Genomic DNA, 288,358 nt, shown 5'->3' with positions numbered 1-288,358 from the left:
TTATTCCGAGTTGCTGATTTTTTCATTTTTTTTTTTTTATTCCTCCTACCCCTCTGCCAAGTCCCCAGCTCTAATAAGGAGGTTACCCAGGTATCTTAACAGTGACTAAAAATGCAGTGAAAGGGAAGTATCTACATCTACTTTGATACACCTTGTCTGGTAGCTGGTTTTCAACTTTATCTTTGCATCAGTGGCACCACTTTATCTTATAACTCAGTCCCGATGCTGTTAGCTATGTTCACCTGATATGTCATGCTTTCTTTAAATCACATATAATATTTTCTATCCACAGTGCTTCTAATAAGCTGTGTCACTAGTGCCTATGGTACAAATGGTACTGTGATTTTTAGAAGAAAAAAAAAATGGATGATTTCTCTCTGATGAAATATAATAAATACAATTTATTTTTTACTGAAATGTAATAAATATAATGACGTAACTTCAGGGAGACCTTATTGAAACTGCACTACTTACCAAACAGTAAAACTGAGAACTTTGTTTTACTACACGAGAGAAAGCGCCATCTGCTGTCCTGCCCACCGGACGACTGAATTTTGGATAGGTGCCTAGCTAGTTACTCTACAACTGTAAATCAGCGTTTTATAGTTTGAAAAATGAAACTAAACGCTTTAATTTGATAAATACATACCCCTCCTTTTTAGATAATGTCTAAAATCTAAACCATTTATTGTTTAAAGCACTGATATTCTTTCTTTTCCCCAGTTGCTGCAATGGTATATTTTTACCTCGTGTTATTCTTATTTTTCCAGTATTACTTGGATCCTCCAGTTAAACTGAATGAAGCTCTTGAAAGATATGGCTTGAAAAAAGAAGACTTCTTTGTCTTAAACCATGGAGAATCACGGGACTTGAGTACAAATGATGGGTTTGAATAATGAAACAGTAACAGTTCCTTGTAAGCCTCCTTTGATTTGAACTAGCAATTAATGTTACAAATATTAATATGATATAGTTACAAAGTAGATTTTTTTTGGAGTGAATTGGATTTTTAGATGCCAATTTTTTCAGTTTCACAACTGAAACTTGCATACCAATTTCATGACAAATTTTACTAGTTACATTGTTTGTAAATTTTGAGAGGTGATCTAAAAACTGGCTAATATATAAGGTATTGTCTGGGAATAACTTGCAGTTTCAACTCTTATGTACACCACTGATAAATTACTGTTTTTTTAAAAACTCATCATCTTACCTATACCAGCAATAATAATCTCAGCACAGGACATATTCTTAGAGTTAATGGCTGACTTGAATTAGTCATTGTTGGAATGTCATCTCCCACTTGTTAGTCATAATTCTTCAGGTTATGCCCTGTACTTCATAGCTTCACTGTATGTTTTGTGGGGTGAGGTCTTCCAATACAGCTGTCTTGTTAAAGCACAAGCGCAGTAAAATAATTATGCTTCTACATTTTCAGATATTGATGAACCACAAAAGCTGAATTTTACGATGATCTAAAGAAACGTGCCTTTTACAGAGAGAGATAATTTAATATTGCATCATTGATGTGTAAAACTTACTGCTGGCCAGAGTATCTGCACACTTTCATTGTTCTGTCAGTATTTTTAAGTTAGGCCTGAATGTGTCTACAATAACTTTCTTGTCAAATGCAGTACATGAAATGGAAGAATCCATTAATGGCACTTGCCTTTGCATTGACTCAGCCTATTATTAAGTGGTTTTGTTTTTTGGTTGTTTTGTTTGGTTTATTTTTAAGTGAAAAGTCTTAAGCAAGGGCTGTGGTATTTTTTTCTTATAGCTTCCCTATAATTATAAAGTTGAATGAGAGATTACAACATTGTTCAGTATTGTAAAATTTGGCTAAATGTATCTGTATCAAATTGCCATGCTAATTTACAGAATTAAAGCCTATTGTTGCCAATAAAAAGGATTGTTATTCTCTTTCACAATTCATTGGCAAATCATTTTTTTGTTCATGATTTGTTTTGGTCTATGTGATATGTGTATTTTTTTTCTCTTGCTGTGCATTACGTTTTATGTTCATACTCCACAAAAATAAAAAAAAAAAAGGACACATTATTTCCCTGCAATATAAAGACAAGAACTTCTGGCAACCAATTAAAACCAGTTAATGAGTTTTTGTGCTAGGAGCAAACTGAAGTAATCTTTTAACTGTTGGTAGTTATGTTTTAAAAATTTATATCGGAAAGTCCTAGAAGTCTTACAGATCTTAATACCACTAAGGAACAGCACAGGGAGGCAAAGAATCAGTTAGTCTGAGTTCATGCTGAGGAAGGGTTCTGGAACAGATGACTAGATTGTACGAAAAAGAAGCTTATACTCCTTTAGGTGGGATTCATATAAAATACCAAGATTTCTTTATTTGAAAAGGTAATTCTAGTACGGTGTAGAGGTATTCACCAGCATTTGTTCAAAAGTGGTTTAAAACTACTGTCAGTCTTTCAGTGTTGATTTTGGGGAAGTATTTCATGTGAAGTCTCTATTTGGGCCTTGTATTTACACAATAGCTTCAATAATGATTTGGATAATATAAAGCATATTGCATGTTCGTAATGTTGTGGAGGAAAGCAGGCTGCAGGATATTTTGAGTACTTTGAAGGACATGGTTAAAATTGAAGTTGGTTGGTTAGTTTTTTTTTTTTTTGATTTTTCAAAATCATAGAATCATAGAGTGGTTTAGAGTTGGAAAGGACCTTGAAGATCATTGAGTTCCAACCCCCTTGCCATGGGCAGGGACACCTCCCACTAGACCAGGTTGCTCAAGGCTACATCCAGCCTGGCCTTGAACACCTCCAGGGATGGGGCCTCAACAACCTCTCAGGGAAACCTGTGCCAGTGCCTTACCACCCTCAAAGTGAAAAATTTCTTGCTAATGTTCAATCTGAAACTGCCCTCTTCCCGTTTAAAGCCATTCCTCCTCATCCTATCACTGCACGCTCTAGTAAAAAGTCCTTCCCCAGCTCTCCTGTAGCCCCCTTTAGGTACTGGAAGGCCGCAATAAGATCTCCCCGGAGCCTTCTCTTTTCCAGGCTGAACAGCCCCAGCTCTTTCAGCCTCTTCTCACAGGAGAGGTGCTCCAGCCCTTGGATCATCCTCATAGCCCTCCTCTGGACACACTCCAGCAGGTCCATGTCCTTCTTATGTTGGGGACTCCAGAGCTAGATGCAGTACTCCAGGTGGGGTCTCAGGAGAGTGGAGTAGAGGGGCAGAATCACCTCCTTTAACCTGCTGGCCACACTTCTTCTGATGCAGCCCAGGATATGGTTGGCCTTCTGGGCTGCGATCGCACACTGCTGGCTCATGTTGAGCTTCTCATCAATCAGCACCCCCAGGTCCTTCTTCTCAGGGCTGGTCTCCAGTCATTCCCTGCCGAGCCTGTATTTGTGCTTGGGATTGCCCCAACCTAGATGTAGGACCTTGCACTTGGCATATGTTTTGTTTGGGATCTATTAATTCACAGCATTTATATGTAGAATGGTGACTGTTACACTTTGCTTGGTGCAGATAAGATCCCATCTAGGATGTAGGATAAAAAAAATCAGACACACTTGCATGAAGACACTTTGGAGAGCCTTGCATGATTTCAGAACACCTCAATAGCATTGTTTATGAAGAAAGCATTTAAAAATAGGTCTTTCTAGGCCAGAAAAAGACTGATACAACATAGTAACAAGTGTTTATGTGTTTTTAAAAAAGGGGACAATGGTCACTGGTTTCTGTCAGCTATCAAAGAAAAGGATAAGGGATCAACTTTAATTATCAAAAAGATGCTATTTGAAAAACTTATTTTGAGGTTGAAGAACATAGAGAGGAACATTGAGGCATCTCTGTTGTTGAGCTTAAGAAAACATATATATCAGATATACCTAGAACAGATCAGTCTAAGTTCTTGTTAGAAGAGGAAGGTGCAATTGGTAAACTCTTAGTGTCTGATCTAGCCTTTCTTTTTCTTTGTTATGTACAGAAGCAGAAAAAAAATAAAGCTACAAAAAGTAGGAAAATATTAAGTGATTGTAATGTAACTTGCTTATTACAAAATGAACTGTGTTTCTGGAGCAGTGGGAAGGAGAAAGGGAAGTTCATTGTCAATGAAGCCATTGTCAGGGTTCTGACTGGGAATTGTGCCAACTTCTATTTCTGCCTTAATTGTATTCCTGATAAGTTAAAACTACCTATGTAGATAAATTAGATATAGCTTTACGCCTGTATTGATCAGGGCATAGATATGTTGTATTTTCAAGGTCACATTTTTCTTGCAGTTTTAGCTATTTGCAAAGTCATATGCCAAAAATAAATAAAATACCTATTGAATTACAGAAAGAGAAGAGAGCAATATTTTATTAAGAGCAGAGTGGGTACATTAACTTAGCAAGATGAAGCATCTGGTAACAGTTTAGGTAATAAAGGTCTCTTAAAAATGGTAGAAGGTGGAAGACTTGTTTCTAGCCTTTAAACCTGACACTGTTTTTACTTTCTCTGTAATGCAGTGTTCAGGAAGATTTAGCTGTCACATTCTAGTATGAAGTGTTTCCTAGTATGTTGTATGTTCGTCAGTGAAACTGCCTTCAAGTTCTTTTACAATGATGTTTATGTGTATTCCACTTAATTTTAAATTAATGCTGGATTGATGACTAAAACTTCATGGGGGCTAACTCAACAGAAGCATTTATTTTGATGATGTTCCAGTTGGAGAGAAAAAGAAGTAAAGCCCTCCAAGGAAAGCAGGCTTGAGGGCTGCTACAGAACAGGAAGCTTTTGTAAAAATGTGTATGATGTTGCATTTGTATACTTTTTTTATAAAGATGAGAAGTTAAATTGCAGTTGCAGATAATCATAGAATGGTTTAGGTTGGAGAGGACCTCAAAGATCATCTTGTTCCAACCACCCTGCCATGGGCAGGGACACCTCCCACTAGACCAGGTTGCTCAAAGCCCCATCCAGCCTGGCCTTGAACACTTTCACAGATGGGGGATCCACAACTTTCCCAGGCAATTTGTTCCAGTGCCTCACCACCCTTAGAGTGAAAAATTTCTTCCTAATACCTAATCTATATCTACACGTTTCCAGCTTGAAGCCGTTACCCCTCGTCCTATCAATACATGCCCTTATAAAAAGTCCCTCCCCAGCTTTCCTGTAGGCACCCTTTAGGTACTGGAAGGCCACTGTAAGGTCTTCCCAGAGCCTTCTCTTCTTCAGGCTGAACAACCCCAACTCTCAGCCTGTCCTCATAGGAGAGGTGCTCCATCCCTCTGATCATCTTTGTGGCCCTCTGGAATCGCTCCAACAGGTCCATGTCCTTCTTATATTGGAGGCCCCAGAGCTGGACGCAGTACTCCGGGTGGCATCTCACCAGAGCAGAGGGGCAGAATCACCTCCCTCAACCTGCTGGCCATGCTTCTTTTGACGTGGCCCAGGATACGGTTGGCCTTCTGGGCTATGAGTGTACACTGCTGGCTCATGTTGAGCTTCTCATCCACCAACACCCCCAAGTCCTTCTCCTCAGGGCTGTCCTCAATTCATTCTCCACCCAGCCTGTATTTATGCATGGGATTGTCCTGACCCACGTACAGAACCTTGCACCTTGTTGAACTTCATGAGGTTTGCACAGGCCCACCTCTCCAGCCTGTCCAGGTCCCTCTGGATAGCATCCCTTCCCTCCAGCGTGTCAACTGCTCCACACAGCTTGGTTTCTTTGGCAAACTTGCTGAGGGTGCACTCAACCCCAATATCCACGTGACCAACAGAGATGTTAAACAGCACCGGTGCCAGTACCAACCCCTGGTACATTACTGGTCGCCACTTGGACATCGAACTGTTGACCACAGCTCTTTGAGTGTGACCATTCAGCCAATTTCTTATCCACTGTGCGGTAATGTTTGATTCATAATACACATTTTGAAAAATATGTATGCTTTCCTTGAAGTCACAATTTTAAGGCAAGATAAAATCCTTTTTATTTTTTTCCAAGTGTAGAAACCTTGCATGGTTGTGTTAACTGCACTGCAGTCTGATTAAATGGAATGGATATACTAAGCACACGAGAATGCAGTTTTAGAATATATTCCATGCAGGTATGGTGAAAAAACATAGGCTGGATAATTTTAATATGCAGTTTTCATTGAAAATACTAATTCTGTAGGAAGCCAATGGTAGTTTGGTATTGTTTTTATCTAATATTTTCTAAGATGTGCCTGTATCCATGTAGTAGATATTAGATTAATGAAATGTAAATGCCTAATCTCTAATTGCTAAATCTTTAATGCACCATTCTACAGAGGTATTTATTCAACAGCTGTAAATACTTAAGGCAACAAAAGTTCTTCATGACATTGAGAAGAATATTTTGATTCACTTTAGTCATCCATTTAAAATGTTTACTGCACATATGAAAGTTTTAATGTTTTAAACTATTCCTCCCTCTTTGAGTACATGTACCAGCTGTACAGTGGTTTCTCGGTACTAATTAAGCTATTGCTTTTATCTTGCTTGTAAAAAAGAAAATAATAATGTTATGGTCTCTACATTAAACACACTGCATTCTCTTTTGTAGTAACTGATTTGTACCGAATAATATGGTATTGTTCAGTATTTTTTAGTTGTTTTATTGTTTGCTTGTTGCATTTTTTTTTTAGCATAGTATTCCTAAGATTATTTTCACCAAGTCAGTCTATTTTTTAAAAAAATATCACTATTGTGTTAATATTCTCACAACTTGCTCTTTCACTTCTGTATCAGGGTGATGCAACAAAGATGCCAGTTTCTGAGCGAATGGGGTAGAGTCCCTGCAGAGTGTAAAGAAAATTGAATCTTCGCTGTATTGGTCCTGAATCGTGGTGCCATCTTCATTGTTCACATTCTTTTTCAAGTTTGCTGCAAATGCCAGGGCTCTAACCAGAATATCTCTGGTTATACAGTTGTCAAAAATTAACAGCAATGACGGCATCTAAGATATTCAAGAAAAAAAAAAACATACTTAGTCAACAGCAGTAACTACATGTAACTAAATCTAACTTAAAAGAAATGGAAAAAAAATATCTGCAGCTGAGCCATCTGAAACAGAAACCCTATGAAATACCAGAACTCTATATGCTGTGAAAGCATGCCAGAAACTTGCACAGCACACACATTTCCTCTTCAGAAAAGACTGGCTTGTACATCACAGACTAATAAATGCTTTGTACATTCAGTCTCCAAAATGTGGCTGGCTGGAAAATTCCCATTTGGAAGAGAGGGTCTGCTTTCCTTCTCAATAATGTTGCTTTTGCCCTCTGCAGTGATCTCAATGTCTTTATGTTAGCACACCTGATAAATGAGAAAAGGTTACACTTTTAACAGAGAACTGACTGTTTAGCTACCCTACCCTTGTTTTAATAATGAAAAGCCGGTGGTATCTAGACTAGCTTTGCATGTGGCAGGTGGCTCAAAAATAAAAGCGACTGCATGTTTTAGGAAACTTACTTTGGGGAGGGGGAGGAGGATGCAGCACCCTGACTCTTTGTTTTGGTGTGAGGAAAGGGTATAACTGAAACAAACCTGTATGCCAAGGCCGGCAATAGCAAATGTCAGATAAAGTTTTCTACGAAGACATGAGTAAATGCACAGAGAAAGTTCACTTATAGGGCTCAGAGACAACAGTTTTATGGCTGCATTTCAGTAAAGAGGTGGGGATTTCAGTGGAATTTTGTCTTTTTAGGTACAGTGTGTTAGCTATAGAAACGGCTGTTGAGAAGGATCATTTACAGTACTGGTTGTATTTGATGTTTGCACCTGGTCTTCAATCTATATACTGACTGCATGTCTGGCAATGAGGTTTTGGGTTTGTTTTTGAAACTTATCAGGGTACCTTATATATATTACACACAAAAGTTTGTAGTACTACTTTGGTGGAAAGGGAAGGTGAGAACAGGCTTCTGTGAGTTGTCACTGATTATTTAGAATGGTACACAGGAAGTATGACCAACTGTCTTCAAGTGCAGGGGCCCTGTGACTCCCCCTCTGCAAGTACAGTATCTGTATTACACTGCACTCTGGAAGAAAGCTAGCCTGTGAAAGAACGTACACGTCTAGATACTGACTTTAACCAGGTACTGCCTAGAATTTTACTCTGGAGTTGCATATATACTTCTAATACATTAAAATTATTCTAATGCATGCACATATCTACACACATAGATATGTATAAATGCTAAAACTGTAATGAAACAGCAAGAACCTTACTTGAGCTCTGAGAAGATGTCTCGTCATGGCTGGGTTTGCAGATAAGTTCACAAGTACTTTCAAAACCTGAATCTGAAATGAGGAACATAGAAGTTCATTACAAGCTCCAAAACCAGTAAGTACAGCGGTAACAGGCATCAATAATTGACTCGGAGGAAAAGGTAGAATGGGTCAACTAACATCTTGAGTTGCACACTTCAGGAAAATACAGAGCTTATGGAGTCACTAGCACGTATGTACATTTGAGAAACAATACAGACATTTTAGAATCAAATTTAGTTTAACTTAAACATCAAAATAAGGCAAGATCTATAAACAACTCGTAGGCAAAATACAGAATATTTTTAAAATATACAGAGGATAGTTAAGTACTGTATTTAAAATGTGATCAGAAGCATATCGAAATACACCTCTGTACTCGCCTGGACCTTGTGCCACTAATCCTTTAACTAAACACTAGGAAAAGGCCAAATGCTGCTTATTGTACTTAAGTAAAATAGGTCTGCTAAGTTTGGTGGAAATTTGTGTTTTGGAAACTGTTTTTGGTCTGATAGAGCAACTGAATATGTTGATATTGATGGTACTGTGACATCTTGAATAAATGCTGAATTTGGTCCCCATTTGAAGCTTTTCTCTTTCAGTGTCACTAATTCACAAATAAGCACAATTTCCCATTGCAGTCATTAGGGTTGCAAGAGATGTAATAAGCATAAGTGAACAGAAATCCATAACTTAGGTTATCACTGCTTGGCATGTTTCCCTAGAGAGATTCATGCATCAGTGAAGCCCTTCACACGCAGATTCTCCTTTCTCTGTGATGCAGTAGCAATGTTTAGCAAGCAGAAGAGAATTCTGGAATTGCGATAGCAAAGGCATACGACAATAGCAGTGCATACGGCACTGCTTCGGTAGAGCTCTAGCCCAATGGTTCCACTACCAAGATTCCCTTCCTCCCCTCTTTCTGAATTTACAGATTTTACGCACTATCTGCTATCATTAATGAATATTTGATTTTCGAAGCACAGTCTAAACAATTTACAAAAACAGTAAAAATGAGGCAAGTAAAGCAGCTTCATAATTGGTTTGTAACAATACACTACCCCGTACCTGTGTCCTTTCAGTTCCTTCTGAAAGCAAACGAAGAAAGCACGGAATTGAGTTTATCATCTTATGGTGGTAGTCACTGGTAACAGACATATTTGTCAACAATCGGAGTCCAGCTAGCTGCAGATCAGAATTCAGGGGAGCTGACTCAATGTTCTTACAAACTTGCGTAATATACACCTGGGGAAAAAAGGAAGGAGATAAAAAGCGAGGATAGTTTTTGATATAACCAGATTTTCTATTTACAAATAGTATCAGTGGCCTACCCACAGTAGCGTAAGTACCTCTTGAACACTGCTGGCTGAATACTTAACCTGATCAAGGATGTTTGAAACAATCATAGAATTGTCTAGATTGGAAGGGACCTTGAAGATCATCAAGTCCAACCATCAACCTAACACTGCCAAAACCACCAGTAAACCATGTCCCACACCACATCTACCCATCTTTTAAATACCTCCAGGGATGGTGACCCACCACTTCCCTTGACAGTCTGTTCCAATGCTTAACAACCCTTTCAGTGAAGAACTTCTCCCTAATATCCAAGCTAAACCTCCCCTGGCATAACATGAGGCCATTTCCTCTTGTCCTATTTGGGAGAAGAGACCAACTCCCACCTCTCTACAACCTCCTTTCATGTAGTTATAGAGAGCGATAAGGTCTCCCCTCAGCCTCCTTTTCTCCAGGTGAAACAACCCCAGTTCCCTCAGCGGCTCCTCATAAGACTTATTCTCCAGACCCCTCACCAGCTTCATTGCCCTTCTGACTTTTTTTTTATTTTGAATATATTCAAACATTCTATTGGCATGATAGAAGCAGACATTACAGAGTTATGCTCACTAACCTTTCTGAAGCATAAATTGCTCTGAAAACCCAAATTGCTTTGACTCCATCTCAGAAACAAAACACTTGCTTTAAGAAGTTATTTAAAAAAATCAATTACAGCAACCAATGTCATCTTAAATGTTGAGAACAAGCTAAGGACAAGCCTTGGAATGAAATCCTTTCTTCCAACCATGTGGCCCATTCACATCAGGAACAGTGATGACAACTGACATTAACAACTACCTTTTACCAAATTTTCTTCTGGATGAAAGTATACAATGGATCTTGGAGTCCTAACTAAGAAAATAATTACTTTGCCTTTACTAAAAGAGTAGTTTTCTACCTAGATGCTTATATAAATATTTGCTGTTGGCAAGCACTACTTTAAAAGAAGTTGCTCAGTGCTAAAGATGCTGGAAACTACCACGTACAGTCAAACTGCTTTTTTATTAAGCTAATGAAAAAAATAGTAAAAAATCTTCAAATCTGCATCAGCTCACTGCTTGGACATGTCTTGATCTATTGATTAATCTCATGTCAAAAGTGGATGCTTTTTTGATGGCTGGTCCTTTCACATCCATAGCATCTACTATATTTAGAAGCAGGACTTTTCACTTTTACACACTATTCTTTTAAGATGAAAATATCACCCTGAAAAACTGGTGTCATACAAACCCAGGGGATCAATTACTGTTTTCTCCTCCCTTGTCTAAGGAGTCATGGTAAGTTCAGTCTGAATTCTATCCTATTAAACAACCACTACTGATGTTCTAGACATGTTTGGAAATCATCTTGCCTCACATAATTTTACTATAAACTTAGCAGCACAATCTCTGTTTAATAGCATTTGGTGAAAGCTGAACACAAACTGCCTAGTTTCCTGTCTTTTACAAAAAGGAAGTGCCAGTGATGCAGTACATTTTTAAGTTATACTTTTGACCTTGGGATGCACAGATCACCCAGATCTGCTGACTCGTATGTCACCAAAACATTTTGGCATCCTGGCTTGTATATGATAAACATGCTGAAAGCCCTGTACTACCTCCTGTGTCTCAATTAAAACTTTGATTTTTCCCTTTAAGAAACTTACCTGTATCTCTTCCTGATTTTTAGTATTCATACTCAAATTATTAAGTGCATTTAGTGCTTTTTCTTTAACTTTGGGAACACAATCTGAGAGCATTCCTCCAATAATAGAAAGGCCATCCAAATTTCGGATTATATCCTGAAATACAAAACAGATATTTAATAAGACTATTAAAAAATTAAATTAAATGCTGAAGGCTTTCCTGGAAGTTTCCATTTTAACACAAATGGAATGCAAAATGAAGACTTCCAGAACAGACTGCACTGTTTAAAGAGAGAGTGTTAGCAGATATTGTTTTATTGCTTCCACTGAAATTAAGCATAGTCCTTCTTAGGGCCAAAGTATTATTTGACATTATTTGACAATGCCACAGTACCTTTACTTCTAAGATCTGGCCTGCAAGGCATGCTTAAAGCATTTTAGATTTTCAAGAATAAAAGGTAATTATTGTATAATGAGTTTATAAAATATCTGAGCCAGGTCACAGTCCCTAAAAGTCCTGACTGAACAGAACAGAATTTCAAGATTCAGCTTGATATTATTACAAGTAGAAGTTCTAAAACTTTATCTTTCTTTCCAATTTCTAATCTTTCTCACTTAGACTCTAACCATTGTGGGGAAAAAAAAAATTACTGTTTTCAAGAAAATAAAAAATGGGCCAATGCGCCTTTAGATTCAGTTACATTCTGTTCTGAGAGATTTATATTAAGAAAACAGTTTTGAGAAGCCAGAATAGACAGCTGTCATATATACCATACAAAAAGGGAAAAAAAAAAACAAAACAAAACAAAACCCAAAAAAAGGGTGGGGTCATAGGTTAAACCTTTAGAAAGGCATGAAAGTCTCATCCAGCTCAAAGTTTTTCTGCATCATATTTCCAATTGATTTGAAAAGATGCAGATAGTTGGAAAGTTGCTGAGATGTAAATGGCATCCAACTTTGTAAAGATAAAAAATCAGTTTAAATTATCTCAGTAAATTTCAGATCTGATCCTGAAAGCATTTAACCCTTCTCCAGTTCAACCCTTTCGTTAACATTACAAAACTGTAAACAACAGAAGATATATTTACAGCCCTATTAAAGTCTGTACAGAGTTCTATATTTTAAGTTGTACAAACATTAAGCTTACATAAATTCTGTGAAGCTAGTGAATTATATTTCTTGGGCTAGCAGAAATTAAGGCATAGACACAAAATGCATTTTAGAACACAAGTTACCCTAGCTCTCAGTCCTGTGTCACTCTTCAGCAAAATGGCACCTCTCATCTTCCATACTGACTTGTATTGAAACACTGTTGTTTTCTGCAGAACAATACTTACTTGATTTACAGAGAAGGCAGCACTGTTGCTGAGAGTGATTAAAGCTTGCTCTTGAATTAATGGATCATCTGTGGCCTGCAGCAAATGAATAAGCTTCTGTAGGGCATCCGCATCCATGGTATGGGTTGATGCTGGAGGACTGTTGTCTGTCAGGGTTTAAAAATGAAATACTTGATACCAAGTTTGAGATATTTCACTTAGTTGCCACTTAACATTTTTTACAAAGCTGAGGTTTAGTTCTCAGTTGTAGGATGCTTTGTTCTAAGTTTGATTGTCCCCAACCATCATATTATAGCAAAAAGACTGTGTTTTACAACAGCCAGACTTCTGTCCTTTTTCCTGAGTCCCCTGACTACCTCTTTCCAAAGCAGAAAATAAAAGGAATACATAACGAGAGCTTGAGGTACGTTACTCTTCAGTTAACCAACAGCAAACCTCCCCTTCAAATGATTAGGAATATTCACTAACATGTTAATTTTTTTCTTTGTGTTCCCTGAAATATGGAAGCCTGTCTACACACTGTAAGAAAACAGAACTTCCGACTTGTGGACTACTACTTCCAGAAATTATGATAATGACATTTTACTAGTACCCTGAGGTCCTTTGACAATGAAACAGCCACAATGTTAAGAGCACTGCCGATCATGGCATCACTCAACCAACTGAGGAAGGCTGTTTCTGAGTCAGGACGATGTTATGGAGTACCTGGCTTTCATAAAAGGGTGACACAAATGCCATCAAAGACCATTTTCAGCCAGGTTGGAGGCAGAGCTATTAAGCTAGATGAATAGACTGGAGACCCAATTTATGACTACTGGACCAGTCAGAGATGACTCAAGATGACTTTTGAGAAGGTAACCAGTCTTTTATAATTCCACATATTTGCTGTCACCATCTCACCAGGCAAACACCACAGGATTCTTTGGGGGGAAAGGGGGGGAGGATGAGGTCAAAGTTAATTATGATAATCCAAGAGCTAGCTTGAAAAACAAAAATTGCTTTTTATCCTCATCTCATCCTCGTCTAAACACTTCGTTTAGCTTTGAATTATAGGGGAAACACGAATAACTTCAATAACAGAACAACAAATCAGCCCATTAAGTAAACGCACCGACTAGACGTTCACTTCAGGCGACTTTAAAAAAATAAATTAGGCTTTTCTAAAAGCCAAACACGCTCTGGAGTCCTCCAAAGCCGTCGCATGGCTACCAGAGGGCCGGTAAGCCGTACTGTGCACCCCTCACACAGGGCGCAGACCATCCCCCGGGGCCGCAGGCGGGCACAGCGCGGAGCTGCGCTCCAGGGGCGCGGGCAGCGGGACCCCCCCGGGGCCCGGGACCTCCCTCCCGGTCCCCGGGAACCCCCTCCTCCGCCTTCACCGGCCCCTCGGCCTGCAGCCCCGCGCCTCACCTGCCGGCGGGCCCTGGGAGGCCCTGGCCGCAGCCCGCCGCCTCCTCGCCGCCAGCCGCCACAGGCAGTAGCAGACGCCCGCCCCCAGCACGATAGCCGCCGCCGCCCTCCGCGGCTCCCCCATTTCCCTCGGCCGCTGCCGCGCCGACGGCCCGCGGAAGCCACCGCCCCATCCGGCGCGGCTCCGCTCCGGGCCCCCCCAGCCCTCCTGTCCCGCGGCTCTGCCCGTCCGAGGGACCCCCAGCGTGCCGCGCCGGCGGCTCCGGGTGGTGCAAGGGGGAACGAGAGATGTGTGTTTCCCTCAGCCTGCTGGGGTTCCCCCCCCCGTCTGAACCCCCGCACCACGCACCCAAACCGGCTCTCCTCCCGGAGGGCTGCTGCAGGGCAGCACCGGCTGCACCCGTCCCGGTACTGCTTAGGTCGGCGGTGCATGGGGCTGGGGCGGAGAGCCGCAACTTGTGCACCGGGAGGGCCGGCAGGGCTCTCTGGGACCACTCGGAGCAGGAGAGATAGACGCTCCTCTCTGCCCCTCAGAACAGGGAAACCTCGCCAGCTCTCCTTGCCCCGCCCGGTGGGGAGCAAGCCGGGGCGCGCAGCTGCCCGCGGGACAGGGACAGGGACCGGTTGCCCGTCGCAGCCGCCGGACGGTGCCGCGCAAGGCGGCCGCGGTGACCTCAGGGCGCCTCGGCCCGGGCAGCTCCAGGCCGCGGAGCCCGTTGCTACGCGACCACGGCCGCTGCTGGGCCCAGCGCCGCCATGGCGTCCCTCAGCACCCCCACCCCGAGCTTACTTAAGCCACCATAACCTCCTCAACGCCTACGAAGTCACGGCAGCAGACCCCGCCGCGACCACCTCCCTTCCCCGCCCGGGAGCCTCACACACACCCCCCCGGCGCCTGCAGCCCCGCTTTCTGCGCAGGCGCCGCCGCGGGCGGGCGGGAAAGGCCGTCCCGAGTGTGGCGGGCTGGGCCTGCGCAATGGCAGCCCCTGCGTCGCCCGGCGGGGGGAGGGAAGAAGCCCTCTCAGCAGCACCGGACCCTCCGCCGCCCGGACGGTGGGGCCGCAGACTCCCCTGGTAGTATCCGTGGGAGGGAGGCGATCCCCCTTCTCCCGGGGATCCCCCGTTACCCGTCCGCAGTGCCCCGGTACCGGCTGGTTGGGTCCCTCAGCGTTGGACAGGGTGTTTGAGACCCATAACGCTGCTCTGCTCTCGTGGGGTGCGTTCGAGCTCCGCTCCTGTTTAATAGCTTGCTTCAAGCCATGGGGAAAGCTTTAAAAATAGGAACAAGAGGGAACAAGGTAATCCTGCTTCTTAATCCACATTTAAACTCAAACGATGACTGAAGTGAAGGCAAATGCAGTGAACTGCATTGACATCTTCCCTACATTTGCTTGAGTTTTTTAATTACAGAAGTGCCAGATTTCATCTAGAAACTTCGACACGTGCAGCGGCTGGATACTTCCCTCCCTTTTGAGGGCTGAGGGTTTTTTTATGGCCTGTCAGAGGTAAAGATGGTGGTGGACCACATTTTAGATGTTGGTAGATTATTTATTGGCACAGGAGTAAACAAACAGATGAAATGTTAGAGACTAGAACTGCTGGTCACATTGTGAAGGACTGGGGGGAAGGCAGAGTTGGTGGGATTCTTACCCGATTCTCTGTATTTCTTTGTTTTCCTCCCTGTTTATTTCTGTCACATTCACCCCTGCCTGTTTCAAAATCTGCAGCAGCTGTTTTTCAGTTTCCTTAAAACAAAGGCACAATGCACAAATACAAGTTTAAAAGACATCCTGATACTTTTAAGCTACCCAAAATAGACCCCGTTTGCAAGCAGCTATTACAGCCAGGATTTCCATGGAAACATTAATAAAGAAATCTTGAGCCAATTAGACTAATTATAGAGCAGCACTGCCACGCAGACTGAGTACCTCTCCTGAGAGTATGTTTCGTGATCAGTCTCAGGTTTTTTTAAGCACAGAAAAACAAAAGATAAGATGTATCTGTGTGAGGTGTATTTCTTGATTTAGCACTTCAAAAATAGCTCATATTTACATTTCCAAGCAAAAGTTATAAATACTTTTATAGCAACAGTGGCATTAATTTAATAACTAAAAATGAAAAAATTAAGGTTAAGATTAAAGGGAGTTTCTTAAAAGAAAGAACCAATTAAAAATTAGCCTGTGTAAGATCTTTTTCTCATTTTTTTTTCTTGTTTCTTAGAGGTTGGTGCTTGCCAATATCTAGCCATATTTCTTATTTCATTTTATTATATTTTAATTTCTTTATGAAGTTACAGTATGCTTGGTGTGGAGATAAATGAGATGATACTGGTCCCTGTATTAAGGAACATCAAAGCTGAGCTGAGACCTATGAACATTTATATACACATTCTCAAAATTAAGGATATAGAGTTCTAAAATGACCATTTGCTTAAGTCCTTTTGTGATTAGGTTGTAGTTTGGACATGGTCCAAACACAGTTGGAGTCCAAATAATTTGGGATTCCCTGCTGTGTCTGAGTCTTTCATTCCTATCTGATTTCTCTTTCAGTTCTCATCCAGATTTACTTTTAAACTGTATCCATAAAAAGGCAAACTGTAATACCGCAAATGGGATGCATATGATGGCTTCCACTGTTGTTAGTAGCTGTAATCTTACAATGTTAATATTAAATATGGATGCAGAGCTGGCCTAAGATTTTTCTGCTGTATGACCAAATGAATTTTGCCATGAGGCTAAAGTGGTAGGAAGAGGAATGTAGTTATGGCTGGAAGAGAGAAGCCTTTGAGGGAAGCCAGGCTTTCTACTCTGGGTTAGTGGAAGGCTGAAGCTCATGGCCATCCTGGCCTCATTATATGTTTCACACACCCTCCTCTTTTCATCCTCTTTCCCTCACAGAAACAGCAGCAGCAGACCAGACTTTCTGGGTCACCAGAAGAGGCAAAGTTGACAACTGTTTTGTCACAGTTTTGCATCAGTTGTCACTGTTAATTTGCTGCTTTGAGCTGCTGCCACTTTGCTAGAACTCCTTCTGGGTATGGCAGGCTTTTGCTGTCTTTGCAAATGGGTCTGGATTTAGGGTGTAGTCTCTTATTGCAGGTAGATATGAAATAATAATATTTATCACTTATAACGCATTAACATTTAAGCAAGGTGTTATGGAATAGTTAAAATGTATAAATGACAATGTAATTTGAATATATGGTGAACAGCACATCTTCAGTACTAGAAGTATGAGGCTGGGAAATACACATTTGTAGCAATAAATCAAAATAACAAAATTCATATCTTTCTTGGTAATTTTTTTTTGTATATTGATCTCACATACTACTTATAATGGTCATCATCATCATAATGCTTAGAAACCTAGGTAATGACTCAGGATATTATGTTGTGCTAGGTGCTGTACTTTTATCAAAAGATGTTCCCTGCCCAAGTGCGCATAAGAAGCACAAATGGGCATGAAAAACATTAAGACACAGTAAGATCAGTATTGGTGAGCAGGGAAAGGCAGTAGTTACAACACATCAAAACCAATCATGGTCAAGGGCTTTTATCCAAGCTTCAAAGAAAAGAGCTTTTATGGAACCTATTCAGTTCGGGGGGTTTTGATATTCAACAGGAAAATGTACAGTCTCTTGATTGTAATAGGTGCTTCTGAAAAAGCATTGCACGTTATGAGGGTTTGCACGAAAACAACAGGAGTTGTTAACAAAACTGCATTCAAAGGCATCTACTAGTTCTGGATAGCCCATGGGGTTTTTGAGAATCATTATGTTTAAAGCTTGTTATGTCTCTAATAAATTACTATTGGGTAGATGCTGTGTTGATTTTTCCAGGACCAGGAGTAAGAGAAAATGATGAAAATATCCCACTGTTAAGAATTTTTTTTGGTAAAAATGAATATGTTATATTTAGATTACCTGATTTTTGAGGCAGAGAACTTAGATCTTGAAACTTTTTGCTCTGAAGAACTTTATAGACGTGGATGTCTCTTTGTCCTCTTAAGGAATATTTTCTAACGCACAGCTGATAGTCATCATCCATGCCACCCAGTCATGCTGTCTACTTGGTGTGGGAAATAAATGGAAGTTACTGTTTAGAAAATGTTTGTTAACATCAACAAAACTATTGCTCTGTGTACTGAGATCATTTCAATGACAAAAAATGTTACAGCTGAAGAGTTTGTAAAACTTGTTGGATATCAGTAGTAAATATTTTTTTCAGATGATGAATATGCTGATTCTCAATAGCTCTCACATGGATAAGGAATAAGAATATACATATGTGGATATGAATGTATTTTTAACAGTTGCTAAATGTATACAGGAAGGGAAGCTAAAAATGATTCTTCTGTTACTGAGCTTTAAACTGAATGCTGCACAATTTTAGGACTTTACCTTTGTGAACTTTTAAACAACAGATGAGCTGTTCAGATTGATGAACAGAAACAGTTCATGTAAGAACCTGACCTAAATATTTAATTCTAGCCTGGTAATTTAGTTGCATTGTAGCAGTTTTGTTGATTTTTTTTTTTTTTAATACTTGTTTGGTAGTTGGTTAGCTAGAGGTTGTGATGATATGTGACTCATGATCATCTGATGTGTGAGTATACTTCTGGTTGTTTAATGGTATGAATGCGCAAAATTTATAGGTTGAGAAAAATTGTCGATGGACCCTTTCAGATTGTTGAGAGTCTTGTAGAAGTCTAACAGAAATAGCCAGGCTTGTACAGATTCGGTTTGATTGTTTTTGGCCCAAGCATCACTGAAGAGTACTTGAAGAGTACACCTCTAGTGGGAGGTGTCTCTGGCTATGGCAGGGGGGTTGGAACTCGATGATCTTCAAGGTCCTTTCCAACCTAAACCATTCTATGATTCTATGAATGAGGATTGCAAGACCAGGTGTTACAATTCCTTCCTTATTTAAGCTTTATAAAGGAATTTTCAAATGTTAAACAGAGTCCTTGCACTCCAGTATGTGGTTGGATAATTTGGATTTTCTGTTTTGGAGGCCTTTCAGAACATCCAAAGGAAAAAAAGTTATCTGTGTCTGTTTGAAAAAGGAAAAAAAAAAGTAAATAAAACTTGAAATAATAAAAAATGGCATTTGTATGGCAGACACGTACTGGCGTAATCCAGCAGAGGGAGTAGCTGACCAATGTTGGGATTGGCTTTGGGAAATCTGTCCATAGGAAAATTTGTGGTGAAAGCCATTTAACTGCCTGTATATTATTTAAAATTATATTTTTTTCATGAATTAAAATGATAAATGATGGATTTATAATATTTTCTTTATATAGTCAACCGTCAAGATATACCTTGCAAATTGCATTTTTGTGAAGAAGGTAGAGATGCTAAGGTTGGAATCGGTGTGTTTTGATTAGTGGTTATAAATATTCAAGGTATCTAAACTGAAGACAGTTGCCTTTCATTGTGTCTGTGCATAAAAATATTTTTTTTTGCCTTTTCATATTGGTCTTAACTTAGAATCATAGACTGATGGAATCACAGAATGGTTTGGGTTGGACGGAACCTTCAGAGATCATGTAGTCCAACCACCCTGGCGTAGGCAGGGATATCTTTCACTAGATCAGGTTGCCCAAAGTCCTGTCCAGCTCGATTTTGAACACTTCCAGTGATGGAGCATCCACAACTTGTATTCAACAACCTTCAGAGATCCCTTCCAATTTACATTATTGTCTGATTCTGTTTCTACATGGTATTCTGATTAGCATGCAGAAGTTCCCAGGCTGCTGCCTCTGCCTGCCTGCCCAGCTCTCTGCCTCTACAGAGTGAGGGCCCACTTGACAGGGTGCCTTTTTTTACCTCTATATTGTGCATGGTTTTTACTCTACATCTATAGCATGGTTTTGATTTAGGGCCACCTTTTCCCATGTCCCTCCACCATGTTTCTTGAAAAGGATTCAAGTCCATGATCCACATTAATAGTAGCAAGAGTCCATGTCTTAAAAGGAAAGTAGTATTGCATCATTTGAGTTTGTAAACCATTATATTTTTGTATTGTCTCAGTTCATCAAACATGTAGCAGGTGCTTCAGATATTTCCTGGTTTTAAAATTTAGTTTTATGTTTATATAAAACAGTGGTATTACAGTAATGTCAAGTCAGAATCAATATGGATGTTAGAAAATGAAAAAAGTATTTTTACCCACAGAGTGCCTAGGTGAAAGGCTGTGGTTTGGGAAAATTAAAGATAAGTGGATGGTGAGATTGCATTGTTAGAATTTTGGTGATGAGCTTATAGAGGCCAAAGCAGACTCTGAATGGCAAAATTTAATTGTGTGCCATCCAACTCTCATAGATTTTATTAGGAGTAAGAAGAATAAATGAGTAAGAAGAATAAATGAGATAAAACCCAGTATTTTCTGAGGTCCAATTGCTATTTGCATATTTGCATATTCAAAGAACCACATTTTCTTTGTCAGGGATATTCTTAGCCCGTAGTCTTACACAATTTTGGTTTTGTAGAAGCTTATTAAAATACATATGGGTTAGAATCATGTGGTAAATGCTTTACACACCGATGGGACATGAAAAGATTTTTGCAAACAGTAACTAAAGTATTTGTTTAATATGCTAAATTGCTGGATACAGCTGATCAATAAAAGAGTGGATATGAGGGTTGAAAGGCTGAATTTCAGTTATTGAGCTTTCCCTCAAGCACACATATTAGTTCTGTTTTGTATGCTACTTTAGCTTTGCCTTTAACTTCTCTGTGTAAAAACAGAAGTGTAATTTGGTAGCAAAGTACTTCTAACTATACATAGAAAATTATACTTGAACATTCATAGAATGGTTTAGAGTTGGAAAGGACCTTGAAGATCATCGAGTTCCAACCCCCCTGCCATAGACAGGGACACCTCCCACTAGACCAGGTTGCCCAAAGCCATGTCCAGCCTGGCCTTGAACACTTCCAGGGACGGGGCCTCAACAGCCTCTCAGGGCAACCTGTGCCAGTGCCTTACCACCCTCAAAGTAAAACATTTCTTCCTGATGTTTAATCTGAACCTGCCCTCTTCCAGTTTAACGCCATTCTCCCTCATCCTATTATAACATGCCCTTGTAAAAAGCCCCTCCTGTAGGCCCCCTTTAGGTACTGGAAGGCCCCAATAAGGTCTCCCTGGAGCCTTCTCTCCTCCAGGCTGAACAGCCCCAACTCAGCCTCTCCTCATAGGAGAGGTGCTCCAGCCCTCTGGAGCATATATTCTTATATTTAAAATAGGTACTTTAATTTGCACCAGTTACCACGGAAAATACAAGATTTCATATTTTTGCCTGATTTTTAAATATTCATAATACAGCACTATTTTGTGTCCTAATGTCATAAATGATTTGTTTAGATGACTGAGGAATTATATGCCAAAGCAAGGGACTTTTACAGCAGAAACTTAATGAAGCTGTATTTTGGGTAAATATATGCATTTTGCAAATACCTCAGGAACATCATAGGAAAAATATTTTACCAAAGCAATATTTATGTAGTTCTTTTGGGGGAGGAAAAAGTTTTCATTTTCATAGAAGAATGTGAAGAGAGATTAGAAACTTAGATTTGGCTTTATTTTTCTTCAGCAATGTTATTCTTTGTTAAAACTAGTGGATTCTGAGTTTCTGCCTATTCCAGATCTGAACAAAGTCCTTTGACGTTTCTGTACTTTAATCAGCTCTATTTACCAGGAATATGGTAGTATACCCAGAAATAAGAAGGGTAATTTGCATTTGGATCAGAAAGTAAAAGATCTGCACTCTCTTCTGCTCTTTCTTCGGTTTCCTTTATGCTTGGGATTAGGTAACTCATACTTTATGTAATCCAACTTTTCCTTTTAAAAATGGAGATAATACATAGATATGTTTTAAAATATGATAATCACAATAAATAAATATATTCACTGATTTCTGTTATAAACTTGTGTATGAAAATGTAATGATCCTCCATTTAGAATAGATAAGTTTGGGCTATTTTGTTTCAAAAAGTATATAATGCTAATTATATAGGAGGTACAACACTTAGGAACACTGGTGTAAATCCATACTAAGAATCACAGAATCACAGAATTGGTAGGGAGGTGAAGATTTTCAACCTATACAGTGGTTAGTCTTGGTGAACATTTGTCTAGGCTGTTTTTAGCAATCTTAAAAATCACAGGTGTTAGGAGATATGACAATCTCTGCAGGCAGTTTATCCTAGTACTTCATAATCCTTTGTACTAGAAATATTTTCCTAATACCTGAGCTTTCCTTGCTACAAGAGAAACCTTTTTTTTCCTTTTTGTCTTATACACCAGCGACATGGAAGATTATTCCTATTTCCTTTACAGCAGCATTTTGAAGATTGTCTGGGTTAACAGTTTTGTTTAATTATCACTGAAGTTGGAGTGGAACAGTAGAATGCTCCGTTTATAATTGCTCCCAACTAAATGAAATTATTTTTTTATTTTATTTTATTTTATTTTAAATGAGAGAGATTTTGGCAAATGCAAGTAGTCATGTAAAGTCTAATTTATTCAGTAGTCTTTCCAGCAAATCAGATAGGGAGAGATAGTGTAATTTAATATATCAGCGACATATGATTCATTCGAAATACATTTTTTGTTCTGAATCTAATTATTTCTTATTACTTAGCTCAGAAGAGAAATGGGATTTTTACCAAAGGTTAAAATTGTCAAGATATAAACTGAATTTTTATTCTATCATATTAATTTTTATTTGTATTGCCAAGAAAATGTAAGTAGCACTTAAGTAAATGCACACATATAGCACTTTTAAATTCTTTTCTATAAACACTTAAGTGTCCTCCCATAAATGCAGATCTGTACATTAAAGTATAGCTGACAGCAGCAGGAATATATGATGGTGGAAGCAAGCAAGTTTTTATTGCTCAATACTGTAGAATATTACAAACAAGTAGAAATTTTATTAAAATGTGTGAATGAATTGCTACTGAAAAATATTGTCAATGCATATTTTACTTAAATTATAAATAAGAAGCATCAGGTCTATCCAGAAGTTTATACTGTTGAGCTTGACTGCTTTGTATTTTACAGCAAATTGCAGAGTTTTTATAGATTTTACTTCATTCAGGTCGGGAGCCATATTAAATTACTCATTCTGTTTTTCAATTCCAAGGATGGATAAAATATAACCTGCTGAAAAAGAACAAAAGAAAAAAGGCAAAGCAGAAGATGGCTCTAGCGGTAGTCCATTATAACATCCAAATATTAAGAGTTACTATACAGAAGTAAAGCATGTGGGTGCAGATTCACAAGGAAAAAAATGACATGTAAATCTATATAGCTGCTTTGCATAAGACAAGAAATACACGTTATATAAAAGAAAAGTATGGTGTATAAATTAAATATGCTTGGTCCAACAATTTATCTAGCTATCATTTTGCAGGATGCCATTCATTGATTGACCTGTCGCAACTTGTCACCACGAATGCCATGAGAGGCAGTTCCCTGTATTTTTTGCTAGGGCAGATGGTGCTGGTACCCTTCTCTAAAGACTGAGCAGAGATGCTGATGCACTGCAGGCTTGGGAGGTGTTAGGGAAATGGCGTGTGTGTCAGAGGTACAGGGTGGAGTGAGTCAGGATGCTTTTCTGGGAGGTGAAAGTACAGTGCTAGGGATAAACCAGGAGGGATCCCAGAGTTGGAGTTTTGGCTCCAGTTAGAGAGAATGCATGATGAGAGCTGGGAAGGAGTGAAGATCAAAATAAAATAAAAAAATCAGAAGACTGAAAAAATAAATACTTTGTTCATTCTTCCTGAGACTTTGTGTTCCAAGGGTGCTGCAGGTATGGTTTTTTTTTTAAACGTCTCCACACAGCAGCAGCTGTGAACATAGACTGTTAACCTGAGTCCACTCAGACAGAAGTTTCATAAAAGAATGGGCCAAAAGTACTACCTATAGCTTTGAGTTTGAGCTCAGGCAGTTGTATATGACTCAAACATTGCTTTTACAGAGCCAGAGGCCCAAGCTGTTGTCTCACTCCCCTTGGCAGTTTTCAGAGACTTCCTGTTCTTTTTTATTACTTCCTTCCTGTCCTTCCGTGACAAAGCTGACACATGGAGAAATGGACAGAGCTTGGAACTGCTTTTGCAGTATTTTGTATTGTGTACAATTTTGTAGGCATTCTCAGTGAAACTAAGTCACCTAACCATAGGTTTCTGGTGTAACTCAGCAATGCCCTGGCATATCTCAGGCAAAGCTAGACCAGACAGGCTTCCAGCTTGAAGCTCAAGAAGTGCAGTGTCCTCTGCCGGCCCTGTGACATACCTGCCAGTCTTTTGTGGATATCTTGGATAATCCAGGGCATCAGAGATTACACTGATTGATTTTAAAATGCAGAATTAAACGATCAATGATTATAATATGTAACAAACTTAATGGGCCAGAAGAACTCACATGGCTACTAAAGGGCAAATAAATTTTCAGGATGGGAAGTTACAATTTAAAGCTCATTATTTCCATTTACTGTGTTCTTTCTGGCTTTCCCAGCCCGCTGTTTTGTTCCTCACCATTTTCTTTATTCCTAATTTCTCCTTTCCTGTGTATTTCCTCTTTCTTTTCTCCTCTCTTCCCTGTAGCAATATTCAAATGAAAACCAATTTTATGACCCCTGAAACTCTTCTGTTTCTAGAGCTAGAATAAAAGAATACAGGATTCAATGTTACTCCGGTGTTGAGATTATATATGAAAAATACTTTAGTTAATCTTTCATGCAGTATGGATTGTTGGATACAATATAACATCAGAGACATTTTAGTAGTCATAACTTTTGAAGACTTGTTTGAAAAATTCTCATGTGCTAATAGCATGTTTATGTCATATTGTGTGCACCCAGTGTTTTAGTTTGGAAATGCAGATGGTATCCTATGCTTCTGTATTGTATTGCTACGATGCAAAATCATGAGATGCACCCTAAAACTACGATTATTCTCAGTAATAGCAATTACAAATGTTCATAGATGTGAAATATACGGGGATTTGAAAATACCTAGTTAAATTTAGCAAATTTAATTTCATTTTTTGAATATTTAAATGTATTTGAAACTTTGAACCCACAACTAATATAAAACTATACTTCTCTTGTACCATCTTTTTTCAGAGTTTGGCAAAGGCAAGTCAGAAAGCCTGGTTTGAATCGAATGATCTTACTTTCAGACATAAAACATCCCACTTACCAGAAAAAGCCTTATTACAGGTTTGTGATATTTGGTGTGCTTTTTAATTTTTAATATGTATATTTCATAAATGGTATATATCATGTTTTGTTGAAAAGGATGTGTTTGTATGATGGAAAGGAAGGTTTCTGTTTACATTGTTCACTTTGAATCAGGTGGAATCCTTTAAGGATGGTAATGCTGTTCTTTCCTTCAGTGACACCTGGTCTCATTCTGCATGCCCTAAGCTGACATCGAGCAGCTTCTCCGAGCTGTGACTGAAACAGAAAGAGGGAGGGTCAGAAAGGGAGAACAAGAAATCAGGAAATCTGTAGGATAGGTAGAGAGTGGAACTCCTGAGAGAAGTAAAAGGGTTTGTTTGCAGTGAATAGAAGGTCATAAGCCAAGCCCTAAATGTGATAGAAAGCAGTTTAATTTTCCTAAAAACATAGAGAAGACTGCATGGACATTATTCAGCTCTGTAAGAAAGACAAAACTGTTAGGCCAGAAAGGAAGTGCACAGGAAAGGAGTCTACTGCAAGGGCACAGTGGGTAGGGAGACATTTCTTTGCAAACATTCTTATTCTATTTGTTTAAATTAATTTGTTTGTTTAAAAGGCTTCTTTGTTTGGTATTTTTGTATCCTTACAAAACGTAGACAGTGAAAGCTTGTTAGTACACTAACTTCTAGAAGAGAAGGTAGTTCTACCCAGAAACAAGAAGATTGATTTGTGGCAGTATTTTAGAAAAAGAACAGAATTGTTAACTGCTGGTTGTGGGGCCTTCAGTTATGAGGCCAGTTTAACTAAATTATAGGTTGGTTACTGAAAATAATTGCCATTGAGGGATACATTGAAACTACTGCTAAAATGTTTTAATTTTATCTTATTTATAAGTTTTAATTTGTCCTATCATGTTTTTCCATTAATTTAACAATGCAAAACGATTTAGGTGGTATTTCAGGAAAACATGATATGTTTTCCTTTTAAATAGTACGGACTAGTGTGAACTCAAAATTCAGTTTTTATCCAATGAGGTCTAAAACCCCAGTGCAGATACTTAATTTTAAGCATGTGTATAATGCCACTGACGTCACAGGGAATTTGAATCTGTAAGCTAAATCATGTGCATAGTTTACAGACCTTACTCACCAAAAACACGGCATGCTTTAATTCTTCTTGATGTTATCTATATGGATTCCACTGGTGTTGCATATGGTCTTCCTGGATGTGAGACTGATTTATTTTGACATAGGTCCATCAGTGGGGTTTAGACTGTGCTGTTTTCTTAGTGTTGGCTCATTCTGTAACCAGAGGACTTCTGCTATCAAATGATTCAGATATGGGCTCCTTGCAGCAGCAGTAGCATCTCTCCTAAAGAATTTGGGAGTTGTAGTACTCATCTCCTCATCTCTCTGATTACTAAGACATGGATACAAGTTAAGGAAGAATTGGTAGTATGAACCTCTTCTTCAAAAGCAGTGCACTCAAAAGGGAATGTTCTTCCCATATGAGTGTCAACACCACTAAAACAGAGAGAGATCCATTTACTGTATGAGTAGCAGAATAAACAAAATTTGATCTACAGTGCCACCTCCTAATGTTCTCTTTCCTAATAAGTTAATATTATGCACTACAATAGAATTATATATAAAAGGTAGTATTATATAAGAGTGTGTGTGTATATTTCTATGTGTATATATTAAAGATACTATTACATCTTACATGTGTCCATACCTATCAAAGTTGTCATACCTATAAATAAATAATTATTTAAATTTTCAGGAATTCTGAGGTCTGTACTAGCATCCTTTCTTCATTAAAACCCCTGAAATAGTGTAATCTTTCTGGTAGTTTATAAAAAGTAATATTGATGGTATCATTCCTTATGTTTATAGCTTGGGAAAAATCTGTTTATTTTGTCTTAATCCATGAGCGTTGGTTTTTTGACATCCAAACCCTAAGCTCAAAATACAGTGACATTTTAAGCTATCCTTGTAGGTTGCCCTTTTTTGAGGTCACATCATGCTCACAGTTACATGTGCTGCTGTCACAGAGAATCAGATCTCACATACGTAAAGACTATGCACATGAAAACTAGAATCTGGATATTAACATACTGAAAGGAATGATGACTATTCTGAGGTGCGTAGCTATACCTTTTTATTAAGGCTACAGAGCAGCTGTAAAAATGCATTACCTAATTTTATCTTCTGTTATATAAACTTAATTTTAGAGCATCTATAAATCAAATATATTGTCAAGTACTATTTTAGTGGCTTAGCAGAAAACACTGATGTCTTCAATTTCTAGAGCAATTCCAACTCTGAGGTCTGGAGCTGAAAAGCAAGGTAGTTTGCCAGCTTAGACTTTGGTTCCATCATAGTGTGTATTTTAATGTGCGTTTATGAGGAGAATGAAGTAGGAAGTGAGAATTCTACTGATTTGAATAGGAAGTAATAACCTAAAGAATAAGAAAAAAAGAAAATTGCATAATCCACACAGATTTCAAGCCATATTTCTGTGACCCATATATAAATATGTCATTGTAGGAAGAAGAATTATTTTTACCCTTTATTGCCCCAGCACTGTTCTCCCATTTGAGTTCATTACAGTGATTTATATGAACCACATCAGAGAACAGATCACTCTGAAAAATTGTCTTCCGTTTTCTTCTTTTCCTGAAAAGTTGGATCACTTCCCTAAACCAGCTCATTGTGTGGCTGCATGAACAGTTATTTGGGTACAGATGAGGAGATGGGGAACAAGTGGTGGGCAAATGGGTGAAGCATGAGTGGATCTGCCTCAATTTGCAGGTGTAGGGTCTTCATTGAACTGCAGTGCCTCAAGAGGAAGCTTATTGGGACCTGTCAATGAAACAGGTCTCTGCCTTTGTAGCCTGAGAGTCCATAGACAATTTTAGGGCATACAGGGTGTAGCAGCTGCTGTTGTTTTTCTTCAAAGTGTAATCGGAGAAGGAAATTTTGGTGCCTTCCTATTAGGCATATTTAAAGAGTTGGTCCCTTCACCATCTGTGGGGACACATGAGTTAAATTCTCACCTTTACCAAAGAGGTTCAAATTCCTATCACTGCTCTGAAGGCTGCACTGAACACAGCTGTAAACTAGCAGTTTCCACACAGGGAGTAGGGGGGAGATAGGAGCAGGTCTTTCTGGGGAGTCTCCTCATACACCCTAGGAGGAGAATGAAGCCTCCCAAAATTTCATCTAATCCATCTTCTCCCCCTTTTTCTTGCTTGTTCCCCCCTGTCCCCCTGTCCCCTTGTCCCCCCCCCCCCCCCCCCCAAAAAAAAATAAAACACAACAAAACAAACCAAAAACAAACCCCACCAACTCCTGTCTTTAACAGAATGAACAGAATAATGTTACTTTGAGATAGGGAGCTCAGAGGTTTGGGATATAGATGAAGACAGTAGCTGAGGCAAGAACAGAGTTTTTTTTGTGTTGACGAGCTGGTGTGCCAGACAGGGTTTGCTGCCTCCCTCCTCCTTTTTTTTTTGTGTGCAGTGGTGAGACAAACTGAGCTGTGGTGGGGAACGCTGTGGTTGCTGTGATGCATGGGGATGCAGCAGTTTCCTATTTCTCCTAGGGAGCTATCCCAAGAGGAGTTGGGCCACAGGGAGTGGGAGCTGATTCTCTTGGGTTTTGTTGGGGTAGGGACGGTTAAGAACTGGGATCAACAAAAAGACAACAGCAGCAGTGCAGGGATTTGGAGAGGGGTGCATGGAAGTATCCGGGGCTGGGGAGCTCCTTCTGGAGGGTCTCTTTCAGGGCATGCAAGAGAGAACAGGCTGAGCCAGCTGTGCTGAAAGTATTTTTGCAAGTATTTTTTGTGTATGTGGGATAAGTCATGCAACTTATTACATGTGTGGCCTGGAAGCTAGAGCTGTGGATCTTTGGGACAAGCCAGAAAATAATGGCTTTATTTATGTGTAAAGTGCAGAGGGAACAAAAATTATTACAGAAAAGCGGGAAGACTACTGAAACGCTTCCATTTTGTATTTAAAAGGAATGCAGCTCCCTTGATGCAGAGAGAAATGCAAATCTGTGTGGCTGTCACCTGGTTTCTTTTTCTCGAGCTGTCACTATTTTATTCAGTATGGGAAGTATAGAAAGAGCTCTTCTCTTTACTGGCACAGACCAGAGCTTCCCACTAGCTGAGTGCCTAACCACTTGCTGCATAGGCAGAGCCCCCTCCTTTGCTTCCCTCCCTCTCTCCCTCTCTCTCTTCTTTTCTCCCTCTCTCCCTCTCCTTCTCTCCTCCCTTTCTCCCTTTCTCGCTGTGAATCCTCATGCTCTCTTTTTGGTGGATCCCGTATGTAGATACAACCTCCTTCAACAGGAGATTGTTACTGGGTGCTGTCTCCTCTAGGCCAAATCTGTGTTTGCTCTGAACGTTCACAGGCTGTGGAAAATAAAGCGTGCCTGGACTTCTCAAAGTTTTGGAACTTATGATAACGAGACTTTATTGTCTCTGGCACTATAGATGATATCTGGTGGTGGATCATTTCAAAATCACAGGTTATTTAGCAAATATCATTATTAGTATGCTATCATTTATTGCAGCTTTCTGTTGTGCTCCTGTGCAAAAAAATACCCGTCAGTTTGTATTTACTGCTGGGATAAGATGTGTCCTCAGGGCCAGCTGGAAACCATCTGCTTTGTAAATTACAGTTTCCTAAAAAAGTCAGTGGTACCACAGTACCCTAATGTTGAGTTATCGACAGAAAATGATTGCTGTGCTTTAAAGCTGGCTACTGTGGTCTTGACCTAACATGAAATAAATGTTTCAACAGACCTTTTCAGAACTGAAAATGCAAAAGGTTACTGGTAAAAGCGTGTCAAATTAAAAGCCTTGCTTTTGTTCTGATATGAAACTAAACCCTATTAATGAATAATAATGAAGTCACTATTTTGTTTCTTATTCTAACAAGTCACACGGTTCCATTTATTTTTGTGAGCTGTGTCAAAATTCCTTAGAATTTTAAATTAGATTGAGTTTTGAAGTTAAGGAATTAATCCATGTGTCCAAATTAAACAGACTTTTGGTTAGAGAAGCCTGTGAGGAGTCCAACTGTAATTATCATGGGATGCAAGTCTTTGAAGGGATGGGATGTACAGAATAAATTTGCTATTGAAAAGGACCTACGCATTTCTGTGCTTTAAAAGGTCTTTGTAAGTCTCCAGTTGCATTCTGAACCACCTAAATATCTTTAAAATGAGTATGACTAGAGAAAGGTCCCAAGATTCCAGAATAAAAACATAAAGCCAGAAAACCTGATTTATTACATTAAGTAGTTTATATGAAGTCAATACAGGCAGGTTCTGGGACAGCAGTGTATTTTGAGAAGCAGGCAGATTGCTTGGATGTATCATAGAATCACAGAATGCCAGGTTGAAAGGGACCTCAAGGGTCATCTGGTCCAACCTTTCTTGGCAGAAGCACAGTCCTGATGAGATGGCCCAGAATCCTGTCCAGCTGAATCTTAAAAGTGTCCAATGTTGGGTAATCCACCACTTCCCTGACAGGTTATTCCAATGGCTGATTGTTCTTAATGTGAAAAATTTTCCTCTTCTGTCCAGTCAGAATCTCCCCAGGAGTAACTTGTACCCATTATCCCATGTCTTTTCCATGTGACTCCTTGTAAAAAGGGAATCTCCATCTTCTTTGTAGCCATCTTTAAACACTGAAACATGGTATGATTGAAGAGGTAGACACACTGGAATGGAGGGATGCCATCCAGAGGGACCTGGAAAGGCTGGAGAGGTGGGCCCATGCCAACCTCATGCAGTTCAACAAGGCCAAGTGCAAGGTCTTACATCTGGGTCAGGACAATCCCAAGCACAAATACAGGCTCAGCAGGGAATGGCCGGAGAGTAGCCCTGAGGAGAAGGACCTGGGGGTGCTGATTGACGAGAAGCTCAACATGAGCCACCATTGTGCGATCGCAGCCCAGAAGGCCAACCTTATCCTGGGCTGCATCAGAAGAAGTGTGGCCAGCAGGTCAAAGGAGGTGATTCTGCCCCTCTACTCCACTCTCCTGAGACCCCACCTGGAGTACTGCATCCAGCTCTGGAGTCCCCAACATAAGAAGGACATGGACCTGCTGGAGTGTGTCCAGAGGAGGGCCATGAGGATAATCCAAGGGCTGGAGAACCTCTCCTGTGAGGAGAGGCTGAAAGAGTTGGGGCTGTTCAGCCTGGGGAAGAGAAGGCTCCAGGGAGATTTTATTGCGGCCTTCCAGTACCTAAAAGGGGCCTACAGGAGAGCTGGGGAAGGACTTTTTACTAGGGCGTGTAGCGATAGAACGAGGGGGAGTGTCTTTAAAGTGGAAGAGGGCAGGTTCAGATCGAACATTAGGAAGAAATTTTTCACTTTGAGGGTGGTAAGGCACTGGCACAGGTTTCCCTGAGAGGTTGTTGAGGCCCCATCCCTGGAGGTGTTCAAGGCCAGGCTGGATGTGGCCTTGGGCAACCTGGTCTAGTGGGAGGTGTCTCTGGCTATGGCAGGGGGGTTGGAACTCGTTGATCTTCAAGGTCCTTTCCAACCTAAACCATTCTATGATTCTATGATTCTATGATCATTGAACCACAGAATAGTTTGGGTTGGAAGGGGCCATTAAAGGCCATCTAGCCCAACCCTCCTGCCATGAGCAGGGACATCTTCAACTAGATCAGGTTGCTTAGAGCCCCATCCAGCCTGACCTTGAATATTTCCAGGGATGGGGCATCTACCACCTCTCTGGGCAACCTGTTCCAGTGTCTGACCACCCTCAGAGTGAAAAATTTCTTCCTCATATCCAATCTAAATCTACCCTCTTTCAGTTTAAAACCATTACCCCTCATTCTATCACTACACTCCCTGATAAAGAGTTCCTCCCCAGTTTTTCTGTAGGCCCCCTTTAGGTACTGGAAGGGGCTATAAGATCTCCCTCAGGAGGCTCAGCACTAACACAGCGTCCCCTCACACCATCCCATCCTGCCTGGCATCTCTGCCTGCAGAGGGTCCATGGCCAACACAGGGGCCTTTGGGCTGTGGAATCTCTGAGGTTTGACTGGCGGGGCCCGGGCAGGGGAAGGGGAGGGAGATGGTGAGAGCTCCCTTCCTTTGCCATGGGCAGAGGGCTGGAGAAACGACCATGCAAGGTATCGTTTCATGGTGATAAAGTCTCCCCTAAGTCTTCTTTTCTCAAGGCTTAACAAAACCAATTCTCTCAGCCTTTCCTCATCTGGCAGGCTTCCCAGCCCTTTGATCTTTGTGGCCCTTCTCTGGACTCTTTTCAGCCTCTCCACATCTTTTTTTGTATGGTGGGGACCAAAACAGAACACAGTATTCCAGGTGTAGCCTGACAAGCACTGAGTTGAGTCGGATGATGACTTCTTTATCTCTGCTGATGATGCCCTTGTTGATGCAGCCCATCATCCTGTTGGCCTTCTTTGCGTAGCAGCACACTGTTCACTCATATTGAGCTTGTTGTCCACCAGGACCCCCAGATCCTTTCCACAGAGCTGCTCCCTAGGCAGGTAGATCCCAGGCTGTCCTGCACTCCTGGATTATGTTTTCCCAGGTGTGAAACCTTACACTTGTCCTTGTTAAATTTCATAAGGTTCTTGTCAGCCCAGCCTTCCAGCCTATGTCTTCCTGCATGGTGGCTCTTCCTTCCGAAGTGTCCACTTCCCCACTCAGGTTGCTGTCATCATTTAAGCGTACCATGGTACAGTATGCAACAGAATGTGACAATGAGGACATGTCTAATTCTCCCATAACTGACAATTGTCATGTGAAAGTTGACTCAAACTAAGTTCAATCGTTTTAATTTAAAATTTAATTTAAAAGTTTTGTTATTTTCCATTTGGATGAAGACCACAAAAAATCATAAAAGGAACTCCTATTCCTCCTGATTTGTTATTAAAAAAAAGTGTATTTTGTCAGAGCTGTCTACTTCTTCAGGTATCAGTTTAAGGGGGGAATTATCTACACATAAGATCTTGAAACTGTATCTTTCAGTTCTAAAATACTGTAAAAGAGAGCAGCCAAATGGCAACAAAAGCTAAAATTAAGGCATCAGTTTCCTCCGTAAGTAAGTAAAAAGACACTGCTCCCTACTGAGAGTGCAGCAAGCCTTAGGATCCCTCAAAGAAAAAAAATCTAAGCAGAATTTTGAGGAGAAGCTTTTAAGCATCTGGTACAGTTGTTAGCGTGGCTGCCTATTGTGCTCACAGCTCCAGTTGAGCTGCCCCAATACATCAGCTGTGCAAACACAGGTAGAAAAAGGAGCTGGAAAATATTTAGGATATTTTCCTCTGTTCTTCAGAGAGGCTTTTGGTCTTTTTTCTCCCCTCCCAACCCCGAGATGATGTGCAGGGTAAAATCCATCCTTTTATTATGGCAGTGAAGTAAGCAGAACTGAACCAGAGTTTTTTTTTTTTTTTGCCAAAACATGTAAATGTTTAATATTTATACCAAAAACTTCTTTGTAGACTATACCATGGTCAATCAAAGTAATCAGGATATTTCATGTATATAAGAACTGCTGAAATCTTGATTCTCATTTTTTCATCTAGAAGTCTTCACATTCAGGCTGTGCAAAGGGCTGCACATTGATTTTGAGATTCCAAACTCCATTTGAAACCCTGTAATATTCAAAGTGCTTGTGTGGCATCACTAGCACAATTGCAAAAGGAGTAATAGCTGGCAAAGTAGAGAGGTGCATAGAATGGTTACACGTTCTCATATACCCACAGTATTAATTTTCTTAATTTTTTTTTTATTTGGGCAACATCAAAAAAACAAAATTAAATACATTATTAGAACATTGTAATGGAAATTATAAGCAACAATCACTGTCATTATCAAAATACTGTTTTTTCTAAAAAATGAAACAAGCAAGAATCTAGTATGATTTTATATTATTCATAGCAATAAAAAAGAAAAGACTGGCTAGTCACTCCAGCTTACTGTCTAGTGACCTTTTCCATATAAATCAGGACTGAAATCCATGTTTCTAAACATCCCTCATCTCTCAAATAGTCATAGGACTTGAAGTTATAGTGTCCTGATCAACAGTTGCTTCCTATTTTATCATAGCATAAATTTTGTAGGGGAGGGATAAGCAACTGAATGGGGGTAATTGCTTCCATATCTGAGCAATGTCTGCTTTAATAACTAAGGTAATGAATATCAGTTTTACCAATCAGGCTTTTAATGAAAAATACAGAAGGCTTCTACAAGAGCATATTTTAATACTATTTTTTTTTTGTTTTGCCATTCAGTTAGGTGATTATTCCACATATATCCACAAAAGTACTGACTGTTTCAATTTAGTGGAAAGAGAAGCTGAAGAGTTCCATATCTAGAGATAGCACAAATTAATCACTGGACTGTGTTCAGTAGAAATCATGAATAAAGACAACAGAAGACTGAGCATGTTTGCTGTAAATCCTGACAGTTTTTTCTGTGGATGTCTACTGGAAATACAGTTATTTAACCTACTACCATTGTAAGAAAAATGTAAAGGAGGAAGGGAAGTTTTTGAATCCTAAATGGGTAATTATAACAATATCAGCATGAAAAAAAGTAAGCCTAGGCTAGTAAGATCTGTCTTGGGACACTCATGGTCAAGAGTCAGTATTTGAAAGAAAAATTCTGGGGTCATAAGGGCAATTAATTTTATTGATTGATAAATATGGTTCCTGCAAAGAAAATGTGACTCTTCTGCAGCGGTGTTCAAGCAAATAACTGGAGTGTGTTAGTGCACAAAGAATCCTGTGTGCAGTAGATGTTTCAATGAAGCCCTTGCAACAGTGACAGCATTCGTGTTGCCAAGTAACAATAATAAAAAAGGTAACTTAGAACAGTGGTTGCTTTCTACAACAGATCTTTGACATAATATAGAAGAAAATCTTCTGACATGTAGTAAAGCGTGGGTATTGAGTGAAGCAGGTAGGAGGGAAGTTTGTAAAATATAGCTCAAATATTCTTTCAGGTAATTCTTCATCAAGACCTATCCTGAGTTTGTTTTCCCCAAGTGTAAAATTTACATAGGGACAGTACTTTTTATGCCATTTCTATTGAGAGGTGTGAAATGTAAGAACAAATATGTTTTCAAGACTGAAGACCAAAAAATAGGACAATTTGACTTTTGAAGGAAAGCCTTTATACAAAGTGAAAAAGGAAAGCAACATTATTTGGGTTGGTATCCGAGACATAATTTTATCTACTCAGTTGTTAAAGACTTGAGTAAGGGTTATGTTTACACTCGTGTTTTCAAACAATTCTTTCCTAGCTTTATTGTTCTGTTCCTTTTCTTAATCATAAAAATAATGGGTCCAAGAAAACAGCTCCTATGCCTTGCAATCTAATCCAGGGTAAAATACACTTTCATCCTAGAGACATACACATGTGAGTCCAACACAAGCTCGACACGTCTTAAAAGGTGCTGAGGGTTCTCAGTTCTCATTGGCAGTAGGACTGTGTATGTATCTAGTGTTTAATTCAAGGCAAAGTACTCAAACTAGCTAAATCTGACACACACACAGACTTGTATTCTTGAAGTTACACACCCACTTTATTTCTATGAAGTCACTGGAGTCACATCTTTTCATCCAGTATTTTTCATTTAATCTATATGGTATATACCAGCAAACATGTTATTTCAGCTGATATGATTTTTTACCAGTTTTGTTACTTAGGAGGTATTTTCCATATAAGAGGTTAGCAAAATAGATGCAAATCAGTCTCTAAGAGTTTTCTGTAATACTCTAGTACAAAATTAGTCAATATGCATGAAGTCTACAGTTTGCAATAATTATGGAAACAAAATGTGCATGTCTTTGGATGAGATGCCAAAAAGAATGGTAATCAGTCCTTATTTCTGTGCTCAGAAATCTTAACTTTGCATCCTGTTATGAATTAGCAATGCAAACAAACTTCAAAAGGAAATACATGTTCCCCAGGCTCAGTCACACATGTGCCTTGGGGTGCTAACGTTTGAAGACAAAACCATGTAGAAGCAAGAGTTGTGTCAGGAACACCTACGCTTTCAAATAGTGTATCACATTCTTGCCTTGAATGAGTATGAACAAAGATGTTGCTTTAGTCACAAAGGAAAAGGGTACTAACATGCAAACTGGTAGACGGAAAGCAACATAAAGTGTCTTGGTATAATGTATATACATGAAAAAGAAGCCAAAGGTCATAAAGCACAGAACACTAACGAGGCGTGAAAAGCCATGGTTATAATTAAGCTAGAGACAGAGTTTTGAAAAGTCTAGAAATCAGAGTGGTGTTGACATACCATGGGATTTGTGGACTATTTGTAATAAAAATAGCCAAGAACGGCAAGGATGCTTCTAGCCAGCTTAACTTTGGGATATTTTTCTTCTGTATAGGAGATCCACACATTGAAATGGATTAATAACTACTGAACTTTTTCACACATATGACCTGAATAGAGTATTCAAGGGAAAAATCAACAGTATTATCTCTATGATAATTTATTGATGTACTTAATTGTGTTGTTTGTTGCCAACATGTACATACATAAAAAATGTATGTATAAGCAGATAATGTCAGAGTTAGCATTACACTGCTAAAAGGGACAAGTTGCTGTGGTAGCATGAATGTTATTTCTGTAGCCTATTTACAAATTGCATGAAGAAAGGTGTTTTTAAACTATTCAATTTGAAAATCAGAATGTGTCCCTTTGCCCCAGCTCAAAGTCCCAGCAGAAGCACCTAGATGAGCTATTTATTATTTTGCTGGTGTTGAGAAAAGCTGGTAATAGGCTTAGCAGCAGTTGGACCATTTCCTGAGGCACAGAGTGAGCTGGCCCCGTGGTTTGTTCAGGAAGAAGCCGTGGCTCCATAGAAGAGAGAGCACAGGGCAGAGGGCACAGCCCCATGCAAGGCATAAGGGGCCAGAGAGAGAATCAGGCAAGGAAACAGAGATGGAAAAATCCACACTCTACACATTTATTAGTTTGGTATCGATGAGGTTTTGGATAAAAAAAATAGGAATTTGGGGAGTATGCTCCATATTTGAGATATCTTTCTTTTGGGGCAATTGGTATAACTGCTATGACGCTGTACAGAAATAACTTCTTCCTTTCCCTCCCTGGTATCCAACTGGACCCTTCAGGGAGCACGAACACACAGGATGGGATCTGCTTGGCCTAATTTTAGATGCTTAACATGTTGATATTTAGATCTGAGTTAGCTGTCTGAACTATCTTCATAGTGAAGAAACAGGCAGTTATATGGCGCCATTCATCTGAGTTAAAATGAGTACTCATAATAAATAGGTCAAATTAATCACTCCTAGAAATGTTGTTAATCATAAAGGAAGCACAAGGGGACTAACAGAGACACAGACATTAATGCACAGGAAAATTCAGGCTGGAAGGAACCTCTGTAAGTCTCCAGTCCAACCTCACAGAATCACAGAATGGTCAGGGTTGGAAGGGACCTCTGGAGATCATCTAGTCCAGGGCACTACTCACTGAGGTCAGACCAGGTTGCTCAATGTTGTGTCCAGTCAAGTCTTCAACAACCCCAAGGATGGAGGTGGCACAAACTCCCTGGGCAGAATGCTTCCCTACCGAACTGTCCTCATGCAGAAAAAATTCTTTCTTATGTCCAGTCTGTTTCAGTTTGTGCCTGTTGTCTCTTCTCATCCCACCATGCACCACTGTGAAGAATGAGGCTCCATCTCCTTGCTCACCTCCCCACAGGCACTGGGGGCTTCTGTTAGGTGTCCCTGAAGCCATCACTTCTCCAGGCCGAACAAGCTGTAGTCCTCAGCATCTTCTCACAGGCCAAGTGCTTCAGCACAGTTTATTTCTGTAAAGAAATAGTAATAAACTTCAGAAAGAAGGACATACGAAGAAATGCTAAGAATGCTAAGAATGTATTCCAGCAAAGGCAAGGGGAATAGGCACATCAGTCATGCAGTCCTGTTACAAACAAATCACTGTCAGTACTCAGATTTGAGACGGCTTTGTTTGCAGACGGCTGGGATGCATGCTGTCATTTCCTAATGGAATTTAAATAATTCTTTATTTATTAAGTGTTTTGGTTACAATATACATTGGGACATCAGTCATATAGAAAAGAGAAAGGGGCACAGCTTTGTATTCCATTGTGTTAGCAGAGACTCTGAGTCTGTATAAAGCACTAGCAAATAGACAGCTGTGTGTACCATAGCACCATCGACTCCGGTTAGTAACTCCAGACCAAATGCTGATCTGCTGTTCTCAATTAACCACAGAAGGAAGAAAATGAATGACAGGGAAATGGTAAGAAAGACCACACTAAAGTCTAGAGATCTGACATTTCTGCCTTTTGAGTGCATAAGGATTTTTTTCCCCAAAAAATTATTTAGTTTTTTTTTTTATTATTAAAACTCCTCGGTTTTGCCGTAGTGCAGTACTCCTAGAAGGTGGGAATGCAGTTACTTAGGGCAGCAATTGCTGAGGGTGTCAAGTGAAGCTTTGCATGTGAAGGAAAGATGGCGTTGCCTCTGAAACATTTCAGGTGTCAGCTAGGAGAGTTGCGCCTGAATTTCCATGCTGTGCTGACTCCTGCACAATCATTGCAAGACTTGCAGATCAGCCATGCAATTTCTTCCCCCTGTTGTTGTTGGAACTTGTATTTTTCCTTCTGAAAGGAGCTCGACCCCATTGGACATCATACAGGGCTCGAGTATCAGAACAATAGGGTCTATTTAAGTATTTGGAGCTTTGGGATAAGCTGGTTTCAAATCTCTGGTCATGACTGACAGAAAGGAGTGTGTTTGCATCAGTCCAGAGAGAGCTGATCTGCCAGAGAAGAAGCAGGAAAGGAATTTTTGCTGTAGATGATCTGGAGTTATTAACCTAATGGAAACTGCAAGCTAGCCATGTTTGAGCAAGAATTATAAGAGACGGTATTCTGCTGTGTGCCACATACAATAATTTGCACTGACCAAAGAGCAGCAATGGGTGCTCCCTTTGTGTGTGGAGCAAGTTGGTTCAGCCTCTCTCTGCCAAGAATGAGTTAGTTGTAAATAAAACTCAGAGGGTTTTGTGTTATGGAACATGCTGTTCAGCATAAATGTCCCTCTTGTACCTCCGAGATGATGGCATCGTTTGGGAATTAGGGGCCCCAGGGGCTCAGGTCTCTCCTGCTGCAGAGCGATGGGGATGGACGTGCCCTGCAAGAAGGGCAGCAGCAGCCCCAGCACAGCGCAAGTGCCCGCCTGCAAGAGGAGGAGAGAAGGGCCGTCCTGCCCCCATCTTCTTCAAACTCATCAGCCGAGTGGCCAAGTCCACCTTGACTCTCCGAGGGGACGGGAGTTGGCTGCTGGTTGGGACCTGCCTGCAAGAAATGTGCTGCACTCTCTGAGCAGCCCTGCAGCAGAAAGTGCCCCTGGCCAGCTGCATTGGCCCCTGGCCATGTGTGAGAGGTGGGGATGGCTGAGGTTGCACCCCGAGTGATCCTCACCTCTGCCTGGCCCTCAACCAGCCTCTCCAGCCTGCTGGAATGTAGTGTTGCTGCCTGGGCAAGGATAAAAGAGCAGAAGGTCAGAAGCGATGCACCTAATGCTGGGCTGGAGCAGCCTTTGGGGGCAGAGCGGAGACAGGAGGGACACTCGCCGTTGTGGCCACTCAGCTTCTTTAGCAGCAGCTTGATGGAGGGCAGCTGGGTCACCGGGGCTCCCTCCACTCCTGGTGACCTGTGCACAGACAAGGGGCACAGAAAGAGCTGTGTGAGACCCAAGTCATGTTTTCCCTGTCCTGCCAGCCTGGGGAGCACTTCCAAGGTGCCCCAAAATAGCTGGGTACTGCCCAGCAATGGAGCACAGAGCAGCGGCAGTGGTGAGGACGGGGCTGGGCAGGTGTTGGCTGGACATAGCTGGGTGAAGCAGCTCTGCCAGCTCTGCCTGCAGCCATCGGGACACCTCTCCAGCTCAGGAGAGGTGTTTTCGCATTGCGCAGCTATGCCTGGAGCATCCACCCGTGGTGTGAGCACAGGTTGCCCAGGCTGCACTGCCAGGCAGGGCTTAGCCATGGAGCGCGCTGACCCAGAGCTCCTTCACTGCCGGGGAGCTGCAGAAAGGGAGGAGAAACAGCCTGAGTGCCCACTACTCTAACTCACCGGGAAGTGACAACACAGGAGCCATAGGGCTGGATGAGGACAAGGGTGTTTTTGTGCTTGCCTTCCTCCTCAGCGTCATCCCCGGCCACCCGCTTCGTGCTGCTGAGCACCTGTAGCTGGCACAGGGACAGGCAGAGCTGCAGGTGCAGGGTGCTGCCACTTCTGCAGGGAGTGACCTGGAGGTGGCCGAGCCTGGTGGCTTTCCCCGAGCGTCCGCTTGCCATGGGCATGGCCATGGGTTCATCCAGCACCAGGGTGCCGGGGGCGTGAGGCTGCTCCCTGGGTGTCCCTGCCCTTTTGCCAGGGCATGGGAGGAAAGGCAGCTGGGGTCTGTGGGTCTTACTTGGCCTTGGCGATGACCAAGGCATCACTGGAGAGGAGGAGGTCCTTCTTCAGGTGAGCTCACCTGGAGCCACGGCAGTAGGTCACCTGGCCCATCCCGCTGAGGCCAGGAGAAGCCTCTCATGGGACACGCTGGTGGGGTCCCCTCGACAGCCTGGATCGGCCCAGCAGGGCACTGTCCTCAGCCTGGCAGTGCCGCTGGGCAAGAGCTTGACTCTCCCCAGTGCCACTCTGTGCTGGCACAGCACTGTCCCTGTGGGCACTGGGGCCATTGGCAGGCTGAGAGAGTTGGGGTTGTTGAACCTGAAGAAGAGAAGGCTTCAGGAAGACCTTACAGTGGCCTTCCAGTATCTGAAGAGGGACTACAAGAAAGTTGGAGAGGTAGTTTTTACAAGGATATGTAGTGATAGGATGAGGGGTAATGGCTTCAAACTGGAAGAGGGTAGATTTAGATTAGGTATTAGGAAGAAATTTTTCACTCTGAGGGTGGTGAGGCACTGGAACAAATTGCCTGGGAAAGTTGTGGATGCCCCATCCGTGAAAGTGTTCAAGACCAGGCTGGATGGGGCTTTGAGCAGCCTGGTGGGAGGTTGGGCGGTGTCCCTGCCCATGGCTGGGAGGTCGGAACTAGACGATCTTCAGGGTCCCTTCCAACCCAAACCATTCTATGATTCTATGATTCCTGGGACAGCATTGCCGGGTCAACACAGCATGCCATTCTGACCCTAACAGTCGCGCTGGTGGGCTCTCCCCAGTATGCCCATGTCTCTCTCTTCCTGGGGAGCCCAGCCCTGGGCACAGCACTGCGGACATGTCCTCACCAGCGCTGAGCAGAGGTGAAGGGTCACCTCCCTCCAGCTGCTGGCAAGGCTTTGCCCAGTGCAGCCCAGGGCACCATTCACCCCCTTTTGCTTAACTTCTTGTATTATATCAGTAATCAGATGGATTTGGATTTTTTCGGTGTTACTAAATTAAATATTTTCTTTCTGTATGGTCACCTAATAAGCCTAAAAATATGACTTTTATTGCTTTTATGCATATGCAGCTAAATGGCAAGTATATAAGTGACAGTGTAACTGTCTCTAAGTTGCGCACAGCTATCACATTTGAGTTTTTTGAGTCATTCTTCTAACTTTGAAGATACCTAGTAGTTCTTTTTAAGAATGACACACATTTTCAGTGGACTATTCCTATTTAGATTACTAACGTATTTCTTCTGTCAAAATTCACTAAAAAAAAATCACAGCATACTGGTTGCGTTCTTTTGAAGCTCTTGTGAATGGTTTAAAATTGCTTCAAAACTATTTCTCTATCTTTTTTAGTGATTGAAAATCATACTGAAATTCTCTTCCTTTGACATTTCTTCAGCTAACAAACTGTGTTGAACTGTCTGTTCAGTTATAGGCTACAGATGTGATGAACCTTTCCATTCGAACTTCTTCGAGCTACATTTCTGACCTCATCTTTCCAAATAAATCCCAAGATTACACAGATTTTGGCAACATGTTTTTATTGTTAATGGTAAAACAGCAATGATATTAACTGAGGTTTAGGTCTGTTTGGCTGGATAATGGGGTTATTTTTTTTTGTAAATATATTAGCTGCAATTTTTAAAAATTGTTTTTGTGTACTGCAACTTTGGTATGTGATATATGCATGAAATAGTAGTCATTGTTTAATATCTACATATGAATGTTATATGATTCCAGCCAGGGTGTCTTTGGCAAAAGAATGTGTTACTGTGCCAAAGTAAAATGAGTACATGAGATGCATGGGTTACAGCTCAGCTGTTTGTGGTATTACTCCACCCACTCAGCGATTTTAGAGAATCATTTAACTTCCATGTGTGACTGGGAACTGCATTTAACAGCTGCCATTCATATTCATAATGCAGGAGCTAAAATTTCCTCTGAAGCTTTTGAAGTGTTTTATTCTCGGTAGAGGTCACAGTATTGACAGCTCTATCCATTTCTCCTGCACCCTGTCATGGCAAAACATGGCACAAAATAACCTTTTCTGTGTTTCATGTGTGCTGTGTAGATAGGGGGGCACTGCTTCTGTGGAGTACGGGGTTTATCCCTTAAGACAGCACTCCTGGTACATATACTGCATATCAGGAAGACAATGCACTATCATGCAATTATTTCCTGGGTATGGACAGAGGAAGGAGGGGAATCAAGAAAGAAATTACTGAAAGGATGGACTCAAAAAGCATATAAAAGAAGAGGAAGGTCCATGATTTTCTTTTGGACATGGAATTGCTTCTGAGACTTTTGTGATTAAACAGTACAGAAAGAAAGAAATGTCAGCATTAAATTGTGGTTTGTGGCTGTGGCTTTTCATGAAGGGTGTACTTTAATTTACAGTACATTTCAGAGAAGCTCAGAGAAATAGCGATTAACCCTGTAATGCTGAAGTTTTTATCAACTGTTAGTCACTTCCCCCATATGTATGTTTTTCAAATATATTTTAGTCTTTTTCCTTGGGCTGCCTCCTTCTGTATTATCTTCATAGTTCCTATATGCTTTTCCTGTTCAAACAGTCTTACATTATTTGCAATTGCAGTTACTGCCTGTTCTGCCGCATCCTCACTATGGGTGTCTGAAAATGCCAACAGGCAGAAAACCCTAATGTGTTCCAGCTAGTTTTTCAAGGAGGGCTCTCCCCCCTCCCCACTCCTTTGTTTTTAATTATAGGAAACTAAACCACCACTTGAATACTCCTATGTCTATTTTACAACAATTCTCTACTATCCTTGCAAAAACTGGAATATGCAATAACTTTAGACAGTAAGGAATAAAATTATAGTGCATTGTAGTTAAAAGAATAGAACTTCTAGTTACTCCTTGAAAGCTCCAGAAGCCATCTAAGGAAAATAGTAGCAAGGACAATTCCCGCATTCAAAACTTCAGACCGTTGTTCTCTTGACTGCCAGAAGCCTTTTCACTTATTGATTCTCAGAGCTCTAGACAGATCCACTCTTAAGTATTGGATTTCATTTTGGTGTTATTGCACAAGTGTTTCTTTCATGGAGCTTCTGTGGTGACACTGATTTCGCAAGTTCACACTGAAACCTTAACTTGCAGGATAGTTGCTGAGCCACGTTGCTCTAGAGTGTCCTTGTTCATATGTCCCTCGGTTACAGATTTCACGCTTAATAGCTGTCACCAAACATCTTGTGCTGTTGTATATAGGCAGCATGTTCAGCTCATCATCCCCCTTGAACCTTCAGCAGATGCAACACTTTCGGGTGCTACTGAACCCTGAATGATCCCACACACAACCCTTAACTCTGGCTTGTACTGAACAATTGTCCTATTTATCACTGCGACCCCAGGTTTTAGCCTTGGTTCTAAGCAGGTCATTTTGTGATCTGTTTAGGAATCCCCAGGCCCTTTGAACTTGTTATTTACGATAATTAGGCCACTGCTTATGGTCCTTAGTCTTATTCCACTGGTAACCTTTTGCTGACCACAGAGATCAGAGGCCTCTCACCCAGCTTTTATCCTATATTCCTTTCCTGGATTGCCTTTTCTACCCAGACTTTAGCCTTCCTCAAGCTAGTTGTTTTGGTTTTTTTTTTTTTTCCTTAACACTGACTCTTTGCAGAAATTAACCTAACATTGTTTATAAATTCATTTTTTCCTACTCAGCTTTTCTTCATTGGCTGTGCTGCCAATACAGATGTTCTGCTATGGTTCCATTGTCTGTCCTGTTCAATCATTCCCAGTAGTTCCATTCTGTACTGAAATAATCCTCCAGAATTTGAGAGGAGGAGTAGTAGTTCACTTAATGCTGGCTAGTATTTATGACAGATTTTTTTTCTTTCAGCACTTTTAAGTTTCTAGAAAATGCCCCATTTAGTGAATATTACTGGCCAAATGGGATTTTCATCTGTGTTCCATCTTGACAGGATTAATCGTTAATAATTAAGATAATGGTTAAGATATTCCCAGGAGTGGAGATGAATCAGATACTCTTGTATTTGCTATGAAGTTTTTAAAAGATGTTGCAGAAGAAATGGCTAAATTATGGAGTTTATCAGTAAAGAACCATTAAATATATTCATAATCTGAATAATGGAGGACATGAAGGAATGCAGTTAATAATAGGATGTGTTTGCTTAAGCATTCTTTGGCATTCCTATCACCCTTAATAAATTCTGAATTTTTCCATTATGTTGTTCTTTTATTTCATGTTAGTATAAAAGCACTGAGTGCTTTGTATTGCACTTCTAAGACAAAACGTGTGACATTTTGGGCTTGTGGCTAAAGCACCAGAGGAATCCACAAACACTGTAACCGTGCAGATCTTTAAAGGAAAAAATGTTTTCCAGAACTTCTTCCATGATAGCCAACAGATACTTGAAGTTTTGGCCCTGATTCTCTATCCTGCACTTACATATTTTTTACTGATCTAACAGCAGAAGATTGGTCTAGGGCTTGAGTTGGGAATACTGAAGTTTTAACCCAGCATCTCCTACTTGTCCACCATGTGAGCTTTGGGAGTTACTTATCCTTTCCATGTGTAAAAAATGGTTTATAGTATCTTTCTTTAAGAGGCACTAGTTCTGATAGTTCAATATTAACTGATGCAGAAATTAAAAAAAATACAACTATTATGTAAAAGCTAAGAATAGTCATTCAGTAAAACCAGCTTTTTTGTAAAGGAACTTTTAACCGGTATATTATGTAGCAAGGAGTTTTATCGTTAGAGATAATTTCTAATTAGCTGGGGTATTTGTATGACTCTGTTACTATAGTGTTAGAATAATCAGTTTTTAATGAACTTATATTCACATAGACAGTTGTGTGATAAGGAGGTGCTATAACGTGCATTTTACAAATGAGCTGGGGGAAGGGCGGACTCGGAGAACGTCCCACAGTTTTAGTGAGCACTCAAAAGCATACTTACCTTCAGTTTGGATGGGCGGTGGCATGTTGGATGCAGACCACAGCAGCCTTCCTGTGGTCCTCTTCACCTAGAAGTGATGTCATGTAATCTCTGTCAGACTGACATGACAGCTTAAAATGCTTCCTAGAAAGACTTCAGCTCTGCCTACTGCGAAAACCAATCAAGGCAAATATGAGCATGTGGAGCTGGATCTTGGGAACCAACCATGTCTTGGCTACTCATGGTTTCTGGCAGCTCGGGTATGGAAGAAGCAGAGGCTGAGTTATTCACTCAAGACTGAGCAGGAACACTGGTAAATCAGCAAGTAGAACCCAACTTCTGGATTTGAATCCTAATCAGTGTAACAACTGCCATTCCTGTTTTTGTAGAACTGTATTTAAGGTTAGTCTTCAGTTTGATTTTTCATATACAATAAAACAACAGGAAGCTGATACAAAAATCTTAGAAATGTTTTCTGGGAATATTTCAGGAAACTGATAGATACAAAGAACTGTCAATACATTCAAGAAAAACGTGTCTTGGTCACAATCCTGCAGCAAGTTCTGTGTCAACACATAAGCTGTGTTTATACATAAAGCAGCTCCTCCCCACCACATTATGTACATTTGTGTCTATTGATTTATACTGTATAGTTTCAAATATTTGCCAAAATATTTCACAAGAATGTCCAGAACAAATTGTCAGAAAAAATTACTTGATGAAGGATGCTGCATAACTAATGCCATTCAGTAATTACTAACTGCAATAAACAGAAATCTTTGTAGGCAGATAGTCCTACAAACAATCAGTATAATTAACAAAAATGTAAACAGCATGTTTTTCTTTGTCAAAGTATCAAATATTTGAATGTACTAAAAAAAAAAAAGGGATTCCCTTATTAGCCTATCACAGTGACAATTACACCGTGCTTCTTTACTGTTTGAACTGATTGTTCTTTGTGTCGTTCCCATTCCTCATCTTCTTTGTCCAGATCAAAAGTTTCTGGATAAATGGGAAGCTTGTCTTTTGGGCACTCCTCGTAATAACTTCGAACGTATTTTCCAACAGACCATCCTTTGTATTCCTCGGGCATTTTGCATTCTAGGCCATTGTAGTGAACATTGTAGTGATGCTTCAGCCAGTAGAAAAGATAATGAATGTTGTAATCACATCTCCAAGGATTCTCTCTCAGCCATAGTATTTTCAGAAAGTAAAGATCTTCCAGTACGCCATATTCAAAATTCTGCAAGCTGTTGTTTGATAGATCCAGCTCCTCTAAGTTATTGAGGCCTGAGAAAGCAGCTAGTCAATAGAAAAATAGTTATTGGTACCTTATAAAGATAACTTAGGAAAAAACATGCATAGCTGCAACAGGAAAAACATTTTCATAACTATACATTTATTTTTTTTTTGTCTAAAGGCTACAAAAAAGACTTTTCAAACACTGAACTTTAAAATATGGCTTGTGCCTTGAGAAGTGACATATTGGTATAAATATATTGACATTAGGGGAGTTGTCCTGCTGGTGAAGTTATAAAACACTTAAAGCATGCAAGAGTAGAATAGGGAAAGTGAGGGTGAATGAATGGTTTGCTCGTAGAAGTCTACTGTTATTGTTGTGATACAGAAGTAGAAATATGGAAATTGATTATGTATTAGCGTGCGGGGCTACTAGTTTTTATATGTATGTACGTATTTGTGTGTGTACAACCTTTAAATTAATATTTTAAGATATGGAAGATAATAAACATGGAGCTTCATAATAATGCTTCTGAATCACATTTCAGAGAGCAGTTCATACTTTTTTGCAAGTACACTGTTTCATTTAATGACAGAAGTCTTAATTTAAATAAATTGACTATGTGTAATGTTAAACCTCATAAGTACCATTTTACTGATATTAACACTTTATGCTGCTGTTTAACTTCCAAAATGCTACTAGAGAAGGCTCTTTTTGCTTCAAGCTTTCTATCTTCCTTCTGTCTGCTTTCATAATTTAAAAATGAATACACACAGGCAATAAGCAAATTGCCAAGAAGGCCACTTGACTTCTAGTAACATATAACTTAAGCATGATCATATATAGTGATTTTTAACCCAAAAGAGTTTGTCTATTACTTTATTGTCCAATATAACTTAAAAGTAGCCTCATTATGCGACAAGTTTTCTTAGATTTGGCAAAGATATTTAAAAAAATCATTCAACTATTTAGTGTTTTGGGAAATCATTAACCTTCAGTCTGCAGAATTAAATTTTTGCACTTGGTTGGTTTAGTGTTAAGAAAGGGCAGCTGAAATCAGACTCTCTTCATTGACTTCCATGATGAATGCATTTCAGTGCAAACCTTCACTCTATGAATTGGTGGTACAAAAGGTAAAATATGCATCAACTTCTAGATGTTTAAATCCTTTTCTCCCCACATTTATATCTGATAAAGACATTATCAAAGTTTATAATTAATAAAACACAAATAACTTTTTAATTAATATTAAAAATAATTCTTACCAGGATCAATGTAAGCTATTCCATTACTGTTTAGGTTTAATATCTTCAGTTCACTGACATCTTCAAACTCTTTGTTTTGTAGTTGTCTAATTTTGTTGTTGGACAAATCAAGTTTAACTATATCGGGAGGTATGTTGCCTGGAACTTTCTTTAAATCTTAAAAAATGAAAAAGACATAACTTATGTCAGCTTTAGATTATTCTTACTGCTTAATTATCACAGTTGCACACAGAGTTTTGTCAGTCTAGCATTTTTTCTTGTTTTCTTTCCCTTTTACCCCCACTACTAGTGTCAACATATTTTTTCAACTTCTGAATTTCATTGCTTTGTTCACTTGTATCTTTAAATGTCATGTGAAAATTGTTCTCTTCATTAGTGCCTATAGTAAAGCCTCTTCATGTGTTTTATATTTTTATTTTAATGGAATGGTACTATTAATTTGCATAGGGATAGGGTAGGTAGTGAAGATACTATACTAATAAAAAGTACATGTGAAGGGCTTGATCATTTAAAGAAAAGAAACCGGAGTAATGATATAAAAAAATGTTCATTGGTATGTGAACTTCTTCCATAATCAAATTATAATGTGCTGTCTTAAATCCTTTGTTTTATGTTGCCAAAAAGTAAAATGTTCTAAATTTTATCAGCAACAAAAATGCTAGTTGTTATGATATTTATAGTAACATATATAGTTATAACTATAGTTCTGTAGCTAAAGTTATGTTGTGTTTTAGGAATATTGAAGACTTTATATTTGTTACGATACTTACAGTTATTCTAAGTCCAGGCAGCATAGCGACATTCTGTCTGTCTACTTCTCTATCCTACCTGTATCATTGGCGCTACCAAAGTAGCCGAGCACCTCCCAGTCATCTGTGTACGTATCCGTACAGTGTTCCTTGCAAAAGAGTTACAGAAAGAATGGCTTCTAGTCCAGTAGTGAGGGCACATCCTTGAGCAGTGCAAACTGCGGTTTGAATCCTCTCAGGATAATGTTAATAAAGCTAATCCCCAGGATTATATTTACTCAATGGGTATTCTAATCCTGGGCTGCTATTACAAGAAAGTGAGCAGTATCTCTTATTTGACCGTTTTTGAATGAAAGCAAGTAGTTTCTGGATCTGTGCCGAAATTTATGTTGTCAGTGTACTTCTGAAGTTCTGAAGATGTCTAATTCATCCGGTATTCTTGAGACTAAAACAGTGTATCAGAGTCTTCCTGCTTTATATCTGATTCTGAGCAGAGCTTTGATATTATAAATACAAAAGTACTCCAGTCTGCTCTGGTTGGAGTGCTTCCTGCTTGTGCAGATGTCAAAGTTTCAGAGCCTATTTGTCACCTTATGAATGCAAATAATACTTGAATTTACAGACTTGGAGAGTTTGGCAGTACTAGAAAGCAGATTTTTTCAACTGCTCTTGCGAATACAAATTCTTTTGCAGAAAAGCGAACAGAAGTTACTTCTGGATCCAACTTTTGTTTCTCTTTTTGGTAAAACAGAATCAAGGACATAGGATACTTTCATTCTGAAGTACTGAAAGATCTGGTGTGTCACTGGTCTGATGAGATATAAATAAGCAGTTTTTCAAAAGGGAAAACATACACATGGTTATATGTATTTTTAAGATGTTTCTTTTATGAGCTTTCTGACATTAACTGAAAGCTGCTGACCTGTTGTCACATCTGTCTCCTTAGAGGTACACCGTCCTGCTATGCTGTTTGTCACTGTCCCCTCCATTGTAAATGAATAACGGATTGCAGCTTTTCATGTCATCTTGCAGGTTTGGCAACTGATGCACCTTTTTTCCTATTCTGAAAACTTGTCCATGTGGATTTAGAGAAATTTTTGTGTTTGCCCAGGATTTTGGGTGCGTAATACTCCCATTTCTGATGAAAATGCCAATGAAATTGTGCATCTGCTGCACAGTAATCATATGCAAAGGCACTAAGCACAACGCTTTCATCAAAGATTACCATATGTTCAGAAATCCCAAATGTCTGTGGGATATCTGCATCCAGCTGTTATGCATATGCACAATAGATCTGATACTTCCTAAAAAATACCGAACACACTCAATGTGTCCATGCTAGACATTCAGGAAGTCCTGGAGTGATATACTTTGTTCTTGACCTGAAGGAGGCAGTCTCTGTACCCTCTAGTACACTCATGTAGAGGTTGAAGTAACTTTATTCCTTCATTATTAGTACTAAAGAGAGGAAACCTTTTTTTTTTTTAAAATACCATAAGAGCCTGTAAAATCCCATGAAGAACAGACCACATTGAGTGTTTCTGGGAACTTAGAGAAAAAAGTAACATTTTTCTTGCCAAAAGTTTTGGAGTATATACATGGATTCAGCTTATCTCTTTGATAACCATGAAATGGGGAGAGCTGGAAAGTCAGTCTTTTCTTATATTAAGATTATAATATATGCCTGGGTTTTGTTCAGTAGCACAGTTTACTGGAGACACAAGGTAATAATGATATAATTAAGATCCTGTGAAGGTTAATTAAGACTGTAATCCAATAATTAAGATACTCTCTAAAAGGAAAAGTAAGGTAGATGATATTAAGAAATTAATAAATTTTAGCTAGTAAAAAAGCATAAATCATTAATAAAGAAGATGTAGCAGCTGCATGGTAGAACGAAGAGAAAAGTGAGCCGTAAGAAGAAGAAAAAAATTTAGGAAGGGCAGAAAAAAGTAAAAACGTGGACCATTTTTTGACATATATAGTAGATAAACCATGTAATCAAATACTGCAATCATTAATTCTTTATATTTAGGTATTGTCTCCTTATAGTGACTTCTGAGCTTGTCTCTGGCATTAAGGTCCAAGAAAAAGGGCACAGAGAGTTGTTACATAAATTTAAATCACTGTTAAAGTAAATAGATGTTTAGCAGACACATTGCAAGATACAAGTAGGCAAAATATAGTGCAGTGATCTGGTGTTGCATGCTATGCTTCACAGAAGTTGGGAAAAAATCCTCTCAATTTTGGCTACTTCTAGAAACGCTTTTTATTTCAGATTTGTAACGTTAAAGGATGACTCTCTTCTGAATTGTTTTGTTGTTTGCTTTGTTTCATCATGGGATGAAATGTGGGAAATATTAAGCACAAATAAATGTGCACTTTTGTGTTGATATATGCCCCAGCTGGTTTACCCTTAAGGCTCAGCTGTGGCTTTTAGGAGCCTGAGAAGGATTTAGGAATGGAATGGATCCAAGTGTCTGAAAAACGTTTCTTGAAGGCCTTTCAACTTTGAAATGTCTGCTGGGTGCTGGCAGGAGGAACATGGAGGAGGTATTTCTTTATGAACAAAAGCATACAATTTCTTCCCTTAATAGAAGAAATCTTGCACAGAAAATGTGAGGATGCAATGGCTCTCCCTTGCCATCAGGTCCCTTTGGGCATTGGAAGCACAGCTGGCTGCTCCAGTCCTGCTTCACAGCTCGCTGCTGGCAAAGTTCTTGCTATCTTTGTCTGTGTACACTGAAAAGAAGAAAAGACACTCTGTGCTTTTCTCTATCAGTATGACAATTTCAGCACAGCTGTAATTTGACTGATAAGTATGTTTATAGTTGTAAAATCGGACCCATGAGGTGCTGGTACTTCAGTAACTTAAGTATTTGCTTAATTTCGTTCCTGTTGATTTTTGTTGGATATCTTACATTATATATATTTTATCTGCAAATAATATGTGAATAGACGTAGTGAGGGAGCAAGAATATGAAAATCATTAATTTAGTTATAAGGACAGATACAAACCTTTTCTTTTGCAGTTCAGAGTTGGTACAGGAAACACATACATGTGGCACAAAGAAGAATCAAATTCTGGTTTGGCAGCTTCAGGCTTATCCCGTTTTATGTTTTGGGGGTCCTGCCTGTCCTCTTCACTACATAGCTGTTCAGCTTTTATCTGCTTTAGCTTTTGATTTTTCAGTTCTATTGGGTGCACACACTTGGCATAATTTCCCAAATTCCTGTTTGTTGGAACCTGAAGCATCGTAACAAGAGTTTCTAGTTCACAGTTGCAATGCCAGGGGTTATCATAAAGACGCAGGTAGTTTAGACTGGGTGTATAAATAAAAATCTCCTCGGATAAACTCTTAATTTGGTTATGCTGAAGTAAGAGCGTGGTAAGTTTATTCAAACCAAAAAAAGCCTCGCTCTCAATTTTTGATATATCATTCTGTTGTAAATCCAGACTTTTCAGTACTTCATACTTGGAAAACATATTATTCTTCAATTTACGAATCCTGTTTCTTGCTAGCAGCATGTGTTTTAAATCCTCTGGCCAATCAGGTGCCACAAAAATCAATTTTCTTTCCTGACAATCTAGGTATTTCTCATGAAGATAAGTGTATATGTCACACGGTAGGCCTTGAGCATTGCGCTTAACAGTGCTAGATGCTTTCCTTAAGATGTTCTCCCTTTCATTGTTTCTCAAACTCCTATTCCTTGTCTTCCTACAGTCAGATGCTTTACAAAGAAGAAGCAGTAGTATAATAGTAACTACTTGCATCCTGACATTCAGCTGGCCCCAGTTATTTTCTGTGACAGCTGGAACAGTTGAAATTTTTGGACAGTCTTAATCAGTGTTGTACAGATCTGAGGAGGAACAGCTGGGGTATGTGGGATCCCTGTGTTGGAAGAAAAGCAAAACATTAGAACAGATGAAATAGGTATTTTCATGGAGGCTTGTACATAATATGCAGCATTCAGTCAGATACTCAATCATCACACTACTTGGAGCTTCACAAATACTTTGGAGATTTCATGGTTTGTATCTTTTTTTTTGTTGTTTTTACAGCCTCTGGTCTACTGTTGTGCATTTTGATTAAACATGGGAAACTATATGGATCAATTTCGAACTGATCTTTGTTAGAAGGTTCTTATGTATTCAGAAAAATGGCATCAGGCTGAATCTTCTTTGTATTTAAGTTCATCTTGGAAGATGAGCTTGAAAAAGGAGCTTGAAGCTGTTATTTTCCAGCTTCTCTGGGTGATGACCCACTGGAACACATACAGAGCCAGACCAGGGAAAGTCATCCAGTGCCTATCAAACCCCCAGTTTTAGACTGTGCTCAAGTGTGGACTTGTTTTCAGGTCGAACCCCAATTTATAGTAACTAGCCCTGCTACTACCAAGTGTCTCTCGTGGCCCGTGTCAGGTTGACAAAGTTGGCTGGACTGCTCTGAGAAGGACCCCAAAAAAATCTTTTGCAGGAGTCTGTGTGGCTATATGTCATCTGAGCGTGGGCAGAGTGCAAAGGGAACCTGCAGGTCCTGGCCATGGCCTGCTTCAAACCCCTTCCAGGTCTGGCCATCTGAGGACAGAGAGTACAGACGGGTAAGCCAGGAGCTTTTGCCTTTCCAAGAAAGCCAAATACAATCATTATAAAATCATAGAATGGTTTGAGGTGGAAAAGACCTTGAAGATCATCCAGTTCCAACCCCCTGCCATGGGCAGGAACACTTTCCACTAGGCCAGGTTGCCCGACGCCCCCTCCAACCTGACCTTGAACGCTATTAGGAATTATTAGGAGAAGACAAGGACTGCTCCCTGCAACCATGTCCAAAATCGCCTCAGTATTTTTAGTAATATTTTGTCTTATGTTCCCTCCTGAGTTTCCTGTAGTACTCCTATACATTGCCCGTTTCCTTCCTTTTTAGTGAAGTTTCACCACAAGATTGTGTTTCCCTAGAAACAATCGACTAATATAAGGTAAAAAGCAAAGAAATTTTTTATTTTTAAAAAAATGGTATAGATGAGTTTAAACCACATCGCAACTGTAGGACATTCTCAGTATTTGTGCGGTTCTTACTCATTAGACAGATGGAGCAATAGTGTCTGTGCATGCTATTGCGTCTCTCTGATCCATGTGGGCAGTTGTTAATATTACCTTTGAAAACCCATTGATTAGTTTCTCCATTTTGTCCCTGTAGTTGCCTATCTGCATTCAGATTGTGTTAGTTCACAGTGTGAGTGAGTGTTTGCATGGATGACTTTATCCTGTACATGAAGAAATGAAATTTTATTTGTTACTTTTTGGCAGCTATATGCTAGTCAGTGTAAATTGATCATGTGTTTTAATAACTTGAATTATAACTGGGACCTTCTATGTTGTTTTGAACTGTTCACTGTTCTGGTAATGTGATAGCTCATTATATCCAGGAGAGCTCAGAAACAGAAAAAGTAAGAACTTGGGGGAGGAATGGCAATAAATAATTATGGAAATATTCTTTCCACCTCTTGGGTCTGAACTGGTGTTTATTACATTACATGTATTATAATGCATTACACTGTATTACATTGTGTCTGCTAACTAAATTATACTCAGCTATAATACCAAAGTGAGAAGCTGCTTTCAGTAGCATGTACAGGTTCACACGTAAAATTATAACTGTGTCTCATTTAGGGCTAGGGCAAAAAACATGTAAAAGGTATGTTATTTCTGTGGCTTAGCAGCCTTAAGGATGATTTTAATTGGTTAGGTTCTTTTGAGTTGTGCAATCTCTGTCAGTATTGTCCTACTCTTCAGAAAGGCACTGATTTAGACAGTTTAACAGTGAAGTTACAGTCCCTGTAGAAAAGAATATATAGATCTATTGTACTTCATTGCAATTGAAAACAAGTATTTGGCTTACCATGTGAAAATGTGTTTTTAAAGATTTTTAAAATATATTTATTTTAACTCTATAAACCTTTCATACTGCATTTTCTATATTAGGTATCTGTATCAGGCCTATTTTTTTTCATTTTGGTTTAGACAGATCATTTATTTTTGAAGATTAAATTAAGGCAAAAAGTATTACTATGTTTAGTAGGAGTTTTTGCATCTTTACCTTGGATGCTAGACTAAAAATTTGGCACAAGACTGGGTGAAAGGATGTGTAAGTGTCAGACTTGTGTATTCCATTATTTTGTTAGAATTGTAACTATCTCTGCAAAATGGGAGTTTCTAAAAATAATACACACACAGAAGAGACTGTCTCAGGCAGCTAAATTCTCTGAAATTCCATACCTGCAGACGATAAGCAGGGCTTTTCTTACAACTGGTCTGATTGCTGCGCCTCTACTGAAAAAAATATATATAAATAAAAATATATATATAATCAAACAGTAGTGTCATAATACGTGGGTGGGAGGAACAGGCAAACTTATGTGGAAAACTTACTTCTGGCATTTCCTTATACCAAATTGCTTAATTGGGTACCTCTCTGGTACTTCGGTAACACAAGACAGAAAGCTTGGTTCCTAAGCCAGCCATTAGGTGATGGAATGTAAGAAGAGACATTTCCTCAGGACAGCTGACTTCAACTGTGTATTCTACTTTTGGGGTTTTGTGTTTTCTTCTAAGTAATCTGCTGTAGCCATCGTTTCAGAGAGGATATTGGCCTAGATGGACTGAATATGTAATAGGTATTCTGAAGTTTGTGTCGTACACTGATAATTTGAACTGTTCACCTTTAATATGACATTTTTTTACTTTTTATTTTTCACGTGAAGGTAAGGATTTGCAAAACTTAAATCTCTCTGAATGCCAGGGTTTAAGTCTAAGTACTACAGACTTTTTTCCACAAACGCGAGTTTATACCGAGAAGGAAGATTTTTTTAAAGTGCTGTGGTTATCGGGGTACACAAAAAGTAGAGACTTGTGTTCTTCGGTACTTCGAAAATGGACTCTAGTAGGATTCAGAGACACTCAGTGAAGTTCTCATTGGTTTTGTACAGTGCCAGGGCAAAATGATACATTCTATCTGAATTAATTTTAATAAACAGGCTTCAAAACTTCACTAGTCTGGGGGGAGGGGGTTTTGTTATTTTAAGTTTGGAGTTGTCATCAACAATAAATTTTAATCCTCTATTGTTTCCAAGTTCCTTTATTCCTTCATTTAGTAGTACACTTGGGCTCTAAAAATGTCTCACTAGATTTCTAGATATTGTGAAAGCCTTTATTTGAAAGGTGTCTAAATATACAATCACCATTATATATTTGTCCATTCTTTTTCCTTGAACATTTTGAGTTTTATTTTGCCTACATAATTCTCTTTAATGTTTTTTCATTGATGTTCTCTGATGGAGAAATAATGTTTGACTATGCTTTAATTAATAATTTCTTAGAAACGACATTGATATGTGCAATTTTTTCTAATATATAATCGATTTTAAAAGAAAAACTATTTTTTTTTAGAAATTATGATTCTTAATAGATTTGTATTATGTGTACATCCCTTTATAGGCTATTTATAGTGTTAAGTATATAAACAAATAATTAGGTATAGTTTAGTTGTCTTTGGAGTGAAACGTACGTCCATGGGTCTAGCCCAGAAGCACACCAGGATTTACACTCAAGGTTTAAAAATTACCATGGATAGACTACAGCTTATGAACTTCATACAAAAATGGCATGATTGTCAACTTAGAGAGGCAAGAGTTGCAGAAGAATCATGAGGTTCTAATTTATAATCCTCTGTTTTGTTTCTGCTTTACATATATCTTCATCTCTGTCCCATGTTGATGTTAGCTTTATTGCCAAATACCCTGTTCTCACCATTTTCACAGATTATATAATTGTCTTTGCTATAACAACTACAAGGAAAGGATAAAGATATATTATATTATGCAGTTCTTTCAGTAACATTGTAGAATCTTCTTGCTATATGATATTATAATTACAGTGTAATATTTAGAGGTTTTGTATGCTTCTCAAGGATCGTGTTGATTGTAGGTTCCTGCACGAAGGCAATGAGTTAAAGAGGCCCAGGGCTTGCCAAATTGCGAAGTCCCAAACGCTGTTTCATAACTGTCCGTTCTGTTTGGTTGTTAGCATGCGTGCTAATATACATTTGGTACATACCAGCAAGTGCCTTCCTAGGTGATGCCAGAGATAGCAGGGACTTGCTCATTGCACTCTTGCCAATACAGCCTAGTATGCGGTTGGCCACCTTTTCAGAAGCACACACTGCTGATGTACGTTGAAGTTGTTATTGATCAGAACTCTCAGGTCAGCGTGTGAAGTAGCTGCTTTCTGTCCAGTATCTGGTGCATGGGGTTATTCCATCCCAGGTGCAGGACTTGGCATGCCTTTGTTGAACTTCATAAAGTTTCTGTCAGCCCATTTTTCCAGACTAAATCTCTCTGAATAGCAGTTCTAGGCTCCACTGTATTGACACTCACTCCCCCCCCCCCCCCCCGTTTGGAATCATTTGTGAATTTGCTGAAAATGTACTCTGTTCCTAACATTTTAACAGTACTGGCCCCCATATTGACCCTTTAGGGATGCCAGTAGCCACAGGCCACCAATGGGACTTAGCTCCTTTGGTGACAACCCTTTGGCCTGGTAGTCCAGACAAATTTTCCCTCACCTTGAAGTCCACTTGTCCAGCCTTTATTTTACCAATTTGGCTGTCAAGGATACTGTGGCCTGTTACTGAAATCAAGGTACAGAACAGCTGCTTTTCTCCCCTTATCCATAGAACCAGTAATTTCATCATAGAAAACTATCACCTTAGTGAGGAATACTTTGCCGTTGGTAAATCCACACTGGCTGTTTGCTGCCGCTTTTTCATCCTTCATGTGCTTGGACAGGGCTTCAAGGAGGATTTGCTACATAACCTTCCCAGGGACTCAGGTGAGGCTGACTGGCCTGTAATTTCCTGGATCCTCCTTCTTCCATTTCCTGAAGATGGATGTGACATTTCTTGCCTTCCAATCATCAGGAATTTCTTCTGATTGCCATGACCTTTCAAAAATGAGTGAGGCCTCTCAGTGACGGGAGCCAGCTTTCTTAGTACTCTTGGATGCATCCTGTCTCGTTGCATTTCCTCAGATGATCCCTGACATTATCCTCTTCTACCATGGTATTGCTTCACTCCCACAGACTCTTCTAGTAGTCTCCTGGGAGGCCTTAAGACAAGCTTTAGCAGTAAAAATGGAGGCAAAAAAGTCATTGACTACCTCGGCCTTGAAGATCAACCAGCTCTCCTGGGCCCCTTTGACCCCCAGGGCTGTCTACCATGAGATCCTGTTAAGCAGATCCCTAAACAATCCAAAATCGGCTCTGAAGTTCAGCCTTTTTTTCTACAGTTTGTCCAATTTTCTTCTCTCAGGATTTTAAACTCATTGTTTTCGTGGTTTCGTTAACCAAAGCCACTCGTTCTTCACATCCTCTACCAGTTTTTCCTTGTTTGTGAAACAAGTCCAGAACAATTGACTTCCCTAGACCACTTGTCAGTCACCTGGATCAAGAAATTGTCTCCAAAACACTCTAGAAGTTTCCTGAATTGGTTGCACCCAGCCATGTTGTTCTTCCAGCAGGTATCAGAGTGGTTAAATTCTCTTGTGGGTAACCAGGATGGGCAGTTGTAGGGCTTCCTTCGGATGCCCAAAGAAGGTTTCATCTACCTTCTGTTTTTTTGATCAAGCAGTCTGTAGCAGATACCTAGCACAATGTAATCCTTATAGGCCTAGCCTCTAATCCTTACAAATAAGCTCTCGACTGACTTGCCACCCATTCCAGTGCAAAGCTCCAGGCATTTGGGCATAACTTTGCGTAGAGTGCAACCTGTCCTCACCTTCCTAGGCTGTCATTCCTAAATATTATGTAACCAGTCAGTGCAGCCTTCCAGTTGTGTGTACCTTTGCACCTCTGTAGTCCCAGTGAAATGATAGCTGTGCACCTGTGCGTGGACTTTGATCCCTACTGGTTGATTCCCATCCTCCCACCACTTCCTATGCCTTCAGTTTTCTTCAGGTTATGGTTATCTTCCATCAACATACCTATTTTTACTGATATTACCTTTCTCAAATCCTTTGTTGCATGAATATATTTCAAAAGCACGAACTGTCCTCTTTAAAGTTGATTGGTATTGAATTTCCAACTATCTTGCTGATAACTGAAATAGTAAAAGGGTGACCACAACATGGCAAAAGACACTCAACTATTACATTTCCATATATATGTGCTGCCTTTTTGCCTTTCTATTATATTGACAGTTATTGTGATACAGTCTTCATACTAGGAGATTTGTTTCTACTGGAATATATATTCTAATGGAATGAGATATAGAACAATATAGGTAATACCACTTTTGCAGGTCAATAGAACATGGAAGCCTTTTAATTACTGAAGTCTAATGTTCCACCTAGAGGGCAGAACTAAACAGGAAGCGTTTTGTAAATGATAGTACTGGTTAGAGAGGCATACCAGAGTTTATGGAGAAAACGCACCAGTGGTTTTAGATACAAGGATTGGCTCACAAGAGTCTTGGTTTAGCAAAATAGGTAAATATGTGCTAACCTTCAATCATGTGGAAAGCCCCCTGTGCTCTGTAGGACAGTGTAGTGTATAATGTTTCCTTGAATTGGAATGTTAAATTACCATACTTCACGCGAGTAACAGTAGCATCATGTGTCTCTCAGTATTCTACTTTGAGGCTCACAAAGAAAATGGCTGTGATGTATAAAAATTATTATGATTTAAAGATTCTTATTCATATTTTTCCCCTGTCACTCTGCATAAAAATACAAGGTAAATTAATATAAATATAATTTTAACATACTTCTGGAATTCTTTTTTTTTATTATTCAAGATGAATCGATGAGACTCATATCAGAAGTTTGCAGAGCTCTTCTCTATTTAAATTTGTCATATACAGATATTACTAATGGAACACTAAAGCTATTGTCAAGGTAAAATGAAAACAAAATACGAAAGAATATGCTAGTCAAAAATTTCTTGGGCATGTCCAGTTACTCATGGCGATGTAAGAAGTTTGCAAGTTAGGTATGTTCTTAAAAATTTATTTTTGCAAGAGAGGATTATGGATAGGTGTATGGTGTGAGCCAAGGCCTTGTGGGACAACTGCAAAACAATAACTGCCATTCCTGCTTTAGATGTGTCCCTCCACGAGACTCGAAGACTGCCTGGTAGGTAGAATTGCAGCATTAAAAGCTGCCATAAAGGAAAAGAGGCATGCTGGTCCACAAAGCTGTATGAAGATTTGAAGATAGCTGTACATTGTTTTGCTGTCCTATGAGGAAAACTAATGACGCCTTTTCAGCAGCGGTTACACAAAGTCCAGAAACATGTTTTTTGTTGGCATTCGCATAATACATTTTGACTTTGGTTTTCCTTAGTCTATAATGCCATATCCTCATAAAACTACTGTTTGTTTTGGCATTTTTTTCCATTTAGTGTCTCCAATCTTAACACGCATCTCTTCAATATTATTTTTATCGTGACCTGTGTTTTCTCCATGTTGGCTGATATTTTGTCTTTTCAAATTTCTGTATACTTATGTTGAAGTTTGGAACAGCTGTTCTATAGCTAATCTCAGCTCATGTTGTTCTGGTTACCTGAGCATGTTGTTGCCTTCAAAAGTCAGAATTGTTCATTTCTTTTGATGGGTAAATAGCACGTACCCAAGAAAGAATTCTCCAGAGTAGGTGAACCTTTTGATGCAATGAAATGTTTAAAACAAAAAGAAAATCTCTGCACTGACAAAATATATTTTGCAGTAAACTTGTACTTCGTTAATAAATTTTCCCAGTCACACATGATGCTTCTGGTTTGAAACCATGAGATACCACTGTTTTTATTGACAATTTTTGGACAAAAAGCAAAGCTCATTGTTTCTGAGATTATGAAGATGTACAAAAAGTTGCTGTCCTATGAAGATTTTGATAGCAGACAAATTTCACAAACATTTTACAAGCCATCTCAAAAGCATTAGCTCACCACAGGTCCTGTGTAATAAAGTGACTAATACAAAGTTCTCAGAGGTGGCAGTATTGCATTTCATAATGCTGCATGTGAATTTTGCTATTGTATATCAGAGATCCGTTATTGGAACAAGGAGCAAGTGAAGTGTAGGCTGAGTGTGCTCAAAACTGTTTGGTCATTTTTGATTCTCTTCTACTGTTCCATATGAGCATTTTGACCTCTGTATTACACAACACACATAATCAGCACCAATTTCCCTCTGAAAAGGTCTGTCGCGTGTGGTAGACGTGAATATTGTCTATCAGGAATAAATGTCAGAAGGTTAATTAATTGGAATTAATTGAAAAAACATAACAGAATTCCTGCAGAATTTAGCTGTAACACAAAACAAGGATTTTTAGTAGTCCATGTGCTCGAGCTTAAGTTTTAAGAAAGCTGTCCCTTTAAAAATGTCAGAAGAAGGCATGTGCTAAAATTCCCGGGTCATAAATATGGGTCATATGACCTGTAAAGACAATCAGTGTCTCTTCAAAAGTATTGGAAGGTTTTGATCACAGTCTTCAAAAAGGCTTCCCTGTGCCTTAAGTTGTGCAGCCTTGTAGCAACGTATACTTTAAAAAGACTGAGAACTATCAGAGTATAAACAACGCTTTCTTAATTTATTATCTATTTTGTCAGATAAGTTTGGAAGTGTACTCTCTCTGAGTTTGGTTTTCCCCACTCATTTCTGTGGAATATGTCACTAAAATGCAAAAAGGCTTATGCTTCTACAAAAAAGGATACTTTTATTTCTGTATTTAATATGAATTAAATGTTTCCATCTAAAAAAAATGCACCATAAATACATGCCTTTATATTCTAATATCTGGTTCTGGTGCATGTTGTGTGTCTTTTTTTTTCTTTTTTTTTCATTAAATGTAATCTTACATTTAATTTAATATTTTTCTAGGATCCTTTTTTATACAATAACATTCTTTTCCAGCTTCCTATCTCTTTTTTTTTTTTTTTTTTGGTGTTCAGTTCAAGTTAGCATATTTCCCCACTCTATATTCAAAGTATAAACTCAGTTCCAAAAATGTATTCAACTCCTCAAGCAGTCAGCTCCTCAGTGGGTGTTCCCATCTTTCTTCAAAATGCCTACTTTTGCTGACTTGCAGAACTGCGTGACTATAGCCCTACAACTAAATGTCTACCAGAGCAATAGGTCCTAATTCTAGGTTTTAATTTTCTGTGTGCTTTCATTTGTGGTGCTTGTGGCAATTGTTATTTATTCCAGTTAGAAATGTAGATTGGTAAAATGAATAGTTTTCAGTATGTTATAACCCAAAGATGCAGATGGAAACTTAAGTGTATTCAGAATATAGATTTTTGCTTTTAGAGACTGCTGTTGATTAACATTTTCCACTTACACAGTTGGCTTTCTTTCAACTAATGTTTAGTATAAAGAAATGTTTTCCAAAAGAACTGATCAAAATCTAACACTGGATGATTCCCTTTTGGATAATTCCCTTTTGCATCTCTTTCAATTTTTCAGATTCTTTTAATAGTACTCTTGTAAATAATTATATGACTTGAGAAACTCTAACTGTACATTTATGCTTTTAATGTCCTGTGATAGAGTTCTGGTTTTCATTTCCAGCAGGCGCTGCTTGTAAAATCAAGGGCAAAGACAGTCCAGCAAACTTATTCTGAAAAGTCTATTAGCTTTCAAAGTATGCACACAAAAATCCCAGTTAATTAAAAAAGCGTGCTCTTGCAGTTATTTGAGATAACTTTAAAATGATACTGTTTTCGTATGGTGAAATATATTGTGTGATAGTGCTATTCCCCAGTAATTTGCAATACAAGGAGCAGAGGAAAAAGTACAGCAGAAGAAAGGGACTTCCAAATTTCAGAAAGGAGATAATTCTACTTCATATCAAACATCTTTTCTTTGCAGCAATTTTCAGAATACTTTAACTATGGTATTTTATGTTCTTTTGATTCTGTAACATACCCTTGTAACAATCTGCTCTTTGTTTTGGTTTTTTTTTGTTGTTGGTTTGTTGTTTTGGTTTTTTTTTTTTTTTTTGCAAAGCAGCTTCCCCAATTTACAGTATCTGAGTTTAGCTCACTGCAGAAAATTCAGAGACAAAGGTTTACTGTACCTGGGCTCTGGAAAAGGCTGTCACAAGCTCATCTATTTGGACCTTTCAGGTTGCATTCAGGTTTGTAGTTCACGTCTTTCTTTCATTCTGTGAAGAAGAGAATCCTTCATATGACTGGCTGCATCCTGCATTCATGGTATACTGAAGTAGAACAAGCACTGCAGCAGACTTCCAGGGTTTTGAATTACACGACTACAGCTGTTTAAATTTTACTAAGGAATAATAGCACTATAGGTTTGGATTACTTCCAACAAACTGTCAGATCTATAAACAGCTAGTACTTACTGCATAATGAGAACAAGGCTTGCTTTTTGTAGCCATAAATAGACTAATTCTATGTCATGATTAGTTAGGATTTTAAATCAGAAGCTTTGAAAATGCAGTTTTTACTAAGATATCCAAAAAAAACCCCAAAACAACACACCACCCTGCACTGGAAAAATAAGAATTTACATTTGATTTCCTGAGAAGGAAATTAATTAAAAAGTGAATTTTTGTTACTACTTTATAGTGGTTTAACATATGAAATAGTATTTATAACTGCATTCTAAAAATAGTTAATGTTTTGGATTATTTTAGTCTCCTACTAAACTTCTAAGGAAAACCAAGGTTTTAGGTTCTGGTACTATTTTAGAAACTTTTAAATGCATACTGTATCTTGAAACATACTTGAAAAGCAATACAAAATGCCAAACTGTAAAGCAATAGAAGTCTGACAATGTTTTCATAAAGACTCCCACATATTTTTCTTTATACACTGAGCAGATTCTCCAAATTACAAAATACATGTGGAAAGATAAAGAGATGGAGTCTGAGGAATACAACGGTTTAACTTCCCATCTAACAAAAGCTTTTCAGAACCAGGGATGAAGGCAGATAGGGCAACAGTCTTGTTCTGACTGCTCTTTGAGTGAGTGTCTGTTTCTTATTCTTGAGAATCACGCTGAGCCTATTGTGCGGTGAGAGTGTGAAATTTGCAATGAGGGCTGAGGTTAGAGGAAAATTAAGAACTACCTACCTCTGAGTTACTTTTTCAAAATGCCAGTAATTGGTTATTTTTTCCCAAACCAACATTCCTGCTTGTTCAGAAGTATAATCATGAGCTGCAATGATCTGCCTCTAGAAAGCATGACTGAAGAGGAGTCAGAGAAAAGTCATCATCATCGAACTGGGAAAGCCACGATCCTCCCCTTTCCAGAGGAAAATGGGTTTGCTCACCAGTGTATTTGAGAACTCTGAAAGGGATTCCACAGCTTCCTCCATTTTGGGTTTCCCCACGATTCTGGAACAGCGCTTAATGATTATGGCTGAGTACTTAAGTAAACAGTTAAAACCAAAAGAGCATCAAATTGCATCACTGTTGCAGAAAGCATTTTAATAAGATAGAATTCTTTTTTTTTTTTTTTTTCCCCTCATTGGATGAACTAAACCAAAGGGAACTTCTGTAAGGCTAATGTTCCAGAATTAGTTAGAAAAATGTAGTGAAGCTATAGTATAAACATTTAAATTATGCTAATAAGTGTTATATAGAACAGAATATTTATTCTATTGAATAAATATTTTTCCTGTTTTTTCATGTTTCCTGGTTTTCCTTCATTTTAACGTTACAGTTCTTCTTACATGAGTTCTTATATTACCATTACTACTGTAGGATTTGAACGTCTATTTAGAAAGCCCATCTGTGAAATGGGTGATTATGCTAATGATTTTGCGAGTGGCAACTTGAGGGCTAGGGCGTTTGAATAGCTTGTTAAAACATAGTTAGGCAGAAAACTCTGAATTAAGCACTCTAGTCCGCTTTCATAAAACAAGGCAACCTTTCCTTTGGCTTTTATATTAATACATGGTAATAATACTGACTGAATTGTAGGTATGGGGTTTTGCATAAAATCTCAGTAATTAAGGTTGTGGTAAATATTTTCATTAGTGAGTGTCAAGATATTTTCATAAAAATATATGCTCAAAAGGTGTCCTATTACGTCATTGATATTCTCAGAGAATTACCTAGAAAGCATAAGATTTCTTTGTCCTGCTTCTGAAGCTGAACAGTATAGGTGGAAAATTTTCTGCTATTAGACACAAAACTGAAAAGATGGAAGGTTATAAAGCAATTGCATGTTATTTACCGACGTATTAGATTGAGATTATACAACTAGAACAGTTTGGTGAGAGATATTTTCAGTTAAATTAGAAACATGGAGATTTGCAAAGAAATTGACTTTTTATTTTTGGTGCCGACATCTATGACTGATTTTCAGACTGGAGCTATTCTGGCCCAAAATGTGGTAGAGCGGTCTATCAATTGCTGTAGTTTACAACAGCTGGATAAGAGATCACAAGCCACTGGGAAGAATAAATTTGACCCTTTCATTTCTTGACATCCTGCAGCGTTTGTGGGGATGTCAGAGGAGCTATTGGCAAATGTATAGGCTTCACCGGTTTTCACCATCTGATTTCCTCCTGCTGTGGCTTCATTGGGAGAGTTCTTATTTTGGCAGCTACTATCAAATTCTGGCTTTTTCAGACATATGAAGCAGCAAAAAGGGGCCGTCACTTGGGGAGAAAAATCTGAGCTGTGTTCTTTATTTATTGAAGAGGAGTCATTGTTTACATTTCCTGAGTACAAACTCGTGTAACAGAAGAACACTTTATTATAAATTACACACGCACTATTCTATAATTTTAGAAATACACTAATTCAGGATTATGTTAATATAAGATATTTTTGGGCAGTGGAAAATTAAAAGAAAAATAACATGTGGAGGCAAGCCACCAATGCAATGTGCCAAACATCTGAAAGGATGTCACAATTTGTTTTATCATTCTTGACGAACACAGAATAAAAAAAAATATAGCCCCTTGTGCACCACAAGAGTACTTCCTCCACCCTGAACACTGATTTTCAAGTTTCTGTACTCACAGTGCATTGATAATACTAGAATCATAGAACAGTGTTTCTTCAAAATCCCTCCTGAGCTGCAGACAGCGTTCTGCCTTGCAGGGTGGATACCATAGATGCAATTAGTTCAGGGGGAGAAAAAAGGAATTTTAAAGCAGTACCGTATGTGTAGCAAATAAGTCCAAACCTGAATAAAAATTCTGTGTATTCCTATTCCTAACATTGATTCATGGGTCAAGCCGTTCACTCTTGAGGTAATCTATTAAACCTTGAAATTCCAAGTGAGTTGAGAAAACAACTGTTTTACTAAAATGTGCACAAAATTTCATATTTCTACACCTTGTCTTCAAGAGTGCCTGAAGTTGCATAGATAATTCATAGGGGCTTTAGGAAAGAAATTTAAGACTAAGATTTCTTTGTTCTAGGAATAAAGAAAAATAAGACAAATACATATGATAAGGCAGTAGCATCTAAATGTTGACTAATTTAGTTGAATCTTATCTGAAGGCATGTTTCACACTGGAACTTTCTCAACCTGATGCCTGAGATCCATTATCCAGCTTTAAGTTAAAAAAGAGTTCAAGTAAAAAAAAATCTGAAACAATCTGTGCAGGGGTATTATTAGCTGCTTCAGTATAATTGCTTTTGGCTTGCATGGAGGAAAACACTAAATTGCTGCTATTTGTGGTATCAAATGGCTATGTTAAGCAAACAGTGTTTTTCCAGACAAAGAGATTAAAAGTCCTTTAGACTGCAGTTAACGTTATGCAATCATTAGTGAATTCCAGAAACAGATATGCAACTTCTGTTCCTTGACATGTTGGGTTTGATTTGATTACCTGTTACTTATTATCTATCCTTTTGAGAATGGGATTTTCACTTAATTTTAGCTATCCAACCTAAGGTAGTGCTTAGACAATTACCTTAATTTGGCTATATAACAATTAGAGAGGGAGACAGGTCTCCAGAGGTGATTCAGACTTTTTCAGGTCTGACCTGTCTTGGGATCTTTCTTGTTCTTTGTTTGCTATACAGAGTTCCCAGGTTTCATAATTGTCTAACACAGACAGCTCAGTTATATTCCTAATTTCAGTGGCTTAAACAAAGGCTTTAGCATTTGCAGTCTGTTTCTAAAATCATCATCAAAATTATTGGCACTTCCTTGATTTAGCATTTTTCCTACCTATTTTCCTGATTTTGAAGTCATCTCAACTGTGATTCCTCATCTATAATTATCAGACCAACCTGTAAGCCTCACAAATATTTATCTTACTGCTCGGTTGAATGGCTAACATGTGCAAAGACAAGAGCTTAAAAATAGGCTCCTAAGTCCACATTTAGTTTTTTTCACTGATATTTTTAAAATCTTGGCCAAAGCCACAAGTAATGTAACGTAACTAGGATCCATCAGTAATTTTATTTGCATCTGAATTTTAGGTACCTAGACACGGGGGATCTTGTATTCCTACTCTGTATCTAGCTATGACCACCAACCTCAGTAGGTCCTCTTAACAGCTGTCAGTGTGTTCACGGTAAAAAAGGAATCCCCAAAACAATTGGCAGCAGGCCCCAATTAAGCTCCATACCTTCCTTTGATTAGCAGTCATAGGAGTGAGTTGTTGGTTACAATGGATGCATGCATTTGAACTGAGTCTTACAAATCTCTTCAGTTTGAACTGTAAGCATAGCTGAGTATGCCATGTTCTGCACTGGCTCAGCCTCTGAGTGACTGTTCCTTGGGAGCAGAGTTATTCCTTCTCATTATAGCAAATCTGCTCAGCAGTTACCTGGGAAATCCTACTGTCATAATGGCTAAAGTGTACTCAAACTGCTAAACAAACTGTGGCTGATTTTTTAGAAGAGTGAAAACCTCAGCCTGCTTTTGAAAAGGCATCATGCTCGGTTACAATGGACAGTGTTATTGCCATGTATTACAAAAAACTGCATGATGTAACATACCCTCTCTTCTATTGGGAATGGTTTGCTCTTTGTAGTATACTGGCCAGGAACAAGACTCAATTACAAGAACTTCAGCTCTCAAAGTGAAATTTCCAGGGGGTGATTTCTTTAACATACTAAACTAGTTGGTGCGTGTTGTAGAAATGTGCTGTTTTCTGCTGTTGTGCTGCTCAAGAGCCCACAATGAGGAGGTCTGTTGCAGGGTTAGGTAAACTTTTACTTGAATGAATTGGTCATGCCACGTTAAAGCAATTAGTGCGTCTGGACCAGCAGAGGATGGAGATTTCCCAATAGCTCTCTCAGACAGCTGCTTGTGTGACTGGAGGTTTTGTGTTGAGGAAACTGGAGATAGGATAACATTGTCCTATGTTACATATACCAATAGTGAGTAAAACCATAAAATTTGGACAACCGCATTTCATATTCTGTCCTGAAAACTAGCACCCATCTTTCCATGCTGACTTTTTACCTTCTGGCGATCACTACTGGTTGAAAAGAGGGTTGCCTTTGCCCTAATAGCTCAGCACTAGTACTGGTTGTTTTGCAATCATTTGGGGTAGGCAAATCCAACCTACCCATGCTGATGGGCGAGATCTGCAGTACTATCTGCAGATTCTCATTGATGTGTTACCTGCATCAACCACATTCCCAAAGTCATGGTGTTCTTTTGTCCAGCAGACATGTCTCAGTTGGAGGGGGTGTGAGAGCCTGGAGCGCACCCACAGGCTCTACATGCTGACCAGCATGTCGTTACAAGCTGGTTGTCTTCCTGTATAATCCTTTTGTACAGCCTTCCTTCCTGCCCCCCAAGATTTGGCTCTTTTTCTTTCTTCAGCTCTTTCTTTATATTGTAAAGAGGAGCTGTTTTCACCAGAGCCTGATTCAGGGTTACACAGCTACACCATATCATACCTGACCTTGACCACAGGCAGCTGACAGAGAGGAGTTTGTAGAATCCTAGAATGGTTTGGGTTGGAAGGGACCTTAAAGATCATCTAGTTTCACCCCCCCTGCCATGGGCCGGGACACTTCCCCTTAGACCAGGTTGCTCAAAGTCCCATCCAACCTGTCCTTGAACACCTCCAGGGATGGGGCCTCCACAACTTCTCTGGGTGACATATGTCAGTGCCTCACCACCCTCAGAGTAAAGAATTTCTTCCTAATATCTAATCTAAATCTACCCTCTTTCAGTTTAAACTCCTATTTGATGGGATTTATATCACCATTCATTACCTGTAAAATATTTTCTATAGTTATTTTGATGTTAGGGTTTTCACTCTGTTATTTTGCAGGCTGTTACGGACCCACTGTAGGAAAAGCATTCATGCTACACTTGCCCTGAGCTTAAAACCCATTGGACTATTTGCATCCACTGTGCTAACAGTGCCAGTGTGTGTCATCAGCCACACCGTATTCTGCCTGGCTGGACATGAGACCTGCACAGACACTTTAAGCCTAAGAACACATCTGACAGACGTGTAGCCCATTCCCCTCTAGTGCTGACACCCCCTACACACACACAAGGGAAAAAGTGTAAAGACTGCCACAATCCCTTAAAAAGGAGAGACAAGACATTTAACATTCAAATATTTAAAACAATTTAGAAAGAATCTGTTTAAAAGGCCACTCCAGCCTGAAAATAGGGAGCAAGCCAACCTGGCCCTAAGTTAAAAGATGAGGCATTACACCAGAAAAGAAAAGACGGTCTGCCTTGATTGTAACTTAAAGTCAGATACTCAGTTCATGAAAAAAAATCTCACATGCAAAAAGAATCCAAACGTTAAGTTTGCAAAAAGAAGAAAATTCAGAAACCCAATGTGTCAACCCCCTCACTCAATGCTGAGTTGGTGATGTCCTACATGAAGGATTCTGTAAACAGGCTCCATGTTGTTGTGGTTGCATAGGATCTTTCTTAATACCCTGTCTGAATTTAACACACATTTTACTATGGATCTGGAAAAAACAGTGAAGATTTTTTTACCACATTCGAACCTTGCTTCAAGCTAGATGTGAGCATTTGCCTTGTGTGAATACCTAATAAGGTTGGGAAAACAAAGGTAGAAGGGCGTTACTATGACATTCACTGCTACTCCTATAAGTGGTGTTGACTGTAGAAATTGTTGTACCTTACTCTTGCTTGCTTAGTAGAGATGTTTTTGGAGCAGATCCTGGATTTGGATTATGTTGTTAAAATTTGAGAATAATATGTATACCTCATGCATCTGCTTTTCTTTTAATGGGATTAATGCATTTCTTGTTTTAGTGAGTGTCTAGGTACCTATGAATTTAAAGTATTGAAAAGATCTCAAGCCTTTCCTGTATTGTTTTTGTTAGGCTTGCTAAGACATAAATATTTTATTTCTTACTTAGATTTCAGTTGATGGCTTCAGAAATGCTGCCAATGGCTGCGGTAGGATTCAAGATTTGTTGATCAACAAAATGCTAGCTCTTACAAACAGATGTATTCAAGTGAGAAATTGAAGATAAATCTGTATTTTGAGAAATTTTCTGATGTAACGGGGTTATCCTCTCAACCGCCTTGAAAGAAAGTTATGCTGATACAATTTAAGTGGAACATTTCTCTTCTAAAACATTTTAAAAACTATTATCTAATTATATTTAGAAATATTGCTCATTTGCAGTCATTTTCAGAAAATTTCAGTTGTCTTGTCTTCTTTTGCTACTTGGGTATGGCTGAATTATGGTCTTCCAGTTTATAAATGAGATCTTTTAATTTTTCTCAGTGTTAAAGCAAACATAATATATAGGAACAGCATTCTGCTGCCGATTTTGCCCATCAAAAAAGAATTTTCAGGCTTCTGCAAAAGTGATTGTTAACTACGTCACCGTCTCGGGTGTCTGCATACTTTGTGTCTCCAGTTACTTACCTCTTTTCCTTGTGTTCCCAAACATAATAAATATATGGAGAATTTCAGTTGTTTATATACCACTCAGTCTAGAAGTTACTGTTAAAATGGATTATAACTATTTGTTTGAAATTGTCATATTTGGTATTATATGCAGAATATTTGCTGATCTTTTGTTACATGACAGCATAGGTATATGAATATTTTATTTCACCTTTTTTCTTTCGATGGCTCTGTTTGAAAAATGCCAACAAATAGTGTCCATTGTGTTTCTTGACTCTCCACATCTTTCTGATACAACTTCTTAAGCCCTTGCTGAATGTAAACTTATCAAGGTCAGCATTGAAAGTTAGTATAATAGTTTGCAAAATTATTAGGTTGATATATTTTTTAAATTCATCTCGATAATTTGAAATAAATAAGAATCTCTCAACTGATTTCAGTGGGTATTTGGATCAGGCCCTTTATGTATGTTGGATGTGTAACTTACATCTTTATATATTTCAACAGGAAACGACCAAATTGCTCATTTAAGTTTCAAGTTGATGAGTAAATGGTGCCCATACATCAGGCACATTCTTATGGCTGGTTGCCAGAGCATTACAGATGCTGCTCTTACGATGATTTCCCCATTGAACCATATGCTTGTACTGAACGTAGCAGACTGCATAAGGTACTGTATCACATCCAGATTTCTGTAAACCATTGTGAAGGAGTTTTAGTAAAGTTAATTATACTTGTAATTGGTCATGTTAGCACATCTTTCAGTTTTAAAAATAAAATCTTAGCGTGTTAATACATGTATTTTAATATTTTAAAAAAAATTTATACAAGTAGTTTTTTGTTCCTGTATCGTGTTCAAAAATCCATTAATTATTACTCCAGTTCAAGCAAAAGAAATTACCTGTAGATGTAATACTACTTAATAGCCATGGCATATCTTAGTGCTGGAATGTGGCTATGAAGAAGATGAAAGTAGAAATCAAAGACAATGCCAGTGCCACAACTCTATTAAAATGTGGATATTGTTTAATGTTGTGAATATTAAAATAATACTATATCTAGTACTAAGATTTAAACAAAACTGCCGTTTTCTGCAATTACCAAGACAACATTGTAATTTATGTTGTAGATGAAGGATATGTTTAATGTGAAGACTGTTTTCCACTTCAGGTGTGTCATGTATCAGTAGAAACTAAGACAGATGAAAGGGCTTCCAAGGCTGCGTGCTTGTTCCCTCTTCTGTGACACGGTGATGGAGTCAAGGGCGGGAGGGAACAGGGAAGGCAAAACCGCCAAACATTTCAAAATCAACACACCTATAAAACAATACAAAGAAGCTAGAATTGCTGCTTATCTCAAAATTTCTGATGTCATGTGAAGTTTTAGGGATTTTGCTTTGATGTGTAACCGAAGTGCTTTTTGTGCCTGTTGATGCTGTATAAAAATCTGATAACATTGCGTGTAGATGCACTGAGAAGTGCTGGAGTAATAGCATGACATCATGTTGATAGTTGAGCTGGGCAGGTGGGACAGCTGCCTGCATTTTCTGGTTTAACGTTTAGAAGGCTGGATTTTCCAGTCTCTTAGCCAAATCTTGGGCTGTGTGTTTGCACATGTGTCTACTGTCTCTACTGCTAAAGAATTGCTAAATTACCTTAACAAAGCTTTTAAAGCGGTTGTAAAGCTATTGTTAAACTCTGTACTTTCTTTTAATTGCTTTTGCAGACACTTGTTAAAGTTTGAGCATTAACAAAGTTATAGATTGTAACATATCTAAACTTGGTAAAGAGTATCTCGAGACTACAAAAGGGGACTTGGTAGTATTTATGTTTCTCTTATTTGGACAATACGTTGCTATAGAAGTTCACATTCTGAGTTAGAAACATTTAGGAATTTCTCATAGAAATCAAGGGAAGCCCCATACTGGTGGTAGAATTTTCAGAACAGATTTTGAGATGCTTAGTTGTCTTAGTGCTCTTAATAAGTTTCCTCTTTTTTCATTGACACTTTCCCTTAGTCTAAGAGTCGAAGTTTTTCTAACTTAGTCATATGGAAATTTTTTTTTGAGAAATGAAAGTAACAGAAAGAGCAAATCTAACAATTGAAAATTCCTAAATTACAGGAAGTATTTGACTACATGTGAAAAGTGAAGAAAGAAAATTAACTGATAATGATTAATAGAATTAAGAAATACTAGACAAGTGAGTAAAAAGGTGTCTAAAAATGGATGCAGGCAATGTGATGGCTCATCCACTTGGCATATTTTCCCAGTTTAAGTATGTTATCTTCATGTATGGTAAAGCAGTGTGTGTGGCCTGTGTTCTTATACAGTTAATCAGCTGATAGAGAAACTTAGCATGTGTATTCACAGCACAATTATTTCAAAAGTTATAATGGCACTATTTCAGCCCTCAAACCCAGTGTGGTTACAGATTTTTATTTTTTTTTAATTCAGTTGACTATCTTGCCAGGCTCTGCATACCCTATAGACTTTATGCAAGTTAATTATTCTGAAGGTATATTTGTTAAATTTATCTATCTTGAATGCAAAACAACTGCACTGTGAAATAACACCAAAACTACCACAGTGGCTGAAATATTGCAGAGTGATTACTTTAACACTTGATGAATTGTAGCTTGTGGTCACACAAAGAGGATCTGTTCAGGTTATCATTCTATTAGTAGTGCTATTCTTACCCATGTGTTTCTAGGACTTTACAGAGAGAGGAGATTTACAGAGATTCTTTGTGCTACAACAAACTGTACAAGCCAAAATACAATTTTGTCCTACAGAATTCTGGGATTAATTTTTTATTCGTCAAGGAACAGAGAAGAAATACTGGGATGCATTGCAAAGCTAAGTGTACAAGTGATGTTAAACATACCAGAGATATGAACTGAATTGAAAGATTTACCCAAATTGTAGTCAGCTCTCCAATCATCTCAACTTGACGAAAAGATTTTCTATCTACTTAATATTTATAACCTTTGTGCGTATTATGAGTTAGTGATTCATGTGTGAGACATGCAGTTGATTAGTGAAACACTCCAAGGAAGAGCTCAGGTTAACTCTTCATGCATGCGTACAGAACAGCTACTGCATACATGTACTACCTATCACTTACCTCTGTGCTAGAAGATCATTTTTCCTTTAAATTATTTCGGTTCTTTAAATTAACAAATATACTAAAACAAATATTACTCTGAAATGTTCAAATGGGTTCTGATATGCTCCAAACATATTTTCTGAGCTCTGTCTTTTGGGGTGCTATCATATCTGAGTGTTGGACCTAATGGAAGTTCTCATAATGTCCAACAGACTTTTTTCCCGAAAGTTCTGGTTTTCAGCAGTTCCAAAGAGCATCGTCTTTCTAATCCAGCCATTAATTATTATGACTCCTTTTGGGGTTTAAAATGCTATTAAAAAATACCATTATTAATTTCTGCTTACCTACAATGTAAGCTGCTGAATGCAAATTTTATATTGACTTGTATGGAGTAGGAAAATTATATATTATGAATATTGCCTACATTTCTCTTAGAATCAGTGATGGAGGTGTAAGGCCATTTGTACAAGGTTCTTCAGGAGCTAAGCTAAGAGAGCTGAATTTGACAAATTGTATTGATGTCACTGATGCTTCTGTCACAGAAATAGCGCGAAGGTACCATAATCCAGTACAATATTTTTCTAGTGTGGTTAAATTTTCAGGATATTTCTAATGTTAAAGTTCTTAATATGTTAATAAATGGGTAAAATTATACAGCCAATTATATGCAGAAAATTGTACTATATAAAAGAGAAGTCCCTTTTGGCATTGGGAATGATAATTTTAAAATTATCCATTATATAAAGGGGAATTCATTAATATTAATATGGAAACCTGAGAAGTCTTAATTTTAGGGGGAAAAAAGTACTTAAATCATGGTTGTCAGTGACAAAACTGCATTAAAAGATTACTATGTATGTCACATTTTTGTAAACTCAATAAATAGTCATGTCTGCAAAACCAAAAAGCACTTTATTGCTAAACCTCAGCAATTCCAGTTCCTCAGAAGTGGTATTGGTATTGGCAATCAAAAGATAATTTTTAAATCTCCAGAGAAGTTTGGAGTCACAGAATCACAGAATGGTCAGGGTTGGAAGGGACCTCTGGAGATCATCTAGTCCAACCCCCCAGCCCCCACCAGAGCAGGGTCACTTACAGCAAGTTGCACAGGACGGCGTCCAGGCGGGTTTTGAATGTCTCCATTGTAGGAGACTCCACCACCTCTCTGGGCAGCAGCCAGTGCTCTGCCACCCTCAAAGTAAAGAAGTTCCTCCTCATGTTAAGATGGAACTTCCTATATTCAAGTTTGTGCCTGTTACCTCTTGTCCTGTCAGTGGGCACCACTGAAAGAAGACTCCTCCCATCCCCCTGGCATCCTCCCTTTAAGTATTTGTAAGCATTAGTAAGGTCCCCCCTCAGTCTTCTTTTCTCTAGACTAAAAAGACCCAAGTCCCTCAGCCTTTCCTCATAAGAAAGATACTCCAATCCCCTAATCATCTTTGTAGCCCTTTGCTGGACCCTCTCCAGCGGTTCCCTGTTCTTCTTGAACTGGGGAGACCAGAACTGGACGCAGTACTCCAGATGCGGCCTCACCAGGGCACAGTAGAGGGGGCGGATGACCTCCCTCGACCTGCCAGCCACACTCTTCTTGATGCACCCCAGGATGCCATTGGCCTTCTTGGCCACCAGGGCACATTGCTGGCTCATGGTCATCCTGTTGTCCACCAGGACTCCCAGGTCCCTTTCCACAGAGCTGCTCTCCAGGAGGTCAGCCCCCAACCTGTACTGGTTCATGGGGTTATCCCTCCCCAGATGCAGTGCCCTACACTTGCCCTTGTTGAATTTCATTAGGTTCCTCTCTACCTACCTCTCCAGCCTGTCCAAGTCACTCTGTATGGTGGCACAACCTTCTGGTGTGTCAGCCACTCCTCCCAGTTTCATGTCATCAGCAAACTTGCTGACGGTACAGTCTATGCCTTCATCCACGTCATTGATGAATAGATTGAACAGGACTGGACCCAGTACTGACCCCTGAGGAACACCACTTGTTACTGACCTCCAACTAGACTCTGCACCACTAACCACAACCCTCTGAGCTCTATCTGTCAGCCACAGAGAGTCTGTCTTTCCACTCCTTACTAGATCTCTCAGCAGGCCCCTTTCATAACAGTAGTTGTGAATAATTGTAGCGTGCTTGCTGGCAGGCTACGGAATGCCTTCTCTGCCTTACTGATGGAGCGTTACCCCTAAGGCTCTGAGCACAGATGCACTGCTCAAGGAGTCAGTTTTCTTAGGTCTTCTGGTTTGGTTATGGGAAGATACAGTTTACGGTGCTTACGCAGTAAAATTCATTTTTCCATGTATGGTCAGTGAGTGCTGATTTGCAGAACCTCCAAAGTCGTCATAATTAAAAAAAATATTTTTATGTAATAGAGTATTATGTATTTTAAAAATGTGTATAGTACAGTATTAGCCCCTGTACAGGCAGTAACTAATAAAAGGTAATTCTTAGGTTGGGCAATTCTTACATTTGAAAGAGAGACACAGAAACCATCAGAAAGAGGAAGTTTGGCTGCTGTGAGGTTGATCTGAAAAGAACGTTTGTTAAGCAGAATTTTTTTCTCCAGGATGATTAGGCCTGAGGAAAACTGAAAAGCTGGTATTTTTAACTTTTAAATATGTAAAAATTGTGTTTTCCCTGGACTAGATTTGATGGTGAAACCCCCTGGATGTTAGCTCTAGCAGAGGCACTGCTCTACGCTGTGGTCTCGAAAATAATTGCTAGTGAAAGACTTACTAACAAGGTACTCTCTTCAATGTGTCAAGTTGCTAAGGCTCTGGAAAGCAAAATGGCAAGTGTGGGAGCCAGGTTAAACATCACAGCCCTCCACATTAGATGTTCTTGGCTGGTCCTGCCTTGTGTGCAGGTTTCAGAGCCAGTTCCGCTGTTACTTTTACTTTTGGGACAAACTCTTTTCACTGAACACAGAAATCTGGGAGAAACCTTGTGAAGAAAACTTGCCATAGAGACTATTCACTCAGTCACCATTCAAACAGAATTCTGACCAAGAAGTTGATTATTTGGCTCTAACACAGAGTTTGTGCAAAAGCAATTAAAATATGCAAAAGTAATGAAAATGCCTGTATCTTTTATGGAGGCCTGAAAATAATAATAATAGTAACAACAACAATAATAATAAATTAAACTAAATAAAGAGGGTTGGGAAATCCAAGAAAACTTCATTTAATGTGATAATTTAAAATATCATAAAATTATATCTCAATGAAATTCATAATGCCTTGAATTGCAGTCCCACAATGTTTCAACATAAATGTTTTCGTTCTCCTCGCCTGCCATGGCTTGTCTTTTAAAATGCTGTGTTGCTTCTTACTCCACTTTTCACACAGCGCAGCCCGTGACCTCGGCAATGAGCCAAGTTCTTTTGCTTACACTGCGTTTCTAAGGCTTTCAGTTGCCGCCCTCCCACAAGACAGATAAATTAACCCAGAAATTGACCATTTATCATTTTTGTAATTTCTGATCTGATTGCTAGTACTAGCTACAAAACTGTTACAGTTCTTGTTGTTTGCCGTGTTTAAGTATATAACATTCACACTTGTATAATAAACACATTTTCTAATCTTAAGACATTATTTGATAAAAGGAAATCTAGCAGTCTGCTTTGTAACTAACTACTATTTGCAGTGCTTTGACTTTATAGTATGCATTTTATTAGCACGTAGTTGAAGTTGTATTAAGATCTCTTTCAATTTAGACTTCGTAAGTACTGCTTTAAAAATGTAGCAGAGAGCACAATGTTTTGTGTGCAGTAACCAACACCATCACGCTGTGCTGATAAAGAAAAGTCGTAAGGCTCATATGCTTTCCTGCACTCTCTGCAGTAGATCTCTGCTGCTCTCGCTGTCCTGCTGTTTAGTGTGAAACCTGCAGAATGTGCAACGTAGACTTGCACTACATGAGAATTTTCCTTTCTGGTTTTTCAAATGTGAGCAGAATCATTCTGCCTATTAAAGCAAACAGAATTTGCTGCAATGAGGATGACATATACTTAAGGGGAGGACAGAGGAGTAGAGATGCAGTTGGGTCAGATCATCTTACAGATTTGTGTCTCAGGTATGACTGACAATTGCAATGGAAGTTTTTTTCACTGTTGGTGCTGCCTTCTTCTGTAGTTACTCTGGTGCCCAATAAATGAATGTTCCTGTTGGGATCTGTCTTCCACTCAGGCAATGGGTTGCATTTGGAAGAACTATATTGATTCTTAGAATTGTCCCTGTCAAGATATCTTGCAATTAAAAAATTAAGGTACAGTACCCTGTAGGCTCACAGTAATTAAAAAAATGTAGTGCTAATAAGAAATACGTTAAAGGTCTCTCTCGTGTCTAGAGAAGTTTATTATCCTTGTCCCAAGTCTACTCATCAACAGAAAGACTGGAAATTGAATAAAAATAATCATAGAATCATAGAATAGTTTAGGTTGGAAGGGACCTTTAAAGGTCGTCTAGTCCAACCGCCCTGCAGTGAGCAGGGACATCTTCACTAGGTCAGGTTGCTCAGAGCCCCCTTCGGATTTTGGTGTTGTGTAGAAAGTTGTGCATTTTATGTAGAGAGAAAATGCGTAGGCAAACTTCTAAACATAAGGTAGAATAAGGCAGGTAACCCACTGCATGTTTAAGTTGTATGTGTGCTTCCGTGTCTTGATAAATAAGCCCAAGACCATTCATTAACAAAACCAAATATTATCCAATGAAGAGGATGTCAACTTTATGCATGAGAAACTGGTGGCATACTGAAGAAGTTACTATACTTTTCTCATTAGGGCTTTGACTGTATTGCTCTTACTCTCACAAAATATATAACATTAAATAACACCCCCCCAATTACATTTTAAATATTAATTTATTCACTCAGTTATTTTAGCATTCATGCTTTTACATTTCAGAATATATTTCTTTCTTTATTCAAAACCTGTGTTTTTAAAAATAAACAACACACATTTTTAGGTTTCAATAACTTTTTTTTAATAGTGGGAAGGACAATTGTTCTTTTTTTGTCATTCCTGGAGTACTAGAAATTGGTTTTTCGGAGTTATAAAGAACTTAAAAGAGACTTAGAAATGAAAAGATTTCAGCTTAGTTACAGCATTTCTCTTTAAGAAAAACAAACTGCAATGACAGAGTAAAGATGTTGAGTCCTTTGAAGAAACTACCTTTAAGTTCTTTGAGAAAACTCCCTTTTTTTCTAGCTAGTCTCCCATTCCTCTTTGTTTTCCCTCATGTTTTTCTATTCTGAACTCCCTGAAATACGGACTAGAGTGTTTTAAATTGTGAGTATGGTGAACGCATTTATGAATGCATAGATAATATCACAAGTCATTTTAGATATAATTGTGAAGGTATTTACAATATTTGCAAAGTGTTTAAGCTTCTATTATGGAGCTGGAAACATTAGCATTTAGGGCCAAAACCTATTTGTCTTTCTTATAAAAGCGTACTCGGTGGAAAAGCTTCCATGAGTTAGAGAAGGAATTTTAGTTATAAACTTTATTCTCATGCTCTTCATATTTTTGTTAAAAAGTTTTGAACTTTTTCTGATGTCTATATGGTACGGCTTTGGCAGCTTTGCTCCAAGTCTGAGAGTCTGAAATCGTGCAGCTGCCCAGCTTTCTCATTTCAACACAAGCTGCTGATGCATATGGCCTGGACCACCCATCTTCTTGGGACATAAAAAAAATAATTAAGTATAGAAGTATCAGGACATTGGAAGAAGGTGTCTTAAATCAAGCATGATTTAGACAGGAGAAGCATAGCAAGGAATAATAACAGGAATTGTTAAAGAAACTTATTTGGCTCCTGAGTTATACAGAGCATCCAGCAACAAAACCAGTAGATGCCCTGACATAGGCTCAGGGAACTTTAATATCAGTGGTGAATCATATGCAGTGTAGTAACGGGAGAGAAGAAAAAAAAAGCCTAAAATATAACAGATAGGTAAAATATTTAAAAAATGCTAAGAAGCCGGATACACTTCTGAAATCAAAGATAAAAAGGAAGTATGAAGTATACAGAGAAATATTCTTTCCTTCTGCATTTTCTGCAATGACTGTCATGCATTAAATTCTCTCGTAATAATCCAAGGCCCCATTCTCTCTTCTGGCCCAAATGCCTCATCAAGAATTATCTGTGACATCGAGTCAGTTAATCAGTCACAGATTTTTTTTTTGCGTGCTGTGTGTAGTCACTCTTTAAAGTTGAGGAAATTTGTGATTGTGGGGAACTCTGGAGTAGTGTTTACATTGATATATAAAGTTAGGTCAACTTTCCTTTCTTATGTGTTTGTACCTGCTGTTCTCCAGATCCTGGCTGGTCCTCAAGGCCAGGTTGCAATATTAATATTTACTAATATTTTAATAACAATTTTCTAAATAGATCACAGAGAAAGAAAATAAAAAAAGTGACTTTATGGCTTCCCACAGTTAATTAGAGTAATTTCTTTGCACTCTTAGTGGGATTCTGAATCTGTGTGAGTCCATAGCACAGCTCCACATTTTGGTCTGTTAGGAGATTGGGCCTGTAGGACTGAGGACTTTCTTAACCTGGTAAAGGTTAAGAAAGAAACGTTATGAGGTCCAGTATATATAACCAGCAACAGACTGCAAATGTATTAGTAGTTGCATTTGATTTCCAATGGAAAGGATGTGACAAAGCACACGCATTCCCAACGCAGGAAAAAGGAAATATTAAAATATATTAAAGTGGGCTCCAAATTCAGATGTTAGCACTCCAATTTGCTTGAGGGAATAGAGGAACAGAGAATTTGACCTGGAGACTTATAAACTTAATTCTGCATAAAAATAGGAAGTACTAAGAAGGAGAGCCATTGCAATTGAAGCCAGATGTGCCAACACCTTGAGTCACAACGCAAATTAGGAATTAAAAGTACATAGAAATGTTGAAAATTGGGCTCCATATTTTTACAGGCCATTTTGTTACAATGGAAGCCCTGTCACCTGGAATTAGTGTCAAGAAATGCTGGCAACCATATTTCATAAGTTATTATCTGGTCTAACTGCAAATGGTGTTAGGTACAGAAATTAAATTTTATTGCACGGATTATACAGTCATACAGTGGGTTTTCTGCGCTGCAATAGAAAAATGTCTCTCCCACTCCTGTAAACAGATCTGACCCAACTTTGTATTAGCTCAGGTGTTGGAAACACTATAGCTACATTTGCTTAAGAACCTACCCATTCTCCAGAATGTTTTTGCTATCTGAAACTGAACTTTGTTCTGCCACATACGTAGTGTTATCAGCAAAACGATACTGCGTGATAGGAGTTAAATTCTTCTCTTCTAGTGTTTGATCCGTGAAACTGGTGCCTGACTGTGGGTGATCTGTGCAGAAATCTGAACGCTTTAGAGGATAAGCTGAGTCATTGAGTATTAAATGGCTCAGAAATGGAAGGTGGGAGATACCTCTTAAGAGCTGTCTTCCTAAACTGGAGACACTTTGAGGTCAATCTGTTTGGTTCGGGGTTTGAACAGGAAGTAACATCTGTATATCTCTGCAACAGAAAGATACATCGCAGATGCTGACCTTTAAGGTTACAAACAGATATGTGAACAGAAATCTCAGAAGAAGTTGAAAATAGAGTAGCACATGGTTATCGTTAGCCACAGACAGTACGTTCACTGCAGTCTGCAGTTGAAAGGCAGAGACTTGCAGCTTGTGAATATGAATAATAAAAAGCTGTTCTTTGGAACGCCATAGCCTCAGATGACTTTTGTCTCTGGCAAGAGAAGACCATCACCAGTTGGCACAGTAGGTACTCATTTTCTCATCTACAAAAACCTTGGTGAAGTAACAATAAATTATGTTCTGCAAATGTTTGTAGGCCTCACGCAGTAAAGTAAATGAAACAAAACAAAAATGTAAAAAACTGCTTGAAAAAAACAGTTGTTGGAGAAGAATAAGAAGTTTCTTTTAAAGTTGTTTTCTAAATGGGGTTGGTAATAGACATGCTACACAAGAGGTGCAGGAAAAGGTCTTCCCTTTTTCTGTGGCAACAGAAGATAGATCCAAGATTCGTGGGGTGATATCTTTATATTAAAGGAGAAATATATTTTTGGAAACACGCAGAGTGGGTGATCCTAGTCTGTTATGTGGCGTGGTTTGTGCCCTCAAACCAGGGCAGTACGCTGCACAGTATCTGTTTTGCAAGCAACAATAATGTGATAGCTCTGGCTGTATCTTTCAAAAATCTCTGGAGGCTTAGTATCGAAGATAAAAGTCCCTAGAAATAGGTTAGTATTCTGCATGGGGGTCCCTGATATTATTTATCAGGAAATGCTACTGACTAAATCTGGAAGTCTAATAAAACTAGTGATAATTGGCTCCTTTTTATATATGTCAGATATGAAAATAATAGTTAAAAATTTCATATAGATTGGACTTCCTGCATAGAGCTTGTTTGAAGAGGTTTACTTTTGGAAATGTAAAAGTTTTGTAGTTTTTCTATGTGATAATAGTTCCTAATGACATTCCTTGTCTTCCATGTCTTCACTCTCCCCCTTCTCAAATCTGGAATCATTAATGAAATACTTCAAAAGAGACTTTGATTTTCATTGAAAAAAAAAAAAAGTTGTTCTGTGATTCAATGTCACTCTAATCATATAAAATGATTATAAATTAACTTTGAGGTCATAGGAGCATTAGTTGTCACATAGCAAAAAATCTTCATAATGTTTTTTAGTATTTCATTACCAAGTACATTAAAGTGGTGCCATTTTCAAATAAAGAAAAAAGTAAGAATGAATTATGTCCATGAGGTCACACCTATCCCTATCAGTCTCTGCTGTAAGAAATTCAAGTTCTGACATAACCCCGTTTGGGGTTTAAGTACATAACTGTTTTTTTTTTTGTCTTGAATGGGAGTGCTCTGGTCAACAAAAATTTGAAATCTGTAGATTTTTCATGAAGATGTTGAAAGTAATGGTCACCACATAACTGCGTCTGCTGAGAAATATGCAAATTTCTTTGTTTTCATAAGTAGCTAGGATTGGAAATCTCTTTCGTTCTTCCATTTTTTGTTTTTTTTTCAGCCTGTGAGGTTTCAGGAATTTGCAAATTTGAACTCCAGCCGCACTCTTCCAGCATTATCATTATAGTGTCCACATCTGGATTCCAGACACTATTTACTGGTGCTTATTTTTTCAAGATGATATTTCCTCTCTGTGCAGCACTGTTCGCTGCCTAATTGTAGATAATTTAATAACCACATGGCAGAAAATGATAACTTTGTTTTTCAGTAAAGTTTACTGTACTGATATGAAGCACAGAAGTGTTCTTCTCTGACTATCAAAATACATTTTACAAAATCAACATTTAATTCTCCTTTAGTTTAGGGAGTTTAGGATCAGAACATGGTCCTGTTCCTAATGCACAAGCAGTAAAAATCACAAAGCATCTTTGGATCCTTTCACACTCCTAATATAGGAATTTACCAAAGTTTTCACCTCCCTTGAATACTGGGCTTGTTCATGCACCTATGAGTGTGACTGCAGCATTTCAAATGTTGTCTTGTACCACAGCTGCAGGCATAAAGCCCTTACCAGTAAGCAAATCGTAAAGGCAGCAATTTTAAGGTATTATTTGGTTGTTAGCAAATAGTATTCTTTTCTTCCAATAATAAAATTTGTGAAAAGGTGTTTCAACCCCAAATTTTGGAGGAGATCTATACATGTATTTTGCTTTATGGGAGTCCTGGTCTGTGTCATGTGAAAGTATTTCACACCATGCCACTTTTCTTCAGTTTCTTTCTTTCTGAATGGCTAGGAAAATCTATTTTTTTTCTTTCTCAATTGAATTATTTCTGCAAAGAATTCTTAACCCTTGTACAAACTTCAAGCAAAAATCAGAGAATAAACTATATGCATTCTGCTGAAGAGAATGTCTTAAAAGGTGCTGCAATTCTTAGATAGAAGCTTAATTATACAGGCATTGCATATTATTGACCATCTTAACTTATTAACATAATTACATATAGTTGCATGTATTGATTTTTAAGATTAATTTTTCTAGAATTTTGGGGGCTTGAGAACCCTTGGCTGCCATGGAAAAATAACGGAACTCTCTATATCAGAACACAAAACCATCAGGGATACTGGGATTCATGTAAAACTTCACATCTTTTCTTGGTGTTTCCTGGAAGCCTCTGTATTTCTTCAAATTAACGGTGTCCAAAACTGATCGTACTTTACTCCGTATGTCATAATTCATTCTTCGTTATACTGTTCTACACTCTCACAAATGATTCTCCTCTTTCGTTCCTTTCCATTTTTTTCATTCCTTCCATGAATTTTAATGAGTCTTGAATTCTGCCTTTTGCTTAACTCTGAAATTCACTCCACAAGAGCCTTAATTTCTACTGAATTGTACTGTGCAAATTACAGTCTAAATTGCTGGTACTATTATTTCTTTCTTGCTCTACAAATCCTTCACCAATTTCTATCTCAAACATACTTTTCCCATCACTGCTGTGGGCTTTTAGGTCTTGCCTTCTGCTTCGTTAGTCAGTTGTTTGTTGAATGCCATATTTAGACGACTTAGCAAGCCTAGCTCAATGGAATAGTTGAATTTCTTTTGGAGTGTTACACTTGGTGTCTCATGTGCTGCTGATATATTGCTACACATCATTATCTCTTAGTGACACAAAAATATATCTCAATATACCTCTAAAGGCATATTTCTTACCAGCATAAATGGTATGATCACTATGATTAAAAATAAAAAATTACATTTCAATAAGAAATGCATTTGCATCTTCTCCAGATTGAATAGATGTCTTAGTTCTTTTATGGGAAAAATAGCACAAATTGCACTGTGTCATTATTTGAAGAAAACCTTTTAAAATGTCCTATGACAACATCAACTGCTTAATTTATTAATATCTAATGATGAAACTAATCTGCTAGAAAATGGGCTAAATGTATTTTAGGTTAGATGTTTGAAATATTGATCTCTTATTCTAAACATCTCATTGTGCTCACAAGACATCTATTGAATCTCACTAAACATCACTTTTCCTGTTGTTTTCTTCCTAAAATTATTGTTATATACAGTGTTTTTGAAATTTAAATATTGGATCTGGGCAATATAAAGCTAGATATTGTTCGTAAAAGATTAGGTTTAAATGTGTATTGTTTAGTTTTCTGATCTCAAATTAGCCTATGAATGTAGAAATTTCCCAGGGTCAATAATCTTTATAAAGTAATCAGACAGGAAATTAATTTGTAGAAAGGCAACTCACAAACTGAAGTTGCCACAAAGGCAGTTATTTACATTGGTGAAAGGTTATGAAGTTACACAGTAAGAAAATATTTTCTTCTTTGAATAATGAGCAAATATCATAGAAATATTAATACTAATACAGTATTTGAATTTCATTTTACAATGCTCTTAATTTTTTTAGTATTTCTGATTTACTGACTCCTGCTTTTTATTTAACAAATGTCAACAGTGAGACTTGCCATGCAAATATTTATTAGACTTACACTATCCTCACAGCAGTAACTGCATAATAAATTTTGATTTATTAGTACTCATTGTCTTGTTTTGGTAAAATCAGTTATTTGGTGTTACAGTAATTCTTTTTATGGGTAAAGCATTGCACTGGAAAGTGGAAAAGATTCAGAGCGGGTAATAGGAATGATCAGAGGTATGGTACAATGTCCATAAAAGGAACAGAGAAGTAAGCAAGGAACCTGCGGTCTGGAAAGGAGGTGGCTGAGGGAATACGACGGAGATCTGTTCAATCGCAAGTGGCGTGAAAAGGGTGGATAGGGATCAGCTTCTTGCTGTTTACTTCCATACATAATCTCTTGGGCATGAAATTAACCTAGTTTGAAAATTCAGAATGAAGAAAAGAAGATGACTGTTTCCAGAATGTATGGTTAAGCCGTGGAATTCCTTATCACAGGTTGCTTGAAGTTTACCTAAAGCCTTATGGAGATTTGACAAATTCAATATGATTGCATAGATTTGCTGCTTTGTGTTTCAGAGCAATATAAGACATAAACACTAGTTGGTAACTTTACAGTGGAAAAAAGAACCGTCCATCCTGTTAGGAAGGAGAGAGGATTTACATCCAAATAAGAGCACTTTTTTCTGTAGCTGAGAGTTGTTTGTAACCATGTAGAACAGAAACACTTAAGTCATGGTTTTTAATGATATACATTTCGTGCCCATAAATACTTGCAGATCGTAAGGCTACAGGTACAGGCAATGCCATCATGTAATCCCAGCCTTCAGCTTCTACATTTTTTCCATTATAAAGCTCCAACATCCATCATTTTATAGCCATATATTGTGAGAATGAGTCAGTTGTTGCTGCACCGCAAGGGATGCATCTGGATTGAGTCTCGTTACCCAACATACACGTCAGGCCATTAGGATTTGCTCCTTTAGGGGTAATTCTGACTCGCCTTTCATGAATGTTCTGTGTAAAGGTCCATGTTTTTAACCAAAACAATGACCAAATCTGTACATTTTGTGTATAACATGGAAATTGGTGCAGTGCTAGTGCTGCTGCTTTCAGAGCAGAATATTCACTTCTGCATTGTGCTACGCTTATGGCTGAGCAGCTATTTCAATTGTCTCACTACACAGAGTAAGTTCAAAAACAGACTGTGAAAAAAGAAATGCTTATGCTTTCTTTGTCTGCCATATGAATTTGAACTTTTTGAGGAAGAAGGCATAAGCAGAGAGTACATGTAGGAGTCACAGAAGCCACGCTGTCAAGGACCCAGGGAGGGCAGGAGAAAGATGAAGAGGTAAGGCAGTAACTTGAAACAAAACAGCAAGTCCTTTTTTGTATGTTGAATCTAAGGATATTGTGGGAAATTTGTACAGAGTAACCCCATTGCATGCTGCACATCTTGGTTATCTTTTGATTATATAAACAATATTTAAATTATGTGAAAAGAAAATGTATATTAACACTGTTAAGGTAAATTGCTGAGAGTTGTAAAATGCCAAAAATAATATTGACTGTACAGTGTTAATTCATTTACTTGTTCCCATGCAGTATAACACTATGTAAATGCTTATGTGATCACATACTTTATAAATACCGTCTTTGCTCATTCATAACTCAGATGATGCTCCCTTAATGAGCAGCAATTTAGTATTTTATATTTTCATTGATGCTTGTGTGTGTCCTCAGGTCTTATTTACACAGAATTAAAATAGTGCAAATAAGTTAGAAAATGATGTTATTTCCTTCATATGGTATTCAATTCTTTATAGCGTCTAAATGTTTTGCAAACATTACTTATCTACACAACCTCTTCTGTTATTTTCTTTATAGGCGTAGAACCAGGGATGCAGAGATGAAGAGAGCAAACAAAGCTCTCTGATTTCCTTTGATTGCAAATACAATTTTGGTGCTATTTGCAAAATAATGTAGGGGCAGACTTAAAGTTAAGAGCAAATTCAGAACCTAACTTTGAAGGATATTTTAAATATGTATGCAGACAAACTATGCCAGTAAAAACAAGATAATCGTATCTCGCAGGCATTGAAATCTTGGCTTCAGCTTGTGCTACGTACCCTAGCTGAGAATGTAGTGATTAAGTCATCACATCTGAGGCCTAATTCTGAAAGGCGTGCAGTTTCTCCTACACATGGATAAGAACCATTCAGTTATTGGGTTTAGAATGTTTCTGTATTGCAGGTAACAGCCTGTAAAGCTAGGACTGAAATAGGAAAGGTACAGAAGTCAGTTTTTATAAATTTTGAATTGTCCACTCTAACTAGTCCAGAGTTAAAGCATTCACATCCTGCTCTTTGTGAAATACAACAAGCCCAAGCAGCACTGCTTTGCTACAGCCACACTGATAGACAGAAAAGATGAAGCTAGAGTGAGACAAAAAGTTCTAAAATTTTGATTCGTGAAACAAACTTCAGACAAAGTTTTTTCTTTGCATCTGTTTAGGTGAGACACAAAAAAATCACACACAATCACATACTTTTGGGTCGCCAAAGAGCTGACATCTACCAGTGATCACCATATGTTAGTGCCTGAGTTCCTGTTTTACACGTGGAAAAAATAGCCATGTGTCAAAGGCAATAATCTGACTACGAGGGACTTTTTTTTCAGAAAGATAAATATATAATATTTGTACATGACAAATATGTGCATTTTTTTGTCTCTGTGTGCATGCACACGTGTTGTTTATCCATGTAGCCATTAGTCTGTTTACCTCAGGACTAATTCTTGAAAGTTTTGAAGCGCTTCATGCAACCAGTGTTTTTCATTCAATCCACTATGTAAGTATTTCCTTCTTTCCCCCTCTAGAAGTAGAATTTCCATTTCAGTAAATGACAAATTACGCTGGCCTTAGGCCAAGATTAGCAGGCCTGGAAGATCAGCTCAGTGACAAATTTAAGGCATCTCACCATGGTTTTAGGCTGGACATCACAGAAGAGAAGAGATTCTCACTGAAGCTAAAGCTTTGCTTGAGCAACAAAATGTTCTGTGCTGCTCATGGCACCATTAGGTGAAGAAATACCATTTTAGGTTGGTTTTTGAGCTAACAAAGCTGCAGGATCTTCGAGAGAAGGTGTCCACAAACACAAATTATGGTCTACCTTCTCCTTCTCTTTGGAGTGAATATTTTCAGGTTTGAAAAAGATTCAGCAGTGTCAAAGTGCAAAGGAGAAAAGCATATTTTATAAATGCATGTGGCCTTTCATAGGAGTTTCACTGCAAAGAAAAAATGTGCATAGTATGCCAAAGGTATAACTACCGGTGTTTCATGAGAGGCAAGGTTTTATGTGGGATTCTCTGATGCAGAGAATAAAATATGCACTTCGGCGTGCATTTTGCCAAACGTTTTCGTTCATATGATCACCTGTCAGAGGTGCAACTGTCAAATTTAAGATGAAAAATACATGAACACATTGAGTTGGTCAAATTGTCCCTTTGTAGGAACATGTAGAAGAACTCATGGAGAAGATGGAATATCTTAATGGTAGTAGGAGTAGAAATAATAATAGTAATAATAATACTACCTTATATCTATGTATCACTTGCCATCTGCAGGTCACTAAAACGTTTTGTAAACAGCTCTTGCAATTTCCTGATGTGTGAAGATCCTGATGTGATCTCCACTCCATTTTATAAGCTGGGAAAGGACACCGAATGGTTTGGTCTGTTATTTTCCAAAATGATCTGTTTTACAGGGCGTAAGAAAAAGCTGATACCTGAGTTACAAAGGTGCTGTAATTGAAATCAGTAGGATCTGTAGGTGCTTATTTGCTCTAAAAATGAGGATAGAAATTGTAGTCAACAGGTATCACAGCAGGAATTACATGGCACTTCAGCCACAGTTAACTGACCTGAGCTCCACAGAGCAAATCAGAAGCCAGAACTCCCGAGTGACAGTCCTGAGATTCTTACCCATTCCTTTCCAAGAAAATAATGTAATTTGTACAGATAAAGTTGTTTGTTCATTTTTGAAAAAAAAAAAAAAAAAAAAAAAAGAGAAAAGTTAATATACACAAAAATGGTCATTTGCAGAGAGTAGAAGAATAAATGTAGTTGGGGCTGGTCCTTTAAGAACAAACCTTTAGATTCTGGGTTGTGCTCAATTTTAAGAACCCAAATTCATCATATTTTAATATATACAGTGGAAATTATATGAATGATAGTCTAATGAACACATAGTATAATATATAAGCAATGGAAAATAGCCTCTTAATGCATTTCTTCTTTTTCTATTGACATTCACAGCCAAGGGCTGAATGACTTCACTTTTAACAAAGGGTGCATAAAAAACTGAAGTGCCTGAAGTGGATCAAAGGACTGATGTAAATGTAGCGTAAATTAAGAAAAATAGAGTAGGGATGTCACCTAAGAATGACTGGTTTGTTTGTCGCTCTTTCTGCAAGGGCACAAAATACCTGGAACACTGCTATGTCTCTTACTGACCTCTGCTGATGGATGAAGCTGTGAGAGCAGTGGCATTTCACTGCCACACACTAACATCTGTCACCATAGCGGGTTGCCCAAAGGGATGTATAAGAAATGGGGTAATAGTTCTGGGATTGGTATTGCAAAGAAGTACTTAGGACTTCATTCAGAAATTTGACCTGGTGGCATTTGTGTCTTGTCACAATCCTACAATGTACTCAACTAATTCAGATATCAGAGCTTAAGTTCAACTGACTTTCCATGAGTTTTAAGTTCTGAGACTTGGCTCTTGAGAGTGTTTGGTGTTCTTCTAATGGTTGCAGTATACAAGATATACTGGTGTAGGGGAGAACTTTGTAGAGTAGGGTAGATGGTTGGACTCGATGATCCCAAGGGTCTCTTCCAACCTAGACGATTCTATGATTCTATGATTCTATAAGGGTGTCCATACTGGATCAGGTAAAAGTTTGTCTCTCCAGGGGCTGATGTCGAGGGAAGGGTGAAGAGAGAAGGGCTTTTAGTGATAGTTCCTGCAAACACACTCTCAGCTTCTGGTGCTTTGGGTGTTTCCAAAAGGTGGTGTCTTTGTTTTAACAACTCTTGGTATTTTCATTGATGGAAAAAGTTGTCGTAGTGTTGCTTCCATCACTATCAAGTGGCAATATACTAAGTTTATTACTACTTTTGGAAAAGTTAATGTTGAACTGCCCTTTAAAATTTCATTGTATTCATTGGACCAGTTTTCCCCTTTTTTCCTACTGAAGTGCCTGTGTCCTGTTTCCTTCCACAATAAGTCTGCAGCCATCGCTTATCCCTGCCTTCCTCCTCTCCAACACCCATCTCCATAACCCACAATCCTTGACTATCCTTTCAGCCCTCCACACAGTCCTCACATCCTCTTATTTACGGCAGTGGCTGAACACCTTCGCCTTCTGGCCAACTAGTTTGAGCTGATCCAGCTGACTGGTTAGCCAGCCCTACATTATATGTACTCTGATTGGTTCGTTGGTCTTCCAAATGTTCATAAGTTTCTCATCATCCAGGCCAAAACCCACAGGCTGTCTCTCAGACCTGGCAGGCCACGGAAGTTGCTCTGCGTCTTAGAGTAACCCTTGGTTTATATCTTACAGATACCTACTGTACAGCATTAATATACATGAGTCTCAATCTCCTGTATCCTTTGCATTTAGATAGATATTAAGCTATTTGTCCATAATAACAGTGATAATAGAAGTTGGGATGGAGACCTTCCCAAAATAGTTGAAGTTAGGTAGTTTTGCAAGCAGTCTTCTCTGCCACGCTTTCCACTGCACCTTACAGACTAACACAGAAAAACAAAACAAAACAACAAAAACCTATAAAATGGCAGTAGATATATTTAGGCTGGAAAATGGGAGAGTTTCTGATTATCGGAGTAGTGAATTGTAAAACAGCATCCTGGGAAAGGAGACGGGGGCAAAGTATTAAAGAATGTTAGGATGGCTCTCGCTAAGGCAATGAACTGGGTAGTTCCTGCAAATGGGAACAAGAAGTAGACTCAGTGACCCAGTAATCCCCTTCCAACGCTTTGTTCCTAGATGGTATCTTTTCTTTAAACAGTTATAAAGCAAATCTAACTGCTAATACCCTACTATTTTCAGAAAAGAACATCAAGACTCTTTCAAATAAACCTACACCCAAGTTTACAAGTCTTTTTTTGACTTGAATCCAGCTTGCAACTCCATAAAATGAGATGGGTGCACCTGTGGATGTTAAAACTAACGGGTCTTTCAAATACTTTGGCAATCTCTAGTGTAAATTGAGGGGATCCAGCTGCTAAGTAAGGGAAATATTTTCCACTCAGAGACTGTTTAAGAATGGCCAGGAGATTAAAGAATGAATCTGTTCCAAAGGATATATGTTACTATGTCTGACAGTCATGTCCTACATCATCAGCTATATTATATAAAAAAAAGAATTAAAAAAAAATTGTAGGAAGAGAACATGGAAAAAATCAGTATACAAATACATGTCCATTAAGAGTGTTTGGGCATGTGCTATGCAGGTTACTCTAAAATTAGAAGAGCTTATCACTTTAATCATCTACTGGGGCAAATTAATTGTCTTTGAACAAACTCTTCTGCTTCACTGAAAGTGCAGTGAGCCTCCCTGTCACGTTTCTGTATACCTAGGACAGGTATAAGTCATTTTGCAAATGCTGATACTAAAATATTCAGCAGTGCAGTTCTAAATCTTACTCAAGGAATGAGCCTGATTCAAGACTAGTTCTTATTTCATAGGAAAAAAATGAAGTTGCTGTGGGAAACATACCCTACACATGAAAAAATATAGCAAGAACTGAAAATAAATCTCTGGTTAAGTGAATGAATCAGCTATTAAAATAGCGAAGTCCTGAAGACACAGTTCGATGGACACTGAATTCTGTAATTCAGTCCATTAACGGGAACAGGATTGAGTGTATGATGAATGTAGATTTCTCCTAAATGCATCTGATACCCATCACTGAGTTCAGCAACTTTTTTTTTCAATAGGAATATTAATCTATTTATTAATATTTTAATCTACTTATTAATCTATTGCAGCTCTAATATTAAGCATATAGCTAAATCTGGAATAAGCAAAGCACAGAATTACCTCTATATTCCAGGAGGGCTGTACCATGAGACAGTGTGCTGATTTTCTGTTCCACAACCCAAGGTCCCAGAGCTTCATCTTGCCTACTTGGCCCTTTTAGATTCTCATGAGATAATGCACGTGAAACTCTCATCTCTCTTTCCACCATCCCACTCCACTGATTTTAATCAAGTGTCTTTTAAAGGTCTTTAGCATGTCCCCTCATGATTTTTGGTCCTGACTAAACAAGGTAATTAAAGTATGTACATAATTTATTCTTGACTGTTTCCACCGAGGTCAGTGGAGCAATTAAGTAGCTTACATGACCGCTTATGTACCTTAAAGACTCTGTCTCATGAGTTTCTCAAATGTGACTTCCAGCATTAATGGCAATGAATATCAGTTTAAAAAAAAGGAATTGTGAGGTGAAACTAGGCAGCTCTGCCTCAGAGCTAAAGAAGAAGAAATATATGTTAAAAAGGTCTTGGTGTGAGACACTTCTTTATAAGTAGAGAACTGAGATACAAAACTGATATAACTAAACTAAAGTGCAGCCTAATAGTTTAGTGAGAACGGTGCAAGAGCAGGTCAGGCTAAAGGCTTATATGTACTACATGCAAAATTATGAGGTTGGGAAATTTAAGCCATTCTGCTTAGGTGAAAAAAATCCCACAATACTTTAGACTGTACTGGAATGACAGTTAACTAAGACCTAATATGCTCCCGATATGTCAGTGATGGTTCCTGTAGACCCTCGTGCAGAGATTTAAGAATTTTGCTGTGGCAGAAACTTTATGTCCATGAAGTATTTTAAAACATAGTTTTCCCACAAATCAGACACTAAAATTGTACTCTGGTTTTTTTTTTTTTCTGTTAACTATTCAATAATCTTCTAACTTCTGTGTGTCTTTTTGCTTCATTTACAGATAATTGATACTTGTATCCAACACTTGGCTGCAGCCTGCCGTTGTCTCCACTTCTTGGATGTCTCGGGTTGCATTCATCTTACTGACAAAGCACTGAAATATCTTTGGAAAGGTTGTAAGCAACTCCAGGTTCACAAAATGCTGTACTGTAGAATATTACCAAGTAAGAGGATGTTTCCCAATCTTAATGCAGAGGTTGCTATAAACCCAAACCCATGAGGTTTTTTCTTCAATAGCGTCGTGGTGCCATGCAAGGTATCGGGCTTGAGGCATCTTGCTCCTTGATCTACAGGGTGTCCACATTGCTGCCTCAGGATTCCTGTGGTGGTGGGTATCTACATATTTTAGTGTCAGCCAGAAGTGAAGGGAAATAGGGACCTCCTCTGTCTTTGTGGCAGACAGTGTCGTCTTAGGGAAGTTCCTGCAGACAGAGGATCTCACCTCAAGGGCACATGGGGACATGAGGAAGAAAAGCAGACTGGGCCTAATGCTCTCGGCCATCGCACTGTGTACTTGAGCTCACTCCGAGGGCTTGCAGGAGCCTGTTTCCCCATGACTGCATGTCAGTGTATGACAGAAGCAGATTTGACCATTGATGTGGGCTTGTGCTCAAAATGCAGCATAGTTACAGCGAATGAGTCAAGGTATCATAAGCATAGTTTCATGAAGTAGAAGTGAAACATACTTGTTATGTATCTACAATTGGAAAAAACAGGTCATCTACCACAATCTAATCCAACTTTCCTACTGGTGTAAATGGACCCAGCCTCTTGATTCCCCATTGCATTTAAAAGCGTCAGTTCTGGTCAGGTTTAGATATATGATTTTTCAGCTGTGAGTCTCCAAAATGCAGATCTAATGTCCATCACCCTTCCACAGGCGTTAAGAGCATCACAGGATGGGGCTTTGAGCAACCTGGTCTAGTGGGAGGTGTTCCTGCCCATGGCAGGGGGGTTGGAACTCGATGATCTTCAAGGTCCCTTCCAACCTAAACCACTCTATGACTCTATGACACAGACCCGGCGCTGTACACCTAGAACTGCACAGTGGCCAGACCCGCCAAAGGGACTGAAACTGTTTGGAAAAGAACTAAAGTTTGAGCATGGTTGATACATCTGAGTATATTACTTAATCAAATTTTTGGACTTCAGTAAGAGTAAAAAATATATACTACTATATTATATGGAAAGTATACATCCTAGGAGAGCTTTAACCCCACTCTACCAGGACCACTGTAGATAACGCACTCTGTACTAAATCATTCCAGGGTTTAATAGTCACTTCAGAGACCACAAGACCAATGCAGATGCTTAATAACTTTGAAGATATTTCCAGTGTGCTTCATGTTTTCCAAACCCTCCTTGGTTTACTTCCCTCTAACTGTCTCACCACAAACAATTCTGCTGTCATTACTTTTATTTTCTTTACTTCTCTCTGACTTGGTCTTCTTAATGTCATCTCAGAACTTCCATCTCAAAACCTCTACTTCTAATTAAATACTTGTTAGATACAGAAAGTGTTTTGAAAGACTGGTGTGCAGGAGTACCAATTGAAAAAATTATTCTAAATTAACTACACTGTTCATTTTGAAAAAAATATATTTCAAATAAAATTAATTTCCTCGTAACTTTCTGATTTGCAGTTTTTCTCATATTAATCCTTGAGGGATTTCTTTTACCCACCGATTACTGTTGTTGACTTGCTTTTTCTGTGACTTCATATCTCTGTTCAGAGCTCTAAACAGCGTGTCAGCCCTTTCGGGCTCTGGTTGCTTACACATCTTCCCGTAGAAGTGAGATGTAGTAGGAACAGAAATTTGGGTTCAGTTCCAATTTATGTCGGGTGAGCCATGATCAGAGAGCTGACCTGACTTCTCAGAAAACCATTTGCATTATTGTAGCCTTTGCAGGATGATCCAGGATTATGCCTCTGCCTCAGAGTCCCATATGCTATGGGTTCTCCAAACGTCTTGATTAAACTCTTCTGACTCAGCCAAGGAATTTCCCAACCAGTTATTTTTACTGTAAAGAAAGCCCTGGAGAGTTATAGATCTTTACAAAACAAAAAGCAATCATGAGACACACATCTCCACCCAGTGTTATCTTTGCCCTTTTTGTGATTTTTAGAATTAGGCAAACTTTGCCAATTTTACTTTCCTGAGCCTGGTTTTCTGGTATGCGATGGTGGACGGTTCATTTCTTTGCCAGACGCACTCTCTAATTCTTTGCACCATATGTTCAATGGTAGGAAACTCTTACCCCGTGCTGTTTGAGTCTGGGACAAAAACTATCAGGTGGATCGACCATGTAGAACAATTCAGTACAGAAGACTTTTTGCTTGTTTCTTCCAACAAGTTTGAAGAGCCTCCCTAGACCTAGACAGGCTGCAGAATAGATTGACCATGTCAAGATCAGAGCAGCTTTTCCATGCAGACTCTAAAATAGTCATTAGATAGAATGATATTCAGAAAATAAAGGAGTTCACAGCTAGAATCAGATATATTCCAGATCCTGTATGTGTCACAGTTTCAAAAAAACTTTTTTATTGTAGTTCAAGGCCAATATTGTGAAGGATTATTTGTTTTCTGCCAATAACTACACCAAAAGCACAGTAAAATATGGCAGTGATGCTACACCATTAGTCATCTTGCAGCAGATTGTCAGTAATGACATCAAAAGCAATGACAGTACTGTCACTTCTATGCCACATTATATTTTTATAGAACTATGTATTTCATTCACAACCTCTACGTTTTTGGTAATGAATAATAAGCAACATATTGTCAGCAAAATGAACAACAGGGCCTCATTCTCTGTTTTCAGACTAACTCTTACAACCTTACTTGGGTTCTTAGATTTTCATAGAATGCAGAGGAAAAGGCTGTTTTCAGGTGTAGTTTACATTCTCCGGGTGTGAAACATACACCTCAGAGACATGTCCTTCCCTGTTTAAGGAGATGGAAGAGGACATCTATGTAAAAATCAGATTAATCTGGAGAACTAAACATGCTAGTGGCTTAGGTTGTAAATAAGCAATAGAAGACATATGTTTTTAGTTTAAAGTTGCCCTACAAAATCTATAAATCATATATACTTCATTTTGCCAAAGGAATTCCCTGTTATTTATTATTAAACCCTTACCAGTCCTACCAGACATCTCTTAATAGACTTAGCCTTGCAAATATTGAGGCATATCTGTTGTATTGTGTCACATTCTTTTCCAAAGTTTTATTTTTAATGTTTCGTTATATTAAAATAGAAAACATATGGAGCCACAAAGTTCTTCAAGTTTCAGTCCAATGCAGCTTCATAGGAAACAGTTACGAGCATATAAATTGTCCATTCTTTCCAGTATCAGGTAGCATTCAAGATTGTATTTGCCAACGTACTACCCTGGTTCCAGGTTTATTAAATGTTAGAAGAAAAAAAGTCTCTGGCCTGATATCCTGCTGCATATTTCTGTATCCAGAGGCTAACGACCTTTCAATTAATTCTGTTTCTAAATGCCATAAAGAACCATGGATAACCTACCTGCAGGAGTAAATGATACTGGTACAATTGCTTTCTTCTACTAGAGGAGAAGAAAGCTAACTAACAGCTTTTAAAAAAGTGGCTTCTGTAGGAAAAGGTTGCATTGGTTGTGATTCACTTAGGACTAATCCTAGAAGAAATGCCACACTGGCAGCTTTAGAGATACACTTCTCCTCCCTGTAAAACATTCTCCTTAAACTTCAAAACACAAATACCATTTAAAGTCAGGTGCAGTGCTGAGAAAGGTGTGGCTCTCTATTAACATTTCTGGTTTCAAAAGGAGGAAGGAAATCTGCTGTTGCCTCGAGAAGCCCTCGCCAGCCAGCCTTGGGTGCTCACCAAATGGCATCTCATCTGCAACAGTTTGGTTCCACCAAAAGCTGCTCTTTGAGAGCAAAATTAAATGCTTCCTTCTCTTTTCTTCTCTGCACTAATATGAAACCAGTTACATTTCTTCTAAACTCATGACTACTCTGTTAACAAGTGACTCATCAACAAATACTATTACAATTTTTGCCCTTTAAATGGAAATTACATTGGGTCTTAATATGACATTTGGAGAACATTCTAACTTTTGATTTGGCTTTTTTTCTTGTTGTGCTTTCTGATGGTTACTGTTGGTTAGAAAGGAGATTGCAAGAACTCTGTTTTCTTGAAAAAAGCAGAATTTCTTAGGTATTACTCAGATAATCAGGTCTGAAGGCAGGAAGGACTGGGAGTCCAACACACGTAATCAGAAATGAAGACAGCCTACACGTGGTTTGGTAAAGGACTAAGTGCTCTGAAGTTTTCTCTTGAAGAAGCAACAAAAATATCATAGTAATGCCTTCTCACTGACTGTAAATTGCTCTTCAGAAGTGACGAGGAGGCTCCTGCAGTGCCAAGTTTCAGCCATCGTGTGCTCTTGAACTGGGTGCCATAAAAAGATACAACTACTGCAGCTGACACAGACCTCAGGGCACTTCAGATTTTATGTAGTCTTATCACTTTTTGTAACCTGGAGCATGCTTGCAGGGTGCTTTCTGTTTTTCCCGTTAGCTGTCTGCCTCCACTTGCCTCTTTGGTTTGATTTCTCCTGCATTTGCACTCTAAGCAGTTCTCCACGTTTAATTTTTTCTTTTCCATTACTTTTTACATGATTGTTTTTTGTAACCTTACTTTTTACTCTGATTGTTGTTTGTGACCTCATCTCAAAAAAGTCTTTTTCAAAAGCTCTGTTTTTTATTATGATGCACCCAGTCAAACATTTCTGAATTTTGGAATGGCTTGAGATTCAGACCATGATGCAGAACTGTATTTCCTAGCTAACCCCTCTTAGCGAAAGCGATTGAAACTTCGGGTAAGGATTCAATTATATATTCCAGTGCTGCTCAAGCCATGTGTTTGGGCCAGTGCTTTTGTCTGACTTATACCAAGAGATATTTGCTTTGCCAAAGATGTAATTATTTGCTGAAATGCTTTTATTAATCAATGTGCTTATTTAAGACACTATATAAATAAATAAGCAGGCTCTATCATAGTACAGTATTTCTTAAAAAAAAGACCTATTTTTGCCATGTGTTGATGATTAATGGAATGGCTGTTTCTGGCAAACTAATCAACTGTAGCCCCAGGCATGGGACAGAGCTAAGTTTCAAAAAAATAGTAACAGCTCCCCTTATACACGCTTCAGACAGCCATACATTGCAGTTTCCATGAAAAACAGGAATTTGGACTTGGATGAGTTGATTTTTATTTTATAGCTTAGAGCTTATAGCTCATATAAATTGTGCACACATTCCTTAATGGCACAGGCCTCCCTAATATAAAAACAGATACAGCCTTGTGTTCATGTGGTTCATACAGTGTGTCAGTGTTAGATTTTTTAAAAAAAACCCATCCTGCAGTGGTTGAAAAGGAGCCCTCCTTGCTTCGCTAATTTTGTCCCTTTTGCACCCCTCCCTGCCGTGGTGCTGCAAGCACTACAGCTGTGCACGACCTCCTCTTTTGTAACCAGCTTCAGCGTTTTCATTTTGGAAAAAAAAACCTGTTTAAGACTGCTTTAATTTGGTTGGTTTTTTTTTTTTTTTTCTAGTATTGTCTAGATGCCATATATGATATTGTTACAGAGGTTAGGAAATTGGCCAGCAGGGAGAAAGGCTACCTCGCTGCGGCTGTGACACAGCAGATCAGGTTGAATCTCCTGAAGAGGACAGGAGATGTAGGGAGCTGGCTCTTCCCCAACGAGCACATGAGTACGCTCAGCCCGGGGGAGCTTTCTGGAGAGCAAGAGCCAGCGGTGGGGGGAGGTTGGGGGAGGCGGGTGCTCTGCACAGCCGGGAGCGGGCTGACGGCCAAGTTACAGAACTGATGGAAAGAAAGAGACGTTCAAAAGTCTGAAAGTGGCGGGCTGAGTTTCTTCAGCTTAGGAAGGCAATGAAAGTTGCTGGACTGATACCGCCTGGAAAGGAGGGAGAAGAGAGAGTTGCTCTTCTATTTCTTTTTAGAGTATCTCACTCGGCAGACCTGATTTTCTCCTATTTTTATGTCATTTTGCTCTAGTTCTTTGTTTTTGTGTTTTAATACTGCATAGGGGCAGTGGCCGCAAAATGCCAAGGGAAATTGGAGGGGTCATGGGTGGTTTTGGACACCATAAGCAATTCTCTTCTGCTGCAGCTATCACAGAAGCTGCAAAACACAGCCTTGGGCGAGCTCGGGGCCAGTGATGGTAGCAGTAAAGCTCCGTAACACTGCCCATTGCACATTCAATTCAGTTTAAGAAACCATACACTTTATAAAGAGGTGGGTGACAGAAGATAACTACAAGTGGGGAGGTTAGATCTGTGTTTTAGGCTCCCCAGTCCAGACAGACACTGACACACAAGTGCTCATGAGGGTCACCAAGACCATTAAAGGGCTGGAGCACGTTGAGGTGTAAAGCGAGGCTGAGTGCATTGCGCTGCTCAGTCACAAGAAGAGAAGGCTTGGGCTGGAGGAGACCTTACTGCTGTCTGTCACTCTGATCAGAGGATACAGAAGAGAAGACGTGGCCAGAATGTTCTCAAAGGGGCACTGATAGGACAAGCAGCATATGTAAAGTTCTGATTACATACAAGGAAACTTTTTTAATCAGGAGGCTAGTCAAACACAGGATCCCAGAGAAGGTGTGCAGTCTTCATCCCTAGAGATATTCAGAGCTCAGCTGGCAAAGCCATGACACACCTGGTCCAGTTGGATCCATTTAGACCAGGACCAGGACTAAACGATCTCCAGCAGCCCCTTCCACCCTAATGTATTCTATGACTCTAACCTAACCAATTATCTTATCTTCTAGTTTCCATGACATCTCTTATAACATTGGTAGCTTCAGTTACAACAAGGAATTCTTGCTTATTAAATTTAGCTTTTAATGTTCTTTGTAGAAGCAGTCTTTGCAAAAAAACTTTTTTTACCCTTGTAATTTTTTTCCCCCTCCTGTTGCAGACAAGCTGTTTTGAAATACACAGCCAAATTGGAGAAACAAGAACATAATGATGCTGACCTTCCTTCCCGGTTTGGATATGACCAGGATGGTAACATACTCACCTTCACCAAACAACACATATCAGAGCCTGAATAAACAAATTCTTTAAAAGGAAAGATGAAGGAATTGCACAATATCTTCTACAGTTCAAGGCTTTTTCACTAGAGCATGAAAAGAACAGTATATTATTTTTCTTAAAACTAATCATACTTTAATAAAAGGTTGTTTGTTGAATTACTAAGGAAGCATTGCAAATCTTTCTCGCAGGAGCGTGTACGCCTTCAAGCAAGACAGTCGCATTGCAATAACATTGCTAACTTTCATGTGTTGATTCAAGCTGTCTTCATCTTTCAATAATTAGAAGTTTTCTGTAGTCCCATGCAGAGTAAGCAGTAAAAAAATCTGCATGTGTTTGGGGTTCTTGTTTGCCATGAAGGTCCTCTCCAGGACATAAACACTCCGACTTCCCACAGAACTTCACACTTGGCACGGCTGCTACTCATCAAGTACAGCATTCTTGTGCAATGAAGAGCAGTGAATAGGTAGTGACTACCGATTCCTCAATAAACAACTCTACATGCACATTTAACCACAGTTCTCTACTCCTCAAAAGTCACTTGTGCATCCAGAGCCCTAATTCTCATGACAGCCTCTCTGGCTGAGTTCAAGTCTCTAAGCGAGCTGATGTTTACATTTGCAGATCTGAACTGTGGGCTAACTGGCAGCTGACAGAGTCAGCAGAAGCAAATGAAAAGGAGCACAGTTGAGAAAAGTGGTGAAGGATAAATTTTCTCCAGTTACAAGAACATGTCTTCTCATCAAATGGACAAAAAAAAGAGCCCACATGGGATTTGCCATTCAAATCCTAATTACAGATAACCCACTAATCTTTCCTTGTCTAGAGAAAAATATAAAGTTTCACCTTATTACAGCAGAACAAGACATTACTCAAATGTCTTTGGGGAAACTCCCAAAGATTTGCCTTTCTTCAGCTCATTCTTAACCTTTATGTTAAAGTTCTAGCTGGTCTCAACATTTATTAGCCTGGAAAGAATATAACCAGAGCAGCTTTAGCGGTAGCACAATTTTTCTGATGGTTTATTTAAACTTCAAGCAAATAACTACCAATCCTAATGTTTAATTCCAGCTAGGTTTAAAATATGAATGCCTTAGCTTGCTTACTTTTGAACATGGAAGAAACAACGTGTTTTCTTACTATGCTCTCCCTTAAATTGCTGATGCAGCAGTCCCAAAACACATGACCTTAAGCACAGAGGCTGACAGGCTTTGTAGCCTGGGTGAATAATGGAACCATTAAACGGACTCAATTTTGTGAAATATCTACTACAATGATTTTATTTTCAATACAATATGAATTCAGAGGCGCTTCTTTCACTTTGTCTGCAGCAGTGCACAGAAAATCCTTAATTTCAAAAATTTTTCAGGAAATTTAGCTATTACACATTTACTATTTTTGCATCTTTTAAAAGTAATGTAACAATAATTACTAATAACTAGTACTATAATATTTCTTTTGGAGATAATATTAGTAATGTTTTATATATTATTGTTTATATTAAAAATACATATAACTTTCCATACACATTGGTGTCCACCACATCCAAACAAACAGTATACACAATGGCAAATAGAAACTGGAGTTTTTAAACCACCCTGAATTACAGTAAAAACGCTGCCCTTGACTATTGAAGTCTGTTAGCCAGGGGCAATTTATACCTCTTGGGGAATCCTGTGGGAAAGGAAAAGTTCATTTCATAATGTACCATTATGATCTAAAGTACATACACACATACACACAACTTAAAACTTGAGCTGACACTCTGAATTCCTCTTTGCTACTCTCCATCCACTTGGTTGGCAGGAATTCTTACATTTCAGTTTTAAAACATGAATTTCAGTACTTCTTTTACAAGGTGCCATATATACATATGGAAAGGCTTTTAAAAGCTCCATTTACTTTACTGTGTGTTTGTATTATGGTAGCACAAAATCCTCCACAAACATCATATACGTCCTTGTGCAGGGCATACACACTTCCCTCACCTCCCTCCTCCGCCTTTCTGCCTCAAAGAGCTTACACTCCCGTTATGCAAGGCTGATGGTAAATCACTGGAAAAGTATCAAATAAAAAGATTACAGTTCTCATTTATTAGGCCAACACTTCCCTTCTTTGGCTGCTTTTGCTTTAGGGGAATGTTCATGTAGACTCTTATCTGAAGTCCAGTTGGTGAAGTGTTTCTCCTTGAAATCAGTCAGATCCATCGCACTTTTGAATATTTATTTTTCAAAGCTTTTCTTTGCAGACAAACAGTGGTAGACGTAGCTAGAATTCTTATTTCTACCCACAAATAAATGGTTCAGGATGACACGGAGCAAGCTCTGTCATTTCATATACAAAGTTTAACACATACAGTACCCATTGACACAGCAGAATCTTTTTAGGGGTCAAACGCCAAACAAGAAGACCAAATAAGAACTACAGTTCTGAAAGTGTTTTTATCCTATCCATGATGCAAATAATTTAGTTGAAGAAAATTCTCTGCACATTGCATAAAACAGTAGAATTCCCACAGTACTGAGACATTTAATTTAAAGATATAAAATAGCTTGCAGATCATGCCATCTTAGAAGTAAATTTTTACTTTTTCAAATACCAGATGTTGAAAATGCTTTTTATTTTTAAATGATGGCTCCAAACCTTTGTTTGAAAGTTACCAGCTTTTAAACTGACATGGTAAGCGGGTCAAGTTATACAAATTCTAAATATGTAAGATCTTGTCATTCCTAAAAGGCACTAAAAGTAAACCAGACCTGTTAAGCACCAGCCACTGTCATGGGCAAATCTTGGCTTGAACGCCCTCATTTTTAGTATTGTTTCTGTCTTATATTAAGAATATGCATCAGCAAAGTTTCATAATTTTACAGAATGTTCCTTTACAATTTCTTGATTTAATCTCTTTGGCATTTCACCTTTAAGAACTCTTCAGCTTGACAGACTGGATCCAGCTTTGGCTTTTAAGACATACTTTGCCATTTTGTGTGTCAGCCTTAATCCATTTGTCTGTTTCATTCTTTTGATTCATGTGACCTGGAAAAGAGAGGTCTGCTTAGTTTAATTTAACACACAGTAAACATATCTTCACATTGCCTTTTTTTCAGCCCCCCTGGCAATAGTTATGAGAGACTTTTATTGGGTCAAATTTGCATATTTTTAGCAGGGGCTTCTGACATTTCATTCTTGATACAGTTTTTTTTGCATTAATCTCAGTTCCCATAATATGTTATTACAAAAAAGTTATGGTTTTTGTTATATAGTACCATAGTTTTTATTACTTCCACCTGAGTGGCCAATCCAGCCCAAACCACGACAATGGGCTAGGAAATACATCTACATTGGACATTAATCTGGCTAAGTAATTTGGAAAGTTTTCATCTTTATTATAAACATGGAAAAGAGACATGGTTAAGACCTGATTTTCCAGATGACCAAACACATTGCTACTATTACTGCTTTCTTATGATAATGGGTTAAAAAAACACCCACCCCAAGATGTGTGTGTCTTCTATGTTTCACAAACTTCTTATACATGCTCTTGCTCACTGTATAGCAGACAAAGGAATTCTTAATTTACAATTAAGAAACTGAGGCCAAGAGAGAATAAGCGGCTTTCCAAATTTATACAGAAGATTTATGACCAAAATGGGAATTAAACTGGGATCTTTTGTGTTCCAAATCAGTGCCTTTATCACAAGATCAGCCTTCGCTTTGGTTTATCTTTACAAAATATCTTTTATTATTACTTTAGCGTTTGTGTGACTGAGCAAGTTCTAAGTTTAGAACTAATTTGAGCCTGGAATAGCATGAGGGATGGCAGGGAAGCAGAATCTGAAGAAACTTTGCAAACATGCTCTGCTCTGACCTGTAACGCAGCTGAAGTTAAATTTTGGCCATGTCAAAACCAGTGGCGAAACTCCAACTGACATCATTGCATTGGTTTCCACAACTCAAGTCTATGTGCCAGAACTTTTCAATAGCGTTTCAGCGCTTTGGTATTTGGAAGTGTGATTAATTTAAGGTTTTGGGCCAAACCCACATCAATTCACTAGCAGGCTGAGGTACTGTTTAGAAGTATGGGATTTTCAGAGGAGTCCAACACTGACAGAGTTCTCCCACTGAATGAAGAGGTATTTCAGTGTCCTTTGTTATCAGCCTACAACATGCCTTTATGGATCTACATGTGGATGTCCTAGTACAATATCTGCACTCCTGATTGCTCCAGGCAGCAAGTCTCAATCATATTCAGTCTCAATATCATTCCTACTGTAAGGCAGAATCCAGAGTTCTGCTCCACATCTAATGATGGACTTAAATCTATGATGATGATCACGAAGTTGGACAAATGTGTTGTCTGTGAAATCTGTTAAAATGTGAAACTTCACCTCCTCAGAAAGCTTTCCTGAATCATCGATTTGCAACAGTATTGTATCAGAGAATACAGAACAGAAACGAAAACAAAAAATCTACGTTTTAAGTAGAGGTAGCCCTTAAAACATTAAATCAGCCTGAATTTTAAACAGAAAATAGCCTCCAGGTGTCAAAAAAATGAACTAACAAAAAAGTGCAAAGGAAAATTTCAGTTGATCCATTAACAGAGTTGCAGAGCACTGAAAATACTGAAAATACAGCTTTTTTTTTTTTTTTTTTTCTAAGGAGAGAGGACACAAGAAGTGTAGGGCAGAGATATATTTCCAGAAAGTGCATATGGGAGTGCTTGGTCCCAGTTCATCTCTCTCATGGTTTTGTCACCATGGCTCGTACTTCCTTACAAGGAACAATCACTGAAGCACAGAATCAGCCCTGTAAATTAACAGTTTCATGCACTGATTACACCCTGCTACACTTTTGCTAAAAGTTAGAGTTGTGAAGAAACACAGAAACAAATTAACAAAAGCTGCTTTAAAGCCCAGTTGTTATCTGAGCTCTGTTTCTCATTTTGCATTTGCTATGTGAACTTAGAAAAATGTTTTGTTCCTTATGCTTCTTTTGGAGATTTGCCTGTGAAGGGAATGCAGAAAATATCAAACTGCTCACAGGAAAGCGAGTGTGAAGTTCCACTCCCTAGGGACGGAGATCTTCAAACTATTTTAAGGTTATTAAACCTATCACCAGTAGCAGGTTCAAATCAAGCTTAAGATGTTTAAATAGCTTCGTATATGAGGTACTAATCAAGCAACAAGGTTTAGTTGGAGACCTTCTGACGACAGTTTGGTCTTAACTGTACTCACTGCCTGTACTCTGAATACTGTGGGATTTTAAGTGGATTTTGAGGATGACTTTGCTAGCATGTTAAATCACAAAAGCCAACAGCCTGCTGGATTAAGAATAATGAGGTTTTTTTTTTTTAAAAAAAAAAACAACAACAAAAAAAAAAACACACAACACAAAAAAACCCCAAACAAAAAACAGAGGAGAAGACGGACGCATCGGTATGCTCTGTGGCCACTTTTTCAATTTAACGCCCAGGAAAAAGGGGTTTTTTTACCATGTGTGGTATCTAAAGGCAGAGAACACTTCTGCAGAACTTTACACAGTCAAGTACTGACTGTTTATTCACTTGGCTTCCTGGAGACCGGAGAAGTTAAAGACAGCTCTATTTTCATATCGTAAAACGCACGAAGAGGAGCATATTTTAAACATTTTCACTGGTATTGTTAGGACTGTGGTGTATCTCAAAGGCTGTGAACAGCTTGAGTTAAATGCAGGCTGAAACCAATAAAAATTTGTAGGATAGCATCTCATCTAATGTGTTTTATAAAAGTTGGATGAACTTTCTATTTGACTTGAGGGAATGTAATCTTTTCCAGATACAACCTGGGTCTTTGTTTTTTTTTTAAGATACTGCTTAGGGACCAAGGCTTCACAGAGGGACAGTGTTTAGAGGGACACTGTAAAACAAAGCTCTTCCCACTCAATTCTAGTGGCAAAGAGTCAATAAAAATTGCTTCTAGGAAAGAAGGGAAGTTTTGAAGAAGTGTCTTGAGAACAGAGGAAAGAGGGAGGGACACGGCAGTGGATAGTGTTATTCCTGGGATCAGAACCGTAACTCTGAATGCAACAGACCCAAGTTAGCTGCACAGTGGGAGAAGGAGTGCTACACTTGGACAGCTGTTAAGTTTCAGGAAAAAACTTAAGTTTCAGCAAACTGACATAATACAAGCTCTTTCAGTTATTTCCCTTTTAAAGGCAAGTTGCTTGCCTCACATTATTCACTGCCCCTTCAGCTGTGTTTGTATTTAACCCTGGAACTCCAGGCAGCTAAACACACAGACATTACCTTAAAGTAAACAATATAGAACTTCTGGTAACAAAAGCAGTGAAACACACCCATAAAAACTTGTATGCAGCGTATGAGATTCATGCAGTCAGCTCCCTCCTTGCACACTGGCTTTGAAGCAACCCTACAGGGTAAGTCCACAGTAAGTCCACAGCACTTTATAGGCCGCTCTCCCAGTATTACTGGATGAGGAGCCATTATGTGAGTAGTGACAAGTAAGTTATTCCTGAAGGTAGGAAACACGTGTCTAAATCCCATATGTTCCAGAGGATAATCCAAATCTAACCTCAGGTAGACGTGAAAGTAATTATTTCGGTGCATGCCTAAGTGAATGAGATTGTTGTAAGGAGAAAGGTGCTTCTCACCACAATCTACCTGGAGAACCAGGAAGGGTGAAAAGGATTGAAGTAAGAGAAACCCAAAAAGTCAGAGACAGGACAGTGGTATCAATGTCCATCTTTTCAAGGGAATCTGGTAATTAGCCAGGCTGACTCTCTCCAGAGGCACATGAGTAGAAGGCCATCTAAGGAGTTCCTAGTGATCAAAAGAAGACTTGGATGCTGGATCAACCCATAAGGTAGAGGCAACATCTACCTCACAACTTTCACAGGAGAAAAGAGGTTAGAGAAGACAACAGGAGATTCCTCTCCATCCCCAGGGCAGACATCTGAGGGAAGGCATAAGTTAACATGAAAGACAGAGCCCTATTACCTGTGTGCACGGTCACCAGAAGGCATGGCTCAAGAGCCACTGTTCAGATGTGGCTCAGTAAAGCTCTAGCACTGTGGATGGGGTGGGATTAGTACCAAAAGCTAAAAATCCTGTTAACTGCTCCAACTATTGTCACACTGGATGAAATAGGGAGCAAGAATATCTCAACTTGGGAGAAGACAATCATTCCCAAAGAACAGTAAAAGGACAGAAAAATACACAGAGGTTGGTTTGCCAGCTTGAGAAAGTAAAAATAGGAAGACAACCACCGACAAACATCCACAGCCTCTGAAGAGCACCTGTGACACTGTGGGTCTTTTACCAAGGAAAGTCATGCAAGTGCTGAAAACCAGATGGAGTAAGTGACTGCCAAAGTTAAAAGCTCACTTGGCACTAAGCAGATGGATGGCATCAGGTCAAAGGTTGCTGCTGGATATGAACTTGGCACCAGAACCGGGGCCAGGGATGGAGAAAGATCCGGAATCAGATTAATCCCTGGCACCAGTCAGAGACGTAACATTTCCATGGTGTAAAGAAAAGGGCAATGTTCCAGGCAATTAGATTTGGAAATTGACACCATCAGCTACAGGATCCAAAGAAAGTCTCTGAACAATTGCAAGACTTTTCCAGCAAGCTTACAGTTCTCAACACACAAGCTAGCAATGGAAGTGGGCAAAAGCGTGCCCACTGGCTGCGTTTATTTAGTCCTCAAATTCATCCACCCACATGCCTCATAACCTTCCTTTGAGTTACTTTGGAATGGGTGGGAGCAGATGGTCACATCAACTTAGGACAAGAGTAAACAGGGCTGAAAGCAACCTTCTGAGGATGCACTGTATTTAACCTGACATGCTTGCCTAGCCTGTTCTTCACAGTCTGCAGTACTGACAGTCCCATGGCCTCACCAGACAAGTGCTTAATACCAGAAAGTGTATTCTATTATTTAGCTAAGGTGTTTTTGTTGGTTTTTTTTTTTTTTTTTTTTTTTTACAGTAAGGTCAAATCATAATTTCTAGTCCTACCACCAGTGGACAGAGAACAATTTATTTCTTTCATATCTGCAGCAATTTCTTAAGTACTGGAAAAGTGGTACGTGTCATCTTAACTCAGTCTTCTTTAGACAAAAATGACACTTTTTTTTTCAGTCTTCCCTCATAAATCATGTTTTTAGGCCTCTGATCACGTGTTCTCCTTAGGAGTCTCTACAGTTGTCCACATCTTTTTTGAAGTACAGTACTCAAAACTGGACACCTTCCAGTGAAGTATTACTAATGCCATGTAAAGCCAACAGATTATTTTGTTCTGTTACAGAACAGTCATGTTAATACACTGCTTATTTTTTTCAACTGTGTAACATTATTTTTTCCTGTTTACTGATGTTTTTATTGAACTGTTCCTCCTTTTGGAACTACACAGGTAATTATTCCTACCTTTTTACTTTGAACTTAAAAGGACCTATTGCAAAAATGACCTAAGAAGCACATAAATCAAGATTACTTGAATTTTAACCCTGCCCTTCAAAATATTTGTAACCTCTCTGGCATGACAGTCTCCTAAGCCCCTCTTCTGCTTGCATATTTGACGCTTTCAGCCTGCAACCCTTCCTCTTACCATATGTAGTTCCACATATAGTTAATGATCCCTACAGGCTTCTTAAATCAGCTGATTTAAGAATACAGGCAGACAGGAGAAATGGGGAAGGCACAGACATCAAGTAGCAAGGGCTAAGCAGAGGCCTTTCTTCCTACCCTCTTTGCCAGGAAAGGAAAAGAATGCCTTGACATGATCCCCATCAGAAATTACTGGAGTTACTCAAACACTCTTGAACTAGACAGCTAGACCAGCGCTTAGCACAAAATATCTGGTTTTATAACAGGTTTCATTATAGCACACATACTATTTCCAAGAGTGCCTACTGATGTCAATGGAAACAGATGCCTTACCCTTGCAAATTACTGTGAAGAGTAAACTCCCTGGCACTGCTCTCTAGTTCCTTCCCGTTCTCAGCAACTATCCCAATTTTGCAGGAAAGTCCCCTCCTTTTCTAAAAGGGCAAAACGCCTTTTCACACTCTCATCACTCTGCCTCTAGAGCATTCACCCAGGCTTTCATCTTGCTTTGACTAAATCCCGCTCTATTCCTTGGCTATCTTGCGAAGCCCTGGATGTGACCACTTGTGGGATTGTAGTGTACTGGCTTCCCCACTCAGTGTGGAAATGGGAGCCACGAAGCAAGGTGATGACATACACCATAACTGCTGTAACAGCAGTAAAAAAGTCTTTCCTAGAGCAGGTGACAGACTAGGTGCACGTTTACTCAACTCACAGAACTCTAACCTGTCTTCTACTGGAGAGCCTCCTCTCTGACATCTCTCACAATATTCCCAGAGGCAAGTAAAGCTTCCTGAAAGCAGCCGGTTCCTGTGTTATCCACATGAGAACTGGCTAGTTTCTGAAAATTAATCTATTTTTAAACTAACCTTTGAGCTTAGAAGCATAAAAATCTAAACTGCCATGCTCTTGTGATAGAGAGTTTTTTTTCCACTTGGCAAAATCCCTCGTCTCTCCATTTTATATTTCTTTAGTGGCAGCAGAAGGACAGCTATAGACTCTGTACCTAAAACTTCAAGGGTGTATAATGTTTTCATGATATAGAAACAGTATTAAATGATTTTTAATTATTTCATAATCTACTTGTACAATAAAATTCTCAAATATCAACTTTAAGATGAAGAAATTGTTGAGAATGAGGGGAAAAGTGCTTGGCCTGCAGAAAGAATACACTGTCCCCATGGGACAAGGTAAAGAGAAGGAGAAGCAGGACACATCTCCCTTGCCATGCCAAAGGAATGTTACTGACTTGGCAAAGAAAGGGGAAGCACTGTTTCCAGAAGGGTAAGAAAAGGAACAAAACATGTTAAAACCAACTACTTCACCTCTCTTCAGGTTTGTTGCTTCTTACTGACCAGTAAAGAAAAAGGAGGAGAGCGCTGCTCACATTATGTGAGAAAACACTCAGCAAAGCTAAATGCCAGGTACAAAGACAGATGAAGATATGTTACTTCAGGACAGCACTAGTTTAGCTGAATTGTATCCTGCAGAAAATCCATTCAAGGGCCTATTTTTCATTAACCTTACTATAGATCTAAATTGATCATAATACATTTTTCGTGCAATGCTGTAACCTCTTTAAACACCTGAAAAAAAATCAGTGGCTTAATGCTTTTGTCTCTGCATAATTTTTGATGATTTCCATGCCTTTGGCGTTTGTGTATTTGAGGGTTAACTAGAGCTGCTTTGGGCCTCAACCACCAAGATAATTTCCATACAGAACAGTGGGTTGAAAAATTGCATCCGCTTCAGCAATGACTGTCCTGCGTAAACACTGACTGGGTCATGAAACCAGAGAAGGCATTCAGCTGTGTATATTTGAGACATCACTCTTATCTTTAATGTTGCCAGAGTAACGAGAGGATTGACTGGCTGGTGGTCCTCATTCACTGGGAGATGTGCTGTTTTACTGCTGAGGTGATTCATTCTATAGAGCCTTGCTGGAATCCAGGGTCCTTCCACAGGTTTCTAGCCTGAGAACTTCTAAACATAGTTTTTTAAAAAATTGTATTTAATAACCACTAGGAAATTTAAGTGCTAGTTACTGTTCAAGACGGGCAAAGGTACACCTACACATTTAAAGACTATTTTATATAGGAAGGCTACATATTAAAATTTTGTACATATACTTCTAACATTTCCTGACTTTGAGATGATCATCTTACATGGGGGCAGAAAATAAGCCTTGTGCATATTTTCTGAGGTTTAAAACCAAAGAAAAACTCAAAGCCTCACCCAATCTGCTATCCTATCAGGTCATACTGACATAACACGTTCAAAAACAAAGCTGGAGCCTTTAGACACATTACGTTAGTGTTTCCTCTTGAGTAAACTGAGTAATTGGTAACAGCAACAACTTCTAGATAGACACGTCTGGAGAGGAGGAGAGAAATACACACCCTGACAATGAATTGTAAAACTGTTTTCTAAAGCAGGAAACAGCAAGATTTGGGATTCCCGAGTTCAATTTTAAATGCATTAGAAGAATGCTTCCAGTAATTGCAGGCACCTTTCCATGTCCTCTATTCCTCCATGCTCCAGGTCTTCTGCTTTTCTCCTAGCTATCTCCCACCCGTAATTTCTCAGCCTGTCCTGCACTGTTTAACATTTATACAGTACATTTATAAATATGCCATATACCCCTTTTATGTCCCCTTTCCACCCAACAGAGATAGACAGAGAAAACTTTTCATTATATTTTTAATAGACATTCCCTAGCAATTTATTTTATGTGACTGTCTGTCCAACAAAGCAATGGGTCAAATTCAGCCCTGGATTACCTCCCACAAATTCCTTGGAATAATGCTGAGGATGAATTTGGCTCTATGACTTTTGTTAGAGAAGCAGTTGTTTGGATTCACAACTCATTTACCAAACAAAATGAAAGAGTCATCTAGTAACACGAGGAGTACAATGGTACAAGTAAACATGTGAACCTGAAACAGATGAAACAAGAAGCCAAGAGCAATAAACTCATAAGGAAACGTAGATGCCTTTGACTAAGGCCAGACAGACATTTATTGGAAGCCAAGATTAGTAAGCCTTACCACTTATAGTTACGTGGTCATCTTTCGAGGCGCTCTGTGTTTCTTTTAACTGGATCTCTGAGCTCACATCCACTTTTCTTCCAGATAACTGTAAATAGGCTTTGAGCGAGGCAGGCACCTTGACTGTAATTGAACCTGGTATAAATTTAAATGAAAGCAAGTTAATTTAACATTGAGATCAAAGCATGAAACAGACAATTATTTAGCTAACTTGAATCAAATCATCATTTGTTTTTTTTTTTTTTGTTTTGTTTTTTTTTTGTGTGTGGTTTTTTTCACAGTAACCTCTTTTTTTGGTCTCTGAAAGGATAAATGAAGATATCTTCATTTATCATAACCAGAATACTGTATGTCACATGTAGAAAACAGTGTCACAGTATTTCTTTGACAGACATGAAAATTAACATTGACATACACGGCTAGCAACAGCTCTTGGCAGAGGATCTTATTACAGGAATGGTTCAAGGGAAGCAAATCTAATAGATCTCACAAGTATTACGACTTTAGTTTCACCTTCTAGTTGCATATTTACATTCCCGAGTAAGGACAGGGGATCAGATTTGACGATTAACCCATCTACTACATGCAACCTTATGAAAGAACTGCTCCTCTGGAACGATGAGATGCCACTTACATACTGTTAACACTCACAATTGTCTCTGCTTTACTGCACAGGGCCAGTTGTTCACATCCTTGAACAGATGCAGTCTCAAAAGTGACTAACCTGTTTAGACTATGTATCACTAAAACGTAAACTACTAGCAAAAGTCCAGCTTCGGTGGCCCGAATAATTCTACCCTCGAGATTAAAACCAGAAATTCCGACTTCTGCTTTCCCTAAATATGTGCTTCTGTGCATCAGACTGAAGGCAGATGCTGGGCCCCCAACCTGCCCATGTTAGTTAAATTTGGAATTACTCAGTCACAAAGTTTGGAAGCTGCACCCTACACATTAAAACAACGACCTACCAAAATTCAGAATACACTTTCTGTATATGTGATCCTTAGTTTTTGCCCTATTCCAAAATTCACCTTAGAAAAACATAAAAAATTTTCTTTAAATACACCCCAAAAGCTGAAGCAGAACATGTTAAGGCAACTGATGATATAACAACTAAGTAGCAGTCAGAAAACAACCCTAGCTATACAATTTAAATTCAGCAGAATCACTTGCCTATGACAGTCCTGATAAACAAATAACTGTCAATATAATTTAAGCCTAAGTTTTGCTGGATACACAAAAGCCTTAGGATAAGAAAGGGAAAAGGTCTTCATCTCTGGGTCCTCCTTGGAGAGTTGCTCAGTAATGTGACTCATAAAATCCAACACACATGCAGCTAATTTATCACGAATGGGACATTTTCTACGCTGCAGCTGTCAGCAGTTACTCTGAATTTACAGGGTAAACGAAAACAGAACTTCATCAACTTTGCCTTTACTAAACTGGGCTGCCAGAAGAGATGTCAGGCAATGTTTTGAAAATAACATTAATTAGCTTTTATGAAATACATTCCTCTTTGCTACTAATTCAAAGAGAAGTAACTTAGTATTAAGTGACTCAAAAGGTAACTAGGAAATAATATAAAAATCAATTTCTTTGCACCAATGGAACCAGAATAGCTTGTGCAGAAAAGTGTCACACGTGTTTTCAATGCATTTCTTTCACTACTCCCCTTTTGAGTAACTGCTAGGTTTTAATAGGGCACAGGCAACAAGAGAAGGGTACTAAATAGCATGTTCATTTAAACCACCTGAAGTGTCTGACATGATGGTAAAATCAACTATGGAAATGCTGTAGTGGTTTGGTTTTTTTTGCAAAACTAGGACTAAGAAGATGCTTTGGGCTTTCTTAATTGCCATTCAGAAGATATGATATTGTAAAACTATGAATCCAACTTTAGGAGTGAGTTCTTAATTAAGAAGCAAAATTCTAGTGAGTAATCAGGAGAAAAAAGGAAGAATGGTAGAGTAAGGCCCACTCATCTTTGTTTTTCTGCCTTCCAATTTCAATAACGGGACATTTCACCCGGAAAAGGTGGGAAAAAGAAATGTAAATGTGATGGTTGTCACTCTGCACATGCATATATCAGCACGATGGAGTAAACGGTGCTCAATGCAAAGTGCAGATCGTAATCCAAGTCAACTCTGCAGAATTCTGCTGGGTAGATTGCCAGGAAAAAAAGAAAGTATTGAAAAAAGAAAAAGTCTGTAATCCATTTTAAGTATCATTGCCCCTTACAGAGTCTACTGTATTATAAGTATTTATACACATTTTCTAATAATGAGGTAAAAAAGAATGTAGATAATCAACAATCACAAACTAATTTTTTCCAAACAGATAAACAAAAAAAACCCCTTACCTCCTTTTCTTTTACATCATAATCTGCCACAAAAAATATTTGTTTTAGTTTGCTAACCTTTCTGGGATTTCAGATCCACTTTTCTTAATTGACTGACATAAACATCTATTGCCCCATGATGTGTAGAAGCTTTTAGACTTCCATCTGATGAATCTAAAAAAAAAGAAAAGATTTGTGCATTATTCACTCTTTTTAAATAAAAATTTGTGAGAATCTTTCTCTGTACTTTGAGCTAATTTTGTCAATTCTTTTGTGTTTGAGCAGTATCTTATATTCATTTACTGAATATCAGACTTCTCTTAGAAAAACAAGTTTCTGAACAAAACTTATCTCCCCAGCCCAGAAGTGCAGCATATGCTGGTCCCAAGGCCATAGCAGCTGTTGCTGAACTTGTAGCATCTACAAGATCTCAACAACACTCCCCTCTTTCTACAAGGATGGATTCATCTTTGTGTGACAATCAAGCACAAAATCTGAACACTAAGATCTGGTTTAGTTTCCAGAAGATTTCATTTGCTCAGACTCTGCACAGGGAGAACTTTACCCAGGAAAGCTACCCCATGCAAACAACAAGCAATTGTGCATTGTAACATCTGTTTAACAACACAGAGGAACTGCATTATCAGCCTTTGTAAAGGCTGATTCACTACATCTGAATTTTAAACAAATATTTGAGATTAATATGTATACTAAAGTGCAATAGTTAAGTGCAACATTCGTTCCTTGACCTGGAATAGAGACACCCACATTTTCTTCTATACCTTATGAGCTGAAATTTATGTCAACAAACCTCTCTGAAGAAACCTTTTTATAAATAGAAAGCCTTTAAGAAGCCTTAATTGTACATGTGATAGGTAATCTTTAATTACTTGCAATGGATTCCAGTTTTAATACACAAATTTCCACAATATTACAGTGAAGTCCTAAAGAGCTAACTTTTGAACTACTGGAAAGATGTGTAGCTGATGAAAGCTGTGAAGAAATTATGAAGTAACTCTAGAGAAGCATAAAAAATTACATATGTACGTGAGCAAAAGGCAGTCAGTGAAATATCTTTTTAGATCCACTCCTAGAAATGAAAGTATTGGCAAGAAATCTTGAAATATTGATAGAGACTGTTTTTCTTAGTTTCTGGATGTGCATAAAAAAAGAAACACAGTCAAACTTTCAGAACCAGCTAAAATGACAAAACGAAACCTGAACAAAACTTCCTATTTTAAAATGTGAAAACATTAATGAGAATGAAGTGAATTAATCATAACAAGGATGTCTAGCATTACTGCCTCAAGCTTGCCATACAGTTTTAGCTCTTAAGTACACTCATCTGGAACTTTTCTGATGCCAGATCTCAAGCACAGATGTGGAAGATTACTGTATTACATAGAAAAGTAAAAACATAGAAAGGGATTATTATCCCAAAGCTATAACTGATTTCTCTGGAAGGGGAAGTAATTAAAAAAAAAAGTAGACAATCCATATTTAGTCAGCTGAGAACCTGAGACTGTCTTTGACTAATAAGAAAACAATAACAACTACAATTCGATGTGAATGTTTTTCCCATCTCAGCAGACTGTGTTGAAGAAGTTCTGTTTCAAATCTAAAGGCAAAAAAATCAACTCTTCGTTAACTGAAATTTATGAACTAGGAAAAGAGTTTTGTTTGTGTAAGTCACAACAAAACATTTTATTGATAACTTTTTAAAATGTTTGTAAGTTTGAAAATGAAAGTTGTTTAAACAGAAAAATTTTGTATGAATCCATGTTTTTAATGTTTGGTTTTTTTTTTTTTGTAGTGATATATCAGCATTTTCATGTAAAAGCTACTTTTGCAGATATTTCAAATCAAATTTAGTAACAGCCAATCACCGAGACTCCACATAACCTTGACTGAGATTTTGCTGGTGACAGAAACAGGAAATATCCAGCCTCTGACTCTTCTGCTTTAAACAAAATATGCACTTAGTTCCTTTACCTGCACTATGAAGAAAGGAGAGTCTCCTGTGACAGGACAGTGACCTTGTCCAGGGAGAACAACTGCTAACAGTCTGTACAACACCACCAGCTGATGGTACTTTACAGGGACAAATGTTTATTCAGTGAATCCTTCCTCTTCCCACTCTTCAAATGCAAAAGCAGCTCCTGTGAGATTCTTCACAGTGGAAAGATGCCTTTTGCAAAATCTATTAGGCCCACTTCAAGACTGAAAAGAGTTTCTAGATTTTCAATTTTATATATGTGTGTGTGTGTGTGTGTGTGTGCGCGCATAAAAAAAGAATTCTAATTTCTTGAGAGGGGATTCTGTTTGTAGGCAGCATAAACAGAATAAAGGATGCAGGAAGCAGGCAGTAGGCATGGGTTCGCCAAGGCACAGATTTACCTTGGAAGTAAAAAAAAAAAAAAAAAAAAAAAAAAAACAAACCAAACCAAAAAACAACCCGAGGGAAAGCAGAACACTGTTTTGGGAGGATGAGTTGCCAGATTTTTACTCCCAGAGTACACCACTGAACAGAAGTTTCTTATGGCAGAAGAAAATGCAGCAGTTTAAAAAACACTGAGAACCTCGGCAGCATTAACCAAACACTAAAGATAACATTACAAACCTGTTTAGCTTTGATCCATGGAAATAACATGAAATATATTTTATAGAAACAACTGAACATAATTTATGGAAAGAATTTTATAGATATGATATTAAATACAAATGCTTACATACAAATAAGAATGACATGAGGCTTAAATTTGTTTATCACTTCTACAAGGTCTATTAAAAATACCGTTTCAGTTTTGTGTCTCTCTAACTCTAAATGCGAAGGGGCAAAAAAAGCTTGGAAAATGGATTAAAAACAGCAATGATGAGGTTATGTAACAAAAAAGGCCAAATCTAAATAAATAAATATTTCAACAAGAAAAATTACCCTACATTAAGTAACACAATCTGGTAGGACAAAATACATAACTGAAATAATAATGGAGACAATACATATTTTACAGTTATGACAGAACAAAACTAAGGCAATTTATTTTTAAAGATACACCTAGTGTCAGCTGAGATCAATGTGAGTAATTAAAGGTAAAAAACAAGAAAAAAATGCATAGTTTGAATCCAGAGTTTGCTAAGGACTGACAACTCAAGAGGAAACACAAGGATGAATTGTTCTACTGGAAAGAGAACAGATGGTCACTCTTGAGCAACTCCAGCTATTTAAGAATTTACTAGTAGAGAAAACAAAAAGCAAAAAAAAAAGCTAAGAAGCAAGATGTCCTTGACACAGTTTTTGCTAAACTTTGTGAAAAAAAAAAGTTTTCCACCACAGGCACCAGCTATATTAGCCTTTATAACACAGAAGAGGAATTCTGACTCTCGTCCCAAATACACAAACCTGTATGCGCTCAGGATCAAATAGAAGCAGTGTGTTTGAACAAAGATACTAATTCTTATTAGTTAAATCAAAATGAGTTACAAAGACTGATATGTGAAGTCGGTAGTATGCTGAAACTACATTAAAGGGCACATAAGTAGTGCTCAGAATTCAGTTTTTATGGAATAATCTTAAAAATAATCTTAGAGAACGAACAAAAGTAATTTTTTTCAAAACAATCCATCTAGTCATTTTACTAGTACAGCTTGAAGAATAAGACACAAGTCATAACTTGAGAAAGACTATGCAACTACAGATCACTGAAAGGCCCAGAAAAGTGACAAAACTGAAATATCATTCACAACATTTAGTATCTCTTCTTCCTTCATTTTATAAAGTCAAGTACTGAAGAAAGGAATAAACACAAGTGATCTTTCCTTAATCTAAGCAAAACCATATTTTCTTTTCCTAATACCATATAACAACTGACCTTGACAAAACTGATTTCAATAGGAAAGCACAAAATATTTATTATGATTTGGTTAAAGATTGAAGAAAGCATAAGATTCTAACATATGTGAAGCATAAGAAAGATTTAATTCCTACTTAACTGGATATCTAGTATTGTTTCTGAATAAAGACTGGTCAATTTTCTTTAGTTTATTGTTCTAAAACCGTCACATGAAAAATACTATGAAAAACTGAAATGTATATATTAAATAGACTAATTAAACATACTACTAAAATCACTAGCAGTCCTTACTATACTCACCATCCAGACCTGGCAAAACAAATGATGTAGCACAGAAAGCAAAGAAATCTCTCATGTAAACAATTCCTTTGCTAACTGAATTGTCCAGACTACCCCTTTACCTTTAAATGATCTGTTTCTACCTTAATTTTAAAGTTATATCCATCGGTGTTAAAGGCCATAGTCTCTTTTGGGTAACTTGTTCTGTTCCAAAAAAACATTACATGCCTCAATCCAGCATCATAATACAATGTGCCAAGTACAACTTCACCTTGATAAGCCTCTGACCTATTGCAGATCAAATAGGATCTTCCTCTGTAAACACCTATCCACACAGTCCATACCCATGCATCTTGTTCCACAGACTATATCAAACTGCATTAATCCCTGCAAACCAATTAGCTATAGGTCTCTACTATTTTAAATATTTAAAGAGACTAATGGGGTGTAAGCAATTTCTGAAGAGATACACGTATCTCGTCAGGAACATGACTGTCGATAATATGAAATCCCCACAAAACTTCCTGTGGAGGTTTCAATAAATTATGTAAAACTGCTCCTCTGTGAGCCTCAAGCTCCGGGCCGGTAACTAGCAGTAAACTCCAGGGTCAATACTGGGTCCAGTTCTGTTTAACATCTTCATTAAAGATCTGGATGATGGAACAGAGTGTACCCTCAACAATTTGCTGATGACACAAAACTAGGACAAGTGGCTGATAGACCAAAAGGTCATACTGTCATCCAGAGGGAACTGGACAGGCTGGAGAAACGGGCTGGCAGGAACCTCATGAAGTTCAACAAGGAGAAGTGCAAAGTCCTCTACACGAACAACCCCAGGCACCAGTACGTGCTGGGAGCCACCCAGCTGGAAAGCAGCATGGCAGAAAAGGACCTGGGGGTCCTGGTGGACACCAAGTTGAACATGAGGTAGCAACATGTCTGTGCCACAAAGGTGGCAAATGGTATCTGGGCTGCATTAGACAAATCATTGTCACCAGGTAAAGGAAGGTGATCTTTCCCCTCTATTCAGCACTGGTGAGGCCATACCTGGAGTATTGTGTCCAGTTATGGGCTCCCAGTACAAGAGAGACATGGATGTGCTAGAGACAGTCCAGCAAACGGTACAAAGATGATTAAGGGACTGGAGCATCTCTCCTATGATGAAAGGCTGAGAGAGCTGGGAGTGTTCAGTCTGAAGAAACGAAGGCTCAGGGGAGATTTTATATACCTTGGTATATTGGCATATCCTTGGAGATATTCAAAAGCTGTGTGGTCATGGTCCTAGGCAACCTGGTGTAGGTGACCCTCCTTGGAGGCACACAGGGTGGACCAGATGATCTCCAGAGGTCATTTGCAATAAACATTGTGCTTTCTTTTCTGTGACAACTCCTTTAAAACTTACTTTTTATTGCAGATCAAAACGCAACAGCCTACTTTTCACAACAGGATTTCATTTTCACAGCTTTAAAATTCATAGCTTATAACACTTGTAAAAGAGTAGTAAGGAAGTGTTAGCCTTAATTTTACTCTATAAGAATGCTGACCTACTGAGGAAAAAAACCCCAAACTACAGAGTGATTTCTTCAGCATCAATGGTATTTTATCCCAACAGGAAAACCACTTTGGGTTTTGCATTCAAGATCTAATAAATAAGTAGTATTCTACAATACTAAACCCAGTCCTGTATTTTAATATGCATGAGACATGCAGTTCTTTTATATCACAGCTTCTTCTTTCCAAGAAGGACAAATACATTAGTCTAGCTCTGCTTAGATTCAGACTTTCAGATTTGTTCTCTTGATTTAAATCCATGGAAATTTTATCTTCATTATGCAAATTTTTGCAGATTAAGAGTGGCATAAGTGGGAAACATATGTTTGAAATACAATGAACAAGCCTAACACTTCTAGGATACCATGTTTCTTAGAATGTATCTAACATATACTAAATGAAAGTGATAGTACTTAAAGAGACATAAGAGAGCATTTTGGATTCAATTACCAAGAGCTTTCAGTGCACCTCAACTACTGAGGTAAGGAAACATCTTTTCAAAAAAATCTCTTATTTTTCCACTTGTGGCATCCTATGAAAGACTTTCAGACATCATATCTGTAAGAAAATATTGCCTGTTCAAAGTTACTGGAATTGGATCATACTTGGATGCATAGTTATATTTCTGCTGTCTGGAATCTAGACGGTTTAGCTCTATATTGGGACAGAAGTATCCATCGGTGGATGAAACAGGTGTAGTCCTTCATTTTCCTGCTAGAATCAAATAGGTACTAACAACTGTAGCAAAACATACATTCTACAAGTATAAAATATATATCTATCTCGAAAGTCAGAAAAAAAAAATATTACTCCAAAACCAATATAAACTTAAGTACTACTATATCATCATCCAGAATCTTCAGTACCGTCATGAGATGCTATAAAACATACATGATGTAACATCACCAAAATTGTTTCTTGCTAATAGAACTCATACAGAAGTAAAAATGTTTATTCTTTTAAGCTGCAAAGAAAACCCTATTGTTCTCACGCAGCAGCTACTTTTTCTGCATGCTCCAATTTTTGGAATTAGTTTCTCCAGGACATAAGTTCTGTCCAGAATGCTATATAGTCTACATTCAAAAGGACACAGAGGGAGGGAAGGGGAACAGGGAAAAAATGACTGGTGATAAAACCAAGTAGTAACTCAGTAGATATTAACTCATTGTGGACTTTTTTTTTTTTTTAAACTTTCATTTTTCTTAATCTGACACCTGAGGGATAAGAACAGGCAGGATGGAATCAGCTGCTTTGAGAGCATCACCCTTCCTATAGCATGGTGTGAAATAAAGCATAGGAACAATGGGAAAAAAATTACAGGTCTGTCATAGGCAGAACACAGAACGTGGTAAAGTTCTGCAATACAAGGCTGGAAGATGAAGGACACTTAAAATGAGAGCCAGAACATTAACATACTTCAAGCAGATGGCAAAGACTAGTCAATAGAACTAATTGCTATTAGGAGAGAAATGTGTGCATGGATTATTATTTTTTTTTTTAAAGTACTTAAGAGCTGTACTTTATGAATTACAGTAAATGCCTTTAATGGGATTCAGAAATGAGGTTTTAAATTTAAAAATTCCCTGGATCACTATTAAAAACTGAATTCTGAAGACGACACTCACAGATGCAGCATTACTTATAAATACACCAGAGTTAGTTTTGGATAACTGAAAAATAAAACAATAAACATCTTAAATACCCTACTTGTTTTCCATAATTAATTTCCTTCCTAAAAAAAACCCACCACCTTTGGTGTTTTGTCTCAGTACTAGGGAATTGCCTTATTACACTACTCTCTCATCACAAAGGAGGAACTCGGACACCTCAGTTCACTTTCATGTCAGGACTATTCTCAAATTTATGTTTTTGAGAAAGTTTAACTGTTCTTAATTGTTAAGTTTCTGTTGATTTAAGACAGTGAGCATACAGCAAGTCACTGAAGCCTTTAGGTCATCTAGTGTGTTACTGAAGAAACAAATTAGCAGAATAAGACAAATTGACACAGACATTTAAAAACATATAGAGTTTCTTGGATCTCAACATACAGTTTTCCTGGCTAGAAAGAGTCCCTGCTGTCCATAAGCTGGTTAAGGCTCTAAAATGACACAACCACTGTAAGCTTTATCATTTCTGACTACACCAAACACAGAAGATTAATTTCTTCAATACATAATTGGGTTAAACATAAGTAATCCAGTAAGGAAAAACAATTTTTTTTTGAGCTAGTAGGGGAAAATTTGGCTTGGCAGCAGGGTAGAGAATATATAATCAGGCCATACCAATACCATTGAAAAATATGCAAATTCTAGCAGGACTGAACACGAGCCAGCTGTATGCCCTGGCAGGAAAGAAATCCAATAGTGTCCTTGGCAGTGTTAACTGGAGCATAGCCAATGTACCAAGGGAAGGGATTATCCCCCTCTACTCAGCACTTATTAGACCACACCTGGAATACAGCATCCAGTGTTGGGGCTCCCAAGAGAAGGGAGACAGCAATAAACTGGAGTGAATTCAGCAGAGAAGCACCCAGATAGTCAGGGCGTGGAGCACCTTCTCCATCAGGAGAGGCTGAAGGATGAAGGCTTGCTCAGCCTGGAGAACAGACTGCTTCAGGACCTGACAGTTTGTGCGAGGATGTGATCACGAAGACAAAGCCAGGCTCCTCAGAGTGGTGCATGATGGGAGAAGGATAGACAACAGACATAAGCTGAAACAAGAGCATCAATCTGGATAGAAGGAAAATCTTTTTCACCCTGATGACAGTCAAGCAGTGGAACAGTTTGTCCAGGGAGGCTGTGCAGTCTGCATCCTTGGAAGTTTTCAAGACCACAGGATAAAGCCCTAAGCAACCTCACAGTTGGCATGGCCTCTTGAACAGGGGGTTCGGACAAGACAACCTCCAGAAGTCCCTTCCAATCTCAACCATACTATAATTCTGCAACTTCCCAAGGTCTCTTCCGACCTGAGTTCTCCTATGAATTTATTGAATTAAAATAAAATAAAAGATTCAGCTAGTTCTAAAAATAAAGTATTCCATTACTTTTCGCAAGATAATTCAGATTTCTAATGATTATTTTAAGTAGTAACTTAAACTAGAAGCAAAAATAGGTCTGCTTGTTTTAAATTAAGAAGTCATTCAAAACTCATAGAACATTTGTTAGAAGTAGGAAGCTTCTAGTGTAGGGTTGGAAAACAATTTGTCAGTGACTAACAAAGCTCACAGTATAGAAAAATTAAAAAAAGGAATAATTCCTACTTGCGTATTTCAACAATGTAATGTGAAACAATGCCATATGCTTAAAAATCAGACTGAATTTCAGATAGTCTTCAAAAACTAAAAACAGATTTACACAAACAAGTAACACCAAAATAATAAAACACCCCGTATTCTACAAATAACAAAAAAAGCAGAAAGTTAAAGAGAGTGAGAGCCAATAGCATTGCTTTACTGTTTTAATGCCGACTTACACAGGAATAAGAGACTGTCCATACAGTCACTTTTTTTTCCAAAATATTTTGGGGAAAATAAAAATGCAGCACTCTCAACTCAAGTTTGACTTGTAAATAAATCTCTCCAAAGCAAAGAATACAGCCCCAAAATCTAGAGAGGAGGGTGTTTTTTCAGTTAATTGATAAAATTCTGCCTCCAGTGAAATAAATAACTATATCCCCTATGAAAACCCAGCCAAGGAAGTTAGAAGAGCCAAGTTGTTCTTCCTATTTCTATCAGCAAATCCCTGTCAGGCCTCTGGCAAGCTAACAAGCAATCTTGGGGCATAAATTTCTCATACACAAAATCTTTCACTTAAAACTTTACATTTTCTTTCCCAAGTTTTTAGAGTTGAACCACTAGCTCTTAAAAGTCTTTTGCCTTTGGAAAAATCCATAAAAATCTAAAGGATGTTTAATGCTCTTTGGGAAAAGAGCTTTCAGAATTGAAATTTGAAAAATACAGTTTATTCAACTGTAAAGATGTGTATTAATGTTTAAGCTGAAACTGGTTAATTAAGGAAAATAATCATCATCTGTTGATGGAAAAACCTACTGCCTATGTTAAGAAACCTTTATTTAAACAATCTTCATACTCTATGAGTTTATTTAACAGAAGGAAAAACAGACTAGCAAGCTTAATTTAATTCTGTGGTTTAATGACTAACTCATAAGAATGTGTATTGCATTCATTTTCCTGGAATGTTAATATAGATTGCCTAGAAACATAAGAGTTATAACAGTACAGATCGTCCCTGAACAATGCTTAATGAGTGACTATGGTTACTACCATTATCAGAAGTCTTTCAGTTTGGGGCTGTAGCCAAGTTTATTTACAGAAGGGAAATCCTTCTACGTACATTCAAGAGACACTGACCCTTGCCTATGATTCTGTTACTTCAATTTTCTGCCATAGAAATAACATAACCAGAATTTGAGTTTCTCACTTTTGTGTTGATGTACTATAAAATGCAACTGATATAATGTATACCATTATTGATAACTCCAAGTTATCCTGTTTTATAAAAGCTCAAGTTCCTGAAAGAAAATTTATGAGCTGTTTTTATTTCTGAAGGGAAAACAATGTTTAGCATAATAGTTTGGAAACGTTTAAATTATCACAAGCCTTTCCCCTCTGAATATGTAATACATGAATGATTAATGCTCCACGATATAAAAATTAAACATAATCATTGATATCAACAAATGTAAGATAGAGAACTAGGTTAAAGGCAAAATGATTTGATGTACGCTTAGTGTTTTCTCATGTCCTTTTATCCCAACTTAATCTAAAAGATGACACCTACACTCAGTCTAATTTGTGCAAAGCCCAGCAGGTATTGTGGTATCAAAAGCAGCCTGCCTTGCCCAACAGCAAAAGGCTGACAGTCAAGTTTGGAAAGGATCTCCTTCAGCTACAGAGCTATCAGTGCTACTCCTGAAAAGAAAAAAGGGGAGAAACATCTGTGAAGAATCACCTCCTTTTTACTTTCCCTGGGAATGTTTAACATTTAGAAATCAGAAGGGAAGAGTTAGAAAAGAGATATCTCGGAGAGAAGGTAGAACGTACCTACTGTGATACTCCCTGTTGTGGTCTGAAGGCTGGTGTTACCTATTAGGAAAAGAAAAGGGGAAAAAATGTTAAAAGCATATTATTTAACTGGTTTCTGAAATCATAACAAAGGCTAAAGTAATGTGATCCTATACAAGGATTATAGTTGTATCTGATTTGCATATAAAATCAAAATAGCATAAACCAGTTACATTGCTTGAGTACTTTCGTTTTACAAAGAAAAATCTCAACACATGTGGGTAACAACGAAGTGATTCCAGACAATAAAACCACTCTGAGTAAAGCTGAAAGACACAGACTGAATGTGAGGGAGAGAAAAGCAAAGAGGCATTGAGAGGCTAAAGCATAATATTTTCATATTTTATTTTGGGCCTTTTAAAAGATGTTTTGAAGCCTGCAACAGCACTATGGATTATTTAAGTAGCTTAATAGGATGAGTAACATAAACAGTTTCTATTTTCCTCTTTTATATACATACATACATGCCCCATCCCTCTCCAACAGAGGGGATTCTTTGCTTTATCCTCAAAGGCTACTTCCTGGACTCACTGAACATTACCTGCTCCCTCCAGACTTAGTCTTCTGTGCATGAAAAACACCTGTTAATGCTTTTCATTGACTTCAGCAAGATTTGACTGTGTTGGACAGAATGGAGAACGTCAAACAAAAGAGTGTGTAAGGCATAAAATGTAGAATGTTCTCCTCCTGAACTTCCATTACTTTGAACAAGCACTGGGGTTTTAGCCTTAAAATCTCAAAATACATACTCTTCCTATTTACCTATGGCATCAAAAGAATCCAGAAGGAGGACAGATGTACCTCATAACAGAAAAGCCATCTATACTAACAGGCTGACAAAGTTAGTAGAAACTTCCATGTATGTTACACCTGTATAACTGCCTCACAAACTCCCCTTTAAATTAAAAAACTAAACCACAACATGTCATTTCTGCCACTCCCTCATCCTCCCAGAAGGATAAGAGATTAAAAAATGAGGTGGATCACAGTAATTTACTCCAATTTAGTAATACAACAATTTTCAGATTTTTTGGAATAGACCTTTAAAATTTGCAAAAAAATCAAGCTCTGCTTCCATCTTCTGTAATTACACAGTAGTAGACAGCCATTAGGGTAGAATGCATTCCACTGCATATGACCTGTAGTGTTACTAGTGGCCTGGGGGCTGAAAGCTAGAAAAGCAGCCTATCATCAATAGTCTTTAATTCATCATTTCAAGCACATACTGTACAAAATACTTTGGGGTTCTGAAAATCAGAGCCGAAACAAAACAAATGAATTTGAAAGATGTTTGGCTTTGTCTGTTGTTTTTAAAAGGCACACTGCAACTATCCCACCCTTTTCCCCATTTTATCATGACTAGTGCTTATTTTTGTATAACCTACAAAAAAGCCTAGGGTTTTGTCAGCTACCAACTCCCATGGGACTGAAGCTACATTATACTCTGTCTGAATATAGCCCCTGGGACTTGTGGATTTGCTGTTCTCTTCTTTGGTTTTCTGTTTGGTTTTTTTGTTTGTTTGTTTTGGGTTTTTTTTGTTTTGTTTTGGTTTGGTTTTTTGTTTGTTTTCTGTTTTGATAAGCAGGTCCTTGAAAAATATTAAACATTTGGAAATCAAACTCTTATTACCCACAACCTTATATGGCAGATATGACTAATGTTGTGTAATGTAAACATATTCGTGTGATAGGATCACTTAAAACATTTAGCTAGAACAGAGTTGCTTTTAGAGCAGATAGGAATGTCCTGCTGTGTTGGGACCTGCAGTGTCTACAGACAGTGCACAGAAGTGTACTTTTGGTCGTGTAATTTTTCCATGAAGGCCAACACTTCACTAACAATTTTTAAGCTAGCCAAGTATTTTTTGGACATGTCAAGGGCAAAAAGAGAAAGACCTGACTAGAGGTAATTGCTAGTTTGATTATTACATCCAACTGACTTTAGCAATGTAGTGCAATACTATACAGTCCAAAATATAACATAATAATTCTGTTTTAAAATAATATTGATGAGAGTGTGTTAGCGTTTTTCTTTTTATTGCTTCTGAAGAAATAGTTATCTTTTCTATCATGTACAAGCTTTGCTTCTCCATAAACACTACAAAACTTCAAACTACAGAATTGCAAGTCAGAATCAGTATAGCACCAGGGACAAAAGATGGCTTGGGGATATAAATAAAGGCATCACTTTACACTGTATTACTTCCATTCCTTCAATTTGTTTTGAAGGCTCTCAAGGTGGCAGGGTTATTCTGATGCACAGAAAAAGCAAACAAACCACCATGCAGCTTTTTAACACTTTGATTTTGCATTTTAAACTTGCATCAGACTACAGTAGTGATATGCCTAAAAGGGAACGAAAATAATAAATTTCTACAACCTTTTTATATACTGTGAAATCCAGACACATACCTAAAATTTACGGAACATACTTTGGTATATCAGATTCTTTTCAGAAGCGATTATAGAGCACCAAGATCAAGCATTATACTGTACTACCTTCAAAACATTGCAGGTTTTCTATTTTGTCTTATCCTGTCAGTGACCTGAATAAGGCAGCTATACGTTCACCTTTTCCTATGTATTAATTAGTATGTAAATATATAAAGTAACTGCAATAACCGTGTTTTCCAGTGTGATTCTCTCACATAAAGAAATAGTCACTAGACTATGACAAAAGAAAAGGTCAAAGGCAAATATAAACTCCTGCACGTGAGACAAATCAACCCTGTAAAGCAGTAAGAGTTGAGTGCTGACTGTTTGCAAGGAAGCTTTTCAGGTAAGGACCTGGGCATCTTGATGGACACCATCTTCAGTATGAGTCAGGAAAGAAGGTCAGCTGCATACTAAGCTGAATGATTATGAATATAGCCAGCAGGTAAAGCCCTCTTGTGAGACTGCATTTGGAATATTGTGTCCAATTTTGTGCTTCCCAGTCAAGAAAGTCACTGATGTACTGATGTGAGACCAGAGAGCAGTATTGAGAAGATTAGGGGCCCAGAGCATGCTACAGACTCTCAAAGAGCTGGGTTGTTTTGCTTTAAAAGGAGAAGGCTGAGGAGGAATCTTGTTGTGGTCTTCAACTACCTAATGGGAGGGCATAGAGAAAAGAGACAGACTCTTCTCATGGTGATGCAGCAAGAAGGGATAATGGTTACAAGTTGCCATAATAGAAATTATTATTAAAAAAAAAAAAAAAAAAAAAAAAAAAAAGAAAGGGTTTTCCCACCAGAAGGATAATTCAGGAATTCAGGACTGGAACAAGTCACTGAGAAAGGTCATGCAATCTCTGTCCTTGGGAATATTCAATTGAAGCTCAACCACACAAGGCCTTGAGCAAGTTTGCTCTAATTGAGCCCACTTTAAGCATTGGTTTGGACTAGATGTCAAATTCCTCTCCAACTGAAACTATTTTGTAAATACAATAAATTAATAATTAATGCAACTCAATCCAAGACTTTGGGACAGTTGCAAAGAGGGGTTTCCCTTTTCTCCTATGTGCCCCTCTGTGGAGAATTTTCACTATGATGTTATTGCCCCTTGGATAAAGTAGCACATTTCTCAGTCTCAGAGCTGTTGTCCTTTTGTTTTTCAAGTGTCAACTAGAAAGCTCAATGGCATCTGTCATCTGTAACGCCTGTTACAGAAACTGATTAAAATGACTCAAAAACAATTTCTTCAAAATAGTGCATTATTCATTTACCATAAAAGTATGAAGCATGCAAAAAAGCAATTAAAAATGCCTACGTGCATATTCTCTTACCTTTAGCATTTTTTCCTTGGTAAGACTGATTAGATTCAATAGGAACCTTTTACCCCTTTCCCTTCAGTTGTGTGTTGGGCTACAAAACCAGCTATGTGTACTCACTGATATTTCCATAGATATCTTAATCTCCCATTCTAAGGGCACCTTAAATATTTTAGCAACTTCAGATCCGAGACCTATGCTGGGAACAGTCCCCAATCTAGCTCTTATTTATATGAATTACTTAGATCTTACATGAGAAGGTGCCTGCAAAATGCAAGCGCTTTTGTTACTTTGAGACAGCATTATTCAAATTCCTTGTAGTGTAAAAGGTACACCTTTTCAGAGGCAGTACTTTTAATACAAAAATTGCTTAAGAAAGATACTTTTAAGTAAAATATAAAATCTATTATTTTTTTTAATTACCAGTACAGCATCAACACAGTAATTACGTACTGCAAGAAGTGAAATCTAGCAGACATTAAGAAGTGAACTAAACTCAATTTAAATTAAAAGTCAAATGTTCAAACTACCATTTGTATTCATCCTGCTAACAGTGATACAGTCATTTTATAAAAAAAAAAACCAAACATTAGAGTAATTTTTGTTCTATAACAAAAATACCAGTTTCAACAATGGTAAATACATGGTGCATACTTTATACACTCACTTTAAAAATAAGAGCCTCAGGCAATCTTTTCTCTATAGTTTGCTACTATCATGCTGGTGGGGGTTTTTGTCTGTTTGTTTTTTTTTGTGACAGCAAAGAAAATTTAATTTCTGATTGTATGCTCATGCCTCCATAATCTGAGGCACTGGACAGCAAGAATATTGAAGATGGTGTCACTTATAGGATTGCTTAAGGACTGTGATACAGAATCATTATAGTGTTTCTACACAAAGTCAGTTTGAGTCTTTCAGGTCCTAATTTTAATTCAACTCAGACCCTTCCTGAGCCAAGTTTGCACTCAAGATGACAGTGTTGGAATTGTACAGCCCGAGTTTCAACTACAAAATAGGTCTCAGGCAGGTTTGTAAAGTTTGTGTTGCCCTGACTTCGAAGTTCTCAGTTCAAAAGCAATGAAGTCTAGCTCAGTTTTGTTCACAATGTGCTGACTTTATGCCAAGTATAATATCAGGATACTGTCAGCTACAGGGCAAGAGTGGGCTTGCTTGCTCAAGAAGCAATCTGTCCAAGTGTTTACAAACAAAACTACTACTAAAATGGAGCTACCTCATGAGCAAAGACTAGAAGTAAAAGTGATCAATTTTTTTTCCTAACATAAAATTAGTTTATCTTTTCCACTAATATATACTTGTGCGTGTGTGTATATATGCAATATAATAATTTAAAATACTTTAAAAGTATTTGCTCTTACTATTAAAACATAACTGAGGACCCTGATGTTTTGCAGAAAATATTTTTCTGAAATAAATAGAAGTACCAAGCAAATGTTAGTGTGGAATTGTTTTTAAAAGAAACAGCTAAAATAACATTAGGTGTTCCAGATCCATTTCATAGAGCGCTCATGAAAATAACATTGAAATAACTTAAGAAATGTCTGTATAATTTGGATACAATTCTATTTGTTTTCACACCATTATTCAGCTAAATAAAACGAAGCATTACTAAGGAATTAAGTGACTAACTACAGCAGTTATTTCATTTTTTTACCAAGAAACAAAAATAAACTTTTGGATGTGCACAGTGGCCTGAACATGCTCACAACTGATCATTCCACAGTATCATTATATTGGTTTGAAGTTAGAAAAATATCCAAAAGCAGATTATCAGACAGAAATACTAGTAATGATACAGTTTACATGTTAGGAAAAAAAACAAAACAACAAAATCTTATTTCTGGCTATGCATGCTGAAGTGAACTTTACCTAAGACTTGTTTCTAAACCTGTTAAGTTTACTCTAACTGAACAAAGGAGTTGCTCCTTTAAGTAAAAAACAAGAGTGATTTCTGAAGCAAGACAACACCACAAAATTGCTAAGAAATTGCAGCAATTTGTTTATAAGGCCTATAGCTGGAAATCTGGAACTCTGACTGACCTGTGTAATTTTCACTTTGTACATCCTCCAGTTTGGTTTACTTAACATTAAATCACCACAAACGCATTACAGGACAGCCAGAATTCAGTGGGAATTTTGTTAAATTAGAAAACCACACCAGATTCCAACCCTGATTGCTGTTTATATAAAAGACACTCAAGTTAATTAGTGTTAGTTCTAGGCAGAGGACAGTAAAGGGTGGATGGATTAGACTTTCTTCCTCGCAGTCAAAGAACAAACTGTCACCACTCTATCAGTATAAGGTGCTAGCACACGCACAGACCATTTCTGCTAAAAACATGGCAATACTACTGAGTTCTGCCATAGTTCTGAGTAGATGCTGTAAGAGTTACTTCTCCTATGAAGAAAATAAAGGGTGGAGAGAGGGGAAGAGAAGTCTCTTTACTAATTTTAGTATAATTTTCATTACTGAGTTTTAAAATATTTTGACATCCTTAGTGTGTGATATGTTTCTTTCCTATAATATACATTTTTTGCTATTTGACGAGCATGCTTATAAAATTATTTTTAAAAATACAATATGCTATATGGTAAGTTAATTCTCATCAATTCAATCTCCAACAAATACAGAACTTTTTCATACACTGCGCACAGTTGATTTAGTGATAGTCTATAAGCATCAGTCCATTTCTTACTATGAATGTTACAAATACCTTCAAAGCAGCTAAATTTGTGACAGTATTTCCTTCTTACCATGAATATTTCCCAGCAGAATATCACCAGCTACTGAAGACAGAGATGATGATTCTGCATAGAGATACTTAGTTTTCAGCAGGCCATCTTCAGTAGATATGTTGATGGATGTCCCCTGCAACTTCTCTATATTCACACTCTAAGAGAAATAAACATAATGGAAAACTTGTCATCACAGTTTGAGAGCAGAGGGAAGTAACACTATTAAGAGGCAAAACAAATGGAAAGCAGTTGTTGGTGCAGAACAAATGGAATCAAGTTCTTAGTTAAAAGCTACACAAGATGAAACAAAAACCCTTTTCATCCAAGAAGTCTGACCAACAAGTTAATGATTCTTTACAACATTCCTATGAATTATTACATCCATTATACAGGTGCAGAACCCAAATAGTCACAATGATGTCACAGATGAAAAAAAATTGATTTATTTTTAAAAACCAAAAGTAAAAAAAGAATTAGCTTTAATAATGAAGGCTTAATATTCACACAGAATTATGACACTTAAAGCATTGGTAATCAGTTTTCTCCCACCACATACTGAAACATCCACTGTCTTTGTTACATTCAGCTACTTACGCAGATTTTTAACTGGCTCACTTTGTAGACAGAGCTTTGGTGAAGGTTTGCAAAAAAGCCACAGCTGCTCTTTTTCCCCAGTATAATTGTTCATATTATCTTGGTTACTCAGGCCTCTATTTTTGGACTTAAGCCTCAAGCTATACAAAGCCTTGAAAGATGAGGGATACAATCACCATTTCTACTTCTTTTCAATAGAAATGGAGAGAAAGGATAAGATCTGAAAAGCTGCACTATGGATGAATTTGGGGAATAAGAGGTGATAGATGAGATTATCTATGTACAAGTAATCAGTCGAGTGACATAACCCACGTCCATCTGAACAAAACAGATCACGTGCTTGTGCAACTATCATATGAATTTAATTCTATTCTTCCTCAGTTAAACTTGATTTATGATGCAATCATGCAATAGTTCATACCTAACCCCCACTCAATTTGTTTTTATTTTGCTTATGCAGACTAAGTGAATTACACAAAATCCTCATTCATTACATGAAATGATATATGGCTTGATAGATCAAACTGTGCCTTAGGTCAAGTTATCTTTAAATCTACTTTGTCATTTTGAAGAAAAAAGTTAATACAAAAAAAAAAAAAGTAGTCTGCTGACCCTTCCAGTGTTATATTATATAAAGAATAAGCTACGGATGAAGTTAGAGGTATTCTGACAAGCAGCAACTAGTGTTGCACAAACTCCATGCTGTATTGTGTCCCAAGAAATGAGCTAAAGAGGCTGTTTTAGTACAGACTATATGACAGCCAAATTATTCTGTGACCTTACCAATCCATACACACTCAGCTTTATGCCATCTTCACAACTTAAGTCATAAGATTACAGAATGGACTATTGTCTTAATGCTTTTGACATGATGCTACAATACAAAGTAGATCTCCAAGGATGTAACAAGCTATCCTCAAGAAAATCTGGGGACCAAAGCGCTGTGCTAGAATTAGAGATACATGACATTCAACAGCTACAATGTCTGCAGGTGATGCTGCTTAGAACTATGATACAGAATCTAAGCATCAACAGTAAACAAAACCAATGATATTAAGGCAGAATTTGTAACTACTGAAAGTGACAGCAATTCAGCTTTTAAATCTTTCAATGCTTCTAACAAAACTCTAACAAGCAGATACCTTAACAAACAGAAGTTTACACTGCATCTGTTCTAGGAATGTTTCTGACAGAATACTCCACTATTCCCCCACCCAGAATGGCAAAGTGTAAACCTGCTGTGGCACATGGTCAAAGCAACAAGGAAGAGAAAAGCCACTGTCATTTTAGTCTCTATGATCTAGATCTGTTCTAAAGAGAGTTAAATGACTTGCAAAGAACCTTTCCAATTTTAGCAGGGCCATCATTGCTATCAGCAAAATGAAAACAGAGCATAGCACACTTTAAGGTGGAGGGGAATAAAATAAAAATATCTGCACAGTTTGGGTGCAAACTGGCTGCCTTGTGGCATTCCTGAAAGGGGAAATGAAAGCCCCAAAAGCTACATCTGTCACTATGGTATGCAAGTTTTGACTCTGTTTAGATATTTTTGTTATTTAAATTTTACTAAGTGCTTTATTATAAGCAAGTTCACATACCAACTCACTTGCCAGCCTCAACTACCTTTCTTAAAAACACACAGCAATAAATTGTCTCAGCCCATGATAAAAAGAAGTACTGCGTCAGCTAGTTACTATAAAAAAAAAAATAAAATAAAAGCTACCAATACAGTCAACATTTGTTTCAGAATAACACAAATCGGGGCAGGGGGGAAGAAGTCAAACTGCTCAAGTATAAGACTAAAAAGGTATTCTAGATAGGGAAAGCATAAGAAAAAGTTTGCTTTTTATTGACACTAAATAGGTTTTCAATCCCAAATTCTTTAACTTTTATGAATTTTTGGCAGAACACAGATGTTGCACTCTGCTAAATAAGTGTTATAGAAAAATCCATGTGGCAAAGATTAGCTAATGACTACCCAGTCAAACAAATTTGATTATTTTTGTCCATTGAACCACTAGGTTTTCTGGAAAAATTCCTTCCTTTGAGAGTAGAGCCTTGGGAGTTGCAGTTACTGAGACTGACCACATGCTTAAATTTCACCAGTTTCTTATCTTTCTTTAAATAAAAAGTGTCAGCCTATCTTCATAAATCAAACTGAGAATGTTTTTGCACCTGAACACATTTTCAAGATGAAAACTAACATCTTGTTATGTTTAAATATGACATAAAGAACTCCTTCCTCACATATTCCTCTTCTCGGCCTTCCTTTTTGTGCTATCCTTGCTCAAATATTTTACTAGTGTCTTCTCCATTTTCCCCCTTAAAAAAAATATCCTCTGTTTCTCCAGTGCCAAGTGTCCTTTACCACATCCTCTCCCTCCCTACCTCCAGGAGGGGCCTGGAAATGCTGACAGAACCACAATTACATAATGGTGACTGCAACTGATGGAAGAAACATCTCATAACACACACAGAAGACGTAAGGCTGACTGATTATTAACAGAAGTGGCCAATTGAGAAAAGAAATCTTACACTGTCCTTCCTAACTACACAGCAGATTCTGTTAATGAGAAGCTGTGATGGATGCACTCAACCCCTTAACCAAACTACCGGTGGTTTGGTATAGGTTCCAAAGGAGGTGAAGGCCTGAGCTGCAGCTGGACCGAGAAATTATAGAATGGTTTAGGCTGGAAGGGACCTCAAAGATCATCTACTTCCAACTCCCCTGCCATGGTCAGGGACACCTCCCATTAGACCAGGTTGCTCAAAGCCCCATCCAGCCTGGCCTTGAACACCTCCAGGGATGGGGCACCCGCAACTTCTCTGGGCAACCTGTTCCAGTGCCTCACCACCCTCAGAGTGACAAATTTCTTCCTCATATCTAATCTAAATCTACCCTCTTCCAGTTTGAAGCCATTATGCCTTGTTCTATCGCTACATGCCCTTGTAGGCCTTTTCCTCTCATCCTATCACTTGTTACTTGGGAGAAGAGACCAACCCCCACCTCACTACAACCTCCTTTCAGGCATTTGTAGAGGGCAATAAGGTCTCCCCTCAGCTTCCTTATCTCCAGACTAAACAACCCCCAACAACAGTACAGCTACAGCAGCCTCTGGGCTCTTTTGTACATAAAGGGCAGGCTAGCATCCACTAAAAAAAATGCAGGCAATTTAATTTTGACATTGTTTGGAATATCCAATGGTAAGTTCCCTAGTTTACAGCAAGACGTTAAAGAACAGCTCACATCTGGCTCTATGCAAGTGAACATACAATCTCGGAACCCAATTTACAAGGGGTACAATAGTGCCAAACGGCACTTCACAGAGGTGATTTTGGACTTCTAGAACTTAATAGCTTGGTCTCTATTCTATCCTTGGCTAGGGAATGTTACCTGCACTCTTTCTGATTCTTCCCAGCACTGCTGGTTTTAAGGGTACCTTATTGGTTCTGCCAGAGTACCGCATGCATCCAAGCTACTTCAGACTCGGCTTGGCTCCACATGTTCATATAGCAATGCTTCCGATCTAATGAATCCTAACGCAACCAGTTTCATTGACATTATGATGCCTAAACATTCAAGTTGAGCCTAAAACTCAGACTTAGTGTGAGAACTGTAGTATTGTGCAAGGGAGACTAGCTCTACATTATTTTAAAACTTGGAGAATTGACTACTTATGGCAAGAAACAAAACCAGATTAGAGTAGCATGAGGTTTGTGTCATACTGCCATCTGCTGAAAAAAGCAAGCTAACTTCTCTGTGAAACTTTTCCTGTTCATGATTCTTTCTTGCTGCATGTCATAACAAAATTACATGTGATAATATTTCCTCAGTTGCAAAGAAATATACAAAACCTACTCTTCTTTTCTTACAACTGTATAATGCTGGCAGTGTACAGCATGTACAAATGTCACTATTCATGAGACACTAAAATAAGCTCACATGCCTATTGCAGAATCCAGGTGCCTACATACCAGCCAAATAAAAAGTTTAAGACTGTTGTGAGGGTCTACGTAGTTAAAGCTAATGAGTTGTATCAGCTACTACAACTTGTGCACTTATGGAATGATCACATGCTTATTACTGCTCTTTCTGCAGAGCCTGTTTACTAACCCATATCAAGCATAAGATAAGGTAGTATAATTAAAGAGACAAACGTAAGTTAACAGTGAAATGACAATCAACCACTAAGGGTCATAAAAAATTCTTCAGCACATTCTTCAAAATTTAGTCATTTTGCAACTGATAAGCTGAATAAGCCACTGAAGAGAAAGTTTTACTTCTTACTTACACCCTTCTCTGTTGCACGAATATCTGTATTTCCATAAAGTGTTCCAAGACCAATTACTTTGCCACCATTTGTCCGTATATCAATTTTATGGCTCTGAAAAAAAGTTGAAAAATCATATGGTTAGGATAACCTTAATTAGAAAACAAATCTTGTTTTTCAAGCTGTACCACAATAACCAACTCAGATCATAAACTTCCATTTTACTGTGAAGGTTTCTTCTCAAGTGATTGCCAAATGTGCTGTTTGTTCCCAGTGGAGTCAAACTCCAAACAAGTCACTTTTCTTTGTAATCAGAAAAACAAGGGAATACACGATGTCAAGGAACCCTTTATTCTCAATACAGGTGGGTTTTTTTGTTTTGATTTTTTTGGTTTTTTAACTAGAAAAACATTCACTCAGTATATATTAAAATAAGCAGCAGGGGAAGAAAGAGGGAACTTTGCTTTTCATTTATACTCCATTTATACAACCCAGATATGCATATACCCAGTGCTGCAGCAGATAAACACGAGCTGGCAGTGAGAAATGAACTACCAAACTGGAGCCTTCCAATGACCTGGAACCCACAGTGTCACAGTATTCTGTAGGATAATCATATATATATACACACAAACACACCACAGAGCTACTTATGTTTGGAATAGTCTGTATAGCCATAAACTTCTATGGATGCATACTAGGACAAACCTTAGGCCTGCAAGTAGAACCAGATCCTACAGTGCTTTGCTCTAACCAGATTCTAATTCAAATTAAGTATTTTGCATATATCTGCATTACAATCTCAAGTTTTTCACAAAGACACCGGGCTTCAAGTGAAAAAATGCTATAGCCCTTGTACCTTTCAGCTGCTGCTACACACAACTGACAAGAGAAAAAAAAAAAAAAATGTAGAGAAACACAAACTAATCTCAGAAAGACAAAAAAATCCCAGGTCTTGAGAGTAAAACCCAACCATTTGTACGAAACGAGAAGGTAAAAAGAAGAAATAAATTAAAATTCAGATTTAAATAATCTAACTGTATTCATAAGCTGCAACTTCAACAAATCTGACTTTAAGAAGTCCATGGATATCAACAGCAAAGCTCTTTTGCTTAAGTTCACTTGTGTGAACACTGGAATAATACAGAATTGAAAAAAAAAATTCAGCATTTTTTATACTTCATGCCAGGTAAGCTTCCCCACACCCCCTCCCTTCATTTTCCCATAGCACCATCTCCATTTTCAGATATATAAATTTCTGTTGAGAAGGTTATTATTCCTGTAGATGGTATTTAATTTAGGATGCTTCCATTAAATTTGACAATCAAGCATACCAGAAATATTATTTAGATTCCTAAACACCTGTCTAGATAAGCCATAATAAATTGCATTAACTAGGTCTAATCAGATAGCAACAAGATTAAGGACTTTTTTAATATAAAAAACCAAATACATGAAATCAAGTTTCCAATAAGGAAGACGTGGACTTAAAACTGTTCTGACACATTTCTGATGAAACAACAAGAACCAGAAGTTTCATGGGGTTTCAAAAGACAGGAAGAACTCTAGAGCAGTGTTTCTTAATCTTTGTGTTCCCAAGTTTTGTTTTCTCCTCTTCATTTAAGAGGCTTCCCCACAGTAAAACACAATACCCCTAACTTGAGACCACAGTAGTGCTTCACAACTTTTAAAAGTTGTAAATAACTCAGCCGTTCAGTTAAGCTTCTATAAAAATACAATAGATGATTCTCTCCAAGTACAGTAAACAGGAAAAAGTTAAATTAGATGCTTCAGCCAGACATCACAGTTCCTTTGAGGAAGCTGCATTAGGCACGTTAGCAGAATAATGGTTAAAAAGCAAATCCTCCGAGCATATAACTTGAAGAAAATATGGGAACTCATAAGATTAGAACTAATGTATAGCAATGACTTCTCAGTATGGCCACTGATATTTAAATAAATTAAAACCACAACATACATACTTATTTCCTCTTCTTTTTTTTTTTTTTCTCTCTCTATCATTTTGGGGATAGAAAGAGCTTTAATAAGACACAGGTCCCTCAACTTTTTTCCTCTTAAAAAAACAAACAAACAAACAGGCTTTCAAAGGTAGGTAGCAATAGAGACACCTAACAAACAGCAGGATTTGCTGAGAGAGGAAGCAAGTTATAATAGTCAAGTAGCTTTTTCATTAAGAGGGAATATTCCACTAGCAGAAAGTAAGAAGCACTAATTTGTCATAGGGCTTCTCCTAGCAAGGGAGAAAGGTTAGAGTAAGGAAGAGGTAAGTAAGGAGGCTGTCAAGACCATGACAGATGTTAAGAGAAAAACGTAAAAATTTGTTCAGTTCAAAGAAAGGAAGGACAGTGGTAGAGGACGACAAATTAGGCTCAGACATGGTATATGGTGAGGAAGCATGGCAGGCCTTCCACCAATTGTGTGTGAGACACCTGGAAACTCTTATCACTCTCACAGCTAAGAGTCAGAAGTAACTGTTGATCATAGAAGGAAACTTAAAGGGTGTCCTTGGTCCCATTGTCACTGCTAAGCTGATGGACTGTAATAAGCAGCAGGAGAAAAAATTATAAAAGGAAAAGCATTGCTTTCTCAGTAAAGAATTTAGAAATAATTTACACTCTGAAGACCTAAAAGTCATAACTGTATTTTGGAATTACTGCTACTATCAGTTGACCTAGAGACTTGGAAGGGATAGGGGGAAGTTGGCATTAGCCAATTACAAAACAACAACCACCACCAAAAATCAATCTCCATAAAACAACCCGCAACAAGTCTCATGGGCTGGATAATGCTTACGACACCAAAAGTACCAGTCAGCTCCATTAAAAAACACTTATACAGAATACTCATCTTATCTGTTCAATTACTAGCACGCATGATTAAGGAAAGTAGATGTCAAATTTCTAGGTCTTCTGTAAAGACATCATACAGTATGCCAAAAATCAGCAAGTTTTTTGAATTACATACAAGTTATAGAAACAATTTATTGCAGTTTGTGGCAAGTTAAGAGAATTAGGAGCTGCGAAGCTGTTTGCTGGTGCTCTTGAATAATCCTCACATTACTAGGTGGTTTTTTAAGTGTATTTAAAGTCATGGATCAACGATCTTTTGCTCTCTACTGTAAAGAAAGGGTCTCCTGCTTTGCTAGTCAGTGAGGTTTGTAGAGAGCATGACAGTGAAGCAACGTTAAACAGCTCCTTAATCCGTCCAGGGGAGGGCACTATCACTTCAGTTTGCTCAGTAAAACACATTCGCTAAAGGGGAAACGGCTCTTCTGCTGCCCTACAGAATCTAGTCTACACGATTTTCAGTAGCTTGGAAAAAACCCGAAAGGTTAATAATTCTGCTTCTCTGCTAATTCCTGAGAGTATAATTCCTGAACCTATATTAGAAAAATTGAGTTACAGTTGCAGTTACTAGAACTACAGTATTTCTTAAAAACAACATTAGCCTAAAAACTGATTGTACAGCTAAGAGATACTGCAATTGAACAATTGTTTGCTCTTGCAAACACCTACATGATAAGTAATTTTAATTCAAAACCTTCATCTCGCTATTTCAGAGTCAACAAAGCCAACAGTGGTAACATATCTTCTCTAGTACTGTATATTGAAGCCGTCACAGTAACCAGAACAAAGACAACCAATCACCATTCACAAACCAAAAGAATACTTTGGGTAACTATTTTGGTTTAAAAAAAGAAACCCAAAACCTTATAATCTACCAAAGCTTTGCTTTAACATGAGTTTCAGTTGAAATCTGCAGTTCTTCTTTGATACTTTAAGTTTCAAATGCCATCTGGAACAAGGCCACTCTTCTCATCTGAGGCTTCAGGGAGCAAAGAAGCTTCCTGTGGCCACCAACATAGTGGACACATTTAGGCGCATGCACAGGGGAAGGATCATCTTTTGCACTTGTAGTTTTCCTGACATTTTTGTGAATCAAGCAAGGCTCAAAGTTGACAGAGGGAAAACGCAACACCATGCTCCTCTGAACTATAATGAGGCTCAGAAGCCCCAAACTGGTGATTTTGCAGTCTTCTTTTCAGTTCATTAGACAGTATTGTTTCATTGCTATTTGAAGTCTCAAGGGAAATAGGCCTGACTTTCATTTTTAAAATTCAACATTTTTCACATCTCAGACTGTACATGAGGAACGATGCCCAAGAAATTAGTTAGTTGTCTTTCCTCAAAATCCTCTTTTTCTGTGACATCACAAAAAAAATCTTGACAATTGTGATGGCATGCTGTGATTACTGTCACTATTGCTGGCCAAAACTACTTTGTTTTCTCATATTATGTAGCTTCTAATGTACTGCTGTTTGCTGTTATTATTATACTTTTAACCAAAGCCTTAGAGATTAGTAACACACATAATACTGTTAACTTTTTGTTAGATTTTAGTTACCTTTTTAAGAATAATATGGTCAATTACACAGAATCTGGAAGATACAAGTTGACTGTAGTTCACTGAATATGGAGTAAACCTTTCCCCTTAAGTTGAGTTTCCCATATGTGTGCTATAAAATCATCTCTTACCGTGGTAGAGAACAACATTGCAAGATTTTGAATTACCCTATTTGAAAAGCCTTTCTTTTGAATTTATATCAATTCCTGCAGGCACAGTCCCGATTATTCAAGTGAATTTGATTCCAAACAGCACCTAAGTCAGATAGGCTTTTATAGAAATAACCAAAGTGTATGCCAGCAAACCCAAAGTCTTAAGATTAAAAAAAAAAAAACAACCAAGGTCATGAGCATGATAGATATGCTATTTATCAGATACATTTCAGTCAGGTATTCTGGACATGTAATGTGTAACTTCTGATTGAAAATTAACCTAAACGGTTTGTCAATACCACTGATAAATCAGAATTGTAGAAAAAAACACAGGAAAAAAAAATAAGCAGCACACTGCGAAGTCCCAACTGAGCAAGCATAACTATTTACCTACTAGACAGGAAATCCCAGTCTGTCTTTTGTTGTTTTGTTTGGTTTGTTGTTTTTTTTTTCCTGTGGGCTGGGGAAGGCAGATATGAGGCTTTCTGCTGTCACCGTTTCTGCTGGGTTTGGCTATCATCAAAGGTACTTGGACTTCTGACTTGACATTATTTAGTGTTATTGACTGTGTCGTGATCGTATGCAATAAATAAAGGTAAGGTGCTACACACATTTTAACACTAAAAAATATCAGAGTACTTCTCATCCCCAGAACTGGTATTTAAGTTTTTATATGATATTCCACCACACAATCCCTTTTAAAACACTGATGGAGTGGGGAAGGGTTCTTTGTACCTTTATTGACTGCAAGACACTAGTTCCCTTCTCCGTTTCTATTTTGCAGTTATCACATTCCATTTTCTGAATCTTCACACAGCCAGTCCCTGACGTTTTGATATCCAAATCTAGAATTAGAAGAGTTTTATTAGCAACAGAATGAGAAGAGTCAGATCTATTTAACATAGTACTTTATATAGTAACTACTCATAGTAGGGAAAAAAAGCAGCTTCTTTGTTACTAAAGAACCTTCTTGCAAAATTTGGCCACATACTTTCAATTGCATGGCTAGTCGCTATCAACAGTCGACACTGAAAATTTTGTAAGCCAGTATATAGCCATCCAGCTTCAAGAGAGAACATTGAGAGGCAGCAGAGTGACTGTAATCCCTGGCAGGGAAGCAGCGGGGTGTGGTCTTTCAGTGAAGGGTTGGTTTGTTTGGTTTTTTTTTTTTTGTTCTTTTTTTTTGTTTGTTTGTTTTTTTTTTTAAAACGCACTCCTGAACTCCACCTCCACCTTATAGCTACCCTCGTCACCAATTCTATTAGCAATTCTATTGAGACATTTGGGGTGGGAAGGTTGGCAGGTTGTTTGAGGACACATGGAGAGTAATAAGATTCCACAGCACAAATGCTCAGGTCTTGCTTAGACCTATGCTGCTTCAACTAGCAAGCAGCACAACGCAAAAACAGGTACAGAAGAGTTTGCATGCGTCATTCTTCCCTAGCCTTCTGGAAGGCCCGACTTGCTCCCCTGGCATGAAGAAGCATGTTTGCCTCTAGTCTGAATCACCTCACCTTATTACTGTTCATAGGCTCCCACAAAGAAAAGTCACCAAGTCTTGTAGATAACTCTGTTATCATGGGAGTAATTTATGGGCTCATAGTGCTTCCCGCAGGAGCGGCAAAAGCATTTTCCTGCCACGTGAGCTCACCCTTGAGTTTAAGGAACTGAGAAGAAGTTTGAGAATGTGCAGTCTGGGGATTCTGACTATGTTAATAATACATTATATTAATGACCACCGTAACAACTGGTAAAAGGTAAAGGCAGGAGAGGAAAAAATTGTTGTTCTAAGGATAAAAGGCAGAAAGAAGAAAAACTGGACAGGAGTCAGAAGTATTTGCTGCAAGACACATAACTTAAGGACTAAGAGAGAGACAGTGAGCCTCTGAAGAAAAGATGATATGGGAAAGAAACCTTCATTTAAGCACTTCTGAAAAATCTTTCTTTCATCTCCACCATCTGATAAGGTGACCAGAAATACGTGAAGAAGAATCAGAGTATGTATAACAACCTCTGTCCCGATGAGATTCCCCAGGTCAGACCCATGACACAGCAGAGACTGAAGATCAAGACCGTCATGCTGCTGCTCAGGACAGACACTGGAACCATGACAACAGTAGCTCGCAGACCATGAAGACGCAAGACTGAGAACTCCAATTAACAGTGAAGGGAAGTTTTGCCACCTGACAAACCAGGAGAATCCAAGGGGCAGAGCTAAAACACATTACATCTTTGCTGCAAGAGTGCTACCTTATTGCCACAGTAAGCGAAGAGGTTAAACTTAGTGAAGGATGCAGGCTGTGTTTGCAGGTAACAATTCCCTAAGAAAAGGGCCTAGAAGAGGTGGACTAGATAAGCAGGTTTTCCAAAAGCTGTTTTATTTGCAGATATTATTTTCTTAGCCTCTTCACGGAAGACTTCCAAGACAGAGATACTGTGACCAAGATTATAATCAAACTGTATGTTTCTTAAATCTAAGTAAACTCTAAGATCGGCTTTAAGGCATGGAAAAGCACAAAACCTGGCAAACTGGACTGCTAACTATCATCAGAGGATCAAGGGCCAGCACCACAAGGTTTTATGTTGGTAAAGCCTACAGAGTTTCACCAGACTAAAAATATCCGAGTGGTTATCAGAGCTATTTCAATTGATCAACACTGATTTACAGGTTCTGAAGTTGAGACAAAACTTTTCCATAAGGTTTTACTTCTCAGGCAGCAGTTAGACTGTTGAAATGCAGTTCCCAGAGAGACACAAATAGAGGCACTCTCCAAACATCTATGCTTGAAACAGTATGTCCCTGCACAGCACAAACCTGGAGAGTTCAAAAAGAAAGCAATATTATTTTTGAAATACAAGCTGCCTTGCTCAAAAGTGCTCAATTCACCCACTGGAAAACTGCACGGTCCTTGGGAGGATCTACATCCAAGACTATTTTGCTATTTTGTTTCCTGAGGAGAAGTCCAGAAGCCAGTTTCCTTGTGCAAATCTTTGAATTCAATCAGCTTGATCCCCTTTTGTCACCCCTTTTGACAGAAGCAATAAGGGCAAGAGGGTAAAAGGCTTAAAAACAGTCAGTTTATCCACGATACCAACTTAAGACTTTTATAAGGATAAGGTTAATAAAACCTTCTGATTCCACAGGGCATATTATGTCCATCATTTGAAAGGTAGATTAGCAGTGTAATCCTAGCTGTATCAAAGATGGGTGCCAAAAGAGGACACAAGTCTGGGGATTCGTGAGCATGCTGTTAAGAAACACTAGGGATTCCTGGAAACATACTTCTTAGTGCCTTGATTCTCTGCAGAGTCATAGCGCTTTGCTAGCCTTGATATAGCAAAAATGAGTGGACAAGGAATGGACCCCCTCGTCTCTCAAATCGGCTTCCTGAAGCAAGGATAAATGACTCCACAAAGAAGCAGGCTAAAAGTGGGATAATATTGCTAACGAAATTTCAACAAGCAAGGAGCAACAGGATACAACCTGTTTCAGTGCCAAAGCTCCAAAAATAGATAGTTTGATTCCTCCTTAGCAAAGATGAGGGCTGAATCCAACTTCAGCCACACAAAGCTCAAAGAATGCATGAAGATCTTTGAGATGCAAAGGACTTGTATTGGAAATAAAGGTACATAGGGGGGACTGGGGGGGGGGGAGGGGAAGAACTTCGGTATCAGAATGTAGGCAGCGTACCCCTGAAATACTACCCTAAGATATAATATTTGAAATAGACTGGAAAATTACTTATTTTAAAGTGACTCAGCAGCCCTGGACTACTAGAAGTACTTCATGATCTGCTTCTGTGCTTACAGAGGAAGCTTACCAGTAAGTGAGCATGCATGTAAAATAATTCAGTCCAGGAAAAACTATTTGTTGAGGGCATCAGACTAAAGTATTTGCTAGTCTGAGGCTGTAAGTCTGCCATACTTAGGAGTAGACACTGATGAGCTTTTTTCCAACTCATTAATATGTTAAGACTTCAGAAAAATACACTGTTGTAAACATTCATATTTGCTTTCCACTAACTTTTATGAAAAATAAAAAGCAGAAACAAACATTCCCAGGAGCTTAGGTTCTCCCCTCATACAAGTAGGCAGAAAAATTGTCTAAGTGATGCCATAAAATTATGATTTTCAGTAATTCACAGAAACATTCAAGACTCATAGATTTGTTCAGTTTGCTTAGCTAGTTCCACAAGGATCTACAGTATTTCGCCAAAAAGCTAAGTGGACTTAGACTAATATGGAAGAGTTTTCTCAAAGAGAGAACTGATAATACATAATAAACAAACAAATTAAAAATCCTATACTGGCTTACAAGTGGGCCTAGACCAGAAGTAATTGATTTTGTGCCAGAGGGGACAGAGCTTTGGTATTCTACTCTGTGAGGCTTGGCCACCACTTCAGCACTCATGGTTGTTCTCCTCCTTGACTTCGGCGTAGAAGCCTCTATTCTCTTCACCAGAGTGTAACATGGAAAAAGCACTGGAACAGTTTGCCAAAGGAGGTTGTGTAGTCTTCATTCTTGGACATTTTCAAAACCAGACTGGATAAAGCCCTGAGCAGCCTCTGCTGACCTTGGAGTTAACACTGCTTTGAGCAGGAGATCGAACTAGAAACCTTCTGAGGTCCCCTCTGGGCTGGTTTTGACCTAATATAATACATACCTACTAAAGCGAAATGCAAGATCCACATGGTAAGACAGGACAGATGATTCTCAAATTCTGGTTATGCGAGACCTCAGTTGGGTTTACTTTTAAGTACTCGGTCAACGTACAGTAACCAGAAATCAAAGAGCTGGTTTCAGCTTTAATTAGTGCATGCAGTTCAACATGCCAAGACACAGGATTCTCTTTATGGGCTGAGCAGACTCCGAACCTACAGCCATGTGCCTACACTGTCCCTGGAATAAATAGCTAACATATACATGTGACCTGAAGGAAAATAAATAAGCTAGATTAAAGATAAATTCACTGACATCTATCATCTATGATGGTTAAATATATCACAGAGGATTATCAGATTGCGTGTGATATTGAAAGACCATACATAGCATAAAACTAGACACTAAGACATAAATAGAGGATCCTTTAGTACTTGCCCTACTGGGCTGTGTATGAGTTGCCTTTGGTTTAAAATGCATACTTAAGCTCATCATCTAGCATATTCTGCACATGCTCTTCAGAGTCTAAGGAATTTTAGCTAACCTCCTGGATAAACTCCAACCTAAATTGCGAAAGCTGTTATGAAATGCTGCAACTTCCAAAACAAAGAAAGAAGCTAGAATACTGTAAAGACATTCACATCAACTTCTTACAGCTAAGTGACAAGAGCTAGCTCAGATAAAATGGTCTAAACAGAACAGAGTTATCATCCTGAAACATTCAAGGAAGGCCAGAGAAAAGCCAAAGTGCTTGCAGAGCATCAAAAGTTTCTCTCTGGTTTGAGATGTGTTTTTACAAGGGATAAGATCTTTTGCTTATACAATGATGTTTAATGGATAATTCTTTCCTAAATAAAGAAAAACAACCCAAGCACACACTACTACTCAGAGAGCTCAACACCCAAACCAAAGCTGAAAGGACACTTTCAGTAGACCCTCACTGGCAAGTAGCAGTTCTGCTTCGCTGAGTAAAAAAAAATAAATTATGTTTTAGGAAATATATCTCTGGATATGCCTGGATAACAGTATGAACAGACAATACTAACATCATGCTAATTATGGGGTGACAAACAGCAACTAGTGGAAGGGGATTATAATCCACAGACTGTCCAAGGAACCTGAATTGCATGACTTTACCACAAACCCAAGTGGAACAGCTTAGAAACCTACAAACTAATAAAACCTATTTCAAGAAGGAAGGCTGTAAAATAGTCTTGCAGGGTTGGTTGACATTTAAAATATAATAAGAATTTCAAAGACAGGACAAAAGCTAAATGATTTTTTTTTCATCAATCAGGACTCGTTATTGAGACCTTTAGGAAGGTTCTTCACACTGAAACTCTTTATGAAGGCTGAGATTCTCCACATCTTAATCAATGAATTGTATCCCTCAAGAGTAACCAGTCTGGAGAAACTTAAATATTAAATTACTAACAACTACAATAACCAGATGCACTTGGTACCAAAGAAATGAAGGGTAATAAATGGGATGCTGGGTTTCAGTTTGATTGTCTGTAATCCTGGAATGGACTCTGTGAACATACTACACATAAATCAAGGTAATCTCTGCACTTGTCAAGCAGGAAAAAAAAAAAAAGCTGTAAGAATGTAACTAGCAACTCTTAGGGAAGAGTCAAAATGACAAAAGTCTCTTGGAGAAGACAGTCCTGCTACAGTTCAGTGAAATAGTCAATGAATGTATAAGTAACAGTTGATCTGTTTAAGAAGAATGAACTTAGATTTTCAGATGTCTTTGACAACATAGTTAGTCCTATATTGTCTTCTAGCTATAAACTATGCATCATCTTCAACGCTAGGTGCATTTGGAAATCAGCACAAATACAAAGGTTGAAAAGTTTCATCAATGCCTGAATTATTCAGACTATAACACCATGCTCTACAAAAGTCATAGATGACATGTATGAAACATAAGTAGAATGAGATTATTCACAATTTCTCATACCACAACTGCAGCAGAGCATCAAATGAAATAAAACAGAGGTCTTGAACAACTGCTTGAAGCAAACCAAAGGACTCGGGTGTTTGTATACTGAAGTTTTTCCAGCATGGTGAAACTTACGCTGCACTGTATAGGCAATTGCACAAATCCATAGAAAAAAAAAAAAAACATCAATGACTAAACACAAATCTCTCTGGGTCAAGTATTCCCTAAACCTGAGCTCACTGAGGAGAGTTATCCTAGCAAGAGCGCACTTTTGCTTGCCTAAACTGTGGGTCACTGTCAGTATTTCAGTCCAGCCACTACAGCTGCTCTCCCAAGTTGTTTGTAGGTTCCATACCAGAAACCCTGCACAGATTTTTGCCTTGTGAACCAAAAGATAATGCAAGACTTGTACTAGAGAAGGGAGCCCTTCTTGGCATTTCATCGGTATTGTTAAATTCCAGCCTTTTTTGATCCCTGTGGGTGACCACTCAGCACAACAACCACTAATGGAGCTGGCAGGTCCAACAATGCTACTGTGAACAACCCTTGGACTGCAGGTGCACACAGCACATACTGAGGGCTGTTGTCTCCCAGCTGAGCTGCAGTTACATCTTTTCTGGAACACTTTTATTTTTTTCTCTGACAGCTGGTATGTGTTGTAACTAGCACTTAATAGCACAAGTTTCAGCATTAGCTATTGCTGACAAAAAGGTCAACAACAAGTGATGGATCTAAATAGCTAAGAAGTCAGGAAACACAGAGAAAAATGGGACCTTTTGAACCTCCTTAGAGTGGGCACGATGCTATTTCCGAGTGTCCACTGCCAACAGCGCTTCCAGCCGCAGCCGCAGCCGCGGCAGCGCCAGCGGAGTCCCCGGTGCGCCCCACCGGAGGGGGCGATGCCGTCTCCCCTCGGGCTCCGGCCGGAGGAAGAGGGCCGCCAGCCGGGCGTGCAGCCGCCTCTCCCGCCGAGGGCGCGGGGGGACCTCCCCCCCGCTTCACCCACCGAATTTCACGGGCGTCCTGACGTCCACGGCGGCCTTGCTGTCCACGCCGTCCGCCACGATCGCCATCTGCTCCAGCGCCTCGTCGTACTCCACCCGGACGCGGTCCTGCTGCCGGCCGCGGGGCGGGGGGCTGCCGCCAGCGCCGCTGACGGCCACCAGCACCCGGTCGGCGCCTGGGTAGCGCTGCGGGTCCAGCGGGCGCACGCTCACCTGGCAGGGCAACCGCACCCGTAGCCGCCCCCGCGGGCTGACCGCCAGCGCCCACTCCTGCAGGGGCTTACGGCCGCCGGCCTCGGCGGAGCCGCTGCAGCCGCGGTGGGGGACGGGCGGCCCCCACCACCCACCCGCCGCCCGCACCGCCAAAGGCCCCCAGCGCGGGGGCAGCGCCCTCATGCCGCCCGGCGGGGCCGCCGGCCCCGGTGAACGGCGGCAGAAGCCCCCTGAGGCGAGGTGGAAGGGACGGGACAGGACCCGCTCCTTGTGGCGGGCGGACGGCCGTTACCCCCTCCCCGCCAGCTCACGTGACGAGGCCGCACGCGGGGAGCGGCACCCGGGGCGGCTGGTAAACAGGCGGCGGCCGCTGGCGCGCGCCCCGACACCGACGGCCTCCCAGCACCGCCCCCTCACTGAGGGGGCTTCTGGGAGTCGTAGTTCGCCAGCACGTGGAAGGCACTACAATCGCCCGGAAAGGGGAAGAGCCCCACCGTACTCATCAGCCTATCAGCAAAAGGGGAAGGCGGAGCATATCCGTGGCCTGCTTCTATTGGGCAGCGGGGGTGGGACGCTACAGCCAATCAGAAGCGCGGGTGAGGGCCGAGGGCGGTGGGGGTAGGCCAAAGGAGGCGAGCCGGCGTCGCCATAGGAACGGGGACGCCGCTCGGCGAGGCGGGGCCAGCCGTGGCCACACAGGCGGGCGGGTGCCCGCCGGGGGCTGCGCGGCCTGGAGGCACTTTGCGGCGGCCGGGAACAGGGGAGGCAAAACCGCGGCTTCAACGTAAGGGCAGGAAGCGAGTCCAGCGGTGTCGGGCCTCGGGGCCGCCTCAGTCGCTTTTGAGGATCCCCGGGGGGTTCGGGGCCTACCTTCCCCGCTGGCGTCCCTGGGTGCCGCCAGTCTTCCCCCCGCTCCGTGGGGCCCAGGGTGGTGCTAATCCGTGGGTGAGAAAACGAGGTACCTCAGGGCGTGGGGGCCCTTTCCGTGGCCCCTTGGGCTGTTTGTAGTGCAGCCGAGCGTTGGTTTGCAATGGAAGAGGCGTGCTGGTTGGGTTTCTGCCGGCTCAGCTCCCTGATGCAGCAGCCTCAGCAGCCACAGGATTTGACACCTGTAAGGAGGAGGCAGGGAAAGAGAGAGGAATGGGAAGAGGGAGATGGCAGGGCTTTGGGTGGCAGCCTGGTCTTTGTTGCGCTTAAGCCTACCGTGAGACTGTGTGTGTTGAAACGTCCTGGGTCTGAGGATGAAGAAGCAGTTTGGCAGATGTGCTGAAAAGCAGTTTTTTTCAAAAGTGGTATTGTGGAGCTCCAAGATTGGTCTCTGTCAAGATGGCTTGGTTAACATGTTATTTATTGTGACTGCTTTTTAGCAGTTCTAAAGCCAGCTAAATAAATATTTTCCTGAGTTCTGTACAAATATGTCATGAAATGATTGTCCTTACAGGGTTTACGAACAAGCGGGGAACTGCTGAATTCAGTTAAAAAGACTTTTATGGACTTCATAGCTCACTTTATCATTGTACAATAATTAAAGAAAATGAGGTGGGGGATGTGGGCATAGAAGATGTGAAGTCAGCTGGCTGCTTCTTGTCACAGGTGTAGTTTACTGCCAATAATGAGAGTGAAACATGCATAGAAAGGTGCATTGTCTTATTTATATTGCAACACAAGTAATAACGAAATCTGGGGCTGTTACTTTATTGATTTGCTGCCTTCTGCACTCCATGAGTTGTTTTTCTTCTTTTCTAAAAATAACCATGCAAGCTATGCAATGGGATGTTTGGTCAAGCTCTTTTCATCTCATTAGCCTCATTTCCATTTTTATCACTGTCTGGCATTGATTATTTATGAATCTGAAATAAGATCTGAGTGCTCAAGAGGAAAAAAGATGGCCCTAGCTTTTTGGTCCATCTGTAATTTTCACTGTGGAAAGTTTAATAAAGGTTCATATTAATCAGTAAAGCCCTTCAAGTTAAATTACTTCATTGATTTACATCATTCAATCTCAAAAATCATTAAATGAAACACAAAAAGGGTGAGACTGCCAGATGATAGTTTAGTATAGAAAAATAATTCTAGAAAAACAAAAATGTATCAAGAAATAACTTGGGACATGACAGGGGATAGAAGTTATTTTTTTCAAGTCTTCAGAAATAGTTGATTTTCAAAAAAAAAAAACAAAAACAAACAAACCAAAACCCAAAAAACCAAACCTACAAAACTCTTACCCTTGAGACCAAATACTTAATTTAAATGCTACATAATTTGTCGTCAGGGAAATAGTTACGGGCCTGTGAGAAGTGTGGTGCAATGTGCTATAATTCCACTAGATGACAGCCAATTCAACAAATAATTCTATTAACCAACTGTTCAAAGGGAATCCCATGTCTTTGGTTAGGTGGGGCTTACCGCTGCCACCCACTTCTCCAGAACTCAGTGCTGCTGTTTCTTATCCTCATTTCCTACCTCCTCTTAAACATTAGCACTGCTTTCCTACTTTCTCCAGTATCTTCATATTTGATGCTCCTCATGTGGGCAAAGGTTTATCAGATTGGGCTCCATACTATGTTATGCATCATCCTTAATATTGTCCAGTTTTGCTTAATTAAGAACTTTGTTCAAGAAGACATTCAAAGATGCTTAAGCTTTAGCTATGTATATATTTCACTGGTCTGTCTTGTTTGTTTTTTTTTTTTTTTTTTTCATTAGGTACAGACTAAGTGTACTTATATGGTTAAAAATATTGAAGAAAACAGATCAAAAGTCATTGCTAGGAAGAAGTTCTTCTTTCTCCATACATGTGAAACTTCATATTTTTAATGTTTTACTTACACCATCTATATTTTGGCTATAATATTGATTCCATTTCATTTTCATGCTCTTGATTGAATTCCAGCTGATCCTGTATCAGCTGGTATGGTGTGTGGCAGACTCCAACAGTAAAATGAGATTTATTTTCATCTTAAATTTTCTGACTTGTCACTTGCAGGAACAGAAAACTGTATCAATAAATGAAGATTTAATTAGAGCTCAAATTTCAAGATGCCTGTGTGATTTCTCAATGAATTACAATACTTATTAGCCATTTTGCCAGATACTTACAGTGTTATTCTAAGTTAAATAATGTTCTGTATTTCACGCAAAAGGTAACAAAAACTAGACCTAATAAAGTGTTATCATATAGACTTTAAAGCCAAAGCAAAGCGGCATTTTTAGGCTAAGGTAAGGGAGAGAGATTTCAAGGGAAGAGGAATTAAATAAAAAAGGACATATAGGATAGGCTGTAGAAGGAATACATTTTTCTAACTTTTATATTTGGGATTAATCACAGAGTAATATCAGACAGCTTCAGGTGCTCACAGGGTATAAACTTAGTCTGTCTGGGCTGACCCATTTGCTTGAATTGTAATAAAGAACTAATGTGACTTCACTAGTCAGGAAAATGAGGCCGCCTTGCAGGAGTGTTCTTACCGGTGTTACGCTCCTGCTGAGGCTTCCACCTGCAGATGCAAGAACACTTCTTTTCAAGTTAACATCCAGCATTTGGGCAAGGTTCACCACATGCAGGGCTAGCTGCTTATCCATGTTCCTCCATATCATAAGGCTTAAGAATTTCATAGTCAGGATATTTTTTCCAAGTTTCTTAAAAATTCTCCTGTGTTTCTATTATGAAATATTTGTATTACACTGTTTTAGTTTCTTTATTTGTATTTTGTAATTTATATTTTTTCAGTGATGTATTTCTGAACTGCTTCCTTGAGCTGCCTTAGTTCTCAAGGCGTGTCTAGGTTTCAGTGGGTAGGCAAAGCATGATTTGTTTGTTTTCCCCTCAGTATTTTAGTGTGTGTGTAGTGATGGTAACCATTTCTTCTCAGAGATGGCAGAGAGAGAGGCAGTCTCCAAAGCACACAATGGTTTGGATTTCGGGGATTTTTTGTTTGTCACGCTACCAGAAATTTTCTGAGGAAATTAAGTTCCTCATGGAAACCACATAAAAAGGGAAGTGGTAAAATCTTACTGTTCAAATTCTCCCCGTCTTAACCATATCTAATAAGAAATCCAGCTGATAAACCCTTTGTGTCGTTCAGGGTGATTCCATCCTAAATAGCAGAGACTTGAAAACAAGTAGAAACAACAGAAGTTGTAACAGAAATTGTTAAGCAGTTTAGGTATGTGGTGTGCTCTCATTTCCCTAAAGTAGTTATCTATGAGGTTGTACCATCTAATCAAACAATGTGTTCTGAATTACACACACGTTATAATGCCCTATTGTACATGATGTAATTTTAATTTTAATGACCATTTAGTATTGGCATAGCTTTGTTGTTTAAAGACACATCCCTTCATGCTGAAGCACAGGCTCTGCCCAGCTAAAACAGGTCTGCTGCTTACAAGACTGTAAGCTTTAACTTTAGGAAAGAAGCATTGGGAAATAAAATTTCAGGGAATGAAAAGAAGTTCAATGTATCATTGAATAAATCCGTGGTACTCCTATGTTATTAATGTTATCTGTAGCTCTCATTTCTCCTGTTCTCTGTGAAGAGGAAATGATAGAACTCAAAGTTCTGGAGAAGGATGACAAGGACAGTGGAAGGCAGAGAAGGGCTTTCATGCCAGTGACAGCAGGTAGATTGGCTTTTTCAGCCTTGAAAAAACCTAGTGGCATAGAAAGGTTGTGATTATTCAGTGACTCATCCAGTAAAAGAATGAAGTGGCATCAAGGAGCCAATTCGAAACGAACAAAAAGCACTGTTTGCTCACATTGTGCAGAGTTAAGAGGAAAATCTCCTTTCCCCTGGATTTTGCAGATACTGAAAGTTTTGCATGAGTTCAAGGGGAGAGGGGAAGGGTTCAGGGAAGCATCACCACACTGTGACTGGTGGATTCTTCTGTTCCTCCCCAGGCATCCGGTGTTGGCTGGAAGTATGCAGAACTAGATCAGCTTTTGGTCTGACTAGATATCGGACTAGATATTCTGATGTTCCAACTACATTACATAATTTTTCTAACTAATTCAGTGTGAAACACTAAGTCGGTTATCTTGTTTTCAGAGTAATTTTTATTTTTTATTTTTATTTTTTTAAGATTTGTGTGCAGAAGGAGGTAGCATGAAGATGTGGATAAATATCCTGTATCATGCCCCAACCTGTTCAGCTGAGGTTCTGTTCATTGTCTCCCTGCTTTGGGTACTGCCCCTGTCTCCTGCCATCCCCGCTGCCCGCAGGGAGATGGGAAGGTGCTCCTTAGCAACTTCCAGAAAAATTAGCCAGTTGAACTTGTAATATTAATTGAAATTATTCAGGCTGCTTTAGCTGATTTTGCCTGAAAATGTAATCCTAAAGTTGTTCCTCTTGCAGATGAGTGTTGAGGGAGGAGGAAGGTATCTCTTTCTGCAAAAGAATGGAATAATATGTAACATCCACAGATGCAGCTGGTTGTGGAAAGAGAGCTATGTCTATGGCTTGAGCTTTACTTAATGTGAATTTACACCTATTGGTTTAAACTTGGCTAAACCTTAGACTTGTGTTGTATTAAATGAAACATTTCCATGTGGATTGGAGCATCTACATGTCAGCCTGTACCAGTTTAACTAACTCAGCTTAACTGAAACCGATGACATTTGTGTGGTAGCAAAGAATGAATGAGGGAATATATTAAGAAATTGATAATTTCCATCAGGAAGGGAAGTGGCACACATGTCAATGTATATTTAATCCAGTTGTGAACCTGCATGTAATACTGGTAATTAGCTACTTCTACGAGTATTTCCTCTGGAGTTAGTCAGGCCACTTGCACAAATAACTGCTCATTGTTTTAATTGACTTAACAGACTGCACAGTCTGGCCTGATGTTCTCAGACTGAAATTATAAATTACCTTGAATGTACATTCATACAAAAGTGTTATTAAAATAATTAAAAAGACATTATTTTAATTCGTACTCTTCAACATACAACAGTTTTTACCTCCAGCAACAGCACTGTAAATAATTTAATATTATTCTAATGATTAATTCATATCTTTAAGTGGCCGAGAAAAATAAGGTGCTTTATGATTGTTTTTTCCCCTGTCATGCTTAAAATTTAAAAAGCATGTTCAAGTTAGGCTTGAAGGGTAAGGCTGAGTGGCTTGTATGAAAATCTTCCTGACACTTTTCTGAACCTGAATCTTTTTATAATTAATTTTATAAACACAAGGGATAAAGTTTAAAGGGGTTCATCAGTATACGTTAATGAAGTCAATCACTTGACGTGTAGTTCCTTCAACAGAGATTTTTATAAATTTTGTGTCTTCTTAATTAGTGTAGTTGATGCATCTTCATACATGAAGCTGCATGTCTTCCTGTTCAGAATGTAATTTTACAACTTTTTGCGTCTGTCACTTTGGAAAGAATCAATGCAGCTAAACACCACCTATCTGGATTCTGCACTGACTTGTGCATGAACATTGCTGTTTGCTGGAGAGATATTGAAGTAAAGATGCTGGCGTTAGTCTTGGGAATCTGAGTTCAGGCTTTTGTTAGTGCTGTCCTGAAGGTGTTTCACAAGGCAGTTCTCAGCCTGATTTCACCCGGATTCCAAAACAGACTTGCAGAGAAAGGGAACAAGTCTGTGTGTTGGATCAAGGCTGTGGTATTGTTTGCAGTTCTACAGTTTGAAAATATCCATATTTGTTGAACTATTCTGTAAATTTAGAAATCATGCCAACTTTCATTTCTATTTGAATTAGACTGTTTAGCTGATACCACAAAAATACAGATTTTCCACTTTGCTTTTTGAACTTTATACATACAATTTTGTATAAGCTGAATTTTATTATGTAGTTGGTAACTGAAGAATGGTAAACTTATTTTACTGTCCCATAATCATACATATCTTTTGTTACAGTCTGTCCCCTTCCCTCTTAAAAAGAAGTGGAGACTAGTGCTTATCACCCTAACTAAGGCTGTCTAATTGTTTTCCTCTGTCTCAACTGCCTATAGTTGTGTCTTAACATATCATAAACTTTTCAGATTCTGAAGATGGTTTTTGTTCTCTCTCCACCCAGCAAATTGGAGTCTTGGCGAGTACTACTGTACTGCGAGGAAGGGTATTTTTTGACTAGTATCAACTGTGTGTTTCACATACAAGATCGACAAAAATGCCTACACCCATGAAGCTCTCAGTTTTTGGCACTGTTCTGCTTAGAGTTTCTTCCACTGTGTTTTTTCCCTCTGTCTAAATTCTTCCAATATGCCTAGGGAAACAAAGAAAGCAGCAGCCATAAACATGAAATGTGTATGCTAAAATAGTCAGCAGTTCTTTATAGATAAAAAATTGCTCTAGTTATAAATGTGTGTACATGTTGACGTACAGTATTTCAGGGTCTATTTCTTGGCCTCTATGATGTTTACAGTTGTTTCACAATGTTTTGACTCCTCCAAGAGAGATCATGAAATTGCTTTTTTTTCCATAAGCAAATATAGCCCCTGAAATCTCTCTAAAAGTCAAAATGTTCCTAAAAGAATTCCAAACAGCACTGAAGAAAGTCATAAACTTTCCAGTTTAAATTTCACTACCTTTACAGACAAGTGACTTCTCAAAAGGTGGATACACACAACACAAAATTTTAATATCCATTTTCCCACCACAATTATAAAAAGAAATTATATTTTTCTTAACTGTCGGCTTTCTGGTTTTTGAATGCAAAATTGCTCTAGTTGTTTCATTGGAGAACCCTGGTATATACTACTGAAATATTCTCAAAAGTTCTTCTTGATTTTATTACAGTTTTGATTGTCCTTGATTTATAAGAATAAGTTCTCTTTCAAAAGAGCAAGGTCTCCCATATGCCATGTGAAAGGCTGAAAGATGTCAAGACTGACTAATTTGAGGTAGATTCTGCGTCTTTGGTTTTGTAATGATTTTATCCTACAGTAGAATACAATGTTCTATGCATAACAGTTATGCTGTATAATAGTTAACCTAGAAAGATCTCCTAGTGTCAGGCAAACACTTGCAGAAGTTGGCAATCTTTCTCCCAAAATTTTGAACTAAAATACTATGATACTGATTTGTCCGTTCACTTTATCTACAGCCAAATTTAGTGAACTTATGAAGGAATTCTTGAGTTCCTCCATATATGGTCCATCTCCACTTTCCGCTGTGTTTTGCTATACAAGTACTCTATAGCTCCCCTATCTCACTATGTCATGGCAAGATTTCCGTGTGCCTCAGAAGTCTTTCTTCCCCTCTCTTCCCTCTGTAAGATGCTTATTGCCTCTCTTTAGTCATCCCATATCTCTTATGTCTTTCTCCTGAAATGTTTTTGTCTTGTTTCATGCTGCCTTCATGCAAAAGGCTCTTTGAATGTACAAAACTCTTAAGATACTGTTATGCCAGAAGATGTTTTTGGAAGCTATTAATTGGCGTTTGATATAATGACAAGTACCGACCTGATGGACATTGCTGTTTTATCAGGGTACCAGGAGCATTGTATCCCCTTGTATTCTACCTCCCATTTCCCTCTTTCATCTTGGCATTTTCACACACCACAGACAGTTTTGATGATTGATGCCTGGGAACGTAATTCACAAGTGCTGAACTGAGATAGTAAACACAAAGTGAAGTTACGTGAAATTATAGTAACTCAATGACATTAGATCTCATCTTGCTCAGAAGTAATTAATACTGTCCTTGACCTAGCTCTTCCTAATGCAAGCATCTTCCTAATGAGAGCTATGAAAATAGGATCCTCTCAAATACGATTGTAGGAAAGATATCTTTTCCAACAATCTTACTTGTTCCAGCTTTTATTTCTCTCTCTGTGTATTTATTTAAAAAATGTGTTACCTAATTTGAAGAAGAGCTTTCTTCAGGATAAAGCTTATACCAAAGCTACCATTATAAAATTTGGATTTTAGATTTTTTTAAAGCTCTATCTTTTGGAGAAGAAAAAAGATCCTACACTACTCAGGATCAAAACATAGCTTGAAACCTGTGAGTTTTATTATTACTCTTTGTTGTGGTTTAACCCCAGCCAACAACTAGGACCATGCTGCCTCTTGCTCACCCCCCTACTGCTCCCAATAGGACAGGGAGATGAGAGAGAAAGGGGGAAAAAAAAACCCTCATGGGTTGAGATAAAGGTGGTTTAATAGAACAATAATGGAAAAGTGAAATAACAACAACAACAATAATAATGATAATAATCAATTATTAAAATAATATACAAGACACAAGTCACTCACCGCCTGGTGAATTGGTTACCCAGCCTGACTCAAGCAGAGGTTGCAGATTCCTGTCCCCCAGCCAGCCCCCACTTATATACCGAACATGAGGTCTGTGGTGTGGAATATTCCATCGGTGTCACACCCCACTCAGGAAAGAGGGGGCGAAGTGTCTCAGATCCACAAATCCCCAGCAGTGTGGATTCCATTGGCCATTCTATTGTTCTGTCTATGCTCCTTCTCAGCTTCTGTGGGAAGCTGAAAAAAGTCCTTGACTAGTATAGACATCACTTACCAACAACTAAAACAATATACATTATTCCTTTCATACCAAATCTGATAACACAGCAACTACTAGAAAGAAAATTAACTCTATCTTAGCTGAAACCAGGACGCTCTTGAATTAGTTCATTTGGATATTTTTCAGGGTCATATTTTTTTACCAGAGGTCACAGATGCTAAAAATGTAATCTGGTACATAACTGAAATGTTAGTACTGCATAAGAGCTCTGACATGGAATCTCAGAATAATTATTTTTTCCAGTACTTTTCTACCTCCTGTTCTCAGATATTATATCATATTTTCTCATTTTCTATGGTTTCAGGGTTTATTTGTTGGGTTTGGGTTTTTTTTGTTGTTTTGTTTTGGTTTGGTTTTTTTTAAGTATGGTCATGCAATGATTTACAGACATGAATAACTTTAATGATACTACTCGCACAAGTTAGACCAGTTCTTGTCTCAAGATCTCTATGTTCTGTGAAGGGATTTCTTTTCTATGCAATTACTCCCTGCAAGGTCAAGGGACACCGTGAAGGGTGGGCTTCTGTTGAATGGAGACAAGGAGAAGCACATTAGTCTTACGGAAATGACAGAGACAAGATCATAGCGGTTATACCTATAGGAGTCCCCCCCAAGTGGGGATATCCTTTATAAAGACCTGTCTGAAGGCAACAGCTGGAGTCCCTGGTTTAACAGATTTTCAAAACTCAGCTGGTCAAAGCCCTAAGCAATGCAATTGAGTTTTGAAGTTAGACTTGCTTTAAGCAGGAGATCAGACTAGATGACCCCAGAGGCCTTTTCCAGCCTAAGTCTGTTATTCAACACCCATTCTTTAAGAAATACTGGTTTCCATGTTATCTAACATTTATGTGACAGTAACATAGCCAACTGTAGAGGATTTTAAAAATACTAAACCAGTGATAGATAGTGCGGCCCCTTACAAGTCTTTCATGAAGTTACAACTGTAGACCCACCTAGCTTGCTCGCATTGTGACTTCTGTTGTTTGAATATGGGTGTCACATGTTCTGTTCTTTACACTGCACATTAACTTGCACAGTCATATAAATCCCTGGATCTAATTAACTGTATTTTGGTATTTTTGTTGCTTCCTAGAACTTCAAACAATGAGTCAGGCTGGTGAAGAAAGTTCCAGTTCCAGTGACACAGAATTGGAAATCGAGAAAGAGCAACCTATCTGTGCTCTAGCTCCAACAGTTTATAGCCGAGACGAGGGATCCTCTGATGTAACAGCAAGTCCTGCGTTTCAGTTTTTAGATGAGGTACCATGCACCCCAGCTTTCTGTATCTATAACAATGAATATCATGTCCAAACCAATTAATCGAAATGTATTATTTATTGAAGGTTGTTACCATAGGCTATCTGTAGCTTCCCTATTTCTGCTCTGATATTTTTTCTAAGTGGTAAGAACATTTTGTGAAGCAGAAACATACATGGGGCATATTCTTGCAGGGGATGTTGTGCTTAATAGATAAACATGTTATTTCTTTTCAGTAATCATGGTGTTAAGAGGAATGAGAATAGAGAGGTCTTGGTTTTGTAGTATTCTAGCTATAGAGATAATTGCATCATGATTTTTAGAAAGGCTCAATAGCAGCAGGAAAAATCCAAGGTAAGTGGCTCCTGAGGCACTAATAACTGATGATGATAGAAGAAACCTTTTGGAACTAGTTTCTTTTGCAGAATTTTCTGTTTTAAGGAAAATTTTAGAATACTGGAAATATTTTAGAATTCAAGATATCAAATACATATCAAATGAAATCCTTAAAAATTTAATGCCTGAAGAGACATTAAGAGATCATCTAATCCAAAATTTACACTGAACTAGATTCTCTGCAGATATTTATCTAATTTGTTCTTTAAAACTTTAATTGATGAAGATAGCTATTTGGGTATTTTTTTCCAGCATTTCATCATTGCTAGAGTTTTTTTTAAAAAAGAAGTTTTTCGTAAATCCCAGTTTAAATATCCTGTGGAGTGAATAATGCAGCCACCTTCTTGCCTTTCCCACAGTGACAATGGAGAGCAATCTGTTTCTGCCCTCTTTATAATAAATGTGAACATCTCATACATATCCTAACTAAGCTTTGCTCACACTTTACATTTTTCTTAAGGTTCTTACTTTAAGTTGCTTTACCTTGGGATCTTTCCAGCTTGGATCTGTCAGATCAGTTTGCTAGTCCAGCTCTCTCTCTCTCTGCCTTTGACCTAAGGGCAGTAGAAAGGAAGGGCGAGAATTTGTAGTGAAGAATAAAATTGGACTGCCCCTTTCCTATCCTGCTGTTAGATCATACTGAACGTAGCATGAAGGTGCACAGTCAATCTCTCTCTAAACTCTTGTGCATTTGAGTGAAGTATACAGGAGGGAGAGTCCAGTGCCAGTAATGGTGAGCCCACAGCTTCCAGTATTGTTGTAGTAGAACCCCCCTTTCTTCTCAATCCAGGGCAGCTGCAAAAGTCCAGGACAGATCAACTCTCAGAGAGTTGACCTCTCACCTTACAGAAATCCTCCTGTCTACTGGAAGTATGGAAACTGCACTTGGGGAGTACTTTATTTTCCAGCTACTTGCATACTTTTTCTATAGATTTTTGGTTGTGGTGGAATTTTTGACATGTCAACAAGAAGCATATGTCCTGTACAAGATGTCTTCACCCCACCCACCTCTCCCCAAATAAAATAAAAGTAAATGGTGTAACATTATAGAAGGTATTATACATCTATGCTTTATTAAAAATAATGGGGAAAGCAGATTTTTCTAGTCTTATTCTAGAAAACAGTCAGATCATTTGGCTGATTTTTTTTTCTCCAAAAATATCTTTCCAAAGTGGTTATTCTGCATCTCAAATTTAAGCCAACTTGTTTGCCTCTGATAACATTGTAAACCATTGATGGGAAGGAAATACAGGGTAACCTTAATACTAGAAGTTGATCCCAGCTTGGGGAAAAACATGCAGTGGAAAACTGAAGTAAGCACTTTGCATAAGATTTCATAACGAGGTCTTTTGGTCATTTTCTTTCACTTTTTAAAAGCGAACTATGACTCATTTTATTCTTACCATAATTTTTAACAGTTCGTAATTGTGCTTTATGGGTCAGTTTGGCTTTTGATCACTTATTCACATTTCTTCTTTTCCACTGATGTGAACTTTATACATAATTCAGAGATAAATGTATGACTTTGGTCACCATAGAGGTTGTTGCATTGACACTTGCTTCAGCTTCTTGGAAGAACTTTCAGAATTTTTCCACAGAAGCAGAATTGTATCATATTATCTCTGGTTTACTGGCTTGTCATGTATGCCTGCGTAGCAGCAAATGCTTATCAGAAGGGACACCTTTTGATATTATAAGATTTATTTGAGAACAGATATATCCCTTCTAGCACTAAACCTTCCAGTAAAGCCAGTCTTGTTTTTCTCATAGGATAGACAAACATGTAAATACCAAGAAGTTAAATGTGCACACTCTGTCTCCTTCATTTTTAATAACATATAATAACATTGGTTAGTCTTGCGGGTTAGGTTAAAAAATGGATAGAGGTTTGAACAAAAGCCACTCAGTCCATCATGACTTGCTTCTTTTCACCAAGCGTTTGTATTTACTACCAAGTTGACATCAACCTAACTCAATACTTCCACTGCTGTTGGTTAGATGATTGTCATACTTTTCACTTCTTTTAGCCTTTGTTGTTTTGTCCTTGAAATAAAGACCTTTGCTCTAACACTTCCAATTGAATCTCTTAACTTGTGAATCTTTCCTCATATCCTTTTTTCTTCTAGTGTACACTAGAATGGAAAACTGCATAGGTCTAGTAACAATGTGATGAAATAAATGTATTTCTTGGATAAATGCTACAATAAGATGCAATAAATTATGCTGGTTTCATTTTTAATTTAGTGCATTATAGACCATGTATATGTAATTTTATTCTTAAAAAGCAGCAAAAAATGTATTGAATTTTATCAGGTACATTGTCTAAATTTCAAGAGATAGCTTCAGCAAAATGGTCTAAATTTATACTCATCCTTATGCATGCAAATTTATGATTTTTTTTCAACAGATGGTAACATAATACTTTTTACCTCTCCCTTTATCCTTATATTGTTCTTGTTACAACACTACTATTACTGCTAAAGCAGCACAGGGAATACTGAAATTGCCATGTGAACAGAAAAAGAACAGAACATGACTTGAAACTGGATTAAATGCTCAAAATGATAAGATTAAGCAGAATGAAAGTAAAAAAGACTGATAAACACATTGCCTCCTGCCCATTCTCATAATTTTTGCCCTTCCCTGCACTGTATAGTAGTGGTTTCCCCTCTAGACTCTCGAGTTTCGAGTTTTTCTTTCCTTTCCTCCACCTGATCCAGGCTTTCCCATTTTAATGGAAACATAAATAAATAAAAAATCAGTTGTCATAATGATGCTGTTGATGTTTAGTTTGTAATCTATTACAGCCTTCAAATCCTTTTCTGCTGCTTAATTTTTATTTTGTTACCCAAATCACAATTAATTCCAGCCACAAAAAAGACCCCTACTCCATACATCTTTCCAATTTGTTAGTGTAACATTGCCAACTACATTTCTGGAACAGTTTTACATTCACTTCATCTTTGCAAAATTCAAAGATTTAATAATCTTGATGAATTGCTCACAAAATCTACTGGTTCATCTTCCTGATTCAAGAGAGTATCCAAAACCTAGTATTCTTCCGGTTCTTTGAGTTAGAAGGAGAAATCAGTCGTGGAGCCGAATCACAGAATCATCAGAGTTGGAAGGGACCTCTAGAGATCATCTAGCCCAACTCCCCTGCTAGAGCAGGATTGCCTAGAGCACATTACTCAGGACTGCATCCAGGCGGGTCTTGAAAATCTCCAGGGAAGGGGACTCCACAACCTCCCTGGGCAGCCTGTTCCAGTGCTCTGTCACCCTCACCATAAAGAACTGTTTCCGTGTATTTGAGCGGAACTTCCTGTGTTCTAACTTGTGCCCATTGCCTCTCGTCCTGTTACTTGGAACCATTGACAAGAGCCTGGCTCCATCCTCCTTCAACCCACCCTTGAGATACTTGTACGCCATAATAAGGTCCCCCCTCAGCCTTCTCTTCTCCAGGCTAAAGAGTCCCAGCTCTCTCAGCCTTTCCTCATAAGGCAGATGCTCCAAGCCCTTAATCATCTTAGTTGCTCTTCGCTGGACTCGCTCCAGCAGTTCCCTGTCCCTCTTGAACTGGGGAGCCCAAAACTGGACACAGTATTCCAGTTGTGGCCTCACCAGTGCAGAGTAGAGGGGGAGAATGACCTCCCTCGACCTACTGGCCACACTCTTCCCTATGCAGCCCAGGATTCCATTGGCCTTTTTGGCGACAAGGGCACATTGCTGGGCCATGGATAATTTACTGTCTACCACAACCCTCAGATCCTTCTCCTCCAAGCTACTTCCCAGCAGGTCTGCCCCTAACCTGTACTGGTGCCTAGCATTCTTCCTCCCCAGGTGCAGGACCTTGCACTTGCTCTTGTTGAACCTCATGAGGTTCTTCTCTGCCCAGCTCTCCAGTCTGTCCAGGTCACGCTGGATGGCAGCACGGCCCTCTGGGGTGTCAGCCACCCCACCCAGTTTGGTATCATCAGCAAACTTGCTGAGGATACACTCTGTCCCCTCATCCAGGTCATTAATGAATATATTAAACAGGTATCTTTTAATTCTGGTATCTTTTAATTCTGTTAAGTCTGTTTATTTATAAATTAGGTACAATCTCCTCTTTTTGTGGAAACAAAAAAAAAAAAAAAGGAGAAATTGAATGGTGGGAGTGTAGGTTCTCCCAGTTCTACATCTTTTTCAGTTGGTGTTATTTTAGCAGTTCTTGTTAGGCTTTACTCAAGAGTGATATCTCTGAGCTCTTATATGCTGTGCTTTTTCTTTCTCTTCCTTTTGCTGATATGTTCTTGGGTTAGAAAAATAGTTGTTTGTTCACTGAAATGTATGCATCTGTTTTTAAAACGACATCAGAAAAAAGATTCAGCAACATTTATCTTGCATGTCTTTGTAGTGGATGCTGCAGGGGAGCTATTCATAGTGTATTTGTGAATTAAATGTTCTTTACTGTTTACCTGATTCAGTGAGCAGGTACCTTGCTTGGAAGGTACTGCAATAATCCCTTTCTGCTAATGAACACGGTCCATTTATGTGCTGAATTTAAACCTGCAGAAGGTTGAACTCCTTTGGGAGACTTCTCTGATTGGTCTAGTGCAGACTGTTGCACTCTGTATCCTGTGAAGATAAAATGGACTGTGCCCCCTACCTGATACCAGCACCAAGTCTTTCAGTTGCTCTGCCTTTTTTCGATGGAAATTGTCACTATCATGCTACATTACTTTTTGTTGGTGTCCAAGCATCCTATTGCCATCATCCCTCAGGAAGCAGAAAGAACCTTTCATTAATATTTTTCATGACGATTTTGAAACGTGGAGTCTTTCTGAGATTAACAAACTTCTTGCCCCTGATAGCAAAAAGTAGTTGAACTCCTAATAAAGATGTTAACCAAAATCCTGGTTTTAGTGGAAATACAGAGTAAAAATCTCCATGTTTACCAAAAAATGAACAGTATAGTGACAGAGACTTCTCAGGCAAGTTTCACTTCTGCTGATCTGATGCTGACTCATGTGGGTCTGTTAGCTGGAAGAGCTTTAAAGTCATGGAATAATGCATACGTTCAGTATTTGAATGTGGTTTAAGGAGGGAAAGGCACTTTTATTTTTTCTCTTTTTTTCTCATCTGTGCTGCAAGAAAGAAGAGGAAGTCACATAAGGGTTGACTACAGCTTTCAAATATATGTACTAAGGATCAGTACTTCATGTATTTCTTCAATGGCACTCCGACATCTAACAATGCCACCCTACAAAATAGAACCTTTTCCAGTTTCTTTTGCTGACAAGCTGGTTTTTAATCCTCTCCTATCTTAGGTTAAATGGTAGGTGTAAACAACTTTACTTTTTTAAAAAAAAATGTTGATATAACTTTAAATGAAAACTTTCCTAAAAAAGCTAGCTTGGTAGACTAAGATTATTTTTTTTTTCATATGAGCACCAATTTAATTTCTGTTCACCTACAAATACTGTAGTGTGCTTTCTACTCTTTTAAAGTATGATCATCACTATATTTTTGCATGGTAACCATAGCAGTGGATAATTTGTTTCAGTACTCTCCAAACATGTATGTGCTCTATCAAAGATGTAAAAATTTAAACACAGCTGTTGAATGCAAACATTTTCAAACTTAAGCTGATCCTGGCACACTCCACATTACGTGCTCCAAAGGCTCCTGGCTCAACAAAAAAGCTGTATAAGTATGTTGGCACAGACAGCAAAGACACATGTTGCCTCCACCTCCACCCATAGGAATCTGACTGCTAATTAAATAAACCTTTTTTAACTTTGTTGATATGGTCACTTGGGGAGTCAGCTAGGGATGATAATGTCTCTGTCAGCTAGAGTCTGGGGTTTTTTTGCAACAGCTTTCATCGAGCAAGCAATAGTTTGCATAGTGTACATTAAACCTATCAGTGGTTGGGATAGGTAAGTTGATTGTTCCAATTGGTGGCAACTCCTATAAAAAGCTATAGAGGAGTGTGGTGAGTTTACAGATGCCTTTAAATGGCAGGAGTAGGAACAGAGTCAGGATAACACGCTCTTTCTATTGAGAGGTTCTTCTTACTGCTTGCAGGTGACATTGTGAGGAAACAAGGCCAGGAAGCTGTTACATGTGTTCATATTATCTCAAAGCAGGTTGTATTTCTGTTCATTTCTGAAAAGTACATTTGAAAGCATTTATGATGTCTTGTTTCTCTATGCTATTAAAAAGTTAAGTGCAGATTTCATGCCACACAGAGGAAACACAGCTCCCTAAAGCTGCGAGACCAGGAGAAGAAATAAGGAATAACCTTTAAATGCAGCATCTTCTTGCGTTTTGGCCTTTTCTCAACAATTTCTGAGACTGTGAGATGTAAAAAGACAAGCATATTGCTGTCTTATGTTCCAAAGCTGTCTCCCTCTTCCCCTTTTCTCACCCAAAATATATATTTGAGATCTGATATTCCAAAATATAAGCCTTGGCTTATGATGTTCATGTTAGCAGGACTGCGTGGAGGGGAAGCCAGAGCAATGTTTACCAAACATACAGTCGATAAAAATGACCAGTGGTGGAGAATCATGTCTTACACAGATTAGGTTACTTTAAATGTTAAAAAGGTGATTTCTGGTTTCCTTATTCAAAAACACCTGTGTCCAGATGCTCCTTATTGAACAGAGCCTTAAAGACGTGCATGAGAAAGAAACCTCATCTTTGGGTTTAGTGTATAGAGGTTGAGCTGCAGAGGTAAGCAGAGGGCATTTATGTTCTCTCTGAAGAAAGAAATGAGAATTTCTGTTTCTCAGAGTGGATCCTACTTCTCCATAAAAATAATTTATGCCATATAATTGCTTAAAAATAAGTGTAAAACATACTTACTATTTTTTACTTTGTAATTCCAAATATTGGCATACTATTTCAGTAGAAGTGTAATATTAATTAGACTTACAGTTTGTCTTGTTTATATGAACAAAATTAGGTAATCTGGGATATTTTTTCCAGTTATTGATTGTTTTGCAAACGGATTCTTTTCTTACTGAGATCAGAAAAATTGATGAACAAGGACTTAAAAAATAATATTGATTCATACCCTGTTCTCATGATTTGTGTGAGTGCTGGATTTGACACGTCATCTTAAAACATTGTTTTCTGTTTCTGGTTACCACTGAGGGTGGTGGCCAAATTCACTTCTGGCAGAAGTATTATAAATCCATAAAAGTTTTATTAAAGCTATGAATGAAAATCAGTTTAGTAAGTTGAATGTTTGCATTTAGCAGGGCCTGTGGATGGTATTGCTCAGCCATTTTTCTTTGCAACTTATGTCAATATCTTCAGGCCCATATATACCATGTTATTTTTCATTTATCTCCTGAAAAAAAAGAACACAAAATACATTTATAAAGATCTATTTCAAAGCTCTTCCTTGGTAGGCCAGTATTTAGTTCTTATCTGTTTTCTCTGTGAAAACCTAAAGTCGCATCGTTCCTGTTTTAAATTTTGTATGACATATAAGTCACAGAAGCTAAGTAAATTTGACACTTTTTTTGTTTGATTTTGGTGTAAGTTATAAACACAGTGTTTTAGGTATGGATTGAGAACCTTCTTAATTTCCTTTGAAAATAATCACGTAAATGCAAGTTTATTTTTCACCAAATTGTCAAACTACCTGTTCGCAACTCACTCTCTGAGTTTGATTGCAGTGTTTCCCAAACACCACCATTAAGAAAACAGATATTTGCACAAAAAAATGATGATCACAACTTTCAGACCTTCTTTTAATTTCATCTCTGTTTTTTTCTGATTTTTTTTGTTTGGTTTAAGCAATGCATAGAAAGCCAAGGCATTACAGTCTGCTTGGCAGATCACATTGAACAGATGGGTTTATGCCTTTATTTTTTGGAAACAGTCTATAGGAATTTTGCTAGCAAACCCGCTGTTAGTAATCTTCTTCACTAAAATTCACTATTGAAATATTAGCAAGGTAAAACCACAAATGTTTTCATATGATAATCAATGTTAGATAGATGTTTTCCATAAATTGAAAGGCATGTTTTGAATTATTAGGCCTTAAGCAGAGATCAAGTACTTTTGATTGTATAAAAAATTGTATGCTTTAATTTGAGGTATTTTGCCTATTCACATGCTTTGATAACACTTGCATTTGAGCTGAAATGTTGTGTGTTATATAAAAAACAAGAGTTTGCTTCTCCTCTTTCATGTTAAAGATACAGGTCGTGTGAACTCTTAATTGGGCAATTACTTTTTTCTCTTCCAAAATAGGAATAGTTTCAAAAAGATGTCTGAGGTTTCAGCCTTTGGTATTATCTGGCAGCTGAAGTATCAGAAAACAGATCTCTTAAGAACTATCGTTACTAGCAATTACTCCCCTGGCATGTGACATAGTTGTCTTTGTTGGTCATCTGAAGTTATGTGTGTTTTCTTATTACTTCAATTTTTACACAAAACCAATAAAACAATTTATGAGATTTTTTTTATAGTCCCCATAAACATCTATGACAGTACTACAGCTTTAACAGTGTGAATTAATTTTATTACACTAAAGGCAAACAAAAATAATGCTTGCAACAAGTAGATGGAGTTACACTTTGTAAAACTTGTACACATTGATGAAGATTCAGCTACAACAGTTCTAGGCAGGCAATATTCAGATTTGTGTAACAACATTACACTTTCTTTTCCTTTTTGCCTTTTTTTTTTTCTTTTTAGGACATCAGACAAGGCTTTTGTGGGTGATATTAGTCACATTTGCTTATTCTGTTAACATTTCTGGTTGTCACAAAGTTTCCTTTAAACAGGATAAAAAAGGACAGTTTCTCTTTTAACAACTTAGCAGGAAAAAGACATTTTCAAGTAGAAGCTTGTAGATACTATAAGTCATACTTAGCTAGTTACCATGTAATGAATAGGAGCACATTGTGCATTTCATGCAAAATAATTAAATATAATCATATGCAGTTAGATATTTGCTCTTCTAACCAATACTTCATAAGTTTGTTTTTTTTCCTCTTTTGTTTAGTTAATCCTTTTTTATCCCAAAATAAATATTCTATAGTTTCAAAACATGTTCTCAAGCAAAGATTATACATCTTGCAATTAAAATTTTCCATTACTCTTTAAAGCTGAAATATAATAAACCAAATTACATTTCACACTGAAATATCCTTCAAAGTATTTACTTCCTTAAAAATATATATATATATTAATTTTTTACAATTTAGCAATTGCCACTGTTGCTCATTTGCATAACTTGTAACCATAATAGTTCTTGTTATCATCTATAAAAACAGTAACGGCCATATTTGTAAGGTAGTAGGTCAGGTGCACTTTTTTTTTTGGTATGCCTCTTTTAACCAAAAGCCTATGCCAGCAAAGACCACACTTTAACTGGTAAAGAAATACAGCGTTAGCATAGTTTATCTGCATCTCATGATTGGCATAAGCAATATAGCAAAATAGCTTCTTGCTGAGATACATTGCATCTTTGCTCAGAGTATTAGTCACTGTAATTATAGATACACGTCTTTTCTAGGGTAGGCAATAGATACATGTAGTCAAACTTGTGCTCAATATCTACAACATGAGCTTTAAAAATAGTATCTCTACTTTGCACTTCCTGAAGTATTTGAAAATTTGATTGTTTCAATTCTAATATTTTAGAAGAAAAATGTCTTTCACGTATTCTTTTTTCTGTTTATAATTGCCAGTGGGTTGTTCATGTTTCTGTGGCTAGAAAAGGGGTACTCAGAAAATGGGGAGAACACAATCTTTTCATATCTTACAAAATATTTATAATCTTTCTTATAATTTTAAGGTCTAATGGTACCTAGAGTGAAAAGTATTTAAATGAGAGCTTGAGTCTCTACAAGAGCACATTGTACTATTTGGCTTACTTTAAAGATTCAGGAGAAAGCAAAATGGCGCTGGAATCTCTTTTTATATGTGTTTAGAGACATTAATGCAAAGACATGGATTCTTCTTGACTTGTCTTCTTCCTGCCTGTCTACCTGCCTATATAAATGTGCAATAAATTACAGAACAGCTCCTTTCTCCCACAAACGACAAATAGGACCTTGAGCTTGAATGGAAGAACCAAAATGAGCAAGACATGTTGTCTTACATTACTTACTCTCTACATTATTTCTACTTGCTTTTATCCAATTCTTTCACCAACTTCTTTGAATAATCTTTGATAAAGGGGTAAGATTTGAGAAATCCTCTTGGTTTTCCAAGTTTTCTTCAAGCTTTTTTTTGTGTCATTGGGCAAACCATGTGACCCTCTGTTTTCTAGTCCTTTAAAAATAATAATTTGTAGTACTTTTCCTAATTTATATTTATATTGACGTGGAGTACCTTTGAAGTGGTGAAGGACAGGTGATACAAAAAGTCAGGCTGTTTCAAAGAGACTAATTTTCATTCTAAATGGTGACAAATTTATGTTATCAGGTATACCTCTGAGTTATTTTCAGGTTAAAATGTAGGTATTCATTCAGACACAATTTGTAGAAGACTATTTAAAAGTTTTTAATCATAAACTGTGGTATATCACAGTCAGTAAAAGCACCAAAAGCAATGTTTAGAATATTTACATAACGATACCAAGATTCAACCTATGCTACGTTTTAACAATAACTATTCAAAAACATTCATGCTGTTTTTAATACATTATATGGGTCAAACCATCTCTAAAAATTTATGTGGAAGTATGCTGTTTTGTCCAGAACTATTTTATGCCGAACGTAACTGAATACTTGAATTCTGAGTATAATACTGAGTAAGTATGATTTTGAGTGCAATCCAATGCAAACTGGTTAAGAGAAAGGTGTAGAATTACCGCACAAAACTTTTGGGTCTGATCATGACTTTTACTGATTTGAAGGCTTGCCTATATCCATTGTGAATATCATCAGAAATACCATGCCATGTACCCCAGAAAATGCCATTGCGAACACCTTTGTATTTCTTGTGGTAGTACTTGCCATTGAGGTTGGCAGACAAGCATGCATCAAACCACCAGCCAGAGCTGTAGTACGCTCCACAGTTTCCTGATGGATACCTGTCATTGTCCTTGTCTGGAGTTGTAAAGAACTTCTGATCGTGGTTGTAATGCTTGCTGTAGTGAAGGGCATCTCCTGCTGTGCCACTGTAGCCGTGGACGCTTAGACGGTACTTTAGGTATTCGTTGGCCACATAGAAATGTTCGTATTTCGCGTACTCTCTGATACCATTGAAATCTTCAAGTTCAATTCTCAGTTGCATTTCCTGGCTCTTTGTCAGGAGGTGAATTTTGTCATTCCCCAGCCAAAACTCCCTGCTGAGGTTTCCAAAGCCATTTTTGTAGTCATTCCAGGTTCTGTTAAAGTTAGTGCTACCATCCTGACGCCGTTGCAGCACTGTCCAGCCACCTCCATGTGTTTGCATGTCACAGTAAACTTCGAAGCTATCGTTTCTAGGGTCAGGGCTAATCCTGTAGATTCCGTTACTCCTTTGGCCTGCTGTGTAATGATCAGCACAGTCTCTCTGCATTATCTGTATAACTGGTGGAAGAACAGATAGTGTTATAATAAACATAATTTCAATTTAAAAATAAACAAAATTTTTACCCAGTCTGATGTAGCATACAGAACTTGGATTGGAGAGACTTCTACATAGGAAATAGTGTTACAGCAATTTCAGTTAGAGGGAGAAACAGGTTTTTTCCATCAAGTTTACTCTATAATAGATGCTACCTAAGATCTCTGCATCAGACAGCTGTCAAAAAAAAAACAACATTTAAATGACTTTCTGTGTCAAAACTGCCTAACATAGGGGCATTTTGATTGTCTGCTTTCCCTTTTCTCTTTTTCTCTGCCCTTCTCTTTATCCTTTCATTACCTCCTGTAAATTCAGCCTGATTTCTTCAGTCCATATTTCTTGTACTTCATGTTTACATGCTTGCTGCTTTTTATATTTAAATATATACCATCACACCCTGTCTATAACTTAAATCTTCTTCTGGCAGTATGTCAGAGAAAAATCTTTGTCCATATGGGAATTACTTTAACCTGGCTATTGCTCAGTTGACATCATTTGATACAGAACATAACATCATTAGGAATGTTTCAAATGGTAATGTTGACTTTACTTTAGGAAGTGGGAAAAAAGTAATAAAATTGTCTCATCTATTGTAGTAATACTGTGATTCCTAGAAAGATGAAGCTAGAAAAGTGATGGTGCTTTCCTGTGTATGTGGCATTGCTGGCTTTGCAGTAAGGAAAAGTTTTAGCATCCATCATTAACACAGCTTTTTCCCACCAATGAGTGATGTACTTTATTCAGAAGAACATTATCCCCAGGTTTTTCCTGCAGTGAAAATCCATTTTTGATCCACAATGTCATCCAGTAATGACATTGTATTCAACAGCATGGTATTATAATTCCATGTACTTAAGTAAGTGATTGAGAGCCCTTGGAAGTTCCGAGTTAAGAGTCAAAAACATAATGTTCATTCCTATTGCAGATTTAAATTTATGGGGATGTTCATTTGCAGGCTTGAATTGCATGATAATTTTCCTAGAAAAAAAAACAACAATTAAAGTACTTCTTGAAAGGGAGGAATGTTCTCAAGTAGGAGAACTCAGGACTTCTTGTTTGCCAGTAGAGAAAAGTGGACGTCTATGAAAGCACAAAGTATAGGAATCGAAGGCTTAAAAGTGAAATCTAAATCCACAATAGGTTCTCATTTATTTCACAGAACTTTGCATAAGATCTTTGGTGGGCTAAGTTTCAGAGCAGATATTGACAGAGAATATACATTTCAGCTAAAATGCTTTTATAATCCAATTCAACTCCTATTTAGGTAAAGTTTTGCAATTACTTTCAGTGGAAGCAGGAATAGCTCCTGTACAGGAAACAGTTGTAGGTGTTATTCTTGCTCGTTTTCATAATGAATGTATTGCTGCTACAAACATTTGTAGCATCAGTTACTATAAAATATAAGGAATATCTACATAATCATATGCTATGAACAGTACTCAACATTTAAGTAAGCGTGAGAAATATCTAAAATTAATTTAGTCTGTTATGAAGTACTGTGCTTGAATTTGATTTATTGCTAATTATCAATATACCAAATATCGCTCATTCTTTTTGTGAATGTTTTATATCTGAATTAATTTATTTATACTGATTTATATCTGATTTAAGCTGATTGTTGATATAGTAAAAGCATTACCTTTATTATTATTCATTTGCTCTTTTCACACTTTCAAGAATTTCAGCTGTACATACACTGTACGATCTGCAGATCCTTCAATATTCAATATGGGTGGACAGAAGAACAGTTTTATTTTAACCTTGAATGCTAAGTAACAGAGGCTTAAAAACTGTAAAGTAGCCTGATCTTTCTTTGCTTTATCTCTAGAGAGACCTGCCTTCGCAGCTATGATAGCTGATCTTCATAGGTATGATGTCTGAGTGGTGGAATACTCTGACAGTCCTGTGACTATTTCTTATTTTCAAAGATTCTTATATGTGGTATAAAAACTTTGACCTAAAAAAAAAAATCTTCATTTAATAACTGTCAACATTAGAAAGAAATTATTCGTTCTATTTCTTAATTCTAATTAGGACAATTAAAAAGGAATAGAAAAAAGTGTTTGTCAGTGATAACACCTGTTTTCTATTTTCTTTTAGATATTAGATTCATGCTAAGAGTTTAGTATTAAAATGATGGTACATACATTACCCTCTTGAGAACTACAGTTAATAAACTTTTTTATCCAAGCCTTTCAGATATTTGCTGTGATGGTAGAAATATTCTTTTATTATACATCTGTTTAACAGTTTTGCTAGATTCACTTGATGTTTAATAATGACTTGCAGACCATTTCAGAATAGTTGCAGTTTCACATTGAGAAAAAGCCATACAGTTTTCTAGAGCACACCTAGAGAAAATGTACCCCTTGTCGTCCAAGGAGTGTAGTTCACTGATGTTTAATATCCTTAATGAAGGATAGTGGGGTGTAAAATAATAAGGTAATTTTTCATGTTTACTAATTGAATTGAAAAAAAAAAAGTGCTTTGAAAATTTTTAAAATTATAAAGTCCGATTCTAGGAGGAACTGAACACCTGCAGCTCTCAGTAACCCTCTAGTGGCAGCTGAAGTGTTTTACAGGAGTATAAATAAACACTAAAAGAGCAAATACTTAACTTGTGGAGTTAATAGCACAGCTATTTAGTTAAAATATATTTTAAAGTGTTTACCTAATATTTGTAAAATGCACAGAAAGCTTATACAGGCAGTGAGAATTAACAGGTTACATACCAGGTCTTGGCTGCATTGCTGGACATTTAGAAGAACATTTGTTATCAAGGCTGTTCACAACAAATGTCAAATTTGCAACTTTGCTGTCCACATAATGTTCTACGTTGTTCATATTTATGAGGCTCATCTTCTCTAAACGACCCTGCAGTGTCTGAATCTGGTTCTTTGCATTTTTTAGGCTGGTTGCCATTCTGTTAACTTTGCTTTGCAGTTCCTTTACTCTGTTATCTTGGATTCTGCTGTTTTCTCCTGGAGTTTCTGTATTAGGTAGCAGGAATTCATTACTACTGTCTCTTTCTTGGTTGTCATCTGCCTGCAGCTTGCAATCTTGGCAGCATTTCTTCAGCTTATTTACTGCTTCTTTAAGGGTCTGTACTTCTTTGAGAGTCTTCTCAAGCAGTCTGAATTCTTTGGGTAACTGTATGGTCATCGGAGGCAGATTTATCTGATATGGACAATCCTCTCCTTCATCACATTTCCGATTAGTTTTGAGCTTTATAGGACAAGTGTCAGTAACTTTTCCTTCTTTAACCTCCTCTTCATCTTCTAAAACAACTGCAAAGACATTTGTTAAAGCAAGGAGAGCTGTCTTCAGCAAGACTAAGTAAATGAGCAGCTTCATCTTCGCAGAGAAACTAGCAGTATGAGGAAGTATGCAAAAGTGGAACAACTTTATAAGGGCAGCTTGAAGCCTGTGAGTTATCAGACTGCCTACACTGTTCTCAGAAATGGGTGGGAGTGCTTGCATCACGGGTGATTAATAGCAGAGCAAAGTAGGTAGTGCTTGCAAGAGCAGCACATTTCAGTGAGTATTCCTGACTCAGAACTCATGTATGTGAGCAAAATGATGAAATGCATGTGTGGAGTTATGCAGTTTAATTTCATTCCTTGCTGTACATGAATTTTCTTTTCTGGAGAAAAAAAAAAAACAAAAACAAAAACAAACCACTTAGCTCTGCATTGTAATAGTCTTCTAACATCTGTTTCTTAACATCAGTGTTCTAAAACTGCTTTTCAAAATTAGGCTATAGTTTTACCACAGCAGGTGGAAAAGGTGAAAAACAGTCCCTTTCCCAGTTGGAGATTTATCACAGCAATAGCTTCACTGATACTGAGACCCCTTCTTCCTAAAACTTTTTTAACTGAATAGATGTATTCATTAAAATGACTTAAATCCCAAAGCATGTTGAAACACACATGTAGTTTTGGTTCCAAACATTTTTCAGGGTAAAGTCACAAACTAAGAAGGATGAGCAGCACTTTCTTCTTCCTATTTTACTAGCACTGCTTAGAATAGTTATCTGGAATATTCATGATTTGTATGTGATACCACAGTTAAAATTCACTGTTACCTGATTCTGAGTACTTCTTATTGAACCTTTCTAAGTGAAGGGAAGGGAACTGAAGACATCTCCCCTTTGATGTGTGGGATCCTAGCTGTTGGGTTCATTGTCCAGAAAACCCAAAGCAAATCCTGGTATTCTGAATAATGTCTTGAATTCTAAATCTAAAGCAAGACAGGGAGCTAGGGAGCTCCCATGAGCCCATCGGTGTGGGATATTCTTTTCTGTGTTCCTGATTTTTGGTTCCTGCTTTTCTTTTCATTGGGCCTTCTGTCAGCTTTAAGAGTTAATCATGTTTTGCATGACTAATCAAACCAAATGGAATACTTCAGCCCTAGGTGACAATTGCTGTGTACTTCCTCATTTTTATTCCACAGCCACCTTTGCCATTCTCAGGTGGTGCCTATGCAGTTTTAATGATCTATGTCATTTTCCTTGTGCCCCAAAGCAAGGCTATATGGACATGTCTTTGTGCATTCATAGCTCAGTTAAGAGCCAAATACCTTGCAAAAGTAAAGAATTTATTTTCCTAAACCCTATTTGAAATTGCTTATAATACAGATTAAACATTAAACGGGCATTAGTCACACACATACTCTGTAAGTTCATGATCTCTGGAATGTTACTAGCTTTTATAGAACTACAGGCTTACATTGATAGTACAGGAGGGAGGCTTGGTAAAAAAACCCTACTCGTCTAACCTGCTACAACAATTCCTTCAGATTCCTGCATAGCACAATGGTCTAGGCACTTTCTTGGGAAATGGGTTTTAAATCTACCTTTCCCAAATTCTAAAGGAACATCCCAGAACCCGCCTTAGTGCTTTTAGTTATGCAGCAAAACTGTGTATCTCTCCCTTTCAGATCATGAAAGTTCCCCAGCGATGAGGTGAAAGATCCTTCCATGGACTGCAACTTGTGCGTGAGACATTGGTATCACGTTGGTTTTGTTAAAAATGCATCAGAACTGAAATGTTTGTAACGTTCGATTAAATGTATGCATTTAATGGGTGGGTTAGATGAATGGACAGTGGGGTGGATTGAACAGTGGCTGACAGAGCTCAGAGGGTTGTGGTTAGTGCTGCAGAGTCTAGTCAGAGGTCAGTAACAAGTGGTGTCCCACGGGGGTCAGTACTGGGTCCAGTCCTGTTCAATGTATTCATCAATGACATGGATGAAGGCATAGAGTGTACCGTCAGCAAGATTGCTGATGACACAAAACTGGGAGGAGTGGCTGACACGCCGGAAGGTTGTGCCACCATACAGAGTGACCTGGACAGGCTGGAGAGTTGGGCAGAGAGGAACCTAATGAAATTCAACAAGGGCAAATGTAGGGTACTGCATCTGGGGAGGAATAACCCCATGCATCAGTACAGGTTGGGGGCTGACCTCCTGGAGAGCAGCTCTGTGGAAAGGGACCTGGGAGTCCTGGTGGACAACAGGATGATGATGAGCCAGCAATGTGCCCTGGTGGCCAAGAAGGCAAATGGCATCCTGAGGTGCATCAAGAAGAATGTGACCAGCAGGTCGAGGGAGGTCATTCTCCCCCTCTACTCTGCCCTGGTGAGGCCACATCTGGAGTATTGTGTCCAGTTCTGGTCTCCCCAGTTCAAGAAGGACAGGGATCTGCTGGAGAGGGTCCAGCAAAGGGCTACAAAGATGATTAGGGGATTGGAGCATCTTTCTTACGAGGAAAGGCTGAGGGACTTGGGGCTTTTTAATCAATACTTATAAATACTTAAAGGGAGGGTGCCAGGGGGATGGGAACAGTCTTTTTTCAGTGATGCCCAGTGATAGAACAGGAGGTAACGGGCATAAACTTGAACATAGGAAGTTCCATCTTAACATGAGGAGGAACTTCTTTACTTTGAGGGTGGCAGAGCACTGGCACAGGCTGCCCAGAGTGCTGTCCTGTGCAAGTTGCTGTAGGTGACCCTGCTCTGGCAGGGGGGTTGGACTAGATGATCTCCAGAGGTCCCTTCCAACCCTGACCATTCTGTGGTTCTGTAATTTGTGAGTAAAATTTTAAATTTTTTTATTTCGTTGATAGGATCCTATTTATTTTTTCTATCAGTCTAAAATTACAGAATCACAGAATCACAGAATTTTCAGAGTTGGAAGGGACCTCTAGAGATCATCTAGCCCACCCCCCCTGCTAAAGCAGGATTGCCCAGAGCACATTACTCAGGACTGCATCCAGGCGGGTCTTGAAAATCTCCAGAGAAGGGGACTCCACACCCTCCCTGGGCAGCCTGTGCCAGTGCTCTGTCACCCTCACCGTAAAGAAGTTTTTCCGTGTATTTGAACGGAACTTCCTGTGTTCTAACTTGTGCCCATTACGTATTTACAGAACCTTGTTCTCCTGTATGGCTGCAACTGTCAAAATGAGGAAAGCTATACCAGCCTCTTTTGAGGGACTTTAGAAATACAAGAGAGTTTCTAAATCCTTGTTACTTGTGAAACCATATTACCCCCAAACTCCTTGTTCAGTTTACAATGAACTCTGCTATCTGACTTTGGATTGGACAAATTAGTCTCTATCTGTAAAATTAATAATAATTATCATCGGTAGATGACATCTTATGAATTGCCTTGAAATGTTTAAATGCATATCAAATATTGTTATAATTTATGACTGTTATGCTGCATTGAAAGTCTAAAAAATTATTGGAACTGATTGACTTCAAGAAGGGCAGAAATTTCTAGTAATGCTGAATGTCAAAGAAAAGAAAGTTCAGACAGTAACGTGAGGTATCCGAGCTTTTCAAACATCTTTGTCCTGAGACATTCATTCCTTGGTCCCTTATATATCTTCATCCACCTTTGGATGAGATTTCTGTAATCTTGAGATGCTCTGCTATCCTTCTGATTTTGTCACCGGTCTGATGTTACTAGCAGTCTGTTTGGAGACTAAAAGACCCATTTCTCTGTATGCTTCTCCTACCTGGAGGAGTCTTATAATTGAGGACTGGTCTTTCTTCCTGTTTTCTCAGGGAATGTCCATTCCCAACAGTTTTTCAGGTCTCTGTTTTTTCTTCAGGAACTCAAGGTAGTATGCCACAGCTTTTTTGTGTGTTTTGTGCCTCTTACCTTCCTTGGGATAGATGAGACAAACTTTCAAAACTGAGTTTTTCCCAAGTCTTTGCCCTTAGAAGGGACACTGAGCAAATTTATACTGTAGGATGCTGATGCAGCTTAACTAATGGCAGAAATATTGGACTAGATCAAAATTGAGAACTGCAGTTTGTTTATAAACAAAGTTGCTTCCCAGATGGGGCTTTTCTGGATCCCTAGAGTGCTGTGTATAATACTTAAAACTTTAAAGTAGTTAAGCAATCACAAAACCCAAAGCCAATCTTTTTCAACTGTGAAAGGATCTCACTGAATAACAGCTGATGACCATAAGTGAGAATTTTCTAATAAAGTTTTTTGTTTGGTTAAAGGTAATTTTCTTGTAGCTTTTCATCTCTTTTAGTCTTCTTTTTAGGAATTTATTTTTCCTTCTATGGAAATCTTACAGACATATCTTCCTAAAGATAAAGAAAATAACTAAGAGCTCATGATATTCTTAAATTCTACTGAAGATTTGAATTCCGTTCCCAGAACTACCCAGTGGTTGCAAGGTTAAAGAAGTAATATATTTTGGTTTAACAGACTTGTCTTAGGACTGTTTATTCAAAGTTTATCAAAACCAGCATGAACCATTTCCCATGATTTTTTAGAGCAAAGTTTTTTTTCTGGCAGATAATGGAATGCAGGTCAAATAGAAAACAGCAAAGTTAAGACTGTAGGCAGATGTTAATTTAACTAGTGACTATGGCAATTTAAAACACAACAGCTTGCCATCTCCTTGATTTTGGCTTTGTGCTGGGAGTTAATATCTCCTGGAGCAGAGCTGCTGCAAAACATCCAGGTTTGTGTGAGCAGTTCAAATGTTTGGTATGAAGAAACCTGAAGTGCATTTAGGCTCATTCATATGAGCATATAAGGTGGCAGAGGTGGGCTGTGTTAAGATTCAGCTGCTCCAGTAATATTTTTGATGTTTTTGTAGACTTAAATTGTGTTTCGGCTGGGAAAGAGGATGAAAAGTAATTAGATGGATTTTCAGTTTTTCCCCACAATGTGGAATATATACCAAAAGCCCACACTAGAAACAAATTCTGATTTAGGATTCTTTTTGATTAATTAAAGCGTTTTCTTTTTTTAATTCAGTAGTCATTCTTCATGCAAGCACTCTTTATGTTGTCCACTGGATTGTGGGACTGCCTGTTTAATTTCCTCATGTATCTATGTGAACAAAAAGGAAGGCAGTCCTAGTCCATCTGATTTTAATTGTCAATATATTCTTACTGAGATACAGATTACATAGAACTAGTAGCCATGTGGATTCCCTATCTGTTAAAATTGGTCTTTGCTTTATTTATAAATTCCGGCAACAGGCAGAAAGGTAACACTGACACAGAGCATGTAAATATTAGATAACATATTTATATAAGCAATTGTAAATGTAGTATGTATTACGAAATTCATGTGGTCAAAGAATATCACTCCTTCTGTTAAGGCGAGAACCATATATGTAAAGAAAGAGATACGTGAAACTAATTCATTCTTTTTCTCCCATGACATCTGAAGATCTGCCTGCTCAAAATCTAGAATTTACTGCTAAATATTTTCTTTACCTATAGCCACAGAAGACCCTGTAGTTGGCCACGTACGTTGAGAAAATAAACCAGAATGAACGGTTAAGAACGACCACACACCAAATACAAAAGCCTCTCCCTGACATGTCTTTTCAGGAAAATTCCTTTTTGATTCCTGCAAACCCTGCTCCAATAAAACCAACTGGTGAAAGACTGCTGGATACTCAGTATCCTTTTGAGATTCATGGCCAAACAGGTGATAGCAGGAAAGCTATCTCCTTTCCTGAAACGCCTGTCTTCCCAGTCTCTTATCCCTGCTTTTACCAAGCCATGTGACACACAATTGCCCACCAGATGCAGTATTTTCTCACCCATTTCTCACCATCTTGATGGTGGCTGACTTTTATATTCTCCATGTAGGGACTGCTTTTTCCCATGAACTGGGGGGCAAAACCGCTGTTATGAACAATGCCTTGGGAAAGAATTCATGATGTTATTTTTCCAAGTTGTTATTTGTTGGTTTTAGAAAGCTTTTCAGCAGTTTATTTTTCATTAAAGGGTGCCTGGCTGATCCAGCTGTAATTAAAAAAATAAAATTGTAGGAATTCTGTGTAAGGCAATACAGTGCTAGATCTACCATAAGCAGGTATATTAATGGTTTTCATGTACATGTTTACTTTACCCCAACTCTCAGTTTTGTCTTATTTATGTAGCATTATCTGCATATAGCTTTTGTATGTGAAATACTTTGTAGTAGACTATGAGCCTTTCAATGGTATATCGGTATGAAAGATTCCATATCAAAATAAAATTAGTAGATATTAATAATTTCTCAGACTTTTTTTTTTTTTGGTGTTTGACTTTTGTCTTCTGAGTTACTCCCTTGTTGTATGTGGGACCAATGCAGCCAAGCCACTCTCCTTAAGACAACAAAGTTCAAGGAACCACAAGCCTTATGCCCTCACTTTGTGAAATAACTATATATTTTAAAAGCGCATGCTGTCTTCTTATTCAATACATTTATGGTTTTCTTGGAAGAGGAAAGAGGGAAAAATAATTTGTGAAGCACTTTGTGAAATACAAAAAATAATTTTGTTAAATTATTTAAACTACTTCAGCTTCCAAATAGAAATGGCTTAGAAAGGTGATTTTTTCCTGTAAAAATATCACTTTTAAAGGAAACCAGATTTAAATGTGATATCATAAATATTTACTTGTTCTTTTTTATAATTTTGCTCATCACAAACATGAGAAGAGACCAGAAAGGTAGTTTGCAATGTTTGAGTGCATTTGTGCAACCGATAGCTTCATGGGTTCAGGTATGGTGGTTTGTCACTTAAAGGAAATGTTGAGAAAACTCAGTGAAAAATAGTTATCTACTTGAAAGGCTAGTAAATAGGCTTTTCCTGGGGACTTCCCATACTTATCCTACAAAATCTGCTGCCTGTCAGTGTTTATGTAATTACAGATGTTTATGTAGTTACCTTAATTTTTAACTCTAATGACAGCATTAATTTAAAAATCATACCACATTTTTCTTTACCTTCTACCATCATAACCTTTCTCTGGAGTAATGACTGATAATTTAAACAAGGCATATCCTTCCCTAAATATCTGCACTGTACCTATTCCTGTCTGTAGTTTAAAAGTTTCCCATTCTACAAAAGGGAATGCAGAATTGCATTGAAATACTGATAAATACAATTTATGGTGTAACTAAATATTTACAGTATTACTTCAGTGATTTTTATCTTCTTGACTTAAAATACTTTGAAATATGTGCTAAAGCATGAAATATTGTTGCACAGAGAAATCCTAGATTGAAATTGAATATTGAAAAATGACTGATGCAAATGACTGAATAAAAAGTGTAATGATGATATTTACTGGGCATATATAAATTACGATGCAACACTTTGTGTTAAAACCAGAGTCTAGGTCATCTGGTGCATAGTCTGAGCTAGTTAGTCATCTTTGCCTCCCTCTATTGTCAAAGTCAAGTAAGAGCCTCACTGAGGACATTTCTTGTTTCTTATAAATGCTGGAAAGCAATCCGAAGTAATTTAATGAGTTAAATTTGGTTATTAAAAAGAATCAGAATCTTAAATACACTTGCTTAATTATTATCCTCTATTCTGGCATCTCTTTTTCCCTTCCTTATGCTTCCTAAAGTCTCAAGTCTCAAAACATTCCTTTAGTATTTAACTGCATGGTTTGGAAAAAATATGCAAGTGAGACAAAGTAAGATAGTCAATGTTTAGACTCAGTGTACTTCAGGACAAGTCAGTATCTTCTTTTGGGCAAAAAGTAGAGAGAGATGCTGGTACATCAGCAGAACACAGACATTCTCTTATAACTGGAGCAGTATTTATTCAGGCATTGCATCTTTATTCAGTCACTGCATTTTCAAAATTTGACAGAACAGGGCCCTGATGTAACCTGGTCTATCTTTGAAGCTAGCCCTGCTTTAAGCAGGAGGTTGGACTAGATGACATCCAGAAGTCCCTTCCAGCCTCAATTTTTCTGATTCTACTCCTCTCATATTATATGAAGTTTATTTTTTGCTTTACTATATGTTGTAATAAAAATGATGTAAACAAAATGTTCTGGAAAATGCAAAGAATTACTTTATTTTTAATATGTAGGGGCTCTTCACAGTTCAGAAAATACAAACAAAATGGCAAGATTGAAGTAATTGCTTTCATTCCTTGCCATTTAAACTTTACAAATGACCTGGAATTTATGTGGAAAAAACCTACCCTATATGGCACAATGGCCTGTTCCACTATTTCCTCTACCCGAAAAACTGTTTTCTAATGTGGTCTGATTTGAAAAGACTTTGATGTTGACTTACTGTTGCAAAAGAATATTTGAGGGAGAAATCTCAGCTTAGCTGAAAGGGAACAGATTTCATTATAGATGTTCAGGAAAATTTTCACTGTGTTTTCCTAAACTGGAACAAATTTCATTGCTGTAAACAGTAAGGCCATTCGATAAGTAAGCCTTGTCTAATTTTCATTAGCCTTTACCTGTTTTCCCAAATTGAATATTAAAAGCTTGGAAAGGTTAATTGGAACAATTCAAGTTGGTTTTTAATCTATTTCTTTATCTAGTAAACCATGAAATAATTATATTAATTTATTGTCAACAGCTTCAGAGTTAAGTGGTTCTGGCTCTAACTGACTTAGCACTCATCCCTATTCCAAAGTCAGTGGGAATTTTCTCACTTGCTCATTCCAATAATGAGTTTTGTGTTCTAAGATATTGTCTCATCTTGTAGTATTGAAGTGCATGCTCCAAACCCTGGGGCAAAAGGGGCGAAGAAGGTAAAAACTGTCCTGTGTATTGTTTGGGAAATCAGATTAAATTGTCACAGAAGTCCTTACAACCATTAAATTCTCAGGCATCAAGACTGGTAGTTTTTAGACCAGTTTTCTTTTTTTTTCTTTTTTTTTCCCTGAGATAAATCCATTGCTACACAGGTTAAAAATGCCACCATTAATAGGTTTTAAATTGTTGTTCCTTCGTTTCTGGGTGCCCCATCTTGGCATAGCCAGGATGTCATCTTCAGAAGCAATGAGAGTAGAAATTCTCAGAAATTGAGAACGATGTAAACCATTATATTTAGCCATTTAGAACCCAAGTGAGTATACCGCATTTTTCTTCATTATATTGTTGGTATATCACTTTCAGTTCTGGTTGATGGCAATGGTGATGCTAAGGACGTGGATAAAATGCTTCTTGTATTCCATTTCCGTGTAGACAGTGGTGCAAGTTCAAGCTAAGTTCCCTTCTGCACTGTTCTGGCACAAGAGCAAGCTCAGTTATGAACTTGATCTGAGCAATGGACTGAACTTGAGGAGAAAGCTTCGGTTCCCTTAGTGCATTATCATGGGTCCAAGCTTTTGTTTAGATAATTTGGAGGTATCAGGCACGGGCAAGCCAAGCACCAGCAGATATCCCTAGCTCACCTCTTCTATAGGATGAAACGGATTACGTGGAGACTGATAGCCAGCAATATGAATAGAAATGCAAGAGTCATAGCATGGGTTCAGCATGCTTGCACCTGCTGCCCCCCTGCAATGTAGACATAACCCTTGAAAAGTCCACGGGAGATGGTGCTGCTTTCTCCCCAGGCTAAAATACACTTGAGCTGTGTGGTAAGTGTCCAAACAGTGTGGACTCAGTGGGGGTTTTGACAGAGGATACAACACTTTCTGTTCAAAGGTTAACATTTATCCTTTTTCTTCCCTGAGTGTTTAAACATTTAAATATTATCCAAATGAGGTAAGAAAAGCTCTTCAAATAAACAACACAGAAAGTTCCAAACCTTACATAGCAGACTGGCCAGAGGAGTCATTTGCCAAGTGGCTAATACTATACTGAAATCCTGAGTATATACAAACTGTAAAATATATTAATACCTTGATATTTTTCTATTGTCTCCTATTATGAGGCAAAAGAGTTGTTTGACAAGACCTTTCAGATGTTTGAAATAAATAAAATTAACATAAAATGTTGGATTATTCTGTGTTAAAAGAACAATAAGTGTAGTCGTAATGTCTTGTTATAATTAAAAAACCTACAGCTTAAAATGGAGAGATGGAAAGTGTTATTATTCCATTCAAGTTTAGAATACATTTTAGTTATTTTGCAGTATCTGCAAACATAATTAGAAACACGTGTTAGCTCCATCATTTCCCTGAAATGCAGAGATTCTAGGGACTGTTGAAATTAAGTCTTTCCTAGGAAGCCTTCACATGTTTCACTTTCTTAATGATTATGAGTACTTGATGTTAGTCAGTATTTTCTTGGTGGTGGCTATATTTATCTTCATGCTTTTCGTGATGTTTTTTGTCAAAAGAGTGCAAGGAGTTAGACCAACATTCAGACTTCATCATCTTTTTAAGTTTTAAATTTGGCTTAGTTATATTCATTTATAGAAAGTCCCAAAAGAAGCTTAAAAAGCCTTGAAATTCAAAACAGGGAACGTCGAAGTTCTTAGAGTTCTTATTTATATCACACTTGAGTTACAGAAAACTTTTGAAATTCCAAATGAGTTCCCTGGTGTATTCCTTTGAGCTGACTATCAGAAAGGATTGAATATGATCTGTTAAAATGGAGAATGTAAAAGCCTACTGCACTTAATGTGGGGGTGAGGAGGAGTTGATGTAATTAGGGCCCGATTTTATTAGTTTTGCTCACATGGAAATGTACCTTATTTATCAGGTGGGTCTTCTCCCTTCCATGGTCCTAATTCCTGTTCATATTCTGACATCAAGAAGAGGAGGCTGAGGGGAGACCTTATCACCCTCTACAACTACCTGAAAGGAGGTTTTAGAGAGATGGGAGCTGACCTCTTCTCCCTGGTGACAAGTGATAGGACAAGCGGAAACGGGTTCAAGTTATGTCAGGGCAGGTTTAGATTGGATATTAGGAAGCATTTTTTCACTGAAAGGGTTATTAAACATTGGAATAAGCTGCCCAGAGAGGTGGTGGATTCACCATCCCTGGAGGTGTTTAAGAAAAGGGTAGATGAGGTGCTTAGGGACATGATTTAGAAGTGGTGGTGTTTTTATCAGGGTAGGTTAATGGTTGGACTTGATGATCTTAAAGGTCCCTTCCAACCTCACTAATTCTATGATTCTATGATCTCCTCTTTCTTACCAACATCTCATCTACATCCACCTTCCAGCCTCAGAGAAATTACTGTAGTCCCATGTTCAGGTGTTAGTGGACCTGAAGCCAAACTGGAATGATATACAAGAGCTCCCTCAGATCCTGCAAAGATTGTGTGTAACCTCAGATTGTGCTCACTTTTCCTTGGAATTTTCTTCAAGACATTTTGAAGAGAGCTCTGATGGTGAGCTGTTAGTAGCAAGCAAATATGAACTTATTACTGGTGTGGATATATAGAAAAGTTACGGAGATGTACAGAACAGCTATCTGAGCATAAGTATTCTTCTGTTTTTCTCATGGATTCCTATATTTAAAAGGTTCCTGCCCAGAGCCAGAAAATCACCCTTTTCTTGCTAGGAAAATATGAAGGATGTGCCCTTCCCTTTCCCCTTTTCAGCAAAATCTTCCTCCACAGCCTTTGTTATAGGGCAGGGTATTCAGTACTGTTATTTCATGGGACTATTCACTGGTTGAAGGAAACAAATTTGTTTTGGAATTTGGTTTTGGGTTTGTTTTGTTATATTTTGTTTCTCTGGTATAATAGCCAAGCTTCAGATAGTGAGGTAACATGAAAAAATGTAACAAAGTTAGAAAATTACACACATGTTAATCACTTGAAGATGAGTGTAAAGTAAAAGAAAGGGTAATTGAATAGGATAAAATAAACATAACAAAAATTTAAATTAAAAGGGAAAGATACAAGTAAATCCAGTAATAAGATACATACTTCCATACTTTTTATGTAATTACAGTTATGGGAGTATAGGGAAAAAGAAAGCAAAAACTTGCCAAGCAACCATCTGTTAGCAGCCAGATCTTCATCCAACTTTCCAATAATTCTCCATTTAGATAAGGAAAAACTATTTTAGTTTATTCAGATGATTTATCGATTTTGGGTTTGTGTAAAAATGCACGGGGTCCCTGTTCATTCTATAATGAGAAAGAAAAGTTGAGAAAAGCAAAATACAGTTGAGTACAACTGACGTGGAAAAGGACTGGAAGACTTGACAGTTTAAGTATATTTCCTATTTACCCAATAATATTCCAAACTCCAGATTTGAGACTGCCAGTATAACAAAATTATCTCAGTTCTTTCCAGGGCACTATGGTTAACACAGGACTGAAAAAAGATGTCCTCAGTTGCCATTCACAAGCTCTTATTTTTCCTCACTACTCCATCTTCTCCCTCATTCTTTTCCTGTACAGCGTAGCAAGATAATTAGTTAAACTAAGGAAAACTACCATTTTAATTATCCCAGCAATGTGAGAGCTTACAAGCAATAAAATGAACTGTGAGTGCGTCCTGGAGGGAAGGGGGAGGAGTGAAATGTAACTTCTTTTTAAACTTGGGATATTACTCTTGTACACAGCTTTTTTTATAGAAACGTGGCTAATACAGGTCCAAAAGACTAAAAGAAAATTATGACATACTTTCATTTAGCAATGTTATGTTTGTGTGTTGTATGTGCATATGTAAATACTGTTGTTTTTTTTGTCATAAGTTGTTTTATTTCTGCATTCTTGAATGGTGACTTCTTTTGAACTATCTTGCAAGCTTACTTCCCTAAGCTTGAAATCTGGAAGCACTGATACTCATTACAGTCACTGCTGCCAAAGGATACTGTTTTTTGAATTAACCCAGATCTTAAACTTGAGTGTTTTTACCAATAATCATAGAATCATTTAGGATGGAAAAGACCCTTAAGATCATCAAGTCCGACCATCAACCTAACACTGCCAAGTCCATTACTAAGCCACATCCCTAAGTGCTACATCTATATGTCTTCTAAGTACTTCTAGGGATGGTGACTCAACAACTTCCCTGGGCAGCCTGTTCCAATGCTTGACAACCCTTTCAGTGAAGAATTTTTTCCTAATATCCAATCTAAACCTCCCCTGGTGCAACTTGAGGCCATTTCCTCTTGTTCTGTCGCCTGTTACTTGGGAGAAGAGACAGACCCTCACCTCTCTACAACCTCCTTTCAGGTAGTTGTAGAGAGCGATAAGGTCTCCCTTCAGCCTCCTTTTCTCCAGGCGAAACAACCTCAGTTCCCTCAGCCACTCCTCATAAGGCTTTTTCTCTAGATCCCTCACCAGCTTTGTTGCTCTTCTTCGGACACACTCCTGCACCTCAATGTCTTTCTTGTAGTGAGGGGCCCAAAACTGAACACTGTATTCAAGGTGGGGTCTCACCAGTGCCAAATACAGGGAGGCTTCCCTAGTCCTGCTGGCCACATTATTCCTGATGCAGGCCAGGATGCTGTTGGCCGTCTTGGCCACCTGGGCACAATGCTGGCTCGTATTCAGCCAGCTGTCGACCAACACCCCCAGGTCCTTTTCCACTGGATGGCTTTCCAGCCACTCTTCCTCAAGTCTTTAGTCCTCCTTGGGGAGTCCTGCTTTAGCAAGGGAGTTGTACTAGATGATCTCTAGAAGTCCCTTCCAACTCTGAAAATTCCATGATTCCGTGAAAATTTCGTGATGATCACTGTGCCCAAGGTGGACTCCAACCATCACACCACCCACAGCTTCTTCTATGTTCATAAACAAAAGGTCCATCAGGGCACCTTCCCTAGTTTGTTTCCTCAGCAGCTGTGTCAGGAAGTTATCTTCTGCCCATTCCAGGAACCTCCTATACTGTTTCCTCTCTGCTGTATTGTATTTCCTGCAGACATCTACTAAGTTGATGTCCCCCATGAGAATAAGGGCTAGTGATCGTGAGACTTCTCCCAGCTGCTTATAGAATATTTCATCTGTCTTTTCATCCTGGTTGGGTGGTCTATAGCAGACTCACAAGTTAAGAATATTGTGTATTCTTACATTGAATTTCGATGTTGCAATTATTAGGAATTAGAGTACTTCAAATTAATCAGTGGAGTCTTCTGTTACACGTGCAATATGGGCTATTTTGAGATTTGATTTTGGTTGGGGGCGGAGGGACTTGAGTAATCTTTGCAAGACTCTTGGCACTAGACTTCATAGGAGTCCACGGACCTTTATACAAGACATTAATGGTCCCTGTATGTTATGAACATAGTACAAATTTTATTTAATCACGCTAGATACAATTTTACAAAATTAAGATAATTCAACCAATGTTAGAACCAGATTTTAATTATGTGGCTAACATATTCTGCATTTACTCTGCTGTTGCAGATCATGTGTCTCAGTTCTTACTGATCAAATGAAATGGAGTAGGACCTTTAGAATCTGTCTGTAGGTGCAGGTTAATGAAGTAAAGTGTGCATATACTCAGGATTTATGTGTATTTGCGTACTTAACATATGATAGTAGCCTGTAATTTTTACCATGACACGGCTAGGAAGGAACAATACTCTATCTATGCCCACAGCCAGCATCATCTAGCTATGGAGGAATAATATTACTAACCTTTGTCTATAGTGTAATTTAAGAATTAATTTGTTACTTATTCTGTGTTGAAACATGCCTTTTATGATAGTAAAGACAAAGATGAACCTAATTTAAATTAGACAGAATCTCAAAGGAAAATGTGACTCATCTATTGTGAACGTTCAGAAACAGAGGTAAAAAGAAATATTTATGAATTCCAGTTCCAATCTAGCTTGTGATATTTAAAAAAAGAAATCTAATACTGAACTTGAGTAATAAAGCTGTATGAATGTTTTATATTATGGCATCTGGTTACAAGTATTTTTATGTACTTCTCTGTTTAATCTGACAGCCAAATGCAAACCCTGTAGTTTAGAGAGGCATCCAGAAATTCAATATATGGATTTAATGTTCCTGGTTGGTGTTTTACTGTTTACAAAGAGCATAAGTCTTCTGACTTAGGAATAATTATTATAATACACTATAATGCTTTATAGATTGTATTAGAAATATTACCCGTTTCCCTGGTTTCAGAATAGAGTGAGTTTGTAAGTTTATGGAAGGAGGACTATTTACACTTAATTAACAGGCAGGTAAGAGCATATTAGGACCCAAGGCATTGTCTACAATGTATTTCTTATAGTCATATATTGGCTAAGCAGTTCTGAGCCTTAAATTTCAGTTAAATTAGTTTAATTCATTTTTTACTGTTGGTAATTGTATTAGCTATACCAGATATTTTTAAAGAAGGGTAAATAGAACCACAGTGCCTATTAGATCATATCTACCATTCAGGACAAAATCCATTGTAAGCACAGACACAAAAAATCAGGGGCATGATTTAATTTCTCATTCCAACAGCTTCTTCTAAAGCCAAATGGAGGTAAACAAAAAAAAGCAAAAGGTGAATTACTATATGTTTTGATGTGAAGGTTGTATAGTGATACTCAATGTTTCAGCCATTAGTTAAGGAAATAATGCTCACTCTTGCAACTATCCCTATTTAAATCAGTTTATATGAGTGAAAAATTATCCTCACGAGTAAAGATTTGTTCTGGATTGTTGCCCTAAGATTACAGTTTTTCAAATGCTATTTTGATGGCTAAAGGGAAACTTAGTAGCTAATATTATTCTCCACTGTAAGATGTTTGTCCTTTTAAACAAAATATATCAAAAGTATATGAGGAGATGATCTGGAATGGAACGTTGGAGGCAGAAGCATATCTCCACAGATCAGGGATAGGCGAGGTCTGTGATTACAAGCCGAGAAGGCCAGATATGCTTGTGTATACAATGGAATAAAGCATAAAATATTCTAGGAAGAAACTATATTGGAAAAATTCTTGCCGTTGAACTGAAGTATGTCTATGGCCACGAGAGGTAGTTTGCTTCAGGACTTTGAATAGCCTTTTCAGAAGATGGAAGGACAATAAATTTCTTGGCTCTAATTCCATTCTAGATATTAGTAGGAACTGTTTACCTCTCAGCCCACCTGAGGGCAAACAAGACAGACTCTATCCTTTATACTGTCCACTGAGTAGTGGCTCTAAAAGAAGGTGATCCCTACCCATTTTCAGTATCTTTTGCAAAAAGCTGTTACTCGTTCTCTGCTCACTGTGCACAACCATAGTTCCAGATCAAAGTGGGTACCTACTGTCATTGCAGTCCTATCCCTAATTTTTGTTATCAATAGGCAATGTATTCAGGGACTGGAAATCTGCTATTCCTCAGCATAATAGAAATGTGTAAGGAAACCATTGATAGCCCTGTTCTAGGCATTCAGTGAATTTCTGGGAGCATCCATTGATTCAGCTAACATAGCTTCTGATGGTCACTTCATTCACACATCACCAGCTATCACGTGTGGCAAAGGCAGCCTTGAAAGCATTATATATTTGTATATCAGGGTCTTCATCCCTTATCTGGTTTTATGACCACAAATAATAAAATTTTTCTACAGTAGGCTCCTGTTTTTCCTCCCTTCTTCCACAACTATTTCTTCCCCTCAAGACATTGCCTCTTTCTGCCTTCCCAAGAATCTTGGAGAAAACAATGTGCTGGGATTTAATAACAAATTCTGGGATCAGGGTAGCCCAGCACTGACTCTCTGATGACTCTCCAAATAAAGTTGCACTAATGGAGACTATCTGGTGATGATACTTTTCAAAGACATTTCACCTGCTTTGACATGCTGGTTATACTATCCACACAGTCTGTCTCATGTAGTCCTCAAAGCTATGTGTCTTCACATTGTATAGGACAAGCCTTATTGGAATAAATCTCTTAGCTCTATGCTGAACTGAGAAATTAAGTGTAAAATATGTAAAAAGCTTATGCATATAAAGCAGAAGACATAGTCTTCAAGGACAAGTAAGTTTATTTCAGCAGAAACATTGTCAAACATGACCTAAGAGGAGTGAGAAGCTAAGCAGTAAGTAACTGGAACTCACAAGTATAGATCAGAGAGACATGGAGAAAGGACAGTAGCGAGGACAACTATACCTACATATGAGGCTAAGAAATAAATATTTCTTAGGGAAATATTTTCTTTCTCACGGAAGAGCTAGTTAGTATTGTGAACTTAAGAGAACAGTATCTTTGGATCATAAAGGACGCCAAAACAAATATCTGCTTATCTTTAATCTCATGCAAACAAATGAAAGACAGATCTGTTTTCCTTTTCTCAGGGCTGTGGACAGCAAAGATTGTCTTTGCTACCATGAAATATTTTGCAGCAGATCTTAAAAAAGTACAGAAATCAAAGAGCTATCAACAAAATGTATACTTCCTTTGGCATATTCATTTCGGTTCTGCTTCTTGACCATAGGGCTGGTTCTGGACAGTTTCTCCTGGATATTCTAAAAAGGGGCCTCTACAGAATAACCGATGTGTGAATCTCTTAAATGGACCTTAGGTCAGCTTAGAAAAAGGCCTTTCCCTGGAGGCCTTGTCAAATGTAAGGGTTGAAGTATGACAGGATTTTCCTGGTGCTGTAGTTTTGTTTCTAATTTCAGGAGATCTGCACAACCACATTTCTTGGCAGGTTCCCACAAAAGTTGCGGATTTGACTTGCTGCCCCAAAAGACTAGCTATGGATTTTTATATGGTCATCACTGTACATTTTTTCCTGGATTTAACCTGGTTCTCCTTACCAGGATCCAAAAGAGGGGAAGAAAAGTTGTGCTAAAGGAATATCCCAGGAGATAGTATTGTATTGCTGCTGTGCTATTTCCCAGTGGCGAAATTTGGCTCCTAGTCCTATTTCCTATTTCTGTTAGGAAGGACCGGCTCATTGGCCCAAATTACAGCCCTCGAGACACCTGGGGAATCACCTAAGAGATAGGTAGGCTGCACCGCACACATACTGTTTTTTCACTATTAAATATGTGGAGTGGTTTGTTCTTGGTGTTTGCTGAAGGCCTGCACAGGCATGTAAGGCTGTGTGTTTTGTGGCCTGGGGATGGTCTGCCTTGAGCATAGCTCCTCTTTTTTGCAACCCTATTGCCTGTGGACACAACACTAGCACAAATTGGACTTTAAGCCTCAGGTTCACCTGCTGAGGCCAGCTGGTATATACCAAAACTGAACCAGTTAAGCAATGTGGAAAACATGTAACTTAGAGTTCAAAGTCAAGACAGAACTATCATGGAATATTAATACAGACAGAAAATCAGAGAAGAAATGGTGGTGTGGGAAGCACTGTAGTTGTGACAGACACATTCTTTATATTCTTATATTTAGACTTTGAATTATTATGTAAATAAGCATTTTTTCATCTGTGCATTTGATTTGATTATGTGTTTGATTTGGTGTGTTACCAAAGCCTGTATAAACTAAAAGGCTGCCAATTATAGTTATAAAAAGTTGCAGCAGAATGAAATATTAGTGCTTAGGAGGTTTCATAACTATCTGTATCCTTTCCATAGCTATTTTCTGCTGGAAAAATCACAGGCACCAGAGCAGCCGAGCTGAAAGGAAAATATACCCTGCTGCATAAGACTGTCATAAGGTACAATGTTCCTTTTTTAGACTATTGTTTAAGTAGCCAAAGCATTACATATTTAGAGTAATTTTCTGCTGATGCTGAAGCCTAATTATCATTTAAAGCTTTCTTACAGTGATTGTTCATAGAGAGGAAGCAAGAAGACAACGTCAAAAACTGGTATTATTTAATAGGAAGGAGCTAAAGGCTCATTTCTAAGAAGGAAAATGAGACTGTCACATCTAAATAGGAGTGAATTTTACCCTCAGAGAATATTGACAGTCACATTAGACAGGACTGCTAATATATTTAAAAGGTTAGAACCTTAAGCTTCAACGTATAAATGAAACTTGGAAATTAGGTGTAGTAGTTGTCAGTCTGCCCTTCTCTGGTACTCGCTGGAGGAGGGAGAAGAGAAGAGATTGTGCACATCGCCCAATGCCAGCTTTGAGCAGGGCATGTGTGAGTCGAAGGAAAAGAAAATGGAGGGCCGAAGTGGAACAAAATAATACAGTTGTACTAGGTGAACAGTGTGTGACAGAACAGAGCAGTCCTACTGCAAATATTGCAATACTACATTAGTATTTGTAACTAATAATTTTGATATTACTTACGGTATACCCATAATTATCAGTAAAATCAGCGTCATGATACTCCTGTTATATTTCTGTAATACGTATCTTAATATCCACCATTAACAATATTTTAGCCCAATTTCCCTGACAGTTCACATCAAAACCTTTATGGTAATTCTTATTATAAGAGAACCTGTTACTGAAGCTATGGCTTAATTTAAGGATTGTAAAACTAATTCAAGTCATACTGGCTTACTTGGGTTATGCTGGGATTTGGTGTGCCTCCTGGCAATCTGAATAGAGGTAAGTGCTAAGTAATATGAAGTAATTTGAAAAAGGGTTCCCAGAATCCTGAAAACATAGTTTTTCTTGGGCTTAGCTGAGTCTTCTAGTTTCATCTTAATAAAATGGTGAGTTAGAATATGGCCCTGACTGTAAAAAAGTCATCTGATTTTATTCAGATTATTGCATAGCAAATATTTTTGGGAAGCAAAATTAAAATCAGCACTCCTAAACCAGTTCCTAGAAAAAGTAAGAAGCATTTCCTTAATGCTCAGAACTCAATATATTATGTGGATGTTGGATTAGTTGAAGGTAGAAGGCTTCTACCACATTGATGTTCACTGAGCTGAAGTAGAAATCCAGTAACTGCTGAACTTGATTGACTTTTAGCCAGTGTTAGTTTGAAACCAGCCTTTGGTTGGAAAAAATACAAGCATATTACTATATATATTATTTTATATATTTATAAAGCATCCTTTTATATAGAACATTCTTTTATGTAAAGACAATTGCTTTGTATGTATAATAAGTGGAATATGGCCTAAGCAAAAACAAGACTCAGCTGTCTTTTCTGTCACACATAAAACTACCGTAAACACCATGCACCAAAAGCATGAAAATGTCAGATGGTAGATTATATCTCTCATTCTTTCCATGGTTCTCACAGGAGAACGAAATTGCCGTACTTCTGTAAGTAGATCAGAGAGAATCATGTCACATTTTTTACTTAGATGTAGTCATGTCAAAGCAAAATGCCAACGAGTACTAACTCCCACAGGTAAATTTCTTTTACTGCTGAAATAAAGCAAGGGAAATCAGTTAACAAAAATTGATTGTGATCTCCAGTATATTTTAAGGACATCAAAAGTGGGATTCACTTGCCTATATGCTAACATCAGTAGGCATGCACATCTGAACTAGGTATGTAGAGTCCCTTTATGGTCAATAGAAAAAGATAGGGACCACACACTTCCTCCTTATATGGACATCTCTATGTGTCTGGTTTTCTCCATTGGCTATAAAGAGCGTCCTGGTGATAGGTTCAGTATGTGTGCATACTTTTTTCTTGCAATGAACCATTCACAGAATCAATACCACTTTTTAATTTTTAGTTCTTCACCCTTCCATATGCAGTACAGTTCTGTGGATCAAGAACTTATTTTTTCAGTTATCACAGTTGAATCTAATTTCTTTGCTAATTAATCCCCATCTGTCCCAGTGCTGTTACAATGCCATGTGGAAACAAATGAACAAATGATGCCGGATGAGGTCTAGAGGCTGTGTGTGTTCTTCTTTCATTTAGTTGCATACAAAAATCTCGAGAAAATCTTATGCAGTGTAGATCCCTGTGACAGCTATGCCAAATGATTGCAACTTATCTCTGTAGTATACAATACAAATTTGTCTAATATGATGAATGCAACTAGTCTATACGCAGATATATTCCAAAACTGTTGCTAGAGTACACAGAGTTGTGAGTATATAATGTGGTCCTTTGTTTAGTGGTAAATAGTCCTTTTTTTTTCTTCACTTAAGTTTTGCGTGATTTGGCATTCTGGAAAGCTGAGAGATGTCACCTGGCAGATAACATCTTCGATACATTTCTTCAAAGTGTTATGTGCTTTTAAATTTATGTTTGCTGCACAGCTGAAATTCGGGGTCGGCTGTCAGCTGTCATCCCATTCTGGTGCTGTCTCACCCATCCACTTTGCAGTGAGGCTGCACATAAAGCTGATGTACCTGAGCTCATATTTGGCCCCTGAAAACCAATTTGGTGACACAATAATGAGGCTGAATTGTAAATTTTATTTTTTATTATCTCAGTTTAAGAACCTAATATGAATATTCTGATACATCAAGCTGTAAGAAAGTCAGGCAATAATGATAGTTCATGGACAGTTTGGAAATATAATTTTCTTAAGCCTATGTTAAATTATTAATCACTTCACACATTCAAAATCTGCCACACCAGACTTGGCAAGCCTACTTTTGCACTCATGTGATTCTAGATATGTGCATTGTGTAGATGTTCAGTTATTTCTTCATTGCCTTCAATTAAATCTTCACATGAAAAAATACTGTTGGCTACTATAGTGAGCAAGATCTGGTCTACATTTCTAGATTCAACACTCAGTTCTTGCTTCTATTTTGATCTTTTTATTATCTTGAAAAAATCAATACTAAGAATTTTGGTTTTATGTAAGAACTTACATTTTTATGTAATTTCATGTAAAATTTGTTTTGTGTAAGAATTATGTTTGTAATTAATGTGTATTACTGCAACCAATTATATTTTCTCCTAAAACAGCATACACTCTGTTGGACTTAAGGAAGATCTAAATATTGTATAGAATCTTGTGTTGATAAGTCAATTTATTTTTCCCTTAAGAGGTTACAATGTAAGTACCTCACACATGAAGTTATTTGTTCATGATAAAGGCACACTCTTGTTTCCTGTTGAAGTCTGTGGTTTTCTTATTTTCTGGTTTAAAAAAGGAAGTGGTTATCTAAGTACAAATGTTAAAGAAAACAAAACCTTTTCTCCTATATTATTTCAGCTATGTTTATGCAGTATAGTCAATTGTATATTTTGTGTTTTTATAGTTACCAGCTCAACTCTGTTCTTCAGTGTGATACGTAATTTTTTTTTTGGTTACTGAGCCGTAAGTGTTATCTTTGAGCTGAAATTTATGTATAGAGTTTCTCAATATGGGAGATTCTAAATTCCTTTGCTTTAAAAAATATTAAATTACATTATATTTTTAATTAATAAAAGGCAAGTGATAGAGTTCTTTATTCTTCCACATCATTTGTGAATAATTTTAGTATACCATTGTACAAAAGTTATAATGTAGTAATATTGAGAAGGCGTACACAGTGATTTCTGTAGCATAAAGTTTATATGTTGTCCGTTGTGTATGAATTTTCATACTGTAGTTCCCTTTAAGACTTTTCCACAATAATCCATAATGTATTTTTAATCCATTTCCATAATGTATTTTACTAACAGCCTTTCAGATCTGTTATTCAGCTATCACCACACGGGTTCCCAAGTACATTATGAATACCAGTCTCCTGACATAGAATATTAACAGTTTGTTGTTTCTGTGAAGCTAGACTTTGGTGACACAAGTCAAATCAGCTAAATGATCATGTCTACAAGCCTTATAATAAGCTTCCACAGAAGTCCACAAATGTATTTGTAGCTTGTGTATCGTTAAGTGAGTTACTTCAGGTACTAGTAACACTACAGCAACAGCAATGCAATTCAGCGCTGGGTGGGTGTCCTGGTATTCACTAAGAATTTAAAGGTGTCATACAGCCCAGACTGGGCCTTGTCCTGGTAAACCCTTCCCTGTTATTGGTCCCCACACCGATTCAGATCTAGCCTTCTGCACTTCTTAGGATAAAACAGATTTCTTGTCTCTTCACTGGTTCTAGGAGGTGCTAGGCAAATAAATTTGACTAATCATAGAATCATAGAATGGTTTAGGTTGGAAGGGACCTTGAAGATCATCAAGTTCCAACACCCCTGCCATAGGCAGGGACACCTCCCACTAGACCAGGTTGCTCAAGGCCATGTCCAGCCTGGCCTTGAACACCTCCAGGGATGGGACCTCAACAACTTCGCTGGGCAACCTGTTCCAGTGCCTTACCACCCTCAAAGTGAAAAATTTCTTCCTAATGTTTAATCTAAAACTGCCCTCTTCTAGTTTAAAGCCACTCCCCCTCATCCTATCGCTACATGCCCTAGTGAAAAGTCCTTCCCCAGCTTTCCTGTAGCCCCCTTTAGGTACTGGAGGGCCGCAATAAGATTCCCCCAGAGCCTTCTCTTCTCCAGGCTGAACAGCCCCAACTCTTTCAGCCTCTCCTCATAGAAGAGGTGGTCCAGCTCCAGCCCTCGGATCATCCTCATGGCCCTCCTCTGGACACGCTCCAACAGGTCCATGTCCTTCTTATGTTGGGGACTCCAGAGCTGGATGCAGTACTCCAGGTGGGGTCTCAGGAGAGTGGAGTAGAGGGGCAGAATCACCTCCTTTGACCTACTGGCCACACTTCTTTGGATGCAGCCCAGGATACAGTTGGCCTTCTGGGCTGTGATCGCACACTGCTGGCTCATATTGAGCTTCCCGTCAATCAGCACCCCCAGGTCCTTCTCCTCAGGGCTGCTCTCCAGCCATTCCCCGCCGAGCCTGTATTTGTGCTTGGGATTGCCCCGACCCATGTGCAGGACCTTGCACTTGGCCATGTTGAACTGCATGAAGTTGGCATGGGCCCACCTCTCCAGCCTGTCCAGGTCCCTCTGGATGGGATCCCTCCCCTCCAGCGTGTCTACCTTGCCAAACAGCTTGGTATCATCAGCAAACTTGCTGAGGGTGCACTCAACCCCGCTGTCCCTGTCACCGACAAAGATGTTGAACAGTACAGGCCCCAGTACCGACCCCTGAGGAACGCCACTCGTCACTGCTCTCCACTTGGACATTGAGCCATTGACCACCAATCTTTGAATGTGACCATCCAGCCAGTTCTTTATCCACCGAGTGGTCCATTTGTCAAATCCATGTCTCTTCAATTTAGAGACCAGGATATCGTGTGGGATGGCGTCAAACGCTTTGCGCAAGTCCAGGTAGATGATATTGGTTGATCTGCCCTTGTCCACTGCCACTGTAACCCCTTCGTAGAAGGCCACCAAATTTGTCAGGCATGAATTGCCCTTGGTGAAGCCATGCTGGCTGCTACCAATCAACTCCTCTTTTTCCACGTGCCTTAGCAGAGTTTCCAGGAGGATCTGCTCCATGATCTTGCCAGGCACAGCGGTGAGACTGACTGGCCTGTAGTTCCCTGGGTCTTCCTTGTTTCCCTTTTTGAAAATAGGGGTTATGTTTCCCCTTCGCCAGTTGGCAGGAACCTCACCAGAGCACCACAGCTTCTCAAATATGATGGCTAGTGGCTTAGCGACTTCATCTGCCAGTTCCCTCAGGACCCACAAATGTGTCTCATCAGGTCCCATGGACTTGTGCACCTTCAGGTTCCTCAGGTGGTCTCACACTTGATCTTCACCTACAGTGGGCGGTTCTCCATTTTCCCAATCCTCGCCTTTGCCTTCTGTGTAATGGGCAGTGTGGCTGCAGTCCTTGCCAGTGAAAACTGAGGCAAAAAGTCATTGAGTACCTCAGCTCTGTCTCTGTCCTGGGTAACCAGTTCTTGCATTTCCTTCTGGAGAGGGCCCACATTTTCCCTAGTCTTTCTTTTCTTGCTGACATACTTAAAGAAGGATTTTTTGTTTGTCTTGATGTCCCTGGCCAGATTTAGTTCTATCTGGTCTTTAGCTTGTCTAACCCAATCCCTGGCTGCTCGAACTATTCCTCTATATACCTCCCAGGCTACCCGCCCCTGTTTCCACTCCCTATAGGCATCCTTTTTCCATTTGGCCATGTCCAGGAGCTCCTCGTTTATCCGTGCAAGTCTCCTGGCTTTTCTGCCTGCCTTCCTCTTTGTAGGGATGCATTGCTCCTGAGCTTGGAGGAGGTGATCCTTGAATATTAACCAACTGTCTTGTTAAAATTAGTTGAGATGAATCCCACTCCAAATCTAGGTATGCAGAAAAAAACCTTCACATCAGATTCCACTGCTTTTATGGCATGGTAGGATAATTCAGGTTCAAACAGACCTCAGGAGGTCTGTGGTCCAACCTCCTGTTCAAGGCAGGGTCCTCTGGGAGATCAGACCAGATTATTCAAGACTTAATCCCATCTCATCTTGGAAACCTTGAGTGAAATATTATCGGTAGGTAAAGAAGTATAAATACAAAGCTTATGCTTCTCATTGCCTGATTCTAAATTTTTCTATTTAATGTAGTTTACAGGAATCTGAGATCCAGCTGTTGCAGGAAGCCAAACATCTTAGTGCAGAACTGGAACAACAGCAACATGACCTGGAAAAAGCAGAACAGTTCCCTGAAGAATCCTCCAGTGAAGTTTCCCGAATAAGGCAACAACTTCTGAGTTGCCAAAATGAATACAATGCTATTAAAGAAAGAGAGTATGAAATTCAGTTCAAGATGGAATGGTAGGTGATAGTGGTCAAACACTACTAATTTTATCATAGCTTATCTACAAAGATAACAACACGGAATATAATTCAAACTCCTCTCCATCTTACATGGACACATTTCTTGATTACTGTTGTTAGACAAATTGCCACAAAGTTTCCCAAGTAACAGCAACTTTTCAGTCATGAATAAAATTACTCTGGTGTGATATTTGTAGATTATTTTAATTTTAGAAGATGCTACAGTGTCCTCTGAAATGCTGTTTAAAATTTACTATGTTGGAAAATTAGTGTTTAGGTAGGCAAAATTACCAGGAACAATTCTAGTCTAGGACACCTTTAATACAAATTATTAAAGTGTCTCAGAGGCCTTGTGACTGGGATTTTATGGAAACAATGTCATAAATAGACTCAATGCTATCTTTAACATCAGAAGTACAGTTTATTCAAGTTCTTCTGTTCAGGTATTTAAAGGAGGAGAAGTAGTTGTATATTCTCATATCAGAAAAATGAGAAATTTTATGTGAAAGAAGTGAACACTTGACATTTCTCTAAAAGGAAAAAAGTCCAGAATAAGCTTGATATTGTATATATTTTAATTATCTGCATATATGAGTGTGTTGTACTGGAAGCTTTTATAGTAAAATTACAAACAGTACTATTGCATTTTTTAAAATATGTACCTATGGGAATGAACTCATATTTTTATTGTGTCTTCAATTGAAGACATTTACATTTACAGCTGTAGTGTAGTTGGTGTATATAAATGCAAATAAATAATGTCAGCAGCTCAGCAGTTAAAAATATTTTTCTGCAAGGAGAGCAAGGGCACTGTACAAACTGCATAAAGCAGATTTTTCTGGCAGTTCTTTCTTGATTTTTTTTCAGAGCCAAATGTTTGCTCTAAGAGAGAAAGAAACTTGAGAAAGAAGCAAATTGGGAGTGGGAGAAATAAAGAAACATGGAAAGCATCTGGAAAAAATTATTTGCTATGAGATAACTAAGCAACATGAAGCTTCCTGAAGTAATTATTAATACAGAATTCATTGCAATTTCTAAGCAGTCCAGAAATGAGCTCTTCAAAATATTGTGCTTTTTACCTATTTGTCCTCATATCTTATGAACATTATTCACTAATTTTGCATCACTTTCCAAAAAAATGATGGGATTTTATATGTTTATGGGATATTTACTCATACTTTATTTTCTACCTCTGCTCAAAAGGAGATTTCTGTCCTACACAAAATGCAGTTTAGATATTGTTTCAATTACCCTTGCCCATTTACTGCATTAATTCTTATATATGAATTGAATATCCTATTTTGCAGATTTAAAATACACTTTTTAGGGCAGTCATACTGTGAAAAATGTCCATTCCCTATAATAAGAAACTTCCTCTGTTTGGTTTTACATATTGCATGAGATCAAAACCAGCTGTACGGTCTTGACCAGAAGTCCATATGGCACAGTATCTAACGGCAACCAAACGCTCAGGGATCTCATGAGCCAAATTCCTCTGTATTTAGGAATCCTCAGTTGATCCCTCTTCCTTGAACTTCTCCTGTCTCCTCCTCAACTATATAAACTTCTTGTCATTGCAACACTCTGGGCAACGAGTTCCACAGATTAACTACACAAGAACTGCCACCTCTTATCTTTTTTGGACTTGGCTCCTACCAGCTCATTTCATGCTCTGTAGTTCTTGTATTGGATGAGACACTGAACATCTGATCTTCTCTTTGTTTTCACTGCTGCAGGATAGTTTGATAGATATCTACTGTACCGCCCCCATCCCCAATTTGTCAACTTTCTAAACTGAAGAGCTACAGATCATTTAGTTGTTCCTTGTTTGGAATCTGTTTCATGCCTAGTGGTACCATTGGGTCTTACGTGTGTTGTGGGTGTGGACTGAGGAGGATGTGCCTTGGTTATGCATGGAATTGTTTCCTGGGACAGAAAATATAATAACAGGACCAGTAGAATACATATCTATGTAGGCAACAGATGAGTGAATAATAGTGGGGAAATGAGCTATGAAGGAAAACAGCCAATGACTGTGAATACATGTTTGTAAAGAAGGGATGGGTTTGGTGCCTGTGAAAGGCAGGGAAAATGAATGTCCAGAGTAGAGTTGTGAGTAGCAGGTGATTTAATAGTAACACATGTAAAATGAAGATCTGTATGCCTGATGGTTTTATACAAATAATAAAGTGATGTCTTCTGAAATATCTGTGCATGGGCGGTGTCACAGGCAAAGGGGAAACTGCATCAAAGATAGTCTAAGTTTGCCGTTAGGTGACTGCTTGGTTTCCTTCATTTCTCAGAAGGATAGAAACTCACGGTCCAAACTTTTTTGGCCCTTGATCTCTCTGGAGCACAGTTTCCCTTGTTGTCCAACTGTGTCAATACAGTCCCAGCTGTGCTTGGCACTTACAAGAAAACATCTCTTTGGGAATTATGACTAATGGCTGTTTAGTCTGAAAACAAGCACATTGCTTATTTACCTTTTTACATATAGCAGGCGGGAAACACGGAGGGGGAAAGCTTTTGAAGGGAATATCTGTGTCTCTTATCTATTGCTTTATCCTTTTCTTAGAAGTCTTGGATCTTGTCTACTCAGAAATACTGCAGAGCTGGAAGTGAGAACGAGCCTTTGCAGATCTTCTGCTTCCTTGTTTCTGTAAGCCTTTCTTTCTCTGAAGCATCTCTCTAGTCTCTGCTACCTTTACTTCCTGCCTCAAGCACTTTCTCTGATAGCTCAGGTCACTCAGCACCCTTTTGGCAATCATTCAAATCTGACAACTTTTTCTCTTGAGGAATCATATAGATATGCCATAATATTAGCAAAGTTATTTTTTCTCTCAAGGTCCCTTAGTATTCTATGTTCTCTTTTCCTTACTTCATTTCCTGTTTGCTTGCCTCTGGAAAAATTTTTTTTTTCCAGATCAGATGGCTTTTTCAACAGCTGAAGGTGATACTTCATCTTCTGTTTTATTTCTTTATTGTTCCAATGAGTATTCAACTTTCCAAGAGTAAATTTAAATTACTTTCAGCACTGTAGCATCAGCAGGTTTTCATAAAATTTGTGACTTTTTTCGTAGCTTGAATAGGTATATAAGGTACTCAGAAACAGCTCTGATGCACTTTAGCTGTCAGGGAAGTCGCCCTCAGGGTGACTGCTTGGGTGTGGTGTACCCTCACTGTCGGTGTATGCCTCCTCTACCAGTTTGTGTTCCTGTTCTGTTGCACTGGGTTCATTGCTAGCGTGTCTGCCCGCGTGCTCTGCACAGGAGGGGAACAACACTTGGAAGAATTTTACTGAGGTTATAAAATTCGGGCCACTATGCCAAAATCAGAACTGACTCAAGGAGTATTCTTCCTCTCAAAAACTATTAGGCAAGTGTAATAAAGTAAAAGGGAAAATAGTGATCCTAATTCAGTTCTGGTGCAATTGCATTCAGAGCCATGAAGTTTCTGCATATAACTGTAGTGGTTTAACCACAGCCAGCAACTAAGCACCACACAGCCACTTGCTCACCCCAGTGGGATGAGGGAGAGAATCAGTAAGAGTTAAAGTGGGAAAACTCGTGGGTTCCGATAAAGACAGTTTACTAAGTAAAGCAAAAGCTGCATGTGCAAGCAAAGCAAAACAAGGAATTCATTCACCACTTCCTATTGGCAGGCAGGTGCTCAGCCATCTCCAGGAAAGCAGGGCTCCATCATGCCACAAAGACAATCAGAGGGGTGGAGCACCTCTCCTATGAAGGCAGTTTGAGGGAAATGGTGCCTACAAGAACACTGGAGAGGGACTTTTTACAAGGGCATGTAGTGATAGGGTGAGGGGTAATGGCTTCACACTGGAAGAGGGGAGATTTAGATTAGATTTCAGGGAGAAAGTTTTCACTATGAGGAAAAAATAAAGATCTGCTTTTCTTTACCAGGTGATAGTATCAATAATAGTTTATTATTGAGAAACCATAAATTTATCATCTAAATTATTTTATCATCTAAATTATATATTTAAAAGTAAGCAATTATTTTGTAATGAAATTATCTTTGACAAGAGTTTGTGAGGTTAAAGGTGCCTCATTCTTGAAAACAATTCTATTTGAAAGCCTAGGCTCAGTCTACAGCCCTCACAGTCACTTGTGCAGGTAGCAAAGTGTCTATTCACTGAAGTACTACATGCCATTGCATGCAAGTCAGGATTGCAAAACTGAGTTTGTCCTTGTAGAAGCATTGCAAATATGGAAAATTATTTCAATGCTTGTAATTATTTCAGGATTAGTCACCCAATAATTAAAATTGAAAAGTTAAGCTTTCGTCCGCAGCTTTTCTAGTAAAGAATTACAAGTCATAAGTAAAATAATTAAGTTACAGTTGAAGTTTTTATCAACTAGTCTTGTGACTGCATTGTCTGGTACATACAAACTAATTACAGCTAAGAGCCTTACTGGAATCTCATGCTGGCAGCTTGTCAGCTGTGATATCTTCTACTTGTGGTCACTAGATTTTATTTGTGAGGTTCTGAACACCTTCTGTGGATTGCTTAGCAATCCCAGCTATGTGTCAGACTAGCCGAAGGAGTTCGCTTTCTTGCATGATGGGTTTCATAATGATAACAGCATTATGTCTATTTTGTGGGCTGAGGAACTGAAATGGACCTCTGTTGACAACTACCACTACATTTCTTAATCTCGCTGACTTAATTTTTTTATTTCTGTGTCAGTTTGCAGCTGTAGACATCTCTCAGGGAAAAGTCTGGAATGTATTTTCATTAATGGTCCAATTTTCCAACTGCTTTTTTTAACTCGTTACATCTGCATCCATGGTAGCTTTTCAAGTACAGTACTGCTCTTAAGCTTCATGAAAATAAGTAAAGCAACATGAGAAACAATTGCAAACATTAATGCTTAAACTTAAGAGTTTCATCTTCTTTTCATTATGTATGTTGTTATAGGTATAATAATGATAATAAAAACATGATGTTGAAAAACACACTCATCAAAGAAGGGCTATAAAATAATGGGATTTATAAATGCCACTGCAACTATTTTGTTTGTTATTGTGATTGATGTCTAAGTATTTTATAGGCACTCATGAAGCTGATGTCCATATATCATGGATTACAAGATTCAAATGTTAAACGGAAAGACCAGATTTTCCCTGTTTACCTCATGTGAAGCTTCTGTCTCCATACAGCTATTAAATCAGAGATTAAACTTAAAATCTTTGAAGAATCTTATTTGATTTCTTAATCTGAGTGAATCATCCTGGTCTCCCTTTAGAGTCAACAGAGAGAAATATGTTATCTTCAACCAGGAATTTATCGCTTCCTAAAACATGTACCTGGGATGTCAGATGACTTTCCTTTTGGTGGTTCCTGGTTTTATCCCTGACAGTAAGAAAGCCTGGGGATGTTACTGTACATGTCTAACTTTTGGATATGGGCAGCTGGACCAAACTCATTGCTCAAAAGGGAGAGATTTGACTGTTTTCTTTTACCCCCTCTTTCTTTTCACACCTTCACTGTTTATTATGTGGAAGTTGTTGGTCTGCCGGCTCTTAAGGTAACTTGGTGCTTGCCGTTCGGTGTTGCCTTTGTTTATGTCACAGAAAATGAGGTGTTCAAATCGTTTTACTTTTGCAGGATGGAAAAGTCTTTGTGGTGAAACTGGAATGGCTCCACAGGAATCTGTCCTCATGAGTGAGGAATGTGACAAAAGAAAAACAGTGTCAACTTTGCTCTCCCTCCTGATTTTTGGGATTGCTCTTTTGATCATCTGGCATGATATTAAAGAGGGCACAGCATGGACTGATGACGAGCACTGCAGTACCTCTTTAATCAGTTTGCACAGGACTTATTTAATCAGGTTTTGTGGCAGTCACAGTTATGGGTATTTGTTCAGAGTGGACATTTATTGTAATTAGTGTGATTATGCCAGTCCCAAGGAGTCCAACTAGGAATCCTGCCAAAATTTGTTTGAGAATATGATCTGTCCTTATTAACTTAATTATACACTCAGGCAACCTGTTATTAAATGAAAACATTGTGTTTGACCTCTCTGGCATTCCAACACAATATAGTCAATTGTAACTTATGGGCACGGTACACAGGAGCTGACCAAAGATTCTATCACAGAATCAAAGTAGCTCGATTTTTAATGCAGTTTGATCCCTGTGCTCTCTCTTACTGACTTTAAACAGTGGCACATAAAAGGAATAGTTTCTGAGCCCTATTGCAGCAAAGAAGAAATCACCTTATAGTATTTCCTTCTACTCTCTTCTACTTGCACTGTACACCTGCAAAATACTCCTGTGTCTTTCTTCGCCCTTGTGTGCAATTTAAGTTATAATAGATTTTTCAATAGAACTTTTTTTTTTTTAATTAATTTTATCACTTTTGGGGGAAGACTGATCTAAATTCAACTTTTTTCATTGAAAGATTTGTTTGGCAAACTCATTCACTCTGTGGGTGTTCAAACACTCTGGCATTCAAACGAATTTTTAGATTTACCAATCCCTATAGAGGCATTCTTGTAGTCTGCCCGTACAAATATACATACATGCCGTAAATCAACAACATCTACTCTCTGTCTTTATTTTTTCTTTGCTCTTCATCTGAGCCAGAGCTTGTTCTTCATGTTTTGTTGTTTGGGGGTTTTTTGATTGCAACACCACCAACCCGTTCTCTTTTTTGACTATTTTCTTTCCTTGACTGGAAAGATGTTGCCTGAGGCTTCCAGGTATAAGCTTTGCTCCTTTTGTTGGAGGACCAAAGTGTAAGAAACAATTTCGTGGGGGGTGAAGGGGAGAGGGGGGGAAAGGAAACCTTAAAGCAACACTGATAAAGAATTGAGCTCAAGATTCCAGGGAGGATCCTTCTTGAAGCTGACAACTAGGAGACTGATCCCTCTCCCCATGACGACCACCTTCTGAAACACGAACCACCACCCTGCAAAGTCTTAGGCTGCCACTGAAATGTGTCAGAGAAAAAAGAAATACTAATCAGCTGCCTCTCTTCTGTATCAACCACATTCAGAGGCAACTGTAATAGTTGCTTTGGGTAGATGGGGCTGCCCCAGGACTCCTTTGCCATAGTTTATAGCTCTAAGTGACACGGCTATTTCATGAAAGCCTGTTCCTTTCTCTTAATACTCCCCTTATCTAAAGAGTTATTTATTCTAACAGACTGCCCTGAGTCTCAAGGAGTCCTGACCAGCACATCCTCCAGCTGGAGTTACAAACACAAATTTATGTGCCGAGTTGATTCTTTGCTATATCTGGGATAGAAGATTTGGTTGTTTCACCTATTCCCCAGATTTATAAACTGAGTCTCAGAAATGTAATCATAGGTACTAATTGCATTGCAAGAACCTGCCTCCTTGTTCCCAATGAATAGCACAAGGACTTAATTAAGTTCAGTTTGGTTGTGACAGCATGCAGACTGCTGTAGCCCAATTTACCTCCTATAGGTGCAGAACTGTCCCATGCATGCACTGGGCATGTATTGACATATTCTTCACTAGGGCTAATTTTTTATATTTGGCAGTACTTACCTACCCACCACCAAGAAGCTCCCTATTGTAAATCTAACAAGCTTGTTGGTTCAGCTTCACTTTTTTAGTTACTCCTTCATTTTTCTCAGGTCAGCATTACTAAAAATACACCCAACAAATCTAAGAGCTTTTCTATTTTTTCCTTTCCTCCTTCTGTTCTCCTTCAGAATCTGTTTCTATTGTTGCCTGAAATTAAATTGCAACGTAGTTTTGGATATAAGTTAAGATCACCATGGGTATTCAATTTCGTTTTCTACTATGCCTTATTGACTTAGTCTACATTCCCTGTCACTTTTCAGTGTTTTTTTACACAGGAGCCCGCTCAGATTTGAGGAGCTTCACTTATCATTGTTTACAGTGTGAATGTGTGCGTGAGCAATCACTCAAAGGAAGAAGAAAGTTTCTCACTAGCAACTGCACTTTCTTTGATGTGTGACGTCTTTGTGGATATTTATAACCCACCTACTCTTTCTTTTTGCCTCAGTTCCATGTTAAAATTTTGTTTTCTGAGGTTGGGAGGAACTGTTGGTGTTGGCTGGCTTCTGACCTGTTATACTCTGCTGGATAAGGGTGAATGAGGCATAAATGCATCCTTGCAGGAGATGGTAAGACTAAGAAGAATCAAGTTCAAAAGTTTAGATGTGCACTGTAGAAAAAACCTGCATATGTACGACCAGTCTTTAGGGACTTCCAGTTACCAGTCAGCAACCTGTCTTTAAATCTGGACGTCTTTCGATTGTGCCTGGTGATAATTCACCATACGTTTTAGTCTAACACAATATAGTCTTCTATGCTTTTTATTGTTTTGCATATTACTAATAAATAAATTTAGCTCTGTTTTGATTTTCCTGTAGTTTGCAAGAAGAAAAAAGGCTTCTGGAGAATGAATATGAAAGAATTCCAAAACAAAGGGTAAGTATGAAACATGAGAAAGCCATGGTTTATGTTCTGCCACCTAACATAAAAACAACAATGAAAATGTTTTCACAGTGTGTAGCTCTAGAGCTCTGGAATACATAGAAAAATCAAGAGGTACATTTTATAGGAGAGACTATATTATAGCATTCAGGTTTGATAACTCTAGGGCAAGCAGTCAATAACTGAGTCAGAAAAGATCTGGCTTTTCTTTACTCAAGAAAATTTTTTACTGTATTCAGCAAATGGATTCTGCATGTAAAGATAGCTGCAAATTTTTGGTTCTAGGATATGAGTATGGAAAATACCTTTGCAGTCATAAATCATGATGGATATTTGTGGGTTTGTTGGAAATAAAATTCTGCTGGTTATTGATAAAAGAAACACACAGCTGGTAAAAAACGATGCTTTATACTTGTTGTAAACAATGTTATCATCATTCAGTGTTAATGATTCTATCATATCATATTCTATCGTATCACTGTGATACTGTGATACTGTGATATCACAAGCCTGCCTGCACAATGTAAAAGGGAAAATAAAAAATATCTGATTTTTAATTTCATTTTTAAAGGAAGTGGATAAGAAAATTAAACAGTTGAAGGAAAATTGTGATGAACTCTGCAAAGAAGTAATCCAGAGGAAAGCAGAAATTATTGCAATAAAGGAAGATGTTTCGTCCAAGCAAAAGCTGATGTTAACAGACAAGAAAGAAGTGGAAAAGCTTCTGGAGAGGCAGGCTAATTTAAAAGTAACACAAAATTAATATTGTGTGTATATATATATGTCTCTGTGTGCGCATGTATGTGTATATGGGTACGTGTATTTGTCCAAGGAAACGGTGAATATTCTGGATGTTGTTTGTCGTTCCAAGTTAATTAGATGGCATTACCTCATATATTACATCATTTTTTAATAAGCATGAAACATGCTGCTGTGCCATATCCATTATTACTCCTTTAGGAAATAATAATAGTCATAATTTTGATTTAAAAAGTGGTTTCTATAATGACATGTTTGCTATGTTGTGTTATTGTAGGCTGCTCTAACATTTGCTTAGATCCAAGGTAATACAGATTTAGGCTGAAAATTAAAAAACATACCTAGGTCTTTGCTGCTTTCCTTTCCGTGGTATAAATAACATAATCAGATGTATTAATAATATTCAAGCATAATTTTTATCTTGCAGACAGAATGAAAAGGTGAATATAATGTTTAGTTTTAAAACTAGCAGCTACAATCCCCTGGGACAAGCTTAAGTAATTCGAAAATATGTTTCTTGCCCATTTTCACAGCAGTTATCGGTGAATATTACTTCTATGAAATCTCACCACATTTTGAGGCTATCAATCTAAACTTTCTGTTTTGTCACTAGGATGAGCTAGTTAAGATCCTTGGCGTTCCAGCACAACTTGGAAAAGAAACCGAGAAGATGAATCGGAAAAAAATGTATGCTTTTAATAAATAATTATATATACATAAACATGTATGTATGACTGCTTTTCATCCATTTGTTATAGAGACAGCTGAGTATAGCTGTTGATTCAAATTAGGATCAACATTTTAAAAAACATCTATAATCCACTTAAAATCCATTCACTGTACTGAAAAATACAGTATATGAGGCGAAACATTTTAAATTTAAGTACGGCAAAGAAAAATTTAGAACAAAGCTTGATCAAATATTGCTTAATCATCTTACTCTGATGCATTACTATATGTCAGAACTACTTAGATTTTTAATGGAAAATAATGTTACCATGTAATCTAGAGATTAGCCTTTTTTACAGTTGCTAGTCCTCAGTGACTGTATATTAGCTTATCTCTGTTGGCCTCAGTGAAACCGGTAGCTTTCCCAGCTAGCAGTCTGGCCTGAGCTAAATAATCATTCTCCCTTGATACTTCTGTACCAGTTTTTTTCGTCAGAGATGCTTTGCTGTAAGCTCCTGATGTGAATTCTAGTCTCTAATATTTCAGTACAGAAAGTGTAAGCCAGTAGCCAGTCTTATCTTTATCTCTTTTATGTAGCTGGGTTTTTTCTCCTCTGAACCATGACATGTGCTGCCTTCTGTACATGTAAAATCTAATTAGCACTGTGCAGTTTCAGCCAGGTCACTCACAGATCCAAGTTCCTCCCAGATGAAGGATGTTTTTTGTACCCTATTTGTTCATGAGGTTGCAGTGAAGTTTTTGTGTCTCCTGCTTGCAGTCAGTATTTGTAATATAGAAATTGTTTGACTATGTTAAATTTCGTGGGTTTAAAACTTGTATAATGGTTTTCTTCTACATTTTCCTCACTGCTTAACGCAACTGTGCTATCATAAATATACGAAGTTTTTCTTATAGTGTTTCAGAAAATCAATTTTAAAAACCTAGTACATTGTGTAGATTGTTATTAATAAAGCATTTAAATGAGTATTTCTACTTGTGTTGCATCACAGAATGAAATAAATAGAGTTTCCAGCTTTGGGAATAATATTTAGAAGGGTCACACCCATGTAACTAGTGATTCGGACAGAAATCAGTTTACTAGAAGTCTTTTTAATACTGTCATGGTGCTAAGCTCCCTTGATAGTCCCATGGCCATCTTCGATTTTATTGTTGAACTATATTTGCATTTGAAGATCTTCACTGTATGTAGTCTGCTTTCAAACATATAACGTAGATAGTTGTGGTGTTGAAATTATTTTGTGTGTCCATGAAAACTAGCAACTTACATTTTGCCATTTAAATATGCATGTGGAAATGTTAACCCCTACTGTTTCCTTAAAATATATCCACAGCGATGCAGAGAAGAAGAAAGAAGCCCTTAATGACCAGATAGAAGAGTTGAATGGTACCCTGAAAGCCATTGAAAAGAGGACTGAAGAGATTTTGCAAGAAAGAGAAGATGTAATGAAGGAATTGGATGGGAAACAAATTTTGCTAGAAAGCAAAGAACGAGAATGCATTACTTTGACAAAATTACTAGAAATTAGCAGAGAAAAGGAATCAGCGATCCTATCAGACAGGTTAGAGTAGTAGAGATAAGCGAAGTAGTATGAGTGAACAGTTCTCTGTTCGCAGAGTTCTATTTCTTTTTTCTGCTGTATTGCTTATGTTTTCAAGTTTTATGCTGCAACCAGTGCAGACTAGAAATCATCAGGCTTGTTTTTGACTTCAGAAGTGTTTATATAAACTACTGGAATCTAGGATCTGGCTTGAAGAAGAACATCAAAAAGCATAAGCATTTGATAAAATCCTGGGAGAGTGAAGCTGGATTTTGCTCTGAAAGGGAGATATTTTAGAAGGTTTCTCTCTCCAGTGAAAATATATTTTTTTTTCTGTGTAACCCACAGAAAGAAAATTGAGCAAGAAAAAACATGCCATTATTTTCATTTTCAAATGAGGATCATAGATTTCTGCACCCACATACTCCTTATTTCAGTGTGGACTGATTACTCATGTCTTTAATATTCCCTTGAATTATGAGCTTATATATACTTGGTAAAGTGAAATAAACTGTTAGGTTGATTGCAAGCTTCAAATGACACTTCTTTGCAGAGGTAAATGTAGAGTTGTAATCATAGCCATACACCCAGCAATAATGCTTTTTCCTTTAAAGTTTGTATTAAAGGACAGTGGCACTTTAAAGTGAAATATTTGAGTGAAGCAAACTTATAAATATTCCCTCATACTTAAAAATGTGTTTCCTTCTTCTTATAGCTAATAGTTCCTCTGGAATTTTTAGCATATTTAGAACAGACTGTGAGACCTCATTGACATCATTAGGAATATTATCATTGACTAAAGTTATAAAATGCTACCTTTTTAGGTAATTTGTGTCAGTAGTTTATGAGTTTATCTTGCTGCTTAGCCATAATGACGCAGTACTCAAACCCCATTAAAATGATCATGCCTGTTTTCATACATGTCTTGGTAAAATTTACCTGTTTCTAAAATTCTGTGTCTAACTATCTAGAGAAGCTCTGGAAGATAATTTAAATAAATGTGTCTTGGAGAAAAAAAAGCAACATGATATTCTTATTCACAAGCAAACACAGAAAGACAGAGAACTGAGAAATTTAAAAAAGATGGAGTTACAACGGAATATGATTTATGATTCCTTGGAACAAGATAAGTCACAGCATAAAAGACTCAAATTAGAGGTCTGTATGAATGCATTGATCATAAGTATTCTAAGTTTTTTTCCAAGAAATCTATCATCTATGAAATCTTTTGACTAGTCCTAAAAGGGGGAGGGAAGGAGATTGTTTTAAGTCTTATGCATATAAAAGTGTCAACAGTGTTGCTACAACTACCAAAGAAACCTCTAGGTGCTCTGGCTGTGGTAAAAATAGTGCATCAATATATATTTGGACTATTCTAAAGAAATGGATTTTAGGTGGGAGCATCCTGTCAAGGAGAACTAGGAGATTGTATTGGCACTGTGGTGTCATGTCTTCATTTAAAGCATTGTGGAATTGTGGTCATTTATGAGTGAAATAATAGTGACTTTCCCATTGGCATCAAAGAAATTTGTATCAGAAAAATAGAGCCAAGTACTCCCTGGCTCCCAGATGATGAAAAGATACATCTTTTTAAAATTTGAAGGTTGTTTGTACATTACTGTAAATAATTTATAATGTATTTAACATTATTCCAGGGGACAGGAAACTAGCACTATATGAAGTATACTATTAAATAATACAAAATAATTCCCTGTGTTGTCTTTGTTTCCACTCAATTTTCAGCTTCCTCATCTCCTCCCTGCATTAGTATTTCACCCATTCCTCTTCCTGTACTTATTTACTCTTTTATGTTTTATTTCTGCCTTCTACTATGCTGATTTTAAAGGCCAGTCTCATTCTGCTTGTCTATTCAAAGCATTTCCTTTCTTTTCTCCTTCCAATTCTTTCTTAAAAATTTACTTTGTCTGTAAATTTTTCATGTTCTCTTCCTCTTATCACTGGTTATTCCATTCCCTCTTTCTTAAGCTTTTCTCCTATACTAGCTCCTTGCTTAGTATAAATTAAAGTCAGTCTTAAAAAATTAATCTTGCTTAGTCAGGTGAATATTTTTTTCACATGACTTGATGTTTCCTACCTTGACACACTGTCCTTGAAATTTTTCTTGGCCCTTCTAAGCAATTCAAGGCAGAAAAATGTCTTATTTATACCACTGTAAAGTTTTTAAAAATACCTGTATGATATCAAAACCCACACATACTTAGCTTTGCTATTTAAACAACTCTAAACATTACTCAATAATATTTAATATTATTAAATAATACCATTTTTCCCCTGTGTCCCCTGAAATTCCTCCTGTATTCACATGTGTATTAATTATCTAGTAATATAAGCCCACTTGGGAGGAGGGAGGAAAGCTCTATAACTACACAAAAATTTTTAGATTGAATTTCCTGACTTATTGATTAAATGGCTGTCTCATATTCTAAACTTTGATCTTAAAGCTCACACTGAGTTTTTGTTCAGTATCAGCTAAGAGAATCTGGGAAATGATATTTTTTCCTGTGTTCCTGTTGTAGAAATATACCTGGAGGAAGAATCACAATTGTTCAAAAGCATAAAATACTAAAATCAAATGCCGTAATTCACCGGCAGCTGTGGTTAGAGTTTACTGTCTTGGATGAGATCCAAACCCAACCCAACCCCTTTACACTCTGTGAAAGGGCAAGAGACCTGTAACGAGACCCTTAAAGGTTAAGTGGCACTGCAAAGGGTTCCCTCAGTGCTAATGCTGGGTTAGGTTATACTATAGGCTTGTATGTGTTTTGCAAGTAGCAGCATCATGGGGGTTGGGGGAAGGGAATGCCAGCAGAGATAGAACTGGAATTCTCTGCAGCGTTTTACTCCGGAAATTGCAGGATGCTACCCTAACGCAAACAGGCCATGGCAATATAGTTGTTTTAACCCATCTTCCCCACACTGTTTGTTTTCTTTGATTCCTTTCTTGCATCTTTTAGAAGAGTAAACGTGAAACCACCTCTCCTCTCCAGCACGGTCAGTTGAAATGCAGTACAGGAGTATGAAAGACTAGAGTGGCAAGCTTGATTCTGCTTGGCCTTTGCTGTCTTGAGACTATTTTAATTTGGAAGACTTAGGAGCACACCTAGGAAAAGTTAAAATATTTTAAGTAGTAAAGTTTGTTTAACTACTTAAAAAGCCAGTTTTATATTTATTCAGCGTGGTTCCAAGTGAAAAAAAAAAATCACAAGAATTAATTGCTGGTATAAAAATGTGATTGCAGAAGCAGCAGTACATCAGTGTGCTTTCCCAAGTTTCTCTTACTTTAAATCACGTGCTAAGTGCAGAATGACTGGTTTGTAGAATAAGGAAATTACTAGAACACTTCCTTCAAATGTGTTTTTCTTCTTAGTAAGTTGTGAAAGGTCAGCTATTGCTAAACGCCGACATTCTGTGTGAAAGAGAACTGGCCGCTCCGGCTATCACCAGACCAGAGCAGAACTGCTGTTCCTCTCCACACACGCCTTCTCTTCGGCGTAGTCTCGTCGCAGAGACAGCCAAAAGTGCCTAAGTTTAGTCATGTTTTATGTGAACAAAAGTCCTTAATGGATTAAAGATGTTTATAGGAACTTTCTACTTTTAGATTCGGGAACTTGATGGCATCTTTAGAATCCCATCTTGAAAATGTGGAAATGCCTACTTACAGCCACCACAGCCTTTTATACAGCAGTGGTAACTGACATATGCTCTGCAGAAAGGCCATATTTGCTCCTTCCACAAGAGTGAAAGCAACTTGCTTAGATTAGGTTTTATTGACCTTTTAGCAAACCTAAGTTAAACCAAATCTGTCTCAGGGTTGGCAGCTGAAACCAAAGTAACTCCAAAGGCTGACCTTTACTGTGCCTTGGTTCCCTTTCCCTTGATGCAAGTAAACAACATCTAATTTTATAATGCTATCACAGAATTGAAAACCATAAGTGCAAAACATCCCGTTAACTATATTGAAGTATTGTTTTGAACTCCAACATCTGGCTGAAATCTGAGAAAGATACCACCGGGTTGTGTGTATTACCTTTGAATAGCTTCCAGATGTGTTGTTAGTGTCATTTTTTTCCCACCTGTATGAATTACAGATTTGCAATTACGGACAGGCAGCATATGCCTGCATAGTTAGCCTGCTGTATTTATTTCTTATTTCTTTATAACTGTAAAGAATTTGTAAGTGAAGTTAGTCACTGTGAGGCCAATACAACCTTTGCCTTACGAGTTATATGACAACAGTAGTTGTAGTGGGATTGTTTGGATATATTTTAATCAGGAAGTAGTTTCTAACTTGTCTTCCTTCACACACTTCATTTTAAGATCTGACTGAATAAACAATTTTCCCATAATGTACAAAAAAACCCACCAAACCCTGTTTGTGTTGTTAGCTTTTACTTTCTAGATCCTAAGGAGGAAAAATCTTACTTTAAAAGCAAAAACTATGATAGCAAATCTACACAGATGTGAAATATTGACCCTATTAAAATCAGTAGTAAATCCATTTTTTCCTTCAATAAGATCAGAGTTTCACTCAGAAAATTTTCTGTGAACTTAGAAGGTGACATCTTTGCATAGTAGTTCTTTGTGATTATTTCATGATGGTTTAGTTGCTGAATAACATAACCCATATAAATTCAGTACTTAAACTGGGCTTTGTGAAGCTGAGTGTTTGTAATTAAATTCTTAAAATAAACATTTGAGAAAACTTGGATACATTGCTGAGGAACTCTACTCAATGAAGAGCTTTTGGACTAGGTATTGTAGCAAGACAGAAAAAGAATTTCTTAATATGTGTAACTACTTCAAATAGATTATCTGCAGTTTACATTTTTCACATCTTTTTTTTGTATCACTCAGTGCAGTGTTCTTGGTTTATTTTTGTAGGCGGAAGCCATCCCTAAAAGTAATGCAGTATTATTAGAAAGACGGCGAGAACTGCAGAAGGAAATAGAGATGACCAAGAGAAGTTTAGCTGAACAGGTGCTGAGTTTTGCTTTCTCATACTTTTTCACTGTAAGGCTTGGGCTTCAATCATGAGAATAAAGGGACTGTTTGAAAAAAAAAATCATGGGAGTTTCCAGTTGCAGCTTTCTGGTGAGACAACATGCGAGAGTATTTTTAAGGACCAGTTGTTTGTCATATCTAAAAAGGATTTTTTAGAGTTACAGGTCACATACTGGAAGGAGAAAGCAAATCTGCTTTGTAGGTTAAGTCTTTCTGAATATCATTAACTAAATAACAGCTAGAAATAAGGCGGGTAGAAATTTCCTTTGGATATGGCACAGTGCCTTGTTGAAACAAGGACAGTTCAGCATTTGTATATTATAATTTTTCATCTTCATGGTTTTGTCATTTGTGGATGTCTGGCTATACTCAGCACAGCAATACATAGTGTGGAAACGCAGATAAATCAATTGTGAGAGTATTGGTACTTACCACTGTATAAGTGACTTTTTAAGAAGCCACATATTTCAGACATACCTTCTTCTTAAGATCATACCTCCTTATCTTCTTACCCTTGCATCCATTTTCCTTTTGTGCTGTCTTTGAACTTGTTAGCCTTATCGGGTAGGATTCAGCTTGTCTTTGAATACATATGTGTCCACTATTTACACGTCACTATTTGTGTATGGTATATGTATCTAATGTGCCGCAATAGTCAATAACAATCTAGTCGGGTAGTCAGTGGAGCCTCGGAAGCCATCCATTCACCTCCCCTCAAAGAGGTTAGTCTATGCTGCATAGAGCGAATAGCTCTGTAGAGTTCACTGACTGTATTGACTGAATCTCCGACACCTCTAGGCATCTAGAGACTTTGCTCGGGTTTAAATGTCTAAATTTGGCCTCTTAATGTGAAAGCTGTGTCTTCCGTTGTGTAGTATGGAAATGTCAAGACCTGACAGTAAACTTATTTAAAGATTATATGGCTGTAAGGAACCATTCTGCCCAGTGGGCAATAGCTGAAAGACATGCTAGATTGAGGAACAGAAATGCTTCTGGGTGTAGTAAAATATTTTGACATGTTATTATATTATGTGTTTCAGCTGGCTTTTTAAAGTAATATTTGAGATTTTTTTTTAATCCGTGTAGTCTGTGTATATGTGTACTTCGCAGATAAACCCGAAGTATTTCCAGCTTTGGGTTTGCCAACACAGATGCATCGACGCATAAGGAATTGAATTTAATTTTCTTTAGGAAATGACGTCAGATATGGATGCCTGCGTGTTAGAAAAATGTATTGCTGAAGAAGGCCGGCTTTTCAAAGAGCAGGAAAAATGCAGAGATGAGTTATCCAGACTTGCACATCTGACTTGGCTCAAAGTTGAAGAAAGGGAACAGAAATCTAGGGATGTTCAGAAAGCCCAGGTAAACAATTATCTCATATAATTGGAAGACTTCTAAAGTCAAAGCTGGTATACGGAGACAGTAAATTACTAGTGAGGAGAGCCTTATGGACTCTCATTTCCCACTTTACTTTGCAGTTCCATCATAGCACAGGAAGCTCACAATACTGTATTATTTTATTGGCAATTTATAGTGCAGGGCAATAGTATTTTAAAGTATCACACCACAACTGAAACAAGGTATTTAAAAGGACGTTTTCTTTCAAGCCTATGGAATAAAGAGGCAGAAAAGCAGATAGCCTCAACTGAGGTCCTTGGAAGTGCAACTATGTCTTTATTTTACAAATATATGCACATTAAAAGATAAACAGAACTGCTAATCATTCTAAGGAGAGGCAGCAATTTTTATTTTCCTGACATGTTTCCAGGTGTAAATTGTTATATTAATGTGAAGAAAGATGGAAAGAAAACTTTTCCTACAGTCACAGAAACTAGGACTGCTCACTGGGTTTGCCGTCTGCAGTTTGCTGGCATTGTGATATCATATATGTGCTGAGATGTTGCACAGTTTATACTAACTACCAGGCTTGTATGTGGGAATTAACTATTTATGCTTCCACAATGTACGCCTGTATTCAGATGAGTTATATAAGCTACCCTCCTAGCACTCTGGGAATCTTTGTCTGTCTATAAAAATAGAGTACACAAACATGTCAGGCTTTGCACCTTCAATAAAAATCAGTCCATAAACAGATCAAAAAAATAAACAGTACAAAGTAATGAACACTGAACACACATACACACACACATGCCCAGAGTTGCAATGCAACATCCACCAGTTTTTTTAGTATCAATCTCCTTCTCTTGGTACCAGTGGGAGGTGAGAAAACACCCATCCATTGAAGGTTCATGACACAGGCTTTTAAGAACTGAACACGAGTGAAATCAAAAGGTCCAGAGCCGTAACAAAATGTAAATGTACCAATTATATAGTGATGGAACTGAGAGGCTGATTAGTAGAAACAGTAGAACTCCAACTACAAGGGACCAAGCATTTTAAGGTTCAGCATCAAATTATCTACATTAATAACAGACGTTGTAAGTTTAATATACATAGAAAGACTGTGTTCTTTAATGTTTTTACAGTAAAAGCATTTCATTATAATTAGAATAAGTTCTTAGAATAATCTCGCCTCGCCGTCTTTTCCTCCTCCAAGAGGAATAGCTGTTCTGAGTCATTTCTTTGATGTATCATCTCAAGTGCTCACTGAATTCTGTTTAAATTTCAGATACAACTCCAAAATCTTATTCAAGAAATAAAAAGAAAGGATCTTGAAATAAGAGTGTATAAAAAGAGGAAAAGAGAAATCCAAAACCAGTAAGAAAATAATAATAACAATACATTAGCTAAAAACGTCTTTTAAAGAAATTTTTATCCAAGCAATATATGCATAAAATTATAGTAATTATTTCTTTTACACTTGTCATTTCCTCAGACTCCAAGGATGTGCTAAAATGTATGATGTTGTCCAAAATGAAAAGAATAAATGTATAAATTTGGTGCACGCTGCTCAGCAGAAAGCAAGTGAAATGAAAAACCGGGTAAAATTGCTAGGAAATGAAATAGAAAACTTAAGGAATACTGTTATAACCAAGGAAAGGTGAGTTTTCAGTAAGCTGTAGATCACAGTTATAGAAATAGAAGATCAGAAAGAATCTTAAGAGATAATCTAGTCTAACTTCAGCTATGCCTATATCACCCTTGATAGTTATTGTCCTGATCGTTAAAACCTGATTCAAGGACATTCAGCAACACCCTTATATAAGCTGCTCCAATTTCTTGTCACCCGAACTTGTCACAATTAGATTGAGCATCGCTGCATGGCATGAAGCATTTTTGAAGTTTGTGTGGCTACTTTCTTACTATCTCATACTTTGAAGGGATAAATTCCCGTTGCATTTCCTTTGTATCACAGTTCTTGAGCCTGTGTATCTTCATTCTCATGCTATTTCATTCAATGTGAACAACACTGTTGTACTTACGGTCCCTTATCTTTGTACAAAAAGAGGTCCATACACATGTGATTCCACAATAGACTCGTGCACGGTACTATCAAATGAGTCACTAGCTAGCAATGTGGCTGTCTAATTATTAAGTTAGAACGAACTGGGTTTCTTGGTTCAAACTCAAATTGAAGTTTATTGGATAACGTTTATTTCAGATCAAACAAAACATGGTTTCAATTTCCAGACAATCCTAGTCAAAATGAAAGATTACAGTCAGAACAAAGAGGATGAGCTGGGCAGTGGGTGCATGTGACTCTCTTTTTTCCTAGCCTATTATTTAGTGGAGATGTCTTTTTGTCGTCTTTTTGTCATCCTAGTGATGACATTCTGCGATATAGACAGAACAACAATGTCTCCGAGATCGGTAGTTGGGAAAGGAGGAAGCTAGTAAATAGTTAACTGTGTATGCAAAACAGCACAGCCAAAACTGAGTTTAAAAATAGTTTGATTTTCCCCAAAAAAAATTTTTGGTGCCAAAAACTTGCACAACCAGGCCACAGAATGAATTCAGGATACATTCACTCAAAGTATACTATGAATCTCTGAATAGCTCAATTTCAACGTCATGCTGGAGGTAGCTGGGAAAGAAGTGGAACTTCAGTGATTTAAGTGATTTTGTCAAGGTGCACAAGCTGACATTTTGTGCTAAAATTTTTGAGGCCTTCCCTATTAATTACTGGTGAAAGCAAGGGAAAAAAAAGGCTATATATTGTCTAGACAGCAGAAATATCTAATTATTATAGATAACCCTACTCCAGTAAAGATCCAACGGGCATCAAAATGCAAAACTAGATGTAAAACTAGCAAGAGTTTTACTGAATTACCAGTAACTCTCTTGCCTATGGAAAATATTTTTGATCCCAGAAATAGACATAGTATCACTGACAACTGCAACCTACACAATTTGGAGGACAGACAGAGTATCAGTCCGAGTAAGAGAAAGGTTTTTCAGAAAATATTTAATAACACATTGCATTTCTGCAATACTGTCATGCTTTCAGGCTGAAACTTGCTTTACAGAAGTTTAATTCAACTCGGTAACACTCTGTGGAACTGGAAAGTTTTACACAGATGGGGGAAATGAACCAGAAAGAAGTTCACTGCTTTGTACACAGTAATTCAGCGGTGCAACGATGGAGCCCACAAGGGGAGGCAGGATATTTCATCTGCAGTTCTGTATTTTAACAGGAGACTGTGCTTCTCCTTTCACTACCTCTTTTGCATGTTGACTTGAAGATCTCCCCAGTGCAAATAAAGTAGTGATACTTGATTAAGAAGTGGTATTTACCACAATCAAATGCGGTAACTCTAAGTTCCATGTCTTGAGCAAATGAATGATCCGCGTGGCAACAAGAATCTCTATTTTAAGTGAGGGACCATCAGCTAGTGGCCAGCAAGGTCGCTGGAAATAATGAGTCCTAGTCTTCATTTTCATGGGTCTATAATATGACCTTGTCACTAACCTTTCATTGTGAGGTTTTCTCCTCATCTGCCAAACAGGGAAACTGATAGTTTGCTTTCTTGTGTGAATGCTGTGATGCAGGGTTTAATAAACAATAACCTAGGAGACCTTTGAATCGCAACCACAAAATTATTTAAATATTGTTCTTTAAATAGAAGGGCAGGATTCCTACACATTAAGACTTTGTATCACAGTTTATGCTCCTGCTCTTGAACTTTATTTCTTCTGTCCCCTTGGGCAACCCAGTGAAGAAGAAAAGAGCTGTAGCGCAGTGCTCCATTTATAGCATTGTCTTGGGCCGTAATCCAGTTCTCTTCAAGCTGGAAAGAGCTTGCAGAGAGAAGCTGTTCTCAGAGAGTCTTTCTACTTCTTGTAATGCTTCTGTGAAGCAGAGCAACATAGAACATCCTTTGTGTATTTGAGGAATTAGTTTACGCTCTGCTTTTAGTTGCTGAAATTGCTTTCAACTTGAAAGGGCTAAAAACTTTCCTACTTTTCTGTTATTTTAAAGAAAATTGCAGAAACAACATCTGAAGAATACAAATAATGTAGCAATTACAGACAGCCTCAAAAGTGATTATTGCAAAATTGTAAAAATGATGCATGAGATGAAAGAAAAGAAGAAGCAACAGTGTCTGGCTCTTGAGAGGCTTACCAATACCGTCACCTGCATTGAAGAGGAAATTGTGCAGCTACGCAAAAAATATGAAAGGGCTATTCAGCAACAAAATGAGAGGTATACATGTAAATTTGATTTAATATAGTATTTGATTTTGACAGTCATGAACCAACAATATTTTTCAACTTATGAGCGTTCGAAATTAGGACTGCTAAAAGGCTGCCTCACTACAGCGTTTCACTAAAGAGCCTGAGTCTGCCTCACTGCAGTGTCAGGGCTGCTTTGGATTACACAGGTGTTTGTTCTCCATTGGTGAGGAAGTTCCTTCTTCAGAACTATTATTAAAAAATATGGTGGATTGCCTACTGAATGCCTTGAGAGCTTGTGGCTTCCTGCTCTGTTTGTGTTTTGCGCACAGATAAGGCATAAAAAAAGCAGCTGTAGAGCTCCCTCACCATGTTAATCCATTTCTAAATGAATGCTGTGGAAGGCCAGAAGAGCTTTTAAAATTATGAGAGACCAAATCAATCTTTGCAATTCTTCTCTGATTTTCACATTGCAATTATTTTGTTACCTGTTTTAAATGTTGTCATGATAGTAAAACAATATTTGTGAAACCTTTGTACAGTTTCCCACTTTATTACTGTCTTCCAAGGTTGCCGGTTATGTTCTTGAATGTAATAAACTGAATATGAGTCAATTTTTTAAAAAGTTTACCTTTTCATTTTGGGCTTATTGCAGTGGTCTTCTGCTCAGAGATCGAGAAGAAGAACTATGCATTTTATATGAAAAAATAAACGTGCAAGAGATGTTGTGTAGAAACGGAGATATTGAGATGCAAAATATGGATGAAAAGATCAGATTTCTGAAGCTGAAGGTAGCTGAGAAGAAGAGACTGATTAAATTGTGGTTCAAAGCGCTCCCAATGAAGAATGCCCTGGATGCACATCTGGTGGTACTTCAGATACAGGTTGGTGGGAAAGCAAGCCCTTTTTTTTTGTTTGTATTATAGTGTATTTTAAAACTTAAGGTCATTCCATAGAAAAAAAAAGTCTTCATGTACAATGTTTATTAAAAGAAAAAGTTCAGTAATACACCTGTCTAGCAAAGCACTAATGCGTGTTTGTAACTTCAGATATGTGAGTTCCTACACTTTTATGTAACTGGCTAATACATTTTGTTATGCACGCGCCAAATGCTTCCTGGGTACGGAATCTCAGCTAACCCTCCCCATAGCCTGAAATGTCAGTATGACTAAGCTGGAGAATAGGAGTCATGGGGAAAAAATGGGAATGTAGATGAATGTGTTAAAACTGTATTGATGGGGGTAGGTGGAGGGGTGGGAGATATACTTAGCTCTTCAAATTTCTAAAATAATAACTCAATTCACACTTGACCCTGAGCCTACTCTGGAAACTTTGCTGCCTACAATGATACAATGATATAATCCACATATATTTTCTTCTACACAAAAACAGTGTAAGTTTTAGTTCTAGTTACGACATGACATTAAACAACTAACAAACTGCAGTGTTCATCATTGTTTGGGACATTCTTTCCTTGCTTTCTGAAATGGCTCGTTTACTTTTGACCTTATCTCCAGATGGTAATTTCTTCCATACATATTCTGTTAGTGTCTGCACAAAATCAGAAATTAGGATGTACTATTGCCATTTGTAATTGCATCGATGGGAGCTGTGACTCACTCTTAAATAGTGCTTGCACTTTTCTGTTACTTCTGGTTTAAAGAAACTGCATGCTCTGCTAAAAGAACAGAATGTTGTGCAATACCTTATGCTAATTGTACCCCAAAGAAATTTACAGTGCCATTACAGATTTAAACAATGAACAGAAGGAGTATGAAAAAAAGATGATAGACTAAAGAAAAAAAAAATGTTTTCAGGTAAGATTTAGAATGAGACTGAGAGTCACTGAGTCAAATACAGTAACAAAACGCAGATGATTCTTGTGAACTGACAGAGTCAATCATGAAACTTTGATTTTTCTGTTCTGCATTCCTAAAACTTCCTCCTTTGTGATGATGGTTCACATGAGCTTGAAGTTACCATTAAAGGGAGGGTATTGTTACAGGTGCTTTAAATCTTTTTGCAATATTGATATAAAATTTAAAAGTAGGAAAATACAGAGTGGTGTGGTATTACACATGGAGTAGTCTTAATAAATATTCCCAAGTCAGAGATTTTCCCGTGAACAATGGCAAATAACCACTTATCAGCCTTTAAAATGTAACTAGATACTATGGTGACCGACTATAACAGAGTTCAAACTGGCCATTAAGCCAGCTATCTCCGTACGCTCAACCATTCTAGCATTAATACTCTTCCTCCCACTGCCAAGAGCCATTATGTCTAGTGAGACAAAGTTTCAAATTGTTCGGCTTTATCTCCATGATTTAAATAAAAGCCATAAGCCTGAGTGAGAATTCTGGTGTTGGTTGCCAAATTCAGAAGGCTAATTCCTGTACCGATTACAGATTTGGCCCCACGTTGAAACCTGACTCAGCATCTGTTCAGTTATGATTTGCAAAGAATCTTACGATAACGATCATTTGTACAAGACTTTGACTCGATGCGGTGAATACAGATCTGAATCACTTGTGCTGTCTTTAAAACCAAGCTCTGACACCAAGCTGAAATCTGAAGAGGTGGTAACAGGAGCGCCCTTTCGACTACCATTTGCCTGTCTCTCAATTTAGATAATGATAAACATTCAGAGAGAGAACTGTCAGAGGCCCTTAGACCTCCTGTAATGGAGACTCTTAACTCTCATTTCTGAATTCTCCCCTTAGTTTTTATTTTTTCATCCTATTGTGACCTTGTATAGGAGGCAGCATGCCTAACCTTAACTTTGTGTTAGGAGCCCACAGAACAAATTTTGCAGGTAAGTGAACAAGGACTCTTTATTAATGGAAGAAAGAAAAATGACTTTGCCTCCAGAAGGAGATGCTGATAACCCTACTTTAGAGAGCATGATATTCTTCGGGGAAATCTTTATTCTCAAGGCACCTCCCTCTCCCCATCGATTGTATAGGAGACTTTGAATCATGTAAGAAGGATGTTTCAACAGGCTCCTACATTTGAAATACAGTTTAGGCCATTTGAATTAGGCAGGCTGAATCCTGGACCTGGGCCTCTTAAATTTTAGTATTCCCTTTTTCCTACCCTTCCTGCCTCCCTAAGTCTTGCGTGTTTTTCAGACTTTGTCATCTTATTCTTATCTGTAGCATTTTTCTCCTCTCTTGCATTTCCCAACCTTTCCATTACCCCAGAACCGTTTTCCTTTTCCTCCCTCCATGGGGGAATTAAAACTTTCTAGTACTGAAAGCTGAATGATTTTCCAACAACAGATATCCATCATTGGTAATACTTGAAATATATAGAGAGAAATCTGAAAGGAAAGCAAGATCCAGCCTCACAAAATAGAAAAAGATTCAGTATACGCTGATTGTATTTGACTGAGATCTCTTAACTTTTTTAGAGACACTGTTTGAATCTAAGTTTCATATCTTCTCAGTGGATGCTTCAGTCATCACTAAATTAGCTGTTCTGAGATGGTATATCTATTTCTGTTAGAGATATACCTCTTGGAATAGATGGATGAACAAGTACATTGTATTCAATAGGCTGCGGAAACTGAGCCCCTGTCTCGGTGGCTGTGGTACCCATTGGGAAGGGGAAAACCTCGGTCAGGGCTGTGTGCCAATTCAGGAAGAACAAAAATTTCACCTGGGTCTCCTGTACTCCTGTACTTCCTTCATCTGAGACAAAAAACACCTGGTGAGATTCTAAGGTGGTTTTCCCTGGGCATAGAACTATGTATCCTTTAATTGGGACTGCACATCAAGGGACTGTTCCCGCTGATTGAAGTGACCCAGGAAAACTAATCTGCCTTCATGCATCGATGAGAAATACTTAGCATTAATCATTAATTAGTCCAACACGTAGACCTGCTGAGCTGTCAAGACATTGTAGATGAGACTTTCATGCCTCAAAGTTCAACTAATGTAACAGGGACTGACAGTTTCATTGAGGCATTGGGCATCAGCAATTATCCAGGTTTGAATACAACCCCATGAAAGTCTCCAGACTACATCATCAGTCATAGACAAACGGGGCTAGTAGAGAGAGAAAGAGTTCCTGTTCCTGTTCCAGCATAGGATTGCCTCTCATTCCTGAGAAGGCTAAGCCGTGCTTTCAAACCACCAATGGGAAACTCCAGTTTCTCCAGCAAGATATCCCAGTCCTTCCTTAACAGTGGAAAGACTTTCTTAACCGTTAGCCTGAATATTTCTTGCTGCAATGTAAGCCTATTGTATTCTGTCCACCAGGGACGTGACAAATAGATCATTCTCTTTCTCCCTGCAACAACATTTCATGTTACTGGAAGAAAGTTAATCACGTTCCTCTCCCATCCTTTTCCTAGGCTACACAACCCCGTTTCTTTCCATCAGCCCTTACAGATCTTTCTTGGATCATTCTTTTTCTGCCTTTCTTTTATTTTTGGCAACACGGTCTTTATTTTTCTTGAGGCGCAGTGCCTAATATCAGTGGGTGAGAGTGAAAGGATTCATTCAGGCATATGGCAGGTTATATTTCTGCTTATGCGTCCAGGTACGATGGTAGCCTTTCTGGCAACATAACATATTGATTCACATTCATGGAAGTGTATGTAACAGCCAGACCCTTTTTTAAAGAAACAATACCTCCTCAGTTGATTCTGTATTTGTACAGGTATTTTTTTCTGCCTACATGTAGCACCCTGCATTTGTTATTTAATATTTTCTCTTTTATTCAGATCTCTTTTCAGACCAAGGTAATTTTGAATGTGAATCATCTCCTCCAAAAAGTATTTGCAGTCTCTCTGAGCTTAACCTCATTCTACTTATGTAGTACTTACCTACTATTTTCATCAAGACCCCATTTCCTTAGCTTGTTTACAAGAATGTTATATGAAACAATATTGAAGCCATGTAAAAATCAAGATGCGTGATCCCTACCATTTGTCATCCACACACCTGTTAAATTATCATGGTAAGAAACTGATGTGGTTTGGCATGACTCAGCACACCTGTGTTGGCTGTTATTCATACCCTTTTTCTTTTCTAGTTACCTACAAAGCAAGCTTAATGATACATTCCAGTTTTATTCTTCAGAAACTGAAGATGTTACCTATAGTTCCATAGCTCCTTTTCTCCCTGTTTTTAAAAATAGGTATGATATTTGCCCTTTTCTAGTGCTCTGCGTACCTCACCTACCTTCTCTGAAATTTCCAAAATAAGCACCAGAGCTCCATTTTTTCAGACCAACCCCTTTGTCTAAGTATGTGTTCCCTCTTGTCTGTTCATCCTTCAACAATTCCTCCTGACTGATTACAATCAAAGGTAGAAAAGCCTCTCTTGTAGAGCCTTTTCCTATCCCCTGTATCAAATCCAGTCCAAGAAAGAAGAGATTTCTTTTGGCTTTAAGACTTAGAATCTCTTAGAACTCAGATAAAATCTGGTCCAAGAAAAACACTACAAATGAGGAGAGAATAAAGATGCCTATAGTCACATCACTTAAGCAGACACAGAATAACGTGGTTATTTCTAAATGTGCTTTGTTTTCCATAGATTTGGATTAGCCTGCATCTAATCACTCCCAGTTCATATTGCATTTAAAAGTAAGCCTAGTGTTTAAGTTTAACATGAATTTTTTTATGGATTTCTTTCTGTTTTGGACAGTTCTTTTGCTGCAATAGTCCTTCTTCTCTAAATTAACTATTCAGTCTTGCAAAATTTTTCTTGGTGAGCTGTCCCTAATATCATTAAGGTACCACTGCCTCTAACAAGGCATTTTCAGCTGAATTAGTGGTTGAGAAATTTGGGCCCAGATGTGAAACATCACTGGAAGCATACCTGCATCCTGTTGTTTGTGCTGGTCCTGCTCTTACATTCTTCTGCTCTGTGTATTATTGGTCTTGAGTTTTAGTTGCTTATCATTAAAATAAATGTTTCAGTACCTAGTTGCACACTGAATGACATTCATTTTAAACCAAATCACAATTTTACAAGGAAATTGTTCATTATAGTTATTTTAAGTTTTTACTTTGCCTAATCTTGGACAAAGTGGGGGGGGAAAGAGCTGCACGACACTTCTCTACCCAGAAAAAGAAGTGTTTAAGTCAAGTATTCTGGTAATGTTCCATAATCACCTGAGACGACCTGTCAGTTTCCCCTTTTCCAGTTAAACATGACTTGTTAAGTTCCAATGAACAAACCCCATCCCGGCAGCAACATCTAAACATTTACTTTGTCTTTTTGCTGACTGCTCATAACTTTAAGAGCCAGTGACTACTTATTTCCTTAATAATATCATCACCTGCAATTGATGGTTAGCATTTATAGCAACTTACTTGGGTCATGTTATGTTAGAGCTAATAGATCAAGGTTGGAGTGACAACGTGCTGACAGATGTCCAGGTGCGTATCAAAGCACAAAACCCAACCACCGTCAGCCTTGCAAGTCCAAACATAAAGAAATGGTTCCAGTCACTCCTTCAGCAAGTATTTATGCAAAACATGGATGTCCATCTAGTTTATTCTGAGAAATGTTATTCCATGGGAACATCACACATCAGAAAGGTCAGGGAACACCTGCCTCTCTGGGTCCCGGGAGTACCGCATCGCTCAGTGTCACCACTGAGTCACTTCAGGACACATGCCTGGGAACTTTAACGGAAAAAACATGGATGCTTGTGGCGATGAGACCTTTAGCACTAACCAGAAGGGAAGTGGTACTTTCAGATTTAACTTGCAACCAAACTGCCAGGCACTTGTATCCTTCCCACATCCCTAAATGGATCCTGTGAGTCAAACAGAAGGTTGTAGGGAATAAAGACCCTCCACCTCAAATGTTTGGTGTATTCCTGAGGATAAAAGAAGTAGCTTGAGGACAAAGCAGGTGGAACTCAATTTCTGGCAGACAGCAGGGTTTTCCTCTGTCCTGCAACTGTCACGCTGTAATTCCTGCTTAAAAAAAAAAAATTAAAATGGCTCGTAACCCCATAAGCCCTCCCTCCTCCCCTGTACAAGGAGACCTTGTCTGTTAAAGTCTGCAGGATCAAGCTCTGGGGGTGAGTTAGGTGGGGACATACTCCTGCTGTGAGCCCCAGAGGAGCCCCAGGCACCCACCGCTGCCCCCGTGCAGCCGCCTCTGCTGCCGGAGGCACCAGCTGGGCCGGGCTGCAGAGAACTGGGGAGGGGGAAGGAAGCAGGGGCCAGTGGGGGCTCCCACCCTTCCCAGTGCTCCTCTCCCTCCTGGGGACGGAGCCATAGCTGTGGTGGGTCTCATCTCAGTGCAGAGCCGCAGCGGCTGCGCTCTGTCCCTCACCAGCTAACAGCGGCTGTGGAGGGTGGCCTTGAGCCCACCCCACTATGGCCTGAAGGACGTGATTTGGTACAAACCACCGGCAGCTGTTCATCCAGGCCACCAGCAGAAGCTGAAGAAGGCATCAGTCCCCAGGACAGCCTTTTTCTGACTTGCCAAACATGTTCAGAAGGTGGAAATCATCTTCCAGTCCAGGGCTCTTGTGATACCTGATGGCTCAGAGCAGAAACCTCTGCTGTGTGGCTGAATTATTGACACACAATTTCAGATGGAGGAGGAGTCAGGGGAACAAACATTCAAGACATTTAAACCATTAATAAGATGAAGCTGATTTATATTTGAGCATTATAGGGATCACCTTCTGTGACACAATCTACTGTTTTTCAAATTCCCATTCATTAGGAACAGGACAGGAGAACAACGTACATCCACCTCTGATTTCATAGGGAAATGCTTCCCAGTGTTTGACCAGTATCATTTTGCTTAGTCCTACACTGCTCAGGCATTCCAGACATCTCCCAGCAAGGCTGGAGTCTGGCTTGGAAGCCCGGGTGCTGGCAGCGCAGCCAGCCCGGCTGCTTTAGTGCCCTTCTGCTGTAAATCAGACACGCTGAGACCTCCGTCTCTGATCATGTAGCAATAACGGGGCTTTTGGCTTCTTGTCTGAAAAAAAATAACCACTATGGCTTTTTGTTTGCTAGTATTCCCAGTGCAAGGACAGGATTAAACGGATGGAGGAAATCTCTGCTGACCCCATGAATAAGAGTAGAAAGCGAGACTTGGGAGGGAAGGACCCATCTCCACCTGAGCTGCTAAAAAAGATTGAGCAGGTAACATCACTTACCGTGTCACAAACTCTCCCACTGTGATTGACCTCTTTTAGAAAAAGCAAATGGTATTTATAATTTTTAAAATAAAAGTCCTGTAAGAGAAATTAAAATAATTACGATCGGCTAAGGGGAACTCCAGCCCAGCACCTGCTTTCCAGGACAACTTGGACGTGGGACATTTCGACGTCTTCCCACACAGGCTGGAGAGGAGGAGCTCTCTACTGTGTACCTGGCTGCGCAGCATCTCTGCTAGCTGGTCCATCCGCATCATTGGCGCTTCAGTGCAGACCCTCCCTCTTCACTACGTGAAGGCACAGAAAAGGCAGCAGAAGAAAATTACTGCAAAATAATAAACCACTAACAAACAAACTCATCGTTCTTCTGCAACTGGCCGCTAGTTGTTCTGCCACAATGCTCAGGCTGTGAACTGGAGGCAGCCCCACTACCCTCTTAACAAAGTCTGTGTATGTGACATGGGATCAAACAAACATCCTTCTCAGGCCTTGGTGGTATCACTTTGTGCCGAACAGGGAGCCACGGAACAGACCTTCATGGAAGCGGCAGCCAGGCCAGCCAGGCAGCTGCACGCCCCACGGCGGCGCCATCGGTGGCTGCCGGAGGGGGCTTCAAAATGGAGCCTTAGGTCCAGTATGAAAGCTAATTTCAGGGCAATTCCTGTATGGCATATGTACAGGAGGTAAAGGAATGGAATGAGCAGCCATGGTATTTTCTTCAGGATTTTTGTCTGTCCCATTTATATGGGCACAACCCACCCTTTCCACCCCCCCACCCCCCCCACCCCCCGTATTTAGTGTTTGGGGGGAATTCACGCAGGGCTGTGAGGGTTTGAGGGTAATGGCGAGCTCAGGGCAGTACACACCTAAGTCCTCCTTTGAAATCCAGTTCGTAAGGATTTACCACGAACACTCCGGCTTGAGTTACTTGAGCTTTTTCCTTTGCTGTCCCATATTCCTTGACCGGAGGGAGATCTGCACAGCCAAGCGAGCTACAGCACAGCCTGCTATTACCAGCCCGCACATTAAAAAGACGGGTTTCTTGGAGCTGTGAGATAAGTTTAAATGTTCTCTTTCAATGTCCTTGTGTTTATAAAGTCCTTTTAGTTGCACAGTACTTTCTCTTTTTAGTCTTTGGAGTCCATACTTTCTTTTCTTTTTAGCAACAGGAGGGAAAAGGTATTATTTAAAGCAAGAGCTGAAACCATCTCATTATGGTGTGACTCAAGGAAGCAGAAGTTTAAATAACAAAACAAAAAAAATCCCTATTAAAAAAATCATTGCTTTCAAGAAAATCACAGCAAGGCATTAGTCATGCTGGTGTAGCCCCCTGCGCTCCAAAACGGCCTGGTCTGATATGGAAGAACCATACGACTGACAGGAACAAACTGGACCAACATTGGCCTGATACCTGGCAGAGAGGGGGAAAACGTTGCGAAAACTGATGGTGCTGTGATTATTTATGGCCACTCACCAGTATTATTTCAGCAGCTCTCAAAGCAGTCACAGGAACACCTTGTGCTGCACCTTCCCTTGTTGTTTACCTCCACCTGATACGCTCCTTCTCGCTGCAGCTGGAGGTGGAGCTGGTGCAGAAGGAGGAGAAGTTGCTGGAGACAGATTTTCTCTATGAGCACGTTTCCCGGCTGACAGACAGACTGCGTGCCACAGCTGAGAACGGGAAGCAGGACACACTGCTGTTAGCTAAAAGGGTAAGAAGAGCATTGCACGCTCTGCTTGCCGGCCCATATGAAATGAAATAATAACTGGGCAAGAGGTAAGATGACTCACTTGCAAATTACAAAAGTGGCTGGAAATAGTAATGGGCCAATCATATGTTAGTCTTCAGAAACTGTAGACATTTAGTAGTAACGGTAATATAGATATAGCAAAAGCATGAGGTGAGTGTACTTTCTTTTTGAAAGAAAGCTGCACCATAAGTAGTACCTTTCATCAAAACACAGGATTAGTTATTTCTCAGGTAGGTGCTTAGAAACTTGGGAGAATCCTCCTTTTGCGCCTGTACTTGACAGCCCTTCCGCAACAAACACATCAAAGGCTAAAAAGAAATCAGGAAAAGCCAGGTGAGTTCTACTCCAACATAGAAAAAGATAAACTTGATACTGGCTCCAAGTTTCTTTGTTATTTTGGTAGGGACAATCATGCAGGAAAGAAATATAATTTTCAATATAGTTACTTTTATATAATTATAGCTATTTCCTTTTAACTGCCAGTAATATTGCTTGGGGAAGAGCAAAAATCCTCTCACCTCCACCTCCTTAATGAAAAAGCTCCAAATAGGGCAGAGCTGAATGAAAGACAGAACAGAAATGCAATGTAGTTATTGTAAAACAAGGCCAGGATTGATTTTATTTTTTCCTTAGGTTTGGCACTCGGAAAGGCTTAAATCACAACACATCTTTATAGCAGCAGATCTTTCATTTTCCACAGACAGAGGAATAACATGGCTGTCATTTGGGTTTGTGAAATTATGGCCACTGGCTAATAAATTACTGTAAAAATGGCAGCATGCCAAAAGTTACATTTGCAAGTGCTATGGCTCTCCTCTGTTAGTCACTTTAAAGAGAGTATTTAAGTTTTTAGGTGGTTGTTTTTTGGGTGTTTTTTTGTTTGTTTGTTTGTTTTTGGTGTTTTTTTTTTAAATCATCTCTAGTCAGACTTCAGGATTCCTGTCCTGTTCCTTTTCTGTTCATCCCCCTACCAAGGATAACTCCACAAGCCGCAGCCCCGCTGCATCCACCTTATCGCTCATTTATTTTGTGAGGATGTGGCGTATTACACATTTATTACAAAGTTAACTGTGCACAGGGTCAATAAGAATCTGGGATTAAAACCTGCCTGTGAGGGCAATGGGAGTTTCGCCACTTGGCTGCCAAGGGCAGGAGATAAATGTTTCTCTGTGTCTTGTGTTGGAGTAAATGTGACTCCTTACACTGCCCGTTTCTCTGGGTTTGAGTGTGTGCAGAAACACACATCCCATCTCATTAAGTCATTCTCAAGTATGGAACTGTTTTTAAAACAGAGTCAAGTTGGACTTGTTTTCATGTACCCAACGCTTAGGTAAGTGTCACGCCCAGGACGTGTCTAAAGGGAACCTAAACTGTAGTTGTTGCTTATTCCAGACAAATGAACTGCAGAAGAAGATAAAGGACAGAACCCAGAAGCTGATGGCCCTCGTTGCAGAGCTGTCCATGAAGCAAGCGCTCGCCATTAAACTCCAGCAGGAAATGAGAGACAAAGAACAATTTTTCATGACTGTTTCCTCAAGGATAGATCAAGGCCTTCCCCCTCCCAAAGAAACTGAAAACGAATGGCTGAAGGTATTACGCAATGAGAAAATGCAAAAAGCAGCCGCTGAAGCCAGAGCTAAAGTAAGTTTTTGCAATTAGATCTTCAGCCCCACCTTTTCACTGCTCTAGCTTGTCTGCCTGAAAGAGCTGCGCTAACTCACTGCGTAGCTGCTCCGTGACAGCATGGAGCTCCAGGCGCTAGTGGAGGTGATGGTATAGACAAAGACAACTCCAAAAGTGGTACATTGTGGGTTTGTGGAGTTATAACTGTAGTCGAGCACGCTGCTTAGAACTGGTGATTGAAGGAGAGAATACACTAGAATGAAGACTTACCTTCAATTATTAAAGTAATTTGTGTGACCTTGTTTTGAGACGATAGGTGAGATAGCCATCGGTGAAGTGCTGCTTTCCATTGGAATTCAAGGTGGGAGTTCAGGAAAAGTAAGTTTAGCATCTTCCACATACCAGATGTGGCAAACATCAGATCAGAAGTAGCAAGAAGTCAGATTGCTGGGCCAGATGCTGAGGGTAGGCAGGGCAACATATCATATAGCACTTCAAAGTCCTCCCTGCTGGGTACTATCCCTCCTCAGTTGAGACCATCAGCAATCCCTGAGCAGAGAGCTCCCAGAGAAGAAAAAGTAGTATAAAAATGAGATGTGCATACTGGGGCAACTCTTGCTGATGGGAAATTAGCTTTGTTATATGAATCCTTCTACTGGGAGGTCTCCCTGCCCATGGCAGGGGGGTTGCAACTAGATGATCTTTAAGGTCCCTTCCAACCTAAACCATTCTATGATTCTAGGAATCCTTTAGGTGATCACTTCAAGGGAATCTGAAAGGAGCACAAAGCTGAGAGAGCAATACACTGCACATACACTTGAAAAACTTGAAGTCATGCAGAAATGCTTCAGTAAAAGTGGTTTAGAGTAAGAAACTTTGTCATTAACATTTCTCCTCACGCTGTGACTCAGTTTCCTCTCAGTGCTGTGGATACAGGCTCACAGCAGTAACTGTATTCAGGAACAGCTGCTGTCAATGTAAATATAGCCATGTTTTGAAGCATCAGAACTATTATCATCTTCCTGAGATGTTCTGTGCACACTTATTACTTTTATAAGTTCATCTAATCTGTTTTCTTCAGAAATAACAAAAGCATTACAGACTCAAACTGTATACTATTTAAAAGGACAAACTCACATCTACATGGTCAATAATTCAAGCATTCCTTTCAATGAACAATGAATACCCCTCTGGGTTTCCTGCTTTGCTAAGGACTAGACTAATGGTGTTTCCTTTGTTAGGCATTCTGTACCTTGGCTCAGGAGCATACTGAAGTTTTGAAGTGTACAATCACTAAGTGATCACCAAGCGTTTCTTTCACAGCGTGCTGCAGAAGAGGAACGAGCTGCAGCACCCGGCTACATCCACACGACAGCTGAACAACGCCCGACCGCCTACATCCCAGATGATGAATACAGTCTCCCATTGCCGCGGCCCTACGGCGCTCTGGCTCCTTTCAAACCAAGTGAACCTAGCTCAAATATGAGATATTTCAGAAAACCTATTGCAAAGCCAATTGAAATCTAAACAGACAGCACCCCAAGCAGGAGAGGCCATTGCAGTCGCTGAATCTTTAGGACCAACAGCATTTACACTGCACTGAAGGAACGTCCGTTAGTGTTCAGTCAGATTCCATACTGAAAACAAAGTAGCTGTTACTGCCAAATAGTCAGTGATACAAGTTCCCTTCTCCTGGCTAGGAGAAGCCTGGTAACCCAAATGCAGTGCAGTATTTTAAAATATTAAGAAAAATGAGTGATCATCATACTATGCTTTTTTTTCCAGGTGAAGTTTTATTGCATCTTATTATATTTTATAATACATTTCATTAAAAAGAAAAGGCGAGAAAATCTTCTCCTGTTATTAATATAATATGAACTAAGTCCCCACCACTTATACAAATACACCAACATAGCTTTCTGCAGTCTGGGATTGGAGCTTACACTTGCCGACAAATTTTAATTATATTGAGAAAAATATTCCTTCACTTTATGCTGTTATTGAGAAAGCTAAAACTCTTGCTCCACTGATGGCAACGACAAGGGAATGACCATGAATTTGCTGCATCGTTCCCGAGAACTGGATCTTTTTATTTCCCTGGTTGGGAACAGGAAGCATCAGCGGAAACTGCTCAGACAGAATATCAGAGGTTGCTATTGAAAACCTCCAAAATCTATCAAATTGTCGATGAGTTTCGCTAATTTAATAGTCTGAAACTTTGATAGAGTTGTTTCAAAATCCAAGAAAGACTGCAGAAATCCTACATGTCAGATTTCAAGATTTTGTCTGCATAGCAAACCACTATTACTATTTTAAATTAATGTCACAGTTCAGAACTAAAAAAAAAGCAAAACCAAGAACCAAAATGCAACACTGCTTCAGTTATATATAAATAAAAAGTTGAAAATGAAGGAAAAACCACCTCCATCATTTCTTTCTGAAGCTGAGGTTTGAACTGTAACACTAAAAGTTGTAAGGAAAGAATTAAGTAAAACTCTGTGCAAGTCACCCTTTAAGGTAAATTTCTAAAGAACTTTTTTCTTATCTTGTATTGCTTACAATATATTATCCATATCTTAAAAAAACAAAACCCTGTCACATGCACTTTATGAAGATTATATTTTGCACTAATTACAAAAGTGAATATATTAGAATCTAACTCCAAAGGCCGAAGTACCGTAAGACATGACCACCACAAGGAACGAATACATCCTCACTGATGCTTTATATACATAGATTGATTCATCATTTGTTATTCTTACCTCTTTTACATAAACACACCAAGAAATCCTTTATTAATCTAAATAAGTAAACAGTTACTGGTTTCTTGTTACTGTACAATCCCACTGGATTACCTTTTTCAGGATTGTCTATCTTGTTAAAATAATTGACATTAAGACCAATGTTCACAGTGTGTTTTGATATCCACTGTAGCTCTGCTTATTTGACAACTTCAACGTGAAAGAATGAAACCACAGATACCGAAACAGCAGGTACCTTTCATTGGGAGCCTGGGTTTGCGTCAGATGAATTTCTCTAGGTTTTATCTAGAAGTCAGTGATTTCAGCCTTAATACATTGCACCAAACAATATTTTGAGTAGCTTATGTCAGTAATGGTGCCTACACAAAACTGCAGATTATTTGGAAAACAACATGACATTTAAGTTTATTTTAAACACAAGAAAAAGTTGGTTGCACACTTCTGTGTGAATACTTTTATGTAAGAGTACCAGTTAGCTGTCTTCAACAGCATGTTATTTCAGGAATATTTGAGGCCCAAAAGCATCATAGTGTGTTTGAGTGCTGTTTCCTCTACAAATCTTACATTAACATGGTCGTGTTTTTCATATGGATGCACGCCTAGAAAAACATTGTGAGAAAGTTAGTATTTACAAAATCGTGTTCTTGTATGCTTAATCCTGCAGTCTATTAAACATCTTAATTGACAATACTGAAAGATAAGGTAATAGATAGAACTGTGTTTTCAGTTACACAAAATACCCACAGCTTTCAGTGGAGGCATCTGGATGCTCACCCATGGCAGAAACTTTCCTGTTAGTGGGATATAAGTAAACAACCGACCATCTCTGGAGGCCTCTCAGGATATCCATACTAATTCTACACTGGAGATCCAAAACTAGACTTAATAAGCACAGCGGTTGTTTGAGCTAGTATATAAAACAGACCAGGGCACATTCTCATATGCTTCTATATGGCTTAACTCTTTTTTTCCTCCCCAAATGGGATGATATCCATACGTGGACAATCCTGTTTCAGCCTTCAGGTCCTTACCCTGACTTTATTTTTTTTTATTAGCATAGGCATAGCCAGTAATGCTAAAAAATACAATGCTTTCCTTAATGTACCTTGCTTTTTCAGTAGAATTCAAAATCTTCAGATGCTTGGGTTCACTGTGTGAAGCAAGTGCCCTAGCCAATTTGAATTTGATTTCAAAAAAAGGAACAGCATTGAAATAAAAAAAATGCCTCTTGCTTCAGAGCACCTCCTAACCTAGTGATCTGGGTGCTCTTTGTGGAGGTGGAAGATCTGATTTTGGTTGCCTCTTAGCCACCATACTGCATAAATAAGGAACAAGCCCTTCTCCACATATGAGCACAGAGTAACAGTTACCACCATGCTGTACACGAACCATGTTTCGCTACGTGTGTCCTGAAAAATGCAAGTTTGCTAACTGGATTCAGCACACAAAGGACTTAGATGGAAGGATATGCAGTGAAGAAGCCCTCTGACAATTCCCAACAGCAGAAATATGACCAAACCTACACATTCAGACATCACTGCAGTTTTAGAACTCAGTTATGTCAATATAGTCGGGATACGGCTGAGCATGAGCGACAAGTAACAATTACTGATCTTCCAAATACAGAATTAACATTACCTTGGTTCTCTATCTCTGCCAGCATATTAGTCAGGTAGTTAAGTGGCAAAAACTCTACAGGGACTGAGAGTCTCTCAGGAATAGGCCTGCTACACTGTAAGGGAGAATACCTCAGGTTAGTTCACAAAGTCACATAGTGCCAAGTTTCAGCATTATCTTTTGTGTGTTATAGTCTACAGAAAGGTCAGGAACCTCAACACTGTCAAAGCAAAAGATTTTTAAAAAATGGCCTATGTGCTCTTACCTGCCCATTCCCCAGCTTCTCAAGCAAAAGTTTCACATATTTCCGTGCAATTAAATTGGCATTTATTGGATGATTCCAAAACTGGCGGATCTTTTGACCAAGAGCCTAGTAAGCAAAAAAATAAAACCCAAAAACCTGAGAACATAAACACACGACAGTGGAAACTTAGCAAGGGAAAAAGGAGGAAAGGAAACAAAACCCAGGCTGTAACACAGACTGCTTTGCTTTCGGACACTGTTGACGGAAGCGAAGACATCATCATTCTTCACCACGGATCATTCTTCACTTCCTTTCATGGCCAGTAACTAAGAGATTACAATATGCTCCCAAAGTGTGGGAAGCAGTCAAATCCTTGCTACTCGGTACCCACTGAGCTATTCAGCAAGTTTCTATCAATCCGCCCCACTTTGCATGTTTACTTAAATATTAATTGAGGCTTAAAATGAATGTTTATCCTTTACTGTGACTCTTTGGTTTAGATCCATTCTTCTCCCTAAGAATAACACGGATGCCCCATTCCTCAATGCTCTGTTCAGAACAGAGCTTCTCCCAGGCTCAGCCTAAGGAATCTTACACAAGCAGATGCCAACAAGGAGAGATACTGGGAACACAATTTGCATCCCATGATTTAGGATTTCATCCTGGGAATTGATAACATTGATTCACATTCCTAAAGGCAACAGAGATTCAAACACAGATGTTCCAAAGTTTTCAATCCTAACCAATAAGCAAACAAGTATGAGCACACTGAATTTAGCTCCACCTTCTGCTATTTTCCCTATCTAGACCTTCTCCCCCCCCCCTTTCAGTCGTATTGCAATACAGACTACTGAGAGTTCATTTAGGCAATGCTGGACGGTTTCCATGGTGCTTAAATACTTGCTTCTGATGCAACTGAAGTCATCTAGTGAATGTAACCTGCTCAAAATAGTCCGAGTCACCCCAAAGTGTCCTTTTTGGCAAAGAAACTATGCTCTGCATTTTTTCCCAAAGCTGTAAATGGATACAATAAGGCACTGAGTCTACTGTGCATAACTAGCAGTACATGTCCCGTAAAGCGCTCACAGCTCAGCCCCTCGTGTCAAAGCGCGGTTGGAATGGTGTTCCCCACCCACCAGGCCTGGGGCTGACAGCTCATAGAGGCCCCACGCTGACCCCTGCTCACCAACTCATGCTCAAAACAAGATAGAGGACAAAGAACATCCTGTGGAGTTCTCCTTCCCTACCCCTTCTCAAACTTGCTGCCAAATAAAGAGGCTCTTGTTAGACGAAAACCAAAGTGGCACTTCTCACCATTTGAACTATACATAACAGCCCATAATGAGCAAACAATAAGCAACTTATGTTGAGAAAAGCCTGTTCTACAGCAAGGCACTCCCCGAGGGGGGATCCCTGGCTTTCCCTGCTCACTGAGATGTTGTGCTTCCTCTGCAGTACTGTGGTGTGCACTAAGAACAAAAGGGGAAAAGCAGAAGCCAATCTCCCATTCTGTTGGAACTTCTAATGGAGCATCAGTAATTAGTTCCAGCATGTGGCTAAATGAGTCACCTTACCAACAAGCAAGGCTGGGAGATTTCAGAGGAGATCTTGTAATCCAATCCCTGCCAGAGTTGCATGATCAAATTTTACAGCTTCTACTGTAGCAGCTTTTGAATATATTTGATAAAACAGATAAAACCAAATGCAGAGATCACAAGTGAGAAAGGCATTTGTGGATGCTAAACACACACACAGAGATTCTTCTTTAAACCCCATAAAACCATTACTGCTTTACGGAGATGAGTATCCAACAGAACAGTGTCAGTCTCGTCTATTTGATTCACAGAATCACAGAATGGTCAGGGTTTGAAGGGACCTATGGAGATCATCTAGTCCAACCCCCCCACCAGACCAAGGGTCACTTACAGCAAGTTGCACAGGATGGTGTCCAGGTGGGTTTTGAATGTCTCCAGAGTGGGAGACTCCACAACCTCTCTGGGCAGCCTGTACCAGTGCTCTACCACCCTCAAGGAAGTTCCTCGTCATGTTAAGATGGAACTTCCTATGTTCAAGTTTGTGCCCGTTACCTCTTGTCCTATCACTGGGCACCACTGAAAAAAGACTCCTCCCATCCCTCTGGCACCCTCCCTTTAAGTATTTATAAGCATTAATAAGATTCCCCCTCAATCTTCTTTTCTCTAGACTAAAAAGACCCAAGTCCCTCAGCTTCTCCTCAAAAGAGAGGTATTCTAATCCCCTAATGATCTTTGTAGCCCTTTGCTGAACCCTCTCCAGCAGATCCCTGTCTTTCTTGAACTGGGGAGACCAGAACTGGACACTACTCCAGATGCGGCCTCACCAGGGCAGAGTAGAGGGGGAGAATGACCTCCCTTGACCTGCCAGCCACACTCTTCTTGATGCACCTCAGGATGCCATTTGCCTTCTTGGCCACAAGGGCACATTGCTGGCTCATCATCATCCTGTTCTCCACCAAGACTCCCAGGTCCCTTTCCACAGAGTTGATCTCCAGGAGGTCAGCCCCCAACCTGTACTGGTTCATGGGGTTATTCCTCCCCAGATGCAGTACCCTACACTTGCCCTTGTTGAATTTCATAAGGTTCCTCCCTGCCCAACTCTCCAGCCTGTCCAGCTCATGCTATAAGGCAGCACAGCCTTCTGGTGCATCACACTCCTCCCAGTTTCGTGTCATCAGCAAACTTGCTGCTGGTACACTCTATCCCTTCATCCAGGCCACTGATGAATACATTGAATAGGACTGGACCCAGTATTGACCCTTGAGGGACACCACTTGTTACTGACCTCCAGCTAGACTCTGCACCACTAACCACAACCCTCTGAGCTCTATCTGTCAGCCAGTTCTCAGTTCACCCCACTGTCCATTCATCTAACCCACACTTCCTAAGCTTGCCCATGAGGATGATGTGGGAGACAGTGTCAAAAGCCTTGCCGAAGTCAAGGTAGACAACATCCACTGCCCTCCCCTCATCCACCCATCCACTCACCCCATCATAGAAGGCTATCAGATTAGTCAGACATGACTTCCCCTTGGTGAATCCGTGTTGACTACTTCTGATAACCTTCTTTTCATCCAGGTGCTTTGAGATGACACCCAGAACAAGCTGTTCCATCATCTTTCCAGGGATGGAGGTGAACCTGACCGGCCTGTAGTTTCCCGGATCATCCTTCTTGAACTTTTTGAAGACTGGAGTGATATTGGATTTCCTCCAGTCCTCAGGCACCTCACCTGTTCTCCAGGACCTTTCAAAGATGATGGAGAGCGGCCCAGCAATGACTTCCCCCAGCTCCCTCAGCACTCGAGGGTGCATCCCATCAGGCCCCATGGACTTGTGGATATCCAGTTTGTCTAACTGATCTCTAACTTGTTCCTCATCAACCAAGGGAAAGTCTTGCTTCCTCCAGACTTTCTCTATTACCCACAAACTTTGGGTCTTCCAAGGACTGGCCTGAGCAGTGAAGACAGACGCAAAGAAGGCATTCAGCAACTCCGCCTTCTCTGCATCATCTGTCACCACAGCACCTGTCTCGTTCAACAGTGGGCCCACATTTTCCCTAGTCTTCCTTTTGTCTCCTATATACTTAAAGAAACCCTTCCTAATGGCCTTGACATCCCTTGCCAGGTTCAATTCCAAGGCCGCCTTAGCTTTCCTTGTTTCCTCCCTGCATACCCTGACAGCATTCTTATACTCTTCCCAAGCGGTCAGCCCCTTCTTCCACCTATTGTAAATTCCCTTATTCTACCTGAGCTTTTTCAGAAGGTCCCTGCTCAGCCATGCAGCTCTCCTTCTTCCCTTGCCTGATTTCTTTCTCTTCGGGATGCACCGATCCTGAGCTTGAAGGAAGTGATGCTTAAATAGCAGCCAGCTCTCTTGAGCCCCCTTACCCTCTAGAGCCCTCTCCCATAGGATTTGTCCAAGCAATTCCTTGAAGCGATCAAAGTGAGCCCTCCTGAAGTTTAAGGTTTCAACCCTATTTGTCATTTTGTGTATACTGCACTTAATCCTGAAGTCAATCTTCTCATGATCACTGCAGCCCACTTTGCCCCCAACCTTAACATCCTCCACCAGTCCTTCTTTGTTAGTCAGTACTAGGTCCAGTAGTACCCCTCTCCTGGTGGGCTCCTCCACCACCTGATTCAAAAAGTTATCATCAATGCATTGGAGGAACCTCCTGGACTGTACATGCCCAGCTGTGTGGCCTTCCCAGCAGGTATCAGTCCCCCATGAGAACCAAGGCCTGCGATTGTGAGGTGATTCTCACCTGTCTGTAGAAGGCCTCATCAACTTCCCCATCCTGATCAGGTGGCCTGTAACAGACACCCACAACAGTGTCTCTCATATTACCCTGCCCCTTAATCCTTACCCACAAGCTCTCAACTTACTCTTCATCTGCTCCCAGGGAAAGCTTGGTACATTCCAGTCGCTCTCTCACATAAAGAGTGACTCCACCACCTCGCCTCCCTGGCCTGTCTTTCCTAAAGAGAACATAGCCCTCCATGACAGTGTTCCAGTCATGTGAGCTATCCCACCACGTCTCAGTAATTGCAATGAGATCATGGTCCTGTAACCGCATGCAGATCTCTAACTCCTCTTGTTTATTCTCCATGCTGCATGCATTAGTGTATAGGCATTTCAGAAAAGCCAATGAGTGTATAGTTTTTGCCCTTGAGGGGTGGTGGGCCTTCCAATCCTCAAAAATACTAGCACTCTGCCCCCCAAGTGCTGAACTACTACCCCCAGGCGCCTCTCTAGTGAGCCCAGTTATGCACCCATCCCCCTTCAAATCTAGTTCCTGCAGGGCATTGGAGACACTGAAACGCTATGGACAAGCCTGTAATTTAAGTTACCAGGGCGGCCTACGGGTCATAAGCAGCAGATGGAGAAACTGTGCAGGTTCAGGTCATATCTGTGCCCTATTCAAATCACCGCTAAGTCTTCCATTGGTTTGATCCTATGCACAGGGAGGAATTTCCCATTGAATCCAAAATCCCAGAAATGACATTCAAAGTTATTAGTCACCTCGGGAAGCCTCATAACAATACTGAACTTCAGCTTTTCATTCTCCTCAGTGTCATCCAGATCTACAAGAGAAAGGAAAAAACAAACCATCACCATTAGCGGTAACCACATAACTAGAACTTCTCAACTTTCACTTAAGGCATTCTGAATAAATATAATCTCTGTAATGAAATAAAAATTTTAATTTTAAATAAGGCCTATGATGAGTGTTATTTATGTTTATATAATTTTTTTGTATATTTGTACATAACCACCATTCTATGCAACAATTTATACAGTAATTCAAACATGTTTTGACTAAGTAGAACTCCCCACATTTATAATATTTAATTTACCAAGACCAGGCACAGACTACTACTGCATATTGTGCCCCCTTTCTTGAACACCAGAGAAATAGCACATAACAAAGGAACGTGGTTGCAGCTGTGATGAAACACATTATTGTTTGAGTTGTATCATGGTGCTGCTGAATCCCAGGAAACTTACACTACAGTTCTCTCTTCCCTTCTGATCTTGAAAAGGCAATTAACACAGGTGTCATGCTAACTGTGCCTGCAACTGCTAATTTGCCCCACTCCCCATTTCATTCGAAGCCTTATGCCCCTCTTGATCACTATATGGGTTCATACAGACTGATTTTAACTCCCAGCTTTAGGTAACTTACAATGTATTTAGGAGGCATTTACAACCTCAACCTCAAAAATATTGGGATGCTAGGTCAGGTAGGCTTTTGTTTACTTACTTTGAATTTTCACTTCCTAGCACTGAGTTTCTAGCCATTTGCCAATCCTAGCACTAGGATTGTCCTGTTCCAAACATAATTGAAGCAAAAGTTGACGACTGGATAGCAGACTAACTTCCTTACACATACGTATGCGCTTTTGTAGAGTCACAGAAATCCCCCAACAAATTCCATGATGATCTTTAGTATTCACTTTTCTAAGAAGTCCCAAGTGGAAAAATTATAAACTCAAATTCTTCCCAAACAGATATTTCTTTGTCTACTATGGTAAGGCTCAATTGTATAGTCTGAGCCTTAATTTTCTCCTTTCAGCTCAGCAATGCCATCAGCTACAGCCCTCACTAAAAGCACTCTGGAAGAACTGAGTCTCCTGGGCAGTAAATCCTGTGTCTGAGTTTGAATGTCTGAAAGGACATCACTCCCAGTTAACCGACTGGTAACAAATGAAACACATGAAACTCACTGTACCTTTCAGCAATTTCCTGACACACGTTTCTGTCAAATGCAAGACTCCAGTATCAATATAGTGCAGGAGGGTGTGCAGAGGGAGACATCGAACACCAAGCCCCAAGTGCAGAGTGTGAAAACCTATCAGAGACAAACTTGTTTGGTACAGCAATATTTTTTTTCTAAGTCTGTATTAGAGATTGGCATTACTCTAGCTAAAGGCAACACTCTCCTTAACTTCTGACTGTTTCTAGTTGGTGAGGAAATCACTTTATCAAAAGCCATCTAGTCTTGTTTAGGCATTCTTTAAGTCCTCTCAAGTACAATCCTGTCAGAGAAAGCCAAGGGGACCCAAAACAGTCAGTATAGTCATACACAGTTATTAAACATCACCAAGCTGTTGCCTTGTATCTGAACCATGCTATTAATCTGCCTTTTATCTTCCTCTTTCCTCCCAATTAATCAAAACCTGAGGCTTCACCACCCTCAGTATGTGGCTGCCACCCACACATTCCTACAGGCAGTGTTAAGACTTCAGTTTCTCACTGATGGTCTTGCATCATGTGACACCGTTAGGTGGCAACATTTGCACCCCCATAGTCTAAGTTTGAAAGACAACCTCACATCAAAAACAGTTTCAAAGACTGAATGCAGATCAAGAAATACAAACTAGAAAGATTCAAATAGAATCAGAAAGCATTAAGAAGCTAAAAAGTCTTTTCCTAACAAAAATAAGCAAGTGCTTTGAAAAGACTCTAAGCAATTATGAGGAGCTCTAGGAAATGAAAGTCTACTATCAAGATCAGCTCTTCCATCAAGGCTGGAGGTAATCCTTTCTGGATCAAAGTGAAAAAATATTAGCAGGGTAACAGCAGGAGAAAAGCCACTCTTTTTGCTCCAGGATAGGATTTTCCCTTGTAGTCCATGACACTAAAGTCCACCTGCCTAAGATGATGATATAAATGAAAGAAGTCTAAATCTTAGTTCTAAGCTAAAATTGTGTGTAAACATTCCACTGGAAGGTGAAAACAGAGAACTAAACCTCTGATTTGTCATCTCTATTTGTAGTAACTATTCAGTTTTGTTTCATTTCACTTGCACATGTTTATGGAGGGTCTTCCCCTCTTTAACTATCTTGAATAGATTTCAATACTGCCAAAGCTAACTTAACTCGTGCTGCAACTAGTGCTCTTCTGGGAGGAATTCATAGCATTGCTCTCCTCACTTATGATTAAAAGCAGCAAAACACAGGACTTACCAGGAGGTAAAGGCATGCACATGCCATTTGCAGCTTCCAGAATCCGACTCATGATGTGGAACACTGCAAACTCTCCCACACTTCCTCTCTCACCACTGTATTTAACAAAGTAGCAACACATTAGGAAGCTGAGACACCCACAATCTCATGGAGATATGGTCAGTTTGTTGAACTATATGTGCACTAAATGAATGCATTTTGGGTGAATTGCGATAGGATGCTATTTCGTTTGCTTTAGGCATCTGTCACCTAACAGCACTAGCTATTCATCTAAATGCTAACACACAATGTTTCGTGATGTCCCCTTTCTCCTTCCCCCACTATTGCATATACAGAAGACTCCCAGCAGTACCTGGTATCAACAGCAACCAGTGAAATATTCTGAGTGCTGGTATAAGTGACCTGGCTTTCACAAGTGCTCAACACCCACTGCCCAGCTTTAGACCACTGTGAACTCAGCAACTTTGACCTCCAGCTGTAAAACCGCCTCTATGATTAATATACACATCCACTTAAAGAGGGCCAGCAGGGTCATTAAGAAGAGTACATGACAGTCATATTGACATTCACAGTGGAGTAAGCACTGACTGTTCAAGTGAGCAGTATTGTTGAAGACCGACATTATTTTGCCCATATTTTAAAAGGCAGGCTGAAAACTCTTAACAAATGACTTGCTCACAAGCAGAAGGTGCAGGAATGAAGCTGGTATCTCCTCCAAACTTCTTTCATTATTCGATGTACCAGATTCAGCTAAAAGAAAAAAGAAAAGACTGAAAGTTTCTAGGAGCCTGTGTACAGCAGGCCCATGGCCTTCATTCATTTCACACACCAGTTTATGTTAAAAACTTACCATGAGACTCCTACTAAGACTTCAATATTTATACTTTTTTTTTCCCTAGGGGCTTAAAATGTAAAATTGATTAAAATTGAGTTGTAATTGAATTGCCCTATTGCAGAAGTTTAAAGCAAGTGCTTCCAGCTCATCAAAGCATTGTGCAAAACATGCAGCATCTTAACACATCGCGCATCTTGGGGATCAACTGATCTCATGCTCTTGCATCAAACTCTCAAAGATGTTTGCCATGAAAGCAAAAGCTGCATGTCCAAGTGGCTGGACATGTTAGGGAAAGGTCCCTTAGGGCCCACACATAACTGGATGATGCCAAAGACGGCAGAATACTCAGTTTGCTGAAAAAAGTCTGCAGGAGGAATCACAAATTTAGTCCTGGCAAGGAGGAAAGATGAGACCAGAAAATGCCTATCCTCCTCTGCTGAGTTTCTTTGTTGTCCATAGTGAAGTAAAACAATCCCTTAGCCCATGTTGTTGCTTCTTTGAGCTCCCAGGCTGACCTCCAGTACAGACTGTCAGCATACAAAAGCCAGAAACCCTGTTCTCACAGGGCTCTCAAGCCTTCTAAGCTTCTGCAGCTGAAAGAGAGAAACCACACGTGAAAGAGTTGAAATAACTTCCTCTAGCCAGCCCCTCACGGTTGTCACATGTAACCACTTCCGTATCTCAGTAACAGAATTGAGACACTTCCCCTATGCCTTTTATCTCTGGGCCTCAAAGTGCACTAATCAATTAATCCCAGGAAACTCTCAGGAAGCAAGTCTGACCCCTGCTCTGCAGAGAGGTGTCATGAGAAGTTACACCCCCCTTTCCCCCCCAAGATGGCCAGAACCCAGGAATCCTTTCCCCCCCGCTCTCTTTTCTCTTCATAGGCTCTGTCCCCTCTGACCTCTAACTTGTCACAGGCTCTGAGCAAGACTGAAACAGGACACACAGGAAACATTCATATGCAAAGGCCGGAACAGGAATATTGGTTTTCAGAAATGCTCCTGAGCACTCTTCTGTGTACCTTGGCCAAGGTACCTCTATAAGGTAGCACCTTTTCCCTCCACTACTCCATCCAGCCTTGCACAGCGACCTGACGCAGAATAACCACCTAATACTTTCCATCATCATACTTTCTGGATGCAGTGGAAAGCTCCAGTTTAATCTCTCTGGAGTATGGCAAGTTTTCTCCACTCATTTTCTGGGAAATGAGCGATTTCTAGTTTTCAGAGAAGGGTTACAACAACCACACCTGCTGCCAGAATGACTTTTAGCTCTGGCCAGCACACAAGGTGCAGCTAAGGCCTCTGCATAGGGAGCTACAGCTGGATCTGGAGATCAGTGTTGAGGTGAAGGGAAGCTTCTTACAAGCTCCAGAATCACCTCTTATTATTTGTGCAACAAAATTTGTTTTCATGGGTATGATACTCCAGAATCAATATTCTTGGCTTAACAATACAGCAAACTGTATGGCTTTCGCAGGATATAGAAAGACAACTTCTTAAGTCAGAGTCAACCTAGCTATCACAACATACTTAAATGACATGTATTGTGACATGACACCCTCACCAACAGCACTACTGACTTTGGAGATCAGCCACAATGGAAATGGTAGGAAATATGTACAGAAAGAGAAGCCACATCACAAACTTTTTTTCAGTATATAACACACAGGACAACGTGCATGAGAGAAAAACAACATTATCTGTTTTATAGTGAGAGTACAGGCAGCTTCCTCTCCAAGGCTAGCAGTAGGTCTCTGGGGGAACCAAGTTAAGAGCTGAACCCATACCTTCATGGCAAAGCCATTTTTCACTTAGTATCAAAGACATACAATATGAGCTTTTTCTAGGCAAGTATCGGAAGCCATTTCCCTTGGAATGCTCTAAACTAGTGAGAGAAAACACGATCAACAGTGAGACAGCGGATGCAGTAGGGAGTAGGCTGACATTTGCAAAGCACCTGTCTGGAAATATCCACATTTCCAGGCAAAGGTGCTGAGTAGACTGAAGGTCCACTGAAGTCATTTGGAACCACAAGTGCTCAGCTTCTGTGGCTGTTTCTGGAGGAAAGACATGGAAGCAGCCAGAGAAAAGAATCAGGAGAAAAGGAGAACAGGGAGTAAGACAGGGTCTTGTTGTCTTCCAGATTCCCTCCTGTGCAGGGAATACGAGGCAGTCCTCTTCCTTCTGAGGAAACTCAAATCCAAATGGTGTCTGTGTTCTATTCCTCTGCACTTGAGACCACATCAGATGATAGCTAGCCACAGACATCAGCCAAAAAGGTGCAGCCACTACAGCAACTTCCAGAGAAATTTCAACATTCTGGTCTGTCTTTCTTGTACCACAGGCTGTCTATTCTTCCACTCTGCCTCCTCTCCCACTTGCTGTCAGGGCAGCAAATGTCACACCGCTTCTGTAAGTTTTTTCCCCCACTTCCCTGTCCTGCTGAAATGAAAAGAATGAGAGAAACAGATACGGAGTAAAGCTAAGATAAAGAGCTTGCAGGAGAGAGAGAATATGGACATACAAACAATTACTGCAAGCTAGGTGGCATGTGAACGGGTAACCAGGCACACTCAGGCTCTGCAGACGTCCTCGGCAAACTAGGGAATTCCCAGTGAGACATTTTATTTACGTTTCCCCATGTTACTTCTCTGTATACAAATACACACAGTTCTCTGAGAGCAACCACCCACTAGTTTGTGGGTGAAACTGTCAATGCTCCCATGTCTTGGCTACTTTAACTTCAGCTGCAATTGACCGACACAGTGGCTACGCACCACAGAGCCCTATTCTCAGCCACTCCGTTGCTCCTGAATGTAATAAAAAAGTATTTTACAAAAGCAGACAAGCAAATCATTTCAAGCCTCTTTCTGTTTCCTTAGTTTCAATAGTTCAGCTACATGCTGCTGATCCAACAGTTTTCTGTAGCAAGAATCAAAACAATTTAGTCCCCTGAAGAACTTCCAAATGTTTAGGATATAGAAAGGTTTAAGATTTAAGAGTTTTTGAGTAGCGTAAGGGGAAACCCAAGCCTAACAATCAAATAATTTCTAAAGGTTTTCAAACAGCACCTAAGATGCACCAGCCAGAGGGCAGAAGCACTTTTTAGAGACATATTACAGAATCACAGAATAGTCAGGGTTGGAAGGGACCTCTGGAGATCATCTAGTCCAACCCCCCTGCCAGAGCAGGGTCACCTACAACAGGTTGCACAGGACAGCGTCCAGGCAGGTTTTGAACGTCTCCAGAGCGGGAGACTCCACAACCTCTCTGGGCAGCCTGTACCAGTGCTCTACACACACACAGAGATTCTTCTTTAAACTCCATAAAACCATTACTGCTTTACGGAGATAAGTATCCAACAGAACAGTGTCAGTCTCGTCTATTTGATTCACAGAATCACAGAATGGTCAGGGTTTGAAGGGACCTCTTGGAAATCATCTAGTCCAACCCCCCCACCAGACCAAGGGTCACTTACAGCAAGCTGCACAGGATGGTGTCCAGGTGGGTTTTGAATGTCTCCAGAGTGGGAGACTCCACAACCTCTCTGGGCAGCCTGTACCAGTGCTCTACCACCCTCAAGGAAGTTCCTCGTCATGTTAAGATGGAACTTCCTATGTGCAAGTTTGTGCCCGTTACCTCTTGTCCTATCAGTGGGCACCACTGAATAAAGACTGTTCCCTTCATCCAGGCCACTGATGAATACATTGAACAGGACTGGACCCAGTACTGACCCTTGAGGGACACCACTTGTTACTGACCTCCAGCTAGACTCTGCACCACTAACCACAACCCTCTGAGCTCTATCTGTCAGCCAGTTCTCAGTTCACCCCACTGTCCATTCATCTAACCCACACTTCCTAAGCTTGCCCATGAGGATGATGTGGGAGACAGTGTCAAAAGCCTTGCCGAAGTCAAGGTAGACAACATCCACTGCCCTCCCCTCATCCACCCATCCACTCACCCCATCATAGAAGGCTATCAGATTAGTCAGACATGACTTCCCCTTGGTGAATCCGTGTTGACTACTTCTGATAACCTTCTTTTCATCCAGGTGCTTTGAGATGACACCCAGAACAAGCTGTTCCATCATCTTTCCAGGGATGGAGGTGAACCTGACCGGCCTGTAGTTTCCCGGGTCATCCTTCTTGAACTTTTTGAAGACTGGAGTGACATTAGTTATCCTCCAGTCCTCAGGCACCTCACCTGTTCTCCAGGACCTTTCAAAGATGATGGAGAGCGGCCCAGCAATGACTTCCCCCAGCTCCCTCAGCACTCGAGGGTGCATCCCATCAGGCCCCATGGATTTGTGGATATCCAGTTTATCTAACTGATCTCTAACTTGCTCCTCGTCAACCAAAGGAAAGTCTTGCTCCCTCCAGACTTTCTGTTACCTGCAAAGTCTGGGTTTCCCGAGGACTGGCCCGAACAGTGAAGAATGCATTTAGCAACTCCGCCTTCCCTGCATCATCTGTCACCACAGCACCTGTCTTGTTCAACAGCGGGCGCACCTGCTGTTTATTTATCTTTGTTTATAGTAGTTTTCCCAAGAACAAGAGGTCTGTAAATTGAGTTGACAGAATTCTTGCTTTTAGTAATGTTTAAAAAAAACTAAAAATACTAAGAGCTAAAAGTTTGCTGATGGGGAGGGCTGAGATTTGTTTTGATTGTAAGATTTAGCCTACAATAACTTAGTCTTGCAGATCAAGGCTGCACAGGTGTTTTCATATGTTTTATCTTAGTTTATATTAAGAATGAACAAATAATAACTGGAAAACAAATGAAACGAGAACAAATATTCCACTTCTGCTTCTTTCAGCACTGTTTTCAGGTACAAAGCTTTGGTTCATGCTGTACTGTTTCTATTTTAATCAGTCATTAGTTTTTCTTTCTTTCCTTCCTACAATGATACAGAAAACAGACTGCTGATTACCAGTAAAACAACTTGTCAAGCTATAGAGCGAGGCCTGAATAGAAAAGTCAGTAATCTCAGTGAAAGCTGCAGCAGTTCAGAGAACATTGTAACGTTGACAGCACAACTGGTTTGAACAGGACTTCAGAAAAGGTGTAGGCACCAGTAGCATCAAGAAAGTTTCCCGAGACTTCCATCCCTAGAAAACAGCACTATGGGGAATTTCTGCTGAATCGTGTGACAAGGCTAACACAAAGACAAAGAACATGATTTGCTAGTTGCCATGTGAGCTCTTGTGGGCTCTGCATTCTGCACTTGAAGGATTTGATGTTGAGACAGACAAAACCAGGTAGAATAATTTCTATGCACAATGGTCACAGTTTTTACAGCTTTTTTTTTTTTTAAAGTTTCTCTTAAGAGGATGAAAGACAGAAAATTAAGAAAGCAAGTTTTCACTGTAGTTTATGTGGATTTCTTCAGGCTAAACTCTGCCTCCCGTTACACTCACAAAAAGCCCAACAAAGTCAGTATGTAGGAATAGTGATGATTTACTCTCATGCCATATCGGAGAGAAATCTTTTTTTCCTTGATTTGTATTTCCCCTGATGGCACTTTCATTATTCAAAACATGCAAGTATTCTACAGGAAACGAAATGGATCTAAAGACCATTCTTTCAGCTGTGAGGATGAGTACATGTTTTCACTTCTGGGAGTAGACTGTATTTGTACAAGCTGTAAAGGTTTGGTCTGTATTCTGAGTGACCAATATAACTCTTTTTAATATTATTTATCTATCAATATAAACAATATTAAGCAGCAAGACAGGGTTAACCAACTTAAAAACAATCTCCTTCCACCAAACATATGCTATATACACACAATACATACGCAAGACCCTCCCCCTCCAAAAAAAATACATTCTTGCTCACAATAGTGACTATGAAATCACTAACCAGGTTTGCAACGTAATCCAAAACTATTTGGTCAATCTTCTTTTTTCCTACATACTGTAGATGTCTCATAAGGTGATCCTTTAGCTGAGCAACCATCTAGAAAATAAAAGCCAAAAATTCACAGTCCTTGTGGCATCTTCAAGAAGATGCAAAAGTTCCAGCAGGTGCAGGGCCTGATCAATAGGCATTAGCACAACAAAACACTTCCCTGTTACAAAAGTCCAGTTCAGAGATCCCAAGCTACCATGCAATCTTGCCAAATTCAATAGCAGATTTGAATAGGCAAAATGGTTATTTGGTGCAAATTCAGCAAAATGAGTGCTAAGTTGAACTTTAAATGACACTGAAGAGAAAAAGCCTACAGTTCTTGCACCTCTCTGGGTCAAGCCAATTGAACAGGGTAAAAGAAGGATTAATATGAACACTGAATCCTGATAATATAAGTATTTATAACATACAAGTAAACCTGAGGAATTTTATGATAGAAAAAACTAGCACATACAGTTCCTGGTAATAGCCAAGAAGCTTAGAACCTCAGTGATTAATGGCAACTTCAGGTTAAACATTAATTGTAAAGTCTTTAAATTCAGGTGTTTGTTATCACACAGTCCATGCCACTCCCTACCCTCTCCTTTCTGAAATATTCTCTGACCTCATGTAGCTTCTGATTGCTACTCAAGTCCGTGCTGCTTCTTTGCTGAGAATTACTATGAAGCTTTGTTTGTTTCAAAGTTCAGAGAAAAAAAATGAGGCAAATAAAATCTGTCTCAAGCAGTTTACAAGTAGATTAATCTCAATGTCAGGACAACAATATAGGTATTAGGAAAGCACAGAAGGACAGCAGCAGTGACCTGCTTTTTTGGATCTGTCTAAATAAAATACAGGAAAGGAATGTAGAGAAGCTTCAGAGAATTAGAGGCAGAACTTGGAAACAAGGGAGTAAGACTGAAAAGAATTACATTTTGCCTTAGATTTGGACAGACAGGACAGTGTTGATATGCTCTTCACAGATGCAGTGCTGAAACCTTCCAGTGCATGGTGAAGTTTTACTTGGTTTTAATAGTAAGAGAGCCAGAGATAAGGGAAGATGTGTATTTAGACAAGGGGAGCACAGGTAAGAATTTGAGATAGGACTTGTTACCCAGAAGCATAAGGATGGTAGATCTGTTGGGGAGATCATCAGTGAAAACAGTGCGAAAGAGGAAGGGATCTCAGAATAGCCACAGCAGTCCCAGTAATGAGGTAGAAGGAAAAGGAGACAGCAAAAAGGTGTTAAAATGAGGAGCGAGAAGATCTGTGATCTTCTCTTTGAGGGAAGCAGTGGGTGGAGAATTCATCTATACATGTTTTAACAATGTAAAGTAGCCCCAAAATAACTGACAGATTAAGATGAACTCCAAGGAGGGTGGAATAATAGTTTCTATCCAAAGAAAAGTTGTATTGGGAGAAACTACTTTGAAAAATCAACTTTCCATTGCTGTTTTTCCCCTATGCCTTATGATATCATGACCTGTTAAGACAATATCATGATTATGAACTCTAGAACTTAAGAAAACCATGCTTGTTCCGTATCTGCTCTGGGTGAGCTTCCACTCGACACTGGAACTTAAAAGCTTACTCTTCACATTTGTTGAGGCTGTGCGTCCTCTAGTGCACACTGTGACAAAAGCACGTACCAGTCCCATTAGCAATTGCTGCTGATAATCTTCCTCTTGAAAGAGAGGTACTAGCCTTTCCTCTGAAATAAACAGAGCAAAATCATTCAAGAACATGACACTATAGAAATACTATGAGACTTCAACCATCTTCAAAAGTACTTAGAAATATACACAAACAAACAGAAATTGTGGTTTGATCTACTCACCTACAGAATTAAGATATTTAAGAATCAAAGACTGCATAAGAGAGGACTGAGGAATGGAAAACAACCCTGTATCTGCCATCTTCTCCCTCAAGTGCTTAACACTGAGCATAGAGGAACAGAATCCTGTCACACCACTTCACACTTCATTTGCATTACTCTCTTCTTTGATATTTAAGTAAGAGTTACTACAGTGTGGTGATCCAGTAGAGCAAAGAGGCAAGGAGAACCTTCTGGTAACATCAGTGCAAATGCATATGCTATTTAGATCTTGTCATTTACAAATACTAAACAAGTTAAAACAGCTGCATGGGTTTTCCAAGGAAATGGGTAGATAGAAAGTAAATACTCCACAGGATCACCTCCCACTTCTCCAGTTCTCTCCCATGGTCTGGCTGCCTCTGTTACTCAGATTTGCAGACCGCTATGTAAAAGAACGCAACTTTTCTAACTAAATGGAAGGAGGTTATAGTATCTACTGACATTTAATACCCTGTATTTCCTAATCAGTGCTTCCTCTATACTAACAGCAAAGGAAGAAAAACAATCTCCTATTTCATCATGTAGCACAAAATCCAGTCAACATTTCACAAACCCAAGCGCTAAATTTCTATGAAATTCTTTCCAACCATCTTTGCTCACCCTGAAATACATTTACTCCACCACTTAGCAGCAAAGACCTGTGTTACTTGATTTTAAAGGACCTGAAGAAAAATCGACAGGGAAGATTGATGGTTATTACTGGCTGGCAGCTATCTACAAGTTCTCTAGTATCAGTCAAACATCTGACTTCTTTATCAATAAGCACCTTGGGAAAACATGAACCTGAGGCTTGCAAAGTTAATACAAGGTCCCTCAAAGTCAGAGCCCACAGCAGTAACCAGCAGTGGTGCGGATGACTGGTGTTAGGGGCTGGAAATGAATACACTGAAAATTCTTCATCGTAAAAGGAGTGAGCAGTACTTCGATCATCATTTCACAGCGCACAGTGGCAGGGCACAAAGAAGGCACTGAGGTGTGAACAGCAGGAACATAGTTTACTACTAAATTCAGTTTTACATATTTGTAACAGAGGAACCGAGCATCAAAATCTCAACTGTTCCTGGGCTAGGGAAATGCGTTACACCTGCTTTATCTACACCATGATTTTTCACCAGCCCTAATCTCCTACGGCACACAAGTTCTAGAGTCACAAAGGCAGCTATAAGTGGACAAGACTCAACGGTAACATGGTATCATTGATACTCTGCTCCCGGAGAAAAATCCTGAAGAAGTTATCTTTAAGCAGACAAAGGTTTACTGCTTATGTCATTAGATCCAATATGAAGTAGGAACTTTATTTTCAAGGGTTTCCTAGTCAGTATATGATCCTACCACTACTATCAGAGAGAAAGTTTTCTTCTAATTTAATAAGTGCTCATCTTAATGCCTCAAACTCTTCAGTGCCAAAAACACATAACAGCAATTTATTTTTAGCCAGCAGCTAGACAGAAATATTCCAATAAACTTTACAGCTAAGGCCTACATCAAGACAAGTTTTACTTACCAGAGTCCCAAGTGTCCAGATGAGAAAGCACCCTAGGGTTTGAAACAAAAATCAGGTTGTTTCACAGGCATTACTCTAAAGGATTTCATAAGTTAAATATAATAGAAAACAGTACCTACTTTTTGGCATTTTCAAAAATATTCCTCAAATATGCTGTGGTTCTTCTCTCCTCTCTCTGGTTTTTAAACAAACAAAAATCCCCAAATGAACAAAGAAGGCGGCCAATTAAAATACTCTCTGATAAAACACAGATGAGAAAATGAAGCTGGTTTTCCCTTTGAACAGATATAATGCACAGTGGGCCTTCAATCCACCTTCCAACCACCCAAGCTTATAGGCACTCACACACATCTAACCTACATGACAATACAGGTACACGCAAGCTCTGCTTTTCTTTAGTTTCTTGCATTATTTTAAGAGAGTAAGATTTACAGGCAATCACCTTATAAGTAAAATGACTATAAGTCTTTGCACTTATAATCAGATTCCCATTTCTTTATCTTCAACATAAAAAATGCCAACTCTTCAGTGTTTGGCTTTAAAACACCCACTTGAGAGGCAGCTATGGGGACTGTTTCAGTGCATGCATATTTACCTCTTCTGAAAGGTTACGCCATTCCCTCCTGAGCATGTTATTGTGGTAATGCAAGTGTGGCTCTGCATACTTCACACTCTCCAAGTTGGAGTTGAGTTTCTCCCAGAAGCCTTTGGAGTTTTGGAACTGCAAAGTATTGCAGGGAAAACATGAATAGAGGCTGCACTCAAAGAAATACCTAATCACCCTCCCACTAAGTGATTGGAAAGAACTGTGATTAATGTAGCTTCATAACAATCTAAGTGAAAAAAAGTTAAACAAAAGTAGTTACACTATTTTTTTCCAGTACTTTTTATTTCTTTGATTTGATGGCAGGGGCAGCACTTACTTAAACTTGAGGTCAAGATTTGTTGCCTGTAATGCAGATACCTTGTCACCTTAGGATCCTTTTAAGTCACTGGGAAGAAATGAGTCCTTCCAGGTCATAATTCATCTGACCTATTTCAGATGTTTGGGGTGGGATGGGAAGAACTGCACCACAGACTACACTGGCTGTATTGTTGAGACTTCTGCTGACTGTAAAAGGAGCCTTAGGCAACTGACTTAAATGTAAACGTTTGGTCAAATAAATCCCATTTGGGGTTTCTAGTAGCTCCAAATAGAGGAACACCATGAGCCTGGCAGCTGCAGGCTGCCACTATTTTCAAGCTGCGTCAATACTTACATTGCAAACATCCAGTTGCCAACCTCAAGTAACAATGCCTTATCCCAGAAAAGAAACAAAATCCAAACATTTCCATAGCAATTCTAAAGCCTTTGACTGTAATGCTGAAATTAATTTAAACTCAGCTGTGAACAGACAGGAGGAAAAAAACCCAAACAAACACACACTGGTTTCCTGAGCTAGTTCTTGGACTGGGTATAAAGATTTGAAGCCACTGTTTATACAAGACGAAGTGATGTGATCATTGCTGAGGAAGAGATGAGATTAAGGCAACTCCTGTTGGCAGTTTTAAAAAACAAGAGATGGTACTAGATGTTCTTGCCCCCCTTTATATACATTTACCTTACCATACAGACACTACAGTAGTGACACTTGAAGGAAGAAAAGTTTGAGTTCACAATATTCCTCCATCTTGCATTAACATGTTGGATTTTGCTCCCTCTCCCCTACTTTTCTACAATGACAATAACTGCAGAAGAAAACATCAGAAGCCTTTAAAACCACTTCCTACTATAAACTACAATTTCCCAAGGAAAATAAATTGCAGAGACTCAATCCTGCCAGCCACTTCCCTCTTGCTGCCAGTGCTGATTGTCCCTTTATTGTTGTAGCTGCAGCAGAGAAAAATAAATCTCCTTTTTGCTTCATGTTAGTTATATTTGGCAGCTGGAAACTAGGACTGCATATGGCACCATATGTTCACCCTGCTGGAGCTAACAAACAAGATCTACAACCTATTACTGCATTATGTTGCTAAATGTTAATAATATGAAATCAGAGAAATATCAAGAATATAGCGTAAGGGTATCATCTAGTGACCAATTTATGCAACTACGACAGCACCACCACTGCAAAATTGCATTCAGGCCACAGTGGATTTTGCTTGATGTGTGGCAGGGGGAAGCAAGACAGCAAGTTTCTTTCATATATTGAGTGTGTAACAGGAAGTGGTAGACTTCAGAATTAAAAGCAGACACTGCTGAAAACCTGCACTGTATTAGATCTCATTAAAAAGTCAAAAGTTTAAAATAAAGGATTATTTTAATTGTGTTATTTCTTGAGATCATCAGGGCAAGGACTAGAAAGAGAAGGCTTCTTCATCTTAGGTGGTGTTTATTTTGCAGACATTTCTAGAGAGTCAGGAATTAATACCTAAGCAGGAACACCTAAGACCTTGTATTACCAGAAGTCAAAGCAAGACCTTACCTGGTTGCAATACATAATAAGCTCCCAGGAAGCCTTTCATAAGTAGTGTTATTTTAACTGAAGACAGAGACGTCTCTGGTGTACCCCTCGGAAAGGATGCAGGGTGCCAATGACCTTTAAGTGGTGCACGTGCTCTCCCTGGGAACTGTAGTGCTACATCGCCTAGCAGTGAAGGTGTTCAGAGAGTAGTATTTAGCTGCACAGGCAGCTACTCTTTAAAACATCACTCTTCACCTCAGTGGCTCAGCACAGCATGAAGGAGAGGCTGACTTTTCCTGTGCTGATCTAACAACTGCTTCCACTACACATCTTCACTCTTCTCCTGGACCTCCTATTTTCTTCCCTTCTTCCTCCTGCCCCTTCCTTCTCCCCTTCTGATCAAGCCTATTTGCACCCCTTTCAAGTTTGGCTTCTGTGTTTAAAAAGGAAAAAAAAAAACAAACCAAAACCAAACTTTCATTAATTACAGTCCTTATGTAAAGCATTTTGACAATCGGACTCTTGACTGCTCCCCGTTTCTCACAGACTGTCTCGATATCTCTTGCTGAACAGGAATTTAGTGATAAAAATACACCTGTTGCCTAAATAGCACAATATTTTTTTGTGAATACGGACATAGCCCTCCCAAAGGCTCTCAACAATTCACGGGCTTGAGAACTCCAAAAAGCTTGTCAAAGCAACAATTCACCATTGCTTCTGTGAAGTGCCATAAAACCTTTGCAAAAGAAGTACTACTTATAGGACCAGATTTGTCACCAGGGTCCGACTTGTGATGCCAACAACACACAACTGAAACCCTAACAACTGATCAGCTGAACTCAAGCCATGGTGGGTTTGTGTCACTGGAGTGGTACAAAGCAGCCAAAGCACTAAACCTTACCCTATGTATAATCATCTTTGTTCTCACCCAAGAGTCAGAGCAATTTGCAGTCAAAAGTAGCAGGAAATATTTGTCTTTGGTTCAACTCTGACCTTTTCAATCTGTTTAGGTTTCAGACAGAAATAGGAAATGAGTTCCACAATCAGGAAGTATAGCTGCTAAAGGCATTTGCCCCCAGGGGCTTGAGGTTCAATCTCAGACAAATTAAAGGCCTGCTAACTTTGACCTCAGTGAATTACAAGGATTATCTAGCAACAAGTTTTCTCAAGTTCTGATTTTCCCAGGTGTCCTAGCTCTCAAGGCAACCTTCCCAAGCAAAGCCTGATTCCCTGACAGCAGTCGTGTGAATCTGTAGCAGCACAGCTGTGATCAGTGTTGTGGAGTGAGCAAGCAGTGGGAAATTTCACTGATTTTAAAAAAAAATTGTGAACACTGAAGCTTTATGAGCTAATTATAAGCACTGGGGAAGAAACAGACCCTCACCTTTTTAGAGTGCTATGTGAAACAATATTGTCACGTATCCAGAGTCTACTCATATCTGTTGCTGGTACTGTTGGGTTCAAGCCCTGACTCTTCACATTAGCCCTCCACAACAAGCTGCTTATTAAAAGCCTCTTTCAGTTTTTATAGAGGAACACTTAGGAAAATTTCAAGTATTTCTCTAAACTGGAGCTGAGTAGAATGGAGCTGAGGGAGTGGAATGGAAGACAGGAAGAATCATTCATGTTATTTTTAATGGAAAGTACAATTTCCTACCCAAAGAGCATGGGCTCTCCCCATCCAGCTCACTGCCTTTTCCAGGCTGTGCAGGAATTTGTCTAGATTTAGGCAGCCAAAGCCCTGACATCAGTGCAATCACAGGATGCTCTGGACAAAACAAAGTGAGAGGGTCATGAACCACTGGTACCAATGGCAGCACAATGAAATATGTATACATAGAGATATGTAGAAATCCTACATGTCTTTCATGCCAAGTTTACCTCCAGCTAATGAAGTCACAAAATGAAGAGGTATCAATCAAATTTAATAAGAATTCATTCTTGGAGGACCTTCCCTTTTGAATGCAAAAAGTCTCTTCAGAAAAGTGGAAAAATTACATCTTTGAGCTAGCAAACATCAGTCTGAATAGTCGGTATTTTAGTAAATGCATAAGACATTTCAAACAGCGCAATTTTTGTTCACCCCTATTTTTGGCTAGGGCCGTGGGGTCACTGCTTCATTAGTATTTAGCACACCCCCATCCCACAACAAAAAAGCTCCTAACCTGCAAATATGAGTGTGGTTTTATACTGGAATTTACCTCTAACACAGGTAGAGAAATAATGTCTGTTGCACACGTTACTCCAGGGATAATCTGTAAATACAAATTAGAAGAATATAAATCATTTACCATAAAACATGTGGTCTGCTTAGGTATCTAAGTGAATCTCCATTACCTGTTTCCTTTATGAAACTAGCTAGCTAGCCAAAACTGCACATTCAGTTTCGCCAAAAAGAAACATGGAAGATGTTTCTCTCATTCATCTCTTTTTTTAAAAAACAACATATTAGAACAGTATCAGGTAAGAGAAATTAAAATAAGCTATTTTTTTTAACTGTAGGGTCTTGCCTAAAGTTATTTATTTTACTTCTGCAAACTTACTCATAAATCTTAACTCTGCTGATATTGTTTGTCTTGGAAATAACTGCATGATTTTGCTGGTAAAATACATTTTGTATTCATTAAAAACCTTATATTATTAGCAATAAATTAATACTTCATTATGAAAACAGAGATTTAATCATCCATTCCATTATAGTAGCTGTTCTTGTTTTATAAATGCTTTTATTTGTTGACAAAAAATAGGACTCACAGAAAACACCACTAAGGTACAAAATAAAACAGCCATAAAGCACAGATATGGACTTAGACCACGTCTATGAAAAGGCAAGGTATACAAGTTAGTTAAAGACTGTATTAAAGGAGAAAAAATAGACTCATCTAGCTATTAATTAAAGTACCAGCTGTTATCTTACCCCAATCCAGTCAAGCAGTGACGTGTAGGGCAACAGTTTATCCAGGTTGTGAGTTTCTGGACACATTCTCCAGTACAGCGAGGCTGAATACAATGTAAATAGATTTATAAGGGCAAGATTGTATAAACTATCAATTAGCGATAGTAGGCTTCACAGTTCCTTATCTAACTCTTTTAGTGACAAATCCTGCTGCTGTCTCTGAAACAGCTTCCTCCATGGTGGAACTGGTCCCATTCTGTGCACAAAAGGAGGAAGAGAAGTCCAGATGGCTGCAGGGCCAGGTCAGCTGCTTGGCTAGAGCTCAGCACTGCAGGGGTCCTTTGTACAAAGGCTCAGGGCACAGGACATGCACTGGCTAGGCTGAAGAATCAGCTATTAGAAGAGAATATCATGATATGCCAAATCCTTATGAAAAACTGGTTTGGGCTGGGCTAACGGAGATTTGCTCCTTCGCTCCAACCTCAATTATTTACATCCCAGGTATCCAAGACAGGAGCCAGATGGAGAATTTGCTCTCCAGTGACCTAAAATAACAATAAACCTATTTGTCCCACTAGACAGAAGAATGCATTTGAAAAGTTTTACCGCTGATCTGATTTTGTATCTATGTATCTTCTAAACTACTGATATTGTCTCTGACACCACAAAATGCAGGTCAGCTAACATAAATCATAACCAAAAAGTTTGGAAAAAAGACTGTCAGTTTGTGACATCGTGGCTTCTCCTTAAGTCACAACTAGGGTATGCAGGAAAACATACCTACCAATGATAAATTCTTGAATGGGGTCAAAAGAATGACATGTTGACAGGTTCTCAGAAATCCACCAAATAATCTGTCAGAATGAGAACAGGGGAGTTTGTCAAATCTCTGTATAAGCATGAATTGTAACAGACTGTCAAAACTCTGTTTTCAGTAGTAATACTTTGCATGAAGTAGTGATACAGAGATAAATGTTTTCAGGACAGCCTTGACAAATAAAGCAGTTTGGGCAGCCCAGCTGATGAGCCTCTTGGGACTGCCAAAAGGTACCTGTGAATCAGGACTTTTCTTCTTTGGCTGACATCATTCGTGCCCTGACCCTGCTTTGTACAAGACATCAGTCACTGAAAAAACTTAGAGACAGGTCTTTTCCCACCTGCATTTCCAAGTCTTCTGTGTGTTGGAAGTGCAACAGAGCACAATGTAGAGCTGCCAATCTCTCGCTGTCTCGTTTGCTCTTCTGTAGGAACTGTAGTAAGGCGCTGTCACTGATGCTCACAGCATACATACTTCCTACATGGCAATCTAAGACTGTTGATGTGAGTGGGGATCTGATGGAGCAGTTTTGCAACATGTCAATTCTTGCATCCTCACCTGAAGAACATTGGTTTGAGAATTAAAAAGGATTAAGAACATAAAATCTTGCTGCTACCAGTACTTCTCTTAAGACTCCCAGGTCCCCAGCAGTAAGAAACGGTCTGCCTCCTGTACTAGCTGCCCTGGTATTATGCTGAAGAGGAGGAAGAATAGTGCTGGCTGGGTAAAGGAAGTGAATGAGGAGCACAGTCCATACTCAGTTCTCTCCTTCCCTACTGCCAAAGCATAGAAGGTGTACAGATTTGAGGCTCACAATGCTGTCTTGGGACAAATCAGAGGACATAGGAAGGAACAGAGCACAAGGCTAGTAATTGAGATACAACACTAGAATTGGCACCTAATCATGGTACTAACTTGTATTGGTAGACTTCTTATCAATCCCAACAGCCAGAACAGAAAGATTCTGCTCTATGATTACTGACTGAAGCAACAGATCAAACCCACTTTATTTAAGATAGTACTAAGGTTTACCACAACAGTACTATACAGTAGGATTCCAGACCCTTTGCATCAGAGAAATCAGGCCCACCATACAACAGTGAGGCTTTCCACTCATTTCTAGCAGAACATGATTTCAGTACATATGTACAACAGGTATTACCTTCCTGGGATGCTGCCCCTGCACCAGCTCCCACTACTTACCTCTCCTTCACCCAATCAGAAGAACAGATATCTGTTTTCAAACAAAGGAGCCCCACTTCCAAAAATAACCTACTTCCCATAAAGACATGTTTGTTGGAAATGAAATAACGTGCCTCTCAGATGAGACTCTAAATCAAATTGCATCAGCCTGATCAGGTGAAGGAAACACAGATTTCCTCTCCCCACACCCTCCAAACACACACATTTAGAGCAACTCAATTGGAGGAAGGAAATGTAAAATCAAATTTACATCTCCATGTGAAATTTGAGAACAGCAGAGGACCAAGAAGCATGTACAAAGATGGGGGAAGGGAAACTATGAAACTAAGGCAAAGAATTTCAAATTCAGTGAAAGGTCATCTTCTACTTCATAACAAGCTAGAAGTACGTAATAGATGAAGTATGAAATGTCACTTCAGATTTTCTTTTTAAAATGGAAAATGGCAAAAATGCCATTCTTATTTTTTTTCAATCTCTGCTTCTTCAGATCGCTGTGCAAACGTTGAGAACTACAACTTTCATGTAATGAGATTTGAACAAGTTTCCACTACAACAATAAAATTACTTCAAGCAACAGTCTTACTATACCTGTAAAAAACAAACTATAGCACAGCAGGTCAGGATGCTGAATATTCAGGAGGTGCAGGAACTGTCCAGGCAAATAAGCAGCCACATAATAGTCTATTTAAAGAAATAACAGTGGTCAGTTTAGCACTTGTTCACTTATTTGCTTTAAGAGGCTGTTTCACATGATTCTCATCTTGGCCCACTTCTCTCTGATGGAATTGATTATATCTAGGAAATATAAAAGGAGTTAATTAAAAGCTGCTCTTATATTAACACAGGAAACACTAGCAATACATTTGGGTTTCCAGGGGAAGATTTAAGAGGCTTGAGACACTCAAGAACTCAGCAGCTGATCTCCAGAGAAGATTCTGAGGTGATTTCAGAGGAAGTTGCTTACCAATAGTGAGGTATTGCAGTTGCAAATGCCAAATATAAAAGTTAAGAAAAAAAAAGGCCTCAAAATAACACAACTACTTAAAGTCAAGAAAAAAAATCTTTTCCTTTTAGAGAAGGTTAGTCATTTGTCTCCCTACTGGGGACAGAGAATGGCAGTCACACAGGGGAATAATGCAAGTAACCTACCAAGATTCATAAAAGCCACTTCCTTCAATTGATGAGATTCTGTTCTTTCTAGTGAAACTGTAAAAGTTTTGTTGTAACCTAGGGAAAAATAATAATATTTTTAAAAAACTCAAACAATATACACCATCTGTTACAAATCAAGTATGACTTTACAGCTAGAAACTTCAACAGTGCCAATACACCATAACAGGGATATTTTAGACTGTTTTACAGGCTTGTCTCCACAGACAGATTTACTTCATCCAAAACAGAGTTGCTGCACACTTAGTAGACCTGCACCCACACAATTAAGTTCTTTAGTATGCGGAAACTGGCCATGCACTGCACAACCTATGTTTGTGTTTAAAGAAGCATTCCATCCCAGAGAAAGCTTGTGTAAAGATACCTCCCCCCCAAAAAAAACCAAACACAAATCCTTTACATAGCTGTGCTTCACATTTTGGTGATCTTTCAACTGCTTTAAAGAATTTCCAGTTTGTTTATCTGCATGCCCTACTACTTTAATTTAGTTCAGCTCTGTTTAAACATCAGCTAATTTCAGACCTGCTGTGTTTGCATCGGCTTTGCATCAGCACAGCTGTTATTTTATTCTAGACTTGCAGCACACTTCTGGCATCCAGTAAGAATAACATAGAACCCTGAAATTTCCTCACTCTGAGAAAAACTGAAGATTAAAATAACTAGGAGACAATGACTGGCCTCTAAATGCCCATGCTGCAATAGCCTAAAGGCTGAATGGTGTCATGATCAGGATGCTTCTTAATGCTGCATGAAAATTCAAGACAAGACAAGAGATCCACAGTTTAAAAGACCACCAAGGAAAAAAGTAGAGCCATGCTTCAGCCACTCATCCAGGACTTGATTCCTGATGCTAGCAGAGAGATATGCTTTATCTATGCTGCAAAAAAAAGAAATATGAGACCTCCAAGACCAACAGCAACGCTATAGATGAAGGGGTATCTAAACCAAATAGTTTTTCACACAAGATACTGAATGAAGTTTGCTTGCAATGAGTCAGTATACTCATTATCACCACCATTACTTGCCAAAGAAAACACATGCAAGCTAATACTAGCACTGCAGAATACACCTGCAACATCGTTACTTTTGTGTTGATGCTACATCAAGTGTCTGCAGCGACCTGCTTTAACAGAGGGAGGGAAGCTTCCTTCTGAGTTTACAGATACTGGAGCACTGACTGAACTCTCATGTCTCCAAAATGTGGCTTAGGGATCTGATATACCACTGCTTCTGTGGGTCACCTCAGGATCAGTCTTAAAACTCTCTTTTATGACTGATGAATCTTACATGAATCCACAAACAGCTCTGCACCAAACAACTACATTCCATGAAGGTTATTTCGTACGCAGCTGGTCAATGTCACCATATTTATCCTCAGTTTCTTCCTAGTACAGATAGGGATGTACAAGGGCCACGGTTGGCTCCAAGCAATGCAATCACACATCAGCTACACACGAAGTACATCTGGGGAAATCAGCTCTTCATAGCAATACAATGCAGAGTGCTGCCACACCCAGAACGGTCTTTTCCAATTTATTAATGCCTTCATGAACACAAAAATGCAGTTCATTCAATCCCACAATGTTCCAGCAGCAAAGCAATATATTAGTGCAGCTCTGACACATGAAGTGTTTCGTAACACAAGAAAGAAAACACTTAAAGTAAAACAGAGGTATGTTGTCCACTTGAACACGATTACTCCACAATATGCAGCTTCTCAATTGAGAAATGATTCTTCTCTCTCCTCCACGTATCAAAATGAGAAAGATCTTGCTAATGACAAGTTTTGCTCTGATCAGAACAAAACAATGTTCTTTATTCTTTTCAAGAAAAATAAATAAAAGGTCTTAAAATTAAGAGCTAGAGCACCACTTACATAGCAACTATTCTTACAGTCAGTGGGTGTTGCACCTCTTGCTGTGAAAATGACAAGTTGAACTGGAACTCTAAACAGATATTCAAGCTAAGAGCTGTTGGCTCTATTTCCCATACAAATGCCTTACGGCGTAAGTACAACACACCTGCAAGCTCCCACAGATTTCACTGATGTTTGTGCTCAGCATGCCAGAAAGTCTGGCTAGAAATATGGGACCAAATTAATAGCCACTCACGAGGCCACCGGTTTGAAGCTACTCTTTCAGCATCAGGCAGGAAGTCTACAGCAGGAATGTCAACTTTGCAGCTAAAGGCAGTTACTGTCTTTAAACACCAGCCACAGTAGTTTATTGTCTGCAGACTTGGGTAGTCACTCGTTTTGCAAGGCATTCTGTGACTCTTTCAGCAAAGTGACATTCTCCAAAATAAAGCGTAACCTAACGGGTTAATCTTACCTTTATGCAAAAAATATATGGAGTATCTTATTTCGCCAGGAATATCAGAGGCTAGACTACAACATACACACAAGCCTCCTAAAAAGACAAAAAAGGAAAAGAAAATTAACTTGTCCACTTGAATAGCTAGACATCTTTACACTGCACAAAACTAAAGCAAGACTGTTTCAAATTAGAAACTAGCCTCTCAGAAAAGGTAAAGATTACAGGCATGTATATTACATATCTCTAACCATGATTTACCTAGCAAAGCACAAAATAAGAGAGAATGGAGTCAATATGGCACAATGGAAACCTGGGTTCTGACATGGCCAGTTGTCATTAGAAGTACAGTTTTAGCCCTTCCCAGTAGAAATCATGCCTGCAGCCAGAAAACTGATCAAGCTGATCTCTCCACAGACAGCCTCAATCTGTAGATATGTTCTGTTCAGGAATTGTCATATACAGAACAACATAGTAAAACACAGTTTGTTTGCTTTCTAAGTAATTTCATATTGGCAGCAGCATGATACGCTACCAAAGTTTTCTCACACTAGATATGATAGTTGCTTCTCCCCTTTCCATTCCAAACAGCTATTCATTCTTTTCTTAGGACAAAAGTCAGTCCTTGGCACAAGCTTATTTCAACCAAGGTACTCTGTGCAGGAATGCTCCCCCCTCCCAGCCTAATTCTAAGTCAGACTCATAGACTGTTTTGACTCCACTGGATGGTAGCCCTCCTTCCATCTCTTATAAGAACTTTAACCCACTTACTTCAATGCTTTAGCAAGCTGCTTTGGCATTCTTTTTTGAAAGAGCTTCCAAACCACATCACCCCAGTACAGCTGGGAAAGCTGGGCCACAACCAATCACCTTTTACCTTTATTGAAAGTTTATCACTTAAAAGAAAAAAAAAAAAAGAGGGAATACTAATCTGTAAAAAAAATAAAGGATTATGTATACCTCGTATACAGAAAAAGGCACAAAATAATGGTTTATGCATACAAGGTATACAGGAAAAGGCACAGTACGGAAAAAGCACAAGTACAAAAAAAAAAAGCACAGCTACCAAGGTATTTTACTTGGTTAAACGCCTTGTACTTCAGGCCACAAGACTGTACCATAGCTGTGATACAGATATGGCTAAGGCACTTCACACTTGGGGAAGGTAAACAGGTTTTTTTGAGATGCATTTTTTTTCCTGCCTATTCTTAGCTGACTGAATATTGTTTGATAGTTTTGCTTGGATATTTGAGTCATTTAGACAACAGACAGGGCATCTTGCCAAAGCACTTGGCAACTTTCAGAGCATGCATAATTTTTAAAGTAGCAGCATCAGGACTCATGAGGAAGACTGGAAAAGCTCCAGCAACCCACAATGCTGTTTTATTATCAACAGCTCCCTTCCAACACCGCAAATTTCCTTCTTGTATGCTGGAGGCTAGTGTATATGCTGTTCTGTAAATTGCACAACTCACAAGTGAGTTTGTTCATATTGACGCATTGGTGGGTATATATGTAAGCTGATCACAAAAACAGTGGCTATAGGGCACTATTAATAGGTTATGCATCTTTCAACTCTAGCATACTGGTCCAAATGTTAAGGAACTGAACTATGAAGCACAGAAGATATCAAATGGTGCTTCATTAATACAGATAGAAACATGATGGTCTCAGATCAGCAACTGTCCAAGCAATGTTACATCCGATACCACCTTGCAATCCCATTAAAGCAGCCAGAGACTAAGAATATAAGACAAATTCCTCTCCTACCCTTACCAGTAGCTCTCTGCAAATAAGAGCTAGGGTGTGCTGATGCAGGGAATGCTTGTTATCCTATGGCACCTATATGGTAAGTGTTTTATGCGAAGGCAGAACCAAGTCTTCTACACTACTAATTTCAAAATAATTTGCAACCAGTGACAGCTATAGCTAAATGCCACAAGGTGGGAAGACTCACATGAAGATATATTTGGATAGACTCTTCAGGAATAAAAGGGAAAAAAAAGATCTCAACCACAACAAAGTAAACAAAAAGGAAGCATTTAAAAATTAAGTTCTACTCATACAGGGTAACAGAGAGTTACTACATTCAGCAGAACTAGGGAAACAACAATTGCAACTCTGCCACTTGATAAATAAACCTCATACCACTGAAATTTTAAATCTCCTACGAAGACATGATGTTTTCCCTAGGAAACTTTAACTTCAAATTCCTCATTTCTGTTCATGCAGAATTGTAAAACAAGACTGTACCAACATCTCAACATGTCATCCAACTGTCACAATTTAAACATGACATTGCAGCAGGACATTTTATCTAGTTGTACTGCCTTAGGAGTGACTTGCCTCAGCTACCTTCAGCCATCCAAACATCTCTCATGTAAACTCTTATACAGCAAACGAAGAAATATGAAAGAAAGAATATGACAGAAAGAATCATCCTCTGGATATGCCTATTCCTCTCTATAAATACAGTCCAGATGCTTAACTTTTAGGAAGGTAAAGTTTGGTGATGGTAATCTAGGGTTTATGTCATTTTACTACCTGCATTTATTGGGTTTTTTTTAATACCAAGCAAATTTAACTGAAAAGTACTTCTAAAGTGCTACAAGAAAACCTAACAGCACAGTGCTGTTTAAATAACCACTAAATTCTGGACATACAAAGTTAATTCTGAGACTAGAACTGCTTGATCTCAGCTAATCTAGAAGTACATATGGGTTTTTATCTGGAGACATTTTGTCTGTGCTGAGTATAAGAAACATGGCTACTTTTCCTCTACTGAGGAAGTTTGAGAAAGGAAGAGCAATTTCATTCAAAGTTCAGATTGGCAGTAGCCAATAACAATTTTATTAAATGGGAAATTGCATGGAATATTCCATTTTGAAATTATGCCAATTATTCTTTGCCAGAGATATCCAAATGGTACAAATAGGGATATCGGCATTAATATTTGAAGCATGCTACTAGCCCCACAGAAGGCATAGTCTGCACCCCAGAGAGCTTGCAGTCCAGTTTTCTAAATCACCACAAACAAGAAGTACAAAAGGGAACTTTAGTGTGATTATCCACAGTGTTCTTTGACAACTAGATATGGTCTCAGCTCCAAAACCATTTGCTCCAAACTGTCAGTTATGCAAAACAATCCTCAGTTTCAAACAACATTCAATGAAAAGCTACAAACAATAATCTCATTTAGTAAGTGTAATTGTCAAATTATGTGTTCTACATTATGCGCAATGAAAAGCGTATGTGAAAGGTTCCACACAGAATTTAAATACTGTGTTGCCAGATGGAAAAGAACAATGGTAATGTTTGATGGTAATCAAACAACAGTCATCTTGGAGAAAGACTGAATTTCATCCTAAACTAAAAGGAGGTGCTTCAATCTGAACAAACCCTAGAGAAGTATAGGTTTAAAAGGAAACATATATATACAAATCAATAACAATTTCCATTATTGGACAGGCTGTTAATATAACAAATACTCTGCCTTGCTAGAAGAGAAAAAGTAGCCAAATCTACATTTGGTAGATAGAAATGTGGCTTTCTCTTATTTCTAAATCCTCCCCTCTAATCTTTATAGGTGTGCTGTCTGCCTTAGTAAGAAAAAAATCCATGTAAGGGAACTATATTTCACTTGATTTGCATTAACGGTCACTTCAATGCAACTAGCAAATACCTCCACAATTCGCCCATGTGCATACAGCACACCTTAAGAAGTGAGATGTAAAGCCACTTCTGCAACACGTCATATCCCCATACAAATCTGTAGACTATTCAAAGGTTAATCAGATACCATCTCTGCTTGGTGGTATGGTCTAATTTAGAAGCTGAAAACACAGGCATCTGTGATGAACAGATGTCTCGAGTCCAGTTTTTAAACAAAAAAAAAAGCTCATGGCATGCATTAGGATGCAGGGAGACACCTAAATCCTAAAGGTTTAAGGAACATTTTAGGTTTAAGTTGAAGTAATCATATATATGCTAAACCCTTAAGTATCACATGCTAAGTTTAGTATCACATACTTGGACCTTCTACGTATCACACACTAACAGCAACATGAAGCTCTTAATGTATGTATCACAGATGCTCTGTTCACACATGTCCACTCTGTAACACAATTATCTGCTATGTCAAATACCAGACAACAGATCCAGCAAAAATCTTCCTTGAATTTACTTTCTAACACATTTTTGGTCAGCTTTACTATTCAATTGCTCTAGTGTAATACAAAACCATGCTTTGGTACCACCTGTGTTCTGAAACTAGCAGAAAATGCTACAGTGTGCTCAGATGGAGATATTTCACCATATGAACGCATGACACCAGTTCTTTGAAGTTGGGCTACCAGAAAATTTCTGGGTCACTGTTTTATTGTTGGTATTGATATATAAAACCCTAGGTACTCTTTAGCTGAACTTGGAATACAGCTTTCAGAGGACAGAAAACTTAATAAGAAAAATAGTTGCCTTCTCCCTCTCCTCATAGTTACCTGTCAAGTATACTTTGAAGGAATAAAAATCTCACACTCATACAAAAAGAGAGATGCAAAAAATACAAACATATATAATGTCTTATGAAGAAATCTAGTAATCAATTATGACTACACTGCATGATAATTACTAGTGGAGATCATTTCAACAATACTTTTATTTCTTTGTTACCTGCTTTACTTGTAAAAACCTGAAGATTCAAAGATTTAGATGTAACCTCTTGGTCTTCACAGTAATTGTATCCAAAATTCACAAGTCTATGAGCAAATAAAGATCACTAAATAAATCACTTCGTCAATGGTTATTCATCACAACACAAAGATCACAACAACAGCCACTATGTAATCAAAACATACTAATTAAGTTATAATCAAGTGTTCTGTAATGCAACTTAAATTAGGCCTTAACCAATCTGCGTAATGCTGTTAGAAATGAGAATCCCAAAACTGCACATTTATCAGAAACCAACAATTTTGATTACACCTACAAACTTTATATTCGCTTACTGCAGCACTGCCCAACCATTCCTATACTTCTAAGTAAAAGCAAGTTCTGATGAAGTACTGGAAATCCAAACATTCATCGGACCCAAGAACTCAAAGGCTTTGCAGCCTAACTCTACCATTCTTATGTCTGTAAAGCTACATTTTAATCTGCAATTAGGCACACTAATTTCAGCGGAAATACTTGAAAAAGAAAGCACAAAAATCACACCCACATGGAACTTGTTATGCCATGACATTCTTTTTCAGTCTCATGCTGCCTGTGCTTTAAAGGTTTTTCTTATCATTAAAATCCACAAGTCCTATTTTTGCCATGCAGAACATGCAAGAGAAGATTGCAGTCAGTGTGCTTTGGCTTCTTTTGTTGTTGGGGTTTGGAGTTTTTTTGTTTGGTTGGGTTTTTTTCCCATAAAGGATTTCAATCCTGCAGGAATTTTCCCCTAGGTCTCCTGCAATAATTTTGAAAAAAAATTTAAAGCATTGAAGCTCTTACAAGAGTTGGATTTTTTCAGTACTAACTGCAAGAGGATACACTGCCCATTCAGGGCAACGTGCATGCGCAGTAGCACCACACTGAGCCTCCTACACAGCACTGAGACATTCTGACAGCCACAGCTTGGGCACAGTTGAACTCAGCTACCTTCAGTTATTGATATCTGATCTAGTAGATTTGGCCTCCCTTTTTCTTCACAAAGAGAAACAGGCCCCTTCGGAACATAAATTCAACAGACTGAAGAAAGATGAGGATGAGATGAATTATGAACGAGAATCAGACCACCCTGGCTAAGTTTTTCCTCAATTAAAAGGGGGCCTTAAGGAGACAAACTCAGATGCAGTCATGTGCACAGTAGACACAGATAGAATCAGATGAATCTTAGCCTTTAAAAGTGCAGGCTGCCTAGAAATAGCATGCTGGAGGAGAAAAGGGTACAGGCAGTGTCTCATAGGCTATAAAAAGGAGCTACTGGTCCGGTTAACTGTCCAGTAAAACATTTAACAGCAATTAAAAATGGAGAGCTTCCCTTGACAGGAATTTTGACACCGCCATTACAACACATCTGAGATTAAAACAAATTAATTTAAATAAGTACAGAATACTTAGGGGAAGGATGGTTTAAGCTCTTCAGACAAATATTTTTAAAAACTGGTACCAAAAAAGCAGTCAAGGATTAAATTACATTTTACAGTTGACCCTGATAAAAACTAGAGGAACTGGAGGTTTGGACACAGTGGTCATATTCCTCTTATGTTCTGCTACCATATAGGCAACTGCAAACAAAGATACTGTGTTTGAGACACAAAGTTTACTTAGGTTTGTAAAACAGTACCTTATATATAAAAAGGAAAGCAAAACAAAACAGAAAACCCCCTTACTTTAATTGTGTGCCATTTACAGAAATATCCAGGTGTGATTCCAGCTGTTAACCAAAAAAAAAAAACATGTTATTTAGCGAGGTCAGCATGCTATGATTAATATTTCAGCCCAGTAAAATGTCAGAGTCACATTTCACCAGATTCAACATTTTAACAAAGTTAATTTCTTCTCCTCTAATTCCTTGCATTCACCCCCAAAAACATAAAATAGATTCTTAAAAATAAAAAATAAATTGAAAGATATTTGATATTTAATCTCCTGCATCAGAGCAAATTTCAGCCACTGGGACAAAAACCTAGTAACAATTACATGTTCAACAGCTATAATTTTTATGTTCTGGTTTCTGTATTTTGGCCACAACAGATTTTCTTGTGTCACTTAAAACTGACAAAATTAGTACGTGGTTTCTTTGCCTAGTGCATTTGATAACCCTGCTCTTCAATACTTGAGTATAAGATCAGTATAATGTCATTAATGTCACTTACTTCTAGGTCAGTATCTGTGCATTTCCACTGAAATTACTTTAGCATGGCACAATCTGAATCCGACTGAATATATTCTTAAAAAAATATAGTAAAAAAAAAAAACAAATGGAAAAACAAACCCCAGTTTTCCTCTGCAAAAGTTCCAATAATAAGAGACACTGAAATGGATCTCTGTATCAGTGCCTGAAGCACATAATTACATCCAACTCAAAACAATTGTAGAAAAAAAGACTAATGACTTACTATTGAGTTAAAATTTTCATCAGGATAAAACTGGACACATTTCAAAGTACTCCTTGACTCCTGGAATTAAGAGGATGTGTTTTGTAACTGATAAAATAGAAAGCATATCACAGACTGTGAAGTGACTGGATACTCCACAGCATTCTACTCGCTCAACCCATTTTGCTAACAGACATGCAGAAGTTAGGGGACAAAAGAAGACTTTAAAAACCACATATAACCCCCCACAACAGCACTATGACATGCTTCCTTCCTGTCCCAGATCATTATCTGCCAATCATCTATAATTGCGTGGGCCCCCACTTGATGCACAGCATTACATATCTCACACACACACACACACACACACTCTAGAAAGTTAAAAAATGTTTTCCATAGTTACCTATATGACAAAAGGAACTGTATCTTATTTTGGTCATTTCGAAAAGATATCTCAAAACCAAAACAGGAATATGTTTCTCCATCACAGTTCACTTCCTGTTATTTCCTAACACTCATATATTTTTGGTGGCTAAGAAGAGTTAAGAAAAATCAATTTTCATTTACGTAGAGTGTATCAAATGCAAATAGTTCCTCAGTCAAAACAAACAAACAAAATGAAAAGAAGAGTTTTAGCATTTCTAGCCAAGAACCTGCCCTCATTTGGTCACTCAGTAAGTCTGTGTACAACATACTTTCTAGATGTGAATCCTCTAGAAGAGAGGCATTATACTTATGACAGTTTTTGGTAGATTTAGATCCTTTTGAATAAAAATACCTTTTTTAAGCCAAAAAAAAAAAAAATCTAACAACTCCACACATTTTTTTATAGAAAGCACTGAGACCACCAGTCGTCTTGCTGTTTACTACACACAAATAGCAGTTAAGGCAAGTCTGGCTTTTGCTTTGGGTTATTTGACGCAGGAACAAGACAGACTACTATAATAAAACCCCAAAATCACACTATTACTGCCCCACACACTCAAAACTTTACTGTCACGAGACAGGCTGGAACAAAAGTACTAGAATGACTTTCATCTCACCTTTGGAACAATGTAGAAGAGCCTTTGTTCCATCATATCCCATTGTGCCCAAATGAGATCATCTGCAACTCTGGCTCTTGAAAGCTGACCTGAGTTTTGAATCACCTAAAGGGAAAGAAAGAACATTAGAAATCATCAAATAAGGTTCTGTAATGATGATTATGCACAGTCAGTGCTTTCAAGAGAAAAATAATGACATAAGAGGTACAAACACTTAGGTGCTTGGAGGAATATGCTACTTGCTCATTGCACAAGGTCCACCTTTTTTGTGTGCAAGGTGCTCAGTTTAAAGAGATCAGAAGCACAGTTTTCAGGGTACACCTACTGCAATATTTTCTTTGAGATTTCCTTGCTTGCAAGAAATTCACCACTTAAGCTGCTCAAAGTGAACAGAGAAAAACAGACATCACTCTTCATCATAGAGAAGGGGAGAGGAGTGAAATACCACAGTCAGTTCAGAACCAGCTATGTCAACTGTTGAAGGAAGATGCATTAGCTCCAAAAGGGATTTCCACCCAAAGTCTAAGCCACACAATGGAGAGTACTGGCAGCAGGGAAAGGGCCAGGATTGTGGAAAACTGTTGGGACTGTATAAATGCACTCTTGAAAGATGTACGGAGATTTAATGTGAATCAAAGCAAATCAGTTTGTTAGAAGAACATTAGATTGATCTGTTTTTTCTGGTTTCACTCTTAGTCTTTACTCCACTACTGTAGTCTAGCATATAAGACCCATCTGCTTTAAAAGCAATTATAAACTTTGAGAAAACCATGAAAGACTTCAAAGTGACTGAAAATCAGGACCTTAACTGTTTCCTTCCAAGCCTACATTTGTCTCCATAATGCAAAACATTGGCTTTTGTGACACAAATCTTTAGTATATTAGATGTATGTTTGCTAATAATAAGTCTTTTAACCAAAACATACACAACCAATTTGTTGAAGACAAATTCATGTTAAAAACAGGAAAAAAAAACAATAAGGGGAAAAGACATTAGAACATTCACAGTACTTAGATTGTATCTAAGTTTCATGTCTTTTGTTTGTTTGTTTTTTAAATGAATCCTTTACTGGGACACACAGACTCACAGAAGGCAAAGTTAGGAAACTGACTCTGCAAATATTTTGAACGGTTTAAAAGTAAACGTACACTGTGTTTTCTCCCAATTTCTAACAGACACATTCAGCAACAACAACAAAAAAGAATAAAATAAGTAACTTTCTTCATAGCTTACATAGTTTTTCAATCAGCTTTGTGGTAGGCTGCATAAGTTGCCATACTATCAATACTTTCTTTAATATACTTTATGTTGCCCATGGATAAAGCTACGAAAGCATTTAGCAAAAATTACAGATGTTTAAATTTTCAATTAAAGCAAAAAAACATTCAAAACACAAGATTTTGAGTCTTACCACTTTGTGTTCGTCTTCTGCAACAACGGGAACATCAACTTGTTCAACATCTTTAAAATATATTTAAAAAAATAATCACAAACATACATTTTTATATGCTTTTATACAGCTAATTAAACCATCTCACCTCTTAGAATGCTATCACAATGCATTAGGGCCAAGAAAGTTCAATTCAGTGTAAGAGGAAATCTGTGATATATGAAGACAGGTGCCTATGCAGAAATTCAGATTCTCCTCCTTCCTGGAGCCAAGGCTGGCCTCAGCCATACCACCTTGTGGAAACAGTTCTCTGCCACATCAGCACAGCACTGTCAGAAAGAGTGCTAACTAAAAAAGGCCAAACCAAGCCAAGGCGGACAAAAAAAAAACAACACAAGAGCATTCAGAGCTGCATGCCTGTGCCCAAGACTACACACCTTAGCCCTCTTTCACTTCCTAGCATGAATACCACCTCACATTCCTTTCCCACACAAAATCACTAGAAGTTATTGGTAGTTTGCTTGTGCAAAGGGTGCAAGATTCACCCAGAAGATGTTATAAATGTTTCTATTACAGTTCATAGCACTATGTGAATATATTAGGGAGGTGAACTCTGCCCACCTAAATCCAGCAACCTAAATGTCGGTGTCTAGCTTAGCTGAGAAGATGGGCCTCTCCAAAAATACGGGGAAAAGCTATCTCGCTCTGTAAGACTGAAATGCAAGAGGGATAAACAGCCTTTTCCAAGTGATCACCTCTATTCATTCCCCCCCATTATATTAGGCTGAACATGCAAAGTTAGCTGAATCCAAGGAACTACTGTCCTATTCTTATCCCACTTGTCATATGTTAAATCACAATCCATCTCCATTAGTCAACTGATCTGCTCTGAATTTATATAGGCAGCTATAAAAGTCTATTTTAGCTTTTTTAGAAATAAAGATGAATGCATGAACTAAGCAAATAACTGCAGTCAAAGCTGGCCATTCTACTAACATTGAAAAAAAATCCCATTAAATTATACAAATTTTGAAAGCCATTTGGAATACCTAGAATAGCTCACACCGTTTTTTTTCCTATTTTTTCCAACGGAAGTCTACTAAAATATATATATATAAATATATATATAAATATAACAATCATCTCAAAAAATGACAATGTACTTTCAAAATATTAACTCACATTTATCTTCCGAAACTAGCAAAAGGCGACTTCCTGTAGAAGTATTTCTGCCTTCAACTGGATAAAGAAACTACACAGAAAGCGTCACAAAATTAAGTAAATAACCAAAGCAGTTTAGAACACACTATCTAAAATGTTTTTCTTTAGCGGGATATTTACATATTTTTAAATTAAGACAGGCACACTAATGATATTTAATTAATAAAAATAGCTATTATTACAGACTAGTAGTCAGCAATCACTACATTTGCAAGCTTTGGGGGATTGAAGAGAAATAAAAAAGTAGCCTTCCTGTCAGAGAAGTTTTCTACGTCAAACATTTAATGAAGTTTCTCATTTTTTTCATTCTCTGAAGAAAGATGGGCACACTATCTCTGCAACAGTTGCAAGATAACATGAGATATTTTTGCATTCAACCACTTTTTCTCTCTAGCACAGCAGATTAAAAAGGTTGATATTTAGATTAGTTGAATAATTTACCTGTACTCGAACACAGCTATCCACAGCCTTTAGGACTCTCACATTATTAATGGGATGAATTTCAATTAGCAAGGTTAAATACTTGGACACTGCAAAAAGAACGTGTTTTAAATAACATTCTTTTTTATACACAATTTTGTTTTCTAAACAGAATTTACACAGGGAAAAAAGCAAAAGGGTACAATATTTCTAACAGTTAAAACAATCCACTTGTAGTACCTGACTGTAGCAGCTGACTTACTCTTTCTTCCTCTGTATATTGACGGAAGCTGACCGCTAATGAGGAAAAACAAAACAAAACAAAACAAAACCACACAACACAACCACAGTGAGCATGCATATTTGATATTAATCTTATTAAACATTCTTGGAGAGCAAGCATAACAATTTATTTTTTTTACCAAAAGCATATATGTTAAAGGAACAACAGAAGCTCTTCTAGCTATAGGAGGCATGTATAAATGCAGGATGGGAAGTGAATAGAGGGTCAGTGTGTTTTAGATTTCTGTTTTAATAAAAGACCATATCGTTACAGCTTTGTCTTTATGTTGCCACCTACGTTACTTGGTGATGGAACCACTGAAATGCATAGACCACTGTGGGTAACAAACGGGTCAAAATAGATTTAAGTAATTCTAGACCCAAATGTATCATTCTACTAAACTAAATCATCTTTACCATGACACAAAAAAAAATTAATTATAAAATACATATTTACCCAATAATGTCCTTTCATTGTTGACTGAACAACTGATTATGCATAGATCCCTCTCAAACACATAGAGGTGCTGTAGAGAAACATATTAATGCTAATAAATATTTAACTATATAAAGAACCCCATCTAATTACTCCTCCTTAGGAAAACATTGCTGACCAGTACACCATTTTTATTTTTAAAGCAAATCATTTCACATCCAGAAGAACCATATTTCAAGCCTCAATGGTATCGCTTCTCCTTTTTATCATTTGTTTGTTTCTTACTGTATCTTTTGAGCTCTACATTGCCACTAAAGCAGCACAGCAGACATTTATGTAAATACAAAATTTCGCCCATTTTATCCTGTTAGGGGACACCTGCAAAGGCCTGTTATCATGATTCCAGCCACTGAATTACAGTACATTCAATTTTAGAACAATTTCTTACAAATGGTAGCACCAAACAAACCGAGGATGCACACATAACACAGAAAACCCAAAACATTTACTTCTTAGCATGCATGTTCAGTGAGAAGAGGAGTAAAAAGGGCTTTAATTGGTTGGTTAGAAATAAAGATTGCAGACATGACACTTTACTACTCCCAAGTTATTCAGATGTTCTGTAATGTTCTGTATCTGAATACTACTGAGCATCATCCAAATACCTTCTCTGGTCTCTCTTCTGTTTCAAACATGCATATATGCCTTAAGGACAAAACATACTGAGTTGCAGGCATCAAAATCTGAAATGCTACCGCACTGCCTTCACCAGGGAGAAGTCAGGTATGGCTCTCACCTCATTTTGTTTAGTTTGAAGATCGTACAATCCAATGTGAGTATTTCTCTGATTTCCCTATGGATGAAAACAAATTAGCACTGTCAATGTAAATATATACAAAGTTAAACATTTTTTTTCCTACCACCCTCTCCTCTTCCCCCCGCCCCTTGACACACATCCTCACACACTTCCCTGTCTTATAGACAGGCAGTTAATTATCTAATTCCAAGAAAGCGAGGCAAGAAAGAGAACAAAGATTAATTTTTTTCCTTTTAGAACTAACACATGGGACAAAGCTGAAATGTGGCCGGTCCACAGCCCACAAGCTGTTCCATAAGCCAAGTGCCTCTCTGTCACTTTTGTTCTAAACTGGTTTTCGTTATAGGCAGTAGGGCCAGGAAGCGAGATGTCTGTACAAGATTGAAAGGGGATGCTACGGTCCCTGGAAGATTTAAGGCTAGTTTTCCAAACTTCACCAATTTGGTGGGTCATTGCTCCAAAAGGGAGCACAGAAACATCAAACATCACCAAACACAGCTTCCAGGGGTCTGGCTGCAGGCTGAAAAAAGGATTCCAGTTCTGCCTTAGGAAATGATCGTTTGAAGGCTAAATATATTTCACAAGCCCAGATGACACCATTAACCTGCTGCCTTTGAAAAGAAACATAATACACAACCTTTCTAGCTTACTGACAATAACGTGATGATTTTGTTTCAGGCACTTCTAAGACTATACAAACCAAAATTTTTCTTCTTGGTAATTTTTGCCACGCTTTAAATTTTCAAAATACTAAAAAAAAAAAAATCTACTTGGCAGCTTATATTGTATATCAAATCTAGCCAAAATCCATTAATGTACTCTAGGTATAGGCACTAAATTGCTAAACTGTTGAAACTAAATCCAGCTGCATAGGCTTGTACCGAAACAGTGAGCATCTTTGTTTAAACTACAGCTAGGGGGGAGAGGGAAGAAATCTGGGGTTATTTACAAAGTTATGGCATCTTGCTTTGTGAAGTTAAAACAAAAGCCTGAGTATTCTCTTCCTAAGGGGTCTATTTCTGAGTGCCTCATTATTGTTGTAGCAATGACAAAAGTCTCTGACTTCTGATTTAAACAAGGAAAACAAAATGTCTTTATATTAAGACACAGGCTTCAGGCCTACTAATTTAAGGTTAAGCAAGTGCTTTCACGAAAAACTATCCTTTCCAAATGTGTCTGAAACGCTAACATCCTCTGTACTTAGCTACTGAAAAATATACTTTACAAGACTGGTAACAGGACTACATCAGTGCTCATATCTGTGCATAAGCTAACATGCTTGTTTTCATGTTTACTCTAAAGATTCTTGTATTGCCTTGCAAAATAGAAGTTGACACTAGAATTCAATTCTGTTAAAAAATATCTTCCTTTACACCACCAGTGTCACAAAAGACAGACACTTTCAAAACCACATTACAATGCAATACTCTAGCTTGAAAATAAAGCTCATTCTCAGCCTTCCTCTGATTTCAGGCAGAATCCACTTGATTTTCTTCCATTTAGCAGACAAAGGTTGTTTTCTATTTTTCTCTATTAGGAAATAGGCCAGGGCAGCTCAGTTTAGTCTACATCCTTGTTTGTGCACTATCCTCACCGACAACGTCACAGCTACAGTTTGTTGCTATAAAACCAACAGGAAAGGCTCACAGACATATAGCTGTCTTGCAAAAGTGGTAGTTCATTAGTTATAAATAGGTTATCATGAAGGGGGGAGAGAGCAAGACAGAGATACTGAACTGCCTTAACAACTCAGTAAGATCTGTAGTTTGTTAAAAGCTGTGATCACATTTGATTTCTCCAACCTAAGCTTAAGGAAACAGAAGGACTAGCTGCAGACACCAAAAGCAGTCTGTCTTCCCAGGTAAGCTTTCCAGTGTGATTATATTTATTAGCAGAATAGAATAGAAATGCACAAAGAATACTTCTATTTTAGAACAAGTTTGTAAAAATTTAAAAGCAGTGTCAAACTGGGGCCTAAAACTACTTGTCATTCACTAAGATGCATACACCAAGACTCTTTTTTGTTCTATGTAAATATGAATGGAGACTCCTCTAAAAAGGTTTGCAGTAAACTCCAAAACCACAGATCTATACCCATATGTTGTCAATGGACTGTTTCAGAAAAAAAGGAAACATTTGGATTGAATCCTTGTTAAGTCAGCAGTAAAGTATAAAAAGACAGACACAGAATACTCCCGACACTTGCTGGGTTTTAGCATTCTACTCTTGAGAGAGGGGAAGAAAAAAAATTCAGTCCTGCTGTAAGGTATCACAGTCCCAAGGAGTGACTGCAGCTGACAGACGTTAACTGGTTTAACAAAAGCACAGACATCAGGAAAAGCACAGTATTAGCATCTCAGGACCCAGACAGTTCAAGACACTGGATAAGTGCTATGCAGCTACAGCTTGGGCACCCATGTGTGCTCCAGCCAATATACAAGCCACCTAGACTAACAGGAGTTTTGGGGCAGACACACCCATATGTTCTTATGCACAGAGACAAGTGTGGGCGTATTGACTCCCACTGACATCAACAGCACCAAAGTGGGTACCAACACTTTCAGCTGATGAGCAGAACTTTTATTTATCCAAGAAAGAAATGTGTACCACACACTATGAACAACTTCTCTCTGGTAAAAGCATCATACATTTAATGCAACACCACCTTAAGATACATTTGTTCTTTGTGAGAAAACTCCAGGAAGTATCTTCCAGTTTGTCCATTAGCAAGTATAAAAAAAAAAACAGTTATAGTGGAAGCAAACAAAATATGTCAGCATCCTTCCCAATAGAGGAATAAATAGATGCTGGTTCTTCAGCAGGCTGACTCACTTAGGAGAAAAAGTTCATACTACTATATCATGTTGAGAGAACAGGAAAAGAAACAGCAGCACATCCTTCAGGATGGCATTTGAGAGGTGAAAACTGCAGCACAGCTGTGCACTTTGCTAGTTCCAGTTCTCAGGCTTTGTCATCCAGCCATTCCTACCACACAGGCTGCAGAGGTCACATTATTGCCAAAATTAGGAAAGAGAAACTAAAATGCACATTTTCAGTGACTTCCCATGCAGCCTTTACCTCTAGGTTTGGGGAAACTAAGCCTAGGTGTTTAAATCCTCCTCAGAGTCCTTGGCCTATTCAGTCAATGGAGTTTAGTGGGTTTTTGTCCACATCTCCTACCCTACACACGTCTTCCCACAGTAGAGGCTACAAGTGGCCAGTTCTCTAAACTCCACCAACTGCTTTGACCAGATCCCTACTGACTACAACGGGAGCTTAGACATCTAGCATGCAGGCACACACCCAGGTTTAGATGTATGAACCCTGAGCTACAACTCATCTCTTGTGCCAATTGCAAGAGCCTGAACAGCTTACAAGGCAGTTGGACTCTGCTGTCCAAAACCCAAAAGAGCTTAGCAAGAGATTCCATAGATGCTAGAAAGCAGCAACATCACATATACACAGTTCCAGATCTCCTCTTGGGAGCTAGATGGGGTACTCTCATTAAGTCTTTCTAGAGTTTTGAGCAATAAAAAAAAAATAATCTTGACACATTCTTTAGTGTTGTTTTTATGGTTACTGTTGTCTTGTACAGACTCCCCTCCCTATGCTTGTACTAAAGGAAACATCCACCCACAGTTAAACTGTACTATACCTTGATGAAGGCCTCACCTCTTCCCTTAACCCTAGGGAAGCTGGACAGTTTTAACACTGTTGAGCTGGAGAAGAACAAAAGGCAGCCCTATTCTACTGGAGTCTGCTACCTCCAGTCTGTATTCTTCAAGAACCGAGATCCTCCAGAATCCAGCTGGGTCTATAGATTTCTCCGAGATGCACAAAAAAGAAAAGAACCACAGCTTGTCTCATCAAGTGGAAACCTTCTCAAACCATTTAAAAATATCTTTCAACTACAAACGTTTCAATCTAAAAGCTATACGTATGCCATGGAGAGCAGAATCCTGTGTTAAAAAGGATAGCTCTAGATACTTCACGATATCAAATAAACAAGGGCTACTTCAGACTACTTGCAATAAAGTGCTATAGATGAATCTTGAAGTAACAAAGGAGAAAGGCAGAAGCAGAGTGAGTGTTAGATAAATGACATCTTAACATACATATTGGTAGATGGAAACATATTTAACTAAAGCAGTGCACATGAATTTAATAGACTTCCCTGAGAAATTCTGAGGGTGAAAGAATGTGCTGCTTACAAAGAGTTTATCTGTTAAAGAAATGGCATTTCATTCAGGGTGAGATCCTTACCCTCCAAAAAATCAACAGCAAAAACTCCATGGGCTTAATGAGGTCAGTGTTTTACTCTACATTTCATCATTCTTAAGCTTTGTCTGAAGCGGAGACAGGTATTTTCCCATTGCCCAACCCCCCAGGTTGTAATCAGTCATGTTTTCATGTTCTAACCTTCAGCAAAAAATTTTAAACTACGAGGACTTAATTAGGCATAGATATACATACTGTGTTATTATTTGCTATATTTTTATTAAGTTCCAACACACACTCACCTTCCAGGTATAAATAATTTTTCCATTTCTCTCAACATTTACAACATAGACCGCTGATGAATTCTCGGAAGTATCTGAAATTATAAGTATCAAAAGGCACAGGATTTTCATTTGAGCTGATTCATCATACCATTTATGCACACTTTAAGCAAATTTACTAAATAAATTTTGACATATAAATACTTCTTTGTACATGCCAAAATTACTCCCATCTGGAAAGAGAGAGAGAATATTTCTTACACCATGATTTAAACCTGATAAACTTCAACACAAAACAGTTAAGGGTTTTCAAAACACACAGGAAAGCATTATTAATGTAAACTCCTAACTCTTCATTATAATTGTGATTCTAAGGGCCGCTACCTTTTGTGATGAAAATGGAATGTGCTTTTCCACTGTCTTCCATTCACAGAAAAAAAAAAATATATTTGCATTTATCCATAATACACAAGATGGGGTTCAAACAGTTAAGTTGCACTCCAATTATCAGAACACTTCAGGGAGATAGAACTAGCCCAAGGAAAATGTCACTTGCTCCCACCTGCCCCTTCAGCATCCCAAACTAATGCCTGGAAATAAACTACATCTTCAGAGATCAGTTCTACAACAATAATACATACACGCTCGCCCCTGCCAAAGAATAAACCAAAACCCCAAGAACCACAGGATTCAACATCATATATATATATATGCAACATACCTACAGGTACAAGGGAATTAAGCAATACAGAACAAGAGATATAATGTGGGGTGTGAAAAGGGCTACAGTGTGAGTAGGGCTAAAGGGGAAACAGATGAGCAGAAAGCTAGGACAGACACAGAAAGAGAAGAGCACATCTGGACAAAGCAGCACAAAAAAAAAAGTAAAGGAAAACACAAGAAAAAAAAAAGATAAAACATTGTACTCAGGGTGACAAAAATGCATGCTTTTCTGATGCTGCTTTTCTATTTTCTAATCACTGAAACCACCAAAAAGGTGTTTATCTCAGATGGAACTTTCACTGAAATGGGAAATTTTGCCCTTAATTAGTTTGACAGCTGCATTATTGGTCCTAGTTTTAAGTCAACAAAAAGATTTCTCCACAACTCTCAGCAAGCATTTAGTCAAGTTTGACACTATTTACTTTGCAGTTATCACAAAGCTTTGATAGAAAGATGACATGTGAAACTTAGTTTCACAAGCCTGGTATTATAAACTGGCTTGTACAGCTTGCAGTGATAAGAAAAAAAACTTTTTACAAGTATCATCAGAAGGAAAGAAATTACGTATTTTGTTGTGGGAGGTCAATGAAAATCCTTAGTGTACATCTAACAACACATCACTTTCTACGGGTTTCAGATCACTCAAAGTACACCATAACACCACTACATTAGGGCTATCTGGTGACAACAGAGAAAGCCTCAGATAACATTGTATGCTGCTCTTCTTCTAGTGGAAACTTCCCAGAACTTAACCACCACCTCAAACTTTCAAGATGAGTACTATGGTTTCCATACTTCTCTCTCATACAATACTTCCTCAGCAGAACAGAATTTAGCTAGAGAAGGTGGTCCACAAGAAATCTTCACGTCAATGAATTTATCACCTGACACAGAGATCTTAAAGGTGTTGAAAAAGTTCCATATCAGAAGCAAGTTCCATGCCACTGAACACTGTCAGTGGGGATATTTGCCAAAGAAGAAGTGGCAATCATCTCTGCCCTTGGAAAGTCCTGCAGTAAAACTCTGCACATAGAATTACAACTTCTTCCTCATCCCCACAGCTCAGACCAGCAGATGAAGGGCTGCAAAAGAACCAACCCAACCTGCCTGTCCAGCAAGCAACTCTTATCAACATACTCAGGAGAATGCAGTTTGATTTCCTGAAGGCCATTATATGCAGCTCATACCAAAATAAGTGGAATAAAGAGAACAAGGCTGGTTCTCTTCACTTGCCACTCCCCTCCCATTATCATAACTATTCCCAGCTCCCATGCAATTACAAATTCTCACATGCTATCAAGGGCTTTCAAGTCATCAGGAAAGAAAATAATAAATGTGAATAACTATAACATCTGAAACCACTGACACATAAGTACCATGACTCCTAAAAAATTACTTGCTTTCTGTAAATAGGTATTTCTTTGATGTTTAAGTGAATCTTTTCAAATTCCTACCTCCCATCTTCACATTCCTAATACAACAGCACTAATCAGGGAAAAAAGTCAGTAAGCACAGACAAAAGTTGAAGTGCAATACAGCAGTGCTGGTATCTGATCGGATACACCTTCCAACCTAGATCCTTCTGACTCTGTATTACCAGGGGCATTTACTGAATGAAGAACCTGTATTACATTTTTAAAAGCTGAATACAGTTGCCCCTTTCCCAAACAGAAGTCAGCATCATTTTGTGATTGTTATGACATAAATGCATAGGTTAACTGTCTCATTGAATTCATCACAGATGAACTGATATATTCATAGATGAATTGATTATGTGTGGAGAATTTCAGAATTTTACCTCAAACTCCGTCAGTACACCATTCATCAATTGTTCAGTGAACTACCTAGTATACGTGAAATAATTTTTAACGCATTTTGCAACTGATGGCTTGGTAAATAATTTTAAAAAAAAAAAAACTAAAAAAAGCTGATACTTGCCAGTTTACCTCCAAACAAGTTCTTATGAAACTATTTGATAACAGCCCCAAAACATGGGAAGCACGTTAAATATTTTAATTAAAAGCAACCAAAGAAGCTGAGGTTTTAAGTTCATCACACAGTGCATCAATGACCACCTATTTCTACTGAAGTAATAATTATTACTGGGTTGTGTTGGTGTTTTTTTGGTTTTTTTAAGACAAAGGTTTCCATCAGTTTCTGTAAAGCAGAACTGAGCCATCTGCCCTGCAGATGAATGAGAACAAACACAAGCCAAAAACCACAGGGCCAAGAATACAGTGGGGTCATTCTTTTTTTCCAACCACTACATCAAGTGCTCGCTACACTAGCTATCGCACACTGCTGTGACAGCTAACACTTGATCTAATTTTAACCTGCAGTCTTACCACGTAGACAGAAGTGTTTGGGGTTTGTTTCCCGCCTCCCCTCCCCGAAAGAGGAGCAGTGTGGGAGAGGGAGGCATGCTAAAAGTCTTTTTGGGGGAGGAAGGAAAAAAAAAAAAAAAGCATGTGTGACGAATGAGAAGAAAGCAAGCAGCAATGGAATGTAGCAGAAGTGCTTTCGGCATGGCAGAAGTTCCTTGAGGACATCAGACTTCCCCGCCTCAAGCACCCCGGCCACAGGCACCCGAGGGACGAGATCCCCCCGCGGACGTGGGGCCCAGGGGCAGCCGTCGGTCGCTGCTCTGCAGCCCGGCCGAGGGGGACCCAGCGCAGCCGCCACCCCGGCCCCTACTGCGGAGGGGGGCACTCCGTCGCCATACCCCCTGACTCCCCCCGCGGCCAGAGGCGGCGCGGCCCTAGCTGGAAGGCGCAGGCCCCTGGGAAGCCGCGGCCGGTGGGTCTCGCCTCAGGCCCGGCTCCTCCGCCCGCGGGAGAGGGCGGCGCACGGAGACGGCTGGAGGGAGGGAAGGAGGATGGGAAGGGGTTCTCCTCAGCCCTCCCCGGGGAGCGCGGGAGCGGGCGGCCCCGCCGCAGCAGAGTCCGCCGGCGCAGCGCCACCCGCCGCGGCATTACCTAGAGCCGCGGCCCAACCCCGCGCTGCCAGCCAGGGCACCACATCCCTCTGCAGGTCAAACTCAGCTACCAGGTGAAGCAGCATAGCGCCCTCCTCTCTCGCCCCAGCCCGCCGAGGACGCGGGGCAATCACCAGCCCAGCGCGCTGCAGCCCCCACCGGAGCTCCCCGCCCCACCGCACCGGGGCCTGAGGGCCGGTCGCCGCCATGGGCCCGCCCGCTCGGGCTGCCTCGGCGTGTAATTGGGCGCGGCGGGTGTCACTCAGTTGGCGGCGGCGCAGAGTGGCTGGGAGCGTTCCCGCCTCCCGCCGTCCCCCTCAGCCGGCGGCGGGGCGGGGCGGGCTGAGCTGGGCTCGGCTCGGCTCGGCTCGGCTCGGCTCGGCTCGGCTCGGCTCGGCTCGGCTCGGCTCGGCTCGGCTCGGCTCGGCTCGGCTCGTTCGCTAGCTCGCTGAGAGGTTCCGGCAGTACCGGTCCGGCTCGGCGGCCTTCCGCTTCCTACCGAGGGTCGTGAGTGGCGGGGGCGGCTCCCTTGCCACGGGAGGTAGTCGGCGTGCAGGTGACCTGGAGGCTTCAGGTGGACTCGAAGGCCGTCGTTTGCCCGTTGGA

The 288,358-nt window shown here is 38.8% G+C and overlaps 8 protein-coding genes across 8 annotated transcripts in view; 3 read left to right on the top strand and 5 right to left on the bottom strand.

Moving 5' to 3' along the window:
- The window catches only part of NAPEPLD (N-acyl phosphatidylethanolamine phospholipase D), a gene marked incomplete at its 5' end in the record, with an annotated part of 22,175 nt that extends 20,278 nt beyond the window's left edge, over positions 1-1,897 (top strand). The window contains one exon of the mRNA XM_082498387.1: positions 771-1,897. Within this exon, the coding sequence (XP_082354513.1) occupies positions 771-896 (126 nt within the window). The 3' untranslated portion in view covers positions 897-1,897. The remainder of the gene's footprint in view (positions 1-770) is intronic.
- Positions 1,898-6,086: 4,189 nt separating this feature from the next.
- On the bottom strand, positions 6,087-14,309 carry ARMC10 (armadillo repeat containing 10). The gene is made up of 6 exons (XM_082486278.1): positions 13,966-14,309; positions 12,556-12,701; positions 11,240-11,374; positions 9,328-9,504; positions 8,221-8,292; positions 6,087-6,946 (listed from the first exon to the last, which is right to left on the bottom strand). The coding sequence occupies exons 1-6, from the start codon at positions 14,087-14,089 to the stop codon at positions 6,692-6,694; spliced, it is 909 nt and encodes a 302-aa protein (XP_082342404.1). The 5' UTR covers positions 14,090-14,309; the 3' UTR covers positions 6,087-6,691.
- A 915-nt stretch (positions 14,310-15,224) lies between these two features.
- On the top strand, positions 15,225-100,367 carry FBXL13 (F-box and leucine rich repeat protein 13; the record flags this gene model as incomplete). The annotated part of the gene is given in 23 exon segments (XM_082496731.1): positions 15,225-15,263; positions 21,327-21,394; positions 23,108-23,222; positions 23,226-23,263; positions 23,769-23,778; positions 25,093-25,188; positions 25,324-25,342; positions 55,553-55,603; positions 59,638-59,737; positions 62,851-62,977; positions 70,146-70,244; positions 70,873-70,947; positions 70,951-70,990; positions 71,153-71,315; positions 74,188-74,307; positions 76,400-76,496; positions 83,795-83,887; positions 89,654-89,701; positions 89,705-89,788; positions 93,227-93,373; positions 93,379-93,389; positions 100,219-100,318; positions 100,320-100,367. Coding segments are annotated over 23 exon segments (1,788 nt in total).
- Positions 46,435-52,565, bottom strand: LRRC17 (leucine rich repeat containing 17; the record flags this gene model as incomplete). The annotated part of the gene is made up of 3 exons (XM_082482606.1): positions 46,435-46,838; positions 48,042-48,197; positions 51,809-52,565. The coding sequence occupies 3 exons, from the start codon at positions 52,563-52,565 to the stop codon at positions 46,435-46,437; spliced, it is 1,317 nt and encodes a 438-aa protein (XP_082338732.1).
- Positions 100,368-101,598: 1,231 nt separating the features above from the next.
- On the bottom strand, positions 101,599-149,230 carry FAM185A (family with sequence similarity 185 member A). The gene is made up of 8 exons (XM_082498213.1): positions 148,640-149,230; positions 141,764-141,873; positions 136,473-136,565; positions 131,605-131,743; positions 125,064-125,105; positions 114,399-114,494; positions 111,983-112,117; positions 101,599-103,367 (listed from the first exon to the last, which is right to left on the bottom strand). The coding sequence occupies exons 1-8, from the start codon at positions 149,031-149,033 to the stop codon at positions 103,252-103,254; spliced, it is 1,125 nt and encodes a 374-aa protein (XP_082354339.1). The 5' UTR covers positions 149,034-149,230; the 3' UTR covers positions 101,599-103,251.
- Positions 149,231-159,459: 10,229 nt separating this feature from the next.
- On the top strand, positions 159,460-235,432 carry CCDC146 (coiled-coil domain containing 146; the record flags this gene model as incomplete). Its single annotated transcript, XM_082490003.1, has 18 exons — positions 159,460-159,615; positions 193,244-193,326; positions 200,016-200,225; positions 208,621-208,678; positions 209,256-209,432; positions 210,057-210,130; positions 211,465-211,692; positions 212,643-212,829; positions 216,574-216,669; positions 217,885-218,055; positions 219,323-219,411; positions 219,530-219,694; positions 222,074-222,298; positions 222,923-223,151; positions 230,267-230,395; positions 231,984-232,121; positions 233,553-233,801; positions 235,107-235,432. 18 exons carry the CDS (start codon positions 159,460-159,462, stop codon positions 235,308-235,310), a joined length of 2,868 nt encoding a protein of 955 aa, XP_082346129.1. The 3' UTR covers positions 235,311-235,432.
- Positions 168,517-175,053, bottom strand: FGL2 (fibrinogen like 2; the record flags this gene model as incomplete). The annotated part of the gene is made up of 2 exons (XM_082490014.1): positions 168,517-171,536; positions 174,306-175,053. The coding sequence occupies 2 exons, from the start codon at positions 175,051-175,053 to the stop codon at positions 170,830-170,832; spliced, it is 1,455 nt and encodes a 484-aa protein (XP_082346140.1). The 3' UTR covers positions 168,517-170,829.
- Positions 235,433-235,563: 131 nt separating the features above from the next.
- On the bottom strand, positions 235,564-287,914 carry GSAP (gamma-secretase activating protein). The gene is made up of 31 exons (XM_082495663.1): positions 287,754-287,914; positions 284,077-284,150; positions 279,536-279,592; positions 278,761-278,830; positions 278,262-278,318; positions 278,043-278,131; positions 277,563-277,632; positions 276,402-276,451; positions 274,990-275,094; positions 273,968-274,027; positions 273,239-273,282; positions 271,533-271,618; positions 266,883-266,960; positions 264,532-264,609; positions 263,971-264,063; positions 262,520-262,737; positions 262,147-262,216; positions 261,384-261,466; positions 260,668-260,721; positions 256,618-256,743; positions 256,142-256,197; positions 256,023-256,054; positions 254,292-254,353; positions 252,616-252,711; positions 246,590-246,660; positions 245,911-246,005; positions 244,674-244,793; positions 243,464-243,525; positions 238,428-238,532; positions 238,184-238,277; positions 235,564-237,144 (listed from the first exon to the last, which is right to left on the bottom strand). Exons 1-31 carry the CDS (start codon positions 287,836-287,838, stop codon positions 237,044-237,046), a joined length of 2,541 nt encoding a protein of 846 aa, XP_082351789.1. The 5' UTR covers positions 287,839-287,914; the 3' UTR covers positions 235,564-237,043.
- Between the last annotated feature and the right edge of the window lie 444 nt (positions 287,915-288,358).

Source organism: Vanellus vanellus, assembly GCF_965231255.1.
Source record: "Vanellus vanellus genome assembly, chromosome: 1".
NCBI classification, from domain to species: domain Eukaryota; kingdom Metazoa; phylum Chordata; class Aves; order Charadriiformes; family Charadriidae; genus Vanellus; species Vanellus vanellus.
Note: the sequence above shows the minus strand (reverse complement) of the source record. Positions and strands in the feature narration are given on the sequence as shown.

Bases quoted from the DNA above. Each gene is read 5' to 3' on its own strand.
- FAM185A (XM_082498213.1), bottom strand. From the start codon at position 149,033: ATGAGGGCGCTGCCCCCGCGCTGGGGGCCTTTGGCGGTGCGGGCGGCG. The intron at 141,874-148,639 runs GTGGGTGAAGCG...TTCTAATTCTAG, and splicing joins CAGGACGCCCGTGAAATTCG to ATTTGGATATCAAAACGTCA. The intron at 125,106-131,604 runs GTAAGAAGGAAA...TTTTCCTAATAG, and splicing joins TCTGCTGGGAAATATTCATG to GTAACACCAGCCTTCAGACC.
- ARMC10 (XM_082486278.1), bottom strand. From the start codon at position 14,089: ATGGGGGAGCCGCGGAGGGCGGCGGCGGCTATCGTGCTGGGGGCGGGC. The intron at 11,375-12,555 runs GTAAGTATTGTT...TTTGTATTTCAG, and splicing joins CTGCCTTCTCTGTAAATCAA to GATATAATCCGAAATTTGGA. The intron at 9,505-11,239 runs GTAAGTTTCTTA...TTTTTTCCCCAG, and splicing joins AAAATCAGGAAGAGATACAG to GTGTATATTACGCAAGTTTG.
- GSAP (XM_082495663.1), bottom strand. From the start codon at position 287,838: ATGCTGCTTCACCTGGTAGCTGAGTTTGACCTGCAGAGGGATGTGGTG. The intron at 266,961-271,532 runs GTAACAAAGAAA...TTGTCTTTTTAG, and splicing joins GGTTTTTACAAGTAAAGCAG to GAGGCTTGTGTGTATGTTGT. The intron at 262,738-263,970 runs GTATAGTAAGAC...AATGTTCTTCAG, and splicing joins CTATAGTTTGTTTTTTACAG to GTGAGGATGCAAGAATTGAC.